At 40.2% G+C, this 288,358-nt stretch overlaps 5 protein-coding genes across 5 annotated transcripts; 3 read left to right on the plus strand and 2 right to left on the minus strand.

Annotated features, from left to right (window-relative positions):
• Positions 1–19,339: 19,339 nt before the first annotated feature.
• On the plus strand, positions 19,340–140,632 carry NEB (nebulin). Its single transcript, XM_034061660.1, has 134 exons — positions 19,340–19,372; positions 23,279–23,323; positions 25,696–25,950; positions 26,954–27,061; positions 28,296–28,400; positions 28,715–28,819; positions 28,922–29,026; positions 29,755–29,859; positions 31,621–31,725; positions 31,912–32,019; positions 32,744–32,860; positions 33,484–33,585; positions 33,668–33,775; positions 33,883–33,987; positions 34,663–34,761; positions 35,257–35,361; positions 38,836–38,943; positions 39,838–40,149; positions 41,610–41,816; positions 42,540–42,644; positions 42,792–42,899; positions 43,244–43,555; positions 44,326–44,532; positions 46,090–46,194; positions 46,995–47,102; positions 47,820–48,131; positions 48,268–48,474; positions 48,950–49,054; positions 49,914–50,021; positions 50,839–51,150; positions 51,938–52,141; positions 52,493–52,597; positions 52,693–52,800; positions 53,993–54,304; positions 55,325–55,528; positions 55,880–55,984; positions 56,080–56,187; positions 59,487–59,798; positions 61,397–61,600; positions 61,952–62,056; positions 62,152–62,259; positions 63,452–63,763; positions 64,784–64,987; positions 65,339–65,443; positions 65,539–65,646; positions 66,574–66,885; positions 67,906–68,109; positions 68,461–68,565; positions 68,661–68,768; positions 68,893–69,204; positions 69,963–70,166; positions 70,999–71,103; positions 71,809–71,916; positions 72,462–72,773; positions 73,172–73,375; positions 73,853–73,957; positions 74,423–74,530; positions 75,393–75,704; positions 76,130–76,333; positions 77,445–77,549; positions 79,633–79,740; positions 79,959–80,270; positions 81,184–81,387; positions 81,609–81,713; positions 82,190–82,294; positions 82,387–82,698; positions 82,995–83,099; positions 83,336–83,434; positions 85,054–85,155; positions 85,342–85,449; positions 86,277–86,588; positions 86,836–86,940; positions 87,022–87,126; positions 87,703–87,807; positions 88,698–88,805; positions 88,893–89,006; positions 89,854–90,051; positions 90,929–91,033; positions 91,604–91,708; positions 91,794–91,898; positions 92,373–92,480; positions 93,118–93,231; positions 93,709–93,906; positions 94,575–94,679; positions 95,446–95,550; positions 95,862–95,969; positions 96,247–96,354; positions 97,081–97,188; positions 97,796–97,900; positions 97,987–98,091; positions 98,286–98,384; positions 98,614–98,724; positions 98,896–99,000; positions 100,044–100,148; positions 100,571–100,675; positions 101,687–101,791; positions 102,106–102,210; positions 102,726–102,830; positions 103,334–103,438; positions 104,720–104,824; positions 106,115–106,219; positions 106,395–106,502; positions 107,735–107,839; positions 108,453–108,557; positions 108,677–108,781; positions 109,365–109,469; positions 109,590–109,700; positions 110,189–110,299; positions 110,782–110,883; positions 111,008–111,106; positions 114,535–114,645; positions 114,771–114,875; positions 115,653–115,757; positions 117,256–117,360; positions 118,198–118,308; positions 118,762–118,872; positions 120,502–120,615; positions 120,755–120,859; positions 121,305–121,409; positions 122,010–122,114; positions 122,914–123,006; positions 125,636–125,728; positions 127,576–127,668; positions 129,167–129,259; positions 132,005–132,097; positions 133,429–133,521; positions 135,085–135,177; positions 135,844–135,936; positions 137,039–137,146; positions 137,449–137,632; positions 138,095–138,187; positions 139,208–139,354; positions 139,637–139,746; positions 140,459–140,632. Exons 1-134 carry the CDS (start codon positions 19,340–19,342, stop codon positions 140,630–140,632), a joined length of 18,567 nt encoding a protein of 6,188 aa, XP_033917551.1.
• Positions 140,633–142,115: 1,483 nt separating this feature from the next.
• Positions 142,116–176,853, minus strand: RIF1 (replication timing regulatory factor 1). The gene is made up of 35 exons (XM_005153741.3): positions 176,731–176,853; positions 175,242–175,320; positions 174,490–174,586; positions 173,092–173,222; positions 172,527–172,621; positions 168,046–168,235; positions 167,506–167,598; positions 167,272–167,410; positions 166,052–166,203; positions 165,155–165,275; positions 163,950–164,123; positions 163,587–163,697; positions 163,281–163,343; positions 162,289–162,389; positions 162,035–162,121; positions 160,510–160,583; positions 160,224–160,404; positions 159,215–159,322; positions 158,831–158,980; positions 157,338–157,437; positions 155,921–156,185; positions 154,092–154,134; positions 153,559–153,761; positions 153,290–153,389; positions 152,783–152,926; positions 151,881–152,023; positions 150,787–150,876; positions 150,651–150,705; positions 146,673–149,372; positions 146,017–146,154; positions 145,668–145,745; positions 145,461–145,576; positions 144,599–144,752; positions 144,202–144,310; positions 142,116–143,358 (listed from the first exon to the last, which is right to left on the minus strand). The coding sequence occupies exons 1-35, from the start codon at positions 176,835–176,837 to the stop codon at positions 143,138–143,140; spliced, it is 6,912 nt and encodes a 2,303-aa protein (XP_005153798.2). The 5' UTR covers positions 176,838–176,853; the 3' UTR covers positions 142,116–143,137.
• A 3,823-nt stretch (positions 176,854–180,676) lies between these two features.
• Positions 180,677–195,051, minus strand: TNFAIP6 (TNF alpha induced protein 6). Its single transcript, XM_005153740.2, has 6 exons — positions 194,888–195,051; positions 188,444–188,581; positions 186,963–187,124; positions 183,934–184,162; positions 182,869–182,909; positions 180,677–181,762 (listed from the first exon to the last, which is right to left on the minus strand). The coding sequence occupies exons 1-6, from the start codon at positions 194,979–194,981 to the stop codon at positions 181,599–181,601; spliced, it is 828 nt and encodes a 275-aa protein (XP_005153797.1). The 5' UTR covers positions 194,982–195,051; the 3' UTR covers positions 180,677–181,598.
• Positions 195,052–214,948: 19,897 nt separating this feature from the next.
• On the plus strand, positions 214,949–221,855 carry NMI (N-myc and STAT interactor). The gene is made up of 7 exons (XM_034062464.1): positions 214,949–215,070; positions 215,905–215,955; positions 217,521–217,601; positions 217,912–218,070; positions 219,486–219,593; positions 221,186–221,348; positions 221,450–221,855. Exons 2-7 carry the CDS (start codon positions 215,911–215,913, stop codon positions 221,563–221,565), a joined length of 672 nt encoding a protein of 223 aa, XP_033918355.1. The 5' UTR covers positions 214,949–215,070; positions 215,905–215,910; the 3' UTR covers positions 221,566–221,855.
• Positions 221,856–225,368: 3,513 nt separating this feature from the next.
• RBM43 (RNA binding motif protein 43) lies at positions 225,369–231,603 on the plus strand. The gene is made up of 4 exons (XM_031053324.2): positions 225,369–225,521; positions 227,845–228,043; positions 228,629–228,723; positions 228,805–231,603. The coding sequence occupies exons 1-4, from the start codon at positions 225,519–225,521 to the stop codon at positions 229,537–229,539; spliced, it is 1,032 nt and encodes a 343-aa protein (XP_030909184.2). The 5' UTR covers positions 225,369–225,518; the 3' UTR covers positions 229,540–231,603.
• Positions 231,604–288,358: the final 56,755 nt, after the last annotated feature.

The following is a 288,358-nucleotide window of genomic DNA, read 5'->3' on the forward strand; positions in this document are numbered from 1 at the left end:
TTGAGGGCACTTTGGTTCCCTTCCCACATCAGCTGCAGATGGTGAGGTTTATATATTCCCATTCACACAGCACAGTTAGACCCATCTGTACCCCACAAACAAATAATATCATGACTGGAGCTGCTCCAGAAAGATTATAATTATCTCTGGTTTTCTGCCAGTCAAACCTTGATCCAAAACCTGAATTCTTACCCATTTAGGACTGGAAAACGGCTCGGGAATCAGCTTTTGCATTCTGCCCAGCTCTCTGAGAAGGATTTCTTGTGGCAAATCCTTTGGAAGGTTGGTCTTGGGCTGCTTCCTTCTCAGGAGGCCAGATGGGGGCAGGGTCCTCCTTTTTATTAGCAGATACCTTCTAGTAGAAAGCTTTTCTTTTTAGCTTTTTTTTCCCCTCTTTTTGCTAAGTCCAAGGTTATCAAACACTAAGAAATCCCCTTCCCCTCTCCCTCCCTTGCAGCACCACAAGTGCTTGGATGGGGCTTGGGAACCTAATTGCCATAGAACTACTTTTATTTGTAACCTCTGAATAAGTTAGAGCTAAACTGGTATGGGTCAGACTGCTCAAACAGCTCTTTTTTGGCACTGGTCAAGGGGTAGGAATATGTGGTGAGGAGCAGAAGGAGGGCAGGATGTGGGTGAGACTGAAAGAGATGGAGATGTTGGGAGGGTCAGTGCTTGTGGCATTGATGCTGGTTTAGCACCTGAGCATGCTTTCATACACACTATAATTTTGATTAATTTAGATGAAGCCTGTGCCCAGATAGTGGCTTATGTTCAACTGTGGTGCGCTGAGCGGCCCCATTCTGGCATAGCATTGCACTCAACATCTCATTTTGGGCAAACAAGATAAAACTCTGTATGTGTAACTGGGAATGTGTTAGCCTGATGTTTTAATGTCTAATCACAACATGGCAGTTGTTAGTCCAGTTACAGTGACAAGACCAGATGAGCTCTGAGGCTGAGACAGTCCACTGGAGGGTGGATAGAAAGCCTGTGGCCTTTTAACCGCAAAGTCCTATTTATTAGCCTACAATGGGTAATGTTAACAGCTGAAACCAGCAGTGGCAAACTGGGGACCCAGCAGAGGCTGTCACTGATGTGAGATTATGGGGTAAAGGGCATGCATTGAAGTCCGTAGGCATGATGCAGATCATCAGTAATTGCATTAATTAACCCACCAGTAACAAGGGATGCAAAGCGCAGAGCTGTACCGCATCTTGGGAGGGGAAGGAATCCCTGTAAAGGTGTGAAATTTCAAACCTGTCTTCATTTTAAAAACCTGAGGTGGCATTACCTTTGCTCAGCAAAATTCCTCCATCCACTCCAAGCCTTTGTTCTTCAGTGTTCAAAGGCACAATAAACTCCATATGTGAATGTGGCAGAATTAAGGAAAGCCTCTTTTTTGGGTGAGGTTTGCAGTGACTCATTTGGGGCTAGCATGTGGGATGGAAGACTCCTGAGAAGCTGTGCAAATGGGGCAGCGTCACTCATGACTGCTGCTTGTCCTGCTGTGTATGGAGCTGCACTGGGGCAGGGACTCGGGGAGCCACGCTGCGTGCCCTGCTTGGGGAGACCCTGTGGCAAGAGCAGACCCTGTCCAGTGCTACAGGGGTGCATGGGTTCCAGAGCTGCAGCGTTGCCACTGTGTGCTCTTACACTCTTGTTCTCTTACACAAAAAAAAATGGGGCACATAGGACTAGGTTGCAAGAGATAGTTTTAAGTAATACCATCTGCATGGGTAGGATGTGTCACATAAACTGCCTTATTTCCCAAACTGTGGCATGTTGTGCTTAACTGTTACTAAGCCTTGGTGGGCAAACATTGTTGCTTTCCTTAGGAACCAGATCCTTTGGAGGGAAAAGCAGGAAGTGCCTGGGACAACAATGGTGTGTTGTTAATGATACAGCAATGTGCTGAGTCCAGTCATGCCATCAGTAAGTCTGGAGCAGCTGGTCTCTAAGGCAGGGCTGGAAGCTTCAAGGGAAAGCCCTGGTCCCCCTGGTTCAGGCTAGGGATGGTGTTTAAGGAGGTGATGTAGCTGTAGGTGATGGATGTCTGTGTAAAATGTCAGTTCTCACCATGCAAACACTAAGAAAATGTGATGAAACTGTGATTTAGTTCTTGTGACCAAACCAGGGTCAGAGTCTAAGACCTGCTGCAAACACAGAGATCCAAATACAGAGTTTTGACTGAATCCAGCATAAAGCCTTGGTGTTTGATTCTGTATTTAAACCAAGTCCCAGAGCCTTCCCTGGTAGCTTCCTGACAAGCCACTCCTTGTACTACGCATGAGGTTTCTCCTAGCAGAAGCTTGTATGTCCCTGTCTCACATGTGCTCTGTGGTGCTGCTCTTGAGCAGGAGCTACTGGGGCTTGGTCATGTCCAAGCCCTGCCAATCAGTACTAGGTCCGATGTGGATTCAATGTGATTTTCAATGGCTGAGAGGAATGGTCTCTATCGTCAGTGTTAATTCCTCAGTCTTTGCAGCAGTAAGTTTGTTGTACATTGTTCAGAGGATCTGGGGTTCAGCAAACACTGTTAAGTCTGTTCCACAGTGAGTCAGAAAGCAAAAAAACTGATGGAGAGTTTTATTGCGAGGTGCTGCTGTGCTTGCATGGACAAACTGATGGCTCTGGAACTGGAGTCAAAGGCCACATTCTCCATTATATGTGAGATTAGCTCATGAGAGAACATCTGCAGTGCTGTGCCACAGCTAATGCAGTGGCCACCTGTGTGCCAGGGGTGCTTTGCTCTAGCATCAACAGAAGAGCCTGCTGCCACAGACAGCTGCTGCCTCAGCCCCACCTCCTGCAGGACATCAGCCTCAGAAATCTTCCCTGTAGGCAACACAGCCTGAAAGCAAACAAGGAGCAACGGATGAGGAATTATAACACTTCACCTTTAAAAGAGAGAAATAAGTATGTCTCAACATGCCTATGACCTGCACTAGAAATGTCTGGTTAAGTCTGAGCTATGTAACAAACACATAAATCTAGATCTTTGCCGCTAGTAGGCTGCATCTTATTCTCTGAGTCAAATTGATGAATAAGCTGAATCCTCAGTCCAGTATGTTAAAAGGAAAGGTGATGCATAAGCTCAGTACATCAAATAACAGCAGATTGCAAGGACATGGGTGGGGGAGAGGCAGTTGCAGCTGTACTTGAAGGGCAAGAAATAGAAGCATTGATCAATTACTGAACACCAGAAAATGTTTTTTAGCTCACCAATGGCTTCTGAAGGGGAGCACACTGTGGATGCTCTTTCACAAGCAGTGGAGCGGAGGGACTCAGTTCTATAGTGGTAAGTGAAGAGGCTCCTGGCAGCTCCATTCATTCCCTCCATCAGGCGGTAGGCAAGGTCTGTGTTTGCTGTGCACCTGGCATAACTCACTAAATTCTGTGCTGAGGGAAGCGCTGCATCAGTTTGGGAAAGGAGGTGACCTTTTCTCTTGAGCAAATGTTTTATTTGCTGTACAGTTTATTGCTCACCAAAGGTGTTCCCAAGGGATTAAACCTATTGCTGGTCACACCTGTTCCTGCAGCAGTTCCTGCTGCTGGGGGACACTGGTGTGGTTTCTGCTGCTTCTGAGTTTGAAAACTTGACATTTCAGCCCCTCAGGCTGCTGCTGCAGGATACCACCCCTGTCCTCTGTCAGAAGGAGGGAGGTCAAGTCTGTCACCGGTGCTTACCCTGCCTGTGCCCCAGCTCCAGCCTGGTTCCCTGTCTGTTCCCATTGTGCTGCCCCACGCCAGAACATAACATTTGCCTCTGTTAAGCTTAGTGAGGTTCCTGCCAGCCCCTTGGTGATAGGCGCAGCTCTGCTCTACAGTGCAGTAGCTGTTCCCTCATGCAGATGCTGCCCTTGAATCTCTGCAGTGTAGTGCCCAGCTTCATCTGCACCTAAAGAAGAGCTGCTTTGAACCTCTGTCTGTAGCTGAGATTTGAGCCTATAGTCCCACAGAAATAGTGTTTCTATAACTGGAAAACTTCAAAGCTCATAAAGCTATTGCTACTGGTCTTCCTTCAGAAAATGATGCTTTTAGAGCCACTGTCTTAAGGAACCAGATGTATCAGCCAATACTTTTATCATCTGGAGTAAATATATATATATATTGTCAGTATATAACATATACCTAAAAAATCCCCTGTGCAGGCTGGAAGGGCTTGGCTCTCACTTGTCTGCATGGAGAGGTGAGGGACGAATCGGTAGGTGACAAGCTGCATGGGAAGCTGCAGATCCAACCTTGCAGGTGGGCGGACCAGCGCATGGGTAGCTCGAGAGATGACAGTCCTGGTCAGACACTTCCTGATTGCCTAAGCACCCTTTCCAACCAGATTTGCATATCCCACATACCCTTGGTCATCACGCTTGTAGTAAGCGTGGTTAAAGCCCTTCCCAAATCTTCTCTCGTGAAGCCAAGCCATCATAACATATGCTGACTTTCAAATTTACCCAGCTTCACGTTAAACCAGACCAGTTTTTTAGTCTTTCAGGTATTCATGTATAAAACCAGTCTGTTCTGATTTTACATGAATGAAAGTGAAAACACAATTAACTTCCCTAAACTCCTATCTTAACATATTTAAACTTAAGCTCTGAGTTGCATGGCCTTGTTCTTCAGTTCAGTTGTATTTTCAGCTTTTCTTCTTTCCATTAAGCATTCAGGTGGAAATCCTGCTCATGCTGGAGGTTTTGCCACTGGTTTTAAAAGCTCCTGGGTTTTGCTCTTGAGTTGTAGCCTAACAGTTTTCAGCTGGCTCTGTAGTACAAAAGCAGTTATCCCTGTCTGATCTCTCCTGTGCCAATCATGTTTTTGTAGACAATAATCTTTCCTCTAAATCTTCAGTTGAATGTGCTGCTAAAAACTCGGTCACCTCTTCGCCCAAATAAATGCTGACAGTGCCATGGAGTAATGCAATGATCTGTTTCAGCGACCAGTAACTTATTACTCACATTACTTTTCTGTACCTCAGGATGAGCTTTTATCAAAGACAGTACACAGTGATTTGATGGGGATTTTGCTGGCTTCCTGCCATGCCTGTGATGCTTCCTCCACACTGCGCTGCTCCCGGCTTGTGCCTCTCCCCTCAGTTATAACCCAGGAACCTCTTTGGTCTTGCTCAGGTCACTGCAGCATCCGCCACCTCAATCACTTCAGCAGTCACATCTGGCACATGGAAAGAACAAGGAATTGCCTTCAGTGTCTGCAGTAAGCAGCCTGGAAGAGAAACACCTTAAACCATCATTGCTGCTGAAGGGCAAAAATTGTAGTGCTAAAATAAGATGCCAGTGTGTGTGTTAAGCATCTGAGGTCCAGGCCCTTAATGGTAAGCTGTTGTATCATTACATATATATATATATATATATATATATATAAGCTACTTAAAGATGATGGATTTCACTGGCAATTAGATAAATAGCTTTTGAAACTAGGAATAATAATAATAGCAGAAGCCTCACTAGAAGTTGTATGTCCCTGTTGACAGTCTGATGGAGATCCTTGAACAGGCACTTTGCCTGTGCAAGTCTGTCTTTAGCCTTGTTTTATTCTGGTGTGTTTCTTTTTATTTAAAAAAAAGTCTTTTTTTTAGTAAACTCATAATCTACATGTTTTCTGGTATTTTTAAATGGTGAAGGAGATGGGTTCTTTTTAGCCAGACAGGTTTTGATAGCTTTTAACAGTCTCACTGTAGAAAGGACTCCATTCAAACCTGAAAATTATTTATCTGCTTCTCAGTGTCAAAGCCAAAAGAAATTCAGAAACTAAAAACCAAAAAATATTTGTTCCATGTTTGTTGCTCAGAAATGTGTGGGTTATGAGCACTTCTGCAAGAGTCAGATTACTTTTCAGTCTTTACTGCACATTTTGTAAGGTATTCTTGACAGTACATTTCCAGTGCTCTGTACCTGCTGTGGGCTGAATCCAGCCCAAGACTGGCTGCAGGACTTGGGACAGGCAGGAGGGAGCTGCAGACCTGCCTCTGCCTTGCTGACTGAATGACAGTTGTTGTCCCAGGGTTATTTGACTTCCAGTGACTTGGTATTTAGGCTTTTATTATGTCCTTTGCAATCTGATGAAAGAGGACCATAGGCCAGCTAAAACCAAAGATGATATACCATAATGACAGTATTTGAACTTGATGTAAGCTCATGGCTGTTAGATCATTATGCTTAACTTTTAGGTTGTGAACAACCACATTAAACCATCCCATCCTTCAATAACCCCAGTGAGCATATGCTCAGAATGTGATCAAGTGTAGCAAGGTTGAGACCTCCTCTGGACTCATTTTAACAGGATCAAGTGTAGCAAGGTTGAGACCTCCTCTGGACTCATTTTAACAGGTCCATTGAGATGCTTTCAGGGTGGAGCACCTCTCCTGTGCAGACAGGCTGAGAGAGTTGGGCTTATTCAGCCTGGAGAAGAGAAGGCTCTGGGGAGACCTTAGAGCAGCTTCCAGTGCCTAAAGGGGCTGACAAGAAAGCTGGAGAGGGGCTTTCAACATGGGCAGGTAGTGACAGGAGAAGAGGGAATGGCTCTAAACTGACAGAGGGGAGACTTGCATTAGACATTAGGAAGAAGTTCTTCACTGTGAGGGTGGTGAGGCATTGTCTCATGGGTGGCTGCCCCATCCCTGACAGTGTTCAAGGCCAGGTTGAATAGGGCTTTGAGCAACCTGGTCTAGTGAAAGGTGTCCCTGCCTGTGGCAGGGGGGCTGGAATTGTGTTGTATTTACGGTCTCTTCCAACCCAAACTATTTGTGATTCTATGATTCAGGCTGAGAAAGTTGGGGCTGTTCAGCCTGGAGAAGAGAAGGCTGCGTGGAGACCTCATAGCAGCCTTCCAGTATCTGAAGGGGGCCTATAGGGATGCTGGTGAGGGACTATTCATTAGGGACTGTAGTGATAGGACAAGGGGTAACGGGTTGAAACTTAAACAGGGGAAGTTTAGATTGAATGTAAGAAGGAAGATCTTTACTGTAAGGGTGGTGAGGCACTGGAATGGGTTGCCCAGGGAGGTTGTGAATGCTCCATCCCTGACAGTGTTCAAGGCCAGGTTGGATGAAGCCTTGGGTGATATGGTTTGGTGTGAGGTGTCCCTTCCCATGGCAGGGGGGGTAGAACTACATGATTTTAAGGTCCTTTCCAACCCTAACTATTCTATGATTCTATAATTCTATATGATGTGTCACAACACATTTCCAAATTCAAGGTAAGTTATTCAAAGTAAGTTGTCTCCTTTCCTGAAAGCCAGTGTGTTCCCCACAGTGATGATGCTAACATGTCCTGCACACACTTGGCATCTCTATGTCACTGCTTACAAGGCAGCAGTCTGATAGCCATGGGGTGGTTTACTTGCTGAAGGCTGCTGTGCTCAGGGCACCTTTGCCACAGCCAGGGTAATTCTGCAGCTGTTTCTGTCCATCCACCATCATTATGTTGCTTTATAAAAAGACCCATGAAGTCACCAGTAGTTTAGCCTCCCATGGAATCATTTTCAAAGAAACGAGCTGGATGTCTGCTCACTGAAATGAAAGCTATTTAACAAATAAAGCTTTCCTCCCCCTTGCTCCCTTACTGTCAAGAAAAAAGCGCATCAAGAAGCTTGAGTCATTTTTGACAGATAAGAGAGACAATGTGGCAAGATGTATGCAAGAGACTAAGTAAGACTGTGCTTCATGTGTCTGGGGAGGGACAGAGAGACTTGAGAGGCAGCTACAGCCCTTTTGTCATGGGGCTGAGTGTCAGGACTATGGCTTACCTCTACATAAAACTGGAGTTAAGGGCTTGTTTTAATCCTGATGGCATGACACCTAGAGCTGAAAATGCTGTATAATGTAAGGGTGAAGAAAGTAAATCATTTCCAGGGGGCTGAATTTCAGTTTTATATTTTTTTCTTTCCTGGTGGTTTCTTTTTCTCCTATCCTTAGTGTGAGTTATTCAGGTAAGATCCCCATTTATGTCACTGGAGGAGAGTCAGTGGGAAGACTTCAGTTTGCAGAAGTTTGTTGTGATTTCCTGCAGATTACACTATTGAAGATATTGCTCTTGGGATAAAGTGGCATAATGCCAAATGAGTTAAGGGATATTATTTGTGACGGTGTTGCTCCTTATGACAATTAAGTGTCACTTTATTGAGTTCAGTAATGAAGTAGTTATCTTACTGCCTAGTGCTGCTGCAGAGCCAAGCAATAGGAGCACCGGCAGATTCTTTAGGGCTGGTTAGTGCTGTTAATAATAGTCCAGAGAAGAATTTCTCATGGTGGCTGTTGTGTTAATGACCTTTGTGTTGTGTTAATGACCTTTCATGGAGCATTCTGCCACTGGGAACTGCTTCTGCAAAGTATTACTGGCCGCAACTAGTGAGTAGTCTTAATATTTTATGGACTACTGCAGATTGTATTTCAGGATATGAGAGATCATTTCAGCAATGTAAGTTAGGAATGTGAAGCATGTTGCAATCTTCCCCCCTCATTTTACAGTTGGAGGTGTTAGTAACCTTTCATATAAGTATGCTCCATTTAAATGAGCAGAGTAAAAGAAATTTAAAAAAATGGATCTCGGACACAGGTTAGTTTGCTAAAGTCTGTAACACTGAAATTTAAACCTGTGTGCTTTAGTTCATTACTTAGTCAGCGTTCTTCAGGTCAAGACAAATACAGATATATGAACTGTATATTGACGGGAAGATTTAGCCATTATGGTATTTCCCAAGTACTCATTGAGCTTTGATCTAAATCCTGACCTTCTTCTTTTATAGTTTGTTCCCTTGTTGGAAGAAAATATGTCCTAGGTGGAAAAAAGGCATGGGGGTATAAGTAGTAAATATTGGATGTATTCTGTCTGTTCTCACATAGGGCATTAACATCTTTCAGTAATATTAGTGCAATTGTTGTTGAACTGAAAAAAACAACAGAGGTGATTTCAGAATTAAAGGACTGATCACGAGTTTTGCAGAAGGCAAAGAATGTGTTCAGCCCTGTTGCTTCTTCCCAAGTAATTTGTGACAGAGATTGCTTTTAAGTTATAGCTGTGTTTATCCACCCATTTATTGGCTGCTGCTGCTGGGGCGATGTGGAAAGTTGGCAATGCTGTTCCAAGCCACATGAAACTTTCCTGCTGCCAGGCTTTGTAAGAAATAATAGACTTACTTATGAAATGATCGGAATGTGGACTAGGATATAAAGGAACCTGGACTGGCTTATGTTTTCTTAATAAATTGTTTTAGCTCAGTTCCATTAGAAACCATGAAAACTGTGCCCTAAATTCACTGTAAGGCTCTGCTGAGTTCAGTGAGAAGCTGGGAGAAGAATTCATGTACACTGAAACTGATAAGTAGATTTGGAAAGTCAAAGGGAAATTAAATTGGCATGTTGTAACAAAACTGGACCATGTCGTAACAGCCAGCAACATTTTGTCTTCTGTGGCGGGACAATTCTTTTGTCCCACCAACAAGCAATTATATTTCTTCCTTTAGCATAAGTGCAACAATAACCTAGCTTAGGGACTGAAAGGAAAAAGAGCCATCAATGCTAACAAGTAATAGACACTGAAGAGATGTGATGGAGTGTAGTCCTCATGCCACCATTTTCGTCCCAGGCGCTTTAAAGGGAAGAGGCATTACTTGCTGATCATGTACCTACGTGACTTCAGAGGATCAGTCCTGCAGAGTAGACCTGTCTGCCACTGCGCTATTTTCCCTCTGCAACCGGTCACTGTGTGTCTTTGGTTCTAAATTATAGATCAGTCTGCTTCTAAGATAACATCTGCAACTCCTCTTGCAGTTACTGTAAGTTAATGATTTGCAATGATAGTAATAATAATAAAAAAGTTTGTCAAAAGATAACAGATCTTTGTTATCTTTATTACATGGTACTAAGGCAGAGGCCTGCCCGAAGGGACAAGTGTTAGAGATAGGATGAGAACTGAAATTCTGGCTGCCAGTCATGGTTTTTTGCTGGCATTTACAGCTGATATTTGTACATCTATTCTAAAAATATTAAAGTTTATCTTATAAATAGAAGAAAGAAGAACATATTTGAAAAGAACCTTTCCTTCCTTTCTTAGGTTATACTAAAATTAATATTCAAAAATCTGATCAATAATATCAGAGTTGGTTTTATATTCCTGAGGAACTGTTCCTTTGGTGTATCTTCTTTCTGCTCAGTACCTATTTGAAAAACCTTGTTGCTGTCTTGGGAACATTAGTAGGAGAGATAAATTAGGCTGTTTGACATCATCTTGTTGATACATGTTTTCTTTAAAGACTCCTAAAGGACCTAAGTAAAGAACAGTGGAGGCTGTGACAGATACTGTTATGTCAAGAGATCTACCCTTCATGCCAATGACCAGAGTCAGCTGGGAAAAAACAAAACCCAAAACAGGGGTGTAGCTGACTTTTAATTACATGTAAACATCTTGTGACAATGTGCGATATCTTTTACGCTGTGATTTTGTCTCTTTGGTGTTATATATATTTTTTTTTTAATGTTATACTAATTTTGAAGTTTCTACAACTAGTTGGAGAGTTAGGTTGAGATGCATTTGTTCATCTAATTTCTCTCTGCTTCATGATATGAAAAAAAATGAAATATTTGGTGGCATCTTCATGTTCTTTTCAGTTTGGATTGGGGGGGGGGGGGGGGGAAGGGGAGTCTCCTGCTTTGAATCCTCTTTTGATTCAATGTTTCAAATGTCCTGGCTGGACACTGACAAAGGTGACCGTGGGAGATTTCCATGAACGGGCAAAGAAAGTGAATGTGCTGTGTGAGAACAAAAGCTCGCATATAATTTTGAGGGGATATATTTGCATCAAGCAAATACAATGTCAGTTTATATATGTTTCCTGGTGAGTTCAAATAATATGCTATCTGAAGACATATGGGTTGGTGATTTTGAATGCTGCTTGAATGTGTGTTAACTAAATGTAAGATGATGAGGGAAGAGAAGCACCTTGGTGGGTTTTTTTTCTAATGCTGTTCTATGCTAAAAACTTCAGTCTTATATCCAAAGACCATCAAGCACTGGGTTAACATTTATTTGGATTTTGTTTTGCAGCTTGGACATGTCAGAGAAAGCAGTGATCGCAATCTCACAAAGAGAGTGAGGAGGGATAGTAAACAGAACCTTGTCATGTAGACAGATCTCCTAATTAAACAATTTGGTCAGTGAGATGACAGTTCCTTCTCTATTCAAAAACATCAGGAAGTATGAAATTAATTTCACACCAATATTCCTTTCTTTCCTCTTCTTCCAGCAAAGTCTTTTTGACTCATAGCAGTGTACTAAGTGGTTGGTTTACGTACCATACAGCTATGGGCTTCTGCTGCTACTCACCCTGTATTAATCTGTCAGTATCAAAAAATAAACATGAAAACAAGATACTGTAGATGACTTACTCATGGAATTTTGATTGCATTGCTCTAAGTATATTATTTGTTATGATCTAATATTTTCCATCAATACTTTAAGAAAGAGGATAAGAGGCAGTAAAAGGTGAAGTCTTATTAGAACATGTGTCCTTTCCTAAAAATCCCCTCACATTTGTATGGTACTTGCATTCAAAAAAATAATGCTTGCAAATATTTGTCTCAGTGGTATAAAAAAATGACCTTATTACTTTTACAAAGACATAGGCATTGATTCCAGCACTTCTGATTCCAGAGAACAGGATCAAGGGAAGGTGCTTTTTTCAGTTTGCAGTTTGAATTTTTTTATCTATTTATTTTTTAGATTTGCAGTGAGTTGATTATTCAGCTGTTAATGAACTAGGGAGCCATTCATCATTAGATACTGACTTGCCTCCTATGTTCAGGAATCATCAGAAAACAGTGAGTCTGTGATATGGTCATACTCAGATTCTTAAATGCAGCTTTGGGTCGTTGTGACATGGACACAGCGGTTCAGGCTTGATGGATCATTGGAGCTGTAGATGCCTTTATAGCCTCTGCACAGCAACTAACAGTTCACTGTCTACCATGCACAGACTGTGGGCATTACTCGGTGTAACTTGACAGTACTGAGGATTAGCCATAATTTAAATAGTTAAATTCCCTGTAAGATGGACATTTTAATTCCTAAGCCAAGATGCAATCAGTGACAATGCATGTGCTCCTAGCCTGTCTTCGTGCAGAAGAAAAAAGCTTGGCTCAATGTACTGTCATATTGTAGACATCCGTCCTTGGGAAATATACACATACATATATATAATTCTAAGGCAGTCAGTTGCATTTGTCAAACAAAACCCTTCATGGTTTTTGTTTAAAAAAATTTCCCCACTTGCCACAATACTTCTATATATCAGCACAAAATCTTCCTTCTCCCACTGCAGAGGTCCTGTATAGCAGCTCCTCACAGTTAAGCCGTCCTTTCTGTAAGTTGTTCCAATAGGTCAGCCTGGCTGACTCTTGCTGTGGATGCTCACTCTGTCCCAGATGAAGTTCTTCTAGAACAGCCTCTGTTCTCATAGTTACCTCTGTCAACAACACATCTGAATCTTACTCATCTTGGAGGCCTTGGTCAGATTTTGGTCAGGCTTCCATTCATGCTTCACACACCTCATGGCTTCATGTGCTAATAAATCTCCTTAGTTTCAAAACAGTAACACAAGAGAGATGTTTGCATGTATCTGCAGCATAGATTGCACATGAATTTTTTAAAACAGAGAAATGCATTGTTATATATTTCACATCTCATATCATCATCTGTCAATTTTACACCTGCAGCTTATGAAGAGAAAGCTTAGTTGGACCATTAAAAATGTACAAGTTCAACTTGTGTAAGCTCTTCCTTGAATAGACCTAAAGTTCTTGTGATGTGGCTTTTGTGTACTTGTACACACGTGTACATTGTACTATGACGATATGCCACTCTTACCATGTAATTACTAGTAGCAAGAAAAATAAGGCAAATACTGAGAAATCAAGACCTTTAGGCTTAGGAAAGCATGCAGTTTCCTTTGCTTGCACACTCAAAACCAAGTCTTAGTTACTAGGCTACAGTTGCTGAATTTGCAGAAATGTATGGCAGGTACAGATATTTCTTTGCTCAAATTCTCACCTATGTGCAAAATCTTCCCTGTGAGGGTGGTGAGGCCCTGGCACAGGTTTCCCAGAGAAGCTGTGGCTGCTCCATCCCTGGCAGTGTTCAAGGCCAGGCTGGACGGGGCTTTGAGCAACTTGGTTTAGTAGAAGGTGTCCCTGCCTATGTAAGGGGTGTTGGAACTGGAGGATCTTTAAGGTCTCTTCTAACCCAAACCATTCTAGGATTCTATAATTCAATCAACACTGCCAACTTAAATGCCACACAGATTCAGTACTGAGTTTCTTACTTCAGATGCTTTTAACACTTGCAAACCCACTGAGACTCCCTAAATTGGGAGAATGCCCCCTTAGCTATTTCAGTCCTGCTACTGACTGGTGCCTTTGAACCTGACTTCATCAACAAGTCCACTTGGGATCTACAAGCCAAGTATAGTCAAGCCTGTGCAGGGTCTGAATATGATAAATGTTGGGTTTTTTTTTTAAATACAAGGTAAATGGCCTGCTACAGTGTTCATGCAGGCATTAAATTGTGCTGGCATTGGTAGCACACATACTTGTGCCTTGATGTGATTACCACAGTTTGTAATAGGTCATAGTTCATTCTCTACCTGCTTAGGATAACAACAAGCCCTCATAAGAACAGCACAGTGAGGGAAAACCCTTACCTAACTCCCCTTTTTTCTCCCTTTTTCATTATTAGTGGAGTTTTTATGACTCGCATTTTCTACACCTGTTTCCCCTGTCATTTGTATCGCTGGAGTGCAAACACAAATATAGCTTGTGGGCCTCCTGACAGAGGCTCATAACAGCTTATCCAACAAGAAATACTTTGTTTTTAGGGCTCTGAAGCTTGTGTTGTGCTGTTCAGTTAAAACTTTCCTCCCAGACTAAACAGCTTTCATGTTTAAGGCTTCTTGGTTGTTACTGCTTTTTTCTGTCTTGCAGGTTGTATATATACATTATACATTTCACATCTTATAGTCTCCAGTGCATTTTTAGATTTTTGATGGAGACTGCACTCTAAAGGGAAGTTTTGGACACACAATTAACTGCAGTGAGAGCCTCGTAAATGCTCCAAAAATACAAGATTGTTTTCTAATGTTTTATTTTTTTCCATGCAAAATCTTGTAGGCAGAAAAGAAATGGCAAAAAGAATGAGAAGTAACTTACTAATGGGAGCTAAAAAATGACACAATGACACAAATATGTACGAAAATATGTCCTGTTTCAATGATACAATGCTTTTTAAGTGCGGGTGATCTATGATTACCTCAGGAGGTTAAATACAGTTCCCATGGTTTCAGTAAGTTTATTCACTCAAAGGGCAAGACACAGAGAAGCCTGTGTAATTTTTAGTCAAACAGAGGCAAGGATGGATAAAAGTCTCTTGAGCCTTGAAGTTGTCTTCAAGAGGTAATTGCAGGCTTGCAGTTCAGTGATATGTACTAGCTGGGTTTCATGATGTGGGATGTGGCCTTGGCTTATTCTTCTAAATTCTACCTTGGGATCTAGAGAGGAATGCACTATAAAAGAAATGTAGGGGAAATAATGACCAAGCCAATACACAAATGTCACTAACTAGCAGGGGGGTTGGGGAAAACTAGAATTTCTGTCTTTTGGGACAAGTGGGTTACAGAGTGACTGTCTGATGGTCCTTGCTCCTCTACTGATCAGGTTCAAGGATTAGCTTATGTATTTGTCATAGCTGAAAGACTGCTTCCCAAAACAAGTCAAAGGCAGTTCTAGAAAAGCAAACAAAACAAAACCACATGAGTATTTGTATGTGAATGCTGTGTGGGTTGGGAGAATGAGTATTTGTAGGCTGTTATTTTGTAGTTCTAGTATTATATACCTTCTAAACAAATCTAGAGAAAGTCATGTGCTATTTCCTTCCTTTCCCCCTGGCCCAAGTGGTTACTCTTCGGTAAGTAGGACTAAACAAACTTAATATTTTAAAAAGTTAAGTCCAAGAAAATATTTTCTCCTTTAAAATTTTGGGCCATTTGGATGCAAAACCACATCTTCCTCTACCTCAGTCACCTTGCAGCATTCTGTCTTTTTAGTTCAAAACCAGTGAGTGCATGCATATTTATGTATTGTGAATAAAACTGTCTCGTCTGGTGTGCTAACCTGTACCAGAACTGCCAAGCTGTTGCCTACAGCAGAATTTTCCTAATGCCTTTAAAACATTTGTCTCTCAGAAAATCAAACTGGTATTCCATCAGAGTGACTTGAAATTCCAGTCACAGACACAAATTTTCATAATAAAGCATTTTAAAAAGATCTTAAGGGAATATTAACCACTAGTGCTCCATTCCTCATGCATGTTCTACTTCAGCATGCAATACTTGCTGATATTTTTATATGAGTATGTAACACTGACATCTTAATTGTCCAGATAAAGTAAATGATATGAAATGAAACAATTAGCATAAGAGTTTATTTCCACAATGAAGACCAATGTATGTCTATACATACGTAAAGATTGGTGTGCATGTGTTTAGGTATTATATATAAATATACAAATAACATAGATAGACAGCTGTGGTAAGGGTCCATTCATTGGTATGTGTTGCATGTAGATAAAAGCACTTAAGCAAGCGAATACTATAGTTTCACCAATAAAAGTCAATTGTGGACTTCAGTGGAAATCACAGAATATGTAGTAAGTTGTTTTGGGTTCTTTGGGTTTTTTTCAGTTTTAAACAAAACTGAAGCTAGCAGTGATAGTTTTGTGAGAGTTGTTCCCAGAGATTTGGAGCTGAAAGAGCAAAGCAGCATATGTAAGAATTGAAAGATTTGCTAGCAGCTGTAAGTGACCTAAGAGCATTCTCCTACCCTCTTCATGTTTTGATGTCAGGGCATAAATCTTTTATTTGTCAAACCTTTCATTTAGGCAACAGTACTTTTGGTTCTTAAACCCCTTCTGTAATTTTGATGGTTTATTTCATGCTTAATTTCCAGCCCTGAACTGCAGCCCTGTCTGCTGCTGAAGATCTACCATGTTTCACACCAGAACCAGTTGCATTTCAATAGCAGAAAAAGTGGTACTTGCATTTTGCATGTAACTTTGGCCTCTTTAGTATCTTTCTAAATAAGATGTATCAAGTGGCTCTATAAAAGAATCTGAAGGGGATGCTCTAGTAACCTAGAAGTTGCCAAGTGTATGACTAAGAGAGTGATTATTTTCAGGAACTTGCAAGAAAAACTTGTAGACAAAATTGCATCCTGTTTGAAAATGCTTACTGGTTTTGTCAGAATAACCATCAGGACAGAGGAATACAAGCTTCTGTTGAGAGAGTAATTTAAATCAGGTAGTTGGAATGGGGCATAATCACATTCAATATTGTAGCACTAACTATGGCAGAATGCCATTTATAGGAAGAGCAATGTAAAGTACAACTGTTAAGTCTGAAAAAGAGGCCATGAACCCAGAATCAAGGGCGATAGTTAGTCACTGGCCATGGCACTAACTTTGGCATCAACTGAGATTTGAACTGGAAATTATAATTATGAATTACATTTTTAATAAAAAAAATTTGGCCATTCACTACATAAAGGTTTGTCATCACTTATGTAGGTGTCACACTACGCATCTAATCAACTGAAAGCAGTACTTGGATTAAAAAATTACTTTGTTATTTCTGGAAAGCACACACATGAGATCTGGATCACAGAGCAGAAGGTCAAGCTGGCATTGCTCTTGTAAGACTCCATTAATATGCTAAATTCACTTCTGAACATCTTCAGAAGAAGATGCTAAGAAACTGAAGGCCTTTTAAACAAACAGAAATAAGATCAAAAGGGAAGGATTGCCTAGTGAAGCAAAATGCTAAGTAATTGCAAGCATATAGCTTGCCTAAAAGAAAAAGGGAAGGATCTACAGATCTGTGTCTGTGCAAAGTATAAAATTCTTGTCAGTAGTAAATGAGATATGATATTTCATCTGGATATAAATATTAACTTGTAGAAAGTGTTTAGGAACAAGAAGATGTCTCTCAAGGACTCCTCACAATCATTTACTGAATTAGGTGATATAGTGCATGAAAAGAGATCATTGTTGATACTGGCTTTTAAACTGACCTTGTTGAAGAACTAAAGCCAATCCTATAATGTGAGACAACTAGATGGCCTAAGAGGTCACTTCTGTTATCATTACTGTGATTCTACTCTATCCATGATATAATTCTTGACCTTCTGAAATACTTTGTGCATTGGAGTTCCTCCCTTGTTACTTATTCTGTTTATCATGCATTCTTAGTCTTTCTTCACCAGGCAGATTGAATGTTAATTGGGCTCCTTGCAAGTTTTTTCTTTGCAAGTAGTAATTTTTCACATGTTCCTGCATCCATATGTTCAGCAATGTAATATTTCATAAGTGATAAAACTATTGACATGATTTCAACTTCATTTCTAGTTAAGTTGATAAAGCACTTCAGGTATACTTAAGGGATGAAATTAAGGGCAGACTGAGACTAAAAATTTCATCTGAAGTCTAGACTCTCTTTCTCTGAAGTTCAGAGATTCTTGAATTCAGGTAATTTTGATGCAGGTGCAACATATGAATGAAATTATCTCTATTAATTCAAATTAATTGTTATTATCAATGTTGAAAAAAGAAAACGTGCATGGTTTTCCATTACAGTGCTCCCTTGGATTTGCCTAGGGACCCATTTCAGTGGAGATGTGGTGAAGTGCAATCAAGCTTTGGTGTGTTTTGGGTTTCCTCGGGAGCACAGAAGTGCCCTTTTTCCTTCATGTTGCTGAGAACAGGTGGCCTCCTCTGGGGTCACCAAGTATATTTAGGGCTGAAATTTGAGCAGACTGGAGCCAGATTGGCTGTGTTATTCACATACGTAATTAGGAGCTGATGCTCTATCAGGCTTGCTCTTGCCCAGTGCTACTCAGGAGGGAGGACTGGAGAGGCTTTGCTCCTAAGGATATTTACTAGATGTTGCTGGTAAGAACATTTTAATCACGTTTCACTTGTTTTCCTTAAAATAGGATCTTGAGCTGTTTACCAATTCTGTAGTTTTTTTGGGTGTAGTCGTCGTGCCATGCCCATGGAAGTCAGACTTTCTGTCGGACTAGCAGCAAATTGCAGCAAGAGGAAAGGACCCAGAACTGTGTTTTGGAAGTGTAACTGAAGGTTACAGTAGTGACTGTATAGATTGTATCCTTATACACAGTTCTGCTTCTTGGGTTTATTCATAAACTTTGGCCTACTTGTTCATACAACATGCCACTTTCTGAGTTATTCTTCATGTATTTTAATAGTTAAGAGTCTGGTTTAACATTTTTTTAATTTTTCTTTGGTAATTTTTATCAACACATTGAAACTAAAAAGGGACAGCATTTTACGTTCCTATATTTAACCTGATTACTAGACTTCACTTGCCCCAGAAGGAATTGCAGTTTAGCCAGCTAAACAAAACCACCCTGTCATTTGGTAGTATTAGCTTACACGGCAAATATCTTTGGACTCAGGAACAGCTGTTCCAAAGCCTCATCCCCTACCAGCATTAGAAACAGATCTGTACTCTCTGGTGGAAAATTATAGCTTTGCCTTACAGCAAAATTGCTGTGTTAATTAATTTGTTTAAAGGTTTTGACAGTCATCTGTACTTTGTAGTTTAGCCAACGGTCCAGATTTTCATATCTTCCAGGTCTGAAGAAAGAGAGAAAAAAGTCACAAGAGGTAAACAAAAAAGTGACCCAGACCATCTATATAGGATAATGCTGGCAAGACAAAAATTGTCTCATTAACCTACGCCCCTTAAAATATTTACAAACTTTTTCCATATTATGCTTTTATCTATGAATTAATATAGTAGAATATACAGATAAAGCTCCCATTCAAACAGGAGCTTGAATAATGTCATGAAATAGTATAAAATAGTCACAGGAAAATTCTTCAAATAATCTTATTGTAATAAACCCAAACCAGACTTCAAGAATTCTCTTCCTCTGTTTTTTAATTTCTTTTATATTTTCATTGAATTCCAGTATTGGTGTTACAACTATTAGAATAAAGTATTTGTCCAAAATTGAAATATATATTAGTATATTTGCAATTTAATCTAATGCTTTCCCACAACAGTCAAAGTCATGCCAGATCTCAACTTTATCTCTGTGTTACGTTCTTTCACTAAGTAGCCAACAACACTAATAATCTGACCAGTTACTAACCATGACCTTAGGCTCTATCATATTTTCAGTCTTGGGCTAATGCTGTTTTCACACTTTCATTTGCTGCATGACCAGTGAGTGCGGGAGAGACAGAAGAATACCCTCAAAATGGAGGAAGAAGAATATGAGGAAGTTGTGGAGGTAATAAGAAAATCTGAGTAGAAATATTTGTTTTCTGCCTTGTGAATTAATATATTAATCACTTTAATGGGACACTGCTCTGAGCATAGATGGTTGCTTGCGGTTCGCTCTCAGAAGATTAGGGTATGATTAGATATCTATTAAATGGTTTAATGAGTAAACAACAACAGCAACAACAAAGTTGCTCTCAGTGGAGCAAAGTCTCCCTTTTTCCTGTCATAGCTGTTCTGTTTAAATAAGGATTGTGACCAACCCACACCTACATTGCGAGCTTTTGTAATTACACTTCTATGTAATTATAGATGCAGTGGGCCATCTCTTTTCCCTTCTGGCTTGCCCTCTGTCATCCAATCCATGCTACAGAGGATGACTTTGGAAGCCACTTTCTAGCCTCACCTCTGTGCCCACTGAAATGCAGAAATGCCACGATTTTATGGTGTTAATGCAATTTTATGCCACCATTAACCAATTTAACCTTGGAAGCTACAGAGATGAAGCTAGATTTAAACCTGTAGATGTCTGTGGAGTTGCATCAGGGACTAATTTGCCAATAGGGCATTTAAACTAATAGTTCCTTGCCTAATTATTTAGTATCAGCAATTTGATTAAATAATCCCCAGGAACTTCCTGTTATGAGCAAATGCCACTGGAATGATGACTTTGCTATTGAAACAGTATATGAGATTAATAAACAGTGCAGTCTTACCTGCTGGATTACTACTACTCTGAAATGAAATGATGTGTTATGAAATACATAAATGATTGTAACAAACTGCTCAGTGTTTGAGGAAAAGAAGCAGACAGTACAAATGTAGGTATCCCAAAACTAATTATCTCCACACAGTATATAATGGACGGTTAATTTCAGGCAATGTGACAGCATTGAGCCCTGACTGCAGATTTTGTACATTTCATGTACTGAATGGAGTTAAGTTAAATGGTTTACCAGTTAAATTAGTTTAATGTGTTTTGGAAAATAAGTGTTACTGTTCATAAAGTCAATTTTAAAGACCTAGCTACAAAGACACCAGTCCTTCATTAAGTTTCCTATTACCATGTCACTTGTAATTGCCTTTGTGCTTCCCAAGCATATGTGCTTTCTGTAGCAAAATGTCTATTTATTTGCTATCTGTGTTTATTTGTTGCTGCTGGAATTGTGGTATGTTGGGCTTTTTGTCTACACAGCTCTGTTTCATTCTTTGGTTTTACTTTTCAATCACCACCTTTGTGTAACCACATCCCTAGGGCAGACTGAGATAGTACTGCTTTAGTAGTTTCCCTGGAGATACTCATAGTGAAAAGTTACACAAAACAGAACAATAAAATTGCATCTGATGCAATTTTAAGGCAGCTTCAGCCTTCCCAAAGTTTTCTTAGTTAGAATTACACTTCTGTATGAACTGCCTATTTTAAACCAGGAGTGCTATCACAAATTCATCTTCCAAAAGAGCAGAAAATCGTTCCTGAATATTGAGTGGCTGAGAAAACGTTGAGGATTTTAAGACACTACTTTCTCTCTCTCTGGAGTTATTAGGCTGCACTGAACATCGTATGCACTTGTGGAGTGCAAAACCCCACAGTGAATGACACAAACCTTTGCTGCTGAGTTACTCGAGGCTTTGTGAAAAGCTGGTCAAACATGGGGTAGGGCCAGGGAGCAGTAATCGCCTCAAAACAGTCCTTGAAAGGCTGAAACCAAGCTTGGGAAGTATGGGCTAGTTACATGAACTTAACGTCGAGGAACAAATAATATGAATCTTTTTTTAGGGCTTGATTCAAACGGGTTTTTGTTCCCCCAGTCTTGGCATGTAACCCTGAGCAAACCATTGTTGAGTAGCTTGTCAAAGATAAAATCTGCATGTTGCCCTTTCTCCTTTCTGGAAGCCAATGGCAGGACAAGCACCTTTCGAACAGAACAGCTGCTGTTTACGTCTTCGAGTGGTTTTCTGTTCATTAAGCAGCGAGGGGCGCCCGTGCTCCCCTCAGCGGCGGGACGGCGCCATGCTGAGGCTGCCGTTTGCTGGGTGGCCGCGGCTTGCGGCGAGCGGGTCGGCAGCGGCCGCCGTGTTTGCGCCGCTGGGTCTCTCCGAGCTGGCTCTGGCTCCTCCGGCTCACGGTCGCTGCGGGGCACGGCAGGCTGCCAGCGAGGAGCGAACCCCACAGGGGAACAAGACACAGTCCTTGTTGCCTCTCCAGGGGAAGATGTGTTCTGGTCGGGTCAGTTGCACTGCAGGTTCCAGAAGGAAGAGGTGAGCATGGTTTGCACCGTAATGGAAGTGAGGAAGAGTTTGTCGGTAACACCTTAATGAAAAGCAAGCGGCAGAGCCACACATGGCAAGGAAGGAGTGCCAGTTGGAGACAGTGGTTAAATGGGTGATGAATGGTGGCCATCAGAATGGACAAAGCAGGAAGCCCGTGGTTTGTGGCAACAAGAGGAAGGTTCGTGCTCCAGGTGAAGTAGATGTAGCAAGCTGGGAACTTCTTTAGGTAGCTGGAGAAAGGCTCACAAGCACAGCCTTTGTGCTTAAGGGTGGCTTTAACCACCTCAGGTTCTCCTGAAACGGCCTGTGGCTGGGCATGAGCAACCTAGAGGAATCTGAGAAAGTACTTTGGAGATAAATTTCTAAGTGCAGTTGATTAATGAGCTAGGAGAGTTGCTCTGCTGGACATGCTGCTCACAAACAAGGAAGAACTGGTGGAAGATGCGAAGGTCAAGGACAGCCAAGGCCACAGTGACCATGAGACTGTGGAGTTGAAGATTCAGAGAGTGAGCAAGCTAAGCAGAATTACAAAGAACAGGCAAAATGCTGAGGTACTTGAAGGTTTGATAAGGCTTGCCCTATGGTCTTTCACCTCTTTTACCTTCCTAGCAGAGACATGTGAGTGAAGCAGTAGCCACAGCAGAGGAAGACAGGGCTGACAACCCATGGGGATGTACACAGCTCAATAGGACCAGAGGACATGAATTCATGGGTGCTGAAGGAATTGACTGGTGACATTGCAAGGCTGCTATCATCTTTGAAAGCTTATAGCCGTGCAAGAATGTCCCTGCTGACTGGAAAAAGATGTCATACCCGTCTTCAAGAAAGGCAAGAAAGAAGATCAAGGGGATTACAAGTTGGTCAACCTCACATCAGACCTTAGGAAGGCTACAGAGCAAATACTTTTAGAAGCTATTTCTAAACACATTAAAGACGTGAAGGTCTTGGGGAGCAGTGAACATTCGTTTATCAAAGGCACATCATGGGTGACCAAACTCACTGCTTTTTATAATGAGTTCACTGCTGTTATGGACAAGGGCAGTACCAGTGGATATTGCACACCTTGACTACTTTAGGAAGTTTCCTGAAACAGTCTCTTATAATCTTCTTATCACCAAATTTCTGAGATGTGGGGTGGGCAAGTGATCAATAAAGTGGTTGGAAAATTGGCTGAGCTCAGCTCGGAACTGTGATCAGTAGTACAAAGTCCAGCAGCCACTAATTACTGGTGTTCTTCAAGGATCTGTAGGTAGGAAAAACTCTGAGGACAGCATTAGAGAGATAAACCTACCACAGCCCTCTCAGTGTATTACAAAGGACTTGGAAACTCCTGGGGTTTTGAATGCTAATTGTTTCTTTTAATGCAGTCATCATTGTCTTCCCTCTTGTAGTTAAAATAAAATAATGATCCTTTATTAATTACATGGAAAAACGTATGGAAAAAATCCAATCATTAATGAAAAAAACAACGCAACAAACAGGTGTTCAGGATTACCAGCAATGCAAGTATGACCACATAAGTATCTATGAACTACAGTCCTATTTCCCCAGAAGTGTGTTTTTAAAACAGCTTAACAGAAGCTACGATTTGCTGTTCTGATCATCTGGCCTAACAATGATTTTTTTCCCCCCTTCTTTTTAATAGTATTACATTGAAGAGACAACTATTGAAGAGGGTGAGCCATATGAGGTAAAGGTCCCTGTAATGTTGCATGTAGTTTATATATGCATGAAATTATTAAGTAATGCTAAATTTTGTATTCCACAGACTAATTTTTCTTATTAAATACACAAGTATCAGTGAATAGTTGCTTCTTAAAACTTCATTTCCCTTTCAAGACTTGTATGGGATGATCTGCAGGACTCCTAGATTCTTCTGATTATCCTATCTGCCACTCGTTGGTTTCCATTAGAGGGAGCTGTGGCTGTGTCCATCAGAAAAGGACTGTCCTGATTTCTGTCCCACCCTGTGTCTTCCATTTGCTTCTGCCCAGTTTGCACAGGAGCTAACAAAATGAAGCAGCAGGTTCTGTTAATAATAGGAAACACAGGCAGGTAGGTTATTTGGTAACATATTGACAAATCCAATCTTTAATGTTAAAAATGAACAGAATTATCAAGGGCAGAGGTAATTTTCTTCCTGGTAGCTGGTGCAGTGCTGTGTTTTGGCTTCAGTCTGAGAACAATGCTGATGTTATTAGTGTGGCCTTGGTGAGGCCGCATCTGGAATATTGCGTCCAGTTCTGGACCCCTCAGTTCGAGAAGGACAGGGAATTGCTTGAAAGAGTCCAGTGCAGAGCCACAAAGATGATGAAGGGAGTGGAACACCTCCCTTATGAGGAGAGGCTGAGGGAGCTGGGTCTCTTTAGCTTGGAGAACAGGAGACTGAAGGGTGACCTCATCAGCGTTTACAAATATGTAAAGGGTGGGTGTCAGGATGATGGAGCTAGGTTTTTTTCAGTGATATCCAGTGATAGGACAAGGGGCCATGGGTGTAAACTGGAGCATAGGAGGTTCCACGTTAACACCAGGAAGAACTTCTTTACTGTAAGAGTGACAGAGCACTGGAACAGGTTGCCCAGGGGGGTTGTGGAGTCTCCTACGTTAGAGATATTCAAGGCCCACCTGGACAAGTTCCTGTGTGATGTACTCTAGGTTACCCTGCTCTTGCAGGGGGGTTGGACTAGATGATCTTTCGAGGTCCCTTCCAACCCTTGGGATTCTGTGATTCTGTGTTTTAGTTGTTGCTAAGTCACGTTTACCCTGATCAAGGACTTTTCAGTCTCTCGTGCTCTGCCAGTGAAGAGGGACACAGGAAGCTGGGAGGAAGCAGAGACAAGACACCTGACCCAAAGTAGCCAAAGGGGCATTCCATACCACAGCATGTCATGCCCAGTGTATAAACTGTGGGCAGTTACCTGGAAGGGAGTGATTGCTGCTCGTGTCAGTCTGGGTATCATTCAGTGGGTGGCGAGCAATTGTATTGTGCATCACTGGTATTTACTGGGAGGTTTTGTTGGTTTTCTCTGGTTTTTTTTTTTGTTTGTTTGGTTGGTTGGGGTTTTTTTTGTTTTGTTTTTTGTGGGTTTTTTTAGGATTTTTTTTCCTTTTGTTTTATCTCTCTCTCTGTTATTCCCAACATTAGTATTATATTGTGTTAATGCAGGAGTCACAGACACTGCTGAGACGATCAATGTGATCAAGTGATTGCCAAAGTTTATTCAGATACAGTGCTCCTTTTATACCCTTACACCCTTAGGTTTCTTATGTAACAGCCTTGGATACTGAGCTCTAATTGGTTAGTCGAGAGGTTACTACCGTTTACAAAGCTAATGTTTATAAGTTGTTATAATTGCGATTAAATGCCTTACTCTAAAAATACAGTGGGAAACTACAACCTTGGCAGAGATCATTCTCTGCACATTTTCAGTGGAAAATTACAGAGGCCTAACAAGACAATTGACCTTGCTTATGCCTGCCAAGAATCTTCTTACTTTACAGTAATAAGGCTCAAGGTATTGGGATTGCTCACTGCGTGGCCTTGGCTCTTTAAGAATTCCCACAATATTGTACTTTATTTTAGTTATTAAACTGTTCTCATCTCAACCCATGGGTTTTACATTCTACCAGTCTTCCTCCTCATCCTACCTGGGAAGGGGGGAAGCAGGGGAGTGAGCAAGCAGCTGCATGGAACTGAATTAGTGGCAGTGTGTAAACTATGACAGATATTTGGAAATATATTACAACTTTTTATAACACATAGCTTCATGTTTTGAACAAAGGCAGCAGGAGCCCCCCTCTTCCAGTGCCTCTGGAGAATAATTACATGAATTTGATACAGAGACCAGTCAGTCAGTTAATTTCTTGTGGGATTTTTGGGTTAGGTGATGCATAATCAGCATACTTTACCCAACAGGAAAAGTGTCTTTGATTTTCTATCTTGCATGTCGTTCCTGGATAAGAACTGAGCATCCTTTTACTAGCTAGGGGAGATGGAAAATACTTTTCTTATTAAACTTTTATAGCTGTAAAGCAACTGATTGTGTTTTTCTTTATTCCCAGGTTGTCACTGAGATCACTGAGACCGTTAGTACAGACTTCACAGGTCCTGAAACTACTGCCTATACTGTTGAACATGAAAAATCTGATGAATATGAAAAATCTGTTGAATATGAAAAACCTGTTGGATATGGAAAACCTGTTGAAGATGCAGCACCTCCAGTCAGAAAGAAGACAATACGGACAAAAGTGGACCCATCTAAGTTTTTGACACCTTACCTGCAACACAGCAATAAAATGAAGGACCTGTTCAGTGAAGTAAGTTGTCCCATGTCTTTTATTTCTTGCGGAACACCAACTTTAAAAATATTTAATGGTGATTATTGCAAACCTTCGTGATGCTATTTTGTCTCCTGTACTTTGTTTCATCATGTGTATGAATGTTACTTGCCTGAAGTGGGAAATTTCCTTCTTTGTATTAGCCCATGTTACCTGTTTCCTGCTTAAGTGCATTAGGTAATTGTTAGCCACAAGGAATGGCTAAAGATTGGCAGAGCTGTAAATTAATAGGACTCCTGCACTCTCTGACTTGGATATTTGAGTGAATGATGATAACAAGGACTTGTGTCTATTGAATAGCAAACTTCATTGAATATACTATTCCATGTATATTCTCAATACATATAGAAATATTATGTACTAGACTATAAATATATTATTTTATATATCCTGTTTAATAATATATTTCTCTATCCTTCTACCTATATCCAAGAAAAATCCTTGTGCACAGTATATAGGAATGGTAACAAGCCTGGTACAGGATACCAAAGTCATGTTTTCACGATGTTGTGAAGAGTGGAAAATGACTGCTGTGCACTGATGTAGGTGGTGTCAGATCCCTTTTCCTAAATTTTGATGTATGTTACCTACCAGCCTTCGCTGTTGAAGGATTATGTGAGATCATAGACGTAGGACTTCTACCCTCACCCACATATTTTCTGTATCTTTTGTCACAGAACCAAATAACTGTAAATTTATCAATACTAAGCTCCCAAGGAGAATATAATCAATTAGAGGTGATCTAAACCAGGCTGAATTTAGAAATTGATATTTGGCTATTGTGGATGTAAGATAGAAGAAAGTCAGTTGGCTAAAATAAGCATAACTCTGCAAATGTGATTGTGTGATGCTAATTGGTATTATTGAATAATCTGCCCCAAATTTCTATACTAACCAGGTAAATAAATCAGTAATTGCTGCACACATTTCTTCCAGGGCTTCAGGATATGTCTTAGTTACATTTGTCATTATTTTCTTTCAGAACAAGTATAAAGAAAAATTTAGAAAAGAAAGAGGAAAGCCATATGCTTCCACAATTGATACCCCTGAAATTCGGAGAATAAAGAAAGTGCAAGACCAGCTCAGTGAGGTAGGTAACAATTGTGTAAGAAAAAAATGTTAGTGAGTATTAAAGAAGCAAATTAAGTCACAATTTTAAATGTTAGGTAAGAAGTGGTACATTTTTGATGACATTACGATAAGGCAGTCTGAATGTTTAGGAGAAACTTTATCAGATTTCAAGAGCAAGGAATACAGAATATATGACAAGTTTGAGTTCTGTGATGTGGGTTGGAATTTAGGCCTTTCAGGAAGGGAAATGTGATGTTTCCTTTCTAGCTGAATAATAGCCCCACTTCATTGTGCCTAAAGAGGTTTGAAAATTTCTGCTCAGAAGTTACAGGCATGGGAGATGATGGGAACGTCTGTATCACAGAATTTGAAGATTCCATACCCAATGTCCTGCAGTAATCATGAATGTTGTGCCTGGTGAATTTTTGTTGAGGTTAAGTTGTGTGCTGGGTAAATAACCCTAGGATTTTGTTTTTAAAGCATGTGTAAACATTTTTTCATAAAGCAACTGAAAGTCAGTTTCCTAAACAGATACTGAAAATGCAGCAGCTCTGGTTTACCTTTCAACAATACACCTTGCAGTCTGGGAAACTGAAATCCACCTACAGAGGCTTCTTAATTCTTTGTACAGTAAATGGGGGGAGCTGAGTCCCTGGGAATGGGAATTCCTAAAGCTGAGAGGCAGTAACCTAACCTAGTCAGTGTTCAAAAGAGTGTGCATTAAATTCTGCTCCACTCCTGACTTAGGATATATTGAGGAATGTGATGCAGCATTCCAGATGCTAATACTGCTGAGCCTGTTGTCAAGCCGAAATGATATAACTGCATTAGGGTGATTTTGTGCTCAAGTTGCTGGTTTGGCATGTGTTGGTTTTGACACTGTAGCTAGTATTTACATGGTAATGGACTTTGAATTTGAGATATACTGCAAAGCATGGGGATCTCTGTATTTCATTATACAGGATGGAAGTACTCTAGAACGAAATCTGTGATTACAGAAGGGCACTGCCTCTAACTTGGTTTCACATCTCTTGAAACTTTCTCAAAGCTGCACTTCTTTGTCAGTCAATTCACAAAATCCATTTGTTTCTGTGTGCTTAACTTTGAAGAAACAACTAGTCCTAAATGCTTTCTTGAATTCATGTTTTGGGTGTTTACAGTAGTAAGTGTCAAAAGGTTAATATTCTGCTTTCTTTAAAAAAAGTATCAGTTTTGCTTTAAGAATAAATGCATTTGGTTGTGCATTGACCCAGGTTAAATACCGCATGGCTGGTGAAGTTGCTAAAACTATTTGCCATGTTGATGAAAAGGCCATGGATATAGAACATGCAAAGAAGGTGTCACAGCAAGTGAGCAAGGTAAGCGAGTTCTGATTTCTGATTTTCTGGAAGAGTTGTGAACTTTAGTGGATCATGAGGTTACTGATAGGAATAAAGTTTTGAGCTCAGGGCACTAAAGAAATGCTTATAGAACAATTTAGAAGCACAGGGAGAGATAGCAGAGAAGCTGATAATGCGAGTGTAGATATAATATTAAATGTTTCCAGTTGATGTCTTCAGGCATCACTGGTTTGAAAATTTCACTTCGAAAAAAACCTTTAGAGCAGGTAGTTTATTCACTAAAGTAATATTTTTTTCTAATGGTAGAATAACCAATGTGCTGATCTTTCCAGGTGTTATACAAACAGAACTGGGAGGAGAATAAGGACAAGTACCTGCTTCCCCCTGATGCTCCAGAGCTTGTGAATGCAATAAAAAACACAGCAATGTTCAGCAAGGTAAGTAAAAAATATGCCAGGCCTAGGCAGCTGAAATGCAAGAAGCACTCCCAGTCAGAGATTAATTCATAATAAGTATTCTGGCATTTTTCTGGTTTTTAGAAACTCTATACTGAAGAGTGGGAAGGAGACAAAACATTATTCTACCCATACAATGACAGTCCAGAGCTCAGGAGGGTGGCTGAGGCTCAGAAGACTCTGAGTGATGTACGTATCAAAGGCTGGTTGACACTTGCGTGACTGCTATGGTGTAACTTGGTAGCCTTCATGGGTGACTTGGACTAAATATAAACTTCATAATGGAACAGAAAACAAAAATGTGTAGGTGTGCACTGATAGTTCTGATAGCAGTGTTATTTCAACAGAAAAATATGTATTCTATATTAGAATATAAATCTGTTGGCAATTTGGTGCTGGATTATGAATGAATGAAATAATTAATCATTAAAGATTTTCTGAGGTAATCCATAAGAAGACTTGGAGTTATCTTTCAGAAGTGTGGACAAACTCTCAGGTTTGGCTGTAAGCCCAGTTCATTGTCATGGGTCTACAAATCTGTCTCTGTTAAGAAAAGTCAGGAATTCATGAGGCTGTGTGACTTGCTGATGTTTGGATACATAGAACTCTTCAACCGAGGATGTCAAGTCTCAGAGATTTTGGTGAATTTTGCAGATGTTCAGAAGTTCGCTATTGCATGTTTATCAGGAACAGCAGAGTAATATACCTGAAAACTTTTCCAGGGAACTGATTCTTTTCCACTGTCCCTTCTCAAAAGGCTTCTCAATAGTCTTCCAGAACACACTGATTGAAAGGGCTTGTGCTGCAGTAGCTGTGGACAGAAGGTCCACATTTCATTAATGGTGGTGTTAGCAAAGTTCAGAGTATATGTCCTGATGCTTAGTTACAGTAAATGTTTACTTCTTTCATATTTTCAGATTGTCTACAAAAAAGGGCACGATGAACGAAAATCCAAATATACTCCTCTGCCAGATCCACCTGATGTGGAACAAGCCAGGAAAGTGACAAGGCAGCTGAGTGATGTGAGTAGAATGCAATGCTCCTCTTTCTTTCTTGCTTTTGGAATTAGAGAGGCAAAAATGTACCTAGAGACAGGGAAAACAAAAGAAAAGACCAGAGCTCGTGCGAAGACCCCTTTGGTTTTCAGTGGCAGCAGTCAGTTCCTTTCTTCTTCAGGTGTCTCATAGAAAATCCTGCCCAGTCTTAGGTGAAAAGTGAAACTTTGTTGTTGTCAGTGAATTTAGTTTTCACAAAATGTTTCTGCTTCTACCATGCACACATTAATTCCTATTCTCCCTCTTTCTTTTCGTCTCCTGATTTACACTGTGCTTACAGGAGAAAATAGTAAACAACATTAATTTTGCTATTCTCTTACCTGTAAACAATGACATGTAAATATATATCTAGTTTTGGAGTGATTTACTTGCTCAAAAGGAATAACCCCATTTTGCTGAAAAGCTGCCTAGGTCAACTGTGCAGAATACATTCTAAATGTTTATTTCATTGTCAGACCTCTGTACACATACATATCCTCGGCGTTCTTATGTCCATGGATACCAATAAGTGTAAATGTCTGGAAACTTAGATAACCGCTTCTTGATTCGCACTCGAATTAACAAATAATATTGAACATTCAGTTCCATAACTATGTGGCATCCAAAACTATGTGATACCTAACTGTGTGACGAAGACTCTGGCACCAGTCCTTGCCAGTGAATTTTAGTATACTTAGAGTAAAACACAGTTGAGAATTGCAGGAGGTGAAGTTAAATACAGGAAACCCAAGTTTTGCTGAGGAAGCTGGAACTAAGTTGCATAATCTTGTAAATAGGATTTTAACTCAGTTCAGAATTCAGCTGTTATGAAGGAGACATGCATGATTTTGTTGCTGTATGTTGAAAGTGATTTGCTGTTTAAGATTAGAGAGTTAAAGTATTCACTTATGGTTTCAAGACCACTAAGAAAATATTGTAGTGAACCCATTTGGAAGGTGAAAAAAATTCATTTAGAAAAATTTACTTAGTCTTATTCTTCAATAGCTTAAAGGCTCAATTGTCATCAGGAAAATTTCTAGAAGTGTGAAAAGCAAGATCAGTACTGTAATTCTTTGAAATGAATAAAATAGTAAGCTATATAGGTATCTCCAAAACAATAAAATATAGAACTTTTTAAGGTTATTTTTGGCATATATGTTCTTTATCAATGTGGTAATCAAAAAGGCACTGGAGAAGTTGTGTTTTTTATGATAAGCAACTGTGGCTGAAAATGTATTTGGAACACTGAGTCAAAACAAGAACTGTCTGTTGCTGCTTGATTTCTGTGTACTTGAATCTAGTCTAATAGAAATCACATATACCAGGCAATTTGTATATTAAGGAGTTTGCTTACAACAAGTTTCAGCAGCAGTAACAATGAATTCTGGCTTACCCATGGGCAATACTATGCCCCAGTGTTATGTGACCAGTTAGAAAACTGAACTAAGTGAATATATTAGTGATATCTCATAGAGGGATTTTCTATTAATAACTGTCTTCTAGAAGAGGAGACTTATTTCACCTATTTATCCTTTTTTTGGTCAGGCAAGGTACTAAGAGAAATAACTGAACATTGAAGTGAATAGGCCAGATCATATTTAAGGTGCTTTTAACAATAACTGATAAAGTGATTGTAAGGCAGATATAAAATGTGAAGCAACTTTGAAAAGAAGACTTTCAAAAACAGATCTGTCAAGTGAAAATTGAACTGTATCTTAGTCATGATTTTTTTTTTGTTTTTTGTTATAGATTATTTACCATGAGGACTATAAAAACAAGATCAAAGGCAAATGGAGTCAAACTCCATGTTATGACGTCGCAATTGCAAAAATGAATGCAGATAATCTAAGCATGGTAAGTGAATGCTTCAGAAAATCTTGACATGAACAGCTTTATCTGCTCTTTTTGTTAACCTGGAAAATACTGATTACTTTTGCCTGCTCCATTCATAGTATTTCTCTTTTCCTAAATAAGTGACTTCGTTGATGTCTGATTTATAATGTAAGTGGGTTGTTATCTGCTCATCTCTGTTCCTAACAGAGAAAATACCAAGAAGACTTTGAAAACATGAAAGACCAAATCTACTTTATGCAGACTGAAACTCCAGAATATGAAGCTAACAAGCGAGTTTCAAACAACATCAGTAAGGTATGTCATATGTTTAGCTTGAGTGTAGGGATAAAGTCAGGGCAGTTTGTGCTGAGACTGTTTTGTCAAGTGTCGAAAAGTGTTTTCTTACATGCAAAACATGTATTCTTGTGTGCTTTCCCCCAGGAAGCTCCTAGCCATGCTTATGGTCTTCCACAGCAGTACCCATGAAATAGAATTTTCTTCCAGTGAAGTAGAATTTGCCTCATTGTTTGTTCTAATGATGTTATGTGCCTAACTTTTAGTTGGAACAAACTCATACTGTTAACCAAGACCAACTTAAGCTAGCTGAATTTGGCTCAGTATTTTCATATTAATTCTTCCTTGCTCAGTGTATTTCAGTGACATTGTGCTTTATTCAAAGTACAAAATTTGGCTTCTGCATTTTCTGCAATAATGCATCAGCAAAGACAATCTTATGTCATTACTTGTAAAAATATGACTATTCTGAGATGTCAGCTGATATTTGAAAAATTACAATGTTTGGAGAGGTGCTTAGAGCTGGGGACATCTACTGAATAGCTTTCATTTACGTTGTGACCCTGCCTCCCATCTCGTCATCCATGCCATCCTGTGATCTGAGTGCCTTTCATGGTTCTTTGCCATCACGAATCATAAGTAAAAAAAATGGGAAATTTTCCTGAAAACTTCAACATAGTACGGGTTTGTGAGCATTTGGCTTTTATTACTGATTTTTAAATCCTTACCCCTTTTTTTTTTTAAGGTAAAATACAGAGCAGACTATGAAAAGAAGAAAGCTATTGCAGATTATAACGTGCTTCCTGCTACAGAGAACCCATTGCTGAAGCAATTAAAAGCTGCAGGAAATATACTGAGTGATGTAAGTATTCTCAAAGTACAACCAAATGGTTTTTAGTCGTGTACAATAAGTCATCATTCCTTCACAAGGCTTCTCCTTTGGATCTCTTAGTATTTCTAGTTTTATAGATCAATATTTATAGGTAAGGAGTCATTTCTTCAAAGCAGAATGGAACAATAACTGTAGTGAGTTTTGAGGATAGCTAGTTATTGAATAGTTCACTTAGATCTCTCTGGAAAATGAATCACTAAATGACAGCTCTTCCCTTACTGTTTTAAGGAACTTCAACTGATGGTAATAATGGTAAAATATGTGGTCCTTTTCTTTAATATTGTATCCTAGTTACTCACTGTAATGGCTTTCTCTTCTTGCTGTTTCCATCTGTATGGAAGTAGACTGCTTATTTCTAAGTGTCAGAGGTTCAAAACTCCTTGGTCAGGCCTTTTCGTCTTCTATTACAGGCCTAATAGTAACCAAAAAAAGGTTTTTTAAAAAAATCATTGGGAAAAAAGTGCCATCTGTTCTTTAGTTTTCTGGGAAAGCTTTTCTTTGCAATCATTTCACTCTTTTACTCTTGTAATATTTAATGTGTTGTGAGTTGCAGTGAAATATACTTCATTATCTGATATTGTTTTCTTTTGCAGAAATTATACAAAGAAGCCTATGAACAATCAAAAGGAACCAGCATTAATTACTGTGACACACCAAAGTTCCAGACTGACAGTGTTCTGAAGAATTTTAGTGATGTAAGCATTTGATTAATGTTGTGTTGTACAGTACTGACACTTCTGATTAGTTTTGTTTATCAACTCTTGACTGTTTTTCCAGGTAAAATACAAAGATGCATATCAAAAGAATATTTTAGGACACTATGTGGGCAGCTTTGAGGACCCACATCAGATACATTGTATGAAAGTTGAAGCTATGAAGAGCGATGTAAGTGTGGCTATTATGCTATTTTCACCACCATGTTGTCATGTCAGAGAAAGCTCATGACATACAGAAGTAAGTGGCTTCTTCCTGAATGTTGATTTTATTCCTAGAAAAATTACAAAGCAGAGTATGAAGAGGAAAAGACAAAATGCTACTTTCCTCAGACCATAACTCAGGAGTATGAAGCGATTAAGAAGTTAGAGCAGTGTAAAGATGTAAGTATGGTACAGTAATGGTTATCAAGTAGCCAACTACATGCAGAGTATCTGTGCCTCAGGCATGCAGAAATTTACAGAGTGATTCCTCTTAACTTTGATGATTTTTAATTTAGTCTTATTAGCATATATGACTTGTAAGAACTATGTTCAGCTTTATTTTAGAGCCTATTCTGACATCTAGTGATCAAGACAGATACAGCATAATCTTTTTTTTAACAAGTAAACCCATAAAATTGAAGTAGTATCAAACTGAATTAATGATCTTCAGGCATTTACCTGCTGAAGTCAATGTATTTTTCTGTTAATATGTTAAAGGTACTTTATTAATACTAATTTTATTTACTTTGTCAATACTTGGAAAATGCCTTATATATTTGTATATAATACACTAAAATGAATAGGCTATAATATTTATAATGTATTATCATGTATGCTATACATTATAATATATACCTTTTAAAATATTTTATACTCATACTTTAAAAATACTTTAAAAATTATTTGCTCTCTGATTACGTTAAAAAGGAATATGAGAACCAATGTGCAGGACAGTGCTTATCTGCACACATGCCACAACTGTTAACTATCCTAAGTAATGCAAGATTGCTATGTCTTATAAGATAGTTTTGCTTATTTGCATTTTTTGTAAATATGATTATTATATTCCTTCAGCACACCTACAAAAAGCATCCTGATCAAATCAAATTTACTCAAGTGACTGACTCTCTAGTACAGAAGCAAGCAGAGATCAATAGCAAACAGCTGAGTGATGTAAGTAATCTTAGGAAATATGTTGCTGCACTCTAACATTATCAGTTTCTGCACTCTTGACTAGCTTTACTTTATCATCCAGTTTTAAGAGAACTCCTGAAATGAATGTGTGGGTGAATATGTGCACATATACACACATGCACGAGTACAAAAACGTTCATGTGTATTCACAGTTCTGTTCCAGTGGGAGATCAGCTGGAAATCAGATTTATTTTTTTTTTTAGTTTTTCAGTTGGCTGTTCAGGTCAATTTTTAGTATGTATGTTCGTAATTTTGTGTCCATCATTCTCAATGTATTCACACCAGTTAAGTCAGTGGGGTTTATACCACTCACTTCGTAAGGACTAGGATTTCATCTGTGTGTCTTTGTGAGTGAGTAACATGAGATCATAGAATCATGGAACAGTTCTTTAAGCTGTATCACTTAACATTATTAAGCATTTGCAATCTCTAAATATTGTGTTGCTAAATTTCTTTCATCGTTTTTCTTTGTAGATAATGTATAAATCCAAAGGTGAAGAAATTATTCATAAGTACCACCTCCCTCCAGATGTGCCCCAGTTTATCCAGGCTAAAGTTAATGCCTACAATATTAGTGATGTGAGTGTATTTTGAATCTAAAGTTATAAATTCAACTTAACAAGATAAAGTTTCTGTTAGCTTGTAACTTTATTAAAAATTCACCTTTTCTCCTAGAACTATTACAAAATGGGATTGGAAGAATTAAAATCAAAGGGATATGATCTAAAGAGTGATGCTATTCCTATCCAAGCTGCCAAGGCTGCTAGGCAGGCTGTCAGTGATGTAAGTATATCCTTCATGAAGGAACTGTTTAACTCACAAGAGTTTATACTTAAACAGCGTTTGCAGTTCTGTTTATTTAGGACATCAGATGACTTCTTTTTTGCTTTTTTGGAGCGTGTTATTGGATGTATTTAACACAGTTATTTTTTCATGGTGTTTCGTTGTTTCAATGCATATTTGTATAATTACATTTAGAAAAGACTTTTACATTATCTAATTCTCGTGAATAAATAGGCTATCTTGCGCTCCAGTATGGTTAAGGCATATCATGACATGTGGGTCAGTAATGACAGCTGTATGAGCAATGGACCCCTGAATTCTCTATGCCATGAATTATAGGCCTAATTATAAATTAGATTGAAGACTCTAGGACATCACTGGATTTTGGTAGATTTTTTGGGATGCTCTTGCAGAGGTCCCTTAGTGTTTTAGACTTCTCTCTCTATTATAATCAGTACAAATGAGACAATGCTACTTTGAAAGCTAGGTAACTGATTTGTGTGTCACTGAATTGTAAAGAGATACATGTCTGGATTTATTAAGATGTGTGGTATACTCTTTGTAGAAAACAAATGGAAGCCTTTGCTTTTAATTACTTATTGCTAAATTACTTAGCTGATATTTTCCTTGTTCTGTTATATTCTAACAGGTTAACTATAAAAAAGCCTATGAACTTGCCAAGGGTAAACTTGTTGGCTTCAGGAGCATCCAAGATGATCCCAAACTCGTTCATTCTATGAAGGTAGCCAAGATGCAGTCTGAGCGAGAGTACAAGAAGGATTATGAGAAGACAAAAACTAAGTACAACATTCCACTGGATATGGTCAATGTTGTTGGTGCCAAGAAGGCTCAAGAGATTGCCAGCAACACTAATTACAAGAACCTCCTCCACCATTATACTTACTTACCAGATGCAATGAATGTGGAGCTTTCCAAGAATATGATGGAGATTCAGAGTGATGTAAGTAAAGCCTCATGTGAACAGCATTATTTTGAGATGCCTCAAGCAAAAGCTGTGAAGACTCAGGAGAGGTCTCTGAATTGTTTTTAATACTTCCTAACTTTTAAAACATTGTTTTCACTCCTTTATTAGAATGTGTACAAAGCTGATTATAATAACTGGATGAAAGGCATTGGTTGGGTCCCCATTGGATCACTAGAAGTAGAAAAAGCTAAAAAAGCTGGAGATGCCTTGAATGAAAAGAAATACCGCCAGCATCCGGACACCATTAAATTTACAAGTGTGGTGGACTCTCCAGTAATGGTCCAAGCCAAACAGAATTCAGTTCAACTCAATGATGTAAGTAGAGAAAGAAATGGGTGTTAAGGTAAAGTTATTGTAAAGATGTATCTACTGAAAAGCTGGGAATTGTCTGTAAAATTTTTTAAAGTACTATTAGTCTGAAAGTGTTTCCCTATGTTGTCATTGTTTTGTGCTCTGATTTGCCTGGGAATAAGGTCTGTATATCATTCTGTATAGGTCTATAAATCTCTCTGAAATCATGTGGCTTTTTAAATTCACATGGGTTGATTATGCCCATTTGTATTCTAAGTACATTTGAAATGCATTTTATTTAAGAAACCTGAAATTTCCAGGTTGTTTATTCGTGTTTTAGCACCTGCAATAATAAATTAACTACAGAATGTTTGACAAATCATAGTATGGCAATCACTATAACCAGGAAGCTTTGTTTTTTTGTTACTGCTTATTATCCTTTTCTTTCATGAATGTGGCTTTATGTCCATGAAAGGCCTTAATTTTATTGAGTAAAGACTGCATGAAGCTTTTAGGATGCATTCCTCAGTAAGATTAACAATTCTGTATGAAAAGTGCAGCCTCAATCTTTATGAAATAGGTGGCAATATGCATTTATTTGCAAAGTCAAACATAAACCCTCAGTTAATTTATAGTAACCTATACAGGGAAAGAAGGATTTATTTCTGTATCATATATTTTACAGAAATTATATAGATCTTCTGGAGAGGAAGTTAAACATAAATATACTCTAACCCCGGATATTCCACAGTTTATCCAAGCTAGATACAATGCAGCTAATATCAGTGACGTAAGTGACTTCTTTAAAACATTTTTTACACATTGTTAATGAATTTTTGAGTAATATAGATTCAATAGAGATTGAAGGTTTCTTTCACAGATATGCAGTTCTATTATATAGTCAACTTCTATCAGTGTAATTTTTCATTCTTTGTGTTACTTGGATTTCCAACCAGATATCATTCAATTAATGTAATTAATAGATAAAACTGTTCTTATAAATGAAGACCAATGGTTGTATATGATCCCCTCTGCACCTGCTTCTAAAGAATTGCCTGGAGTAGCTTAGGAATAGCTTTGACTTGTATATAGGTCATGTGATTACTAAATTCTCTGGAATAATTATGGATTTTCTTTTTTTAGGCTTATTATAAACAAGGCTACCATGATCTAATAGCTAAAGGGAACAAGGTGTCTCTTGATGCTATTCCAATCACTCTAGCCAATTCAGATTCCTGTAGGTTTGGAGACTTAATGTCATCTACTTTTCTATGAAATGCACCACAGAGGCAAGCAATGCAAGTTCTCTTTATGTTGCTGCCTCCTTCTGGGCTTTTAAAGGAAATTAACTCATCTCGTGGCAAGATAATAATACCTTTTTCTGCTGTTCAGCTACTAATCTGTCTCCTTTTCATCACTTCTTCCATCCATCCAACACCACAAGGATCTCCTTTATTAGTATCAAATTTATTCCCTTTGTGATATTAAGTGTTATGGTGACAATATCAGGCCTTCAAGAACCAGGTAAAATCTCCCTTAATAGCCTTGAAATACTAATAGTCTGTCCAGATGTTAACTGCTAGCAAAAAAACAGACAGACTGCTTTCTTCAGTTTGTTAAGATCACAAGGCCTGATTTTTAAGCTAACAGGAAAAAATTTCTGAAGGTTCAGTCAAATAAGAAAGGGTTTGCTTTCAAAGGAAGGGCAAAAATGCCTTGCGATAGGATTATTCAGCATAAAAATTGCAAGAAACACAGAGTTAGTGGTTTGACTACGTGTGTTAAACTGATTGTCTTGAAGAACTCTCCTGTCTTTGTAGTCAATATATTTATGAGAATATAGGTGTAGTTTCTGTGCAGGTCAACATTTTTCCTTGCGATTGCACAGACTAAACTATTTTGATTCCCATAACTATAATAAAATATGGGCTTAAACAACTGTGTTAAAATTGTTACTTGTGTCTTTGTGAACTCATACCTTTTTTTCCTGTAAGGCTAACTACAAAGCAGAATGGAAAAAGACCATAGCCAAAGGATATGATCTGAAACCAGATGCCATTCCTATCATTGCTGCTAAAGCTTCTCGGAATATTGCAAGTGATGTAAGTATAATTCACATGAAGTGGCATACATATATCTACTGTGCTACAGCTTTCTGTAGCATAGTGTGCTATAGAATGTATGCTATATATATAATAGTATAGAGACAGTTAACCCTGAGAACTGGAACTCTTATGATACTTCAAAATAAGAAGTAAATTCAGATGTTTACATGAATGTCTGAAAAAACCTCTTACTTTGGAAATACATCATAATGTGTGTGAGTGCTGGTGAGGTGGGGCTGGTTGTTTTATGTGCTTCATGTATTCACCAGCTTATTTGGAATTTCCTTTGTTATAATTTACCTGAGCTGTATTCTTAATTGCTGGAGACCTGTATTTCTACTTGACTCGCATTCATGAGTGGTACAGAAATGTTGCTGTGTTCAGGCAGCTACATTAATTGGCAATAGTAAAACTTGGTGTGCCATCCAACACAAGCTGTGAAAGGGGATTTGGAACACAGAAATAAATTTACTAACTTTAAAGTGGCTAGAATGACTTCCATTGCCCACTTAAAAACTGCCTCCCTCCAGTAGCTGATTATAGGGACATCTAATTTTCTGGTAGTCTTAGGCTTTTAAATAATATATTATTATGTTAGGCTTTTAACGAAAAGATGAATATTTGTGGGAGTTAGAAATCTATGGCAGTAAAATATAATGTAGTGGAGGCAATGTCGAGGGAGGGCATGTAACTGCATATCTAGGTTTAGATCTGTGCCAGCGTTCAAAACAAGCAGAGAAATCTAGCAATCCTGTTCTACTTTTTTCCCTAAAAAGTTTATTAAGAATGAATGTCAGTTGTTAAAATACTGAGTATCACAGTATTAAAATTATCAAAAGCATGTTTTGTCTTTCTGAAGTGGGTGAAGGCTTTCTTTTCTTTTGTCTCTAGTACAAGTACAAGGAATCGTATGAGAAAGGTAAAGGCAAACAGGTTGGATACCGTAGCCTGCAGGATGATCCTAAACTTGTTCATTACATGAATGTGGCCAAAATGCAATCAGATCGTGAATATAAAAAGGATTATGAAGTCATCAAGACCAAATATCATACTCCATTGGATATGTTCAGCGTGACGGCTGCCAAGAAAGCCCAGGAAGTGATTACAAATGCTGGCTATAAACAGCTAATTCACAATTATACACTCTTGCCTGATTCTGTGAATCTGGAGCTATCAAGAAACGTGATGCAGCTTCAGAGTGATGTATGTAATAATTCATCTCATTTTTTTTTCTTCTCATAATGACTGTGTTATACTGTTAATATTTTAAGGATAAAAAATTAACTATATTGGATTAACAGTAGACTGAGATGTAAATATCTGGTCTGGAACCCTGTGTTTTCAAAAATTATCAGAATTATGTGTAGCTGATAAGGGATTTCACTAGCAAGTAACAACTTCCTGTGTTATATCTCTACATATTTGGCTAATGAACATGTTTTTCTAATTAATGTTTTTTTGTAGTTGGATTTGAATTTGTTGTTACTGTGATTATTATTTGTATTGTCCAATTGTAGGTTATATATAGTCAAAATTCTGACTATATTTTATTCAAGTTTTCAAAAATGTGCATTATGTACATTTGTATTATATCTAGGGATTTGAGAGTATTTTATTTTGTTCACTTTTCCTTTCTGCTTTTGTCCTCCCAGAGATGCATATGCCACTTATGATAAAGGCTCCTAAAATAGCTTTGTAGTTTCCATAGTTTCCATTAAATTCTGTGACTCATTTCCTCTTTTTTTTTCCCATGTAGTGTAACTTCAGGTGCTGCTTCTTTACCCAGAAATACTTAGTTTAATCTGCTTTATTTAACAATCTTCTGACAAATTTGAAGTTCTCCAAAATGTTAGTGATCTGATTGGAAGTGTTCTTCAGATTCTAAGCATTGTTTGGAGAGGATCATGTGCATGTTCCCATTGGCCAACAGATAGAGGATCCAACTTTTAGACACTGTTCTTTTCGAATACAGAAATTTGCATCTCAAGTTTTTTTCTTCCCCATTGTATTTTTACCTGACCTGACTGCATTGGCTGAGCTTGCTTGGCTGTCTCAGATGTGTGCAAGGAGAGAAATATATTACATGAGGACAAATTTTGCCCTGTATACGCATGCTGTGAAAGTGCATAGTCTTTCTCTCAGACTCTGATATTCTCCCTGTTCTCTGCAGTTCAGGAACAGGTTTTATTGTTGCAGTATTTTTGTACCTTTATCTGTTCTGAAGTATGATTAAGTGGGAATGGTGTCTAGTTAAGATTGTGCAGAAAAAGGCAATTAAGAGAAGCTATTGAAACAATTTCTCTAAATCAGTTGTACCGCAAACTGAGTCACCAACAAACAAGAGTGTCAGTTAAGAAAAATATTTTATTTTTGACAGAATTTTGTATTTATCACTCAAAATTTGTTTTAAAGTCTGTGCATTGGTTTGCAGTGAGAGTTCTACACACTGGTTTAGTGAAAATAATTTCTCTGTCCTTAACACGTGCATAGTTGTTAATATATGCTAAGAGTATGGAAACCAGTAGCAGTTATAACAGGCTTGTCTAAATTTCCTGAAAAAATGAACAATCAGGAGACGTTTTAAGGCCTTACCTGTGCTTATTTGTGTAGGCATTCTAATTTTCCTTGTCCCACTGTGGTCTTCCTTGTCTATTTTTTAAAAGAATGTTTACAAATCAGACTTTAATAACTGGTTGAGAGGAGTTGGCTGGGTACCAATTCAGTCACTGGATGTAGAAAAGGCCAAAAAAGCTACAGAGATTCTCAGTGAGAAGAAGTACCGCCAGCACCCAGACAAGCTGAAGTACTCCATTACAATGGATGCCATGGAGCAAGTGCTAGCTAAGCAAAATGCCAAGACCATGAATAAGGTGAGAATTCGTGCAGGTTATCGTGAGTCAGAGGTTGGGTCATTGTCTTGCAAAATTGTGGAGCAAGTGCATTCCCATAGAAGTCACTAGATTTCAACAAGTACAATGATTTGCTTCATTAAGACTGAACACTAAGAGGTGCTGAAAGCCTCAGACTATTCATAAATAAGGGGTTTTGTTTTCTGTTTAAAAAGATTAAAAATTTCTCTTTTGTGTATGTGAGTAAAGATGTCTTCTCCAGATTTATAGTGCTTTGGTAACCTTCATTCTTTTTCTGCAGGAAGTAGTATTCATAATCAGTGAGTTGAAAAACCTCTGGAATTCTTTTAGTTATGTATGACTTGCCTTGAAAGTGGAGTTCTTTAAATTTGCCCCACGTTGTCTGGGACACCACTGATCTCACATTCCATGTTTGCCATGGAAAGGGGGTGTGTAGAAAAAAAAAGAAAATTATGCTTTGCATTAAAGCAAGGGAAAATGTAGACTGAAATATTCCATTTAAATATTTGCTAGTTCTCAAAACACGCTTTGCAAATTTCTCAAATAGAGTACTAACAGAAGAGGAGAAATACAATATTGCCACTCAGCTGTTGTATTTGTGAAGATTATTCAAAGTGCTTGTGATATTAAAATGTTATTTACTGCAAATGAACATAACAACAGCAAGCTCTTATTTTATGAGTGCAGTGTTTTTCAGTGCTAAATATTACTTTATAATTGCAGAAACTCTACACTGATAAATGGAACAAAGAGAAGACCAGCATTCATGTTATGCCAGATACTCCAGAAATTCTGCAGTCTAGAGTGAACCAGATCACAATGAGTAATGTGAGTTACCATGCTCACATGGGGCATTCAGTGTCTGTTACAAAAAATTGTGTCATTTTTATGTCTTTTAAGTTATGTCTTTTAAGGCTGCTTCAGTACTTCTGCATTCATAATAGAGAACATGTTTTCTTTCACTTTTTAAATTAGAAACTTTACAAAGCTGAGTGGGAGAAAGACAAGAAGAAAGGTTATGACTTGCAGCCAGACGCCATTCCAATAAAAGCAGCCAAAGCCTCCAGAGACATTGCAAGTGATGTAAGTTTGATTGCATGATAGTACTCAGAGTAACTACAAAGAAAGTAAGAGAGCATTTTCAAGGTGTTCTGTTATGCACAAATAATTTTTTTCAAACATCTTGAGTTGTTTATATTTCAATTGTATGCTTGATGGTATAAGCCTTTGCAGTATTTGCTCTCCAGTGGAAAACTACTGAATTGTGCTTTTTTGCTCTTTGTTCAGCAAGCTGCTGAGCTCCATGTGCCTGTGCCAGGTGTGAAACCTCCCCCAGATACTTTCTTGTTTTCAGGGATATGGTTGAGCTTAGTAGCACATTTTTTAAAATTTAATTTTTTGCTATTCTTTCTCTTTCCTGCTGTCAGTATAAATACAAACTAGCCTATGAAAAAGCAAAAGGAAAACATATTGGATTCCGTAGCCTTGAAGACGACCCCAAGCTGGTGCACTTCATGCAGGTCGCTAAGATGCAATCTGATCGTGAATACAAAAAAGGCTATGAGAAAGCAAAGACTAATTTCCATACTCCAGTTGACATGGTCAGTGTTGTGGCAGCCAAAAAAGCACAGGAAGTGGCTACAAACGTAAACTACAAAAACTTGATTCATACCTACAGTGTTCTGCCTGATGCTATGAGTCTTGAATTAGCCAAAACCATGATGCAGATACAGAGTGATGTAAGTGAGAGATTCTTCACCTTTTGCATTATGAATACAATGATGCATGGTTTATGAAAGCATATTGTAAGATAAATAGTATTATTTTCCTAGTGAAATTAGTACAGTTATGTACTAAAATGTAGCAAATGGAACAAAACCTTCAGCAGTGATAACCATTGTATTTTTGTAAGACTGAAGTATTAAATTACACCTATTGCTAAAGAATTTGGGCTCAGAAGTAGATAATTTTATGTATAAAGTGGAATGGATATTTATTGCTTACATATCCTGTCAGATCTCCAGGAGCAATATTTGTGTGCAGGCTGAGACAGGAAAAGCTTCATTTTTTTGTTAACAGTTTTATACTGTACTTCCAAAAACATCTTTTCAGAAGAAGGGGAAACCAGCTAAATAGCCATATTCTCAGATGTTTCTGTGATTTTTAACCTCTATAGAGGAGGACCTTTTTTTCTTGGTGGAGTGGTTCAAGATAATCTCCTTCTTCAATGGGGCTTGAGTATGTAATCTCATGCGAGCAATCTGTATACATCATAAGGAGGATCTGCACATTGTATAAAAGGCAGAGTAGTAAAATACAGACACCACTAACAAATGTGTTTCTAAGTAAACCCTGAATGCACCTTGATGCTTTGCTTCTTTTTAGAATAAGTGCATTCAAGATCTAACATTCATTACATTCAAGATCTAACATTCATTAAACAGAGAAATAAGTGTCATGATTTACGAGCTTTTTCCTAAATCTGATTGTTTTATTTTTCTGCCTCCAGAATCAATACAGAGCAGAATATGATGACAGTATGAAGGGTGTTGGATGGGTTCCACTGGGCTCCCTGGAAGCTGAAAAGAATAAGAAAGCAATGGAAATTCTTAGTGAAAAGAAGTATCGCCAGCATCCAGACAAGCTGAAGTATTCTGTTCCTCTAGATTCTATGAACATGGCCTTAGCTTTAAATAATGCTAAAATCATGGATGAGGTAAGAAAGCATTAATCAAAATTCATTTATGTTTGCAGAAGTAAGAAACAAACTATACCTGATGTAATAGTCAATCTTAGTATGTGCACAGCTTTGTAATTGTCGATTTTGGCAGCTAATGAATATGCTTGACTGTAATTGTATTTCATCTTAATAGATCTTTGATATACCTGAAACCAAAGCATGACCCTAGTATTTCTAAGAAATACATACAAAGATGGAGCAGGGTGTGTGTGTGTGTGTATGTGTGTGGCATTTTATTAATGAAGTTTCCCCAAGATAACTGATTTTAGCCTTTTAGCAGTTTCAATCTTGGGGTTAAAAATACTGGAGTGAGCTCTTTCAGAAACAAGGTTTAAACTTTTAGATGTATTTAATCTGATGCCTGTTACATTAATATGAAATTACTACATGATATGAATGCTGTTATAATGAGATACTTATTTTCTAGCTCTCCTGCTGAGCTGATGTAATCTGCTGGTGCTCCTTAGAAATATCTAGGCTTCACGTGCATTGTAGTTACAGAGACCGTCAGAATCTTATGTGTACTTTCGTTAGCTCTGTTTCCTCTAAGAAAAGCTTTATTGCCTCTCTCAACTGACACTTTCTTGTAGATAAACTAATAATCTTCCACCTGTAACTTTTTTTTTTTTTTTTTTGCTTATACTTTCTGGCTTGGCTTTTAGCTATGGGTTGACCCCTGTAGGCAGCTAAGCACTACACAGCCACTTGTTCACTTCCTCCCTTAGAGTGGGATGGGGAAGAGGAAAGGCAGAGTAAACACAAAAAAAACTTTGTGGATCAAGATAATAAATGTTTAATAAGCAAAGGAGAAGCGGAAGAAGATGGAAAACAAGTGATGCAAAAGCAGTCGCTTGCCACCTCCCATTGGAAGGCTGATGTCCAGACGGTTCCCAGGCAAAACCCTCTCTGCCCCCTTTTTATTTGCTGAGCATGACATTATGTGGCATGGCATACCTCTTTGGTTAGCTGGGTTCATCTACCTGGTTATATCCCCTCCCAACCTCTTGCACATCCCCAGTGTATTCACTGTGGGGGCACAGAGGAACGGTGAAGGCCTTGATACTATGCACACACTGTCCAGCAACAGCTGAAACATTAGTGTGTTACCAGCATTATTTTAGTCACAAATCTAAAACAAAGCATGGTTAGAGCTGCTGTGAAGAAAATTAACTCCATCCCAGCCAGACCTAGTATGTTCTGAAACCTGTTGTTTTCTGCTGTTCAGTGTACTTGAATACACTGCTGGACAAAAGAGAAGCAATAAAATAATCTAGCAAAAATGAAAATTGAAATAAATTATTTTAATAAAAATTGAAATAAAAATTCTTTTATTTCAGCCTCACACAATGAACTTCATAAGAGCTATTCCTGATATAAACTGCTTTTAATTGCTAAAATAAAAAGACAGATGCTCCTACTATGTTAGTAGTTACATTATTGTAAAGACAGATTGTATTTCAAATAGGAAATATTCTTTTAAACTGTTTCATGTAGTTTTTTTATGTTGACATTTATATTTTTTTGTCCTTACAGCACAAGTACAAACAAGCATGGGAAGAAGACAAAAAGAAAGTTCACATCACACCAGATATTCCACAGATTGCTTTGGCAAAAGTTAATGCATTTAATCTAAGTGATGTGAGTACTGTTCTTTATTTTTTTAATTATTTTTTTATTAGGAATAGGTGAGAAGACAGCATACAACAGTATCGCTCATTCTCACTTTGCAAACTTGTAGTAATTTCACAAAAAGCTATTCATTTTCCTTTTCCTACTTTCCCCAAAATTAAATACTGAAATTTAACCCATAGTATATGTAGTTAGATTATGAACTGTTTAGGTAGGTCGTTAAAATGTAATAGTTACTGACAAAATAGTAATAGTGGAGTTTGAGTACTGTCTGTGTTTGTTACTGTAGTTATTATATTATTTCCCTATGCCCAATGTTCTGTACAGGATTCAAAATTCTTGCAAATTGAACCTATTCTTTCAGTAATAGATGGTTTTGAGAATTTTTTGGTAGCCAGTTGTTAAGGCTGTGTATCCTAAACAGAATAGTGTTTGTAATTGTGCACATCTTCAGTGTGCATAGAAATAGACATATTTATGTTGTTTTTTTAAAGGCGGCATCCTTATATATGTGAACTATTCACCATTATCTGCACACATGGAAAACAAATGCAATTTCTTGCTCTTTTATTATAGGGTAGTGTCACTGATTATAGTTCAGTCCAGCTGCATTGATGTATGAATACTAGGATTGGTGTTAATTTTGAATGGTATTTATAGCTCTGTCCCTTGAGTGCCTTAAAGAACTGTTCAAGGAAAGTTAAATGTAGGAATAGTCTGTGTTTCATGTTATATTAAATTACTAGAGTTTTGTTTAAGTGACTGTGGTATGTTTTGCCATTTTAAAGGATGCTTCTTTTTTTTCACAGAAAATGTACAGACTTTCTTTTGAAGAATCTAGGAAGAAAGGGTATGACCTTAGAGCTGATGCTATCCCTATCAAAGCTGCCAAAGCTTCTAGGGATATTGCTAGTGATGTAAGTTCTTGAAAGAAAACATGATCCATTTCTGGTGTTGTAAAACATTCATTTCTTGACACAATTCAATTATATATACCAAATATATGAAATCTCTTTGTTCTTTTGCTGGTAAATAGTTCTGAAATATACAATCTGCATTCTAATACATTTTCTAGAATGGTTAAAGATCAATTTCTTCATTAGAAAGGTAAGGAGATGTATGAGGTATTTCCAGGAAAAAAAAAACAAGGCAGTTTATTCCTCAGTGTGATGGATCTTTAATAGGTTATAAATGTATGTCTTGTATTTGTAGTTTAGACAGAATGATCAAAGCTTCTTCTTAGAAATACTCAAAAAGAACAGTTATGGACTAAAATTATTTTTACTGCTGTGGTATGGTTATCTTTATTCCTTTGCTGAAAGTCTCATAACATTTCTCAGTGCAGAGAATACCAGTTTCTGGAACCAGGACCATTCTGAATTCCTTTGTGTATCAGTGATGAGGGACTTGCTGTGGCAGGGACAAATCCAGCCTGAGAGGAGTGTGAAGATATTTTATTTAGGCCACCTTTTTTTTTTTTTTACAACCAAGCCAACACCTCTATCTGCTTGGTGATGTTTTTTTTTAATAATGTAAAAAATTAATCTAAGTTTGGGGGATTTTTCATCACATGATAGATATTGTGTATTAAACAAATGAAGTAGAATTAAAGTCTGTCTCTGTTCTCTTTACAGTACAAATACAAATTAGGTTATGAGCAAGACAAGGGAAAACTTGTAGGCTTCCGCAGCCTTCAGGATGATCCCAAACTTGTCCATTATATGCAAGTGGCTAAGATGCAGTCTGATCGCGAGTACAAGAAAGGTTATGAGGAGAGCAAGACACATTACCATACACCTTCTGATACAGTCAGCATTGTAGCAGCTAAGGAGGCACAAGATCGCATAACCAATACTAACTACAAACGAATTATTCACAAATATATGCTGCTGCCAGACGCAATGAGTTTAGAACTGTACAGAAACATGAATCAGATACAAAGTGATGTAAGTTTCTTGTCTTTCTGTCGTTCACAGTTGTGACCTTTTTTCCCTGATTTTTCATTACGGCTGTGTTTTGGAAGCAACAGATTATTTTATATGAGCTATGGTGTAAACTTTCCTTTTGTATTCTGTTTGGCAGAATGAGTACAAGCAGGAATATAATGAGTTTTTCAAGGGTATTGGTTGGAGTCCTGCTGGCTCTCTAGACGTGGAGAAATCTAAGAAAGCCATGGAAATTGCAAGTGATCAGAAATACCGTCAGCATCCCAGCATGTTCCGCTTTACGAAACAGAACGATTCCATGGACATGGTCCTTGCAAAGCAGAATGCAAATATAATGAACAAAGTGAGTATTTAAGGGGAAAATTAGGCAGACATTCACATCTAATCCATTTCAAGAAATCATTGTCTCTATCACAGCCTTTATGTAGCAGTGTTTCCCTGGGAAAAACAACTGCCACAGGTTCCCCCTTTTTATTTTTTTTTTCTTAATGAAATACTCAGTTACTGTTAGATAACATTGGTTAAATAAATCTTCCCTCATTTTTCCTATTGCTACCTCTTGAAGCTGTATTCTTCTCATTCCTGTTTAGAAATTACTGGCCCTGAAAATCTTGATAATTAGATTTAATTAGAAGCAAGGCTGGATCCTAATTCATCTGATCCTGGATTGGGCCATTATATACTAAGATAAATCTAAGTCATCACCTTCATCTTTTTACCCATCCATATCCAAAGTGCGCAGATGGGAAGGTGAAAACCCCAAAAGAGCCATGCTTTGTCAGCTATTTTGACATATCTGATACTACTTTTTTCAATAGCATGCTTATACTCAAGCTTGGGAGAAGGATAAAACTCAGGTTCATGTGATGCCGGATACACCAGATATTCTACAGGCAAAACAGAACAAGACGAACTACAGTCAGGTAGAGTTTTTCAATATTTCCTATTACATTTTAAATTAAAATCTACTTTATTCAAATTTAAAGGTGCCTCCCATTTCAAAGTAAGTAATTAATTTGTGTTAGGTTAGAAAAAATGGATGATTTAGGACACAGGTGAGAATTTTTACATGAATAGTGTTTTCAGAGTAGCAATAATACCATCTTCAGCCTAGCAAAGCAGCAGCCTAAATTACATTTTAGTGTATGGAAAAGATAAATTCTTATTTTGAAATCTGGATATGAATGATCCATACTCTATGCTTGCTATAGAAATCACTTATGTTAAAATTTTCTTACTACAAAATTAGAATTTTATTGTATATATGTTTAACATGTGGGAAAAGAAATGCATGCAGTGATTCTAACTTTTCTGTCAGGTTTCAAATATAAGGAAGTGACAATTGTGCTGATATAAAATACTTAGATTTTGCTTTGCATGATTGCCTAGAGGCAAAATTTTGACTTGCAAGTGCTGGTACTTAAAAACAACCGTGCACAAACTGATTTGACTATTAAATGGCTATATTACAGCCTTATTAGTTACAATTTTGCTAAACCAACTAAAAAGTTTTCAGTTATCCTGGATGTATATATTTCACATTCCCCACATATGTTTCAAATCTTCAGGATAAGACATAGTAGGAAGCTGCTGCAGTAAAGAGAAAACTATTTAGTCACTAGCCTAAGACTTGGAAGACTTGTGTTCCTTGCTTACTCTCAGTTTCTGTTCTGCAGCCTGGGAGGCAATCAGAATTTGGCATTATGGCTCATTAGCAGATCTAAATAGAAGGTGACTTACAGATTACTAAGACTTTTAAATTAATATTGGTTTAAATTTTAGAAACTCTACAAGCTTGGCTGGGAGCAGATGATAAAGAAAGGCTATGACCTCACACCTGAAGCCATTTCAGTGAAAACTGCCAAAGCTTCAAGGGACATAGCAAGTGATGTAAGCAATATTTCTAATTTAATATGACAGACGCTTTATCTAGTTGCTATAACCTACAGAGTTGCACTAGATTGAGATACACCTATTTGCTAAGGTGTAGCCTGGAGTAAAAAGCAAAATTGCTGGCAAAACTCTTTCCTGATTTGTTCTTGTCAGTGAAGAAAATATAAGAAGGGCTGCTCTGGCATCTTGACAGTTCCAAAGATTGTGGTCCTCCCATGGAGTGGCTTAGTCATACAAGGTTAGCAGTTGTCTGCTCTTCTGGGTGTTGCATTTTGAGAGCAGCAGCAAATTTAGTCCAGTTAGCTGGTCTCAGTGCCTATACTGAGAAATCCCTTTCTAAACTCTGAAATAGATGTGGTGACACACATTGCTGTTACCATAACTTGATATGAATGTAAATCCTGCATTTATGGAAGAGATTTTATCAATCATTAGGAAATGTTTCCAGTGCTTAAGCATCTGCAATTTTCATTGCTGATTATTGTATTCATCAAAATAGTTCAGTATATTGGCCTTTGGGAGTTCTGAACAGTATGACTGTATGAATTACATGGCACAGGAGACCATTCTTGTAGCCATGTACTCTTCCTCTCCAGGGACTGTCTTCCTTCCAAGGAACAGTGTTCACTGACACCAAATAATGCATATTAATCAAGGGACTATTCAAAATTTACATGAGAAGCCGTAACAAATTGCTCATTTCATTGCTAATGAGAAACATTGAACTGAGAGAATATATTCATGTTTTGCTTATACATTTTACCACTGTCTGTTTCTTACTGTAATTTCAATAATGCAATTTTTGTCATTTTAGTACAAGTACAAAGAAGGTTACCGCAAGCAGCAGGGACATCACATTGGATTCCGCAGCTTACAGGATGATCCTAAGATGCTGTGGTCTATGCAAGTTGCTAAGATGCAGAGTGAGAGAGAGTACAAGAAAGATTTTGAAAAGTGGAAGACAAAGTTTAATATGCCGGTGGATATGCTGGGCTTTCTTCTGGCTAAGAAATGTCAGGAACTGGTTAGTGATGTAGACTACAAAAGGGTGCTCCACCGTTGGACTTGTCTGCCAGACCAGATTGACGTCGAACAGGCAAAGAGAGTCTATGAACTACAGAGTGATGTAAGATTCCTCTGAATTAAATTACTTTTTATGAGATATATACTACTTATTGAAAAATATTTTAATAATCAGTTTGTTATGCCCGTGTAGATCAGATTGAAGCTAAAATGCCAGTTTCACCACTTAGCATGTTTTGCACAGTACCAACCACACTGCCACAGGTACCACTTCCACTAGACCAGGATGCTCAAAGGACCATCCAACTTGACCTCAAACACTTCCAGGCACAGGTCACTGAGTACCTGTACCAGTGCCTCACCACACTCATGGGGAAGAATTTCTTCCTAATATGTAATCTAAATACCTCCTCCGTCAGTTTAAAGCCATTCTCCATGCATTTCTACTGAAAAGGAATTAACAACTGGCTGTAGTTGTGTATGGCAGGGGGACAGCAACAGATTCAAATATTTTCCTCTGGAGAACCATCAGTGGTCAAAGGCATGCCAGGTGTGCAGAGGCAAATGGAGTGAAGTGTGTTAGGTGATGAGGTATAAGGCTTCTCTGATAGCTCTTCCAGCTGGAGATTGCCATGTGTGGCAGTTGGTTCTTGGGGAGATGAGGAAGATGGAGGTGGAGGGTATGTGGATGGCTTGGCACTTGCTCGTGGTGCTGTAGGTGTGGGAAGGCAGGCTGTGTGGATCTGAGCTTAATGGGAGTCCCTTTTCTGGTGGCAAGTGGTTTAGGCGGGGAATGTGTTTTGATTGGCAGAGCTTCCCTTGGCAGGAGGAGTGGTTGCATGGCGTGAGGAGGATGCTGATCAGCCTTGTGTCCTTGCCTGTCCTTTCAGAACGTGTACAAGTCTGACCTTTCATGGCTGAGGGGCATTGGCTGGTCCCCGATTGGTTCGCTGGACGATGAGAAGAATAAGAGGGCGAGCCTCATCCTGAGTGACAAGAAGTATCGGCAGCACCCAGACACCATCAAATTCACGAGCCTTCCCGACTCAATGCCCATGGTTCTGGCAAAGCACAACTCTGAAATCATGAACCAGGTGAGCTTTGCTTGTGTTTTCAACCTGAGGGAAATAGGTGCATGGCCCAAGACGCTGTGTTCTCTCCTTCCGAGGCCTGGGTTTCTTAAGAGGGATATTGCCTTGTCTTGCATGGGCTCTTTGTTTTTGCTGTTTGTGATCAAATTCTCTTACGTGTGGCTGGAGCCGGGATTGGGAGCAGGGTGGAAAAGAAAGGGGCAAAGCTTTCGCATGCTTTGGGAGAAGAAGAGGTGTTCCTGAGGCATTGCAATGTGAAGTCCCCCAGCTTCAGTTCCTTGATCTAGTTTGCTGTTTGAGTTTGTTGCCCTGTTCTAGCTTGGTCTTCTTTCACGATGGACTTGTTCTTTTCAGCGTGCGTACACGTCAGCCTGGGAGAAAGATAAAACCAGCATTCACATTATGCCGGATACACCTGGTATTTTGCTGGCCCAGCAGAACAAAGTGAACTACAGTGAGGTAGGTGGTTGAGCTGAGGTGAAGTGTCCATCCCTGGACACTGCTGTGGCCTGGGAAGCAGTGTTGTTTGAGGGGAGTGGTTGTTTCTCTTCCAGAAAATGTACCGGCTTGCAATGGAGGAAGATAAGAAAAAGGGCTATGACATGCGAGCAGATGCCATTCCTATCACGTCTGCTAAAGCTTCCAGAGACATTGCAAGTGATGTAAGTACAGCAGAGCCCTTGTTGACCGAGCCTGTTGAAGAGTTTCCGGTTCCTCATAATTGAATCCCGGGCTTCTAACCTCAACCAAATGGAGGCAGCACAGCTCTTGCATGTCATAACCATTCAGCCAGTCCATAACTGTTTTGTTTCCGGAGGGTCTGGGCGTAGCTGGCCCTGCATGTTGTCAGTGTGCAGTGTTAGGGAATTTGCAGATGTTGTGGGAAGAGTATATGTGGGATCTTTGTGATGGATACAATCCTAAGCAATGTCCCTGGGGAACTTGTGGCAGCATCACCTTGTGCATGCAGGCTGAACTTGTGAGGTGTGTTTCTGCCACCAGTATGGTGAGTCTGTATGCCTTGCCATTACAGCAAGAGAGTTGAGGTGGAGAATTGGATCAGAAAATCAAACCAAGTTTGTGTAATGACTGGGCAGTTATCTGTTCTGTCAAGGGGTGGGTAGTCGCTGAAGGCCAGTCATTGCAGTGCCAGAGATTATCTTTTCAGGTCTCAGCGCTATAATATCCAAATTTAATCTCTCGTGTGATGTTCAGGAGTTAAAGGCAACTTCATTGACTGGAAGGAAATGAGTTTGATCCCTTCAGCATCTTACCTGAGATTTCACTGAGAGGCAAGGGAAAGAGTGTTTTGTTACTTATCACGTTCTTGTCCCTTCCCACTCAGTGGCTGTAAACCTGCAGCTCAGGGCACACACTGGGCTGGGAGGATAAGACTCCTGAGCCTGGAGCAGGGGAGTATGCCAGCTGCTGTGGGCTGTTTTGGGTGAGTACAGTCAGGACTGTGCAGCTGAAGGCCCAGGTTGCCTGCTGGAGCAGCGTGGTGGTTTGCCTGACTTTTGCAACCCAGCTGCTGAGCAGGCCTCTCAGTGGCCTGACTGGGGATGTTTTAGGTTGTGTACAGAGCCTGTCTGTATGCATACCTCCTGGTTCCCGAGCTAGCTGGGCTGGAGTTCTTGTCTGGGCTCCATGCACCTCCTGTGTCCCAGTGTAGACATGGCATGGGATGGAAGTGTGTAGGACACAGCAGGGCTATGAGGCACATAGTCACCTCTTCAGGCGGTGACCTTGCCAGACTTCATTAGCAAAGTGCCTGCATGCAAGGTACCGCTACGGAACAGTGTCAGAAGGGAGAAGAGCTGTCCTAAAACTGACTGAGCTTCTTCAATCCTGCAGTACAAGTACAAGGAAGGCTATCGCAAGCAGCTTGGCCATCACATTGGAGCCCGTAACATAGAGGATGATCCAAAGATGATGTGGTCGATGCATGTAGCCAAGATCCAGAGTGACAGGGAGTACAAGAAAGCCTTTGAGAAGTCAAAGACAAACTTCAGTACTCCGGTGGATATGCTGGGAATCGTGTTGGCCAAGAAATGCCAGGAGCTGGTCAGTGATGTTGATTACAAGCACCCCCTGCATCGGTGGACGTGTCTGCCGGACCAGAATGACGTTGTACAAGCCAGGAAAGTGTACGACCTCCAGAGTGATGTAAGTGGTTCCTTGCTGTCCATGTGAAAACCAGGAAACAACTTTGGTCGGTACTATTCCTCTGTTAGAGTAGGTCCAGATGGTGAGCGTAAGTGTAGGCTTATTCTGTGGGAATGAGAGTGTATGGTGTATGTGAATTCTTGCTGAATCCTAGAATGGTTTGGGGTTGGAAGGGACCTCAATGATCTCCACTTCCCACGATTTCTACAGTGCCTCACCAGCCTTCCAGTAGACCACCCTTCCAGTAGACCAAGTCCTGAACACTTGCAGGCACTGGGCATCCAAAGGTTCTCCTGGCACCCTGTGCCAGTGCCTCACCACCCTCACAAGGAAAAATTTCTTCCTAATACCAATCTTAGTCTCCCTTTGGTTAGTTTAGAGCCATTCCCCCTGTATTTCTATTGAAAAGAAACTTACAGTTTCAGCCTTTCTCCTCCGGGTCTCATTAGTTTCTGATTCGACAGTTTAGGAGACATCCCAGCAGTCCAGCTTTGTTCTTGGTGAGATTTGTCAGGAATGGCCAGGACTGGTGTTAGTGTGTGGTCATATGTGATGGTCACAGAAGAGCCCTGTCTTGCCTTGAGCATTTTGCAGGTGTCTGTAGTTGTGTATGGCAGGGGGAGAGCAACAGAATCAAGTATTTTCCTCTGGAGAACCATCAGTGGTCAAAGGCATGCCAGGTGTGCAGAGGCAAATGGAGTGAAGTGTGTTAGGTGGTGAGGTATAAGGCTTCTCTGATAGCTCTGCTAGCTGGAGATTGCCATGTGTGGCAGTTGGTTCTTGGGGAGATGAGGAAGATGGAGGTGGAGGGTATGTGGATGGCTTGGCACTTGCTCGTGGTGCTGTAGGTGTGGGAAGGCAGGCTGTGTGGATCTGAGCTTAATGGGAGTCCCTTTTCTGGTGGCAAGTGGTTTAGGCGGGGAATGTGTTTTGATTGGCAGAGCTTCCCTTGGCAGGAGGAGTGGTTGCATGGCGTGAGGAGGATGCTGATCAGCCTTGTGTCCTTGCCTGTCCTTTCAGAACGTGTACAAGTCTGACCTTACATGGCTGAGGGGCATTGGCTGGTCCCCGATTGGTTCGCTGGACGATGAGAAGAATAAGAGGGCGAGCCTCATCCTGAGTGACAAGAAGTATCGGCAGCACCCAGACACCATCAAATTCACGAGCCTTCCCGACTCAATGCCCATGGTTCTGGCAAAGCACAACTCTGAAATCATGAACCAGGTGAGCTTTGCTTGTGTTTTCAACCTGAGGGAAATAGGTGCATGGCCCAAGACGCTGTGTTCTCTCCTTCCGAGGCCTGGGTTTCTTAAGAGGGATATTGCCTTGTCTTGCATGGGCTCTTTGTTTTTGCTGTTTGTGATCAAATTCTCTTACGTGTGGCTGGAGCCGGGATTGGGAGCAGGGTGGAAAAGAAAGGGGCAAAGCTTTCGCATGCTTTGGGAGAAGAAGAGGTGTTCCTGAGGCATTGCAATGTGAAGTCCCCCAGCTTCAGTTCCTTGATCTAGTTTGCTGTTTGAGTTTGTTGCCCTGTTCTAGCTTGGTCTTCGTTCACGTTGGACTTGTTCTTTTCAGCGTGCGTACACGTCAGCCTGGGAGAAAGATAAAACCAGCATTCACATTATGCCAGATACACCTGGTATTTTGCTGGCCCAGCAGAACAAAGTGAACTACAGTGAGGTAGGTGGTTGAGCTGGGGTGAAGTGTCCATCCCTGGACACTGCTGTGGCCTGGGAAGCAGTGTTGTTTGAGGGGAGTGGTTGTTTCTCTTCCAGAAAATGTACCGGCTTGCAATGGAGGAAGATAAGAAAAAGGGCTATGACATGCGAGCAGATGCCATTCCTATCACGTCTGCTAAAGCTTCCAGAGACATTGCAAGTGATGTAAGTACAGCAGAGCTCTTCTTGGAAGACCCTTCTCAGTCTTACTTACAATTTCAGGAAGAGGCTTCGGAAAAAATTCATAGAATCCTAGAGTGTTTTGTGTTGGAAGTGCCTTAAAGATCATGTTGTTGCTACCCCTGTGCCTCAGGCAGGGATACCTCCCCCATTAGACTGGGTTACTCCAAGTCCTGTGCAAGCTGGCCTTCGATATTTCCAGGCATGGGGCAGCCTAAACTCCTTTGTGCAACCTTTTATACTGCCTGACTACTATCATAGTGAAGACACTCTTCCTACTGCCTCATCTATCTGCTTTCTGTTTAAAACCATTTTCCTCTGACCTGTTACTGTATTCCCTGATAAAGAATCCCTACTTATCTTTTCTGTAGTCCCTCTTTAGGTATTGGAAAGCTTTTATAAGGTGTTCCCAGAGTCTTTTCTTCCCCGGGCTGCACAACCCATGTCTCTCTACTAGTCTCCATTGGAGAGGTAATCTGGCTCTTAGAGGATCTGTTTGGTTTCCTGTGGACTTGCTCCAATAGGTCCATGTCTTTGTTATGCTTTGTGCCCCAGAGCTGAACTCAGTGTTCCAAGTGGGGTGTCATGAGGGTGAAGTAGATAGTATCTCCTCCTTTGACCTGCTGCTCAAACTTATTTTGATGCAGCCCAGGATATGATTGGTTTTCTGTGCTAATCAGTTTTTAATCTACCAGTATCCCCAAGTCCTTGTCTATAGGGCTGGTTTAAGTCCACTTGTATGCCTGTGACCATGTCTGAGAGTGCCTTGACCCAAATACAGGCCCTTGCACTTGCCTTGTTGAAACTCATGAGGTTCACCTCTCAAATGTGTGAAGGTCCTATTGAATGGCATCTCTTCCTTCTGGTGTATCAATCATACTACTCAACCTGGTGACATCCACAAGCTTGCTGAGGGTGCACTCAATCCCACTGTCCATGTTCCCAAGCAATGCCATTATATAATACTGGTCCAAGTACAGACCTCTGAGGGACACAACTCATCAATTTTTTCTACCCAGATATCAAGCTGTTGACCACAATTCTTTCAGTGTGACCATCTAGCCAATTAATTGTTTGCTGAGCGATCCACCCATCAAATCCATTTGTCTCCATTATATAAATGAAAATGTTGTGTGGGACAGTATCAAATGCCTCATACAAGTCCAGGTAGATGATGTCAGTCCCTCTTCCTTTATGCACCAGTGTTGTAGCCCCATGGTAGAAGGCCACCACATTTGTCAGTCATGATTTGCCTGTAGTGAAGCCATGTTTGATGTCACCAGTTAGCTCTGTTTAATGTGTGCCACAGTGTAGTTTCCTGGAGGATCCTCTCCATGATGTTGCCATGCACGAAGGTGAGACTGATCGGCCTATAGGTCCCCAGGCCTTTTCTTTTTTGCCTCTTTACATATAGGGGCTATGTTTCCCCTTTTCCAGTCAGTGGGAATTTCACCAGGCTGCCATGACATCTCAAATAGGATAGATAATGGCTTGGCCACTTTACCTGCTAGTTCCCTCAGAACCCACAGATGCATCTCATCGGGTCCCATGGAGTTGTGCACCTTCAGGTTCCTTAGATGGTCCTGAACCTGATCTTCTCAGGACGTGGGCAGTACTTCGTTCTCCCAGTCCCTGCTTTTGCCTTCTGTGACTTTGGTGGTGTGGCTGGAGGTCTTGCTGGTGAAGAACAGGGAAAAATTTTGTTGAGTACCTCAGCTTTCTCCGTGTCAGCTGTAGCCAGGTCTCCCATTTCATTCACCACAGGGGTACAGTTTCTTTCATCTTTCTTTGTTGTCTTATCTACCAGAATAAACCTTCCCTGTTTTTTACATCCCTAGCCAAGTTCAGCTCCAACTGTGCTTTAGCTTTCCTGATACATTCCCTGCTCTCCTGGGCCATATCTCTATAATTTCTTCAGGATGTGTGTCCCTGCCTCCATTGCCTATGCATTTTGGTTTGGGTTTGGTTTTGCCTCTATTGCCTATGCATTTGAGTTTGGCTAATAGGTCTTCACTTAGTTAAGCTGGTGTCCTACCTCTCCTGCCTGACTTCCTAAATGTTGGGATGGAGAACTCTTGTGCCCTGAGAATAATGTGTTTAAATAGAATCATAGAATCATAGAATAGTTAGGGTTGGAAAGGACCTTAAGATCGTCTAGTTCCAACCCACCTGCCATGGGCAGGGACATCTCACACTCCAGCTCTCGTTTGTTCCTATATTTCTGAGGAGACCTTCCCCAGATATCCCACTCACTAGCACCCTAACCAACTGAAAGTTTGCCTTTCTGAGGTTTAGGGTATGGACTGTACTTTTTACTTGTTCTATACCCTTCTTATTGAGAAATCTACCAGAGCACAATTGCAAAAGCCCAGGGTCCTTCCAGTATTGACATCCTCAGTAAATTCTTCCACATGAGTGAGCAACAGCTCCAGCAGTGCCTCTCTTCTGGTCAGGACTCAATCACCTATGTTAGGAAGTTGTCTTGAATGCACTCCAGTAGTCTCCTGGACTGCTTGCTGTTTGCTGTATGTTTTTTGCAACACATGTACAGATGGTGAAAGACCCCTGTCAGGATGAAGGACTCTTGAGTGTGATGCTCCCTGCAGGTGAACAAAGAACTGTTCCTCAACCACTTGCTCTTAATTAGGTTGCCTTTAGTAGACAGCAGTCACAAAGATTCATTTATTTGCTTCATCTCTAGTTTTCCTCCAAAAGTTCTCAATATGTACATTTTTGAAAAAGTGCTGTGTTGCCCTTTGCCAGTTCCAAACTCAGTGGCTGTAAACCTGCAGCTCAGGGCACACACTGGGCTGGGAGGATAAGACTCCTGAGCCTGGAGCAGGGGAGTATGCCAGCTGCTGTGGGCTGCTGTGGGTGAGTACAGTCAGGACTGTGCAGCTGAAGGCCCAGGTTGCCTGCTGGAGCAGCGTGGTGGTTTGCCTGACTTTTGCAACCCAGCTGCTGAGCAGGCCTCTCAGTGGCCTGACTGGGGATGTTTTAGGTTGTGTACAGAGCCTGTCTGTATGCATACCTCCTGGTTCTCGAGCTAGCTGGGCTGGAGTTCTTGTCTGGGCTCCATGCACCTCCTGTGTCCCAGTGTAGACATGGCATGGGATGGAAGTGTGTAGGACACAGCAGGGCTATGAGGCACATAGTCACCTCTTCAGGCGGTGACCTTGCCAGACTTCATTAGCAAAGTGCCTGCATGCAAGGTACCGCTACGGAACAGTGTCAGAAGGGAGAAGAGCTGTCCTAAAACTGACTGAGCTTCTTCAATCCTGCAGTACAAGTACAAGGAAGGCTATCGCAAGCAGCTTGGCCATCACATTGGAGCCCGTAACATAGAGGATGATCCAAAGATGATGTGGTCGATGCATGTAGCCAAGATCCAGAGTGACAGGGAGTACAAGAAAGCCTTTGAGAAGACAAAAACAAACTTCAGTAGCCCAGTGGATATGCTGGGAATCGTGTTGGCCAAGAAATGCCAGGAGCTGGTCAGTGATGTTGATTACAAGCACCCCCTGCATCGGTGGACGTGTCTGCCGGACCAGAATGACGTTGTACAAGCCAGGAAAGTGTACGACCTCCAGAGTGATGTAAGTGGTTCCTTGCTGTCCATGTGTGTCCTGGTTTGAGCAGTAGCAGTCATTTTTCTCCTTGGTAGCTGGTGCAGTGCTGTGTTTTGACTTTCGGGCTGAGAACAGTTGCTGATAGCAAGTATGTTTTGGGTTACTGCTCAAATGTTTGGTTTTGTCCAAGGCCTTTTGTAAGCTCATGCTCTGCCAGGGAGGAGGGGAAGCCGGGAGGAAGGAGAGACAGGACACCTGACCTAGGCTAGCCAAAGAGGTATTCCATACCATAGCACATCATACCCAGGAGGTAACCGGGAGAACCCGGAAGGGCTGGAGCTCTGGGGGGATGGAGGAGGTATCGGTCGGTGCTCAGTCGGGCAGGGTGGGGTGAGTTATGGGTCGGTGGCTGGTGAGGTGTTGTATTCTCTTCACTTGTTATTGGCTTTAATCGTTATTATTTCTAGTAGTAATGGCAGTAGTTATTTGTGTTATACCTTAGCTATTAAACTGTGCTTATCTCAACCCGTGGGGGCTACATTCCTTGGATTCTCCTTCCTAAATCTCCCAGAGTTGGGGGAGCAAGAGGGGGAGTGAGTGAGCTGTGTGGACTTGGTATTAAACCACGACAATGTGAAAACCAGGAAATAACTTTGGTCAGTAGTATTCTCTGTTGGAGTAGGTCCAGATGGGGAGCGTAAGTGTAGGCTTATTCTGTGGGAATGAGAGTGTGTGGTGTATGTAAATTCTTGCCGAATCCTAGAATGGTTTGGGGTTGGAAGGGACCTCAATGATCTCAACTTCCCATGATTTCTACAGTGCCTCACCAGCCTTCCAGTAGACCAGCTTGCTTAAAGTCCTGAACACTTGCAGGCACTGGGCATCCAAAGGTTCTCCTGGCACCCTGTGCCAGTGCCTCACCACCCTCACAAGGAAAAAAATTCTACCTGATACCCAATCATAGTCTCTCCTCGGTCAGTTTAGAGCCATTCCCCCTGTATTTCTATTGAAAAGAAACTTACAGTTTCAGTCTTTCTCCTCCGGGTCTCATTAGTTTCTGACTTGACAGTTTAGGAGACATCCCAGCAGTCCAGCTTTGTTCTTGGAGAGATTTGTCAGGAATGGCCAGGACTGGTGTTAGTGTGTGGTCATGCGTGATGGTCACAGAAGAGCCCTGTCTTGCCTTGAGCATTTTGCAGGTGTCTGTAGTTGTGTATGGCAGGGGGAGAGCAACAGAATCAAGTATTTTCCTCTGGAGAACCATCAGTGGTCAAAGGCATGCCAGGTGTGCAGAGGCAAATGGTGTGAAGTGTGTTAGGTGATGAGGTATAAGGCTTCTCTGATAGCTCTTCCAGCTGGAGATTGCCATGTGTGGCAGTTGGTTCTTGGGGAGATGAGGAAGATGGAGGTGGAGGGTATGTGGATGGCTTGGCACTTGCTTGTGGTGCTGTAGGTGTGGGAAGGCAGGCTGTGTGGATCTGAGCTTAATGGGAGTCCCTTTTCTGGTGGCAAGTGGTTTAGGCGGGGAATGTGTTTTGATTGGCAGAGCTTCCCTTGGCAGGAGGAGTGGTTGCATGGCGTGAGGAGGATGCTGATCAGCCTTGTGTCCTTGCCTGTCCTTTCAGAACGTGTACAAGTCTGACCTTACATGGCTGAGGGGCATTGGCTGGTCCCCGATTGGTTCGCTGGACGATGAGAAGAATAAGAGGGCGAGCCTCATCCTGAGTGACAAGAAGTATCGGCAGCACCCAGACACCATCAAATTCACGAGCCTTCCCGACTCAATGCCCATGGTTCTGGCAAAGCACAACTCTGAAATCATGAACCAGGTGAGCTTTGCTTGTGTTTTCAACCTGAGGGAAATAGGTGCATGGCCCAAGACGCTGTGTTCTCTCCTTCCGAGGCCTGGGTTTCTTAAGAGGGATATTGCCTTGTCTTGCATGGGCTCTTTGTTTTTGCTGTTTGTGATCAAATTCTCTTACGTGTGGCTGGAGCCGGGATTGGGAGCAGGGTGGAAAAGAAAGGGGCAAAGCTTTCGCATGCTTTGGGAGAAGAAGAGGTGTTCCTGAGGCATTGCAATGTGAAGTCCCCCAGCTTCAGTTCCTTGATCTAGTTTGCTGTTTGAGTTTGTTGCCCTGTTCTAGCTTGGTCTTCGTTCACGTTGGACTTGTTCTTTTCAGCGTGCGTACACGTCAGCCTGGGAGAAAGATAAAACCAGCATTCACATTATGCCGGATACACCTGGTATTTTGCTGGCCCAGCAGAACAAAGTGAACTACAGTGAGGTAGGTGGTTGAGCTGGGGTGAAGTGTCCATCCCTGGACACTGCTGTGGCCTGGGAAGCAGTGTTGTTTGAGGGGAGTGGTTGTTTCTCTTCCAGAAAATGTACCGGCTTGCAATGGAGGAAGATAAGAAAAAGGGCTATGACATGCGAGCAGATGCCATTCCTATCACGTCTGCTAAAGCTTCCAGAGACATTGCAAGTGATGTAAGTACAGCAGAGCCCTTGTTGACCGAGCCTGTTGAAGAGTTTCCAGTTCCTCATAATTGAATCCCGGGCTTCTAACCTCAACCAAATGGAGGCAGCACAGCTCTTGCATGTCATAACCATTCAGCCAGTCCATAACTGTTTTGTTTCCGGAGGGTCTGGGCGTAGCTGGCCCTGCATGTTGTCAGTGTGCAGTGTTAGGGAATTTGCAGATGTTGTGGGAAGAGTATATGTGGGATCTTTGTGATGGATACAATCCTAAGCAATGTCCCTGGGGAACTTGTGGCAGCATCACCTTGTGCATGCAGGCTGAACTTGTGAGGTGTGTTTCTGCCACCAGTATGGTGAGTCTGTATGCCTTGCCATTACAGCAAGAGAGTTGAGGTGGAGAATTGGATCAGAAAATCAAACCAAGTTTGTGTAATGACTGGGCAGTTATCTGTTCTGTCAAGGGGTGGGTAGTCGCTGAAGGCCAGTCATTGCAGTGCCAGAGATTATCTTTTCAGGTCTCAGCGCTATAATATCCAAATTTAATCTCTCGTGTGATGTTCAGGAGTTAAAGGCAACTTCATTGACTGGAAGGAAATGAGTTTGATCCCTTCAGCATCTTACCTGAGATTTCACTGAGAGGCAAGGGAAAGAGTGTTTTGTTACTTATCACGTTCTTGTCCCTTCCCACTCAGTGGCTGTAAACCTGCAGCTCAGGGCACACACTGGGCTGGGAGGATAAGACTCCTGAGCCTGGAGCAGGGGAGTATGCCAGCTGCTGTGGGCTGTTTTGGGTGAGTACAGTCAGGACTGTGCAGCTGAAGGCCCAGGTTGCCTGCTGGAGCAGCGTGGTGGTTTGCCTGACTTTTGCAACCCAGCTGCTGAGCAGGCCTCTCAGTGGCCTGACTGGGGATGTTTTAGGTTGTGTACAGAGCCTGTCTGTATGCATACCTCCTGGTTCCCGAGCTAGCTGGGCTGGAGTTCTTGTCTGGGCTCCATGCACCTCCTGTGTCCCAGTGTAGACATGGCATGGGATGGAAGTGTGTAGGACACAGCAGGGCTATGAGGCACATAGTCACCTCTTCAGGCGGTGACCTTGCCAGACTTCATTAGCAAAGTGCCTGCATGCAAGGTACCGCTACGGAACAGTGTCAGAAGGGAGAAGAGCTGTCCTAAAACTGACTGAGCTTCTTCAATCCTGCAGTACAAGTACAAGGAAGGCTATCGCAAGCAGCTTGGCCATCACATTGGAGCCCGTAACATAGAGGATGATCCAAAGATGATGTGGTCGATGCATGTAGCCAAGATCCAGAGTGACAGGGAGTACAAGAAAGCCTTTGAGAAGTCAAAGACAAACTTCAGTACTCCGGTGGATATGCTGGGAATCGTGTTGGCCAAGAAATGCCAGGAGCTGGTCAGTGATGTTGATTACAAGCACCCCCTGCATCGGTGGACGTGTCTGCCGGACCAGAATGACGTTGTACAAGCCAGGAAAGTGTACGACCTCCAGAGTGATGTAAGTGGTTCCTTGCTGTCCATGTGAAAACCAGGAAACAACTTTGGTCGGTACTATTCCTCTGTTAGAGTAGGTCCAGATGGTGAGCGTAAGTGTAGGCTTATTCTGTGGGAATGAGAGTGTGTGGTGTATGTGAATTCTTGCTGAATCCTAGAATGGTTTGGGGTTGGAAGGGACCTCAATGATCTCCACTTCCCACGATTTCTACAGTGCCTCACCAGCCTTCCAGTAGACCACCCTTCCAGTAGACCAAGTCCTGAACACTTGCAGGCACTGGGCATCCAAAGGTTCTCCTGGCACCCTGTGCCAGTGCCTCACCACCCTCACAAGGAAAAATTTCTTCCTAATACCAATCTTAGTCTCCCTTTGGTTAGTTTAGAGCCATTCCCCCTGTATTTCTATTGAAAAGAAACTTACAGTTTCAGCCTTTCTCCTCCGGGTCTCATTAGTTTCTGATTCGACAGTTTAGGAGACATCCCAGCAGTCCAGCTTTGTTCTTGGTGAGATTTGTCAGGAATGGCCAGGACTGGTGTTAGTGTGTGGTCATATGTGATGGTCACAGAAGAGCCCTGTCTTGCCTTGAGCATTTTGCAGGTGTCTGTAGTTGTGTATGGCAGGGGGAGAGCAACAAAATCAAGTATTTTCCTCTGGAGAACCATCAGTGGTCAAAGGCATGCCAGGTGTGCAGAGGCAAATGGAGTGAAGTGTGTTAGGTGGTGAGGTATAAGGCTTCTCTGATAGCTCTGCTAGCTGGAGATTGCCATGTGTGGCAGTTGGTTCTTGGGGAGATGAGGAAGATGGAGGTGGAGGGTATGTGGATGGCTTGGCACTTGCTCGTGGTGCTGTAGGTGTGGGAAGGCAGGCTGTGTGGATCTGAGCTTAATGGGAGTCCCTTTTCTGGTGGCAAGTGGTTTAGGCGGGGAATGTGTTTTGATTGGCAGAGCTTCCCTTGGCAGGAGGAGTGGTTGCATGGCGTGAGGAGGATGCTGATCAGCCTTGTGTCCTTGCCTGTCCTTTCAGAACGTGTACAAGTCTGACCTTACATGGCTGAGGGGCATTGGCTGGTCCCCGATTGGTTCGCTGGACGATGAGAAGAATAAGAGGGCGAGCCTCATCCTGAGTGACAAGAAGTATCGGCAGCACCCAGACACCATCAAATTCACGAGCCTTCCCGACTCAATGCCCATGGTTCTGGCAAAGCACAACTCTGAAATCATGAACCAGGTGAGCTTTGCTTGTGTTTTCAACCTGAGGGAAATAGGTGCATGGCCCAAGACGCTGTGTTCTCTCCTTCCGAGGCCTGGGTTTCTTAAGAGGGATATTGCCTTGTCTTGCATGGGCTCTTTGTTTTTGCTGTTTGTGATCAAATTCTCTTACGTGTGGCTGGAGCCGGGATTGGGAGCAGGGTGGAAAAGAAAGGGGCAAAGCTTTCGCATGCTTTGGGAGAAGAAGAGGTGTTCCTGAGGCATTGCAATGTGAAGTCCCCCAGCTTCAGTTCCTTGATCTAGTTTGCTGTTTGAGTTTGTTGCCCTGTTCTAGCTTGGTCTTCGTTCACGTTGGACTTGTTCTTTTCAGCGTGCGTACACGTCAGCCTGGGAGAAAGATAAAACCAGCATTCACATTATGCCGGATACACCTGGTATTTTGCTGGCCCAGCAGAACAAAGTGAACTACAGTGAGGTAGGTGGTTGAGCTGGGGTGAAGTGTCCATCCCTGGACACTGCTGTGGCCTGGGAAGCAGTGTTGTTTGAGGGGAGTGGTTGTTTCTCTTCCAGAAAATGTACCGGCTTGCAATGGAGGAAGATAAGAAAAAGGGCTATGACATGCGAGCAGATGCCATTCCTATCACGTCTGCTAAAGCTTCCAGAGACATTGCAAGTGATGTAAGTACAGCGGAGCCCTTGTTGACCGAGCCTGTTGAAGAGTTTCTGGTTCCTCATAATTGAATCCCGGGCTTCTAACCTCAACCAAATGGAGGCAGCACAGCTCTTGCATGTCATAACCATTCAGCCAGTCCATAACTGTTTTGTTTCCGGAGGGCCTGGGCATAGCTGGCCCTGCATGTTGTCAGTGTGCAGTGTTAGGGAATTTGCAGATGTTGTGGGAAGAGTATATGTGGGATCTTTGTGATGGATACAATCCTAAGCAATGTCCCTGGGGAACTTGTGGCAGCATCACCTTGTGCATTCAGGCTGGATTTGTGAGGAGGATTCCTGCCCTCACTATGTGCACTCTGCATGCTGCAGGTAGCAGACATAGTTGAACTGCACTATGGGAACAAAAACCCCAACCTATTTTTTGTGTAGAAAATAAAGGCAGGGTAAAATTAAGTATTTTTTTTTATTTTTATGTAATAATGTAAATACCTATTTAATTTAACTTCTGTCTACACTTAACCTTCCCGTTCTGTCTTTATGTTCCTCAGTTTTATGTCCTACATAGATACAATTGTAGTTTATTTGCCTACTGTCTTGAGGGTTACTGACTGATATTTCCTTAGTTTACTTATTGAGATTTGTGTCTCTTGTATTGCTGCCAGTATGTTAAGAATTTTTTTTACTCCCAGATCCTGAGTGGTATCTCCTAATATTCAAGACATGAAATTTCTGGAAAAAGTGGAAGGCATATGAGGCAGATAATGTTAGAAGAACCCTTTTGCAGCTGCACTCTGTATTTCATGACCATTATACTTTCTTGCTTTTCACTCTCTGTGGTTTATGGCGCTAACTTATTGAGAGCTTGAGTTTTAGGTGCTGCTATGGAGAGAAAGAAAACTAATCTAAAACTCTCTGATCTCCTTTTTGCTATAGTACAAGTACAAAGAAGGCTATCGCAAGCAGCTTGGCCATCACATTGGAGCCCGTAACATAGAGGATGATCCAAAGATGATGTGGTCGATGCACGTAGCCAAGATCCAGAGTGACAGGGAGTACAAGAAAGCCTTTGAGAAGTCAAAGACAAACTTCAGTACTCCGGTGGATATGCTGGGAATCGTGTTGGCCAAGAAATGCCAGGAGCTGGTCAGTGATGTTGATTACAAGCACCCCCTGCATCGGTGGACGTGTCTGCCGGACCAGAATGACGTTGTACAAGCCAGGAAAGTGTACGACCTCCAGAGTGATGTAAGTGGTTCCTTGCTGTCCATGTGAAAACCAGGAAACAACTTTGGTCAGTACTATTCCTCTGTTGGAATAGGTCCAGATGGTGAGTGTAAGTGTAGGCTTATTCTGTGGGAATGAGAGTGTATGGTGTATGTGAATTCTTGCTGAATCCTAGAATGGTTTGGGGTTGGAAGGGACCTCAATGATCTCCACTTCCCATGATTTCTACAGTGCCTCACCAGCCTTCCAGTAGACCACCCTTCCAGTAGACCAAGTCCTGAACACTTGCAGGCACTGGGCATCCAAAGGTTCTCCTGGCACCCTGTGCCAGTGCCTCACCACCCTCACAAGGAAAATATTCTTCCTAATGCCCAATCTTAGTCTCTCCTCGGTCAGTTTAGAGCCATTCCCCCTGTATTTCTATTGAAAAGAAACTTACAGTTTCAGCCTTTCTCCTCCGGGTCTCATTAGTTTCTGACTTGACAGTTTAGGAGACATCCCAGCAGTCCAGCTTTATTCTTGGAGAGATTTGTCAGGAATGGCCAGGACTGGTGTTAGTGTGTGGTCATACGTGATGGTCACAGAAGAGCCCTGTCTTGCCTTGAGCATTTTGCAGGTGTCTGTAATTGTATATGGCAGGGGAGAGCAACAGAATCAAGTATTTTCCTCTGGAGAACCATCAGTGGTCAAAGGCATGCCAGGTGTGCAGAGGCAAATGGTGTGAAGAGTGTTAGGTGATGAGGTATAAGGCTTCTCTGATAGCTCTTCCAGCTGGAGATTGCCATGTGTGGCAGTTGGTTCTTGGGGAGATGAGGAAGATGGAGGTGGAGGGTATGTGGATGGCTTGGCACTTGCTTGTGGTGCTGTAGGTGTGGGAAGGCAGGCTGTGTGGATCTGAGCTTAATGGGAGTCCCTTTTCTGGTGGCAAGTGGTTTAGGCGGGGAATGTGTTTTGATTGGCAGAGCTTCCCTTGGCAGGAGGAGTGGTTGCATGGCGTGAGGAGGATGCTGATCAGCCTTGTGTCCTTGCCTGTCCTTTCAGAACGTGTACAAGTCTGACCTTACATGGCTGAGGGGCATTGGCTGGTCCCCGATTGGTTCGCTGGACGATGAGAAGAATAAGAGGGCGAGCCTCATCCTGAGTGATAAGAAGTATCGGCAGCACCCAGACACCATCAAATTCACGAGCCTTCCCGACTCAATGCCCATGGTTCTGGCAAAGCACAACTCTGAAATCATGAACCAGGTGAGCTTTGCTTGTGTTTTCAACCTGAGGGAAATAGGTGCATGGCCCAAGACGCTGTGTTCTCTCCTTCCGAGGCCTGGGTTTCTTAAGAGGGATATTGCCTTGTCTTGCATGGGCTCTTTGTTTTTGCTGTTTGTGATCAAATTCCCTTATGTGTGGCTGGAGCCGGGATTGGGCACAGGGTGGAAAAGAAAGGGGCAAAGCTTTCGCATGTTTTCGGAGAAGAGGAGGTGTTCCTGAGGCATTGCAAAGTGGAGTCCCCCAGCTTCAGTTCCTTGATCTAGTCTGTTGTTTGAGTTTGTTGCTCTGTTCTAGCTTGGTCTTCTTTCACGTTGGACTTGTTCTTTTCAGCGTGCGTACACGTCAGCCTGGGAGAAAGATAAAACCAGCATTCACATTATGCCGGATACACCTGGTATTTTGCTGGCCCAGCAGAACAAAGTGAACTACAGTGAGGTAGGTGGTTGAGCTGGGGTGAAGTGTCCATCCCTGGACACTGCTGTGGCCTGGGAAGCAGTGTTGTTTGAGGGGAGTGGTTGTTTCTCTTCCAGAAAATGTACCGGCTTGCAATGGAGGAAGATAAGAAAAAGGGCTATGACATGCGAGCAGATGCCATTCCTATCACGTCTGCTAAAGCTTCCAGAGACATTGCAAGTGATGTAAGTACAGCGGAGCCCTTGTTGACCGAGCCTGTTGAAGAGTTTCCGGTTCCTCATAATTGAATCCCGGGCTTCTAACCTCTGGCATGAAAGTATAGCTAATCTAAATCTTTTTTATCTGTAGTACAAATACAAGGAAGGCTATCGCAAGCAGCTTGGCCATCATATTGGAGCCCGTAACATAGAGGATGATCCGAAGATGATGTGGTCGATACATGTAGCCAAGATCCAGAGTGACAGGGAGTACAAGAAAGCCTTTGAGAAGTCAAAGACACACTTCAGTAGCCCAGTGGACATGCTGGGAATTGTGTTAGCCAAGAAGTGTCAGGGGCTGGTCAGTGACGTTGATTACCGCCACTATCTGCATCAGTGGACTTGTCTTCCTGATCAGAATGATGTTATCCACGCTAGGGAAGCCTATGATCTACAGAGTGATGTGAGTAGTTGGTGATAGGCATTGGAGTTCTAAACTGTATGTAATTCTTTTTTGGATTCTAAAATGTGGAAGCTGCTTGTAGTGTCTGTGTCACATAATGGGTTGGTTTTTTGCACATCACGTTTTTCTTTTCCTTTCCCAAGCAAGGTCATTGGATTTTTAGGACTGATTGAATCTCTTTGTGATTAGCAGTATGTGTGAGTATTAGGGCAGTTCTAAACAGTTTATTAATTAGCTGAACCGTAGATCTATCTGCATATGATCCTTCCTAATAGTCAATCTGCATCTTAATATATGCAGATTAAAAGTATATAAATAGGAAATTGCCTAGACTTTTTTTTTATTTATTTATTTTGAATTGCAGCCTCTTATTTTGAAGGAATTACTTTGTTCTGTCTTGGAGAAGATGTTTTACATTAAGAGCTGTTGTTTTAAGTGGTTGACTATGTATTTATCGTGAACAAATATTACATGAAAAGTTGCTACTGACTTCCAGTGTTTTGTTATAATCTATTGCTCTTTGACCATTCTCCAGTATGTTTTGGAGTGAAAAATACCTCTTGAAGACAGATATGTGCCTTTACATGTCTTCACATATTACACATTTGGTGTCTCAGTCTAGCTTCCTAACAAAAACTGTTTTGCAAATTGAAGTAGGAGGAAGACAACTTATAGAAAGCAATAATTAATTGCATAGTATATATAAAATGTTTAACTGGCAATATTAATGAGACAGCTGTATTTATATTTTGTAATAGAACTGCTACAAGTCTGACCTTCAGTGGTTACGAGGCATTGGTTGGGTCCCAATTGGTTCCCTGGAAGTTGAAAAAGCCAAAAAGGCAGGAGAGATCCTGAGTGATAAAGTATACCGTCAGCCTCCAGACACAATTAAGTTTACTAGCATCCCTGATTCTGTACCAATGGTCTTAGCCAAGCAAAATGCGGAGACAATGAACAAGGTGAGTGTTGATTCTCTTAGGTAACATGTCAGCAGTCCTTGCGTAAACTCTAGACAGGACTAGGAACACAAATGTGGAATTGCTGTATCAGATTACTGTGCAGGGAGGCTTTGAAAGTGTAAGTTACATTTTTGGTAGTTGTCAGGTAACTTTTTTTCAGTAAGTGCTAATTAAACAATATATTTTGAATTATCAATTTAAATTTGCATTATCAACTGTGAAGCTTTCCACATACTATACTGTGTATCTAGTAGTATGTTACCTAACTTTCATCTAATTTTTAATATATCAATTTAATCAATAAATATATAAAATATATCAGTAAATAATCAATATAATCAATTTGTGTAATATATCTAAAAATTTACCAGCTTTATCTAGTAATTTAGTACTTGATAAACTACTTGTGTTAGATCAGTCTTTGAAACATTTGTATTTTAAACAGTTCAGTGTAGTACTTAATGTAAGTTTTCGTAATCTGTGGCCCTGATCTCAACCCTGTTTATGTCAATAAAACCATTTCCTCTTCCAAACATGCCTTGTCCTTAGCATTTAGATCTCTGTGTTTCTGATGAGCATTCTGTGCCTTTTCTTCTAAACACTGTTTTTTAAACAGAATTATTTCTCTGTTACTGATTCTTTAGATACTTAATATACAGATTACAGAATGAATATAAAATCTCACTGCTATATAAGGAATAAGGTGTTTTTTTGTTTTGGGTTTGTTTTTTTTTGGCTTTGAGTATAGATCTTTAATTCTTCTTGTATTTTAGGAGGTCTCCAACTAGTCACCATTGTTCTTCCCATTTAACATACATTATTTCTCCTGCAGCGTTTATATACTGAGGCCTGGGATAAAGACAAGACACAAATCCACGTAATGCCTGACACACCTGAAATCACACTAGCAAAACAGAACATGCAAAACTACAGTGTGGTAAGTGTGTGAGCTCTCCAAATGTAACTGATCTATTTAATGACTGGGTCATCAGTGTTCTGATAAACCTTGTGTTGATGATACCATCAATTTCTTTAAGTAACCTCCAATATTTATCCTCAAAATTGTGACCTTAAAAACATAATTTTGATATCTATACAGTAGTGCATACATACAACAGTGAGCAGTATTGGCAATAAATTCTACGAGAAGCTGTGTGTCTCCAGTGAATTTCTGGGAGTCGTTTTGTTCAGTGTGCATACTGTCAGGAAGGTACAAAATTAATTTCAACCTTGGAAAAATACTAAAAAGGTCATTTTCAGCACAGTTCTGAAGAGCAGTGATCCCGGTGTTTAATGTTAGTTTAGGCAAATAAATTCAATCAGTAAGAAGTGGCTTAAAAAGTAAGTTTTACTCCACTTTATAGAAGATTAGTTTATCTGTAAACTGTAGTCCATGTTATGTTGTTTAAAGTAGTAAAAGGGAAAAAAAAATGTTAGCAAATGTATTTAGCAAAGCTTTTCCTTTGTTATGAATTTGTACCATCTACTGATCTGGGGCTTTGAGTTGAGAAAGTTAGGTGAAGCTATATTGGAATAAATCCTAACACAATTTTAAAAATCTACTCACAAACAGTTTGTTTTGCACAGAATGCAATATATGGAATGAACTTACATAAATCTCACTGTTTAATTCTTCACCTAGAAACTCTACAAGCAGGCCATGGAAGAAGACAAAAAGAAAGGTTACGATTTGAGAAGTGATGCTATCCCCATCCAAGCTGCCAAAGCATCCAGGCAAATTGCCAGTGATGTAAGAAACTACTGTTTTGGGTTTTTGTGTGATGATATTTGATCTCTGCAACCTGAAAGTTATAGCTGGAATCTGAGAAAGACATTTTGATTAAACTGTGATCCCAAATGATAGATTTTGGGAAGCAAATTGTTATATATGCTTAAAGATTTTATTGTAAAAAGTTTGAGAAGTTATAAGGATAATATAGTGCCTCTTGTCAATTTTATAGCTCATAAAACTGTATCCTTAATTAAATCTTAAGAGCATGTATATAATTACATTTAATAAAGATCTAATATTTAATAAGAGGTTTATTTCTCACTAATATGAGTGAAGACTGTTTTTATCAAAAAGCTTACTTAAAAATCTCTAGGGTTCTAACTCAAATGTCACAAATTTAATTTGAGAATTCATATTTTTAGCCCCAGTTTTTCTTTGACATTTTGGGTTATTTTTAGTTTGGCTATGGAGTAATTTTAAGAGTTTATTATTAGAAATATTTAATATGAGTAACTGATATTAGTAGGCAATGCAGAAATATGCTATCTTGATTTATATTTCAGTACAAGTACAAGGAAGGCTATCGCAAGCAGCTTGGCCACCATATTGGAGCCCGTAACATAGAGGATGATCCGAAGATGATGTGGTCGATACATGTAGCCAAGATCCAGAGTGACAGGGAGTACAAGAAAGCCTTTGAGAAGACAAAGACACACTTCAGTAGCCCAGTGGACATGCTGGGAATTGTGTTAGCCAAGAAATGTCAGGGGCTGGTCAGTGACATTGATTACCGCCACTATCTGCATCAGTGGATCTGTCTGCCAGACCAAAATGATGTTATCCATGCTAGGCAAGCCTATGATCTGCAGAGTGATGTAAGCTCTTTTTGATTTCATTTTTATTGAGGAATGTATTTGATATTTTACATAGGTGGATTACATATCACTGTGGTAGAATGACATTTTCAAGATTTAAGTTACATTGCTAACTGAAAATTCTGTCTCCAATAGGATATTTTAACTAACTGATATTTAAATTAAATTCTTTAATTCCATAATTTGGGCTCCCTATCGTCTGCCATTCTGTGAAATTTGGATAATAATGGTATCACTCTTAATGTAGATGTATGCAGTTATTTTTCCTGAAATTTTCCCTAGGGTTTTGAATTTATTTGAATTAAAAGTTGATAGTGAGGTTACTTAACTGTGAAAAGATGCACTATGTAAATGTCATTACTATTATTCGAATAACCTATGTATATTTTTGGTAATAGAACTGCTACAAGTCTGACCTTCAGTGGTTACGAGGCATTGGTTGGGTCCCAATTGGTTCCCCAGAAGTTGAAAAAGCCAAAAAGGCAGCAGAGATCCTGAGTGATAAAGTATACCGTCAGCCGCCAGACACAATTAAGTTTACTAGCATCCCTGATTCTGTACCAATGGTCTTAGCCAAGCAGAATGCAGAGACAATGAATAAGGTGAGTGTTGATTCAATTAGGTAACACGTCAGTAGTCCCTGCCTCACCTCTGGGCACAGGACTAGAAATACAATGATAACAGGTAATGCTGAAGTTAAGAAATGATGTGTTTTCAAGTAGTATGTTCTGTTTATTTCAGTAAAACCTATCAAGCCTTGTAATTGAAGCCTCAACTTTATAATAATATTCTGCATATTACATTTTAATCTTTCCTTTGACATGTCTCTGCAGTGAGCAGTAATAATGCTTGTTTACTCATTATTCTCAAGTAATGTGGCAGTTTTCTAAATGTTGTTGAATTTCCTCAGATAAATTCTCTTTTTAATAATGGTATCTGTACCTGATTAAATACCTAACTGTTTATTCATGCTGTATTTTCTATAATTTTACCTAGTGTGCTCTGTGATTTACCTAATCAAAGAGATATTGGCTTGTTTTTGGAATGCAATCTTAATCTCTTCCTTTATTCTTTCTTAGCATTTGTACACTGAAGCATGGAATAAAGATAAGACTATGATTCACGTCATGCCTGACACACCAGAAATCCTGCTAGCTAAACAAAACCAGATAAACTACAGTCAGGTGAGTAAAACTGAAGAGTTGTCAAAAATACTTTTATTCTGTCAAGTACAATTTTGTCATCTTTGATTAATATTACAATACTGTGAAGTTGTCTAGTTTCACAAATTGTCAGCTCCACTGTTAGAATTGTTCTTTCACTAAAATGCTGGTGTCTAATTAGGCTTTTGAAATATATTACCTACTATAATGAGAAATCATTTCTATAGCAAGGTATGGAAATAAATAATTTAACTTGCAGAATATTCCTTGCTTTGCCTTCTCTAAATTACTTAACATTTCCAGGCATTTACAATACAGTTACAAGATCTTGAAATCTTCAGAGAAGATAGAGCTGTTTTCAAATGTTTAAGTTGCCTGAACATTGACAGTGTTGTGTAAGCACTTAATTTGTTATATTACACATGTATGCTTAACTGAAGTGTGATTTTGTTTCTGAAAGAAAAATTTGAATATTTTTTCTCACAGAAAATGTACAGACTGGCTTTAGAGGAGTCAAAGAAGAAGGGTCATGATTTGCGTTTTGATGCCATTCCTATTCAGTCAGCCAAAGCATCCAGAGAGATTGCCAGTGATGTAAGCAGAGTTTTTAATCATGTCTGTATGGATTTGGTAATGGAAAAGAATAATTTGTTTGCTACTGTAATACCTTAGGTTTATAGAATATGGAAATCCTGTGTTTCTAACACATGCGTTTAGTACCTGAAAGGAATGGGTAGCCAGTATTTTTATGCATGAGGTATCACAATAATAAAATAATTGTGAGAATCATTTCTATGCCCCCTGTGATAGTTCCATTGATGTCCATGGATATTGAAGTGAGATGATCAATAAGGTGTACGAGTCTGTGCTAGTGTTAGTAAAATTAATTTCTGATTAAAAATAGGAAATACTTTAAAATCTGTTCCCAAACCAGATATATTAATAAATAAATTATAAATGTTCTAAATTGCTGTCTTTTCCTCATGGAAAAATATTACTCTTCTGTTGAAATGTAATATTGAAATTCAAGATTGCTATGACAGGTTTTGCTTCTGGAATGAGGAAGCATCACTAAGAGACAGATGATAACAGTTTTTTGTGATCCTTGTTTTTCTGTCAAGTTTGATACTTAAACTGTTAGTATTAACTAACTAAGACTATCTTCACTGGGGTTTTGTAATAAGCTTTTAAACAAGTTAATCTTTACATTTTAATCTTAATAATAGAATATCAAAGTTGTTAATATGTGACATGAAATTTTAAGTTGAAGTGTGGTATAGTTATGTAAAAAGTCAGAGATAATGATATCTGTAATATAATTTTTATGTTAGAATTAATAAAATAGTAACAGAACCTGAATAATATTTTTCTCTAAACAAAATACTAATGATTATGTTAAACTGTTTATTATTTATTAATTTATAATTCTACCATGTGAATATTAATCTAATTTCAGTACAAATACAAAGAAGGCTATCGCAAGCAGCTTGGCCACCATATTGGAGCCCGTAACATAGAGGATGATCCAAAGATGATGTGGTCAATGCACGTAGCCAAGATCCAGAGTGACAGGGAATACAAGAAAGCCTTTGAGAAGTCAAAGACACACTTCAGTAGCCCAGTGGACATGCTGGGAATTGTGTTAGCCAAGAAATGTCAGGGGCTGGTCAGTGACATTGATTACCGCCAGTATCTGCATCAATGGATATGTCTACCAGATCAGAATGATGTTATCCATGCTAGGCAAGCCTATGATCTACAGAGTGATGTGAGTAAATCTTTACATTTGTAAGTCATAATTACATATACAGGGTTTTGTACAATGTAATTTCAAAACATATATAATATGCTTGAGGCACTTGCATGAAACATGTTGATAGAAGGGAAATGTTTGCTATATCAGATCATTAAATTTGTTTAATTTTTAACCCTATTTTTTCATTCTTTAGCCTGAGGTGTATATTGTGTTTAACTCTGATATTTGTAGAGGTCTTAATAACTCTCTTATTTTTGTTATTTAATAATTATTTCACTAAATCTTAAAAAATAACACTTGTTCTCAAAACCGTATCCTGCTACTATGTGGAAATACACACAATTGTTCATATAGACTCAGATACGCTTATTTGTAATTATTTTACTCTTTGACCGAAGTTGCACACATACAACTTTTGAACTTTTTAATTTTTTCAGGCTGTTTACAAATCAGACCTGGAATGGCTAAGAGGTATTGGGTGGGTTCCTATTGGTTCCATGGAAGTTGAAAAGGCCAAGAAGGCTGGAGAAATCCTGAGTGAAAGGAAGTATCGTCAACCAGCAGATCAAATTAAATTTACTAGTGTGACAGATTCTTTGGCCATGGTCTTAGCCAAGCAAAATGCTGAGATAATGAACAAGGTGAGCTTTTTTTTTTTTTGTTTGGTTGGGGTTTTTTTGGTTTTGTTTGTTTTTTTTTTTTTGTCAAAAATCACTACTATTAGTAGCTAGTGGAACTTATTCATTAGCTGAAAAATACAAAGTGCAAAGTAAGACTGAACACTTTCATTGTGGACTTAGAGAAAATAAATGTCTGAATTCAGCCTTTGCACAGGAAGGCTCTGGTTTCAGGGCTCTGTCTAAACTGAACATGTAGTAAGAATGTCCAGAAAAAAGTCACCTAAACTACATATTTTTCAAGAGTAATTCTAATTTTTCTTGTGAAATTCTCTCTTTTTCACATCAGCTGAAATCCTGATTTTAAATGTTTTCTTAGTATCTTCTATTTTGTTAATACTACTTCACTATACAAAGCTTATCTCTAACAGAACAGGCAAAATTTTTTTGCAGTTCTTAGACAATACTGTGATATCTGCAGAAATAGTGTTTCAGCAAGGTATTGGATGTATTCTACAGTACATCCAGAGCTGACAGTGCCATGACCATGTTATGAGATAGTATGTAGCAGAATGTTGTGGCTTTTACCACAACTGCTATAATGATGTATTGTTGACCAAATGTCATGCTGCATCATGAGCAAGTTTTGAGGAAATAGCTTATGTACTCTGGAAGTGAAGCTTCTGCAATTTATCTTAGACCTAGAGGGTGAAAGTCACAAAATACCTACTCCTCTTTAATAAGAAACATCAATCAGACAACTCATACAGGTAGGGCAGAATAATGAATGTAGTTTTTCTCCAGCAGTTTTGCAGCAATCCTAAATCAATCAATTGTTGTGCCAACTTAACCTAAGAAATAACGATGAAGGACAAAATTTTCTTGAGCTGTTCAGTGAGAAACTTTACTGTGTCAGGGGATTTAAAGCTTGCTTGAACTACTGCTCACAGTTTGCAAAATACATTCTTTGGTGAATTAATAGTTTGCTTATATATATATCGTATGGTGTTTCAAGATTACTTTTCTTTTGTATTATGGATGTACTTTTGATAACTACAGCTTTCAAATTTGCAGTCTTTCTGTTATGCCACATATAAGGAAATTTTCTAAAGGAATGTGGTTTTCTCTCTCCTAGCGGTTATACACAGAAGCTTGGGATGCAGACAAAACTTCAATTCATGTGATGCCTGACACGCCATCAATTTTGTTAGCGAAGGCCAATGCAGCTAACGTTAGCCATGTAAGAACATTTACACATATACTAAACTAATGGAAATTCAGAAATTAAGTAAGCATTTATTTAACCATAAAGATATTTTAACATATTCATTCCTGAAAAAAATAAAAAAACAATTATGAAATTCAGAAGTTCCATCATTCAGAATATTGATAAGCCTTTTCTGTCTCCTTTTGTGTAGAAACTTTATATACAAGCCTGGGAAGATGCCAAAAAGAAGGGTTATGACATGAGAGCTGATGCAATTCCATTCCGAAGTGCAAAGGCATCAAGAGATATTGCGAGCGACGTATGTTCGTCCTTTACATTTATTTTCAGTTCTCTTGAAAAACAAGAATGAAGTAGTAAGCTATGTACAACATAAAACCCCATGGTATATCAGATTCATCCTGAAAGCCTACAGACAAATACTAACTTCAGAAAGAAAATTGACAACAGTTTTCAAAAGGAAGATAGAATTATAAATCCTGCCATTAAGCAGATATTGGAAAGTAATAAAATACAATAACAATAAACAGAAGCTGTAGAAGAAAAATATATTAGGCATTTCTAAACTCTGAGTATATTTCATAACAACAAAATATATTTGTCATTAGTAGCAATGTAAAATTATGGGAAATTCATCCCAGTTTCACTATTTCTCTTAATACTTCTTTTTGATTCCTTAGTACAAGTACAAAGAAACATATGAGAAGCAGAAAGGCCACTACATTGGGTGCAAAACTGCCCAGGAGGATCCCAAACTGTCGTGGGCTGCACGTGCTATGCAGCTGCAGAATGACCGAATTTACAGGAAGGCGTACCATGATTCAAAGTCCCAGGTCCACATACCAGTCAATGCAATGTCAGTGCAGGCAGCCAAGGATTGCCAGGCACTAGTCAGTGATATTGACTATCGTCAGTACCTTCACCAGTGGACGTGTCTGCCTGACCAGAATGATGTGATCCATGCCAGGAAGGCTTACGATCTACAGAGCGATGTGAGTGATAATAATTGTAGGAAAGCTTTATGAGGTGTGTAGGGCTTTGCTTGTTTGTGACTGTGCAAATATCCTTTCAAATGCACATTCATGAGCCTGCATTCAGCCCTGGTATGTTTCATTTGTCTGATGGTTCTTTCCAAATCAGTCATGGTTTCAGCTTGGGGAACAGAAATAATCCAGGCATTTTGTAAGGAGACCATATTTTTCTGGTACAGTGTTTGCTTGCAGACTGCTTGCAGACTACTTGCAGATAATACCACTGATATGCATGTAGCAAGTATCTTTAAAAGACTGGTACTTTCCTTCCTGTGCAAATCTGGGGTTTAGCTGTATGTGGGAAGGACATAGTACACCACCATTTCAGTGCCTGCTTCCTGTGTAACTGCATGAGGAGGAAACTGTGGAAAATCTTTCTGCATATAGAATTGTCCCTACAATGTCAGTAAACCTTGGTTTCTTTGTAGAATGTATACAAGTCGGATCTGGAATGGCTACGGGGCATCGGCTGGTTGACAGAAGGTTCTGTGGATGTGGTGAAAGCAAAGAAAGCCCAGGAACTCCTGAATGAGAGGTTGTACCGCACGCGTCCAGATGAGATTAAATTTACCAGCATTACTGACTCACCAGACGTTGTCCAGGCTAAGATCAATGCTTTGCAGATCAGTGATGTAAGCTTACCTTTCACTTGCCTTTCACTTATCTTTCATTTATGTGATGACATTTCTTTGTGGTGGAGACTAGAATTTGTTTGATGGTAATAACTAATTAGAAAATATTGCAAATTAGAATTACCAAGTAATTCCTAAGGGAGGGATTCTTCAGTGTTCAGACCATAATGAAATGTCATTATGCTTTTCTCCTTAGCGTCTGTATCGTGAAAACTGGGATAGAGATAAGACGCAGGTTTCCATACCTTCTGATACTCCTGTAATGCTGCAGTCCAAAGTCAATGCTCTCAACATCAGCAATGTAAGAGAATAAAATCATTCTGCATGTGAAGAATTAGTAGAGTATGACAATTAAATTTCCAGAATAGCCTTTAAGAAAAGGCATTGCTATCAGTCTTGACTGTGTGTAACAAGATTGATTAATTTTATTTGCAGAAACATTACCAGAAGGCCTGGGATGAGGCCAAGGCAAAAAGCTATGACCTCAGAGCTGATGCCATTTCCATCAAACATGCCAAGGCTTCCAGAGACATTGCTAGTGAGGTACAGTCTTCCCTTAATGTTGTAGCTATGCCTGTCTTTCTGTGTCCAGCTCAAAGTTCAGCTCAAAGGATTTACAGCTTAGGAAGCTGAAAGCCTTTGTTTGTGAGTCGTGTTGAGGTGAGCAATGTGTGACTGCTTATGTTCTTTCTGCATGTCTAGTACAAGTACAAGTACAAGTGAGCAATGTGTGACTGCTTATGTTCTTTCTGCATGTCTAGTACAAGTACAAAGAAACACATGAGAAGCAGAAAGGCCACTACATTGGGTGCAAAACTGCCCAGGAGGATCCCAAACTGTCGTGGGCTGCACGTGCTATGCAGCTGCAGAATGACCGAATTTACAGGAAGGCGTACCATGATTCAAAGTCCCAGGTCCACATACCAGTCAATGCAATGTCAGTGCAGGCAGCCAAGGATTGCCAGGCACTAGTCAGTGATATTGACTATCGTCAGTACCTTCACCAGTGGACGTGTCTGCCTGACCAGAATGATGTGATCCATGCCAGGAAGGCTTACGATCTACAGAGTGATGTGAGTATGTGTAGGGATGTGTTAGTAACTGCTGTTGATATTTGATATATTACTGCCCGATTTTGATGGTTTGATACTACAGTCTCCAAAGATATATCTTCAGAATTTATTTTTAAAAATTTTTCATGTTAGTGCTATTATCTGCTCTTTTTTGTAATTTTTAAAGTATATGTCTAAATTGTATCAAAGCTTTACTTGGCATCTGTTGCACACACTGTAACAGCGATCTGGAGAAGATGAAGTATTTGTCTCTCTTACTTTGGTGGAATAACATCTGTTTGCCTCTTTGGAATCAGGTGTCTTTTTTTACTCCTCTTTATCTGAGTTGACTTGGAAATTTATGTAGTTTCAAGAAACCTATCTAAGATAGCAGGTAAGATCTTTAAGTGGCTAATTTCAAAACAGGAGGAGTCAGTTCAGCTCATGTCCTCACTTGGCTGCTGGTTAGGCAACATAGGGCTCTCTTCTTCTGTTTCAGTTATGAGTTTCAAAAGTGAGATTCATGTTCCTTGCTGAAAGATTTTCTCGATTAATACTTAAATAATAGTGCCTGATATCACTTCAGGAATTACACTGTTTAGCTCTAGTCCCCATTAACTCTGTAACATTATTTTCCCTCCTTTTTGTTGTATTTCTTGGTGGGCAGCTTGTGGGTTTTTTTTACTTGTAAATTGTTGAAATGACTAGAGGAATAAATATTTTGGAGGGGATCAGAAGTCTTTTTTTAAGACTTTAGTACTGATCATCATTAATGGCAGTAAGTTCTGTTGTGTTGTTTCCCCTCTATTTAATTTCACCAGGTTTAGAATGTATTATTTAAGAAACAAGCTACTTAAAAGTTAGTTCCCAGGTTGTATTTTACTTATGACACTGAAAACACAATGTTTTCTTTTTCTGACTGTGTCTGATACAGGCTGTCTATAAGTCAGACCTGGAGTGGCTCCGTGGAATTGGCTGGTTGCCTAATGACTCTCCAGTTGTTAAGAGAGTGAAGCATGCCCAGGATCTTCTGAGTGATAATGTCTATCGTACACCTATTGAAAGCCTGAAGTATACCAGTGTTGTTGATTCTCCAGATGTTCTTCTCGCTAAAGCAAATGCTGAACAAGTCAGCATTGTACGTTACAATATTTTTAAAGTTGTTTCAAAGCTATAAACAGTTAGGAGAAATCTTGTTGCTAAAATATAAAATTGATCACTAGTATTGTAAGTCGAGTTTAATGCATTTCCAGACATTTTATTTTTTAGAGATGATAATTTTGGAGGGATTTATGGGATTTTGTTATTGACAAATGAAATTCCGTAATGACAATATCATAAAATGAACTATTTTAACAGCCAAAATACAAAGAAGCCTGGGAAAAGGACAAGACTATGATCCATATTATGGCAGACACACCTGAAATCAACCTAGCCAAGACTAATGCTGTTAATTATAGCAAGGTATGCTTATTCTGTTTTCTACATTTCTTTAGAGTAGCGTGTGTGTCCTGTGAATTTTAACATTCTAAGATGTTACTTACGAAGTTGAAGATTGTCACATGAATCTCATTGCAGTCATACAGAGCTTGCAAAATTCCCTTCCCTCTGATGGCTGTTCTTAAATTAAAAAATTATTAATTACATTCACCATTGAGGTAGTATTTTCTTGAAATGGATGAGAGCCCAAAGTATATAAATATTTTCCAAACTTTTGCAAACACCCTTCTATGTAGTATAGGTTGCAAAAGTTGTGTTGCAGGCACTGTGTATGTGTGAAAGGCAGTAAGATTTACATCATTGTTTATGGCTGGGAGCAGGAATAATGCACAAAAAATAGTTACAGTATTTCAGCAAATGAATAGCAGTAAACTATGTGTTTCTTTAATGGCAAATGCCAGAATATTTAACATATATGGGACATTTTGCTGTCTTTTCAGAAACTGTATAAAGAAGCTTGGGATGAGGTGAAGACGAGTTATGATTTGAGAGCAGATGCAATCCCAATCAAGGCAGCTAAAGCTTCTAGAGAAATTGCTAGTGATGTAAGTGCTAGCAGAGGCATCTAACTCTTCACATTCTTTAAGAGCTATGTTATGATAACAGTAAGTAATGGTGATCTTTGCTCTTTACCCAGTACAAATACAAACTGGAGCATGAGAAGCAGAAAGGACATTATGTTGGAGTTCCAAATGCAGAAGCAGATTCGAAAATGCAGTTTGCCCTTGGCATAGGCAAAGTTCAGAGTGAACTGGAATACAAGAGGCACTTTGCCAAATGGAAGACACAGTGCCACCTACCAGTAGACATGCTATCTATTATAGCAGCTAAACAGGGTCAGTCTTTGGTCAGTGATGTTGATTACCGTCAATACTTGCATCAGTGGATCTGTCTTCCAGATCAAAATGACGTTGTACAGGCTAGGAAGGCCTATGATCTTCAGAGTGATGTAAGTGAAAACTTTGCTTAAATTATCACTGTATTGTCTCTTCTTAGTCTGCTTCAGCTCTAAGTAGCAGGGACCTTCTGCTGAATTTAATGAATTGGCTTTGCTATTTATTAGGAATGCAAAGTATAATGCCACTGTTATTTATTGCCAGGTCTGAAGTGTAATAAATTCAGATATAGTGCTCATATTAGAATCACTGCTATCCTTTTAACCAATAGAAGTGCTATTATTTATGAATCTTGCTGGATTATACAGAAAAATGTAGCTAACAAGATGGACCCTCTTTGTTTTGCCAGGCTGTTTACAAATCTGATTTAGAATGGCTACGGGGAATTGGATGGTTGCCACATGATTCACTTGGAATCAACCATGTCAAATATGCTGGAGATCTCTTGAATGAGGTAATACATTGTTTTTCAAAACTGAAATTTTCTTGAGGGCATTTGCAATTTAAAGTACTGTTAATGGTTAAATACTTTTTTTTTTTTAAAAAAAGGCACAACTGGAGCATTTCCACAGCATTAATTGTGCATGGAGAGTTTTTCTTTCCATATAAACTTTGTCTTGTCTATGTATTCAGAATTGCTTTCTTAGCTATTCCTGCGTAATCTGATTTGTGATCTTTTCTCTTGTATAGAAAAAGTACCGTACGAAACCTGAAACTCTTTCATTTACTCCAGTGGCGGACCGAGTTGATTATGTCACAGCAAAGAATAGTGGTGAAATTCGTAGTGATGTAAGTTTGCCAGCATTTTTCTGGGCTGCTAAACTGGTCTGCATATTTAAATGGTAGGATTTTATCTGTAAAAGAATACTTAAAAAATGCTAAAAAATTCTGTGAATTCTGTGAATGTATGACATAAGGATGAATAGGTCTTCACAAGTTCATCTCCACCACTTGTTGTAGGTAAGAAGCTCCTTAAGCAGAATAATGTCTTCCTATGCATTTTGAAAAGCCAGTGCTAGTTCTGCAACCAGTTTCTTCTTTCAGTCTTGACTGATATCACAGGTTGTCACTGACAACATGAACATAAATAGCCACTTGCACTCTGGCAACCATAATCACAGAATTACAGCATGGTTTGAGTTGGAAGGGACCTTAAAGATCATTGAGTTCCTACCCCCCTGCCAGAGGCAGGAGCACCTTCCAGTAGACCAGGTTGCTCAAAGCTCCAGCCAACCTGGTCTTGAACACAGTCAGCGATGGGGCAGCCACAGCTTCTCTGGGGAGCCTGTGCCAGTGCCTCACCACCTGCATAGAAAAGAACTTCTTCCTAATATCTAACCTAAATGTACCCTTTTTCACTTTAAAGCCATTCCCCTTTCTGCTGTCACTACATACCCTTGTAAATATTGGACTTTTTATCTTTTATTCATGACTTGACAGTTTATGCATGTAGTATCTTTGGACAAGAGCATAATCACAGAATCACAGAATCATTAGTGTTGGAAGGGACCTCTGGAGATCGTTTAATCCAACCCCCCTGCCAAGACAGGGCCACCTAGAGCAGGTTACACAGGGACATGTCCAGGTGGTTTCGAATGCCTCCAGAGAGAGCCTCACCAGGGCAGAGTATCACATCCCTCAACCTGCTGGCCACACTCCTCCCAGTGCACCCTAGGCCCTCCTAGGCACAAGGGCACACTTCTGGCTCACAGTCAGCTTGCCATCTACCAACACTCCCAGGTCCTTCTCAGCTGAATTGCATTCAAGTAGGTCAGCCCTCAGCCTATACTGGTGCTTGGGCTTCTTTCTCCCCACATGCAGTACCCTGCACTTGCCCTTGTTGAAGCTCATTAGGTTTCTCTCTGCCCAGTTCTCCAGCCTATCAAGGTCCCACTTAGTTTAATTCTTCTCACTACTGCCGGTATACATGTACAAAACATGCACACATTCAGGCATGTCCTGTGCTTGGAAACATGACTTGATGTAGATATCTGTGGTTGGGACATGCTAGAATGCTGTGTTTACAGAGAGGTCATGCAGACTAAAGGGATTTGCTCTTAAAAAGCTTAAAATCTATTGCCCTGGTTCAAACACTTCTTGTCTGGTTATTGGCCATACATCCCTGTAGACCAAACAGGTAACATAACTTCTGAAGATACCCTGTCCACCCAGCTGCCTTGGAACATATTTTCAAAATTATGCCCTGGAAATTTTGTTATTTCTTCTCTTGTACATTTTCTTTTTAAAACCTCACCCATTTGTATGTATACTTAACGTGTCATATCTAATAGCTTTGCAAATTCAAGGGTTTATACATTATATCATGCATAACATACTGGTCTTGGTATTATGTTTTCACAGTTCTGATGTGATGATGCTGCAAGGTTGTAATTTCTTTCTCTTTCTAGATTAAATACCACAAAGCATGGAATGAGGTCAAGTCAAATTATACTCTGACAGATACACCACAACTAGATATGGCCCGAGAAGCAGCCAGAATACTTAATCAGGTATGTGATCGCTCCCTGACAGTTTCTACTCACATTAATAACTCTTGTGAGGAATTTAGAAAACTTGCTTTATTAAAAATATCCTGAAGGAAGGGTTTGTTATCCTTGTACTTGAATAAAGGTTACATACATATGGTAATAATTATCAGTGTAGTAGTGTTGAATTCCTCCTTTTATTTTCCACAGAATTTATACAAGGAAAACTGGGAGAAAGAAAAAGCCACTGGTTACCTCTTACCTCCTGACACTGTGCAAATTTGTCACGCCAAACACTCAAATGATGTCCAAAGTGAGGTAATAATTTTTCTCATTAGGAAGGCATGTGCTTGGAAGCCTGGAAATGCTGAAGGCCTTGCAAATTCAACAACAGATATAGAAAGCTTTCCCTTAGGGGTAACATACAGTAGACTTTTCCTGACCCAAAAAGTCCACTGTCCTCGAGATAATTCAGTCATCTTTGTTATTGTGGGTTTTACAGACATCAGTGCTGAAAAGTCAGCTTCTCCTTTCTACTTTTGCTTTCTCCAGAAATGGTCCTTTCAAAATCAGCATTTTAGAAATGTTCAATAATTGAAGTGGTATTATGATTTTTATATATATCTCTGAATTCACTGATTGGCTAGAGGTTTCCTCCTTGAACAGCTATAAGATGGTATGCACATTACCTTTTAAACTTTTGTGTAATGGGTGTTGCAATTATTACATGACTCAGTTTGAATATACATTTTATTAAAACAGTGAGCTATAAATACCTTAAACACCCACTCTTCAGAAAGTCTCAAATAATTAGTTACAAAAATGAGGCTAAATCCACTAAATAACTATTAGTAAACATTTTCTGACAGATCATTCCTCTTGTGTTGAAAATACTGTTTACTGAGATGGCAGCATATTTGTCTAGAAAATTCTGTTTTTTTCATGGAGGACTATACAAAATAACTTTACTGTTTGTTTTGTTTTGTAGTTTTATCTGGTCATGTACTGAAAACCTAAGACTGCATTTCACAACTCCCTGTCTCATCTGTTCTTTGTGTTGACAAAACCATAGCTGTTTACAGGTTAAAACGAGAACAAATATAATCTGTGCTGATTTTATACATATTTCTTCCCTCTTCCATCAGCTTAAATACAAAGCTGAATATGTCAAACAAAGAGGTCACTATGTTGGAGTTGCCAGCATGAGAGATGATCCAAAACTGGTGTGGTTTGAGCATGCAGGCGAGATCCAGAATGACAGACTGTACAAATCAGAATATCACAAGACAAAATCCAAAATTCACCTCCCTCCGGATATGGTGTCAGTTGTAGCAGCAAAGGAATGTCAGACCTTGGTCAGTGATATTGACTACCGCCAGTACCTGCATGAATGGACATGCCATCCTGACCAGAATGACTGTATTCAGGCAAGGAAGGCCTATGATCTGCAAAGTGATGTAAGTGATATCACATACGTATGTTCCAACCCCCCTGCCATGGACAGGGATGCCTCACAATAAACCATGTTGCCCAAGGCTCTGTCCAACGTGGCCTTGAGCGCTGGTAGGGATGGAGCATTTGCCACTTCTTTGGGCAACCTGTTCCGGTGACTCACCACCCTCACAGTAAAGAACTTCAGAAGAATAGAAATGTCACCCTGAACAGAATAATTTCTTTTCTTTTGTACTATCTTTTATCATTCAGAATATCTATAAGTCTGATTTGGAATGGCTTCGTGGCTGTGGTTGGATTCCTCTGGATTCAGTGGAACACAAGAAAGTTAAGAATGCACAGGAACTGATAAATAAGGTAAAAGAAAATATTTCAGCAGTTATACGATTAGGTCTTTCTCATGCTCAATGTTTAAGAAAATATTTCATCTCTTTGCAGAGAGCATATACAAAAGAAGCCCTCGATAACTTTTCCAATTATACCAGTGTGGTTGACACTCCCGACATTGTTTTGGCGAAGATGAACTCCGTCAATCAGAGTGATGTATGTACTTTAAAAGAACAAATATATATAGAAACTGCTATATTACTAGAATTAGGAGATGACTGAATTGCTTTTGTTAAGCTGTACTGTTTATGCATATACTTATGTATGCATGTGTATCCATATGGATGTTTCATTAATAATAGACTTTTACTGATGTAAATAAGTTTAATAAGAAGTGATATAAACAAACAACATGGTATAGTCAAAATAATTTAGCATTTTTCTGTAGAAGAATATAGCATGTCTCTTATTTAGAGTTTACAGGTTTTGCATGTGGTAGTTTAAAATTGAGTCCTGTTCTTGGTGAACAGCACTTAGTTGTACAGTACTAGTGGAGTTCTGGTGTTGCTACTAAGCTGTAGTGCTGATCAGTCAGTTGAATTTTACTACAATACTGTGTGGATTTTGTGGTGTGACGTACTCATGACATTTAGCTGTGTACTCTAGTAGCTGGAACTACAAACGTTACTGAAAATACGATAACAGAAAATGAATGTCTACTTCCAAGAGATGACACATTGGGAAAATTTATTTCTCCCATGGAATTAATGTTATGTTTGTTGTCTTTTATAGATAAAATATAAAGAAACGTTTAACCTTGAGAAAGGCCAGTATATTGGGTCCGATGATACTCCTGCGCTGAACCATGCCAGAGACATGTCCTTGCTATATAGTGATGTAAGATTCTATAAATACCTAACTAAGCTTAAATTTGTTTTGAAATGAACAGAATGTGAGGTGGACTTCAGAGAACTGTTGATTTTTTTATTAGTCTACTGGAGCACTGTGAAAGTTACTGAATCTCTCTTTTATTCATTTTTTCTCAGTTTGGATCATTGGGATAATTTCTTTCCTTTTTGAACTGGCCTCAAAGCACTGCTGTTGGGTGTTTGGAAGCAGTAATAGCAGTAGTAGAGTTTGTGTGACAGCAGTTTATAATTCCATCCAATGATATATTCTGAAACTACTAATGAAATTTACATTTTATTTTCTAAGAAAGGAAAATTGTAGATTGCTTACATTCATAAATTAATTTTTATTGGAAATCTTTATTTTTGAAAATGTGACTACTAATTCATAGAAGTAGGTGCTTCCTAAGTTAGTCTGAAAGTAAATATGTTTAATTTTTTTAAAAAATATGATGTATTAGAAAAGTGCCACTGACACAGTTAATGCTTTTAAAATATACAGTGGTTTTATTGGAATATTTTTCCCCATATTGAGCAGATATCTATAAAATTATCAATGTCTGTTCTATGCTGCACTTATAAACAAGAGTTTGTATCTACGTGTTGGATACTTGTATTACTCTGAGGAGAAATGCTGAATTCCAAATATAGTAAAGAAAGCAGAGATCATCTTAGATTTGTGCTCAGGTACCTTCCATTCTGTTTTCCTTAATCACACTGAATATGTATTCAAAATTAACATTCTTCGGTTACTTTACTGGCACAATTCAGTGACTATAAATTGTATGTGTGTATAAATGGCAAAGTCAGGTTTCTTTGAAAGTAATAATGGATTTTTAACCAAAACTTCTATTTGTTTTTGGTTTTGTTTTTGTCTAGAAACGTTATAAAAATGCTTGGGAGATTAGCAAACCCATTGGTTATTCTTTGGATGAAAAATATATTCCACTTGTTGGAGCAAAGCATGCAAACTACATAAATAGTGAGGTTAGTATGAATTCTCCTTTCTTTTCCTTTATTTTCCATATATATTGTTAGAATTAACTTTAAAATTTCCACATGAATATTTTGCAGCTTAAATATAAGGAAATATATGAGAAGCTGAAAGGCCATTACCTGGCTGGGAAGGAGATTGATGATTTCCCCAGTGTCATTCATTCACTAGCATTCCAGAAAATGAGGAGTGCGGTAAGGAATTAGCCTCACTGTAGTATTTTCCCATTTTCTTTATTTTAGCATGACATCTTTAATCATAATATATATACAATATATTACATATCTATAATATATATATTATATATAATACAATATATAATACAATATACAATACATATATAATACAATACCTAATAACATCAGTAAAAGTTTTTTCAGCATGTTTATGTTTCCTGGATGGTTATTTTGTTACATGGGTGAATAATTGAAATTGTTCAGGAGGTTAAGAAGAGATTTGCTTAGCTATTAGACATATTAGAATAGGGAAAAAAAAAACCAAAACATGTTTTCTATTTCAGTTTAAGAATCTGAACAGTAAGAAATAGTATATGACTTGGGATTCTTGTGCTTCACACATCTATATTAATAAAGTGTTAATTTTTAATTGAAATGGGAATAAAAGAACTGGAAAAGTGAAACACACATCTGGTGTTTTCTTACCATGGCACATGCAACATATCATGCAGGGCATAAAGTCAGTATAATCCCAAATTTTCTGTCTTCATTTGGGCAAGGAGATTTAACTAGATTACAAACATGTTTTGTAGCATGTGATTTTTTTAATCTTGAATTTGTGTTAATTTTTTCACAAGCTGTTAAATCTGTAAGTGGATAAGGTAATTCTTGTCCTTCTAGAATATCATCAGAATAAATGGTGATTAATTTAAGATTTCATTCTGTTGAATCCTGTGGGTGTTTAACTACTAAATATAGAAAGCATGCCTCGGATTATGCCATAACTTGTAACCTGTTAGAGTCAAAATTGTGCAGAAAACCACTACTCTCTCTTCTTGCCTTCTCCCCAATCTTTCCTATTTAGTTGGCCTACAGAAAGAATTATGAAGACACCAAAACAAATGTCCATATTCCAAGTGACATGATGAATCATGTGCTAGCCAAGAAGTGCCAATATATCCTTAGTGATCTCGAATACAAAACTTACTTCCATCAGTGGAATTGTTCACCTGAAGAAAATGATGTTATTCAAGCCAGAAGAGCCCAGGAAATTTTGAGTGATGTATGTGTTTGTTTGTTTGACATTTTAGCAGCCTTTCATGTATTTTTTTGCATGGTATTTTAATATAAAATACTTTAAAATGTCTTCCATGGTCTACAAATAATAAATTAATAACCATGGTCTTAGATTGCTGAGTAGCATAGTATCAAAAATTATGCTTTTACAGGGTTTGAGGGGGACATTTTGCTGGTCTGGTTATTTATTACTTATTTGTAAATTGGGAAAAAAAAAGTTAACATTATGGAACCTCAAAGGTCACTGCTGTCAGCACTTTATCTCTCTTTGACTGAATGAGATTGTATAACAAGCTTACAGTCTGGTTCATGCACATTGGTACAGTCAGAATGTCGCTGTACTGCAGTCATCATTAAGTATTGTAATTGGGATTGTTGTGATTTGCACATGGGCCAGGACAGCATCCACAATCCTTCTGGAAAAGACTTTATTCATTTGGCTTGTTTTGGTGCACAGGGTCTGAGCTGAGTGAATGACAAAATGAACCACAACACTTTTTCGTGTTACATAGCCAACAGTATCTCAGCTTGGGCCAACCAATCTTCCTAATAAAATGTGATGATGTGTTAATTGCTTAGCCCATTTCTGTACTGTATTATTTGGTTTAATATCTCTTGCAAATCCTGTGGGTAAAAATCATTCGGTCAAACTGAGAGATAGGCCATTCTTCTCTGTGCTCATATTTAAGCTTCCAAATAGATTGGAATTACTGAGGGAGCCTGGTTCAGATTCAGTGCTAACCTTCAGCATTGAATTTGCACAAGTGGAAGATGCTGAATATGGAGAAGAAAAACAAATACTACTGCATTCAAGCAGAAGGCAGATTTCTTCCTAACTTAATGGTCTGTTTTCTTCCATACAGGTAGTGTATAAAGATGATTTAAACTGGCTGAAGGGACTTGGATGTTATGTCTGGGATACGCCACAAATCCTGCAGGCTAAAAAATCATATGACCTCCAGAGCCAAGTAAGCTTGTTTTCCTCAAAAGTAAATATTTATAAGATTTTTTTTTCCTTCTATTTGTGATTCACTGGGACTGACATCTGTCTTAGTCCACAGCAGAATGGAGTAATTTCTATTACATCAGAATATTTTTTTTACAAACTATTATAATACACTCTTTCAGTTTCATCTGTGAAGATGTGATCACTTGTGTTACTGAAGGAGAAGAAAACAGGAGAATGGAAGGACAGCAAGATTGTAGGTTGTAACAGAGAGAAAATAACACTTTGTCTTTCTGTATGCCGTTGTGTGCACAAGATACCTCAGTGAGACATTTATGTTGGGAAAATGGTGTCTCCTGACTTGCTGATTGTACCTTTAGCCTATTAGATGCTATATGGTGATGTGCGATTTTCATTATTCCTTAGTTCATACTGGATATAAAGTATTTCTTCTCTATGGCCTGTCACTGTTGAAGTTGGTCTTAACTGGGCCAGAATCCTGGGTTTCAGTTGTCCAGAAGTGATTTTAAAGGAAGCTGAAAGGGAATTTCCTGGTCATTTTCAGCATTAATGTTTTGGTTTATTTCCTTAGATAAAATACACAGCTGCAGGAAAAGAGAATTTTCAGAACTTTGGAGTTGTTACTGACACACCTCTCTATGTGACTGCAGTGCAGAGTGCTATAAATGCCAGTGATGTGAGTCTCCCCACTTTTTCTATTCAGGCTTTTCCCGGGCTCCTTCTAAGAATTGAAACAACTAAACCTGTCTTTTGTCTTACAGGTGAAATACAAAGAAGATTTCCACAAAACTAAGGACAAGTATACAACTGTGACTGAAACAGTAGATTCTGAAAGAGTTAATAATTTGAAAAATCTCTTCAGCAATGTAAGAGTTTCTATTTATTTATTTATTTATTAAGGTGCTACTACGTGGGATTTTTGTTTATTTTGTTAATTTAATCTGTTTGAAGATAAATGTTCAAACATGAAATTTATCAAAGCTAGTGGTAGCCCTCTGCATTTCTTGAATGTGTAGAAGAAGCTGTATTTCAGGCAGAGGTCATATTTTTTAACTATAGCTCCAGTCTTGTCAGAATAGAATCATTAATAAATGGATTCCCTGAAGAAAATTCCACCTGAACAAAATTCAGACCTTGTACGAGAATGGTCATGAATAGTTAGAAAGCATTTTTGTCATCCTTTTTGTGCATTGTCAAGATTAAACTAGTGCACAGCATCTTGATAGTAAGTAATAGTTACAGTGTATATATAAAAACTGAAGTGGTTTTGATTTCTGTTTGTTGGTTGTTACTCAGGAGAAGAATTTTTCCACTCACAGGTACTTTCTATTTCCCCACAGAATCTCTACAAGAAAGCTTGGGAAAAAGTGAAAGCGACTAGCTATGCAATGCCCTCTGATGCTGTATCCCTAGCACGTGCAAAAGAACTGAAGCATAATGCTAGTATTGTAAGTGAATAAAATACTTTCTTCATGCCTTGCAAGTACTATAGGTTATCATTAAAAAAATCCAAAAAACAAAACAAATCATAACTTCCATTTTTGATTTAGATATAGTATGTAACTGTAAATAATAATTTTTCTGTGCTAAGTATTTACCTCAAAAGTTAGATAGTCATTTGCTTCTTTTCATAGAAAATGAAATAGTAATAGAAATGTTTTCTTGAAATTTTTTTTTCTAGTTTAAATTTCATAATCATCCAGGTCAGAAAAGCACCAGAAGTCTTTAAGTCATGCTTTACCAAGTATAGAAGGACATAATCTTATGCTTTACTGAACTGAGGCTCACGAGTGATTACTTTATTCATTAATCTTTAAATGAAACAGCTGGAACAATAAATTAGTAGCTTATTCTACATCTATTGATTTTTAAAGTCTTCTAGCCAGCCTTTGTTATTTTTGCAACATGATAGTTATGTGCTTTCTTTGCCATTTAAAATAAAATTAAAAACCAAGATCCTGCTTTAAAGGTTTTCTCTGCTTGTTGGACTTAACTAAATATTTTGCTTAATGGTAAACTTTGTTTCGAAAATACAGTTGACTCATTGGAGTGAGTTATTTGTTGCCTTTATTTGCATCTGCTTAGGTAAAATACCGGGAAGAATATGACAAGTTTAAAGCACTGTACACATTACCCAGGGGTGTTGAGGATGATCCCAATACAGCAAGGTGCCTTCGAGTTGGAAAGCTTAATATTGATGTAAGTGTTGTTTTCTGATGTGTCTTTTCCTGATAAAACCATACTTATCTCAGAAGAGGTTACTCAAAGAATCCACATGCCTTCATTCAGATGCCACATTTCCACATGCATTTGGCAGTGTTCAGTATTTGCTGAATTCTGTCATAAATTTACGAATGTCTTTTCAAGCCTGTGTCTTAACTATTAAATTGCCTGCATGGATAAACCTTTAGTGTGACAGTTTATGTATAAAATGCAGCACTACATGGTCTGCCTCCTTTTAACATGTGTGTACAATGAAAATTTGATAAAGCATTGTGAAATTGTTAAGATACTGCAAATTATTTTTAGAGTACGCACAATGTTAATTTTAGTCATAGCCATTGAGTGATTGCTCTCTCACTAATACTCCATGAAAATAATAATTTTCAAATTTATCAACACTTAATACTGCAGATTATTTGTCAGCATTATTAATGTACTGGTTTAACTCTGCAGCGTCTGTACAAGGAAGTCTATGAAAAGACTAAAGCCAAAGTCCACATTATTCCAGACATGGTAGACATAATTTCTGCTAAGGATGCACAGAAGAAAATCAGTGAAATCGATTACCGCACACATCTCCATGACTGGATCTGTCTACCAGATCTTCAAATCAATTCCCATGTTCGGAAAGTAACAGATCAAGTCAGTGATGTAAGTTCACAAGTCGTGTTTGTGGCTCACTTTTAAAAGAGATTCTTGCATTTACACTCTCTTGGAGGAAATGACTTAGCAAAAGCTTAGTTGGAGCACTCTGAAGTTGCCACTTGAATCTGTTACATTATGCACTGATAAACAGCAACTGCATCATGTTTTTGTAACACCTAAGTGCATAGTTGATGTGGCTTAATATGCATAATTTCAGTGTTGTCAGTGTACACATTGGGTCATAACATTGCAGTTCTAAAGGTTCAGCTATCCCTGTCTTAAATTGTCCTTTATTATTTAGTTGCATAAGGTGTGGAAACTTTGGAACTTTGAGAAAATCCTGGTGGTGTGACACTTCCATGCACTTGCCTTGCACAGATCAGTGCTGTAGATCAGCAATGATCTATCAGTAAACCATTGCCCAGTAGGATATGCAAGTATGATTTTAAAGAATTATTGGGTTTTTTTATTTATTGGCTGAATTGAAACAATGAAGAAAACTTAAATTCCAAATGAAATTGTTTTGATTTTCTCAAACAAACAAAAAAAAAAGGTAAAAATACTGAATGTTTTACTTGCCATCTTTTGACAGTTGTGTTTCGGACTGATTTAGCAATAAGAGATTAGATCCTAGTGGAAGTCTTACAGATTGTTGCTTTGCTCTGATACCTTAGGTAATATACAAGGATGATCTTAACTGGCTGAAGGGTATCGGCTGCTTTGTTTGGGATACTCCTGAAATTCTCCATGCCAAACATGCCTACGACCTTCGCAGTGATGTGAGTGGATACACTGGTTTTACTTCTAGGTTTTTTCACTCCACTGTATTAAAATCATGGAGTAGCTTTATTCTACCCCAGATATAGTCTGGAAAATGTTCTCTATCCTTCTCTACTGAAGTATTCATTAAATAATCATAAATGGTTATTTAAACCTTACTGCTCTAGAAGTATATATTGTCAGGATACATCTCATTCAAGACTTCTATTTTAATACTTCTTGGAAAAAGTGAAATAGAAAAGAAATACTGTTTTAAGTGCTGCTTAAAGTATTAATGCTTCATTCAGAAGCCTTGAAGTAAAGCAGAAGTGATGCAATTTTATTTTTTTTTAAATGTCTTTTGATATTGATTTTATTATTTTTTTTGTTTTCCCCTCCTCTCAAGATCTTAGGACATATCCTTAGTTTATGATTAAGCTGTTTGAATGGGAGAATAACTATTCTGGGTTTTGAGAATGTATGTCCTTTCCCAAATCCTGTATCAGAAGTGTGCTGGATATTTATCACACAGTATATATGCCTATTCTATGAATGAATATTGATATTTTCTAGTATTCCTTGATAAAACTTTTCTGCTGATCTTATCTAGTGAGTTGCCATGTTCATTTATTCAGCCAGAATTTCAATACACTTCCTCTTTAAATGCTGATTCACTAATACAATAGTTCATTAATAAATAGTAAATATAACAAATATAATAATATATTACATTCCATTAGCAATGACTAGCCATACTAATTAAAGCTCTTGAATTTCTCTTTGCAGATTAAGTACAAATCTAAGGCAGAAAAGATGAAGAATGACTACACTGTGGTCACAGACACTCCTGTCTATGTCCAGAATGTTCTCAGTGGCTTGAATTTAAGTGAAGTAAGTGTTTGTATCACCCTTCAACCCCAATATTGTGTATAACATTATCTCACAAGTTCTAGAAATGGAATTTTTATCCCATTTTTAAATAATTTAATTTTAATAATTTAATCATTGCTGGTTGTATATAACTCATTGCCTATGCCTTTATTAAGATGTGAGAACACAATCACTAAAATCATTAATTGCCTGAATCAAAAAAACTAATCAATTTTTTTTAGGAGAAATTCCTGTATGTGTGCGAACAATACATACCGAGATAAAACATTATAGTTACGACTCTCTTCTGATTGCTTTTTCTTTTTTCTCAGGCTGTCTATCGTAGTGCATATCTGCACAATGTTAAAGGAAAAATGATTCCTACTGATAAAACAGTAGATTTGGAGCGGGCGTATCATGCAAACAAAATACAGAGTGAAGTAAGTATAAAACTTTGTGGTCCACAGGGTTTCTGATATCTAAAAAGAAAATTCTTTGAAAGTTAACACCTGCCTTCAGCTTTTCAGACAAAGAAGGTAGATTTCATTGGTCTAAATGAAAATGGGGAAATGTCCTCATTTAACCTACAAGTATGTGTTATAATGCAGACGTAGGGGAAATCACTTGCCAGTTGCAATGACAAGATTTCCTATGCAACCAATTAATGCTCTCAAATACTACACACAGTTGTCACAAACTCTCTCTCTTCTGTTGCAGAATTTGTATCGCTGGGCTGGTGTGAATGCTCTCCCCACTGGATACAGCCTTCCCACGGACACCCCCAGCTTTCAGCATGCTAAACATGTCCAATACATTGGAAGTGATGTAAGTCATGTACTAAGCCCTTCACAACATGAGTTGCAAGGGAATATTTGATGCTTGTCCTCTATGAGCCCACAGCTGTGACACTTATTTCTCAGATATGAGACTGCTTTTCAGAGAGCAGCAAGAGTGGGGTAGTTTCATTGTGGATGCCTGAGCCAGGAACTGAAGGTGACCATGACATAGGCAGTGACCTCATCAGCTGGGGAGAGGTCCCACTATACCTGAATGGGGTAGGCAGAGCAGGGTGCTGGTAACACATTGCATCAACAGTCTCAGACAAGGGGAGGAACCAGGGTCAAGGTCCACCCAGAGGGTTCCAGTCAGGAGCTGTGGGAAATGGCAAAGATTGGAGACAAGCTATCTACCACATAGATCCAAGGTAAATCCAGGAGACAGGGCTAGAACCATGTTACTGACAACTTAGGACCAATAGTGTTTGTCTTAGCAGAATTTAAATATTGCCAAACCCCATAATTACCTGAAGTAATTACTATCAAAATACAAATTTTCTGAAGGAGATGCAAATATCTTATTAGATGTAAGAGACATTTAAAACATTATTAAAAATAATTATGTGTATTGAACTCTGATATAGCTATATCTCACTTGTTTATCTCTAAAAATCTGACTCTTTACACTGCACAAACTCCTAGAAAAACTGCACTGTAAGTAGAATCATGATCAAATTTAGTTTCTATATGTTTTGTTCCTTTTTCCACTTTATAGTTGAAATATAAAGAAGCCTATGAACACATGAAAGCTAAAGGCTATACTCTGGGTCCTAAAGATGTTGGGTTTGAAAATGTGAGGAAAGTGAATCAAGTCATTAATGAGGTATGGTAAATATGTTTATTTACTTATGTTTCATTTGTAGTGACCAAAATATGAGTAAAGAGAGTTGTAGGATCCCGGTTCTTCAAGGTTTTTAGGAGCTGTGTAGGCAAATATCCATCAAGAAGGGTAAGGGATCATTGATCCAGGCTTGGAGCCAGGCTGTATGGCTTTTTTAAGGTATTTTACAACTGTAACTTTACATAATTCTGTAAAACTGTTACCATAATATAAAATCACTTGCAGCCTTATTTTATTAACTGATCTGCTGCTACTTAAGTTGTATAGAAATTATATCTGTATGACACTGGGTCTTGATAGTTCTAGATTTTTATATATATATACTCAGTTCTTTGATCATTGGCTTTAATAGGATGAAAATTAAACATCAAAGATTTAAGATGTCAGATTCTCTATGTATTAGAGATGCTATCTAAAACAATTGTGGAAAATCTTTGCTTGTTAGGAAATAGTATGCTTGCTCCCTTTCCTCTAGTAGTTATGCAATACCTAGCAAAAACCCTTTGCCTTATAAAAGAGGTCTTTACTCTGCCAAGCTGCTTACCATTTTAAGTTTTTAAAATGTAAAATGCTGTCTTCTTTGATACAGAGGTTGTATCGGGCAACATACCACAAGTACAAGGATAAGATTCATACCACTCCAGATACACCACAAATCCGTCAAGTCAGAGCAACACAGGAAGCTGTCAGTGATGTATGTATCTTTCTAACATAACCAGAAGAGATTTAGAATATTCAGCATGACCAAACATGAAATGCTGTTTTTCCTTTGTCTTTCAGCTGATCTACAAGTCAGATTTCTTTAAGATGCAGGGACACTTGATTTCCTTGCCATACACTCCTCAGGTGTTGCACTGCCGCTATGTTGGGGACATCACAAGTGATGTAAGCAACATCTTTTAAGATACCTACTATTTGAATGCAGCACACCTAATGCTTTATATTGAGAGTGGAATTTGTCTTCTGTCATTTGTATTCTGTTCTGTAATAGATAAATGCTTTGTCACTGTGTTCAGAGACTGATTAATGAAATTATCCCAAAAGTTAACTCTGGAGTTTTGTTTTTGTAATTGCCTCAGAATAAATACAAAGAAGATCTGAAGTGGTTGAAGGGCTTGGGCTGCTTCCTGTATGATACTCCTGATATGGTCCGTGCTCGTCAGCTGCGTAAGCTTTGGGTAAGGTTTTATTTCTGAGAACCATGTATAACAGCAACTGGTTTATTTACAAGCATGCTGTATACTTCCAGGAAGTTAAGTACATGAAAATGAGTAAAGACTTATGACAGAATTTCCTATCATAAAGCTATTTAGTAATTTCAAAGCACTGTTAGGTTACACTGTAAAATTTTCTTTACTACCAAGAATAATAAAAGCTTCCTAAGTAATAGTGGTTTTCTTTTTCCAGTCTAATTATATATACACTGATACTGCAAAGAAGATGTGGCCTAAATGCAACTTAGTATTGGATACTCCTGGATACAGAGCTGTTCAGGAACTAAAAACCCATTTGAGTGAAGTAAGTTCTGTATTCGTTTTACACATATTTGTTAGCTATAATTAAGTTTGGCCCTTCCCACTGTTTTTTTTTTTTAAATATGTTAGGTGTTATAATTGCAAAGCTGTGATTGTTCAGCTGCTGAATGACCATATGCAACAAGAAATAATGCATGGACCTGTCTCTTTCCAGCTGGTTTATAGAGCTGCAGGCAAGGAGCTGAAGACAAAATACACTTCCATCCTTGATACACCTGACTTCTTGAGAGCCAAGCAAGGACAGAAAATACAGAGCCAGGTGAAAAATTTGTTCTGATTAAAAAAAACCCAAACAAACCAAACCAAAACAGTCAGGGTATCCCTCTTAATATACTGTTAAAGTACAGCAAAATCTTTCCAGGCCATTTTAAAGCCATGGAGAATTACTAAAAAGGACATCTATAATGACTGTTCCTCATTGTTCTGTGGCTATGAATTTTTGTGTTGACCATGTCTCTTTAATATAGGTGTTCAGCTTTGTTTATGTGAAATAGAGCACTGAACTCTGGTTCAAATTCTCTAAACTTCTGACTTCATTAAAAGCCATAAATATTTTTATTGACCTGCCTTTATTCATCATTTTTTTATTTATATTCTAGCTCGTTATCTGACTTCCTGATATTGTGGAATTTTTAAAGTTGTAGAACAAAATGAAGGTACTCATGAGAGAAAAGCAGACCTTATGGATACTTTTATTTAAACCTAGGTCTGCATATAGGGCAGAGAGGTCATTAATGTCACATGTATCTGACCTCATAGCAGCCTTCCAGGGGACGCTGGTGAGGGACTATTCATTAGGGACTGTAGTGATAGGACAAGGGGTAATGGGTTGAAACTTAAATAGCAGAGGTTTAGATTGGATATAAGGAAGAAATTCTTTACTGTTAGGGTGGTGAGGTACTGGAATGAGTTGCCCAGGGAGGTAGTGAATGCTCCATCCCTGGCAGTGTTCAAGACCAGGTTGGATGAAGCCTTGGGTGATATGGTTTAGTGTGAGGTGTCCCTTCCCATGGCAGGGGGTTGGAACTAGATGATCTTAAGGTCCTTTCCAACCCTAACTATTCTATGATTCTATGATTCTTGGTTTGTAAGCATGTTACTGGCAGTTACAGAGCATCAAGAGTACTGCTACAGAAAGGTGAACCAAGATAGCATGGAAGAGGAAAGGGCAAAATATTTTTTCCTGGAATAAGTTGTGTGGTCATGTACACATTATGAACTTACAGGCATTTTTCAGAGAGATAAGGTAAAACTTAGTTAAAATGTATTTTTTTCTTTGTTTTTGTTTTTTTCTTGCTTCAGTACCTGTATGTGGAACTTGCCACAAAAGAGAGACCCCATCATCATGCTGATGGTCAGACACCAGCCTTTACACATGCTAGGAATATAAAGGACATGGTCAGTGAGGTAAGATATAGGGATTCTTTTTGTTCGGTACTGCTATACTGAACTGTTTCAAAGTTCTATTTCTAATTTCAAGTCTTAAATCTGTTTATCCTTCATTTAGTTGTCTGTCTCTTATGCTTAAGTTCCACATTTCTTTTTTAAGTTCTGGTAAGATATTACACTTTTTAAATGTGTTTTAGTATTTTATAAGATACCTGCTTTTAAGTGCTTTTTTGCAGAATCTGAGGTACATTGGCTGCGAGACCAGGAAGAACCTAGAACCAGCCAACTGGCTGAGCTTGTTTCCCACAGTTTTGACAGAAACACTTTGCAAGAATAACTCTGTGCACTCACAAAGCGCCCCTGGGTGTTACTGTAACATCAGATTAGCAAATGCTTCTAATATTAAAGGTACATCTTTTTCCTTTTGCTGTCTTTCTTAGAAAAAGTATAAAACCCAGTATGAGAAGATGAAGGACAAATACACGCCTGTCGCTGACACACCGGTCTTAATCAGAGCCAAGAGAGCATACCTCAATGCCAGTGATGTATGTAGTCTGTGAACACTTCCAATGCTGTTTTTTTTGTTGTTGTTGTTTCTTTACAAAAAGAACAGAAAAAGGATCAAAGGGGAACAATTATGCAGAGCATAGGCCATCTCACTGTGGGTCATCAACTAGGTCACCCCATTTTCATGTACATTTCCATTTGATATTACAGAGATTATTATGTTTTTACTTGATGTCACTGAAATGCTTTTTTTCATTTATTGTAATTATTTTTCATTTTCTATTGCACTGCAGTGTGGTTTACAAAAAGAAGGAATAGATTTAAAGTAATTTGCTTACACATAAAATCTCCGAATAGTGCAGACTGGATTGAAATGATTGATGCTGGAGCTAGGATAGAATGTCTTTTGTCAGGTATTTTCATCTCAGATTTGTGTGAGAAGTAAAGTTGCACATCACTGAGAGTGTGCTCATTTTTTAATTTAGAAGTAGATTAGTGAGAAAAATTATCTGCACATTAGGTTACTAAGGTGAAATTGATCTTTCCTTCAAACGTGTAGTAATGCTCTGTGATTTAAGGCAATAGCTAAATGTACTCAACTCATTCATGAGATCTTTGCTATGTATTTCAGACTGCATGTTGTATTCTGAAAGCGTATGTGCTAGGCTGGTGTTTTGTTCTAGTGATAAATCTTACTGCTCTCTTAAGAATGATTTTTAAATACTGCACAGTAGCATCCCAGTTCTTTTGCACTACTGAATTTCTCCTCCAAGAAGGTCTTTCTCCAAAGTAGGATTAGTGGGAAAGCAGGTTTTTTATGCCAAAAGTGGCACTTTTGCTGTTCTTGAGAGTAGTCCCATGATACATGGATAATTTTTTTCTTGGTCTTCAGTCTGAAAGTGAAATGCATGAAGTGTTGCTTTAGATGTACTGACTCCTTTTTTTCTCAAATTTTCACCATAAATCTTGTTCAAATTACAATTGATAGTAGGCAATTGGAGCTTCTTAACAATATAATATATTGTTTTCTATGTTGTTTTTCTTACCAGTTGCGCTACAAAGAAACCTTTGAGAATACTAAGGGCAAATACCACACAGTGAAAGATGCTTTGAATATAGTCTATCATCGAAAGGTCACCGATGATATTAGCAGTGTATGTATCCAACATTCTCATTCCTAATTAGTGTTTGTCATTTAATAACCTAGAATATGCCATTAATGCTATCATTCTATTTAGGTGTGGCAAATAATTATAAAATATGGTCAACACTGTTAATACTGACTTCTTTCTTTCTTTTAAATATTGTGCACTTGATTTCCTTTGATATTACAAAGGTGAATGTAAGTTAATCTCATTTCCACTGGTTTAGTTCTGGTGTTTTACAAAAAGAATTGTCTTGAAACTGCATGGTCTGGAGTGTTCTCTCCTAAAATTGTTTTTCCTTTGTTCTTCAATTTTCTTTGTAGGTGAAATATAAGGAAAATTACATGAGCCAGTTAGGAATTTGGAGATCGATCCCAGACCGACCAGAGCACTTCCATCATCGCATAGTCACGGATGCTATTAGTGATGTGAGTTCACTTACTTCCCAGATGAGAAATGTTGAAAGTTAGAAGCAGGTTTCCAAAACGAAAGCCAGCTCTTGTTTCTTAAGAAAGAGAAGGCAGCTGAAATTTTTTAAGTGATTCACACTTTCACCATGTGGCTCTGTGAAATGAAGGAGCAAATCAGATGGTCCATCTGCTTTTGAAATTACCAGAATAGTCTTAATGAATTTCATTTGTGTTTGCTTAGATTTGTTTGTTAACCCTTTAACAATTGTACACATCTGTGCATACACAATAACTCTGTAATTGTACAAGAACAAATGTCTTTTAATTCACACAGGAACTCCACTAGCTGATGATAGGTTAGGAATGTGAATAATCTGAGTCCATCAGAAAAATATGAGTAACTGTAACATATTTTACAATGGAATAATTATGGATGTAGCTCTGTTTGCTGCACCTTGTGTTGAGGTACCATTTCAGCATTGTTCAGCTGTAACTTGGTGCTGCTTAAAACTGGATAATTTTCTTTTCTAAAGGTTAAGTACAAGGAAGACTTATCATGGCTCAGAGGCATTGGCTGTTACGCATGGGATACTCCAAGTTTTGTTCTGGCAGAGCAGAATAAGGTGCTCTACAGTGGGGTAAGTAAAAAAAAGTCCGAATTGTTACTAGATGTTTTGTGATATTTGCTATATTATAGATATATTTTTTCACAGGAGAATCCAGTTCTGACCTAGATGTTGATATGTTGTATTTATGGTAGAACTTAATATAGCATCAAAAATTTCAGTAAAAGAAAACAGTATAAAAAAAAAATAGAGGCAAAATGATCTTTTACTTACCCCCTCTGTTCTTTGCAAGGCTATCAGTTCCATAGTAATTTTTCTAGTGATTCTAAGTCTAGCTTTAAAAAGATGAAGACCTGAAATTTCCATTTCTTTCTTGATGTATTAGTTCCATTCTGCAAAATACTGCATTTACAACTAATTTTTATTTGTAGATATGTAAAATGCATTTATGGGATAATTCTGCCATAGTTTTGCTGTAGGTTGTTTCAAAATTATACATTTTATTGCTTTTCCCTTCTTTGGATTAACATTGGAATGGGTTTTTGTGTGTGTTTTTTTTTTTGTTTTTCTTCCAGTGTAAGTACAAGGAGATGTTTGAGAAGACTAAGTCTCATTTTAAGTATGTAGCTGATTCTCCAATTAATGAGCATTTTAAATTTGCAACTCAGTTGAGGGATATGGTAAGTGTTGAAGATTCCCATAGAGTCTCATACTGACATAGTAAGTAGGTATATGTGAATACCAAGCTAAAGGTTGATATTCCTTATGAAGTTTTATATAAAATATATTCAGGCTTAAAGATGTTTTAAGGTCAGACTAAATCTGTGAAAGACAAGGTTGTTCTTAGTGTCTGAGTGCTAGGACAGGTCAGGTTTACAGTCCCTAAAAAGTGAAATCCTAACCCCTGTTTCATTATTTTGTCATTGCAAAGAGACTTCTCCTTTGCTGACAGGTAAATACATGGTAATGTAAATAATGCTACTTGCCTAGTAACAGTGATTGTCATGTGAAAAAGGTGTAGAGAGAATTACAACTTCTTTTCTGAAACATTGAAAAAAAAACTTCATTAGTGTTGGGAAGATAATATTATGCCTGAAGTTACCACATCTCTCGTTTCAGATATTTTGCCTTGAATTCTCCCACTTTATCACTTACTTTTGCTTTTCTCCTGCAGTGCTAAAGAAACAATAAGAAACAATAAGCACAACATAGTAGCAAAAAGGGGTTAACGAATGCCCCTGTGTTTAAAATCAGCAATGGAGTTTCTAGAAGTGTGGTACTCCCACAGGACAAAGCCCATTGAAAAGCATGGTGTTCTAGATGAATTCTCATCAGCTTGGAGCTGGTATACCATACCAGAGTCTGATGCTTTTCATTAAAGCAGTGTATAATTAGACTCTCACATCTTGAGATATGATCTTGATATGTTATGCTTTTTCACCAAATATTATGTTAAATTGTTTACCTGTCAGTGAATGCATTACAGTATACGTGTTCTAGGTAAGAAAAACGGTTTCACAACAGATACCATTCCAGTACCATTGCTATAATTTCACACTCAGTTTGATAAGCAGTGAACTGGAGTTTCTTATGGAAGATTGTTAGTATTCAGTCTCAAATCAAGAATCTAGTTCCATAAAGGGTTGCTTCTACAATTACTTTTCCTGAAAAAGTAAGTCATAAAATGGCTTACTGAAGAGTGGTGGTTATAGAATATAGGTATCCTTAAAATGTAGATTAGGCCTTCCAGTGGAAATTCAGAAATGCATGTACTATTTGCAGATATTTCCTCTTTTTGTTGTTACGTTTGTTTGTTTGTTTCATATATATATTTCTCTTTTGGATATGAACTTCAATCACAGCCTTTAAATAGTTCATATAAAGAGATTTCAATGGTTAGAACTGTAAACTCTGGGTCTTGACTTCTAATTTGTTACAACGTATTATATTATTCTGAGCAGAAGTTATATAAAGCTGCCTATGAGAAGCTCAAGGATAAGTACAGTGTTATTGTGGATGATCCTAAGAACCTCCTGGCCAAGTGGGCAACTACATTGAGCAGTCAGGTACTGTGGGAGCACTGTGATGTTGTGATGTTTTAGTTCATTTGAACAGACAATCTTTGTTTGCTACCCAAAAAGAATTAGTACTTTTTGAGTGAGCTAATTTCTACTGTATGTACTTTGGTATGTTGTGCATCAATTGACATCAGGAATGTAATGCCTCTTAAAGTCATTGGAGAGGTTTTAAAAAACAAATACACTATTGTGCATCTGTTTTTTATTACCTCTCTTTTGATGACTTTTACAAGCGCTATCTTCTTACTCGTATCTAGATGAAACAACAGTGACATATTTGGCTTTGAGTGCCCTCACATTAATCTAAAATTTACTCTTTTCTTCCCAAAATAACTTTTGTAATTTTCTTAATGGGATAGTATGCAAATCTTTTATTATATACTCTTGACATTAATTACATAGATGTAAGTTGTATGCACATCTGTAATACATACATATATACAGTACCTTGCCTAACTCTCTCCACTATCAAGGTGCCTGGGATCTAGAGCTGTATTGCTGTTCATGGTGTTCACAAGTCTCTCTTGTGCTTCATTGCCATTTGCACTCTGCCTGACCTGCATGTTCATCTGGATTGATTTTGTGTTATGATGTGTTGTTTTTATGTTATTATATAAAGATTTATGTTTTGTTTGTCACAGTCCTGTTTCAAAAGCATGGTTTTATTTTTTGATGCAAGACAGAGCATGAAAGTTCTTTATTAAAAATGTGTTCTACTATCTTCCACCTGCCATCAGGCTATGATGCATTTCCATTCTCGCTGTACAGTTTGTTCTCACTGAATTCTGTGAAAACAGGTTTAGAGTCTTGAGTAGTGCAAGATGATATTTAAGAAAGACATTATCAAGACAAAAATCCCGTTACAGAAGCCTTTAAAGTATCCTGGCATTATGATATATTCAGTGAATGTTTTTAACTTCTGTTTTGTAAAATGTTTCTAATTATTATTTATTATTCTAATTAATATTTTAAAATGAGATATTGTCCAGTTATGAATTTTAAGTCAGTGGTCTGTTGAGATTGCATTTTTTAGCTCAATCCTGGAGATACAGAATAGAAGTGAAGCAGCTTGAAAGAAACATAAAGTTAATCACATGAATAGATAAGCAGCCTCTTAAGGAAATAAGGGGTTTACAGAGTTTCAGTTATTGTGCATATTTGGCTTTCATTGGCTTTGGTGGAAGGATTTTGCAATTTTTTGTGTGAATATAAATGTATCTCCTGAAGATGTTCTGTCTCGGTTTGTGTGGTTAACATACAATCTTTCCCAATCACCAGGTTCAATACAAAAAGGACTATGAAAAGAAGAAAGACAAGTACACTATGGTTGTAGATACTCCAGAACACTTAAGGACTACAAAAGTCAACAAACAGATTAGTGATGTAAGTGTGGTCAGTCCTTCTCAAGCATACCTCCTTCTCTCATACCTTTGAAGAGGGATAATTAACAAGATGGCATTTACAGTAGTCCATTATCAGATGTTCCTCATCTTAATTTTTTTCAATCTTGATGCAAAGACTGTCAATAAATAATAGAATCTATAATTAATGTCTTCAGATTATTTACAAGTTGGAATACAACAAAGCGAAGCCAAGAGGCTATACTACAATCCATGATACACCTATGTTACTGCATGTGCGCAAGGTGAAGGACAGAATAAGTGATGTAAGTAAATCATCTGTGTCCATGGTGTCAAAAAGACACATAATTAAGTTTTTACTTTGATGTGAAATGTTTATAACCCATAAGTAGCAATGTAATCAAAAATAGCTTCTTGCTAGAGTGTAGTTAATTTTATTTTCATGAAAGCTGTCTATGCATTCAATGCTTTGTCAAAATACACAGCAGAATATGAAAGTATTCAGGAAGTTTTCCATGTAATGTTCTTCTGTGGATCTTGAAACATTTTTGATGGGGTAGAACAGTCCTCACTAGTAACAAAAGCTATGAGCTAGAGCTGGTATCTAATTAAAGCATGGATTCAGGGAGTTTGTTTCTGGGTTTTCTTCCTCTATTGGCCAGTGGCTTTTGTGGAGCCTTGTATAAGGTTCTTAATACATTACTGTGTTTATTCATTTCTTCTATGGATACTATGGATACGTAAGGTAAATATTGTGATCTAAAATAAATATGTGTTTTGATTATGGGGCAGTGGAAGGCTAAGAAGAGAGAGAAAGGAAGATGAAGTGGAGAGAATATCACAAGATCTGGGAGTCCTGGTCCTAAATCCTCCTGCTACCCAGGCTTTCTCTCTGACATTTGTGGTGTTGTTTCTTGAATATCCGTAAATAAAATAAGGATAGTAGCAATTCTGTAATTCAATATAGTACCACAAGAATATATACTACAAGAAGCATGGAAGTTATTCACATGCTACATGGATGATCTATATAATGAGTCAATCTAGGAGGAAAAAATAACATGTTGTGCAGTTACTAAAGTGGATCAATAAGAGACAAAGGTGTCCAAAAGTGATCTGTGAATTGACGTACATTTTTTCTGTTCCAAACTGAATGCTGAATTTGATATTCTATGCAGGAATTTTCAAAAAGCAATGATTGTGCCTATCAGAAGATAAGGTTTTTTTTAAAGCATTTCTATTAGGTGTCCAAAACTAGAAAAGGGCAGAATTACTGTTCATGTACAGGTTTTGCCAAATCTTTGTGCTTCATGGTGAGTTATACCTGCTACATTTTCTATTAAGAGAGAACTGCAGCTGAAGAGGACCCTTCTTTCAGGCAAATGGTTCATACTAAGTTGTATTGTTATTATTTCTTTTTCTTTTGTTAGGATTTTATCTTGTCATGAGCAGTTTTAAATATTATGTTTTTATATTCTGATGCTTTCCTTGTTTATGATATTATCTTTGTGAACATTTTTTGTTTGTCTTTCTTTAGCTGAAATACAAAGAAATGTATGAGAGGAATAAATCTCACTGCAATGTCGTAGCGGATTCAGTTCATATTAAGACTCCCAGGCATGCTTACAAGCTAAACAGCAATGTGAGTTCAACTTTAGTAATACTTTAATTTTGGATAATGTTTGATACTGGCAACAGAGACCATAAGAAATTATTTTCAGTTCTATTGAATTTTTTTTTGAGCTTGGATGTTGCTTCTAATTCTTATGCTGATTAAATAAAATATATTTTATTTCATACTAAAGGGTGCACTCATTCAAGTTGTTCCTCGAGGTCATTTGAGGTCTTTGTATGTCACACATGTATTGTTCTCCTAGTTTCCCTGACAGACTTAACTGTCCCAGAAATTCTCTGTGATCTTGTTTTGTAGACTAAGTAAACTCTTCATGGGAAGCTCTCCAATGTTTTCCATTATTGATGGCCCAACATCCACTTCAGTAGGCAAAGAACTGAAAACACTAGCTTTCTTCAAAGTCTTGACATATTTTCAGTTGTTCATATTCGTTCATAAACGGACTCCCCCTAGATTGTACATGATTCAGAGGAAAGCCTTAGTTTGATGTAGATGCACTTTCTTACTTCTTTTCTCTTTAACTGGTACAGACTGAAAGAGAATTTGCATCTGCATGAATGTCATGTGTAAGTACACAACTTCCAATTAACTTCCTTTTTTCTTGTTGTTTCCCTATAAACAGCTGGATTATAAAAAGAAATATGAAGCAGCCAAGGCTCATTGGCACTGGATTGCTGACAGGCCTGACTTTGTTCAAGCAGCGAAGTCATCTCTGCAACAGAGTGATGTAAGAAAATCAGAACAAACTGCATACCCCCTTTCTCGACATTTCTTATGTTCGTAATAATAATAATAATAATAGAAGATTTGAAACTCTGCTTTATGTTTTGTTTTTTCTTCCTGCAGTATGAGTACAAACTGGACCGGGAAATCCTAAAGGGATGTAAACTCTCCGTCACAGATGATAAAAACACAGTATTGGCCTTAAATAATGCCATCTTGGCGAGTGATGTAAGTACTTGAAACACTCTTTTTTTTGTTCTACTAGAACTTACTATCTGAACTACTTTATTGAAAATATGATTGGATTAAGAATGAAGCTTTGAGAAGTTGTTTTCAGTCTCACTTCATTATTTGATTTGACTTATTTCATTAACAATTTGGCAAAATCTGAAAAAATTTGGTCTTGTAAATGTCACTGGCCTAGTTCATGGATTACAAAAGTACTCAAAGTTAGCATTGGCTGAACACCCTAGACAGTTGACAAATCTCTGCATTCCTGTTATTTAAATGCAAATAGTGTGAAGAAAACAAGAAAAGCTGCATGTGTAACTTGTGCATAATACTAAGTATCTTTAATAATTCCTAACAATATATGAACAGTTAATATTCAATATATTAATATTAATAAAATTCTGAGGGAGAGCTATAGGAATATATAGACTGGAATAAATTTATCCTGCAAAACATCAAAATATGGGATTTTCTATAAATTTTTGCACTAACAAGCAAGCACAACGATCAGAATTTCTTTTTCAATTACCAGAAGACAAAATGCACATTTGCTTAAAATGATATCTTTTCTTCTCACTAGATAAAGTACAAAGAGAAGCACAACAAAGCTCGAGGGTCATACCTTGTGGTTCCAGATACACCTCAGATCCTCCTGGCTAAGAATGTCAGCTCTCTTGTATCTGAGGTAAAATACCAGGGAGCTATTTGTTCATATTAAGTATATCCTTTTAACATGGGGGGCAGAAGAGAGCCGGACTTGCAATGTTGTGAGGTTTTTTTACCTATTTTTATTCTGTGCTTTCAGAACAAATACAAAGAGCACAGCAAGAAGCAGCTTCCACACGGATCTTACACAACCCTGCCAGAGACACGAGACACTGCTCACGTGAAAGAGGTGACCAAGAATGTCAGTGAGGTAAGTAACTACTGTGTTAACAATTTGTGGTGAGATTATTACCTGCTGTCTGTAAATGATTAGACACTTGCATGATCTAGTATGCATGCAATACATTCAGAGTCTCATCATAAAATGCCAAGGAGTCAGAAAAGATTAATTCTGACTAGAAAGAGACTTTAACTTTAGAGCTAAACACATTTATTGGGTTTCTGTTGAAATACTTTGGAGAAAAGTAGTGAGTTGGAGTGCTAGTGGGTGCCCTTCATTCAGATTTTATTTTTCATAGAACAGAATTTTAAGTACATTATCTCCAAATAGCAAGCTTTTGTAATCTAAAGTGCAAGTCATGACCAAATAAAAGAAGCTGGGACCATACATTTTGAGACTTGGGGAGGCTGTATTTTGTCTGTCTTAACAGTTTCAGTGTGTCTATTTCTAAGTTTTAGTAGCATTTACCTCCATGTGAGTTAAAAAAAATCATACCTGACTCTTTCTGTTCTTAACAGACAAACTATAAAAAGAAGTTTGTGAAGGAGAAAGGCAAATCTAATTATTCTGTCATGCTGGAGCCTCCTGAAGTGAAACATGCCATGGAAGTTGCTAAAAAACAGAGTACAGTAAGTTTGGTTTTTGCCAGCTGATGTTGATTAAATTTTCTTACACAACATAATTTATGAAAAGACAAGACAAAGTTCACATACTCCTGATTTCCTTCCAGCCTCCACGTTCAGGTGTAGTTTTGACAGATAATGGTGCAACAATTTACAAATGTAAAATTGCACTGAAATAAAGGATTTCTTCTCAAATCATATTTCTACTTAATCACATGGTAGTATTTAAAACAATCAAGTGCAAATCAGATCTGACTTTTCTTTTATTCCTTTAGACAGAATTGTGTATGCGTAATTCTTTGTTTCTAGGCAGCTTGCAAAAAAGTTTCCAAAACCCTTTCCCTGGGAAATTATTTAAAAAAAAAAACAAACCACAAACATACAAACCCCATGCACTTTACTAGCAGCATTGCTGTGTCATTAATAGATATATTCTTCATGAGCAAGCCTCAGTAATTTTCTTTCCTCTTTCTATCATCACGGATTAGATTGAATACAAGAAAGATGCCAAGTCAAAGCTCCACTATACACCTATTGCAGATCGACCAGATATTAAGAAAGCAACTCAGGCTGCCAAGTTAATTAGTGATGTAAGTGGTTTTTAAGTCTTCTGTATAATTTCTTGTCAGTAATTTTACTACTAAAACCAGTGTCAGTGAAATAATTAAAAGGGAATGCCATCAAGACTAAACTATACTGTTTTTTCTTTGTTAGATTGAATATAAAAAGCGTGGAGAAGCTGGCATTGGTGTAAGCATGCTAGGACGTCCAGATATTGAACTGGCAAAGGAGGTGTCCAAGCTAACTAGTCAGGTAATAATAAAAAGTTTGTTAAACTTTGAAGCAATGAGAGAAATGTGACATGGTATTAATTTACAGAGTAATGTTAATATTGTAGCTGAAATTATTTCTAGTTAGGGAATAAAGGAATATTTCAAAGGGAATAAGTTAAACAAAAAATGAAATTCCAATGCAAAGTATTTCTTTGGTAAATAAACTTTTCTACTGACTTAGTAAATATCAGTAATAGAGTTATACAATCTCCTTAAAATGATGCCATGACAAGATCTTTTAAATACTAAGGCTAACATGTTAGCCATGTTATCTTTTTTTTTATTATTTATTTTTTCTGTTTATTGTCTTTAGAAGAAGCAGCTTTTTCCCCTAACTCTTATTGTCTATCCTTCCTGAGGTGGACATTAACCCTTATTCTTTTACTTTGTGCCTTTAAAAGAATCTTCTGGCTTCTGAAATTAATGTTACATTAACAGGAGCTTGCTTACTTCTATACAACGGTCACATTCTCCAGACAGTCCAAATTATATGCGTGTTATTTTTTGTGACAATTTTTTCTGCCAGGACTTCAGTTCAACTTGTTTCTTTCTCAACACTTCATGTTTTAATCCTGTAATTGTTTGCATTTCTGATCTTGCTTTCTTGCTACACATTATAGGCAGAATACCTCAAACGACATATGAGAGGGCATGGAGCTGCATCTTATGATACCCCATGGATGAGAACCTTTAAGAAAGCTAATATGCTAAGTAGTCATGTAAGATCATTTTAAACGACAGATCTGGGACTGCCATTTTTACACATCTGTCTCTTGCTTGCATATTATCTTACAATTCCAACTTGTTAAAGGGTTTATGATGCACCAGTTGAATGTATCTTTTTGCATCAAAGGTATTGAATGTAGCAGAACTTGTGACACTACTCGGTTAGGTATAACATTTTGCTTTTCCCTCTGGAATGCTGATGGTGAATAGGAATTCTGTGGGTAAGGAATTTGCTTGTTTCAGAAATACCACATGAAGCTTGAGACATTGTTATTCTCTTTGTTTAGGAACTTCCAGTAATTTTAATGGAATTTTCTGATGCACTTATGTAATGTTAAAACTCACCTTTTTCACCCTCAAAAACACTAAGAACAGACTTATAAGCTTGAGCTGGTTTTCCTGAAACTGTGCAAAAAATGGAAATACATGTGTATGAAAATCCCAACCAGTGGTGCTGGTAATTTCCAGTAACTAGTCATAACATATGCATAAGATTCACACTAGAACTTCATTTTGACTATTCAGATTTCAAGTGTCTATTTAGACTATTCTGTTCGCATTATGTTGGAATGGCATAATTGAAGCATAGTGTATGAATCAGCTCCATGGTCTCTGAGAAGTGTACCCTGTAGTGATTTTGGGGCACATATTTTCTTATATTTCTTGCCATGACAAAACCTTTGGAAAATAAAAGAATAGTGGCTGCGTAGCCGTTTTTAAAGTGGCAGCAGATAAGTCTGTACCAGTTCAGTTTTACACATGTATTTCCAAATGAAAAGAAAGGGGGATTATGTTTTTCCCATGTCTAGCCAAGACTGCTGCATGTAACTGTCGCATGTTTGAATATCAGTCATTCTGTGTGTCAGGATAAGCAAGAATCTTTTCAGTAGAACCAACGATTCTTAAGCTGAACAATTGAACTACAAGAAAAAGAAGAAAGTATGTTTATTCCCATTCAGTCATAACAAGGTCTTACTTTTTCATACTTTTGTTCCACTACTAGCTATTTCTCCTTTTAGTCTTAACTACTGTAGGGGCAGTAAGGGAGCAAAGAAAAATTGGAGCAATCTTTTTTCTTTGAAGCATTTCTTCTCATAACTTCTCTTAATATAAAGCATTATGTCCTGTTTGTTTATCTTGTTTGCCATTTTTTAGTTGCATTCAGTTAGACCTATCTAGCATGCTTGCTTTTAATTTTGCAGAATGATGTTTCTTCTGAGCTTAAAGAAAGTGAACTCTTCAGCATGATGATCTGATCTTGATAATATGTTGCATAGCTTGCAAAATCTAACAGATTCAAGTATACTTCTGCTTGGTTTTATTTTTTCTGAGGTTAGAATCAATACTAATTCCTTTCAGAATATTAGTATTATTTGTTTTGTTACAGCAGCTATATAATTTGTGGATTTGTCTATTTCACTGTGAGTTTTATCTGAATGTGGCATATTTTGTCAAGCAAAAGCACAAGAGTAGTATCCACCATGAGCTATATGGTGCTGTATGAACAATAATATGAGAACAAATTCAAAGTGTAAAGTGTGATTGTGGAATGTGATTTAATTCTGAAATCATCTTTCTTTTTTAACTAATACAAAATGATCTGTTTACATTTCTGTAATTGTCATTAAATCCAGTATATCATGAGTCATCTCTTCCTCAACTTAGTTACCAATTCTTCAATATTTTATTTCTTTACTTATTTTACTTGGAGTTTCTCTTGCACTCTTCAATAGCTCTTCTGAAAAAAAAATTATGCATCTCTGATAGCAAAAAAAACCCCAAAAACCAATAAACCCAAAGTATTCCTAATGGAACCATCCCTTTTGTAGGTTTACAAGCAATAGTGAGGGATTAGCCTTTAGCTGCACCTGCAGCAGTGGAATGGCACAAGTCATGATGGAAGAAGAACTTGCCCTCATTTAAGTCATTAGCAAAACTCTCATTCCTACCAACATTTCTGTCCCTCCAACTGGGGAGGGACATGGTTTACGTCACTATACTTTCCCTTAGTGATGTTAATGTGGTTTGGAAGTGTTACTAACCCTCTTGCATAACCTAATTCCTAGTAATTAATTGTATCGCTATTCTGTTTGTGATAATTAGCATCTTTCTTCATCTCTGATTTATACAGAACATGCTATGTATGAAACATTATATATAAACATATTTGATATATTGCCACTTTCAGTGCTTGTGTGTCTTGAGGTAGTTTTTAAAGCTGTTATTTCTCCAAGAAGTACATAAAAAATTCTTTTGAATACTCTTTAAATTATTTTTATAGTCTTTAAATTCTTTTAATACTCTTCAAGAGTCGGCTCTTGTCTCTTTGTGAAATAGGGTATCTTTTGTCTATGCACAGTTCCATCAAGTGAAATATTCTTCATCTCCAGAATTTAGTTGTATTTTGCTTCCATAAATCTCTTGGCTACGTCTGTGATTTTTACCATGAGGAGATGTAGCCTGTGCTCTGAATAAAAAATTGCAAGTGGTATTTTGTAGAGATGTAGATTTCTTTCCATGTGAAGTCATCTTTAAATAGCCTTTATTCCAGTTGATATCTTCAGGTTGCTACAGTTTCGTTCTTCTGCTTACTATCAGTACTGAAGTAGGGACTCTTTGCCTTCTGCAGCCGACAAGTGAGCACTCAAGATCAGTTGTAATACCTGTTTGTTTTTGATTTAGGTGAAATACAAGGAGAATTTTTCCAAAGAGATGGGTAAAAAGCCAAAGTATGATTTAAAGGAGGCTAAAATCTACAAGACCATGAAAGATGCTCACAACTTGGCTAGTGAGGTATGTTTACTTATGTTTTTCCCTTAGGGAAACAAAGACCTCCTTTATGTTCTTAATGCATTCAACATCACAGGTTTTACTAGCAGTTGTCTTTTCTGATGATATTTGTCCTTTCTTACCGGCAGGTGAAATACAAGGCAGATTTAAAGAAACTTCATAAGCCTGTCACTGACATGTCTGAATCGCTGATCATGAACCATGTCCGGAGTACAAGCCAGCTCGCCAGTGCTGTAAGCTCGTTAACTAATCACAGATTTGGTTTTTTTTCCACTACTATTGATTCTATTCTGAAATGATCTCTGCTAAATATTTCTGTAACAGTTACTCCCTCTGCTATTGTTCATGGGATGTCACCTGGTAGTGATCTCTTCCTCTACTTCCTAATGATTATTTCCTGTTAACTAGCAATTTTGCCACATTTGTCCTCTGGGAATTCAAATCTTTACCAGCTGCAGAACTGCTAATATTTTAAATCCTCTTTATTACATTTTAACTGATTGCATTACACTAACAAATACCATCTCTTTTTTGATTTTTTTTCTGTCTTATTTACTGCTTGCTATATTTAAATTTTTTATATTTGTCTATTTTTTTTCATTTCATGTTTATGCTTAACATCCCCCTGGTGCAGACGTACAGAATCATGCCTAATGAAATACTCGATAATTTTACTGAGAAAAGTAAAAAATCTTTATTGCCTAATGCAGCTTTTCCATGTATCCACTGTGTTTTCTTTTTTCCTATTCTTTTTCTTTTTTTTTTCATTCTGGTTTTGAAAAAATCTTTGTTTCAATCAAAATGGTCAAAAAAAAAATAACTGTTTACCCACATCTTTAGAAATTTTATCTGATACTTGGGATTAAACTTCTTGCTTTTGTTTTGCTTTTTGCATTTCTAATTTCTCTTGATGTTCCATTGAAGTGTTGCTTTGATTGGACCTAACCAATAAATTTGCTGGGGGATAATTTTTTTTGTTATTGAGATGATTTTTGACACCTTCCCCTCAGTACCAGTACAAGAAGCAGTATGAGAAGAGTAAGGGTCACTACCTTGTGGTGCCAGATAATCTTGAACAGGTTCATCTAAGGGAGGCATCAGAACTACAGAGCCACGTAAGTTGGTCAGCTGTTTCTCATTAACCCTACTCACTGAGTATCAGTCTCCATCACTGAAGTCATCCTAGCAAATTCTCCAAAATGTAATAACCTCTATGCCTATCCGCTTTATGAACACTGCACACCTGAGTAAACTTGTCAGTGAAAAATATTTGCACATTTGCAAGTTTAGAAAAAACAAAATATCTGAATGATATCTTCATCAGAGTTACCTATGACTGTTGTATATGCATCTTTTTACACAGTAAAATATATTAATTTGGGTGATTTTGTCTGTAAAAAAATGACTTGGTAATCACAGAAAATGGAAATTGAAAGAAGTAAGGCTGTTGCTGACAGTATATTTTCAGCTGCTTTATCCGTTCTAGTCTCATTCTGCATCCAAAATCGCTTTAACCAAAACAATAGCTATGACTGCTATTAAATGTGTCCAACATTTTTTCTGTCTGGAATACAGCAAATGGTGGATTATTCCAGAGAAATGCATACTCTGGTCTCTAGTCCTCTTTAGTCCAGGTTTGATTCCAGGTATTTATTAACTGTAAAGCAAGAGAGAAATTACTGCTAGAATGCAAAGGGCCATAGTTACTGTTCTGCTGCATGGCATGGAAGAACAAAAACCTTACATAGCAAAGGACTATAAGAAAATGGTTGTGAATAGGTTTGTAGTTAAAGTCACTACTTGTTGCTCCAGTTTGAGATCAGGATCTGTCTCAGCCAAAGACATAGCATTAGCTCATGCAGGAGTCTGAAAATTGATGCCCTAGAGGCTGATACTATAACTTGAAGCAAGAATATCTTCATCCTTGTGAATGTTTTAGTTAGCAAGTCACTAAATTACATCTTTTCATTCCTGCTGCTAACACTCGAGCAATCTGTTTAATACCTGGTTGTTTACACAGCAATCTGTATAATACCTAACATGTAACTGGCTGAACTCCGCCAGGGCCATGATGGGTCTGAGTGCTTGCAAGTTAGATTTTTATAGCTACCTGTCTTCTTGAAATCTGAGCTAACACTGCTTATTCTCTACAATAGAAGTCAGTAGAATTTTAGGCCACACATGTTGCTGCAAGCCTGACCTTTGCTTTTTACATTTTATTGCCAATAATATAGATTTCAGTATTAAACATTAATCTTTTCATAGAATCACATAATCACAGAATGGTTTGTGTTAGAAGGGATCTTAAATATCATCTAGTTTCAACCCCCATGCCACAGGGGAGGTTCCAACTTTCCAGTAGAGCAAGTTGCTCAAAGCCGGGTCCAGCCTGGCCTTGAACACTTCCAGGGATGGGGCAGCCACAGCTTCTCTGGGCAACCTGTGCCAGGGCCTCACCACCCTCACAGGGAACAACTTCTTCCTACTCTCTAATTTAAATCTGCCCTCTTTCACTTTAAAGCCATTTACCACGGATCTGTTGACTATAGTAGGAATATACTAGTTGACAAATTGGTTCTTTGATTGAGGATAACATTTTTATTTTCTTCTCAGGTGAAATACAGAGAAAAATATGAGAAGGAAAAAGGAAAACCTATGTTGGACTTTGAAACACCAACATACCTTACTGCAAAGGAATCTCAGCTCATGCAGAGTGAGGTATGGTTAAAATAAACACCCAAGACTAAAAAACTGTTTTTTTTTTTTCTGGTTAAACTTTTACAGTGACTTAGGCAATTATACTTGCATCTTGTGCATGCTGATAGACTGAAAAAATATAGCTGTGTCACATTTCTTTATATTGGTTAAGAAATACTACACTCAAGCATGAAGCTTTCCCATGTCATGCTGAAGTGTGTATCATTTGTAATTTTTCATCAAGAAGCTGTCAGTAAATGAAGCTTAAGCAAGTCTTCGAGTCTTTAGAAGAAATGTAATATGAAATTCCTTTCACTTAAAATTTGCAACAAGAGTATGTGTGTCACTTATCATCATAGTCCACAGAAAGTACCCTGGTTATTTTTTTCACCTCAGAACTCTATTTTTGAGAAACCCATTTATTTCCTCTTTGTCTCTGTTGTCATAGTGTTCTTCACTGACTTGTAATTCTGTTTCCTCAAGCAGTTTTTTTCTGTTTATATCTTGTTCTGTCACAGATGAAGGCTTGTACCTGCTGAAAAACAGTTGTATGCAGCCAAAAGTCATTATGTTTGAATGTTTCCATTGAACATTTTCTCGGCATGTACAACTAAGTAGAAAAAGATTTAAAAAAAGCAGGGTCAGGTCATATTTCCATTGAAAGTCATAAGCTGGTTCTCTGGCTTTAGTAGAAACAGCATTTATTGCTCTACATGCCCACGGCACTGACTGTGACATTAATACAAAACCACTGCTCCATCCTCCCAGTAGTTTTTTGTGTCATTAAAAATAATGTAAGAAATATTTGCAATTTGGGGTTTTGTTTGTTTGTTTTTGGGGTTTTTTTTCTCTTATTAGAAAGAATATAAGAAGGACTTTGAAGAGAACATTAAGGGCAGAAACCTTACTGGCTTGGAGGTTACACCATCCTTATTACACGTCAAATACGCAACCAAAATAGCAAGCGAGGTAGCAGTTACTCTGTGCTTATTTCCTCTGTCAAGTTAAATAATTCCACTAAGCAGTTCTTCACTGCTGTCTTTTTCCCAACCATTCACATTAAGCATGATTCCATATATTTTGTGATCTAATTTGTTACTGTTCAGTAACTGTATTTGTATTTACTGCATCCTTTCTGGCATACATTAGTCTAACTGTTACATGGTGGGGTGTATGTGTGTGTGCGCCTTTGCAATTTATCTTGAACAATAATTACCACACTCTATTCTGTTGTAGTAGTTGTTGCATAACCCTATGTGATATTCTTTGTTGTTTCAAAAAATTATTTTTTCATTTGAAATTTTTGGTGGTTTTGTTTTGGTTTGTTTGTTTGTTTGTTGAAATTTTTTTTTGCAACAAAGTTGTGGAATATAGAACTCTTTTTAGTCTGGTTTTGCAGTTCTCATTTTCTTTCTTCTGCAGAAAGAGTACAGGAAAGATCTGGAGGAAGGTGTCAAAGGCAAAGGACTAACCGCTTTAGAGGAGACTCCAGACATGCTAAGAGCAAAGAATGCAACTCAAATCCTAAATGAGGTATGCCAAAAGCTATTTAGAAAATAACTGAATGGATGTAATAGCCTCCAACTGACAAATGCTTGTGGCTGTATAACACCAGTATGAACATTGTAATTCTCTAGAAACTCTTGGGGAAAAAAAAAAAATAAAAAGTGTGTGGGTGACTAAGGATAAAGCTGTGAGCCTGAACTTTTACATGAGTTCTTTTTTAGCTTTGTAGTTACTATCAGGAATGTAGGTGGGAAATGGGTGCTGTGATCAATTTTCAAGGGATGGACAAATCCGGCACTGTGATGCAGCAGGGCTAAGCATAAGAATCAGAGGTGTCAGTTTGTCAGTTGTGTAAACTTAAGCATCTTGGGTCAGGAGCACTTAACCAAGGATTAGAAACTAAGGACTAGGGCTGTGGAAACAAGAAGCAAAAGTGAGAGATCAGAAAAGGACTACAATGACAGAACCAGACAGTTATGCTCCTGCTTTGGAAGGTATGCTGTGCAGCAAAGAGTTATTTTTTATCATGCTTTATGTTTGATGAGTGTGTCAGAAATACCAGCCATGCTCATGAGCTGTTCCCCCTGCCCAGGATTGATGCCCAGTTGTCAGCTGCTGGGCTGATGGCTGAGGCAGTCTTCCCCACTTTGATGGAGAAAGGTGGCCAGCAGACAGTCAGGATGCCAACCTAACAGCTGCTTTATTTGTATGGTGGACTGGTATAATAAGTATTTCAGGATGATTGCCTTCATGGGATAAGACTAGTTCATATTTTAGGAGGCCTTAACATCATCAGCCTGAAAGGTGAAAAAAAGTAACTTTTTAGTGTTTCTTCTGATTTTGCTTCTTAATAAAGTACTTTGAAGACAAACATCCTTACAACAGCATTTTGCACTCAGTAGTGCAGAGATTTTGAGTTATTCAAGGAGCCTGTATTTTGTTACCAGAATATTACAGATGTATTCAGCTAAATTCAGCAGAGTAGGCATAGAGAGATATGAATCACAGAATTATAAAATACTATGCTGGAAGGGACCTCAAGGATCATCTAGTCCAACCTGTCTAGGAAGGTTGACCTAGACTAGATATCTCAGCACCCTGTCCGGTATGAATTATACCAATCTATACAATATAAATCTTTTATACCTTACTGGAAGATCTCTTTGGGAAGGGTGGCTGCTACAGCACTGAGTTTTTTAGGGAGGGTATTCATTCCAAAGGGCCCCAAAAGTCACAGAGAATCCTGACACCTTGCATTTTTTTCGACATGCTCAGTTTGAAACATCTGGGGCCACTCTTCACTACTACATGCATTTCATACACTGCTCATTCTCTGTTGCTTCTCCTCTGTTCAAGTTACAGTTTTGCATGAACTGCTGATTACCTAAAGGAGCTCATGCTTTGAGATTACTGGTGTTGGAAGAGTGACCTTAATACAGCTGGCCTCTAGTGTGTGCCATTTACTGCTGGAGTGGGGCTGTTTGTTCTCAAGATTTAAGTAATAAAGTAGACACTTTAGTGACATCATTTATGTGTTTAATTGTGAGTTTATATTAGTAGTATTCCTGGTTTTTGTGTGGCCATGAAACTAGCTGAGGTCGCTAAAGGTATTGTGTTCATATTGACAAGGTATCTATTTACTGTCTTCATCTGCAGAAAGAGTACAAAAAAGCCTTGGAATTAGAAATCAAAGGAAAAGGTCTGACAGAACTGGCTTTGGAGACACCAGATTTTGTGAGAGCAAAGAATGCCACTGACATTGCCAGCCAGGTCTGTGTGAATCCTGCATGTATCATATCTGAAGACTTCTTTAAAGGAAAATTTCTTAACAGTTTTTTTCTGATTAAACCAAGTGAAAATTGTTGCCAAAATATGATAAAGGCGCCTAAATGTGAGCTTTCCCCAACAGATCAAATACAAACAATTGGCAGAAATGGAGAAAGCCAACTACACCAGTGTTGTCGATACTCCGGAGATTATTCATGCCCAGCAGGTCAAGAACCTTTCAAGCCAGGTATCTTGAATGAAGCAATTTAATCATTGTTCATGTGGGAACCTTGAGGGAATACTAATTTGGAGCACTTGAGTGACTACCTGTCCTGATGTTCAGGAGATGCACCAGGAAACAGATTTCTCTAGAGCTGTGACATCTCTTACTCTGGAATTCCATTTTGATAATGAAAATAATTTATTTTAATACTGTATAAAACGAAACAATAATTTATATTGCTTTTGCAGTACCAGAGCTAATTTTGTTCTAAGTAGATTTAGCTTAATTTTCATACTCCTTAGTAACTTAATGTTGAAAATAAATCTTACACAGAGGCATAATCTGAATTTGTATCAGACACAGAAGTACTCATGTTTACATAAAGATGGACATTATGCAACAATAAGTAATGCCAGATTGTTTATTACTATTTTTGTATTAATGGAATGTATTTTGTATTTACCATCAGAAAAAGTATAAAGAAGATGCAGAAAAGAGCATGCCTTACTATGTGCCTGTAGCAGACACACCAGAAATACAGAGAGTCCGTGAGAATCAGAAGAACTTTAGCACAGTATGTATATAAATAAAAAACCACTGTTACTATCAAATAGTGAAAAATATTCTGCTTTTTTTTTTTTTCATTTGATAAGGTCCTGATATATCACACTGTAATCCCAACTAGGCTGCTTCATATTTTCAGCAATCTTCAATTAGAGGGTCTGTTGTATATGCAGCACCCGCCATATGCATTACAAAGGGAACCAAAATGATTCTGTTAACAGTTTTGAAGAAAACTTCCTGCTGCAGTGCTTTGACAATTCCTTTGCAAGTGATAGAGAATTATGCTTACAGAACTTGTCCTTTGTTGTCAGTGGGGCTACTTCCAAGGCTCTGTGGTCAGTAACAGAACTCCACAATCTGAGTTGAAATCTTTGATTTCCATCGTTGAGACTTAATTGGTTTAGATACAGTGTGGGGCCTTTCAAGATTTTTCAGTTAAGGATCTGCTATTGCTAATTTAAATAAGAATACTTGTTACTGCAGTACCACTAATGGTGGTGTTAAAATAACCTTATAAGGTGTACTTTTTTTCCTCATCTTCAGGGAAAACTCTGTAAATTTTTATGGCATGGAGTCAACATTTGACATTTTATTTTAACTTTTTCAACAGCTTCAGTATCAGTGGGACCTACAGAACAGTAAAGGAAAAGTTACAGTTGTACAAGACACACCAGAAATGCTGCGTGTGAAAGAAAACCAGAAGAATTTCAGCTCGGTATGCTTACCTTCTGTTTTCAGTTCTCATTCCAAAAAACACAGTTTAATGTATTTAATAAATTAACTATTTTTTGCTCTTATCTTATAGGTATTTATGGTTTTGATCAGTTTGAATGCTCATAAGAACTTTTTCAAACAAAACTTATTGTATTTTAAGTAAGTTAGCTAGGGTTTACTACCCCTTTTTAACACTGTTTTTTATAGAGTGCCCTGATTGCACATATTCACATACTCGTAGCCGTGATATAGTTAGTCAATCCTATATTTAAATTGGTGTTACTAGTATCCACCTTTCTTTTGTCCTGTTACCATGTAAATACTGTATTGTTGTGTGGCAACTGTCTTTCAGTGATAAGTGAGCTGTCTGCCTCGCCTGTTTTACATTTTATGTGTTACTGTGAAGTGCTTGAAGTCTGCTGTATTGTTTTGCCACTAGCTCCATTAGCATAGTGAATAACTAAGTGGAAGACATTTGTGTAAAACATACTAGAGCAAATTAGAAAAGGAAAAAAATAGAGCAAATACTAGTCTTCAGTCCTAAAATTAGCCTACAGATATTTTTATATTCTATTTGAAAATGCACTACAAACATAAATGATCAGCCCCTTTTTTGCAGTCGTATAATAAGGGTCTTCAGGTAGGTAGTAAGGCAGTAACTAAAGATGAGGCTCCAAGTTGGCTGTAACAGTCTGCACTGTTGTGTTGAAATCACTGTCATGAGCCTGTATTCATGCGCTATTAGAAAGAATGTTGTGTTTTGTATGCTTAACCTTGTTGTCTTCATTCTAAATATTAAGATTTTATATAAAGAAGATATTGGAACTGGAACTACTATTGAAAAGACACCAGAGATGCAGAGAGTTAAACGAACCCAGGATGCAATCAGCTCGGTACAAAAGAATTGATTTTTAATACTCTGTCAGTGCTAATTCAACTTGAAATAATATATTCCCTCCCACCCCTATTTTTTTAAATGTTGCTAACAGTGGTTTGGCAATAATCTGTCCAGCTAAGAGATACTTTCTAAGAGTTTTTCCCCTATTCTTGTTACTTAAACAGTAATCTTTCTGATGATTAACATTTAATTTGTTACTTACAATTCATTTCTAGAAGTTGAAAGCTCTTGTCGTGATTTTAATCTCATCCCAAACCTACTATATTTAACACAGAATCAAAGAATTATTTAGGTTTGAAGTGACTCTTAAGATTGTCTACTCAAAACCCTTCAAGCAGAATCAGCTAGGGAAGGTTGTCTAGGACCATGTCCATTTGAGTTTTGACTGTCTCAAAGGATGAAGACTCCACAACCTCTTTGGGCAACCTGTTCCAATGACTGACCACCCTCACAGTAAAGAAGTGTTTTCCTGTGTTCGGACTGAATTTTCCATTTTTTAATTTGTGCCTATTACCTCTTGCCCTGTCACTGAACACTTCCAGGAAAAGTAGTTCTCTCTTGTTCGTTCCTTCTCACAGGTATTTCATAGAATCATAGAATCATCACAGAATGGTTTAGGCTGGAAGTGACCTTAAAATCATCTAGTTCCAACCACCCTGCCATAGGCAGGAACACCTTCCTCTACACCATGTTGCTCAAAGCCTTGTCTAACCTGGCCTTGAACACTGCCAGGGGTGGGGCAGGCACAGCTTCTCTGGGCAGCCTGTGCCCGTGCCTCACCACCTGCATCGAAAAGAACTTCTTCCTAAAATCTAATCTAAATCTACCCTTTTTCAGTTTAAAGCCATTCCCTCTTGTCCTATCCCTATGTGCCCTTGTAATGTGTAGTGTTACACACATTGGTAAGTTCCCCCTGTACATACTCTTCTTCAGGCTGAAGAGTCCCAGCCCTCTAAGCCTCTTCCCATATCAAACATGCTCCTGTCTCTTACTCATCTTTATAACCCCACGCTGCACTTGCTCCATTAAGTCTTTCTTGTACTGGCAAGCCCAGAACTGGAGACAGAATTCCAGATGTGACCTCACCATTGCTGAGTAAAGGGGAAGGATCCGCTTTGTTAACCTGCTTGCAGTGCCCGTCTTAATGCAGCCAAGGATGCTGTTGGCCTTTGCCATGAGGCAAATTGGTGGCTCATGGTCAGCTAGTTCTCTGCCAGGTTCCCAAGGTCCTTCTCTGCAAAGCTGCTTCCCAGGCAGTTAGCCCTCAGCATGTACCCCACCCTGGGGCTATTCCTCCCCTGTTGCAGGACTTTGCATTTCCCCCCATTGAACTTTGCAAGATGCCCCTCAGCCCATTTCTCCAGCCTGTTGAAGTTCCTCTGGATAGCACCACAACCCTTGGATGCATCAGCCAATCCTCCCAGCTTGGTGTCATTTTCAAACTTGCTGAGGGTGCACTTTGTCTGGGCATTCAGGTCTCTCCTGAGGATGTTAAACTGTATTGGCCCCAGTACTGACCCATGGGATACACCACTGGTGACTTGCCTCCCACTGGCCCTTGAGCCACTGGTCAAAATGCTCTGGACCTGGCTGTTCAGACTGTTTGCACTTATTTATCTAGCCCATTCATTGTTAGCTTGTCTGTGAAGATGACAGGCAAACAGTGTCAAGAGCCTTACTAAAGCATGTATTGGAAAACTTTCATTCTCTATAAAAAAATTGTAGCACACTACAGTTGGAATAATTACATTACTTTTCTTTCAAAACTTGGAAATCTATTTCATGTTTTTTTGAATGCTGGCATCATTTTAGTATAAAAGATACTAACATTTCAGCCAATTTGCTTCATGCTAAAGTTCATGTGAAATATTTTTTTTGTTATGCTGAAGCAGAAATGCACTGTAGTTGTTAAAATCTTGTATGATTACTCTTGCCTTTGTTGAAGGTAGAAAGACCAAATGTTATCAGGTGCAAAGTTATTTACATTTGGTGTTAGAAAACTCTTTTAGTGAAGAGCTCTTCACAGTGACATCAACAGTTAACATTGTCTTCTGACAGATGGCTTGTGAAGACAATGGAAAGCCACACTGCTCATCTTGAAGCCAAGGAGATCTTTTAAATTCTCAGTCTTTATGAGATCAGTATAATGCTCTTTATGTATCCATATGTGCATTTAAGTCCTCTTTTCAATTCCATTATGCTAAAATTTTCAGAAATTACTTTAAATTTTTAGTATCACAGTTTTTTGGAACTCTGTGTAAGAAATCTTGAAATGGTTCAGTTGGTTTAGACCAGGGGGTGGTTCTTGCTGAAATGAAGCTTCTGGGAGACAGAATTTCAAGCTTCAGTTGAAAAATTCTGCTTCAAACAAGATGCTGCTTTCTTACGCTAGTGGTTGTTGAAGTGCTTTGTAGAGGTGTGGCTGAGTTACCTGTCAGATAACTGGAATAGAAGATTCCTTGATTATTTCTTTCTATCAAAATACATTTAGTACCTGAGATTTGAATGAGTTTAAGTGTAAAGGACTGAAGTTTCTTCATTCATGTAACTTGTTACGCATACATGTGTCAGCTGTCCTTTAATCTAAATCCTTTTACTTTTTTCTAATGTCTTTGCCTTCGCAGGTTAAATATAAGGAGAGTATTGGGAAAGGAACTCCAATTCCTGATCTTCCAGAAGTGAAGCGTGTCAAGGAGACACAGAAGCACATCAGTTCGGTAATAGCCGATCTTTTCTATTAACCTATATACTCATGGAGAGCTCAAGCTCCAGCCTTTGGTAGTGTTTATGGGTATTTTTTGTTCAAAAGAGAACAGATCTCTTAAATCCCTATATTCGGCAGCAGAAAGTTTAAGTACCTGAATTCTTGCAGGAATCATTACAATCAGCCATTTCATGTATTACTTTTCTGACCTTTTCTAAAAACAGAACTAGAAACAAAAAATACCCAGATGTCTTACAATGAGTTTGAAAACATGGATCAGCTAGACAGAACTTTGTGGAAAAAATAATGGGAACTTTTTTTGTAGTCACAAAACCCTAGTCACCATTATAAGTGAAAGCAGTACTGGCTCTTCCCTTGCCTAGTGGAGTGTGGATTTGAAAGCACAACATGCTTTCCTCATTTGGCACTACGGCTGCTTTACTTTGATCTCTGCATACAGAACTGAGTCAGGATACGAACTTGCAATTATTGTTATTTTCTACACAATTGTTTTTTTCAAATGATTCTTCATTTTTTGAACCTTTTACATATTTTTTTCTCATGCTGTGATTGCTTTGTTTTTGTATTTTTTCATTGTTTCAATGACAGCAAACAGTGTTCTTTCGGGTTTTTTTTCTTTTTGGTTTTTGTTAACTTTTTTTTAGCATTGCCTATGTGACTCTTTTCATGAAAAATGCACTTTTTTTTAATCAAACAGTTACAAAACAAACATAGTAATATGGCAGCTAAAACTCTATTGTTTTTTAATTAATAAATCGAAGTAAAATAGTGCTGTTTGAAACAAATAGTCACAAAAATCAAAAAGAAATAGAGCCCACTACAGAGTATTTTTGTATTAAACATGTCTATAAAAGGTTCAACTGTTTGTTAATACCGTAAAAATAGCTTCCATTAATGCTGACTGCCTGAAAAGTAATGCTGTTACATTACCTAAGCTAAGATGAAAGGAAGAGCCTACCTACCTTTCATGCCAGGTTAGCAGAAGATCTAAACTTGTGTCCTACTGTAGTCCATTGACTTCAGTGGGTTCAGGCGTTGAAAACAGACATTAAGTTATTTGCTGCACTCATACAGCAGACATTAAGTTCTTTGCTTAGCTGGTGGCTGTGCTTATAAAGAGGCACACTGAGTAAAATAAATTGTGCATATATTTATGTGTAATTCTAGATTATTATTTACCTATAAACTGGGTAAATTACCTTTCCAAATATACTGTAGTTGTTACGGCAGGAATGTGATCTTCTCACCTTGCTGGGTGCTTGTGTTCTGCAGGTGTTGTACAAAGAGGACCTGGGGACAGGTATCCCAACACCTGTCACTCCAGAAATAGAGAGAGTCAAACGCAATCAAGAACACATTAGCTCGGTATTTAAAAAAATCATAACAGCTTATTTTTGCATAACACCCTAACATATAATCTGTTTTTCTTCAATGGGTTGGAATCTCACCCTTTTTCTGTCTTTTCCTTGGCAACATTTTTAACTCCTTTATATTCCACCTGTTTGTGTTTGAACTTTTTTTGATGATTTACAACGTTATGTTTTTCTTTTAAGAACCAACCTGGAAGTAGCTGTGAAATTAACATGGTGTTTTTCTCCATGTTTGTTTTTCTTAACCCTTTATCTTCTACTGTCTCTAGTCATATACAGAATAATCAACCATCAGCCTCTTCCTTAATATTTGCCTCTAGAACAAGTGTGAATTAACTAAGAAGTGACCCTAATGCTAAATATAACTCACAAAATAGTCAGATTTAATGGGTTTGTCTATGTTGGGTGGTTTTGGGTGTTTGTTTTTTTCTTTTTCTTTTTTTTGTGGAAACTTTCTTGTACCTCACAGGTGTTATACAAAGAGGGCTTAGGGACTGGCATCCCAACATCGGTTACTCCAGAGATGGAGAGAGTCAAACGTAATCAAGAGAACATTAGCTCGGTATTGCTCAATAAAACAAACTCTGCCATTTCCAATGCAAATCAAATCCCTTTAACTCCTCCATTTTACATTTTTCTTTCAATTATTTGTTGAACTTTGAACAACCCTTTTTTTAATCAAATCACTAAACCTCTGTCAGTATCCTTATTTTTTTTTTCACTCAATCTAACTTAATGATCATTACATTGTACCAGCTGTGAGATCTTAACCTTGCTTACTTAAAGCAGTTAAGCAGTACCTTATCTTTCTTCCCAGTGAAATAGTAATAGTCTGAGTGATATCATTCTCCTCTTCAATAACAAAGTCAATTCTTCTAACAGTCTTCAGGCTCCTCACACTGGTTGCACTGCAAATGAAAAATGAACTCTTAACCCTTCCTGAAGCAAAGCAACCTAATATAACTTGCGTGTGCTGTCTCTTTTCCTGGTTTTGCTGGGGTAGGTGCTTTAAGTATCCTACAGGTCTTTGTAAGAAAACCTGGGTGGCATCATCATATCACTGCGGTATGAAAAAAAGAAGACTAAAGTTGCATATATAAGAAAAAAATACTGTAATCATGAATTCTATCCAGACTGTTTCTACTCCTAACACATTCCAATCAAATTACCATTATGCCATTATTTTGTTCTATATTTCTGTTTCAATTAGAGTGACTTGCAAGTCAATTTGACTCACTGTGACCCAATTCAGTCATGACAGATAGGAAATTCAGTCCTGACTTGAAATTAATAGGAGAGTTCAGACAAGCCACTGTTGTTATATGTTTTGCTACATTAATTGTCTCTTAGGTCATGGCAGCTCTCTGTTATGCTGATGGGCTTATTTAGAAGTCTTAGAGGCAGAGCTGCTTATGCCACATCTTTTGTTTGAATAAGAAAACTCCTTTGCAAGTGAGTTTTCAGGTAACAGAACACTCCTGCAGTTCTTGCTGGTGTTATTTGTGTGCCCTCAGGTGAGATGACAAACTTTACAGTAATAGCAGATTATTTTCATAGAGGTTTTTTTGCTGGCTTTTGAACAGGGCTGACAAAGCTCTAGTTTTCATATTTTGAAATTTCACTATGTTAAACTACTTGTCTTCTCTCTCTGTCCTCCTCTTTCCTTTCCTTTCCTTTCCTTTCCTTTCCTTTCCTTTCCTTTCCTTTCCTTTCCTTTCCTTTCCTTTCCTTTCCTTTCCTTTCCTTTCCTTTCCTTTCCTTTCCTTTCCTTTCCTTTCCTTTCCTTTCCTTTCCTTTCCTTTCCTTTCCTTTCCTTTCCTTTCCTTTCCTTTCCTTTCCTTTCCTTTCCTTTCCTTTCCTTTCCTTTCCTTTCCTTTCCTTTCCTTTCCTTTCCTTTCCTTTCCTTTCCTTTCCTTTCCTTTCCTTTCCTTTCCTTTCCTTTCCTTTCCTTTCCTTTCCTTTCCTTTCCTTTCCTTTCCCTTTCCTTTCCTTTCCATGTTTTTTTGTTGTTGTTGTTGTTGTTGTTGTTTTATTTTTTACTACTCCCTGTTGTGGCACAGGTGTTGTACAAAGAGGGACTGGGCATTGGAACCCCAGTACCTGTCACTCCTGAGATGGAAAGGGTCAAACGCAACCAAGAAAACTTTAGCTCGGTATCTTTTTCATCATTTAAGAAAAAGAAGTTCCCTGTAACTGTTTAACACTTGTGAATTTTCTGTTTCCTCCAATTAACCTATAAACATAGAAACATCCCCTTTCTGCTGTTAGATATTTTAGTCATTGTATTTTATATACTTATTTTTAAAAATATTTTTATTATAACACTTAATGCTTCATGTCCTTTAATTTTTAAAACTTTTTTTTTGAAGCTTAAGGTATTTTCATTTTTAAAAGAACACTGGGTTTTTTATTTGCTTAATTCTATTCCTCTAATGCTTCTTATTCTGCGGAAGCATATCTAAGGATTAGGAGCCAGTGTTTCTGGTTATGAGAAGACTTCCTCTAAATTTACTGTTCTTGTTAACTGGTTTATACTTCCTAATTTTTCCTGCTTTCTGGGATATTTAGTTGGCATAAAAATGATTAGTGTTACCTCCATCAGGTGCAGTTGGGACTTTCTGGACTTAACTTTATTTGAACTCCCATGTTATCCTGCAGGTGTTGTACAAAGAGGATGTGGGGACAGGAACCCCAACACCTGTCACTCCTGAGATTGAAAGAGTCAAACGCAATCAAGAGAACTTTAGCTTGGTATTTTTTTAATTTGAAAAGCAACATTTTCCCTTTTAATCTATTTGCAAATAATTTTAACACAAAAAAACCCCAACCCCTCTTGTATTTCACTGTAATCAATTTACACAAGAAAGAATACCCTGTTCCCCATGTTTTGACATTTTTTTTCCTTTGTAGTTGTTACTTTGTTTTGATTGGATCATCTTACTAATAACTTTTAGATTCCATTTTTCCATCTTCCTTTTTACTCTGAACATATTTATTTCTCTTTAATACCTGCTTTTCCTTTTGTTAATCACTTCAATCCTTGGTTGTTGAGTTTTTCCCCACCCTGGTTTTACTGCATATAAAAACTAAACTATTTATTGCCTGATACAAATCTGTGGACATGACCTCAGGATAACAGTGCTCTGATACATGCCAGTGTAACCTGCACTGATGCTTATGGAATGGGTAAATGAAATGGAATTGATGTCTTTATTCCTTCTGCATTGTATTTGATGCTGCCTTCTTTTCTGGAGTCTTTCATGTTGTTATACAGAGAGAGTGGCCCAAATCTTCAGCTGCTGTAAACCGCTCTAGATATGTTGGAAGCACAGGTTTTCAGGGTGAAAAAAAATGAATTAGTAACATTAGCCTGTTTGTCTGGGGGAGAAAAGTGTTGCGTATGATAGGAAAGCAGTAGCAATTATGATTTCTAAGGTACTATTTTCACACATATACCTTTATTATGATCATGTCTCTGTATCCTTCCTGTAGTAAGCAAGCTAAATTTTTTGATGATGAGCTCTGGATGACAAGTACTGTTTCACTCAGGGAATGGATGACTCTTTGTTGAGGGGTGGGTGCGTGTGTGTACAGAAAAGCTTTTATGAAGGCGCACTACGACCTGATTCTCCAATGGCTCAAGTACAGTCAGGAAAAGTTTTACCTCACTGCTGGGAAAGAGATAATAATATACTTCATTATAATCTATATTATACTTCAGTCTTCTAATTACCAGTTTTACATATCCACCTTGAGAAGCACTTCAGTCAGGAAGGTATTCTAGCATTCTAGTAGAAGTCATACTGATGTATCAGTGTGTAACTCTGTCTTCAGAGTTTTAAACTAGTTTATTATTTTTATGGATTTTTTTAATCCCTGTATTTATTCTGGGCATCTCAGAAAAGCATCTCTCATGTTCTGCGTGTTCTCTCAGCAAACAGAGTGGTACTGTGGTTTGTTTGTTTCTTTTTCTTTTTTTAATACAGCCATGTTGCCCCACAGGTGTTGTACAAAGAGGATCTGGGGACAGGAACCCCAACACCTGTCACTCCTGAGATTGAAAGAGTCAAACGCAATCAAGAACACATTAGCTCGGTATTTTTTAATTTGAAAAGCAGAAAATTCCCTTTTAATCTATTTAAAAATACTTTTAACACACACACACACACACAAAAAAAATTTTCATTCTCCTATAATCAACTTACACCAAAAATAATATCCTGGTCCCTTTGAGATCTTTTTTTCCTCCATAATTGTTACTTACATCTTTCTTGTTCCTCGTTTTTATTACATCCTCTTAATAACTTTTAGTTCTACGTTTCAGTCTGATTATAATTCTTTTCTTCTTAAAAAATATGCTCTTTTCCTTTTCTTAATCACAACAATCCTTACTTTTGTTTCGTGTGATGCTGTTTTGGTTCTTTTCCCCTGATTTTACTTACTTTCTATATGAGAACTAAATAGTTCTGTGCCCAATACAAATCCATGGCTGTTACCTCAGTATAACCGTGCTCTAATACACATGCTAGTGTCACCTGCTGTGATGTTTATGGAATGAGTAAATGAAAGAGAATTGATTTATTTGTTCCTTTTGTGTTGCATTTGATAATTTCTGCCTTCAGAAGGTCTTTACTGGTCTGCTGTTACACAGACAGTTTTTCTATATAGATCCTGAGAAGCAAAGAGAGAACATATTCAAGCTTCCAGCCAAAAAGCATTGCAGAGTGTTAGCATTTAGCTGCATAGTGTTGAAAAGCACTTTAATTTTTCTCTTTTATTCCAAGCTTTGGCTAGGAGCAACTTTGAAAAACATTCAGTTGGTTTTCTCACAAGCTGTGTGTTATTGTCGTTTGCTTGTTCCTCTTTTTGTTTTTTAATACAGCCGTGTTACCCCACAGGTGTTGTACAAAGAGGATCTGGGGACAGGAACCCCAATACCTGTCACTCCTGAGCTTGAGAGAGTCAAACGCAATCAAGAACACATTAGCTCGGTATTTTGTGGAGGAAAAGTAGTATTCCCTTTAACTCCACTTAAATGGAACTTTTTAACATATATTAAAAATGAACAATTCCACTCCTTACTTCCATTTAATCAACTCATAAAACATCCTTTCTTCTTCCCTATACTATATTTTCCAATGTTACTGACTTACCACTTCTTCATATATGTGATTATTTACATTATCCTAAATATTTTTTAACCATTTTGCTCCCTGTTCCAACTTTATTTTCCCATATATTCCCATATAAATGTGAGGTTTTTTTGTTTGTCTGTGTTCTTAAATCCCATAATTTTCCTTTTTTAATGCTGTTATAGACAGAAGGGGGGTTGTCTGACTTTCTGGCAGGTTTCAGTGGTGGTTGAAAGCCGTCCTCCGCCATGAAATGTGTTTGATGCTAGAGGCTTTTGTGTTGGATTTGTGATATCTGCTAGGATAAAACCATAGATCTTTTTGCCTCCAGACCCTCAAGGTGCAATCCAGCCTTCATTGCTTTCAGGGGTAGCTTTGGAGCGTGTTAGAGCAGACTGAGCTACCACAGATTCAACTATTTGATTTCATGTTGGATGTAATTATTATTGAGTTGTGATTATGTTCTTGGATGCTTCTTGTTGCTACACAGGTGTTGTACAAAGAGAGCTTGGGGACTGGGATCCCCACTCCCATCACTCCAGAGATGGAGAGGGTCAAACGCAATCAAGAAATCTGTAGCTCGGTACTTCATTAAGAAAAAAAAAGTTCCCTTTAACTCTCTTTAAAAGAACATTTTAACAGTTTCAATAAATGGATGCTGTAATGCTAACTCCAAAATAATGTCAGTTGTAGCTCTAAAGCAGCTTACAGAAGTGATTACTTCTTACTCACATCTTGTGTGGTTTATAGTGGTGACTTTAACTTGTTAAGAGTTCTTATTGTTTTCCAAGAGTGATTTTAATGTTGTGTTCTAATCCTAAAATCACTTAAACTCCACTCATTTTCTCTGCAGTGCTGACATTCTTCTAAAAAGAAAACTTGTAATTTACATTTTCCTAGAATCCTCAACTCTTCCATATGGTATTTTTGTGGTCTCATTTATGCAGTACTTATACAAGTGTGTGTATATATATACTTACATATGTATATGAGTGATCTTATGTTAAAAAGCCAGTATGCCAAACCCTGCTTCTCTAGCAAAATACTGCTAAGTACCTTCTTTAAAAATACATGCACTACATAGGTCCTGAGAAAATAAATACAGAAAAAAATGCCTTGGGCTTGAATTTTTTCTATGGATAGCTTTTATTTATTGTTGCTTTCTTTGGCTCCTTTCTTATGTCTCATAGGTGTTGTATAAAGAGAACATAGGGAAAGCAACCCCAACACCTGTCACTCCCGAGATGGAGAGAGTTAAACGCAATCAAGAAATCATTAGCTCGGTATTTTTATCAGGAAACCAGTTCCTAAGGATGTGAATGACGTGTTTAACATTGTAACTGCAGCATTTAGCAAGCTGTGCTTTCTAACTTTAGAAGACGAATCTGTCATGTAGCATAAACCTCCTACCTTCTGTGCTTACAAACAAGGGATACTTTCTTTTTAATCATTTAACACTGTTTGAAGCAGGATTTTACTAGAACTAGGTTTGCCTCTTTTTTTTTATGGATATAATCTCTGTGCAATTTTTTTTAACCCTTTCTTACTACAAGTAGGCAGAGTTGATTCCACACAGGGTCCACTTCTGCATCCAAGTGGCTTAATGGCAAAGCTCCCATTGCTTCTCCTGGGAGAAGCATTATGCCCCAAGCCTAACCCTTTCTAAGTGTAATGATTCAAAAGCCATGTTGTATGTTGGTTTTGTCTTGTTTTAGTTTTTGGGTTTGGGTGGTTTTGGATTTTTTTTGGTGATGGTATCTTTTAAGTCACATTTGGATACTCCCTTGTATCCTGTAGGTTTTGTACAAAGAAAATGTGGGGAAAGTGACCCCAACACCAATCACTCCAGAGATGGAGAGAGTGAAACGGAACCAAGAAATCATTAGCTCGGTACCTTAAAATAGATATATTTCTTTTTCTATCTTCATGCTTATATCTTAATAAAGTAACACGCTAACTATGTACTGAAGATTGATTCTAATTTAAAAAATAGGTATATTTCTTTCTGCCATTTAATTGCTCCTCTCCTAAAACAAAATTACTTTAGTGTTAACAGTTTGATCCAGAAATTTAGGCCTTTTCTGCAACACGATTTATGTACCTGTGGGCTCTATCCAGGCAATATTAGAAGCTTAGCAGCCTTTGTTGAAGATATTCAGGTTGATCTCTCTATGCACCGTGTTTGAGCTTTCATTGGCTTTTCAGGGATATTTGACTTTAGCAAACACAGACTAACAGGAAACCAATACTCCACCCTAAAACCCCCATGTCTCGGAGCCACGTGAGACTGCATTGCTCTGACATGTAACTTTGGATGCCTTGAACAGAATGACACAAAAGGAACAAGGCTGCTTCGGTTGGCCTATCAGCAAGGGCTTTTAGGTGGCCTCCTGGTTGGGGAAGATATGTAGGTGTAATGGTGCAGCGATACCAGACACCCATCCTCAACACCCTTCTGTATTTGGCTGCCCAATGTAAGTGTGACAACAGGACTCCCTCCCAAAATGTCAGATTGCTTCAAATACAGGCAAAACATCAGATAAAGCGTTTCTTCACTAGTTCTCTAGGTCTGTGGGCAGCTTCCCCAGGTCGTTGCCACAGTTATAACTGGATAGAGCCTGTCTTTGTTAACCAAAAAAATAACAAGCTTTCCTTTTACAGTTTATTTTTCTTACCCTTCTTTACAGCAGTAGATGTTTGCCTTTTGTGCAGTGCTGTGTATCATAATCAGTTGTGACTTTTTTGAAATTTGATAACAAAGTAATAATTAGTGTTCAAATCCTTTTGACTGGGGGTGTGTGTGTGTGCAGGATTAAGATACTGGATACATCTTCTGTATCCCACAGGTGTTGTACAAAGAAAACTTGGGGAGAGCAACCCCCACCCCTCTGACTCCAGAGATGGAGAGAGTCAAACGCAATCAAGAACACATTAGCTCGGTATTGTCTGAAAGATGTAAAAAAGCATATAATAGAGAACTTGTTTTCTAAATAACTTCAGTCTGTCTGGTTTTAACCAACCCTCTAGTTTTTTTTTCCCTCAAACATAGAAAGTCACCTCTTAAAATTATAATATTTAAGCAATTTTTTTGTCAATTAACTTTTTAATACCGTTTTCCCTATGACCCTTTTATTTTTTTCTGTCATAATGGATGGTGTTTACTCTAAACCCAGTAACATTACAGCTTTTAATTGTACATTTGTGACTTTGAGTTACTTTGTGCTCTGTAGGTTGTATACAAAGAAGGCTTAGGGAAGGCAACCCCCACTCCGGTTACTCCAGAGATGGAGAGAGTCAAACGCAATCAAGAACACATTAGCTCGGTATTGAAAGAAGACAGACAACCACCTTATATTAAAAATAACCACTCTGAACAAAACCTCCACTTCTAACTTAGCCTTATTTTCTCAGTTTTCCTTACTTTTGCCTATTTTTCCCTTTGGTTTTTACCTTTTGCTCTAGCAAGTAACTTTTTTAGATGCTTTATTTCCCAAGATCTTTTCTATCCCTGCAGTGATGAGTATGCTTTAATCAATAACACCATTTACAGAATGAGCTATGACTTACTCCAGTCTGATTTGTGGACACCTTTTTGTACACTGTAGGTTTTGTACAAGGAACATCTGGCAAAAGGAACTCCAACACCAATGACTCCAGAGATGGAGAGGGCTAAACGTAATCAAGAAAACATCAGCTCGGTATGTTCTATTCAGTCAATACATGACAATATTTTTAAAAGTAACATTCCAATCCTTGAAATCCTTACTCAGATTAACAGTGCAGATGTTAATATAACAACCTAGATACCTAGTTTGGAAGTATGAAATAACCATACTGAAATAAAATCCTTTAATGCTTGCTTTTTACTTTCAACAGCAGCTGAGCAAGGCTTTCTGTGTGATTAGCTGCTTTAGCTTGGAGGGTATTTTCAAACAACAGTTGAATTTCAAATAACATACGTTACTTTCAAGTCTTGCAAATATGTTCTGGTTTTACTGTCTTACACTGCATGGCGTATAAAATGATTGCTCTTCAATAACAGTATGCTATGTCAGATTGCTGATGTTCTGTATTAAAACATAACAAATCTGGAAATGGCCTTTAGGCCGTATTATACTAACCTGTTACTTCAGAGGCAAATCCTGAAATACTCCATTGTAAATGTTTATATACATAAGATCATAGGATGGTTTGGACTGGAAGGAACCTTAAAGCTCATATAGTTCCAATCCCCTGCCAGGGCACAGACACCTTCCACTAGACCTTGTTGCTCAAAGCTCCATCCATGGCCTTTAATTTTGTCATGGCTTGATAAAGTCTGTAATAAAGTATCTGCAGATGTGTAAAGAAGTATGATGTGACTGTTGTAACTCTAAAAAAAATAAACCCTACAAACCTAGTAAAAATTGTGGTGTATCAGTGAAAAATGCAGGTCTAATTATGTTGTGTGTTCCATACTGATAACTTTACTGAAGTAAGTGAGATGCAGGTCAAATATATGAAAATAGTAGCTGGACCACTATTACTGCATTATTACCTCTACCTGTTCTTACAAAGTTAAAAAGACAAGGCTCTTTTAATTAAAAAAAAACCCGAATATTTGGCTTCAAGGCCAGAGCTGTCCATGACTCATATAATTATGAAGAATAATTTTGTTTTGTATTCTAATGTTATTCACCAATACAGATCCTGCTGCTTTCCCCTGCCCCTTCTTTGCGAGGTTACTTCAGTACAGCTCATTCCTCATGATGCAGAAGTAGTTTGGTGCCTTGTTCTCACTTCCTTTTTCTCATTTGGCAGGTTCTTTATTCAGACAGTTTCCGAAAACAAGTACAAGGCAAAGCTGCATATGTACTGGATACACCTGAGATGCGGCGTGTGCGAGAGACCCAGAAAAACATCTCTACAGTAAGACCATTTATAGGTGTATTTCTAACTCAGCACATAACCTTGTTTCTGAGACATTCTGAGTTTGGCAGCCTGAGCACAATGTACATATATCAAGCCTAGTTACCCAAGTAGATTAAGTGCTAAAGAGTGACTGCAGGAGAGGGGTGTTTGGGGTTAGGCTCTCTCATTGTTCCTGGACTGGGGAAAACAAAAGTTCTAAACACCAGTGCACCTCTTTACTAGAAATTCACCTGAGATGAGCAGAAATAAAAACTACTCATCTAAGCTACAGAGAACAGACACTTCATTTTAAATTGCAGGTGAAATACCATGAAGAGTTTGAGAAAAGCAAAGGTAGTTTCACACCTGTAGTTACCGACCCCATTACAGAACGTGTGAAGAAGAACATGCAGGACTTCAGTGACATTAGCTACAGGGGCATCCAACGACGAGTAGTGGAAATGGAGCGAAAGCGTGTGGACCAGGATCAAGAGACTCTCACAGGTAAGCAGAACCTAGGTTTTATAACAATTCAGGTACTTCGTTTACACAAAACACAAGTTGACCTGGATGAGTTGTAGCATTTAAGATCAGCTGTACCAATTCAAACTTATTATTAGCTGGAGATAAAGTTTTTATCAGACCATTGCAAAATAGAAACTGTAAATCATCTGTCATCTGCCTGTCCCATTCTGGCCAAATTTATAATGTAATGTTGGATTTCCATCTCTTACTTATGTTTTTGATTTCCATCACCATGCATACTAGAGAAATACCTCACTGATGTAGATTAGTTTTAATTTATTTATTACTTAATCTGTGCTATAGGTTTGAGACTTATGATAACATATACTGCTTGCCCTTTTCTGATATACTTTTACTCCTCTTTGGGACAGATGTGCTGCTCAAGTTCTGAAAGCTGCTTGAGCTACAGCATCTCCTCAGAAGATGCCCTTTTTCTTGCAGGTCTTCGTGTGTGGCGCACTAATCCCGGGTCAGTCTTTGACTATGACCCAGCAGAAGACAATATTCAGTCCAGAAGCTTACACATGATCTCTGGTTTGTTCCATAGGCTGCAGTACTGTTTGTGCAAAATAGGTTTTGTACTTGTGCAAATCCAGCCAGTAAAGCTGACAGCTTGAGTACACTAAAGTACAGGTTCACACTCCACCTGTGCAAGAACACAAGTGTAGTGTTGTGTGCTTAGAGACAAGCTTTCAAATGTTATAGAGGGACATAGTTCTTGTGAGAACTAATGTTAATTAGCAGAGAAATTGTCTATAGCTCCTCCTCACCAGTACACATATATATGTGCTAGCTCTATAAATGCAGCTAGCTGCTTAATATAGCTTATTTCTCAAAAAATATGTTAATCTTATATATAAGTTGATCTAACACAGGCATGGAGAGGGGTGTTTGATCCACAGATAGCATGATACAGTGGCTTACCTGTAACGTGTGCTTCCTTTTTAAATAACTAAAAATACTGTTCCTCAGTTACCTTATGGTTTGTTTAAGCTCCTTTCTTGCTAATTATTTGAAGTGCATCCTGAACAATAGAAACCACAGTCTTGGGCATGGCTCAGTTCTGTCAACTGTGATAAGGAAAGCATGGGATAATTGAAATAAAAATTCTGGAAGTAGCTGCCACTAAAGGGAAGGAGTTGGGAGAAAGAAAAAAAAGAACTCTGAATATTAACAGGGATGTAATTGTGCCTTTCTGAGTAGAACTTCAGCATGTTGCCCATAGAAGACTTTTAGAATGGCAAATACCACTGAGTAACCCTAAAAATACTGTGATTAACTCACACACTCTTTTCCATGAACTTTGTAAAATACACTAACCAATCCTGCTTAGCGTGTTTGGGCCTTTGTCTGTTTTCTACTCTAAGCACAACTTCGGCAACAACAGTGAAGAGCTTTAGGTATTTTTACAGAATATGCATGTGTGTATATACAAAGTAACCTATGTATTATGTGTGTGTGTGTGCATGTACATATTTATACCTGCATGTATTTTTATGTATGCATCTCATAAAATGAAGATGTAAATTTGTTCCCCCTGCTTCCTCCTTGCAGTCCAAGCCCAGCGCCGAAGCCGGGAGCACTCCCGCTCTGCCAGTGCCTTAAGCATCAGTGGAGGTGATGAGAAGTCTGAACCCTCAGATGGCGTGGATCAACATTTATCCTACTACAGCAGCGGGGGCCTCTTTGCCACTACAACAGGTAAGAGAACAAACTTGCCGCTTACTATCCTATGGGGACATGTAGTATCCACGCCATCTGGTGGGGAAATGTTGGACATGGCCTCATGTTGAGTTCCTTTAGCCAGGAAAAAGCATGTAAGTACACCTGCAAAATGTTGAGCTATGGAAACAACTAACAGCTGCAAAATTGTGTTTCAGATTTGATCCAGATAATGACCCACCCATGGTCTTTATTCAGAACAACTCTGACCTTATTGCCAACTGTGTAATAAACAATACAAAATGTATTTTCCTTTTGTAGTGGGCTACAAGCACGCTAAAACCATAGAGTTACCGCAACAACGGTCATCATCAGTTGCTACCCAGCAAACAACAGTATCATCCGTTCCCTCTCACCCATCTACTGCTGGGGTAAGTAACACTATTCGGTTGTATTAAGATACACATTCCCGGCTTACTGCATAAGTTCATACAGGTACCTACCAAAAGCACACAGCCCTGCTGGTCTTCAGGAGCTGATGGTGTGTTCTCCACATCATGATTAGCCATGCTAATCCAAGACCAAGTTGGCCACATGCCTACTCACTGGGCCGAAGCTTGGTACAAACCCCAGTGAAGGTGTAAAGTTATTGGAGTGGGATAGACCCTCCCCTGTTCTTGAACATGTTAAACTAACACTTCTTCCTACTCCCAAGATTGAATCTTGGAGTAGCTATATGACAGTGGGTATGGCATTGTCTCCCCACAAGATCTGCTGGGAGGCAACTTAAAAAGTTATGGCTGGAGCTACCTGGAGCCAGTACCTGCTCAAATACACTACAAACATGTTCAGCCTCAGTGCTGCCAAAACACAGGCTGTAACCCAAGGTACTGTGAGACTTGGGTAATTAAGGTATTTATTTAGCTATTGAGAAATGTTTTGTGATCTGAAGACAGGAGATTTATGCCAGACAGATATTGCCATCAGAAATACTGTTAGAGTACTGAAATAAGTTGAAGCATAACTTGCCCTTAGCCTTCTTTTACATTTTCTCACCAACAACGTTCATCAGTGCTGACAGCAGGGCTATAAACATGTCTCCTTTTTTGCCCCCTTTTCCCCTCCTTTTTTTACACCTGACAGAAGACCTACCGGGCCATGTATGACTATATGGCAGCTGATTCTGATGAGGTTTCCTTCAAAGACGGTGACACAATTGTAAACGTACAATCCATTGATGAAGGCTGGATGTATGGCACTGTCCAGAGAACAGGGAAGACTGGCATGCTGCCAGCCAACTATGTAGAAGCTGTCTAAACCGAACCATATCTTCCCATAAAGCGCCTCAGCATGGCACGGGCACGCTGGCTCTGCTCAAGACGGGAGCCTTAGGAAAGGGTTTGTAACGCTTTCTCCAAAGTGCCTTAATGTCTTCCATGTTGATAGTGCCTTATGAACTGTGTGGGGGAAAAAAGTACCTGCAAAATACTCCTGAAATATCCTTCCAAAACATATTTGAAAATTACCTGTAAGCACAGTACCGGGCATTGCTCAGAAAAGTATTTTTTCCAATGCCAAAAAACCCCAAAACAGCTACATTTCTAAAATATTGCCTGGACCTTTCAAGCACCACACACCATTATGCATTTAACTATGCCAGAACACAGTCCAGCTCAGTGTCTCCAAAGTCTTCCACATGTACTTCATTCATTCTCTATAAAGAATTTTCTTGGGCTATTCTAAAATGTTTGAATTTATTAACTTCTTTTCCACATAAACAATATTTAAACTTAGTATCTCAAACCCACATTTATCTAGGGTTAGGGGGGGAACCAAACCCCAACCTGAAAGCCTCTCCTGCTTGCTGAGCTCTTGTGCATGTGATTTTCATGCATCTGTTCTGGGGTCAAAAGCTGTTATTACTTGTAAATTAGTGCCTAAATAAAGCTAACATTTCTGCAGTGTGCATGCTTTATTCACTCATGCTGTAGAGTGGGAATCAATCTCACAGCAAACTGGCTTTGTTCAGAAAACTACTAAGGGAAAGAAGCCAATGAGGTGGTGAAGGATGCAACAGCCACAAGAGACTGAGTCTCTGGATGAAGCCAGGCAAATCATATCACACCTGAACACAATGGTTATTGGCTTCCTCTACTGAAGCAGTTGGTGCCGGCTGGTTGCCAAGAAAGAAGGAAGTAATAAATCACTGTATACTGTGTCCAGGATAGACTAAAGATTAAGAACAGGTCAGCAGTAGAAGGAACTGCAACATGAACTATGAGGAATTCAGAGTTCAAAGGGAATTCATGGCATGTCATGGCCTACACAGCCAGCTTGAACAGGAAAGGTTCTTCCTTGATGTGGGATTCAGGATTGCCAGCACTGAAGGGAGCCCGTTAGTTAAACAAAGATGTTTGTTAACACCCTTTCAAGATACATTAGGAACATCCTTATCTGTGCAGAGCACTGGGCACTAGAGTTGAACAAGCCTGAGGAGGCAGAGCTGGAACCAAAATAACATTTTCAAGAAAGCAAGAGAAACTGCCGACAACTCATCTCTGGCGCTGTTCATGTCACAGCCCCAAGGCACCTCTTTGTCCCATTTGCTGTATTCAACAGGTGCATGAACAGGGCAAAGAATATTGAGAGTTCTGATGACAAGACACTGACAGGTTCTCAAGGACTTGCTCCTACCTTAAGGCAGCAGTTCAGCTCTCCCAGTTTGTGGATCCAAGGCAATGCTCAGGGAAGGCTAAACACAACGAAGGGAAAAAAACAACAACCCAAACCCACAATGCCATTAACAAGTTTGGGAACTATCTGCTCTTTTATTCGCCAATGTGTAAGTTCTAAAACCAGGTGCAGCAATTCCTTTCAATAAACATTCATTTTGGTAGCTACAGAACACTATATACAAATTAGATTTCCAGAGTAAAAATCGAGAACTCTCTCTGAAGGTCTCTGAGAAGCAGCAATGCATTCCATACAATTAAAACTTGACATCATAAATTATTAACCAACATTTGCTATAAGTCTGTACACAATATACAAAGGTATCTTGTCAAATTTATCCATTTCCAAAGGAAAAAGTCTTCTCTACAGAAGGAGAACTGCTGCAAACAAAGAATATGGGGAAAAGCCTGAGAGTTTTACAAAGTCTCTTGCCTGTAAGGACACATTTCATTATCAGCTTCTTAGTGTGATTCATAAGAAAAATACATGCAAAAAATAGATGTCCCCTGTCTGTCAAATACCAGGCTCCTGGACTGCTGCTGTGGAATTAAGCACATCTTATCTCAATGCAGAATGGTGTGCTGAGAGATTGCTGCTGTCAGGGTTTCAACAGCTTCACAGGAAGCCAACAGGGGCAGCAGGTGAGTGGAGCCAGCAACCTCTTACCAAGTACTACGAGTCTGCAGCAGTAAGAACACTTCAGATTTGAAAAAATAACTACTCTGTTGGTTTGGTTTCACAGTCTTTGCTATTGCACAACTTTGTAGAGTTTTCTTTCACTACCTGAAAGAAATATGCATAGCAATACAATACAATAATAGGGAATAAGCAATCCCGCAAATTACAACAACAACAAAGAAAAAACAAACCCCAAAAAACCCTAAAAGCGAAACAAAACAAAAACCCCACCCCCCAAAAAAAGGAAATAAAAAAGGAAAAAAAAACCCCAACATATTTTTCTGACATAGGTGTTAAAAAATCTTTTATAGTACAAAATACACAGTTTAAGAAATAATTAATCAGTAAGAGAAGAAGGGTTTGGGCAAAACTGTTGTAACAAAAAACTCCGTATTTAGGAATGATAAGCACCTAATCTGAACTTTCATGGGGTGGCGACTTCCAGCGAGACTGCAGATTCTTCATGATACAGTTTGTCATGCCAACAAGTTTTTCTTGCATCTCAAAAAGTTGGCTGCCTGAATAACTGTGAAGGTCTTCAGTGCTCAGCTGAGCAGCAAGTGCATCAATCTGGCTCATCAGATCCGCTGGGGGCTGGTCATTTGTATTCACAACAATGGGCTCAATCAAATCTGAAAAGGAAGGACAGCAGGGCAGGGCAGTCTGCCTGTCTGCATTTAAACTTAGGCAGTTATGTTACAGCTTCTTTTGTACTAAATAAGGTATTCGAGCAGTCTATAAGGTATTTGTCCCACACAAGAGCTTCTGACAGAGGCAGCCCTCAGGACTCCATGCTACCTTGCTTTACCCTTTGTACAATAAAACTAAGGATAGACATGAAAGTATTTGATTCAGATACTGCCAGTGCCAGATGAGTTATCCCAAGGGTCAACTCTGAAATTGGGCAGCTGAGAAGTTACTGATCAGTTCTGTTTTCTAGGTAAACAAATGTTTCAGGTATCTTGTAGGAACCACAAATGTGGGTTCCTCTGAGCTACCAGGCCAAACTCCAAAAATGCATGGGAGAATTCAAATGAAAAGGTAGGCAACCAAATCCAACCTGGGTATCCAGGGAATTAACCCTCTCCTCCTCCACCCCCTCCAGATGAGGCACCACTGAACTACCTCTGCTTCATCTTGCTTGTTTTTGTGCATGCCCAGAAGCATAGCAGTTACTACACCATTAAACAGCTCAGGACAGAACATGCTGGGATTCAGAAACTTAGGTACTTAGACCCCTGCCTAATTTGTTCTTTTCATGCTTATGCAAACTTATTCAGGGAAAACCAGCATCCTTCCCTCAAAATATGTAACAGGCTTTAAAAAGCCATTGACACAGTGTGTCATAAAGTGGCTACCTCAAACACCCATCTAAGGTAATAGTTAAAAAAAAATCAAGTGTTCCCATTAGGAGAATGAAAGCAGCAATACAGCAAAAACATCCCAATCCTAAGCAAAACCCCGGCAATATGTACCTGTTGCAAGTTTTTCTTCATCTACAGAAAGAGATTTATCTTCTACGTTATTCATGGCCTTTTCTGTGTCTTCAAGAACTGCCATTTCCTCAAATCCTCGAGATTTTACCTGAAGAATTTTTTGGAAAGAACAAAAAATGCATTTTCAAGGAAAAAAACCCCAAAGATTATATGGTGGGGCATGTTTTAACCTCATAACAAATACAATCATTATTCCTGTTAATAATATTGTAGCCAGGTCTTCTGTACCTTAAATTCCAAGGTGACTGTGACAGGTAGAGGTTAACTTTTTAAAGTGCTATTTCTAATTGGGGAAAAAGCCCATTATTCCTCATGATGGATGTCAGCAGTACATTAGGCCAATACTGGCTTTTTGGGTACTAAAATGAAACTTTACCTGTTGCTCATGATAGCCTTTCAGAGCTCTTTTAACATTGGAAATTTTCGGAGAGCGGATGGGAAGAGTTTTGATTTCTGATGCTGTCAAAGTACTCAGATCACCCACTGTCTTAATGTTCTTTGCTCGAATAAGCTGCCCCAAACCTCTGGCACTGCAGCAGGGGAGAAGGAAAACATGATTATTATCTGGAATTCAAGCTCTTTCTGCCCGGCATGGTGGGGCAGAAAGGAATCTTATATGAATGCTGGTTCACATGCACATAAGTGAAGGAAAAAACAAGATGCAAATGATGTTCTGGCTGCAGAAGCACACCCTTCTACAGTTTATCCTACATCCATCAGTGACTATCATTCTAAAGCCAACTCGCATTTAACAGGAGTGGAAAGCAAAGGAGCTGAACACACTAGCCACAGCTGTTCTGAGCAGCTCCCACTGCATGTCTGTAGTTTGTCATGATAAGTTACCAAAATTCAGATTGGAACCCAAACTAGCTGAGCACCCAGCCTTTCTGCATTTGAAATGTAGGGTTTTTCCAAAATCTTGCTTCTCCTTCAGGACACAGAAAGCTCCAACTGCTCTGCTGCAGATAATCACTAAAATCAGTCTGCTCTGTCGTGTGGAGAAAGCTCCTGGTGTTTCTGGGCGTGAGCTTTTCATATTCTTACAAAAAAGATGACTTGAATAATTCCAAAACAGTTAAGTCTCTCCCCCACGGAAATAACCTCTCTCCTTTAAAAAAAACCTGGCAAAAAGATTTCTCCAAGTTACCACATTTTGCATCAGAATATTTGGCTTTGTAGGTATGGTAAGCATTCTGTTTCTATTAAACTGTCATCTTCAAAAGCAACAATCCATTTACCATATGTTTGATGTAATCTGAGGTAAAATTACATCCACTGGTGCTTTGCAGCCAACTAAGGCAGGATACATGCATTCCATGGGGCCAGGCAGTGACTCCTTCGTCATTTCTGTGATCTTGAATAATACAGAAAAATTATTAAATTGGCTATCACACAACTGAATATGGGAAAAAATAGAAGAATACATGAACCAAAGCACATCTTACTAAACACTTCTTTGAGCTCTTAAATTTAGGGTTACGAGATCCTGGGGACAGAAATCCTTTGGTTGGAGTGGTAATATGCTGGATAGAAAAAGAGGAAAAAATATCTCTCAGGATCGCAGGAATTCAGTTAATTGTAAGATCCTAGCTATCTAGACCTCAGAGTGCACTTGTCTTCAGAGAGTAACAGAAAGAATCATGCTAAACCAGTTACAGCTAAACCTTGTATCAGCAAGGTTTCTTACCCATACTGATTCCCTGCTCTTACAATTGTAACACACACTAAGGCAACATTACCAATGACAAACAAGAACTGTGAGTACCTGTGATATACAGGAGTAACAGAATTTACCTTGACCTGAATATTAGATAAAATTTTAAGACTTCGGGAAGATGGTGAAGAATGGGATCTAATGACAGGGCTTCTTCTATCTATGTCATCTGCCAGTCCTTCTTGATAAATTGGATTTGCAAAAGAGACTCGACGAATCTGTTTTTAGAAAAGAGAAGTAGTTTTTATAGCATGGACACAAACCATAACACTCTGGGGAAGTCAGTCTGAGGAGACAGAACAGCTCCATTTAAAATAAGTCATTAACACTCTCGAATGACACAGATAGTGTTTCAGTGAGGACAGGAAGTGTGGCTTCCTCACTGCTGAAAGGAGCAGCACATGCATTTTGCCAAGCTGCTCAAACCGTGGTGGCAAGACCCTGATTACAGCAGCTCTGCAGTGATGTGTTGCACTGCAGCCCAGGCAGCAGCCCAGACCTGGGCTCTGTTTTGAAAATAAAACTCCTCACCCTGAGCCCTGTAATGACACAAGCCTGTCAGGGCTTGCACGTTCCAAAAAGAAATCTCTACGTCTTCAGTGTAACATCATTTACAACAAAAAATACAGTCAATAATTCAATGTATTGGAAACTCATTACACTCAGGTACTGTTACACGTCCTGATTATGAACCGAATGAATTGCAAGCATCACATCATGAATCACACCATAGTACCTTATTAGGGGATGACAGGGAATCATCATCTTGATTTCTTTTTACACCTCTCTTTAAAATACTTGTGGACGGAGAAGCTGAAGGAGACCACATGCAGCGTGCTTGCACACCATTAGGGCTTTCATTAACTACCACTAAAGAATCATCATCTTGTGGCTTCTGAGGTGAATCCACGATGTTATTTTCTACTGCATCTCCTTTATCCAAGACCATATTTTCAGGCACTGTAATTTCAGTTTCCTCTAATTCCTCCTTTATCTCTTTATCTTGATTAATACACATTTCTCCTACAGTATTCTCATCTGCTTCTTTATCACCACAACTGCTTTCTTGCTCATTCATCTGTTTTTGATCAGGCTTGCTAACAACTACTGCCTCAGGTATCTCCTCCAGCTGTTCATTCAGACCAGTTTCTTCCTCTTCTGTAGCTACTGGTTCTTCATTTTGATTCTCTGCAACCAGACTGCTTCCACCAGGCTCTTCTGGCACACACTTGGACAGACACTGTTCAGTTTGGCCATCCTCATCAGCAAGTTCTTCCGTTTCTACTACAGGGTCAGTGATTTCACCTGCTACACATACTGGATTTTCTAGATCCTCCTCCAGTACAGAGCTCTTTCCTTCCAGGTTATCCTCAGATGATCCCTTTCTTTCCAAGTTAAAGGCACTAGGTTCCTTAGGAGGATGCAGTGGAGTGCTCATTGCACAAGGTGCCATGGACAAGCTCTTGTCCAAATGTGAATTACTGGACACCTCTGATGTATTGCCAGGCGTCTGAACTGGGGTGATTTGTGGCTCACTTGGTTCATGAGTGTTCTTATTTTTTAATTCAGTCAGCGACAATACATCTTCCTTTAACTTTTTATAACAGCAGCTACAGCTCTTTGGTTTTTTCAGCCTTTTGCTTCTTTTGTGGTGACACTCGGGTATTTGTGAAAAGGAAAGATCACCACCTGAAGTATTTGGTGTGGATACACATTCAGACAGAACGGTTGCATTACAGTCCTCTACAGTTGTTTGTTTCACGATATCTTTGCCTTTCTCTACTGCTTTCAGATCTGGATCAGCTACACACAGGTTGGTGACCGATTCCATCAGTGTGTACCTCTTGTTCTGTTCCACACTCTTGTCCTGCACACCAGATGAATCCTTTGAGATGGCAGATTCCACAACTTTGCTAGCATCTGTGGAAGTCACTTGGGTCTTTGGGTCACATGGTTCAGACATCAGTGCAGGATCTGTGCTGACTTCACAGCTCAGCTCCCCTTTGCTTGCTTCCAACAGATCCTTTGTTTCATTTCTTTGGGAAGACACCTCATGGCTATGGCTTCCTGGCTGTAGATCTTTTAATTTACCTTCAAGAAAATCACTTCTATTTTTCACTTTGGCAGATCTTTTCTTCCTCATGCTTTCTTCCTTGGCCTCAGAGCCACCAGACTCCGAATTTTCTATGCTGGAAAGCAATCCTTGTGAAGCTCTTCTTGTGTGGTATCGTGGGCGTTCCAACTTCTGACCTGCTGTACTTGAGATACAGTCTTGACTTTCTGTGTCTGTCTTCAAGTTCTCTTCTGATCTCCTAGCAGTCTTGTCCACTTCCTCATCAGGACCTGCTGAACCAGGAGACTCCTCTGAGCTGCAGTCCTCTGCAGTTCTCTCAGGTAAGTTGCTTTCCTTATTCTTATTTTCTGTAGCTTTCCCAGAAACTGCTTTCTGCTTTTGGGATAAATCATCTTTAGCCTGTGGCACCTTCTTTTGCCCAGATTTTTCATTGTCTTTCCATCTGTCTCTCTTTTGGTGGCCATCTTCCTTATCTTGACTACCTGCTGTACCTTCTACAGTTTCTGATCGCCGTCTTGAAGAACGTCTTAGGGTTTTCTGACTAGAAGACACATGAGCCTGACTGTCATCGCCTGTGACCTGGTCGGATGACGCAGTCATCTCTGGGGGTGTATTTTCTTTAGAATCTGTATCTAATGCCTGTGTCTTTTCTGTTTCTGCTATCAAATCCTCAGCTTTTTTAATTTCTAGTTCTGTAGAATGAAGAACTTGGGACTGAGCAAGAAGACTGCGTTCCACATCTTCTACTGCAGAAGACAGATTACTTTTTGTACTTTTTGAAGCAGAAGACTCTTGTATGCTTTTCTCTTGTTCTGACCTGATTAATGACTTGGACTGCTTATTCCCCTGGTGATCCATTTTACTCTGTCTGCGAGTCAGCCTTCGTATTGCAGTAAATATTTGTTCACTTTTTGTAGGCTTTTTATTTTCTTCTCCAGATTTTTCCAGTTTAGCACTAGTCTTTTCCTGTTTACCTGCCACAGAAGCACCTCTGGATGTCTCTGATACATCACCCAATGCTGAAAGGCTGAAGGGTCTCTTCTCTGAACTATCAAATTTCTCCAAGGTAACAAAAGACTGTCGTCGGCTTGCAGGCTGTGGTGTTCCAGAAATTATGTCACTTGAGGTTGAACTGTTGCTGACATTTGAAGTATTTTCATTCCCTGATAACAGCTCCGTCGAAGCTGTTTCCACAGTACTTCCTTCTGATCCCTCTCCAGCTGATGGCTCCTCCAGAATCATCCCACTTGTTTCCCTTCCTGATTCTTCCCCACTGTTAACTTGTGACTTGTTCACACAGGCAGCATTCTCAAGAGGATTATCTGATTTGTTGGTGCATCCTTCACTCTTTGCATTTTCTTCCTGTCCCAAAAATACAAACAGCAAATATTGTAGTTTGGCTATGGATAAAACATTTAAAAACTGTCCTGGTGGGATAGAAAACAACACAGCCAAAGGGGATTCCAAGCCACCCTTCTTTCCAATTATTTTGTTATCTGTCCTTCAGTAGTTATGAAAGATAAAGATTGTGGTTCGTTGTTTTTTTTTTTTAAAGCTATTTAATCCTAAAACATGAAGAACTGCAAAACCGTTTTACGTAGGTTTTGCCAGATACTAACAAACCTACTATTCAAACAGGTTTTATGAAAATTCTGCTGTAGTTACCTACTGTGTGTTTGGAACTGTAGCTGCTTAAAGACAACTCCTCTCCTAATGGGGATTAACAGAATCATAGAATAGTTAGGGTTGGAAAGGACCTTAAGATCATCTAGTTCCAACCCCCCTGCAACTTACGATTTCCAATATCTACTATTTAATCCTCTTGAGGCCCTTACAGTTTCATGCAAAAGAAGTTCAAAAGGTGGAAACTTAGCAAAGCTGTTCAAAGCGTGGTCTGCTAGAGTAACATAGAAATTAAGACTTCTAACAGTGAAAACAGTTCCAGAAAATCATCATGCATACCAAAACCCATCCACTAGGAAAAGAAGTGTTATGGAAGAGAAAGCAACAGTGCTGTGATTACTGAATCATAAGACAATACAGCACTGGAGCAAGTCCTGTGCTGTAGCTCTGGGGTATTTCACCCCACTAAAACATTAGTCAGTGGTAGCACATAGACATGACTGACCGTAGTCCCTACAATATCTGTAGGTGTGTAACGTAAATACATCCACACTAAATCTAATTATATAAATCCTCACGTTTTGAAATGAAGTCAAAATGTATAATGATTGGCCCCTTCTGAATTAAATTATACAAAGCAGAACACAGCACAAAGAACCCTGATAACAGTACTGAATTCTCATCTGGTGATGAGAATGAAATACAAACCACTATCAGTGTATTCCACAGTCACAGACTCTGTCAGTATCATTTGGGCATGGAAAAAATAGCAGATGCCAGAGAAAGAGAAGATACTCTTACATGTTAAGCAATACAGAGAAAGGAAATGATTCCTGTGAGCTAATACATTTGAGAGTACTTCTTGTTTGAAGAGTTTCCAAATCAATCTTAAAACCATATAATGGCCAATAGTAAAAAACTTATGCCATTACTTACAGAGCTACTAATACGAAGAGAACATCACCAGTATGGTTATTATTCTGGTATCTTAATTACTGTAAGGCAATGAGAAATTACCTGAGACTTGGTTTTAATATCTTCTTTTGCATTTTCTATTAAAGATGATTTTTCCCTGAAATAGAAGTTACTTGAATTAGAAGTGTTGCAGAAAGCGGGGACACCTTCAATGTACACACTGGTCCCCTTTACTTACAAAGAATCTTCCTGGCTCTGAGTATACTGAGAAAATAAGGTACTATCTTGTGATGCATCCAAATTGTTGTACATAACAGGAATACCAACTCTGAAACAAAACCAGAAACGGGAAGTCAGACTCTTTTACTGGAAAACTAAAAGGAGGGCAGGCTAGTGCAACACATTCATGACAAGAGAGCAAATGCTTGTATGAGGTGGACTGAATGTCCAAACCCTAAAGACCACTTGAACAGCAACATGCATCCCAGTAGGGGATGCTGCACAAAGAGCAATGGAATGTATGTGAAATGTCCGGAGGCACTGCAGCTGCATGCTCCACTCTCTGGTTCAGGCAGGAAAGATGCAATATTGCAACTGGCTTACACAACCTCACACCTCAACTGGCACAGCAAAATGCAAAGCAGAACCAGCGCATTATTTATCTCCTTATTTCCAGACTGCTCTTGTCAGTTGCATTAATTTTTTTTCCACTTTGAACACGCTTTTGGAGAAAAAAGGTGTGGTTGGGATCGCACTCCGCAAAGAACTGATCCACATAGAGAATCTAACCAACTTCCTGTCAAGCACCACTGTACATAAATTTTGCTTACCCTGTTTTTTTGCTGCCTGAAAATACTCTGGGTATTATTTTCTTGCATTAAAAAAAAGATAATTCTAAACATTCCCTTGCAATTAAGATGAGTCTTGGCAATATCCTAATTTGAGATAATGCTGCTGTCGTAAGTTCATCTCTTCAATTTTAGAAGTCTTTCTTTCAGGTAAGGTAAAAAACTTTTAATTTCAATGATGTAAGAAAAATTACATCTTCCTTTTTACATGGCAGAAGTTGTGACATAAAAATGCAAACTCAAAATTATCAAACTCCTAACAATTAACAGAGTATACTTAATAAAAATAGTCACTACAGATCAAAGAGTAATGTGGTTGCTTTAAAATAGTAAAGCAAAGAACTTTGTTAGCTTTAAACTTTGCATGAAAGAGCAAGATTTAATTGCCTATAGTAGTCTGATACAACAACTGAAATTCTGTCAATCTGACATAGTCAGTGCAATGATATTCCACATTAAGTTTACAACAGAGTAAGTCACAGACCTCTTTGACCTAAGCACTTCTTTTTGATGTTCTGTCAGTACTCTTGCTTTTGTTTCTGGAGGAATATACACAAAATCAGTGGATTTCTCCTCTTCCAGAAGTATCTCACTCTTAGCCTTCAAAGATGAAAATTCTAGTTTCAACTACAGAAAAGAAAAAAAAATAGAAAAAAAACAGAGGAACTGGAAGTGTTTTTCTACTTCAGGTACAGTCATCCTAAACAGAATAGTTCTTAAATAAACCACTGATCTTTCAGTGGCTATATAATATATATACACATAACATAAAAACATTAACTGACACAAATCCCTCATTAGGTGATGATTTTCTTCATCAATGAGTTTTTGCCTCCCAATATTACTACTAGGAGAGATCCTGCAGCCTCTCCTCCATGCCTGTAAGCAAGCTCCTGCACTTTGACATCTTGAAGTTCAAAGCCTGTAAGAGGGGAACATACCTCAATGCTCCTGGGGAATATTATTTACTACTGTTTACTAAGTCAGCCATTCCTTAGGAATACAATAACCTATGCTCTCTAGTGTGTGTGACCAATTCAGAGCATGCAAGCACAGGTCTACCAGAACCAAGACCCACCTCAGGACCTGAATTCAGTCACAATTGCACCCAGACCCAGGGGTGAACTTTGTATGTGGTTGCCACTTCCCCCATCCCTCAAGCAGCCCTCCATGAGACCTCCTTAAAACTCAGCAATCTGTAAGCTCAGCGGAGAATTTTAGCAGGAATGCTTAACTGAAGTGTGCTATACAGCATAAGTTTGACAGAAAAATGTTTCATCGTCCCAGAAGCCATTAGTTTCTACTGAACACCTACAGCAACACACAGGATGTTCTACTACAGAACAGAATGGATTTGACTCTCACACCCATCTGCAGACATCTCACCTTTGCAGATGTCTCTTGCCCATTACTAGACTTGTCTTGTACTTCGTCTTTTTGTTCACTCATATGTGCCAGTATAGAACCTCGGTTTTGACCCAAGTTTACTTCCATTCCACTTATCTTTGCATCCAGCTGTGAATTTTCCATCTGTTCAAAGAAAAGTACACTGAAGGCATTGTATGGAGACACCTCAAGCTCACAAACCCCTCCTGAGATGTATTAATTTCTTCAACTAAACCATCCCACACTCCCATTTTCCTCTAAATTACATAGAGGACAACTTAAAAAACGTCAAGCAAGCTAGCAGAGCCCCCAGTTTAAAATGCATAAACTGTTATGGACCAGCTCAGTCTTCTGGCAGTGCTTACACTGAGTAGCTTCTCATTCTAAACACGCAGCAAGTGTAGGCCAGTCACAGAAAAAATCAAAACTGACTGTGCCACTACCTTCTAAATGATCCCCTGGAGTTATACACAACGAAGCAACCAATGGCGTCAACGAAATATTTACCGCATCAGAGAATGGGCCACTGTATTCTTCGGCTCCCTCAATGCTTTCAAGACCAGGTAGCAGGAGTGGAATTTTCTTTTTGGCTTGGTTTAACACAGATCTGTTCAAAAGAAAAGAACTTTAAACTTACAGAGGGATGGGGGAACAAGACCAGCAGGTATCCCAGCTTGCATGAAAAGCAGAATACAAATGGTGGCTACAGCCACACAAAGTCATTTGTACATAACCTGAGATGTGTTCCTTTAAAAACAAAATACTCCGTCTCTTACTTTAACTCTTCAGGATACTCCAATGCTGTAGTCTTGGCGAATGTTGCATTCCAGAACTGGGCACACTGGTTGCGGATCTGTTTGCTCTTATGCTGAAATGCTACACAGAGCAACGGTGAAATCTGCTCCAGCAGTTTGCTATCGTAAGACCCAGTGCAGTGAGACTGTAAAGACTGAATAACCTCGGCCAGGAGTTTTTCCAGCTGAGGGAGAGAAGAAACAATAGGGTGTTTTATTTAATTCATTTTTTCCACATATTCACTATTTAAAAGTTTAAAATGTTATTTAAAAATCATTATCCCATAGAATAGTATGGCCTGAAGAATAAAGTTTAAACAGCAGAGCACACAAAGTCTGAACCAGTGAGTTTAGTGGTCCTCCCCTCAGCTACATTTTTAGGAAAAAAAATAAATTAAATTAAATCTCTGCCTTCAGTGTATTTTTAATTTTTTGCTTAGAATACAGAAGCAATGGCAAAACTCGTGTCACTCGTTTTCCCAAAAGAATCCCAGCTATTTCTCCAGCAAATTTACCTTGTTGTTAAGATTACTGTATACTTTAGATACATCAGCAAACCTGCCAAAACAGAAACAATAAAGTTTAGATTTTGCCATCTCACTTATCCCAAAAGAATTAAACACATCATGCACTCAAGCACTGCACACTGGTTTTACTGTACAACCCGATGCAATAATGTTGTGAAACTACGCTCCCACTGGATGATTAAAACGTCTCCTGATGTGGATAGTTTCAAGAAACTCCCTTTAACCCTCCTGACACTTAGATGTTAACTTTACGAGAAATCAGTGGTAAGACAGCAGTAATTGGTACAAACTTCAGATTAAAAGTTTTCTTATGAAGTGACTTCTAACTGCCTTCTGCTCTGACCCCTCTCCCCAGACTTCCCAGGCCCCATAAACATAGAATAGAATCATAGAATCAACCAGTTTGGAAAAGACCTTTAAGATCTTCAAGTCCAACCGTTCCCCAGCACTGCCAAGTACTGCCTAAATGAAGTCATTTCACATAAATAAATTCCTGGATACACCATCCTGAAAAATGTGAGAAAACTGCATTTAGCAGTTCAGTTTATAAACCTGTGGTCTCAAACCTGAAGAGGTCCCCAGACTTGTATTGCTTGGATATGCCTTCCTTCAACATTATACCTCCAGCGCTTACTTCTCCCTTTTAATGATAATTCTAAGACAATGCTCAAACCAAAGCAGATGAGATGGGAGATGGAGAGAGGTGGTGTTCAGCTGAACCTGACATAGGAACAAGCAGGGTCTTGCCTATGAGACAAGAAACTCCTGATGAAGTTTAGGTTAGAGGTGGCAGCCCTACTTCAAGTTTCAGTAAAAGTTTCAGTGAAACTCGTACAGGCTGACTGGCAGCATCCCATACTATCCTATTCCATCCTCTCATCCCAAACCCCCAGAAGCTGCACTCTTCCTTATCTCAAGCAAAGTGTACAACTCTTGCATCAACAGATCAGAGACAAGCCTCTGCCAGCCCCTTCCCACCAAGCCCCCAGTAATTTCATCATGTCCTGGGAGGAAAAGTCTGTAACAATTAAAAAAACAAAGCCACATGAGAAGAGCGAAGAGCAAAGGAACATTTCTCAGTACTTCCCTCTGCTTAAAAACTTCCAGGATTTTAGTGTGCATCAACTAATTATGATTTCTACATTTCCTACAAAACATTACACAGTTCCTGCCCACTAGAAAATACATCATTGTTAATAAGTATCTTCACTGCAGTGAAAATAAAAAGCAGGCAGAAACCAGCACTTCGGTCATGCAGAGATGACAACAGATCAACTCTGAAGAGACTGCAGTTTTACCAATCAGACTTCCAGAAAGCCTTTAAGTTTCCTTTTGTGTACAGCTAGGTAGGTTTGGGTTTGTTCCTGAAGACAAGCATTACAAAGGAGGCTGCTGCTCAGGGATGGGGGGGTTGAACCCCACTGAATTCAGTGGCAAGCAGGGCTGTGCTGTGGGCTGCAATACGACATGCTGCCTCACACAGGTCAGGCTGCCCGCCCCTTTGCTCAGCCCCAGCACCCTGTGTTTACACAGCAATTGTAGGAAACGGGGAGCTCTTATCAACTACCTGGCAGACCCATCCTTTCTGTGGTGTGTGGATGCACTACGAAACCTGTACCTACCAGCTGGGCTGAACCTAGTGACAGACATGGTGCTCTCAAAGGTGAGACTCAGCAAGAGCTGAATTAGTGCCAATGCCCTGAAACCCTGTGAGCTATATTTATTCAGATACATGGCTTGCCACAGACCACAGGAAATTTCACCAATACGCAGCAACACAATGAATCCAGACTTCCACCCGTTCTTAAAATACTCACTTTGTTCTTTCATAAAACACTGCCATAGGTTTTGAAAAAATTGCAAACATAGTCCCAATCACTGAAGGCAATGAAACGTGGCTGATGATGTTGTGAAGAACAGCAATAATTGAAGGACCGACAGAGACCAATGTTTCTGAACAGATTTCTTTGGAACTGAACACATGGAAAGAGTTTAGTAACATCACCAGGAGTTTAAACAGAGAGGCAAGCTTTCCAAGGGGCTCCTTTTTCTTCTTAGACCAATCTGTAGTTGTCTGTGGAGCTAACATAAAAAGTTTTAAAACTTAGGGTTTTCTATGTAACAACATGAATTACAACAAAAGACATCTGAACTTTCAGTCTACGTGAGAAACTGAACTCTGCTTCCCAAACTATACCTACATACAATTTAAAACCAGGCCTAAAATTAGACATACATTTCTTACTGCATCATTTTATAATCCCACTATAGATATGAGTCCTATTCCTCTTATTTCTACTTCTGCTTGGTCAGATAAATGACAATGCTTTTAAGTGTCTTTAATGCCTACTCGCAAAGAGACAGCAACCACCCCACAGATACCAGCTGGTACAAAAATTCTGGGACAGGGGAAGAGGAGGGAGGTGGAAGTATCAAGTTTTAGTAGCTTATTCATTTGTAAGTGTGGGCTTCAATCGTAGTTTTCCTCATCAGCACTTCCTATTAAGTAATTTAATTCTTTCAGCAGTCCAACACAATGTCTTATTATTTTAACAAATTCATATGGGGCAGAGAAATTATCAATAATTTGAGTTTTATTCTGAATTACATTATTTTGTAAATAATTTCTTCAGCTTTAGTAGTTGTAAATGGGAGTAAGGAACAAAACAACACTTCACATACAGTGACCTTTTGTCTTCTGTTAAACCTATTCTTGACTATTTTATGCAAAGCAGCTTCAAATGTTACATCAAAGTTCACTGTCAGGTTTAGGCAGGTATTACATAATTAGACTGTGGATTATGTTCAAGCATTACTACCTCAGATTACGACTGCACAAAGCAAAAGCTGCAGATTCCACATGCAAAAATGAAATCAGAAATGAAAATACAAATCGAACTTCAGAAACCAGCTGTGTTTGGCAATGAACTGAGAAGTGAAGTGGTCTCAATGCTTACATCCATTACAGATGCATTTTATCAGGCTACACAGTAACTGCTCAACAGCTCAACAAATAGGAAAGATCTGATACTCAAATATCCATACTGGGTGATACTTTTCGTTCCTTTTTATGATTTTTTTGTCAGGTCCTTCAGTGCTTAGATAGCGTGGGTAGCACATACGCACCATTGATACCCTACAGTCATCACTTCTGCATCTACAATAACACTAGTTTTTACCAACTCTGGAATAAAAGACACTGAAACCCCCAATATTATTCAAGTATTTCCTTACATTTATTTTTTGGCTGATATTTAGTATCGTATGGTGCAAAGTTGATGCAGTCAGCCATGACTGATAAAATATGAGTGAGACCTTCCATCATTGAAATCATCTGAGGAGGAAACAGAAGTCATCAGCAAAGCCCAAAAGAGCAATGGTGACAGAAGAAAACATGCTGGCCATTCAGGAAAGCAATTCAAGCAGCTTTTAAATTTAAAAGTGGATTAAATCTGTCCACGTTATCAGACAGACACAGATAAGATTACATTTTAAAATAAACACTTTTACACAAGCTGAAGATTGAGTCTTCCTACACTACACAAGTAAGGCATAACCACACAATCTAAAGAAGCAAACCAGTAAACATTCAGCTGCAAAAAACTGCTAGATTTAAGAAGGTGCACCAGAAGTATTACAGTTGAAGGCACTGGGAATCCACCAAAAAACACATCACTAGAAGTCAGTGTGCACTTAACAAAACCTAATTTTCAGAGAAGTCACTGCAGGAATAACAATGACACTGTCACTAGCATTCAGGAAGCACAAGTGCTTGTGGTACATGGAAAAAGATGGGTCAACGGTTGTTTTTTTTCTTCAATCCATCATAAATTCTTCTAATTAATATAAAACTTGCTTTTAAAACACTGATAATGTGGCCCAAAGAAAGTTTAGTTTCAATATAACTTACATACCAAAGCTTTAAGGTGTTTAGATTGAGCTTGCTTAATTATTAATTTGTGAAAACTGAAGCTTATATTTGGGATACAGCAGCATCCAAAGTAAGCTAGAATGCTGTAATCCTGCAAATTCCAGGATTCAAATTCTGTTTCTCAGCCGTTTCTCATTTGCTCTTTTCACAGTATTCTTTTCAAAAGATGGTCAACTTGGAAGCACAAAGGATTTTATGCTGCAAAGCTGATGTTCACTGACACCTACAGACACTTTATCTCCCCATATGATATGGGCTTGCAAACAGGCAAGTAGATAAACGTAAAGGTTATTTTTTCAAAAACTTTCTCCTTGATAGCACTTCAAAAGTAGTCTTTAAATTTCAGCATACAAGGTTGGTGGTACCAGGAATATGGCAAGCTCTGCCCTCTGAATTCTGCAGTGCTACTCTACCCTTTTTCCTAATCAAAGTGCCTCGTTTTGTGGCATTTGTTAATCCAGCCTGAAGTCACTTTATAAATACATAAATTTCAACTGGACAAATAATATTTATCATGATGATATTCACTAACCATTTCTACTTAAATAGTTAGAATACAAGTCCAAAGACTGATTCACTTCTAATATTTATGTTTTATCATTATTTGTACTCTTTTATATCAATTTCAACTCGTATTAGTAACACAGAATTTTGTTACAGCTTTATCTTAATCTCACCTAAACCACTTTCAGTTATAGAAAGCACTACATTAGAGTTTACAATAGGTTATTTTATATAATTTAAAACGTAACTGCTAAAGTATTTAGATAGTTCAATATCACCGGTTTATACTCACTACTGGAGTTTCACCTTCTAGCCCAGATATTATTTTGGCACAAAGTTCTTCACAGCATAGATTTTCTTCTGCTGTTGCAACTAAAGCAGCACAGCGAGCAAATGCTCTATACAGGTCTGACCAAGTGCACAACAAGGATTTCATAGTTGCCTTTAACAGAAAGAAAAAGTTTATAAATATTAATGTCTGTGCAAAGAGAAAAAAACCCTTGCTTTAAGCTTTCTTCTGTCAAAACTGATGTAACTCAAGAAATCCAACCTTGGAGCAGTGGTCCAATGTATACAGATATTGGTTACAAACTCTACTATGAGACTATCAGGTAGTACCTCAGAGATTTTACAAAACCCACATTGCTACTAATCAACATTTTGCATTCACTATTACCTGTGGAAATCCCTGAGTGGGGAAGATCTGTGATACTGGTAACAACAATGCACAGTAAACAGCACTGAAGTTGTGCTCCAGTGCATCCCCCTGGTTTACTTCATTAGTCTGCAAAGAGAAAACAATTTTCTAAGTAGCAAAAACTTAATGACAAATACGGGTGTTTTAAATGTTTGCTTTGTGCATAAGATCTGTGCAAGCTCAACTGTCAGTGACATTTTGAAATCAGTCTCAGTTCTTTCAAGAGCTGAAGCTGATCCTATTGTTTAATTACAGAGATAAAAAGCACTGCTTCTAAATTCCAAAACAATTTCATTCCAAGACTAAAAAATCAGTTAGAAAATGTCTTGTATGGTTTTTGTTTCGGTTGCAGTAAATGATGACAGCAACTTATTTAAAGCAACTAAGACTTCCTTCGTAAAATCTTAGTTTTGTAGGTCTAGTGACTAAGTGAGGGCTAGAGCTCAACAACTCCCATATTTCAATTACTTCTAGCAAGTAATCTGCAGAGCCTGTTGAATATTAGAGTTTATATGGCTTTCAGTGAGGCTTCCAGTCAAGAAGTCTAAGAGACACCCTTCCAATTACACCCTAAACGTCATGGCTTTGTATTTGTTCTATTTTCATATAAAGCAAACAAGCCTCTTAATGTTCAGAATTTAAAAGCCCCTGGAGGAAAGGCTTCTGACCTTTGTAGCAGCAAAAGTGTTTCAAGGAGTGAAGGCTTGAAGCACACATTTATCATCTTGAAAAAGGAGAACCTTCCCAGCACTACACTGGACTTTGTACTGAGGAGTGATCACTCTTTAAACCACCACTACTGCCCTTCATCCTACCTTACTGTAAACGTTTGCACTCCAGTTAGGGATGTTTTAAAAAAATGCTGCTTATTTAATGTTACTGTCACTTCAAGACATGAAGTTCCTAAAAATACACTAAGACAGAAGACAGGCACAGTTTTCCTGAGGTTTTTTTGGGAGGTGGGGAGGAGAACAAAAAGCCACTATACCCGATTAATCCAGTCAGTTAGCGGATTAACAACAATACTCCACATTCTCCAAAGATGCTCCTTATTTTCCACTTGCTTTGCATTCTGATTAATAATGCAGATCACAGATTCAGTGAAAGCCAGGGGAGACGTAGGCCCAGACAAAACATAACCCACAAGCGTTTCCAGAATTACAAAGAATCTAGGGAAGGAAGTTAAATAGGTAAAATAATTTTTTTAGCTGAAGTTAGGGAAAACTTCTACAAGCTCTATTGGAAGCTCATTATACACAACCACCACCACATACCTTTCATCTGTTACACAGCATTTCAAGAGGTCATTATGGAAAGGCAGCTGAATTAAGAACAAAGCTGGTGTTCCCTTGTAAAAGAAATTTAAGAGGTCAAAACAACATATACATTGAAATGGAACAACTTCCTCACACATGTATCTATATATTACATTTAACTCTAAGCCAGAAACCTACAATTATTGAATGTTGTCAAAAATCATCAATTCTAACAGTTCAAAATAACACTTCTCCTAGGTCCTGGTGCTTTGGCAGAATACCAATTACACTATCACTGAAACAGCAGACTTTTCTGTTTCAAAGACTGCGGGTTTTAGAGTACTTGGCCATTCCTGCTTTGAAACGACAGGCACCATGGTAAGGCAGATGCACATAATGCTATCAGTGTGTGTGATGATGCCCGGAACAAGACGGAGCTACCCGAGATTTGCATATTTCAAGGATTCAGCCAGACAGCCTTTGGACAAATGCTCCTAAAATCTATTACAAGTATTACAGGGTTGCTAATGTTCGAGTATTGATTTAAATGCATTTAATACCCACCAGTTAAAGTTTCAACCCCTTAATGAAATTCTGACTTAGATATAAGTCAGAAAAAGCCTCCAAATGCAAATAAAACACTTGTGAGGGGAAATAGCCTAAAAAAGCTTTATTACCACTGCTGCAAAATAAACAAGTTGCCTTCCTTCTACTGGTGGACATCATAAGAGAAGAGTTCATCATCATTCAGTTTTAAAAGTCTCTAAGCAACCTTTTAGATATTTAATAAACCTAAGAGGCAGCACACTCCTTCTTAGCCTGCCCCACTCCAAACACACAAACAAAAGTGTCACTTCAGCCTTTCCTCACAGGTTACTTTTCAGTTTTGTAATTTTTCTAACTTGTTGTCATTTGCTCCTACCTTCCTATACAGTGCACAGAACACATGGCAGCCCTCCCCTTAGGGCTCATGAGGACCAAAGTAGGACAGAATAGTTCTGCCTACTAATGAGTATCCCTACTTTTCCTGCAGTAGACCGTGGCAAATGCTTTAGCCCACCATGACTTACAAACTTGTTCTGAAATAATGCTGTCTAAGCACGACATTCTCGGCTTTGCTTCTGTGCAGATAAATTTTTCCTGAGGAGTAACACATTCTACCTTTAAGTGCTTCACTCTGTTGACTTCAGAATATTGCCCCAAAACGCCAATGTTCAGTATACAAGTAGTACTACACTGTTTGACTACGCAGCCTCCTTGTGAAGTATCTGCAACCTGTATTTTAAATCATGACACAACTGCGAGCAATCCCCTTTTGATATTACCGTACTTCCAGCATATCCATTTTTAGTTACAGACAGTTAATTTAGTCATCTGAAATGAGGGCTGGAGACAAAGTATGCATTCTGGAACAAGGAATGTGATTTCCTGAAATATTTGGATCTCACGATTTAGGAAGTGCTCTGTAAATTGTACAAATATGACTTCCTAATACCGTTCAGCAGATATAAAGACAAGAGTTCTGGATTGAATTCAGACTTACGTTTAAAAGATCCATATCGGCAATCTGATAAGCTGGTGATCCCAGTACTTTTGGAGGCAACTCCTTAACAGTAATATCAATGAGGGACTAAGCAGGGAAAAAAAAAAAAAAAGAGATGTATGCAAGTATTTTTTTACTGAGGCCTTGAATACTTTAAATAACACAAAGAATTGAAGTAACACCACAAATTAAAACAAAATTGTAAAAACTGCTTTCCTTCAGTGAAAATAAGAAGACAAACCCACCCAACTTACCAGTATTTTCTGCACTGGAAGAGAATTTGAATTAACAGTGTTTTTTAAGGCCTGGAGCAACATAGTCAGTATTTCTGACCCTTGCTTTTCCTTCTTATTTCCTAGAATAAAGCATATTTACAGTTACAGCACACCAAAACAATGGCCACTTTGACAATTACTTACAACTTTAAGTACTGTAAGATCAAAACTATTCTGTAGGTATTTATAAACATATAACGAATGCTTGATAGATTCAGATATCAAGTCTCACTCTGAAGAACAGCATAACTGAAACCTCAAGGTTTAAATAAAAATAAAGCCCCCAAGTTTTATTAGTAAAGTGGCAACACCTACGTATCATTAACAACCTTAACACTGACACGCTAAAAAAAGTCGTGAAATTTTGCATCCATCCAAGCAGTGCACTTTGTTTCTCTTATGCTTTTCAGTTAGATCTTTCAATATAAGGGATTTCGTTATTAATATTTTGGACTTTCAAAGCCTTCACAGAGCAATGAACTCATTTTTAAATTATGGAACAACTTCTACACATCTTAGAGACATCATAGTATGAAAATTTACTTAAACAGGTAGCAACAGTCACATAACAAAGACTTTATGTTCATTTCAGTAATACACTGAATGTCTCCATTTGTCAACACCAAGGTCTTGAGGAGGGGTTTGGTTGATTTTTGGAACTGGAAAGATTTCTTCAGCAAGAAAAGCAGTTCAAGTGCTTTAATGCCTTCCTTACTGCTACATGCAATGCACATGCAGTCATACGCTCTCATGCCTTCCCTAATAATCCTCACTGGAATAGATCACTATAATTTTGTATCTGTCACACAAAAATGTAAGCATCACAAAAAGTATCAGCTGTTGCTTCAGAAAGGACTGATGATGATATCTACAACCAAGCTTTACCAGCAATGAAGCAAACACTACTTAAGGTCTAATCTTAAAAAACAACTCTTAACTGGTCAGCAGTGACAAAAAAGTACACTTTTTACCTGACTCAATGGCTGTTTTCACATATCCAGTTATGTCCTTCCATATGACATTCAGCGTACAATCTACAAGATAACATTTTTATTCAGTTTGTAATAAAAGCATTGAACAACACTGCAGTTAAAATACAGTGTTAAAACAGTGGACTTTAACATAACCCAAAACTGATGCAAGTGTTCAAAGCAAGTCTGAGCAGTTTTATTTAATGTAACACCAAAGCATTACAGCAAGTGCTTATTTCTCCGTGTGTTTCCTTTACCCACTTTATTTTCCAGAAAATAAAGAGAATTTTGCCATTAAATTCTTACCAGGAACTTCTTTTCCAATTGCTATAAACCCATCCTGAACTGCACTGATAAATGTGCTGGCATGCTTACAAAAAAAAGAAGGGCTACCGATCAGTGGATACTGCAGAGGCTCTAGAACAAAAAAAAAACACATTTCATAACTCTTTTATTTTTGCAGTCTACTGGTAAGACAAGCCTTAAAAATAATCAAGGATCTGTGCCCACTTATAGCATTTAACATAAACCCAACTTCTAGTATTACAGATGACAACTGACAGTTTTAAATGTTCAAAGCATTTCATTCTAGTAGATATCCTTAAATGCAGCAAAATTAGCATTTCAGATCATGTGAAAGCACTTCAAAAAGAACTATAACTCATATACCTAAACTAAGCACAAGTTTGTTTTGCTTAGCAAAGTCTAAAACTTTTGGTCCCATCAAGAAGTGAAGCAGCATTTCGATTCCTAAAAGCTGAATGGAAGGAATCACCACCAGTCCTGCTGTGCTAGAGTTCAAGTTCATCCTTGGTGTGGCTGGACTTGCAAAAGGGTACGGACCTATATGGGTGAAGAAAAATAACAATGTCTTGTGTTTCACCTGCAATCAAGTGAAAGATCCAGTAGACCAAATGCCCAAATGAACATGAAAAGAAGAAATCACAGAACAGCACTGGCTAAAAGAGACCTCTAAAAGCCAGAGAGAAACCTAGCATGAGCTCCAATGAAGAAAAGTTTAACATCACAGTCATAACCATGTACTTTGGAAGTACAAACATCTTCCAAAGACTGCACAGGCCCATATGCCAAACTTCATTTTGATGACACAAGTCTCCACAGAAGCTGTGGTTGCAGAACAAGACACAAGCTATGCTATACACAAGTTATATAATCACTCCACTGCTATGAAAGAGCAGAAACTTTTACACTGAACCCAAGTCTAACAGGTCTGATTATGACCTCAGTTACAATCTCACAGAACTAAGATGAGCTTTTTTTTGTTAAGAAAGGGAACAAATGAAGAGCTACACATCCAGGACACTTCCACAACATAACTGAGGCTTTAGTGTATAGAATATGTGTAGACTGCTACAGCAGTCTATACAAGCTGTGAATTCTGGGTTTTCCATACAGAGGGGAAAAAAGACCATTCCCTATCTCAGGCATTAAGATGTAAAGCTCAAGTAGATGTGATTTCATGCTTTTCAAGTGCCCAAACTACTGATGTACTGTGATTGTATTGTGTACTGGGTTACTAATCAAGCAGAAACTAAAAATACTATAGAAATGATAAACAGCACATGAATACATGAAAAGCTACATTTCAAACAAAAGCTCCTTTGCAGAAGAACATAATTCAGGACATGAAAACTGGTCCTCAACATGATTTGATTAGCACAATTTTATAAACTTGAAATACTGACTACAGCAGCCTAATTTTAACCAATATAAATCACTACCACTGAGCTCTCCAACAAGCATACAGAAAAAAATACTGTTTCACTGTAAATGAAAAAGCACAAAGTTGTTAACTAGAGCAAACTGCTTTCAGCACCTGGAACAGAGTTGGAAGCAGGCTTGTATTTTAATACCTGATTTCTGCACAGGGGTTGCAGAGACTAAACTCTGGTTGGCTGGTACACGTGAGGGAGTTCCTTGCAATGCAGGAGAAGAATCCAGACTTAAAGTACTTTGGATTAATGGTACACAAACCTGCAAAGACATCAAGCCTCCTCAGTGAAAACAGGTATGACATACAAGCCGTAAGCCACAAAGAACCATAGGTTTCAAGTATCATAGATAGTACTGCTGCTCACAGCATCAGTGTTCCAGACTTTCTGGGCACTTATAACAACATTTTAAAGATGCTGTATAAGATATGCATAGTGACACATGAATTAGAAATGGCTAGATGACACAAAAACTCATGCTAGAAAGATCTGACTGTACCATAACTAAAAAGGTAAGACTGTTTTTTCTTTACTTCCTCCCTGAAGTTTAATTTAATGATATTCAGAAACCTAATAAAAACATTCTGTATATTCCAGCAATAATGTGAGTAGCAATGAAACACCTGCATCATTTTTCTCTCTATATGCATTTTTCTAAATGTTTTGTGGTATTTTCAGCATGTTTTCCTGTGGTACTTTCCAAAGCACACACTTGCCCAGTGAAAGGACAAAGCAGTCCTTCTGTACTGTGCTTATGTTTATTAGTATTCTGCACTCACTGGAGATTTTCCCCCAGATGCTCACACAACATTCAGATATGTCTCAAATATTTTGGGGCTTTAAAAAGATTTCACATATAGTCCAAATGATAACACACCAATTCAAAGGTCAGATTTGGTTCCTTAAGAGTTTTATTTTAACAATAAACTAGAGAAGGAGAAAGCAGGCACAGAGTTAAGTTACGGTAACAAAGACGAGATGTAGCTTCACACCTTCCACACAGACTGATTAAACTGTGACTATTTTCAGTTGTATTACCTGTTCAAAGTTAGCAGGCAGCTGAGGTCCCAGCCTCATGAGTAAATACCACCAGACCTCCAACTTTGTGAGGGCCAAAGCCTCTGTTCTCACATGGATCGAGCTCAGTGGCTGCATGAGCAATTTCAGCCTTTTAGCACTGCACAATATATCTTGGAGAGCAAGAAAAACATACTTTTAAGTAACATAAATAATTAAACCACAGAACAAGAGAAATTTTTTTAAATCATTAAGTTTCTTCCTAATACATTTTAGATTAAAATTTAATTAATTGCAATTTATAAAACTAAAATAATAGTAAATTCACCAAACTTTCAGACTATTTTACTGCTCCAGCTGTTATCTAGAACAACCCTGGAGATAGCAAGTCTCCCATACCAAAACTGAAATGAAATCTACTGCATACCAACATAAACAGAAGGAAATTCGCTCATGCTTGCTATGTCAGAGTCCTGTCTGACACAGTAAAAGAAAAACCAGCCTTAATGGAACAAGCATAATGAACGCCAGTTGTGCCACAGATTTTTATCTTCTGATAGAATCAAGTCCTTTGTTAACTAATTTATGGGAAACAATGATCAAAATAAATGAACAGATAAGAAACAAATTTAAATGACAATTTAGGTTAAATTCAGCTAAAACAAGAAATGTCCACATTAAACTCTCTCAGGACATGCAGTAAGGAGAAACAATCAAAAAATAAATATTGTTTTTGAAGACTTGTTCAGGCCTGAGTTACACTTTTAGAGGAACTTTGTTTAATGTCTGTAGAATCTTGAAGCATTGTTCTTCTCCAATTAACCCACATAGTCCAAAGTAAGATCTACAGAATGTTTTATTCTCTATTTTTGCTGGCTGGACCAATTAAAGAATTACAAAGGGAATGTTTGTTAATTTTATTCTCTTCATTTCTCACAGCAGAAAAAATGAGAACTACTGATCGAACTGCCCTTTTTCCTTAGAACAAAACAACAAAAATCCAGCTTGAATTTAATTTAGGCATATACACACAGTATATACCACTATGTGTGTGTGTGTATATATATATATATATGTATATATGTTTACACCACTGTGTATACGCCACCCATATACTACGTGTATATCTAGTGGTACCTGCCATGGTATCAACCACTACTCCACTACTAGACAGAATATTTTCTTCCAGTTATGTAAAGTGACTGCAGTCAAAACAATTCAGGTTAACTTTTTCAATCTACCTGGATTGAGAGCAAAATTATCTATTAGACTCTTCCATGCAATGAAGGCTATTTTCTTTACCACTGGTGAGCCACTACGAAATCCAAGTTCCTCCAATTGCAGCAATGAGTTGATAAAACTGCCACTTCGATGCAGAGTCTGAGGATAAAGATGTTCAGAATTAAGATATTGTGTTGTCAAAAATTCCCTCCCTAATGCCTCATGATTGTAGAACTTACTGCTTTTCTGCTTACCTTTCCAAGTAATCTGACAAACAGCGGCCATAATTTTAAAACGTACGTCTCATTTTTTGTAGAAAATAGTTTATGAAGTTCTGAAATTAATTTCTGCAGCCAGAAAGAAACATAATTTCTATAAGAAATATATTCAATTACCTGAAAAACATTCATATTCATACCAATGTCTGGAAGTCCAACCAACCTGGAACAACGCCCTTGCTAAACCACTATTTAATTCTGTACCGCATAGCATTTCCTGGTAAATCAGTCAAATGTTGCTACCATCTGATCACCTTCCCAGTTGAAGCTTATAGTTGGTTTTAATTATTCTTACAGTGGCAAAATCAAAATCCATTTCCTCAAATACTTGTAGTCTCTCTAAGTCTAAACACACTGTGACCCCAAAACCCACCTGGCTTTTGGGTTTTTTTGTAAACATACTTAACTTCCACAATGAATAAGGTAAAATAAGTAAGGACACAGTTCTGAAAGTGAAGGGGAACATGAAAAGCTTCATCAAAAAGACCTGGACATGGAAAATGCATTCCTACTTACTGTGGTCATGAGGTGCTCAGTGACAGCTGCCACCTCCTGCTGTTTCTGGAGGAGCAATGGCATGCCCATCTCCAGGGCAGTGGCACCTCTTAACTGTACTTTATGAGCTGAATGGACAACCAGGGGAATGATCAGTTTTGCCCACCTCACAGCCTCTTCTCCCATCTGGGCTGGAGTTTGCTCCATTAAGCTAGATCCAAAAAACCAAATATAGGTATTACAAAATCTCCAACAGATATACTGCTCAGACATGCAAAGATAATCTTGGTATCACCAATAAATGCTCTAACTCAACAAACAATTTACAGCAAACCACACAAAACAATTCTATTATTTTTTCTAAGCAATTGTATTTTGACAGCTCACTTAAAACTGCAAAGCTGAAGTGTTACTTCAGATAAACTTCTCTAAAAGAAGAACAGACTGACATATTCTACCATAGCTTTTTAGGCAAATAAATTGAATTGAGAGCCTGAAAGGAACATACTATCCTTTCCTTACCAGTGATTAAGCACTAAGTTTGCATATTAACCATCCCTTGCACGTTCTTAGCAGTACAGAGCAGTTCCCACAGGCCATACATGCTGAAAGCAATACGTATCTGCTTTAGAAAAACAACTGAAATCCTGCAGCAGCACAGGTTTGCACAGACTCAATGTACATTAGCCTAGTCAAATGTTTAGTTTTTATCCTTCTATTATGGAGCTGTTGGAGCACAGTCTGACAGACATTTACACTATCCCACACATGCCAGCAAAACTTTCAGAAACAGGAGGGTCTGGCTTATATTCAAACCAGGCTGTAGTAACCAGCTTGTCTCCAGAAGTCATTAAATTTTGCAAATGTCCTCTCTTTGGCACAGGTATGTCAAATCCCTATCGCTACAGCTGTTATAGGGAAAACTGCTGCCTTCTGGGTGATTTTATTAAAGCCAGAGAGGACAAGCAGTTCTTAAAAAAACACTGTATCTGTCATCAGCCTAACTTGTGAACAAAAGCACTGTCCTGCCACTGCTGTCAACCAGCCTGACCCAGTATTTGTTTATTTTCAGATAGAACTACATACTTTTTAATAACCACACACAGTCATGTATATATACAGTAATTAAAATAAGCCATTTAATAAGACATGTAATTTTCCAGAAAAAAAATGTGTACTGCATCTCAGGTTTGCAAAAGAGGTACTGGTGTACAGTTAGTCAGATGCAAGAAGTTGCTAAATACTATGTAAAATACAATATTCCAATTCTCTGCTGCAGAAAACCAATGCATTAAAGTGAGCAAACGAACTAATAATTACTGCTTTAACTATTTTACTGTAAAATGGATTTGTAGTTCAAACTCAATGCAAAATAAGTAACAGTAAAGATATAAGCTCAAGTTATTTACTAACAAATTAATATGAAGTAAAGACAAAATTGATTATTCTAGCACTGCTGACCAAAATAATGCACTCTTGGTGTTGGTCCTAAAATGTCGCCTATAGAATTAAAACAGTAATCTCAACAGTGTTATGAGAAACACTGCAGTAAAATTTGCAAAGCACCAAGGAGCATTTTAAAATAAGAACCCATATAATGAGAATCTCATTAGGTTATGAAAACAAAAGCTAAAATGTAAGAACATGACCCGTGAAGTACACATGAGACTTCGGAAAGAATTCTTAACAAGCCATTTAAAACTAAAACAATGCAAATTTATCTGAATATTGGCTACTTTCTGCATCAAGATCAACTGTTGTATTATCATTAATGGAATATTCTGCAAATTAAGCTATTCAGAAGAACCAGTGCCAAAAGAACAAAAACAGTAGTTCACACAGTTTCACCCTGTTGAACGGACAGTATCACAGACAGAAGTTGAACAGCCACTTACTTTTCACTCTCCCACCCCCAACGGGATGGGGAAAATTGGGGAAAAAACCCCCACAGTAAAATTTGCAAGTTGAGCTAAAGACAGTTTAACAGCACAGAAAAGTAATAATGATAAAAGAATTGGAATATAGAAAACAAGTGATGTTCAATGCAATTGCTCACCACCTGATAACCAGCCTGTCCCTGAGCAGCAGCCCCCACTCAGCTTTTCCCCCAGTTTGTACAGTGAGCAGGATGCCTATGCCATAGGATATCCTCTTGGCCAGCTGGGGTCAGCTGCCCCAGCTGTGTCCCCTCCCTATTTCTTGAGCACTCCTGTGCTGATTTTTGGCTAGGATAGAGTTAACTTATTTCCTAGTAGATGGTGCAGTGATGTGTTTTGGCTTTGGTTTGAAAATAATGCTGATAAACACACCGATGTTTTAGCTGTCGCTGAGTAGCACTTATCCTGATCAAGGACTTTTCAGTCTCTCATGCTCTGCCAGGAAGCTGGGGCACAAGAAGCCAAAAGAGAGCAGAGAACAGCTGACTCCAACTAGCCAAAGGAGTATTCGATACCATAGGCCAGCATGCTTGGTATACAAACTGGGGAGGGGTGGTGGTGTGTGAGTTGGTCAGGGGGAGCTGATCACTGCTTAGGAACAGGCTGGGCATTGGTCAGTGAGTAACTGCTTTGTGCATCGCTTGTTTGTCTTGTTTTTTTTTTCCTCTCTCTCCTCCTTTTTCATTACTATGATAATATTTTATTTATTTCAATTACTGTCCTTAGCTCAACCCACAGGCTTTACTTCCCCCCCATTTTCTTCCCCATACCACTGAGGGAGAGCAAGAGAACAGCTTCATAGTGCTTGGTGTCAGGGGTTAATCCACGACAATCCTTTTTGACACCATTCACAATAACAAGTTTAGACTGGAATGTCCTACTTCAAATGAACAGCTTTTATTATTGTTTAGCTATTAATTGACATGCACCTGTGCTGGCCTTGGGTCTTGCTTGCCTCACTGTATGACAGTCTAGTGGTTGTTAGTGGCTGATTTTTACTTCCACTAATACTGCTGATCATCTGACTGTTGTGCCTTGGAATGTTTCAGTAATACTGGCAATGCACCTGGGCTGGCAGATGGCCAGGGCATCACTGCTGTTTCTGTGCTGCTATACTGGACAGGCTGGAACTCCAGGGTGACCTTGAGTCAAAGAGACTGTGATCTGTGGACAAGTCCAGAGGGGGGCAGGACATCTCAAAGCATCTTCAGCAGGTATACCTCTGAAGGGGCTGTGGCCCAAGGATAAGCCCATGCCGCAGCAGGTACATCTTGGAGCATCAGTGACTGTGAACAAAGTTTTGCTGCTGAAGCACCTCAAAGTATATGGCCACAGATAAGGCCATGGCAGAGCAGGTACACTCCTGGAAGGACTGCAGTCATAGTTGAGGCCATGGTGGAGCAGGGTCATTCCTGAAGAGATGGTTGCTGTGTTTAAGGCCTCACTGGAGCAGGTGTACCTCTGAAAGCATTGTGGCCCATGGAGAAAGCCACTAGAGGCTGGTGCACCTCAAAGCAACTATGCTGTGATTAAGTCTATGCCATAACAGGTGTACCCCTAGAGAGACTGTGGGCTCATAGATCAGGCTCCACTTGGAACAGGTACACCCCTAAGTGACTGCAGTCTGTGGATAAGTCCAAGCTAGAGTAGGGATAAAGGGAGGAGTTCATTGCAAAGCTAAACCAAATTGTTTGGCCAAAAGGGACCAAGGGTTGAGACTGCAAAGTAAATACCTTTATACTGTCGTAACCTGGGGCTTCAGTACTTACACAGAGATAAGACCTTTTTGCTTCTCACAACACCTCACCAGCAAGTTAAGCTGGGGGTACACAAGGAGTTGGGACAGGGTAGATGGGGACACAGCCTGGACTGGTGACCTTGACTGACCCAAGGGATATTTTAGACCAGATGATGTCAATGCCAAGACGTAAAGCTGAGGGAAGGAGAAAGGGAAGGTTTTTGGAGTGATACCATTTGTTTTCCCAAGTCACCATTACACACTATGTAGCCCTAATCTCCTGGAGATGGCTGAGCACCTGCCTGACCATGGGAAGGGGCCAATGAATTCCTTGGTTTGTTTTTGTGCATGTGCAGCTTTTTTTTTCTTACTAAGCTGTCTTTGTCTCAACCCAGAAGTGTTCTTTGACCCTTCTGGTTCTCTCCCACATTCCACTGGGGGAGCGAGCCCATGGCTGTGTTGCTGGCTGGGGTTAAAACATGACCTCCCCCCCTCTTCCCAGCCTCCATGCTGGTTTTGTGGCACAAGAAGCTGAGAAGTCCTCAATTAGTGTAAACACTGCTTAGCAACACCTAAAACAGTGTTATCAACATTATTCTCATCCTAAATCCACAACATAGCACTGTACCAGCTACTGAAAAGAAAATTAACTCTAACCCAGCCAAAACCAGGACAACACTGTAAGAAGAATCTGAAACATATTAAGCAATTGCAAGAGTACTTAAAACAATTGCCTTTAGCATACTTGTGCCACTAAGACTTTGTAGTGATAGTTTTCAAGAAACCCTTGGGTATCTATTTGAACAAGAATATTGCAGTGCACATACCGTATAACAACATTAAGTGCTTCATATTCAACCACCATAGATTGTACATCTCCCTTAGTAAGTATCGTTTCCAGGGTAGAAATAATACTGGACACCTGAGGAAATAAGAACATTAGAGTCAGCACCTAAATACATCAGGATTTCCATGAGGAGCTGGAATCCTGAAATTTCATTTCCCAGGGCTGTGCCCTGTGTTTGGATTATGCTAGGTCTAGTTTTAAGGTTAGAGCTGTCACAAAACTGGAGTATTCACAACATTTCTCCCCCATGCTGCTTCACTGGTATCTAACAGAACTGATCACATTGCAGTTTCTCCCTTGGGAGAAGCAGTAATTAATTGGCTCTTTTCCCTCTGCAGCCACCCTTATAATTTTTCCAAGAACCTAGGCTCTAGATTTGGCATCAAATCTGACAGAAAATTACCTTCAGATTCAAAAGCTACTTAGTAGAGAGTGACCAAGAGACTGCACAAGCCTCACCTCCCTAGGAAATCAAGTCACCAAAACCAACAACCAACCAAACCCAGAACCAACCCAAAAACCAACCCCAAACTGAATAAACTTACCTCCTTTGTAACAATTTCAGAAGGAAACGTCTGCTTAGAGATCACCCAAAGTGCCCGAGTGCGAGTGTTTTTGTCTGAAGTTTTTACAGCAACACTGTTCACTATTGAAAGCAAGTCTTGTATTTCTGTTGCTGAAAGCAGAATGCAAAATACTCAGGCTCTGTTTATGCAATTTCAATCACCTTCTTAGCAAGTTTCAGCTCATTTTTTTCTCAGTTAATGTTACTAAAAGATCCATTCAACTAGAAGTTCCAATGGACATGATTTCTTTACTTCTTAGCAGTTTCTCCCAACATAAACTAGTGAAAAAGCTAAAGATTTCATTACTATGATAAAGATACCATTAATGTAGTATCTCTGTATTAACTTTAGAAGAAACCACAAAACCATAAAACTCAATGGTAGTTTCACCTAAAACCTCTAGAGTTAAAATTAAGTATTTTAATTATTCAAACCTTCTTGGACTTCCAGTAACTTTAGCAGCATTTTGGTCAATTTCACTGCTATACTAACACAGATAAATTCATTTTAGGGTCTACAAGAGGCTTTAATAATAACAATGGTAGTAAAGCTATAACTGAGGTAACAGAGAGCTCATTACACAAATAATTAGGTTTAACACAGGCCTTACGTTCAACTAGGAAGACACAGAAAAAATCGTGTATTCCTTTAAGACTCAAAACTATTAAGCCTAATCTTTTTACAAATTTGGCCTTTGTGGGTAAATAATCTCACTGCCAAAAAACATAAGTTTACATACAATCCTTTCCTCAACCAAAAGGAAAAAGCTCTGTTTCAGAACTTAATTCTGAAGCCTGACCTTCTCTAACAAAACTGACTGCAATTTATCAACTGGTTAAAAAAAAATATTGTAAGTTATGGGAAAGGGACCATATAGAAGTTATTTTAGCTGTCTCATCCTCATCAGAAATGAGGCTAAATTTTGCATAATAGGAAAGGTCCCTTCTAATCAAAACCATTCTAAGATTTAAGAACCAGGAATTGCCAGGTAAACTCTCAAAAACACTGAAAAACTACTGGCCATCCCCAGATGCCAAAAGTGTTCTTCCACCTGTACAATTTTTTTATTATTAATTCCACAAAATTACAGTATCTAACCAAAGTATTTAATGAAACTAGAAGGCAATAAAACAGTATTAGCATAACAGCATGAAAAAAAGACCAAAACCCAATTTCTCTGTAAAAGGTGCGATTAGTGAACTGACCACGCTGCTCAGCTGCTCAGATTAGCGACAAAACCACTGCACCACATGGGAACTGTGAACTTTGTCAAAGTTAAAGTATATGCTAACAAAGAAAGAACTCCCGATATATACATAGATGTACACACACACAGACACACATTACCAGCACCCACACTGAAGTTTGTTTGCTTACCAGATAATTCAGATGTAATACTTGAATTAAAAACACAGAATCCTAATGCTTGCAATGCTGCATTACTTAGCTCTACATTATGACTAGAAATGTGTGCCTGAAAAACAAAACATATACACAAAGTCTCAGTTTATAGAAGTAACTGTGAAATATGGTACAGTACTACAACACTTCTGCTTAGTAAAATGAGAGCTGTCAAAAGCAAACACTTGAAAAATGCACCCATGCAGGAACCACTCCCTGATCACATACACTTCAAATCAATAAAACCATTTTGACGTGCTGAAGACACTTTTGCTCTCTGTAATTTAAAGATCTTTACTGAAGTAAGTTCTAAACAAAGTTCTTCTGTGCTTGTTGTGTATTATCACTTGACACTCTAATTGTCTGTAAACATCTAAAAAAGGAGGGAAAAAAAAGATGGCCAAGCACAGTCTTTACATGAAGCTTCAAAAGAATCTGACATTTACTGAATATTCTAAATTCCCAGTGTTTCTAAAGACAAATAGAACACACTGCCTTTTCTGGCTAGATCAGATTTCATTGCTTAATGCTGCCTGAATATACCAAAGACCCTGTATTTTACTTTCTTACACAGTAATGGAAGATACATTTTGCTGACAAACCTGTACTGCTATATCACTAGCTTGAATAACTCAACCTCAAGTCTTACAATGGCCACTGACCTTGACCACCTGAACATATCTTCAGTTCTACACTGAAACACAGAAAATGAAATGGAAAAGACATACCTTAAACACTTTGCAGAGTTGAGGAAAGTGTTTTCTGACATCTGCAGTGAATCCTTTGCCTTCCTCACCAGTCAAGCGACTTGAGGGAACAGAAGGGAAAACAAGCGATATCCAGAGGTTAAGCATGTTATAATTGACAATAACTTTACATTTCTAGCACACAATTCATTAGCCAACACAGAATCATTTTTTTTCTTAAGAAAACTAAAACACAACACCAATGAAGTTCAAAAGCAGGAATGCCAGTCATGTCACAGGTTACTCTGACATATCAGTAAAATACTGCGTTATAAAGTACATGTCCTAGTATACTGAAAGTGACTAATGACCCATTTTGTGCTTATAAAGTATGCAGGAAAAAAAAACAACAAAAGAAAACCAACACTAAGGGCTTTCATTATTCTGGTAACTTGTACAGAAAACATTAAAAGTTAACGTGCAAACTTGACATGACTGCTGAAAATCAGATTTTATATATGCATTATAAATAAGGCAGTTCTAGAACACAAGGTCCCCATTCCAGGAAAATTCTGGTTTGACGACTTACAGTGATGACTTTCCATGTATTTGAAGACATCCATAAAGAAAAGTTATACTTACCCTACAAAATGTTAACAATCAGTGTCGCATAACAAAACACACCTGTATTAAGTGCAATCATCCAGGACATGAGAAATCTGCCACTGCCTAATACTGCCTTAAAATTGGGATTTTTTTTTTTTGGTCAGTTATTATTAAAATCCTGTAAAATCTTGTAGCTGCATCAGCATCACTGATAGATCTAAGCAGTTACAGCTTTAAGCATCATAGGGCTTTAAGACAGAACCTCAAAAGTGATACTGATGGAAAGAGGTAATGCCTCTGCAAACACTAATATATCCGAGAGATCCAGGTAAAAGCAAAGCCTCGAGGTTCAGCAGTATCTACCAAAAAGAAATGCAATTAAGACACTATCATTCAAAAAACTGGAAAAAAAAAACCGCCACAGAAATCCAACCAAAAATCCCCAAACCCTCTAACCTTTCCAATCACGAGGATGATACACGACTTTTTCCAGTCAGAAAAAGTTCTCGTTTCCCAACGTTCCTTTACCCACCTCACCAGTTTCCCCAGGAAACCTGAGGAGAGACTCTGGGATGTGCAGACTCCAAAGGACTCCGTCCGTCCTCTCCTCCTTCTCTCCCGCGCCTTTTCTCTCTACGCCCACATGATGCCCGAGCTCTCACCAGCAGCCCCACAGCACGCCTCAGCCCCAGGAATGCACCCCCGGCCGGAGCTCTCCCCCCCCACATATCCGCTCCGCAGTGGCTACCGGAGGCTCACAGCCCCCTTGCCCCAACCCCGTCGGACAGAACTCGCCGGCCAGACCCGCACGCCGCCAAGCGCGCTTCCGCAGGGGGGGCCGCGGTGCTCTCACGCGGCACGGGCCTCCCCGCTCCCCTCACGCTGCTCCCGCGGCCGTGAGGCGACACCCGATGCCCGCACTCACTTGACGATGGTGAGGTGCGCGTCGGTGAGCTCGCCCGGCGGGGCGCCGGGGTCCTCCAGGGTCTCCAGCAGCGGCCGCAGGCTGGAGCCGGCGGCGGGAGCACTCATGGTGCCGCGAAGGATGGAGCCCGTCTCGCGGGTTAAGATGGCGGAGCGCGGGCCGGGGCTGCGCCAATGGGGAGCGCGGGGGGGCGGGGCGCGGCCCAGCAGGACGACAGCTAACAGCGGTACGCGCTTATTCCGCGCGCCGACACCGCCCCTCGCCGCTGATTGGTGGATGCGGCCCAGGGGAGGGAGGGGCAAGGGGGCGACTCTGGGCTCAGGGGTCAGAGGAGCGGAGGGCGGTGCGGGATGGGATGGGATGGGATGGGATGGGATGGGATGGGATGGGATGGGATGGGATGGGATGGGATGGGATGGGATGGGATGGGATGGGATGGGATGGGATGGGATGGGATGGGATGGGTGATGCCGGGGATGCTGCAGCCTGCAGGTCGGTTGTTTGTGGCTGGAAAATAACCTCTCGGTCTCCAGATCTGCTCAGCGGTTACAGCCGAGGCAGCTCCCACGAAACTGAGCTGAATAAACATGAAATCAGAACCTAGAATCACAGAATGGTTTGGGTTGGAAGGGACCTTAAAGCTCATCCAGTTCCAACCCCCTGCCACAGGCAGGGACACCTTCCACTAGACCAGCTTGTTCCAAGACCCGTCCAGCCTGTCCTTGAACACTGCCAGGGATGGGGCAGCCACAGCTTCTCTGGGCAACCTGTGCCAGGGCCTCACCAAAGGTGACCACTTTGTTCTGTACAAGAAAATTCCCCAAACTGTACTGGGGGAGAAATTTTCACAAGCAGCAGGAAAGGATTGGTTAATTCCTAGCAGGACAACTGCACCATCATGGTTTAAGCCCAGCCAGTAACTCAGAACCAAGCAGCCAACTCTCTCACTCTCCATCCTAGAATTCCTGGACGACTGGGATTTTCTGCTCGAGCTTGTTGTGTACTTACTCCCTCACAGAGAGGAACTTCCTAATATTTAACCTAAATTTGCCCTCTGTCAGTTCAAACTCCTTCCCCCTTGTCCTGTCACTGCCTGCCCTTGTAAAAAGCCCCTCTTTAGCTTTCTCATTGGCACCTTTAGGCACTGGAAGGGGCTCTGAAGTCTTCCTGGACCCTTGTCTGCTCCAGGCTGAGCAAGCCCAGCTCTCAACCTGTCTCCACAGCAGAGGTGCTCCAGCCCTCGGGGCATCTTCATGGCCTCTTCTGGACTCTACTCCAACAGCTCCGTGTCCTTATGTTGGGGACCCCAGAGCTGGACACAGGACTGCAGATGGGGTCTCAAGACAGCAACTTCACTCCTTAAGACTCTGTGCTGTGGAATGTTTCCAGTTGGGTTTTTTTTGACAGCCATCTAATGGAGATGGAGAAGAGAGGCATGGGGGACCAAGAAGGTGCGGGATTTCCAAACAGAAGGGAGAAGACAGTGCAACAGGCTCACTTTTTTTCACTCCCCACTGTGGCTGCAGCACCAAGTGCTGCTCAGCAACCACAGCCATTGTCTGTGGTCAGGAGACCTTAGCACTTAGCAGTGCAAAGTATATCCCACCTCTTGATGAAGCCACTAAGAGGAGACAAGTGACGATATGTGAATTACATCTGAGCATTTGCAGGTGAAATATGAAATAAGAGCAGTGGTGACAAATGTGAAGCGCAGAGAAACCCTGCTCCTCAGGGGTAGAGACAGGCCTGAGCAGTAAGGCAAATGGCTATGTCTGTCTAAATTGCCCACAGGGTGTCATAGTGACATTGGAGACACTTAACAGGAATGCCTGTTCTGGAAGGAAACTCTTCCCCAAACACAACACCCCCTTGACTCCATGGGGTTTTCAGACAGGCAGATATTTTCTGTACACCTCTTGGTTCCGATCCATATCAATTCAAGATCTATTCCTTCTCAATTAAAGAAACAACAAAGAAAAACCTAAACCCAACAAAACCCCACCTAGATCACAAGTAAAACATTAACAGTTCTCCTCATGCTTTTTCCTTCTTAACAAACACTTTTGCTGATCTTGAAGAATTGGAATGATGTTTCAGTGTCTGGCTGGAAATCAGTTAACAAGTGGTGTCCCTCAGAGATCAGTGTTGGGACCGGTCCTGTTCAACATCTTTGTCGCTGACATGGACAGTGGGATTGAGTGCGCCCTCAGCAAGTTTGCGGATGACACCAAGCTGTGTGGTTCGGTTGATACGCTGGAGGGAAGGAATGCCATCCAGAGGGACCTTGACACGCTTGTGAGGTGGGCTGATGCCAACTTCATGAATCATAGAATCATAGAACAGTTAGGATTGGAAAGGACCTCAAGATCATCTAGTTCCAACCCCCCTGCCATGGGCAGGGACACCTCACACCAAACCATATCACCCAAGGCTTCATCCAACCTGGTCTTGAACACCGCCAGGGATGGAGCATTCACAACCTCCCTGGGCAACCCATTCCAGTGCCTCACCACCCTAACAGTAAAGAATTTCTTCCTTATATCCAATCTAAACCTCTGCTGTTTAAGTTTCAACCCGTTACCCCTTGTCCTATCACTACAGTCCATAATGAATAGTCCCTCCCCAGCATCCCATGAAGTTTAACCATGCCAAGTGCAAGGTCCTACACCTGGGTCACAGCAATCCCAGGCACAGCTACAGGTTGGGCAGAGAAGAGATTCAGAGCAGCCCTGCAGAGAAGGACTTGGGGGTGTTGGTCAATGAGAAAATGAACATGAGCTGGCTTCAGTGTGTGCTCACAGCCCAGAAAGCCAACCGTATCCTGGGCTGCATTGAAAGGAGTGTGACCAGCAGGTTGAAGGAGGTGATCCTGCCCCTCTACTCTGCTCTCCTGAGACCTCACTTGGAGTATTGTGAACAGTTCTGGTGCCCTCAACATAAAAAGGACATGGAACTGTTGGAACAAGTCCAGAGGAGGGCCACAAGGATGATCAGGGGACTGGAGCACCTCCTGTATGAAGACAGGCTGAGAAAGTTGGGGCTGTTCAGCCTGGAGAAGAGAAGGCTGCGTGGAGACCTCATAGCAGCCTTCCAGAATCTGAAGGGGGCCTATAAGGATGCCGGGGAGGAACTCTTCATCAGGCACTGTAGTGATAGGACCAGGGGCAATGGATTGAAACTTAAACAGGGGAAGTTTAGATTGGATATAAGGAAGAAATTCTTTACTGTTAGGGTGGTGAGGTACTGGAATGGGTTGCCCAGGGAGGTTGTGAATGCTCCATCCCTGGCAGTGTTCAAGGCCAGGTTGGATGAAGCCTTGGGTGATATGGTTTAGTGTGAGGTGTCCCTGCCCATGGCAGGGGGTTGGAACTAGGTGATCTTAAGGTCCTTTCCAACCCTAACTATTCTATGATTCTATGATGTGAATAAATTTATTCAGCCCACCAGGTGGCAGGATTAAGAAGTACCAACAGAATTTAGGAGCAGCTTAATCCCATTAAATGCAGTGATAGCTTGAATAAAATGTTGGAGATGGCAGGGACAGAAGCTGCAGCACTAGCTGCAACATTACTCTCCGATACAGCTGGGCAGCAGGATTATATTCCCAGTGAAATTACAATAAAAACTCAAATATTAAATAAAATTCAAGAACCAAGAATTAGAATAAATAATTAAGGAATTAATGGATCTATTTAGATTAATATCCTCCTCTTCCTCTTGTTCAAAACTCTTCCTGAGGAATTCACAATGCTCTGAATAAAAAAAAAGAAAAAGTCACAGGAATTTTCTTTGTGGGCATTAGATTACAGCAGATATGGGGTCAAGAAAACATTCAGAGGGAAAGAAAGAAACTCTGAAGACTTATTTACTGTTTTGTATCAAGAAAAATAATTTCAAAGTCTGAAAAGTTCTCAAGACATAAAAATAATTAATTGGAAACTCAGGATATGATTAAAACAGAGGTAGCTTTAATGCCGCTTCAGAATGAAGAATTTAAACTGAAGTTAAAAACATATGGAGAACGATGTATGATCATCGATTTAAAACAGTACAGACTTTTAAAAAACCTGTGTAAACACCATACAGCATCCTGACAGCATCTTATGAACGTATTTGCTGGTACTCAGTCGACATTTCTTCTGACGCTTCATTTCACCAGTTTTACTAACATTACCACATCTTTCATTTGATTCTTCTTTAAGTGAAATCAGAGTCATGAAATGATTTAAACATCTCTCCTCTGAGTGAGGAAAGCCTGGCAAAATTAATTGAGTAGTTTTTGATTCATCTCACAACAAAATTATGACGATGATATAATTGATTCTGTGCTGTTCGTGTTGCTTCCCAGTCTTCTGACTTTAGGCAATGACATGGGTGGCTGCTAGGTCATTCACAAGATGAATTTATGTCTATCAAAAATAAACTCAGTCCAAAGGCCTTTTGAGTTCATGGAAATGAGTTAATTTAAGAAACAATAACATGTAGAGAACAGGAAAAAACAAAACAACCATCTAAAAAAATAAATAGGTGGAAACCAAGGAGAGAACAGCATGTTACATTTAAAAATAATAGAAACAGTCTCACACAAAGTTTTTTCAAATGGTGCGAGAAATGAGGAGAATAGTTTATATAGAAAAATAATTCTTAAATCTTTGGTAACAATGAATTCTTCAGATCTTTACAGTACTTGTAATCTAAAAAGTCTTCTATTATTCATATATTTTATAATTTATTTCCTAGTGTACTTCACAAAACTTACATTAAGCAGAAATCAAAAGAAAGATATAAAGAAAATGTAATCTGAAGAAACAGATATCTGAATTGGGTTCTAAAACATGTTTCTTAATGAGTGCACCTCATTATTCTGCTCACATAATACCAAATTTCCCAGATAAGAAGTTTGGTTTTCCTTGAGATGTTGTATTTTTTCCATCATTTGACTTAGAGGGCATGTCCATAGTAATATATCTAATTTGAAAGCCACCAGCAGTCACTGAAGCATCTGTCAAAAACTTCAAGGTCATCACATTGCCTGTGAGAAGACAAAGTTAAAATGAAGGTTACTTTTTTGGGTGGCATGAAAATGTGATATTTCAGAGGTAATTTTAAAGTGCTCTTTCTTGCTTCCTTCTGAGATCCTTAGAGCAATCCACATGGTTTGTCTGCTTCTGAGCTGTGACCCGTGATTATTGCAGTTCCATTAGCCCCATGGAAAACCAGTCAGATTTTCATCAGTTTTCTTTGTTTGCAGAGCCCAGATGCTGATAAAATTTTGCTGTACCCAGTGCTTTCTGCAAAGCATTTCCTGTTCTTTAGAATGGTGCTCTGCTTCACTCTACCTGTGAAATGTCACACTGTGTGTGTGAGACACATCTGGTGCCTCATGAATCTCCAGGTGACACAGAGGTGAGGTTTCTACATCACTCTCCCCTGAGTATTACCTGCTCATCTCTGCCAAGCCTGTGTAAACTGGGAGATCAGGGTGGCACAATTCAATTTTTCTGTTCTCTTTCTGCTGATTACAGCTGTGGGCTGGAGTGCAGTAACATGACTTTCTGCACAAGACTATTCGTAGATGGCTTGCACAGGTAGTCCTCATGACTTCTGTGCTACAGCAACTTTGTAACGCTTAAGCAAACAAAGGTAAAAAAGGCTTTGATTTCTGTATGATCAGACCTTGACCTGCTGTCAAGTAGAACAATGACAGGCAGAACAATGTCTAAAACTGGCTTTGGAAGTGTCTTTGCAGTCCTTGTCCTTGAAATAGGAAACTATTAGTGCATGAAGACTGCATGCATAGGTAGGTCTCAGTCACTGATTACAGACCTGCTGCATAAAGACGCCTGCATGAAAACTCCTTAACGTTCATTGATGTACTACCTCTGTAAAGCCAGCAGGATGCACCCTGATTATTTTCTAACCAGGCTGTTTTTCTTTCCATTTGTTTAGAAGTAATTGCACTGACAAATGAGCATGATGGCAGTTTTGAATAGCAGTTTATGACTTGCCAGCCACGAAACAGAGATGTTATCTTTAGACCTCTTTACCACATGTTATTAGAAAGAAGGGACAAAAGGTGATTTTGGCTGAATTTTTTATTTTTTCTTTTTGTACCATAACAGTGCAAATATATATTACCTGTGCTAATGATATCATCTGGCAACTCATCTCCACAAAACCTGGAAAAGAAGACAAATGGTCATAAATAAACAACACAGCAAATATGCCATATTCCCTCTACATGGGGACCCACATGGAAAAGTAGCTTTCAGGCTGTACTTTCCTTTGGAGCTGTAGCTCACAGGGCTAAATTTGCTATAGGTATTCAGTATATGTAATCCTTCACTACAGCTTAATGCAATTGCCTGGAGAATTTTTGTCATGTGAGGTTTAGGAAATGGAGAAATGCAGTAAACACTTTAATTTATGCAGTAAGTAAATGATGCAGATGAAGAAAAGAAGAACATTTTAACAAGACAATAAGGAAAAGAACAATGGCTTGATGCTAAGAAAGAAGAAACATTGTCAAGAAAAAAACATTAAAATTATCTGTAAAGGCAAAGCAAATGGACTATATCCTTGCTTTGCTACACAGGATTTATAGAGAGGATGTGAAAAGTGGCAGGGATTTGGAAGTGGGTTTTATCACTTTTTGTTCTGGACTTCATACCAAAATCTGACTGCTAAAAGACAAGCAAAAATACGACATGGAAGAAAAGCAAGTGAGAACTATGCAAAGAGGGAAACTAAATGTATCAAGAGAGAAAATATGTATCACTTGTTCTGATCTGCTATCATTAGAAAATATTTTACCTCAATTACATTTTTGCTAGCAGTTTAACACCCCATCTCCCTCCTTTCACTTAAAGCAAACACAAAATACTAATTGACATTGTTAGGGGTTCTTCTTATAAAATAACAGGAGAATTAAGGTAAGAGGCTAAGAAGTCTTGCACCTTTTTTCATGTAATTTAACAAAGCAGAAAGCTGCAAAGTGCAATTCTCTGAAACCTTTTGTAGACTTGTGTTAATGACAGTAAAAATAATGACAGTAAAGATAAGTCAGGTACTTTTGCTTGAAGTATTACAGGCATAACAGAGGTGCTAATTGTATGAGGTAGTACAGTGTTCTTGTGAAGTAATGCTCTGGGGGAAAAAATGAATCACTTGATTATTTGCATATTAAAGGTGGATTTGCTTTACCTGCCCACAAAGCCATTGATATCATCATAGCTATCGTAGATTTCCAAGAAATCAGCCATACAAGCAGTGTCGTCTTCAACATCAAACTCAAGAAACTGTAGATGAATACGTTGTCCATACTTTACTCTAATATGCCAGTAGCAAATCTGATCATTTTCATACTCATTTGGGTAGCCTGGTGACTTAAAAACATGTTTGGAATCTGTGAAGACTCCACCACACTCTTTTCCTAAGAGAAAAAAAAAAAAGAGAAAAATAAAACCATCAAAATTTAAGTATTCTGTGTGGGTATGGCTGTGGTTTAAATCTTTGGGCACTTTGACTCAGCAGAGCAGTAGAAAAACACAGAGGAACACCCAGTGTGATAGCACTTTTCATATATTTAAGCACTCAGCAGTCACAAGAAATGTTAGTCATTCCTAGCTTCCGGGAGCAGATATTTTGGAAACAAAGGGGATGATAATATGGAACTCTCTCTGGGGACAGGTGATCAGTTAACAGAGAGTTTGTGGGTCAGGGTTAAGGGGAAAACAGTGATGGGAGACATTACTGTGGGGATGTGTTACAGACCACCTGATCAAGAGGAACCTGTGGATGTAGCACTCTATAGACAAATAGGAATAGCCTCATGCTTGCAGGCCCTTGTTCTCATGGGGGACTTCAACCACCCTGACATCTGTTGCAGGCACAGTACAGCCTGGCACAAGCAGTCCAGGAGGTTCCTTGATTGCGTGGAAGACAACTTCTTTCTGGAAGTAACAGAGGAGCCAACAAGGCGAGGTGCCCTGCTTGACCTCGTGCTCACCAACAGGGAAGGGCTCGTTGGAAATGTGATGCTCCAGGGCAGCCTTGGTTATAGTGATCATGAGATGGTTGAGTTTTAGATCCTCAGGACAGTGAGAAGAGCGTGCAGCAAGCTCACTGCCCTGGACTTCAGCAGAGCAGACTTTGGCCTCTTCAGGAACCTCCTTAGTAAGGTTCCATGGGATATAGCCCTAGGGGGCAGGGGGGCCCAAGGCTGTTGGTTGATATTCAAGGATCACCTGCTACAAGCTCAGGAGTGCTGCATCCCAACTAGAAGGAAGTGCAGCAGGAGGGCTAGGAGCCTTACTTGGACGGATAAGGAGCTGCTGAGAAAAATTCACAGGAAAAAAGAGGCTTATAAAAGGTGGAAGCAAGGACAGGTGGCCTGGGATGAATACAGGGATGTTGTCCGGGTAGTTAGGGACCATGTTAGGAAAGCTAAGGCTCAATTGGAGCTAAATTTGGCAAGGGATGTTAAAGATAACACGAAGGGATTCTGTAGGTATGTAGTAGATAAAAAATAGAGTAGGGACAATGTAGGCCCCCTCCGGAAGCTTTTGGGAGAACTGGCTACACAGGATTTGGAGAAGGCTGAGGTTCTGAATGGCTTCTTTGCCTCAGTCTTCACTGGCAAAGGCTCTGACTGCACCACCCAAGTCTTGGAAGGCAGATGTAGGGACTGTGAAAATTTAGACCTTGGGCCCCCTGTATGAGAGGATCTGGTTTGAGACTGTTCCCCAAGTTCAGACCCAGAGGAGAGAGAAGTACTTTTTAAGGGTGATTCAGGGCACACAACTTAGAAGCTTTAAGCTGGAGAGTATGATTAAGCCTTTCTGTTTGTCTAGGATTCCTGTACTTCTCAGCTCCCGATCACTGCTAGGTGAGATGTACATTTCAAACAGTTCCATAAGTTCCTCTTGACATCTTTAGCATCCTAGAGAAGAGCATAGGGTCTGTTCAATCAAAGATTTGTCTTTCTACCCCCAGGCTACTTGTCCCTAACCTGCAGACAACTCTGAGAGGCTTTGTAATACGTCAGGCTTTGTGAATACATGTTCTTGTAATGGGAGAGACTCCCTGGTCTGTGACTATTGGCAGTACTCTAACCAACCAGTGCACTTTGAAAGCAGCTACCTCTCAGCCCAGCGGAGAAGGCTGACAAAGGAGAAAGCCAGGCTGACAGTTTACATGCATTATTAATGAATGCAGTAGTCTCTCTTGCAGCTTGCTTTGTATGCTGAACATCTGGGAGTGTCCCCCACCCCACAAAGCTATTTGATTTACAACTGCCCAGCTCACATAAACAAGATCAAGCCCTGTGAGCACAAACAGAATGTGCACAGCTGTACAGACGTCATGGACAACTCCAAGTTTTGGCTCTGCCAGGCAGGGTAGTACACTTGGAGTAGATGGAGAGCCAAGCAGTGAACAGTTAAGCTTAGCTTTTCTTCTCGGTGACTACTTTTTCTGTCCTATATGAAACAACATCAAGCTAAACTGAAAGAGTGGCTGTGTCAATATTTCAGTCATCTGTAGTGTAGTGAAGGGAAGGGAATGGAGAGATGTCCCATATCTAGTGAAGCCTTATCAGTCGTGTTCAAACCATGTCTTCAGCTCTGCTTTGGAGATTAGCTTTTCTGCATCTTGTTACACATGTGCACACACACTCAAACACACACACAGCACTGCTGGGAGCTGGATCTGTCAGGTGTTTCAGTTGCAGACACAGCGTTCATTTTCAAAAGTTGTTCTCTCTCAGGCTCAAGAAAGGAGGAATAAGGATTAACAGTAAATTTAGTCTGTTTACAGGCAAAGCATCTAGAAAATGGTTCCAATGTTAAATACCTCCTATTAGTTATTTGAATAAAAAACCAAGAGAAGACATTTGCACATCTCATTGGAAACATTACTTACCTTTTCTGCCAACAGCAGCATATCATTACATTTTTAGTTTCTGAAAGGTCTTTGATTAGGCCCTGTCATGTACGGAACAATGTGGTGCAGACACTGAGCTCTGTGCAAGCCAGGTCATCTATAGGCAGTGACAGAGAGGGCCTGGTGCAAGGCTCCAAATAAATTTGTCTCAACATGGCACCCTTCTCAGACAACAGGTTTATGGCTTTGAAGCTTATTAATTCAGAGCCTGAGTGCCTTTGTGCAGCCAGGTAGCATGGCATGTAGCCATAACTCCAGACCTGATGAGCAATGGGTTGTTTTAAACGCACCATTTGGGTTGTAGCAGTAGGCATCCCATCTCTCACTTCTGTTGAGGCGAATCCCGTAATCAACAATACCAGTTTTTCCAAAGCCACAGTTGGCTCCAGCTTTTACTATGGGATAACCAACTCTGCCCTTTGCCATCCAGCCAGCAGCGCACACATGGAAACCTGCAATGGGGAGAAAATGAGACATGGGTGTGGTACACTGATCCTAGGCAAGTAACGCTGTGTTTTATTCAACTAAGTTAAGTCTTATTCAAGCTGATAAATTACTTCTGTGTAACTGGCCTGAAAGAAATTGAACTACAGAAAAGAACATTACTTTGAGAAGGTAATTTTAAATACAGAATATAAAATTTCATTGTGTTCTCCACAATATGATTATTGGGTCTTCATTTGAAAACAAAAATCGAATGCAGATGGACTATATAGTTTCCTGGGTACTGAGTTTTAAGTTCTGTATCAGAATTTGTAATCAAATTACACATTGGATGAGTAATATAAGTGTGTTCATTGTTTCTCTTTTCAAGTCATGCAAATTTAATCATATCGCAAGAGATTGGAGCAGTAAGTTCCGAGAATGAGTAAAATACTACATACAACAGACACCTAAGAAAACAAAGAATTTACTTAAAATCCTTCCAAGTTAACCTGAAATGCCTCATGTATTTCTCGCTAAACAAAAAGATCCTGTTAATGCATTTTGTGGCTGAGAACTTAAAAACAATAGCCAAAGAATGCAATGTTATTCACTGTCTGATAGAAACCAATTCAGTGTTTTCACCAAGATGAACTGGAACATATTTGTGGTGTCCTAGGACTATGAGCTACTCAGAAGAGACAAAAGCACCCTTTCTACATGTGTGCTAGTGCTGAGAGCCAGCTTCTGACTCAACAACATACCCTGCAAATTTTTAGAGTGGATTATATTTTCCATTGTTTTCCCAGTGCTCTGAATGAATTGATAGTTTTTTATTGGGGATCAAATAGGAATAGAGTAGGGTATGCTTCACTTTTCACTACAAGCACACTGCTCACCCTCTCTCAGAGCAAATATGGCTGGAAGAAACATTATAAAAACATCTTGAGTGATGATATGAAAAGTAATAATGCATATTTGCTACAAAAGCTCCCTGGGGATAGATGCCTTCCTCTGTAGCCCCAGCAGCACCCAGGCGCTGCAGCTGTGGAGGTGCCATGGCTTCCCAGCTCAGCTAGACAGGTCTCTGCTGGGTGCTGCTGGTTCTGGGGCCATGCTGCACCCTGAGCTTTGGGGATGTGTAGCATCACATGCAAATGTTATACCTGACAGCTCTGTGGGTGGTGCAGTCGATACTGAGGGGGGAAACTGTATGCAAAGAGGCAAAATCCAGGGAGATCACAAGTCTCTCAGTCCCAAAGTTCTTAACATTCATGAAATTACAAGACTGGCTACATTATGAATGGGCACAATGTGGAAAGCAAACAGTTACGGATTTTTTTCAAACCTATTTTTCTTGCCGCCTCCAGCTGCTGATACGTGGCTAGATGTCCACCCTCATATTCACAGACTGCTTTTGCTTCTGCATAGGTAAGCTGGTACTTCCCAGAGCGCGACTCCCTGTGATACACTCCAGCAGCTCTTTCTGTGTGACCAAAGAGAGATATGATATTTAGATTAGCAAGAACTCAGAGCAGTCCTCCAGTACCTAAAGGGGCCAACAAGAAAGCTGGAGAGGGACTTCTAAATAGAGCAGGTTGTGATAGGACAAGATGATCTTTCGAGGTCCCTTACAACCCTTGGGATTCTGTGATTCTGTGACAAGGGGGGATGGCTTTAAACTGACAGAGGGGAGATTTAGGTTAGATATTAGAAAGAAGTTCTTCACTGTGAGGGTGGTGAGGCACTGGCAGAGGCTGACCACAGAAGCTGTGGCTGCCCCATCCCTGGCAGTGTTCAAGGACAGGTTGGAAAGGGCTTTGAGAAACCTGGTTTAGTGGAAGGTGTCCCTGCCCGTGGCAGAGGGCTTGGAACTGGATGATCTTTAAAGTCCCTTCCAACCCTCACTGTTGTCTGATTCTATGATTCTATGATTCAGTATTGTATCTCAGCTGACCCACCTTCAGTGTGCTCTCACTGCCTCTGGCAGTTTTCCCAGGACCTGTGCTTTTGGTAACTGTCCAGGTGAGAAAGGAAACAAAATGTTCATCTAGTAGCTGTGCCACTTGGAAAATGTCAGGAAAATACATCCCTCCCAGCCCAGAGGCATGTTTTTGTAACCCAAAGGTATGGCTTTGTTTGAGAGAAGTTTTGAACAACAGAGCTAGTCAGAGGTTGGCAAGTTTTTGAACAACAAAAAATCAACAAAAGCAGTGAAGGACTCCCCTAGGAGTATGCAGAAAGCAGTAGTTATGGGAACGATCGGCTGGTGTCAGCATCACTAGGTCTGTGTATCAAATCTGGCTCAGGGGGAGCTCCTTCTGGACTGCTATCACAGCATACTTTTGGATGTAACTTTTAGTGTCTTTGTAAGATGAATCAGGGCTTTGTTTTGAATCTCCAGAGAAGTTAAATCAGAGCTACTTGGACAGAGGAGAGGCAGAAATGAAGGGGAATAAAAATGTGAAGTAAAAATATCTGAGCTTGTGTCACAAAGGGCAGTACCAGAACAATTGCTGGCTGACATTTTTGCTGTGCAGAAAATTAATACACTTTCTTAATGATTTTTTTCTTTGCTGTTGCAAGTACAATATAAAGCAGCTTTCCAGGGAAACCTGGAAACCTAGAAACTGTGAGCACAACTATGAGTTTCATAATCTTTTTGTGTTGTGCTTGTCTGATGCCATATGTACAGAAATCTGTCTTGGAGCCAATCTGCACATCTAATCTGAATGTTGGTTCTGTTTAGACCTTTCTTATATTCAGTATAATCTGAGAAATGACTGTCTGTAGCTACCACTAGCCAACATGACTGAAAAAAGACTCAAAGCAGGAAGCATTTGTTACAGTAGTTATTTGTACCATGGGGGGAAAAAGAAAGTCTTTTCTAGGGACATGCCTAGTCAGTAGTTTTGGCTAGATTAGGGTATTTTTTACAAAAACATGGTCACCACTGAATTGTGGTTAGCAATGGTGAGATCCTTTATTAGATACAGAATGAAGTTTGCCAGTGTAGCTTTTGGACCAGCAGTCACTGGCCTGGTGCCCAGGGAAGTAAACGATATCACTGACTATAGTCTCAGAAGACTGTAAGAAGAAAAGAGCCGCTTTCTGTAACATCACTGGGAATGTTACTGGCATGAGCATGAGATAACATATATTAATTATATGGGAAAATCTTCACAAAGAAGCCAGTTCCACTGCAAAGAAAAGTCACAGATTCATAGAATCACAGAATGTTTTGGGCTGGAAGGGACTTTAAAGCTCATCCAGTTCCAACCCCCTACCACAGACAGGGACACCTTCCACTAAACCAGGTTGCTCAAAGCTGGCCTTGAACACTACCAGGGATGAGGCAGCCACAGCTTCTCTGGACAACCTGTGCCAGGGCCTCAGCACCCTCGCAGGGAAGAATTTTTTCATAATATGTAATCTAAATTTACCTTCTTTCAGTTTAAAGCCATGCTATATTTAAAAAAAAATCTATTTTAATTAAAAATTTATTCAGAGGAAGTACTATTTTTCATTCACTCAATAGTCTATCACGTCTAACCTGATACATCCATGTAATGTTTCTTTACACAATGATTGTATTGGGTTCAGTATGCATGAATTGGAAATCCCAGTATTGCAGGAAATAGCACAGCTTTTAGCCTCACTGCACACTCAGGAGACAGACTGGCATTGACATTATTGATCACTGCAGCACACAGTAGTCCTTGGAATTAGCTGGGCTGCCCCACTATACTGAGTCAAAAAGGAAGGGGAGCTGAATTCTAAGATTTGCCACCTTTACAAAGGTTACCCGTCACAGCCAAACCAAGAGCTGTCTTCCAGCTTACTGTCAGTGATGTTTGCTGATAAAAGCCCCCATCTCTTGCACCTTTGCAAGACTCATCCTGTTCCTTCCCTGGAACTGCTGCTGGACGTACCTCCAGGGATCTGGGTGAAATCACCCCTCCTTGGATTTGCTGCTCTTGGATCTGACATTAAAATCTTACTATCTTCAGTTGTCCTACCAACGTTTCACCTGGCAATGTTGTTTTTAAACCTTATCCCTCAAAAGGTATTTCCCCCACTTACTGACAGTAATATGTCACTACAGACAGGTACCATGTTTTTGGAATATTGCTGTAAAGATCTGCTCTTCACAGTTTCTGCAAGGGCTGCTCTAATAACAGCAGCACCACTGAGTCTTCACACAACACAACACCTTGGTGCATGGTGGTGTCCTGCTGAGAGCAATCACCAGTCCGTATCCTTGTTATTCCTTTGTAACATTGACAAAAGCAGCCTTTGGGAAGATGGACCACACACATGTACTCTACCAAGCTTGGCGATTTGGTGCTGGATCGGTGTGTCACAGTTTAATGATAGTATTCCCTGACAGTATACTCTTATTGACTGATTAGATCTTTCACCAGCATTTTTTCCCTCCTTTTTAATTACATTAGGGGATATGCAGAAAGATAAACTGCACTAGTAAAACAGACCCAGGTCAAAGCATTGTACATATGAACTGTTAATATACGTGTACATACCTATCTATCTGTATATATATATACCTCTGTACAGATATTCACAGTCAAATTTGAACACACACACACACACACACAAATGACTGATGTTGTTTATGAAGACAATACCATGGCTATGGGTTAAAACCTCCATGAAGTTTTGTTTTTACTTGAAAGCCCAAGCACATGCCTACATCTGTAACTGTGTCCTATTCATATACCATGGGGCCAGCACTACAGAGCGAGACATGCCCCAGCCTCAGATGGGCATCTGCTCTGATGGAGGGTTCTGCTTGAAGACTGCTGTCTTTACCTGACTTGCCTGAAATCTCCTCTTCCTGGACAACAGTGAGAACTTTCAGCAAAGTTCTTTTCCTCTTTGCCTGAAACCCCTGTTCTGTCAGGGCTTTCTCCACTCACTTTTCTTCTTTGGTTCCTACTCAAAAGGTCACAGGCTCCATGGCTGACAGGACATGTTTCTTCCAACTCAGATTTCTTAAGATCTCTCCTTGAAGCCCAGAGACAGCGGGATCCTGCCAGGCCAGTGACCCACAGCAGTAGGAGATGATAAAACATAGCCAATTTTTTATGCACAAACACAACAAGCATAGAATTTGGCCTAATAAAGTACCCTGAATATGCACGACACAAACACTAAATGCTAAATAAAAATAAATATTTTACTTCTAAGCAGAGGAGGGCTGTGTAGAGTTACTGGCATGGGCCTCTGCTGACGTACACAGTCAGAGTACTCTGCCAAATGGGGTAGGTATGGCCCCTACACCACTCTGACACATGGTGTGCCAACAGGGAGGAAATTCAGAACACAAAGAGTGCAGTGGCTCTCCTGGGAAGCCTACTTTGTGGTTCTGAGAACTGGCATTCAGAGAAGTGTATGAGCATATTTGGGCAATCCTCTCATCAGTTCACAATAAACCCTTGGTTATAATGTGCTTGTCTCAAAAAGCGAGCAACTATAAAGTTCCATTCACATAAGAGCAACATTAACAAGAAGGTGATCCAGTCAGCTGCAGCAGGCCTGCATGCTTACTGAGAAAACAAAAGATGTTTTGTAACAAGAGAAGGAAAAAGACATGAGCATTTCTAGACTGCCAGTAATTAAAGATTTTTTATTTGGACTGATGATCTGTTGAGAAAGAAAGGAAAAATGGAAAACTCCATTCTGAGTTTAGTCTTTGATAGTGTTTTATCAGAAGAAGAGGATCAAAGCTCAAATGTCACTGCGCATTCCTAGGTTTTATTCAAGGGAAGGGGGGTTCTTGCTTTAATGCCTATACATCATGAGTATGAGACTGGAGTTACTTGTTTTACAGTTCAAGTTACACTGGCTTTTAAAAAATACATATACAAAAGATGCATATATTGGATGTCTGGGATTTTGCCCAATTTTTCTTCACTTGTATACAATGTCACTGAATGCCACTGGTAATTCAATTAACTGCATTTTGAGCTTTGTGTCAATGATTTTATTGCTGTAGTTACACTAGATGGTGCATTTCTAAAGGAGCTTCAACAGAGTCCTGTAGACAAGAGTGGCTATTTCAAAGCTGAGCACTGTGGTTCCAGGTTTTGCATGTGTTTGTTTATTTAGAGAATATCACTAATTTTACTCGATGGTTTATTTTTATTTACTCACATGGAAAATGCTAAAGGCCTAGCAAACCAGAATTTTATCACGTGTTCCAGTTAACACTCTGTTTCTTCATTTTAAAGAATGAGATGTTTTTTTTCCTTCAAATTTACTTCAGTTCATGAAACTGCTTAAATGATCACTGTTATCACAAATTCTTGTGTATGTTGCAGCAGTCCCTAAGCACCACATACAGGGTGGTTGGCACTGTGCTGGAGTACTCTTTAGAAGACCACTGTCTGTCTGAGATAAAAACTGTGCCAGAGGAGAATGGTTAAACCACTGACAGGACTTGCACAAGATCATGTACTGTTCTCTTGTGCAGAAACAGCCTTTACAGGGTACAGGTAAAAAGGGGACTGACTTAGCAAGCTCCTTTGCTCTTCATTCTGACCACAGCCCTTTGATGTAGGAATACCCATCACAGCTTGTATAAAATTCACCTTCTCTGCCCCTAGCATCAGGGCCTAACACAGCCTCAGTCCTACCTATCTGCTGTGTCTCCTTCCTGTTAAGTCCAGTCAAGAATACAAGCTTTGCTTGTTTCTCACACAAACCTCTTTCCTGTCACTCTTTGAATGGCAGCCACTTGAGGTGATGCATGAAGCTGTCCTCCCTTCAAGCTCTCCCCAGCCTGAGCACCTTTAGCAACTACATGAAACAGCAGGCATGTTCCAAGTTCAGAAGGAAAGAAAAGTCATTAAAACTGTGCAGTCAAATGGAAAAAAATATAGATCACATCTCCTAATCATCTGGTTTACATGGTCCTCCGAGAAGGGACCAGAGTCATGTGGCTGCAGCTCCAGCTAATAAAGCATGGCCCCAATCCCGCATGAAACAACAGAAATGGGTACTGGCTACAGGAATTCCTCAAAGCCCTTAAAGAAACACGCAACATTCTAGAGAGGATAAAGGAGTTCTTAAGTATTTGTCTATAAAACAGAGCACTCAGTGTGTGCTTGTGTTTTGGCATTCTTTATGTGGCTATATTCTGAATGTGTTTTTCTGTTGTATTGGATAATTATAAAGATCTATAAAAAACCTCTAAGGGCTATTTAAACCCATCTCAGGTAAAAAGAAACTATTCCCCCAGCATTTTCTGTAACCCTTTTGAAATCTTCTTCCCCCTGTTTAATGATGTGAACAAACCAACGGTCAAAGCATATGCATTGTTGTACTTTTCTAGAAACCTAAGAAATATTATCACTATTATTTCCAGACCATTTAGTTTCATATGTAGGACCCCAGGCATTTGACGTATGTTCATGCAGAAAGTAATTCATTCTTTTGCCAAATGTGTCTTTTCATACTCATTTTCCTTCATTAAAAACAACTGTTATTTAACACTGTTTTCACTTTACCTCATGCTGTAGGAAAATGCATTCAGATGAAAATATTCCATACCTACTTTTTCCTGCACTTGAGAGAAATAATACAAATAGTAAGCTCAAAAGGACAAAACTCACGGTCACTACTCAGATTAAAACTATAATCAGTTTCAGTGCAGGATTTTGCTAATATTAATGTGTGTGGCTCAATTTTGTATTGTTAGGTGCTCATCTCTATACTGTTAGATAAACAGTGACTTTTGCAGCAAAACATTCATGATTAAATTATTTCTTACCTAACCAAATGGAGTTATGCAGCACTCCGTCCTTGAATCCCCATGCTTGAGCCTTGTCCCACAGCAGGGCAGAAAACAAAATAAGTGCAATCATCTTTTCTGAACTATTAGGCTGTAAATATTTCCTGTTAAAACACTCAGGGTAAGCTCTGCTAGCAGCTGGCTAGATCCTATTGGAACATCTGGTAGCCAGATCTTAAATAGTGCTTTCAACTGTGAGGTCAGCAAGCCTGCTCCAATTGTGCTTGCTGTAGTATTATTACACAATTAAATTCGATGTCTGCAGTCGTCCATGTGACTCACTTTTGGCTTTCTTGATACCCAGTGTGTCCAAGAAACCGTTTTAGCCCTCACTACGGCAGCACACATGAACACTTTTAAAGCCAAAGTCTGTTCATTCTTCAGCTCTCACTGTCTTCAAATTCTATAAAACAATAAAACTAATAACCAGTCTATCTGCTTATAGTGCTTCAAGTCACACCATTTACAGGACTGAAGGGAATCACACATGCTACTTCTCTTTCTCATTTAAACATTCTGTTCTTTCATATACAACTTGGATTTCATTTCAGAGTGATCTAATCAATGAAAAAATGTAAGGAGAGTATTTTGTATTGGCTATTTGAGTTCAGTTTCCCTACACAGAATCTGTAATTGGATCTGTAATCAGCATAAAACTGCAAGTGTCAAAAACAGATGCTCTTTGTTCTGCAAGTGGGAAATAAAGCTAAAATCTTCCCCTCAAAACCACAGTTTAAAATCTGATTCATAGTGTGACAGCTGCCTTCTTGTCTTCCATTCTGGCTGAAAGTGAATAGTGCAGCTGCTCCTTGCGGATGAGTGGGAGAGTAGAAAGGGGGAAAGATGAGAGGATGGAAAATGGTCTGGTGCTCCACACTCCTGAGCAGCCATTGGAAGACTCTGCTCTCCAGTTCTGATAACATTGGTAACTTCTGAGTCAGGAGCTATAGAAAAAGATGTGCTCATGAGGATGAACACAGCCATATGAAAGTAAATGAAAGGAAAGGGTGGAGGGCTCTGTGCCTACTCAAGAACATTTTACGTTGATGACTTGTACCAATGAGGAAGATATTTTTCATCACTCAGATCTTAATGTAAAAGATGAATGTCTGGCTACAGTGCATACACAGACATACACACATATTCCTCCCACCTACCACTCAGGCAGAGGCTGAAGGGGAGAGCTGTTGAGAAACAGAGCTGAGGGTGAGCCCTTTCCCTGCACCAGAGTAGCAAGGCACCTTTCACTAAAACACCAATGTCTTGGCCTGCCTCCCTTCAGCACTCACTGATGAGAGCAAAACCATTCTTCCAATGAAGTTCACCTGTGTGTGCATTCCTGTTGTGCACATCCATGCCTTAACCATTTGAGTCTGAACCTTCAGTGTGCAGTGGTAGATGTACAACATATACATGTCTTCTTGGTCCTGATAAAGCTTGTGTGCACTCTGATGTCAAGACCTGGCACTGAGACTTTCTGTTCAGGTATCCCAGGAAGCCGATGACAGCCTGCTGTCTCCCTCTGCCCACCCTGGGACATTCAGGGCACTGTGGGCAATTGTCCTCTTTCCTGCTGTGTAAGTGAGCTACCACAGAGCAGGATGCTGGGGCCAGGAATACTGCCTGCCAGTTTGTCTACCAGTCTCCACCACACCGATCACCCCACCATACTACTTGTACTGCAACACTTTATGGCTTCTATGTCAGCAAAACAAGAAAGCACTGCAGAGGGGTATCTCGTTGCACAGAGGCAGGAGTCCTACTCTGATTATTTGTTCTAGATTTGAGGGCTGGTGCTTTATTCATACTTGTTTTCTGCTTTAATGCCCAATAGATAAAAGTCCAAGTTAATTCAGCTTCATTCTCTGAAAGCATATTGGTTGAAGTCTGTTGCTTTCTAAACATTGACATCCAAGACATGTATCTGAGGTTATCTGGGATGAGTTGTGAAGATGGCAGTATAAACTTTTGGGGTGGTGGTGAACAGAGAAGACAGTGCTGAGTGTGTTGCTCTGGAACATTTGTTTTCTGTTAGCTGAAGGAGACTGGTAGCCTTTGCTGCTTTGGAGCTGTGATGTATTCATATCTTTTGGGAACCTAGAAACAATAAAGAGGCATGAGAGAAGGAATGGAAAGAATGAGAGAATGAGAGAAGGAATGGAAACCAAAGGAAAGTTTCAACAGCAATATTGTTGACTGGTGAACTAAGAAGACAAATTACTGATTCAGATGAATCAATAGAATCAGAATCCTCTTAGACTGATGCTAAAATTTCTCCTTCTGAAAGATGTCTGATGTGAATGCCCTTCTCTGCACAGGGCAACTTTCCTCTCTGACATTCCATGCAAATCCCACTGGATGATATTGCAACATGAGTTGATATTGCAATGATCTTAACACCAGAGAGAGGTGTCTATGCCAAAGGGAATTGTTCCATTCTCTGGTAGGAGGGTGCCAATCCCACAAGATCACAAAAATGTCTTTATAGTGATCAGCTCATAAAGAGCAAAGAGTGTGTACCAACTTGGAGATGATTTGTAATAGACAAGCATACTGAAATTCTTGAAAAAGACACTCATGCAACAATGAATGAAAAATATTATTTTATTGAAGTTAACTGTTAACGGTGAAAGGCCTCTGTTAGAAAAAAGCAGCTTGATAAGTAAAGGACGTAAAAGAGCAAACAGTTCTAATCATGGCAGTATCTGAGAACATCTCTTAATATATACAAGGTCTAATGTTCAAAAAAATCTATACCTCCTTGGAGGAAGAAGGTTGGCTGTTAATATGTCCAAAGACATACAATAGCTTATGAAGCACAGAATCACTGGGGCTGTAAGGCATCACAAGTCATCATCCAGTCTTGAACTTAGGATTCAGATGTCTATCAACATCTCCTCTAAACAATTCCTCAAATTAATTAACTTCATCTTTGTTGGACAGTAACAAAAGCTCTGCAGTGGTCAGCACGTTTTATAGTGAAGAGTAATTGGATATGGTCAATTTTGATACTTCAGGAAACAACGAAATGTTTGCTGTTGTGCAGCATTAACATTAGACAAATGCTCCAGACTGAGCCTATGTGTAAGCCTGTGCAACTTGAAGTGACAATAAAGTAAGGTTCAGTTCTACACCTCTGTCTCCCAAATGAGCTGGAAAGTTTTCATCTGCAAATCCAGGCAAAACCTCTCACCAACAAGAAGGTACTCCACAGCTGTACAGGGCACTTTGAGACATTAATCTGACAGTATTTTCAGAAGTTTCTTCCAAGTTTTTCCACATTTAAATATATCCCAGAAAAATCTTACATAAACCGGAGGGAAGGGCTTTCTTTAACTCTTTCTATACACACCTATGTTAAGAAATGCTGTTTGAAAGTTGTCTTGTGGCTTTGACCAGCATTCAAAATGAACACCTGTCTTAGCAGTTCCAAAACCATGGTGTGAAACCCACAATGACGTAACACTAATTTCAATCAATGGCAGAGAGAAAAAACAGTCCAGCAGCTTAATGGATAAGCCAAGGATGACAACAACAGTAACGTATGTGGGTCATGAATCTCCTTTGCATTAATTTAAATGTTAGGCACCTAAATTTTCATTATTCTTCTATTTATAAGTGAATGAAACCAGTGAAAATATTTATAGTTTTTGTAGTCTAAGATTCATGTATTACTATTGGTGATATGAACTATATTACAATCATATTGTTTATAGCTTTGAGAATGATACCAAGAATGGTGTATTTAAATGTAAAAGCATTCAGGAGAAGGCCTTTCATTTGGAGTTTTTTTGCAAGAAACTCTAATCACATTCAAAAAACACTTGATGGGAAGTGTAACAAAAAAGGAGTGCTGGAAAGAGATAGTGAAAGAATATCTAAGTTTTTCTAATGAGAAAAAAAAATAAAATAGCTGATGTGAAAGGGGGGAAGAGGGTCTATAAGGATGCTGCAGAGGGACTCTTCATCAGGGACTGTAGTGGTAGGACATGGGTTAGTTGTTTCAAACTTGGACACGGGAAGTTTAGATTGGATATAAGGAAGAAATTCTTTACTGTAAGGGTGGTGAGGTACTGGAATGGGTTGCTCAGGGAGGTTGTGAATGTTCCATCCCTGGCAGTGGTCAAGGGCAGGTTGGACGAAGCCTTGGGTGACATGGTTTGGTGTAAGGTGCCCCTGCCCATGACAGGGGGGGTTGGGACTAGATGATTTTCAGGTCCTTTCCAGCCCTAACTATTCTATGATTCTATGATTATAATATAACACCACTGGCTGAATTTACATTGTGGGAAACCAGAGAATAGAAGGGCTGTTTAACCTACAGAAAGGAAAAAGCTAGCCCAACAGCAATATCATCCCATTCTATCTTATCCCATTCTGTGTTATCCCCTCCCATGTTATCCCATCCTGTCCTGTACAGAGCTACATTTAGGCTGAAAAGCAGAAGACATTTTTAAACCAGAAGTACTGAAAAGTTTTAGAATAGCCAAACAGACAGAACACCAAACTTATTTTGAGATGACATTTGAGGAGAAGCTTGGAATTGGTGTTCTTTGAAAGAAAGCCACTTCCAGTGCTATCTTGTTTTTTACCTCATTTTAAACAATTTTCCTTGTATTTAAACTTTTTTTGTTTGTTTGTTTATTTGGTTGTTTTTTTCCCAATGAAATGAATTGTCAAAAAACAAGTTGAAGAATTGTCCCACACTCCAGGACCTCCATGGAGAGCTTAAGAACCATCAGATCCCAAATGTATGACATATGGTGAAAATAATTACACTTAAATTACTCCTGGCACGCACTTGTGTAGACTGTATGAACCTGCAGTGACGGCAATTCCACAGCCTCTTGGTGCTTAACTTGCTAACATTTTAACTACCTTCCTTAACCAAAACATCTTGCATTAACAAAAATCTTTCCTGTTGCAACCTCAGCCTGTTTCTTCTTTTTGCTTCAGCAGACCAAAGTAAGGGCTTCTTTACTGCCTCTTAGTAGCAGAAAAGTTACATTAAACTGTTACTGTAGCTTGCTTCAGGTCTCTCCTTAAAAATAAACAGGCTGTTCTTTTCATCTTTGCTGTAGGTCACATTTTCTAGACTCTTAATCATTCTTGTTACTCTCCCCAGTACTCTTTCCAGGTGGCCTGCATCCTTCTGGAAGTGTCATGCCAAAATTAAACAGTACTCCAGCAAAAGACTCCACAGTGTCAGACAGCTCCGAATTATGTCATATATATTCCAGACAATATTTTGGTTTACAAAAATTAGTTTGGCATTTGCTCTTAGTGAAATTTCCTTTAAAAATAACAGAACAAGATTTTAAAATACCTATTTCATTTAAAATGCATTTGACTAGAAGATGCTTTAAGTATGAAAATGCACCCAAAATGAAGGAAACCAATGAGATTTGATAGGCCTACCTGAGTATATGAACCTTCTTTTCTAATCTGTCTTTGCTTGTATGCTTTCTGTTTCAGTGAAAGATGAAAAGTGTTACAGAGATGTAGAAACAAGTTGATGAAACTCTTACATTTATGCTTTGGACTAATGAGATGCTTCCTGATGAATTTACAAAACAGGTTTTCTAAATTGTTACACGTTTATTGTACTTGAAGAGAAGGCAGAAGGAATTTCTGATGAAATTTCCTAACTTTTCCTGTCCCCTATGTGTTCCAGATGATGCAATTTTAGAGGAATTTTATAATGCGAGAACTTATTTGGCCAATGATTATACTATTTATTGTCACAGTGTTAAGTTAATCTTTAGGAGGTATTTTGTCTTAGAATGAAATATTTTAAAACTGATTCCCCTTTGTCTTATAGTCTAATTCTCATTGGAAGTAGGGCCCATTTTTATCAGCAAATCAATGAGATAAGAATCAACCAATCTGTGTAATGGCACTTTAGTGAAAAAAAAAAAATAAATAGAAAACTTCATATAAAAGTAGAACAAACCAAAAACATTCGGGATTATTAAGAGCAGATGTTAGAAGAGTATAATGGATTCACTTATAAAAAATCTGGACATTTGCCAAGTTAAAATATTTGTCAGTTGAAGTCCTCTATTGAAATAAATATATAAAGTCCTAAATAGTTGAACCTATCAAAATTAAAAATACATAGAGATACAAAATTTACAAGTGTCCCACAGATGTTCTTCTATGGTTACATTTTAAAACTACATAAATAGATTAAACACATCACAAAATGTTGTAAATGCAGTTTTTAGAATATAATACTGAAAAGTGGGAATATGGTAGGGGGATGCCAAGACAAACTGACTCCAAAGATTGCCAAGAAACTCCTAAAAGAAAAAATAACTTGCAACTTATCCATTGCAAAGCAAACTCCAACAGCTTTGGAGGTGTTTGTAAAAATATTAAAGTTCAATTGCACAATTAATTTATGCAAAGAGTCAGATGTACAGAATTTAGGTCCTTAGGAACAGAGTTGGGAAACTTGAGTTTTGCTCTCTGAATAGTAGATAACAAACAGCCAATGGATTAAAAAACATGACCCAGGCCTCTTTCTTCCAGCGTTCATAGAATAATGCTTTTTCTCATCCCCTTGGATAGAAGGATTATTTGATTTTCTAGCCAAAGTGGAGAAGCTTTAAAGGGAAACACCAAGAGTTACCCCAAAACAGCTATGGACTGACACATGCCATTCAAATCACTGGTAACCATTCAAACACATGGAGACAATTTTTGCAGGAAAGACTTTGTGTTCAAGCAGTTTGAGGAAATAAACATTCCTATAAGTTCATATGCTTTTAAAAAAAGGGTAGTTCTAAGAAATCCTCCCACATGTGAAACAGTAGAGATAAATGCTTATGCCAACAAAGGACAATTATTAAGCTCCAATGAATAATTACTTCTACAGAAAGGAAAAAATGCTTTTCCTCTTTGATGGTTTATGTGTAACGGGTTGAAACTTAAACAGCAGAGGTTTAGAATGGATATAAGGAAGAAATTCTTTACTGTTAGGGTGGTGAGGCACTGGAATGGGTTGCCCAGGGAGGTTGTGAATGCTCCATCCCTGGCAGTGTTCAAGACCAGGTTGGATGAAGCCTTGGGTGATATGGTTTGGTGTGAGGTGTCCCTGCCCATGGCAGGGGAGTTAGAGCTAGATGATCTTAAGGTCCTTTCCAACCCTAACTATTCTATGATTCTATACTAATTATGTGACTACATGTGAGTTTTGTAGAACTGTGAGAATGATCCTTGTCCTAGCAAATGTTAAGATACACCAAGTAGACAGAATGAACTAATAACTAAATTAAAGAGCACAGTAAAAACTCATATTACATTTTCAGTAAGTTATTGCAAAAGTTGTTGCAAAATTGATAGAATATTGTGTACAAAGTAAACATTAATCTTTACTGCTTAAATCATTTTTCCTTACAATTAAGTAACTAAGCATTCATAAAGGCTTGTTTTAGTCTTCTATGATTACAATTATTTCATTGGCATACGACATAGCACAGATATTCATACTATCTTAACTCTGAGTATCTAGTTTAAGTGTGCAAATTAAGAGCCTTTCCATTAAGTGAGACTCCAATGGTCATTCACAGTATGCCCACCGTTTTTCACCTGTTTTACTTTAAATCCCATTAATTTGTCCATATCATAGCATCTTAGAGTTTAAAAATTATTTTCATACCCCAAGAGAGTCAGGTAGGGAATCTTCAGAAGGAAAATACTCCCATGAGTTTGTGCACAAATACTTGAGAAAATCTTGCCAGCTATCTAAATACTTTGGGAAATTTTGCCTTATAAGGGGTCATCAAAATGTCTCCTGCTCTGTGTTCTTAATACATTGTTTCTATTTGATATTCTTGGTGGACAGATTAAACCAGGAATTTATTAGATCCAGGGTAGAATGGAAGTGGGGGAGCCCAGCATTGTATCAATCATCCCTGAACTCAACACTTTGGAAAACCTGGAGACCATCAAACTTGTCATGTGTTTTATCCAGTGGCTACAAAAATGACAGATTTGGGGAAGGTCCTCCGATCCAGGGCAAACAGAAAATGCCTGAATCACCAGGGGCTACCTGTTCAGGCTCTTTCTCCACTATTTTCTTCAGACCCCTTGAGTCACAGGCCTTCAAAGCTCGGGCTGCAGCACTGCTGCACTGCCAGCAGCTCATTTTGCAACAACCAGGCTAAGGCCCGCTTTCCTCTTCAGAAGCACACACACATTCGCACCCACCCTGTGGCAAGGTGTCCACACACACTGTGAATCCCAAACAGATAGAGGTCCCCTGCTCAGAACTGCAGACTGATGCACTAGATCTGGAAAATGATGTTTACAGTTCAGGACAAAGCACGCCCCATGAGGTGCTTTAGGCTGGTTTCCCAGGAAGACTGTCACCAGGCTCATGGGGCGCCAGTACTCCCTTCTGATAGCTCTGGAGTCAAACCACATCACCCGTCTGGGCAGCTTCAGCATTCTGCACTTTTCTATTTTCAAAAGCCATCAGCCACTATATACCACTTCACTCAATTTCTCCCACTATGAGGAGAGAAATCTCCCTCTATGAGGAGAGCTTTCCTCCTGCTGTATGAGGAAAAGCTGAGAGAGCTGGGTTTGTTCAGCCTTGAGAACAGAAAGCTCAAGGGAGATCTTATCACCATGTTCCAGTGCTTAAAGTGTGACTAAAAAGAAGGTGGAGACTCTCTTTTTAGAAGTGGCCCCATGGAAAAGATATGGGTAATGGGTACAAGTTATTCCTGAAGAGGTTCTGACTGGACACAAGAGGAAAATTTTTCACACTGAGAACATTCAGCCATTGGAATAATCTCCCTGGGGAAGTGGTAGACTCCCCAGTGTTTGGTACAGGTGAGATTCAGCTAGATAGGGTGCTGGGACATGTAGTCTAGGTCATCCTTGGCCTAGAATGGTTGGACCAGAGGATCGTTGAGGTCCCTTCTAACCTGGTGTTCTATGATTCTGTGATCCTCTATTACTTTTTATTTTGCTTTGTTATTATCTCACTCCTCATTTTGTGTGGTATGTCGGATTTTGTAATTGAATACAGGGATCTTCCACGGGGATGCCCTTTGTTAAACCAAATGTTAGCATACCATCCTAGATGCTGCCATGATAGTGGCAGAATCTGTCCTTGGTCTTACAGTCACCTTGTCATCTCAAGGGCAGTACCTCCAGTCCCACAAAAGCTAATCTTACACTTTAATCAGCTTTGCAGTATTATGCTAAATTCTTTTCTGAAAACCCAAACTGAAGAAGATGGTGATAGCATACTCAGAGGATTAGTCTCAGCAGTTATTGCTTAAGATGTCCCTTTATGTCTGCAACACTCATTTCCTACTCCACTGCACATTCATTTTCTCTCCACCCTCCTGCTGTCTGCTTCAACTTCTGAGAAAATCAATTTTCTGTCTTTTCCTAATGCCATGGTGACTCAGTATTTTATCAGCTTTTCTTCTGTCTTATTCCATTTAGCATGATGTATTAGATCTCTGTCACCCATTTTCTAACCTTCTGTGAAGAGTTAGGCTGTGGATTTGCTTATATGTGTGGGCACAGTTCATATCCTGTGAGCTGAAGGGAAACAAACTGGTACCTCTGATCACTGCCTTATGCATGCAATACCATGATTACATCATCCTGTATGGCGCTAACTAATATTCTTGCCATTGCTTTGGAAACCTGGAAATGCCCAGTTGCACAAGTTGGCTGGAAATAGTTTTATAATGGTTCCAAACTGGCAACACTTGGAGTCTTTGCTCTAGGTAGTCACTGACAATCACCATCAACATCTACCCTAAAGAAATAACCTGCTTGCAATATAGACCTGTGAAAAGAAGCAATACCCAGCTTTTGCAGTCTGACATACAGTACTACTGAGTCAGTTATTTGCTGTGGATAACTTCACACTTTCCTCTTCTAATTGTTCTGTGCTTTATATATTTATTTACTATGGCTGTGAGCCACTGTCGCCTTCCCAGATTATTTTGATGTACATGTGTTTTTATGGAGTTGGTATTCTCCTTGCTTTACATCTTTTTAAGGTATATTTTCTTTGTCATCTTCCTCATTATGAAAGAAAAAGTTCTATCCTATTCTATAGTAACATCTCTCTCCATTAAGTTATTTTTATGTGACTGTGGTCTCGAACTACTCCCCTTTACATGGTTAAGAAAATCCCTTTTTACTTTTTTCACATACTTGGCAGACTGTGATCAAATTTCATTTTTATAGTATTTTTTTTTCTTGCTTTCCACACTTTTGAGCCTGCCAGCTCCAGTTTTGGGCCATCCAGCATACCGTTTGAATAATTGCCTCCAAAATAACAATTCAAATTAGCAAAGGTTAATTCAATTGCACAAATATGTCTATAAACTATAGTTCTTTTAAACCTATATCATATACAATGTATAAATAATGGACAACAACAACCCAGCTAATTGCTGTTAAACATTCTTAGTCATTCTGAGGTTTCAGCAGCATTACAGCTGATATTAATTTCGTATTTGTCTTGCTAAGAGAGAACCAACAGTAAATATTGCTAAATACCACTCTGGACACAGTAGAAAAAAATGTCACAATGGCACTGTGAATGGAAAATTAGAATTTTTTGTCACATAAAGATGAAAAGCTAAAAAGGGAATTCTTGCAGATCTAACAAACAAGTAAGCCAGAAAGATTTCTCAGTGAAAGGAATCTTTAAATCATACTACAGAAAGTGCCTATTGGCATACAGATTTCTGCACTTCAAGGTGTAGATATATGAGTACACAATTTAAGAAAAACTTTGCACTATCACAAAGCGTAGCTGATTCAAGTGACAAAACTGTGACCTGTGTCTAGGCCAAAAGCAAGACAAATCAGAAGTCTAAAATTCAGTGTCTTTAAGTATGCAATTTCAGTCTGAAGGGGGAAAAATAATCAAAGGCTGTCCTTGATAGCATTGCCACAATGGATCACCCCAATGAAAACCAGGCTAATTTTTGTTTACTTCTTTGTTACTCAAGCTTTTTTTTTTCATATATGTGCTTCAGTACAGACAAAATAAGTGTGTGTTCTGATACTCTGTTGTTTGCGGAACAGCTCCAGGTATCTTAAAGGAATCTCAGTCCAAATTTAGTGGAGTATTTGAAAAGCCATCAAGCTGGCAGTCTAAGCAGGACTTCAGCTCTCATTCCAGGCACTGTCCTCACTGACACAGATGCATCAAATAAAAAAATCAATATCCCAAATTCAGAGCACTGTAATGCAGCTGTAGAGAGAATGAATCATGATTCCCCAAAAGCTGGGATGATACAAATCTTACCGAAACTACTGAATGTTGAATATCCCATACTTGGATGCAAGACTGCTAGTGCCTGCACACTCATGCTGGGAAAGGTAATTATTGAGAAATAGCTGTGCAGAGATCCAAGTAAAGAAATAAAACCCATAAATTTTCTATTTGCTGGCCAAACACAAAGAAGAAAACATAAAAAAGAATAAAGTTGTCTGTTATTTCATAAGAGAAAGTGATTTTTTTAATGAATCAGACTGATTTTGGATCAAGTTTTTTATTTTGAATACTTATTATTCATTTCAGGTTTTAAAACAGTTTAACTATGGAAAATTGCTATTTCAAAAATGTCTGAAATGAAAAATTGACTGGTTTCTTTTTCAAAATATTGGAGCTCCTTCAATATATTTTCTCACTTGCAAAAACTGGTTTTTACCCAAATGTGTTAACAGTTTTCTCCTCCCTAAAATTGTTGGTCAATTTTCTTGGTGAAATAATAAAAATACTGTATACTAAGGCTGCCTTCAGCTGTGAATAACATCACACTAGACATTTTAGATGTTGATCTAACATGCAACCATAATGATTTGACAGATCTAAAACAGAGTATCAGTGAATATAAGACACTTATTTAAGAGCTGGACACAGCAAAATGTGCTCAACCAGAATCAGTGGCATAAAAAAACAGTGTTTAAAAAATCCTGCAAAAACTAAACAGAGCTCTTAAGAGTTAGTAACACTTCAGGTGGAAATTTGCTGGGCAAATGGCCGTGTGTCTTTATCTTCAAGAGTGCTTCATGTGAGCATCAGAAGAAATTGAAATACAAGTTCATCCAAAGCAATTAAACCTCATCTTACTTTGAATAGAAATAAAAACAAAAAAAAGAAAAAGAACAGAAAATGAAGGTGAAGAAGAATTAAAAGAAGAATGAGAAGAACAAAAAAGGAAAAAGAAATATAAGAAAAAATAAAAAGAAGAAAAAAGAAGAAAAAGGAGAAAAAGAAGAAAAAGAAAAAGGGAAAAGAAATACAGAAAAAAACCCCATGAAATCTTATATACAAATCATGGAGGCCCTCTCTGTGGAAATATCTCTGTGGAGAAGGAAGTGGGATTTCCACAGAAGAGTAAGAGACAGCCATGAATCAATCCTTGGCTTCACATGGGTGTTTCAACAACAAAAGGGCAAAAGAAATTGAATTACATGCAAATATCTGCAAGCAGTCTATTCAGCATTCTGCAACTTGCACTCTGCCAAAAGACTGAAGGATGGAGCAGAAGCTGGGAAGAGAAGTTACGTTCTCTAAAAATGTGAGCTTTTCATTTTTACTTTCTCAACAACTTTTTTTGTTAAAGCTTACAGAAGGTAAAACTTGGAATCTCAAAACATAATTTATGAAAGCTAGGGTTTGTCTGAATTGGGGATTGAGTTGACCAAAACAGTGGTGTTAATAAACTAAACCTAATACATTCAACTCTCATTAACAATTTGCCAGGCAAAGTGATCCTCCTTCACTACTTAGAGCTCTGAGTTTTTCCAGCAATATGCCAAGGCCAAAGCTATATAATACTGAGATTACTTCACAGATATATCCTTTACATAAGCAATTCTCATGTTTTAATTTACACACATTTACTTTTAAATTCATCTCAGCTCTACCATGGCTTTCTATTTAACACAGGACCTTATTTGCTTTACACTCAAGAGTAGTTGCTTTCCTGAAGAATGGTATGTATTAAATAAAATTTGAAAATTAAGAAAAAAGGCAGAAACCTCACAATCTCTTTCAAAAAGCATTTCCAGAGACTAAGGCACTAATTTAAGCATTCCCCAAAAGATTCTCTTGATAGAGTGTTCATTCAGAATCCTGCTGACTACAAAGGTTTGGCAAGAAATGTAAAAGACCATTTTTTTAATTCTTTTTTTTTTTTTATGGACAATTTCAGAATCTGTCGTTCAGGGCAGAGACAGACCAAAGAAACATTTTGCCCTCTGTTGCAGTCTGTGTTATGGCCACTGCTTACCCTGGGACACACCTGGGATTTTCAGAGGCAACGCTTTTTTATTCCTAAGGAATATAAGCAATCAATTTCTATTAATTCATCAAATAAAACAAAAGCATGGAAGAATAGTATTGACAGGCACATCTCCTCTAGCCCCTCTCCTATTCTCCTTTTCCTCTCATTTACGTCTTCTGCATGTAAAATGGCCCACACACTGGAATTTGTTCTGCCAATATAAACCAGTAATTCTCACGGAAACACTAACGCTGTTATTTGGAAGAAGTATTTAATTAACATGCAGTGATTTATAGCTGAAGAACTGGAATGTGATTCAAGCCTAACAACGTGCATCTTGGATGATTTCTTCTTCATTGTTTGCTTTCTAGCGGTCGTGCTGGGACTATTTACTAAACCACTGCATTGCCTCATAGCACTGTGTTCTGGGATACATGTCTTAGGGAAGCTGAAACATTCCCAGGTCCTGCTGGACATATTTCAGGATACTTCCTGTAAATAATGCAGATTGGTATAGAGTATTTATTTTTGTAATTTTGCTTGTACTGAAAGTGGATTTTTGCATTTATAAGAGGTAGATATTTGACATCTAAAGGTGCTGAATGTTATTACCAGGTATATTTTAATCTCCTGCCTTGCAAGGGAAAAAGACTGAAAAAAGGACTATGTCTTGAGGTGCCTAAAATGTAGGCTCCTTGAAAAACCACGTGGAACCCTCTCATGATGCTGAGGCACCACATCAGAAAACGAGGCTGTATTTTGACAAGTGCTTTAAGCCATGCCATGCTGGCAGCATTACTGATATTAGCTGTTATTCACCCCTGCTGAGCCTACAGACCCTGCTTCATGCTACCCCTCCTGGAATGGCACACTGTTCTCTGACCACAGGATGGACTGGATTTGAGAAATCACCCAGCTAAAACCAACTTTGTTCAGTGTTAATTTTTAAGATGGGTAATTTCCCAGTCTGGATTGCCACATGGTTGCACAAACACTCTGGATACAGGAGACACAGGGAAATGAAGGGCAGCTTCTTTAGAGACACCACCATCCATGTGTTTTGGGCATCTCTTTGCTGTTGAGGTCTGATGACTTACAGACCTCGGTATATCAGCAGTGAGATCCAGAACTATCATCATGGTGATTTTCAATGTTGCTTAGAAGACTGCGCGTTGCCCATCATCTACAGTTACTAAGAATACAATAACTGTAAGCTTCAGCTCTGCTCCTCTCCAGGGCCTGGCATTGCACCAAGGATAGAGAGACGAAATTTCTGTTTGCCTGGGGTTTGTAGGGCTTTTTTTTCTGATAGCTTAGTAGTGATCACTAAGGATGGGAGGTGGTACATCAATCATCATTCCCTTTAGCTGCTGGGCAAAGTGCAAAGGGTTGGGAGACCTGGGTTTACTGAAGAGAGGTCAAACCCATTTCTCTCAGTTTCTGGAACAGTGTTCTGACCACATGATACTGGTTGCTCTGGAACTTGGGGTCTTTCTTCTCTCTTGTAGAATGTGTGAAAACTTCTCAGAGAACACAGGAAAAAAAAACATTGGTGAACAGGAATAATTATTGTACCTTTTTTAATAAGGAACGCATTTGTTTGATAATGTGTGGATAGAACACATAAGCAGATCCATAAGCACCTAAATTCCATCAACTTCCTTCTTTAGATATGTTCTGACTATAAAAGAAACAAAATACTTTACCTCCGAAGGTACTGTCCAGAAGCTCAGGTATGGTCAAATTGGTTAAGTACCAATGAAAGGCAAGCTTATGGCTGCAAACCTTCCAGCTTAATCATATTATTTCCTGCTGTAGATGAGTCCTAACTCTATGCTGCCAGAAGCATCATGATTTTCTTTTTAGGGTTCTGATTCAGATTTCTAAGCTCATCAGGAGTTTTTCAGACTTCTGAAGAACAAGTTTGGTAACAGCACAGACTGCTCAGAAAAATCCAGAGTTTTAAAGCTTCTTGTATTCTACATTATATTTTACTCCTTGATTTTCCCCTTTACCTAGACTCTTTAGAGTTCTGAAATCAATGCTTTTCCCTTTACTCTTCTTACTCATATGAAGTTAACACTATACATTCACATTACATAGAAATCAATTAACATATCAACTCCAAGTCAGCTCCACTTCAGTTGAGGAACTTGGCCCAGGTCAGCATCTCCAATAAACTTCTTTCACCAAACAAGCACAAACACACTGTTCAGCTCAAATCCCAACGCAGGCCATGTAAACAGATTGGCGTTGCTGCATTCCCTTGAGTTTAGAGAAATATGGCTCTTGCAGATCAGCAGTGACTTCCCAACATGACCATGGTTACTGGAGGACAGCCTGCCACTCTGACATTTAAATCTAAAATCTAATGTGCTTAGGTCATAACATAATCACCTCCTCCTCCCTGGCTACTCCAGCTAAACCTCTCCCTTTTACTCATCTCATTAGTAACCAACTTTGTGTTTATAAAGCAATAGTAAACATAGTTATCCATTGTCAAGGCAGAAAATAATAATGAAAAAATAGTTTCATCCATTTATCTTAAAAAGCAGATAAGGACATTTGAGATTGCCATAATAATTACCCCATGAGTAAAACTCCCCCTGAATTCTGTGGCACAAGGTGACTGCAGTCCAAGCAGTGAGCAATCCAAGATCCCCTTTGTATAGCCAATGAAAACAAAAGTTCTGAAAACCTTGATCTAGCTCCTTTTGCACAAGCCTTCTCAAGTCTGCATGCAGAGCCCAACCAATTTCACTGCAATGCCTTGCTACAATACAGCTCCTCCTGCTTTTCTTTGAAAGCTGCAGTCCACATCTGCAAAGCAGCAAAGTCAGCTTCTACTCTCTCTCCAACTATTTGGCATATTTTGAATTTTTGAGGATTAATTTCTTTAACATTCAGTGCTGATTGACTGCTAACCATACAAAATACTTTGGCCAATGAGTACAAATCTGCAATTTTGAGAGTAATATTTAAGAGATTAGTCAGCATAGTTTTAAAGGAAACGTGAAAGAAATACTCTTTATTATTTTTGGCCTAAGATATAGACATTGCCCAAATTTTGTTTATAACTGCAATGCACCTATTATGAGTATTTAAACAGATAATGAGTCTTGAATTCAGTCAGCTGTGTCTGAATGGTTGGCCATAATCCAGGGTGCATTGTGTGCTCCTAAATCCAGGAGCTATTAGTGGAAGATGCTGTGGGGCACTTTCCTTTCATCCACCCATGCTGAAGTGTAGCTTTATACCTGCGACTTGACAGCTTGCATGGGGAGAAGTCCAGTCTGTCCTAGCAACATAATCTGCATGACAAAGTGAGTCATACCAGCTCTCAAAGGATTTCTAAGAGACTCTTTAGCTACCTACATGAAGAACAATCATAGAATCATAGAATAGTTAGGGTTGGAAAGGACCTTAAGATCATCTAGTTCCAGCCCCCCTGCCATGGGCAGGGACACCTCACACTAAACCATGTCACTCAAGGCTCTGTCCAGCCTGGTCTTGATCATGGCCAGGGATGGAGCATTCACAACTTCCTTGAGCAATCCATTCCAGTGCCTCACCACCCTTACAGTAAAGATCTTCCTTCTTACATTCAATCTAAACTTACCCTGTTTAGGTTTCAATCCATTGCCCCTGGTTCTATCACTACAGTCCAGCCCCCTGATCATACTCATGGCCCTCCTCTGGACTTGTTCCAACAGTTCCATGTCCTTTTTATGTTGAGGACACCAGGACTGCACACAATACTCCAAGTGAGGTCCCATGAGAGCAAAGTAGAGGGGCAGGATCACCTCCTTCGACCTGCTGGTCATGCTCCTTTTGATGCAGCCCAGGATACAGTTGGATAACTTGTGTTCTGTGGGGCAGCTGTCATGTCCCAGTGCCTCTGGTGAAGGGTTCTGTGGTGTTACGTGGCCTCACACACCTGAGCAAAGGGTGTTCCAGAATCAGCCACCACTGTGCTCCTCATGTCCCCATGATCATTTTGATGCATGAGCTCTGGTTGGATCCATGGGGTGCTCTGGACGTGCTCCAGGCGTTCTCTGGGATTCTCTAGGGGTATCCCCAGGATGCTCTGGGGGTGCTTTAGGGGTCACCATGGCCAAAATCCAGCCCAAATCCCCACCATGTGCTGGGTTCCCAGCACCCCATATACCCAGGCAATTCCCAGCCCCACTGCCCAGTGCTCACACGACCTCCTGCATTCCCCAGCACCCTGGGAGCCTCTGTCCTCACTGCTCAGAGCTTCAGGGCTCTGCAGACTCCCAGCCCCTCTCCCTAGTAACCAAAATCATCCAGTAACCAAAGCCTTTTGTCCTCCCCTGCAATGAGGAATCAGTGCTTTCTCTTCCTCAAAATTATCATCATGGAAATCACAGTCATTTTGTCTGAGGTTGTTGTTTTGCTGTTTGTTTTATTTATTTATTTATTTTTTTTTCCCAAGGCAGCTCTTCCCTGAAATCTTTTTAGAAAGTGAGTGCTCACTGGCTAATGCTGCAACCATAAATCATCTCACACCAGTCCACATTTCATGACTTCTCTAAACTGACTCACATGCATGATGAATCTCCTCCCTGTCTTTCCCTGTGCTGGCACTAGCGATTGTGGCCACAGATCTGTGAACTGATCTGTTCAAAGACGTTTTGTTCTGTGAGGGGGGTAAAGAGGTAGTTGCCAGATTGGTGCTCCAATCCAACTCACTGAGCACACACTTAGGTCAGACAAAAGACTTGAAAAAAACAAAGGGACCTTAAATACTTACTGCAGAATAAAGTTGGTGTTGCCTATAGACTGCCCAACAATGACTTTGTTGCCCAATTCTAGTTGTGTCTACTGTGGATCATTTTTATGAACCTAAATACTGAAGGGTTTATAAATCAACTGTGCTCCTCTAGGAAGGAAGATGGAGCCCTTTACTTGATGAGAGATGGCTGTCACCCACTGCCCCGGGCCGAACCTCCGCCCCCCCTGACCCAAGGTGGCAGGTCACTCCAAGACGTGGTGGGCTGCTGCTGCCCTAGGGAAAAGGCCACACGGCCACCAATGCCACTTGATTATCCAGAGTTTTTCCAGAAATTACTTTTTGAATGCAGCATCTCTATCAGCAAAGGGTCCTTCTGTCATGGAGTGGTTTATGCCTTTTGTCACTGCCCAGCAAAGAAGGAAGACCTAATCCTTAAAATACAAACACATAATCACAGAGAATATGGATTCAAACAAATAAATAAGTTAAACAAATTCACCAGAATTAGATTGAGGATGCCAAGCACTGGTCACTTCACAGAAAAAAACCCACAGGCCAAACCAGAATTTTCCAGCCAAGTTAAGACATGGATGAAAAGGAGGCAAAACCAAAGGACAGTGATGGAAACATGGAGCCTTTGTGACCTCCTTCCTGGGTTCAGCAGTAGCAGTCATTTTTTCTCCTTCTTGGTAGCTGGTGCAGTGCTGTGTTTTGACTTTCAGGCTGGGAACAGTTGCTGATAGCACCGATGTTTTGAGTTACTGCCCAAATGTTTGGTTTGCCCAAGGACTTTGTAAGTCTCATGCTTTGCCAGGGAAGGAGGAGAGGCCGGGAGGAAGCAGAGACAGGACACCCGATCCAAGCTGGCCAAGGAGGTATTCCATACCACAGCACATCATGTCCGGGGAGGTAACTGGGAGTTGGCCGGAAGGGCTGGAGCTAGCTCTCTTCTGGGTCAGGCTTGTTTCGGCGTGTGGTATTGTATTCTCTCTCCTTGTTTATTTCCTCTATCATTGTTTTTATTAGTGGTAGCATTAGTGATTTGTGTTATACCTTTAGTTATTGGACTGCTCTTATCTCAACCCATGGTAGTTGCATTCCTTCGGGTCTCCTCCGCATCCCTCCATGAGCAGGGAAGGGGGGGAGGTGGGGGGTGTGTGTGTGGTGAGAGGGAGACTGGGGTTTTAAACCACGACACCTCCTGAAGACGCAGACATGAGTGGCCTTTTCCAGCCCCTCGCTCCGTACCTTTTCTGTACTTACTCCCTTTTCAGGGTCCTACACCTGGGTCAGAGCAACCCCAGGCACAGCTACAGATTGGGCAGAGAAGAGATTCAGAGCAGCCCTACAGAGAAGGACTTGGGGGTGTTGGTCAATGAGAAAATGAACATGAGCCAGCTTCAGTGTGCGCTCACAGCTCAGAAAGCCAACCGTATTCTGGGCTGCATCAAAAGGAGTGTGACCAGCAGGTCAAAGGAGGTGATCCTGCCCCTCTACTCTGCTCTCGTGAGACCTCACTTGGAGTATTGTGTGCAGTTCTGGTGTCCTCAACATAAAAAGGATATGGAACTGTTGGAACAAGTCCAGAGGAGGGCCACGAGAATGATCAGGGGCTGGAGAACTCCCATATGAAGACAGGCTGAGAAAGTTGGGGCTGTTCAGCCTGGAGAAGAGAAGGCTGCGTGGAGACCTCATAGCAGCCTTCCAGTATCTGAAGGGGGCCTATGAGGATGCCGGGGAGGAACTCTTCATCAGGCACTGTAGTGACAGGACAAGGGGTTAAGACTTAAACAGGAGAGATTCAGGCCCTGCTTTGGCGGCGGTGAGGGAAGGCATCACGCTCTGCCAGGGTATTCCAAGGAAGAGGAGCGGCGTTGCCCGCGGGGATCCGGGGCCGGGCACCCCACCGCCGTCCCGTCAGTGTGACATCGCCTGGGGGTGGACCCTCCAGCCCCTCCTCCGTTAACGGGAAACCGAAAACGAAAGCGTGAGGCAGAGGAGAGTGCCTCGGCGGAGGACGGGAGGGGTTGTTGTGGGTCCCTGCTCTGAGCTGCGGGCTGCTGTGCGAGGAGTGCGCTCCGCAGCGCTGCCGGCTGCCTCCGCTGGGCCTTGCGGCTGCTGTAAGTTGTGTGAGCAACGGCTCCCGTCCTCCGCCAGGCGTGGGGAGGCCGCCCGCCCGCCCGCCTCCCTCCCGGCGCCCGCTGGTGTCCGCCCTCCCGAGGCAGCGAGCCTCGGGCTCGCGGAGGCGCTCGGGCTGGTGAGGCCTTCCCCGCAGCCTCCCCCCGCCGGAGGGAGTGGCCGTGGCACGCACCATGGTGTCACCCGGGGGGGGGGGGGGGAAGAGGGGCTGCCGAGGGCTGCTGGGCTGCGAGAGCTTCAAGTGCGGCCGGGAGCGGCGTTTTCGGTCCCCCGGACCGCAGGACAAAGCGGGGTGGCACAGCCGAGACAGGTGTCTTAGCTGCCGAGCGGCTAGCCTATGGAGAAGCCAGGTGAAGGTGTTTTGCGGTTAGGCTACTTTCACTTTCCTAAAGTGAAACTGGTACGCGAGCCTGTGAATGTTCAAGGCCAGGCTGGAAGAGGCTTGGAGCAGCCTGTCTAGTGGAAGGTGTCCCTGTCCATGGCAGGGGTTTGGAACTGGGTGATCTTTCAGGTTCCTTCCAACCAAAACCATTCTGTGATTCTGTGAAGGTACATACGTGTTTCAGCACAGAAAAAAAAAGTTGTGCAATGTGGAATTCCTCATATCTCCGCCTCTTATGCTACTTAAAGCAGGAGGCTTCAGATAGCGAACATATATGTCTTTTCCTATAAAATGATAAAAATATTTAAATTTAAAAATTCTTTTGGCTCAACACAGCTTCTGGTTGTCCCTTTCTGGTATTCCATTATACTGGGGGGAAAAATAAGAAAAAGCCAATGTACACTATGATGTATTTTTTTTCCTGTTCCCTCAGGTTTCAATGGATTTTACAAGTCCCCCACTATCTTTAAAAGATAATGGCTTTGTAAGTATTTCCTTATGTGTTGCCTGGGAAAAAATCTGTATTTGACAATAGTATCTTTGAATGAAGGTTTGTGCTAGCACCACAAGGACAGTGCTTCTGCTTGTCTCACCTTCTTCCACTTCAGACATTTCTTATTCCACCTCCTGTGTCCATATCGAGCGTCCACTTTCAAAGTGCCTGCATTAGAGATTCTGGTAGAATTTTCCTGTCCTACCTCACTCACCTGCCTCTGTTTCTTAGGGGAATTTCCTTTTTCCTGATGCCTCAATTCGGCTCTCACAGTGTGGCAAGTAATTTCAGTGGAGTTTTCTCTGGGATTTCTTGCATTCTCTTTGTTATTTCCCCCCCCCCCCCCCCCCCCCCCCCTTTCTTCGGGGCTGAAAACTATTGTCTTATACCATTTTTCAGTAAAAATCAGGCATCCTTACTTATCAGCTTCCAGGCGTACATCCTTCTACTTTCCTGCACTTAATTCCTTGAGCAAAGGAATTTTTATTTCCCAGTTTTAAGTTATACGCAGATGGGGATTTCCCTGTTGCTCAATAGGCATTTGAAATTGGACAAAGTAGTGGAAAAAATTACTTAATGTTTTATTGTGTTTAGGAAATACCGAGCATTACCAAGAGAATTGACAAGATTATCTAATTTAGACCTTTTCCATGCCTAAATTTCATGGTTCATGTTCAAGTTTTATGTAATCTTAAGTGAAAGGGAGGGATTGTTTCAACAGGTCTCTGGATTTTTTTTTCTTTTCTGCAGAATATTGCAGCCATAGAAACAAAACAGAACAGAAGAGATTTTCTCTCTTCTTGGTCTTTATCCAGTTGTAGTTTTCCTGTGCTTGTGAACTTCTGCCCTGAAGTACTTAAAATTGAAATGCTTCTTTTATCACCTTCCTTCTGCTTAATGTTACCTTTTATTGTCCAATCTCCCTGAGCTTGGAAGCATCCCGGTTTGAAATTTTTTCTCATTAGGCCTGTCTGTTCTTTATATGTTCTCTTAGAGGAACTGCTGAGAAAGCATATGGATAGACATCTGTGGGTTTGAGGGGCTTAGTTCCTTGTGGAAGAACATAGAGACAACTAGCTTTTATTATTTATCAAAATATTAGCTCATGAATATTTTCAGTTAGATACTTAGCAAATAATGATTATTCACCAGGATTTATTTTCTTAGATGTTTATCCTATCCAGCCATTAAAATAGTTCAGTGATTTGACCTGTCTGGATGCGTTTTTTTAAATGGTGTGGTATATGCTATCCTGTGGCATGCAGATTATGGGAAGATTTAATTACAAAATATAATAAGTCCCTCAAAATGTTCGACTTACCTCATATCTCATCTGCATAGTGTAAGAAAAACAGCAAATAGGCACACAGGAAAAATACCTTGGACTTTTATTAATGGATATACATTGGAAGTTACCTTGGCAAAATGCTTCATCCAACAGCACAGGCTTCTATTTATTTATTTTTAATTTTGAACACTCATCTGAATTTTTTTGTGTGTTTCTGTTATTGCCTAATGGAGGGGGAAACCAGTGTGTGCCTTTTTTTTTTCTCCAGACTATGTTACCACCCACTGACCCTTTCAACTCCTCAAAAGATGAGTTGGAAAGACTTGAAGAAGAACTGAAGAAATGGAAGGCAAGTTCAAGCACAGAGAACTGTGGAAATTAGCAGAACGATACTTGGAAGTCCTTTAGTTCATCCTTCTAAAACCAAATCAAGTTTCCCCTGATTATGACATGTTTGTCTAACTTGTGCTCTATTCTTCAATGGGACATGCTTGTGTTGATCTCACTGGTAGCTACCCTTGTAACTCTAAGAAAATATGTATCCAAACTGTTATATAAAAATACACTTATATATGATAGGTAAAGGGCTTACTTTAGGTTTTGTTTGTTCCTGTAGAAAAAAAGAAAAAATTAAAAATCTTTTTCTTTTTACTATCCAGAAAAGAGTTGAAGAAGCTGAGAAAGCAAAAACTGACCTTCTTCTCCATAACTCAAGTGCAATGGAAGAATATGCTGAAGCACAGGATGGACTGATAAAACTAAAGAATTTACAAGAGAAACAGCATAAGGAAGCTACTATGTGTAGGGACACCCATGAGGTATGGAGAAGGCTTACTCATAGCTGTTTATATTTGGGGAGTTATGAAGGAGGTCTTCATTAGAGAAAATAGAAGTAATACTTCCTTTTCAGTTTAAACTGCTTTACTGGTTTGCAAGTTGACTAGAATGTTCTAAATATAGTTTTTCGGTGACAGATGAAGAACAAATGCGATAAAATAAGTCTTATGGCAAGGTCGGAAGAGGTAAGGCAAAACTGAGACATATTTTGTATAGGAGATGAAGATTGACAAAACCAGTCTTCAAAAATGAGTTTCAGTTTTGCGTGATGCAGGTAAAATTGAATGGGTTGATTCCACATCTTTGTCAGCTCCCAGAAGGCTCAGTGCCCAGGGGATTAGCATTTCTTAAATGACAGTGAGCTGGGCAAAAGCCAGAACCTGTTTGAAGAGGGCTCTTCAAGATTCATTGGCTCTAGAAATAACTGATTGGTTCATTGCCTCAATGTGCCATGTACAGTCTTTGGTACGGTAATAGGGTGAGTTTCCACGGGCTGTCAAAGAGGTGGTTTCAGTGAAGCTTGCTTTGCCCTGTAAATCACCAATGAGAAATTATGGCTTCAACATTACAAGTTATTAAAATATAATTAATAAGCTAAGAATATTCAGGTTGGCATGAGATTTTCTGAAAGTTGGTTTTGTTTCTCCAGTCATAATTGTTTGGATTTCAAACCCAGGAGAAGTCATTATCACCATCTGGTTTTTGTTTTACTTTATCTTCAGCTGAAGGAAACTGTTCTGTTTCAAGTGGTTATTTAATTTAAAGGAGCCACCTTCTGATCGTGGATGGCTGGAGCTGACTACATCTGCTGTGTTTCCTTCTCACTCTGTTGTGTTCTCCGTCCAGGAAATAGTGGATTTAGTTATATGGGCTTTATGCCCATTTAGGACTGACTGGTGTGGAGGCCGTATGTAGCAGATGAGGTAGAAGAGGTATTCCCTTTCTCACTGAAGAAGTATAAAGAAGGGACAGTAGCAGCATGTCAGAAACTGTCATCACCAGCTAAACTCTTCAGAAAAGTGTGTAACACTTCCTCAGATCACAGGTGGTACAAGAAAAAAATGTTTGTGTGTTGACATATGCTCTGACCTTGCACATATAAGGTACTAACATAACTATGGAAAGCACTGTGCAGTTTATGGTACACTGTATGTGCTTGGAAACATGAATACCTCTTTTCAAAAACCCTCTTACTGTAATTTGCTTTGACTGAAACTGTTCATTGGTGAGCAAATTTACCTTGCAGATAATAAAGCTATGCCAAAAATGTATTCTGCATGGCTGTCATGTAGAATAATGAAAAGTTAAAACAGTTTTTAATGTCTACAGATTTTGTTGAAATATAATTTTGTCTTTTCTGTGTTTAATTTTGCATTTGATACTTTCTGGGATTTAGAGAGAACTTTATGTACTAAACCAAGAAAACGCTGAGCTGAAGAGAGAGATTGAAAAGCTCGAAGAAGACCTTGCAGAATGTAGTTTAATGCTTTCACGGTATAGCCAGGTAAAGTTTGAAATACTTCATAATTTGTCTTTTGGAAGGGCGCTTTTTTATTTTGTCAGTTCTAGACTGTTGGGACCAGTTGCTTGTCATTTGAACCTCTATTGATTTCAGTATACAGTACAGTTTGAAGTTTTATCTTCTAACTGCACCTGGCAAGATAATGTGAAGCAGGCTAAGGATATGGAAACAAATACGAGTATGTGGGATACTGAAAACATGAGAGGAATGAAGACAAGCAGAAAATTATTCAATGGAAGACACTGGAATAAAAAATACACATAACATTAGTAATTTTCAGGTACTCTCAAGTTATATTTCTTGGCCAAGAGGATGGAAGAAAGGGAATAAGTCCATTATATGTCAAATGTAGAACTAATTTTAGCCTATATTGAGCTTGACTGCGTTACAGTCTCTCGCATGTTACTTCACATGAAAAATAATTCAATTTGCAGCCAGATAAATATTAGTGATACTAAATAGATTCAAATTCAGGATCCAAAGTGTCTTTTGATGAAACTGCTGCAGATTTCAAGGTGTTCAGAAACTGAAACTTCTCTTGTGGAAATTTCAGCTTTTAAAAACCTGTTTTAATTCTGAATTGGAACAAAACCAAATATTTTGTAGAACTTACTGTACAATGAAAACTGATAATTTTTTGTTCATACAGAGAGTGAAACTCCAGCCAAATGTTACCTTTTTTGATGATAACAACATTACAATAACAGCTTTAGCTTTCTGAATTTCATTTCTAAGTTTAGTCAGTTAAGACCAGCCTCCTAAATTTCCTATGCAGTCATTGGACAGGGCAAGGCTCCTCTACAAGGAGATTCAGTGTAAACAGGGGCCTACACTCAGTGTTAGAATTATCTTTAGGAAGTGTGTCTCTTTTTCCAGGCTTAAGATGCTAGTTTTGAAGATAGGGGGCAGGAATAATTTAGTTGCTCTGCATATTTTATCTTGACACAAACAGTATGTTTCTTCTATACAGAGATTTGTTTTGAAATGGTTACGTAATGGGGAAAGAAGAGTTATCTGAAACTCCCTCAAGCATATCAAAGCAGCCTTTCCTAAACAATATTTTCCTGAACAGTTTTAATCTATCCTAGTTATGAAAGACTTGGTTATTCTTATCTGTTTTACTAAGATGGAAACATGCAAGGCTCTATATTAGCAGTTCCCATGGCTATAGGGCAGTGATCCAACTAGGCAAAAATAAATGGCAACATGAGTGACTCTGATACTTGCATTTTCAAATTTCAGATACCAAAAAATATTCTACTTCTGTGGGTGGAAATCCCTGTGGACTTCAATTAAATTTGTATTCTGTAAGGTCAGTTTTAAGTGAAAGTTAGTCAAAGGAAAAAAAGAAATCCCACCTAGTTGACAAAAATCTCAAGAACAGAGAAGTACAACTAGTCGGTTTAGTTAGAAGAGTAATACCTGTTTTATCAGCCATTACTTCAATCTGCTTGACTGTTAAACTTTAAAAATAAAGAATGTGTAGCATTTCAAGGGAAGACTACCATTCATTTTTCTGCTCTGCAGTAAATTACAGAAATTATTTTTTTTGTATCTTCATTCTAAAATGGTAGATTAATAAAGAGGTAGCAGAAATGAAAATGAAGTTCACTCACATGGAAGAGACGAAGGATAATTATCAAGACATGAATACTCACTGTGTTTTCGATGTAACTACAAAAATCCCATTCAGACTGGATGAAAACCAGGTGCTGCTTACTTTTGAAGACAAAGAAGGTATGATGCATATTTAAATATAAAATTAATGTCTCTGATGTATTTTGTTGCTGAAGGGAAAATATTTACATAAATATTTTGGAAAAAAATATCCACAACAGGCAAAGGAAGAATACACAGAAAACCATTCACTATTATGATACCAATCAGCAGAAAAAAGTTCTTGCAAGTACTCTGCATGTTTTTGTCATATTGCCAGATTTCTGCTTTTAGCTAATACAAATAATACTTTGTGTTTGAAATTGGGAATATGTTTCTACCTCAGAGAGTGTTGTCAAGAATGATTAAGAATGTTTTGACAGCAGAATTTGCTTTTTTTCTTTACTCTGGGCAGTACCTTACTCTGACAGCAGTTATGTTGGTTAAGTGAACACAGCAGGTGATGGGTAGATCTGAGACATCAGATGGATGGTGCAGTCTTGCCTGCTTCCTGCTGAGATGCTTGTTGTTTGGGAAGCCTGCAGGCACTCTGCCTGGGCCTGTTTTGGTGGTGGGTAATTCAGTTATGCATGCAAATATATTCCAGATACAAAAGCTAGGGTCCAATTCTTTTCTTACCACTAAACTCTAACACTGCTAATTGGCATTCTCCATACCTCGTAGTGATGTGGTTTTCATTCAAGGATATTTTAAATAAAATACGAGAAGTCTAGTATTAATCGTGTCAGTATTTTGTGTGTAATCAGGCCTTTATAAAGCACTGACTAGGGTGTGCATGTTTAGGAGATGCAACAGAATTCTTTGCAGGTGTATATCATGTATTGGCATGGATTTTTATTCAGCAATGCTGTCTAGAGTCATCTTCAAATCTAGAGATCTTCAAATCCAGTGTGTGCGTGCACTAAGGAGTGTAGGGCACACCAGTTAAGGAGGCAGGTGCATTGCCTATTGAACTCAGCAGCACACCAGAGTCCTCCTGCTGTTTTAAGTGACAGAAATATAACCCGCTGTTCAAAGTCTTAAAATGCAGTAATAAAAAATCCTAGCCATATCTGATCACAGATATGTTTATTTCCAGTATCTCTCAGCTCCTTTGGATGTGCATGCAACAGCTGATATATAATACGTTTGTTTTTCTTTCCTCAATAGCTCTATTGTGGGATTTCTAAGAAGACCATTCTGTTGGAAGGAATTAAAGAGATGGAAGATGATGAGGAAAGTGTGCAGGACATGATTAAAATCCATTTTCAAAAGCCTAGTAATAATGGTGGGGAAATAGAGAAAATCAAATATGCATCAAAAGGAGTAACATGGGTTTGTTTTGAGGAGGATACTTAGAATGCCATATAGGAAAATGTAATTGAACTCAGGAAGTTCTGTTGCTTTGTTTCATCAGGGGCATAGGAAATTATGCAGACATTGTGCTTTAATGTTCTGATATGTATATTTGAAAAAAAAGGAAGTACCTGCTCTCCTGATTTGTGTAACAGCACAGACTTGGCATAGAAATTCAGTAAAACTTACTGCTTTGTGTTCTAGAGTCTCCTCATCAAAGTAATAGAAAAAGCCTTTACAGCACTTGAAACTTGTGCTGTAAATTTGCAGATTTTGTATCTTGCAAATTTGAGATAGTTCCCATACTCCAAAGTGGGATAAATCTATTTAATCTTACATATTGGTTATAAAAGCCATATGTAATCCCAATCAAACGCTTGATCACAGCACTTCTTTTCTGAAGTGCCATAGCTTCAGATAGTAGCTCTAACAGGACTTCAGTCCTGCTTAGATTGCTGTGTGCCACCGTAACTCAAATACCTGAAAACAGTTACCTTGTAATTACATAAAATTTCCATTGCCAAATGAGTGATAAAATTAAACTAGAAAAAGGGAAGTGGAAAGTGTAAAATGATCACAGATTCACTCAATAAATTGGATTTTATAAGAAATGCTGTATCAGTAATACTGCTTTTAGCTGCTGAAACACTGTTCCTTCTCCTAGCATCTGATGCAAATTGTGCTGAGCTTCTGTAAGTTAATAGCCTGGTTTATTGTTTGTTTTTAACATTTGTTTCTGCAATTAAATCTTCCCTTATTTTTAGTCATGGCTTAACTTACTTTAGAGTTAAAAATTGAGATGATTCTTTATCAAAACCAGATTGCTTTGCAAAAATGCTGTGGAAGCAGTGAACATTGTGTCTGTGATATGTGCTTTGGTGCCGGCATCTGGCCAGGCCACTGGCGCAGGCGGGTGTCGAGGGAGGTGAGAGGGAAAAAGGCACATAGAGTTTAGGGCAAGTTAATTTTATAGTGTATAAAGCCCCTTCTTTTGTTTCCAGTTCTTCCTTTCAGTTCTCACTCTGAAAGATTTTTGAAATAAAATGAAAGTGCGAAGTCAGAGGAAGATTTCTTTTCCAAAGAGGAATGTTTTTCTTTTAATACTGTTGCTGTTTTGATTTGCTACCCTTGGCGGCTGAAACAGTTTGGCAACAATAATGTAAACTTCAAAGTCGCCTGGGTCTAACACTGGAAATATCTTATTTTCAAAGTATTTGACATTTTAGTGTGCAGGAAAAGCATAGTGCACAGAAATAGTGCACGAAGAGCACTACAAACATACCTTAGGTATCATTATTCTAGAGAAATTATTAGTAAGCAATAAATATGTTGAATATGGGAAACTCCAAGGCTGCTAGCACCACAGCCGATTTTGAGTTTACTGTTAGATGAGATACATGTGGCTGTAGCACCTCTTACTGTTTAGTGCATGCAAAATCATGGATTGATTATCTGACATTTATGAAATAATAATAAAAATGATAGTAGTACTGAAGTATTCATGAAGATTGCATACTTTTGCATATCACAGCCTTAAAAATGTTAAAAATAAGTTCAGATGACTTAAAAAGAAAAGGGAGAAGAAACTGATGAAAGTAAAAAATGTCATGCATTTTAACTGTACCTCACTGAGAAATGTTGAGTAATAAATCCTTAAAAAAGGAAGAAGTTTAAAATCCTCATAAGGTATCACACTATGGGGGAGTAATGAGAAGCTACACGTTTTAAGTACATAAAATCAAGATGAGATTTTAAGTAACATTTTAAGGCAATCAGGCTTTGTAAATGTGTTATTTTTCTCTCTGGTGAATTAGTTACACTGTTTAAATTTCCAAGCAGTGGTGGTGCCACAAAAAGGCTGGTTTTAATTATGAGAAACAAGAGTACAGAATTTAGGTGATGTTTCTAGAAATGACGATATCCTTTCTTCTACTGCCGTGGAATGGACTCAGTCAGAGATCAATATGATCAGACAAGAAGCCATTTATTGCAAAGCATTAACTCCTTATATACTATTGCTTACACACACCTACAGCAATTTGGCATATCATGATTGAATACCTGTCTTGAAGACCCTTGCTGACTAACATATAATTGGTTAAGCACAGGTGTGAGAACTTGACCTAGAAAGCTTGCCAAAAGTCCACAGTTCTCATCACTCAGTGAATTCCAGCTTCTTCTTATCTTGCTTGCTTAAGCTTCCTCGGGCCTCCCACGGCCTTGCTGTATCTTTCAGAGTTATTCAGAGTTCACGTACCAAATATCCATTCTCCTGTGAGAACACTGTCTCCACATTCTACCTACTTGGAGTGAATTAACCTTTGGAAGTTTGAAGAACTGTGGCTTTTTTATACTCGTACTACATACAAACACTTGATATCTTCATAGCTGTAGCTTCCACCATGAGCCAGACCTGCCTGTCTCTCGCGTTAGCCGGTCAGCCCTGGTGTGGGACTGTTTGGATGCCGCGGTGGGTGTACTGGTCCAGGTGTACAACGGCTTTGTGTCGCCGTGCCTCGCTGTGCGGGGACGCAGCACGGAGCATGGAGGCAGTGGGATAAGGACCAGCAGGAGCAGATACGCAGGCCGGCCAGGGTGCGCTGCCTTGTGAGGCAGCGTCGCTGGATACCGGGGCTTCCAGCCGGCAATGGTGAGAATCGGGACACCGCTGCTGCACGGGCTTTCCAGCGGCGGCCGGGAGGCGGCGTGGGGGAGGCCCTCCCGCCGCCGGCTCTGGGACTCGGGACTGCAGTTTCTCTTTCGATTTCTCGGCTAGGCCGGGGCAGGCCGAGACCCCGGTGCCCGGGAGGAGCCGGGGCGAGCGGTGCTCAGGAGGCAGCCGCTCTCCGCCTCCCCGGACACCAGCGGAAGCCCCAGCTCGGCGGAGGGACAACCATGGCAAGTGCCGGACTGGCGGCGGGAGGGGTGCTAGCAGGCCGCTAGGGGAACGTCATGGTCCGGGCCGGGGCAGGGGCCGGGGCCGCCGGAGGCAGTGTCCCTCCGGGAGCAAGGGCTGCGGAGCGCCGGGAGGCTTCGGGGATGGGCAATGGGGAGAGCGCGAGCCTTCCCGCTGGCCCGCTCCAGTCACCGCATCCCTCCGCACCCCCCCGCCAGCCAGGGCGCAGAGAGCAGCCTTCTCCTGCTCCGCTTGTGGAAAGCCTCAGAGGGTTAAAAGTAATGGCAGCATGGGGGAGACGAGTGAACCGTGTCTGTCCCTCGCTCGGTTCCCACACAGGAAGAAATGTCTTGTCTGCCATGGCCTGGTGCCCTGACCCTCAAGTTATTTAATGGTAGCATCAGGTCCGATTTCCCTGTCACTAGTATTACTATTTATGTTTTTTAATAACAGTGAGAACCTATGAGGTCTATAGGTAAGTCTTCATATGATCTCTTGTCAGTGTTGATATGTATAGCAGATATGCCAAGAAATAGCAAATCATAGAATCACAGAATGGTTTGGGTTGGAAAGGACCTTAAAAATCATCCAGTTCCAAACCCCTTGCCACAGGCAGGGACACTAGACCAGGTTGTTCAAAGCCCTGTCTAAGCTGGCTTTGAACACTGCCAGGGATGGGGCAGCCACAGCTACTCTGGGCAGCCTTTGCCAGCACCTCACTACCGTCACAGGGAAGAACTGGCCATGCACAAGGCACTGTGGTCACCAGTGACCAGCACTGCAGGGCTCCTCTCCCTTACCCGCCTGCCTGTGTCCCTGAGGCACCCCCCACAGCTGTGCAGCTCTATCTAGCAGCAGCCACTGCATACAGACTTGTCTTGGAAGTGATTCAGCACAAACGAACTGTGTGTTCATGTGGATTTTTTTTTCCTAACCCCAATAGTAGGCATGAGTGCTGCTCCAAAATACCAGCTGGCAAGGTGCAAGATGCTGTCTGGCAGCTGAGTGCTCCCACTCATGCTTAGGCTGCATCGGCTGTGTGAGGCGTGAGAAAATCCTGCCTATAGCTCCATCAATCTTGGGAGCACCCTGTTTGTATTCTCTTCATGTTGTCTCATTAGTGCAGAAACTTGCTTTCACACGAACATTACCACCAAAATAATTGCCTAATATAATTAAAGCTTCTGGCTCTTTAAGTTTGATGGCAACAAAAAAAGGCCCCATGTCTTTATGAATTAAAAGCTCCCCTGGTTGCACAGTCTCATTGAGTCTGTCTCCTCAGAAACACTGTGGTGGTGGTCCACAAAGCTTTTGACGCATGTCAATGGAGCATTCGCCCCTGGCAGCACATTCTGCAGGCTTTGTAATTGCTGTGCTGGCTCTAATATTTTATGCAGCTCAGGGTCCAGAAGAAGCTTTGTAAGAGAAGTCTAAGGAATTTAGCGGGAGTGGCTGACCATGAGTACAGTCACTTTGAAGTTACTGACAGTTCATTCCTGTGAATGCTGCCATGCAGATATACTAAATTATTTTCTTTCTTCCAAAAAGTCAATGAACTGTTACAAAATTTACTCAGTGTTCCACTATTTACAGGAATTGTGCCATGATATTCCCAGTGAAGTATTACTGTTTATGTCTGTGTAATGAGAATGGAAAGAAAATATGCTTTTCTTAACAAGACATGAATGCAAATCCTACTTAGGATGGGTTTCATGTCTGCAGCATTAGGAGGTTTGGCTCTAATGAAAATCATGTGTGGTGTTAGTTGTTTTACGCACTGCGAGTCTCAGATGATTGGGATTATGTTCTTCCGATTTAACAATGTTATCCGTTTAATAAATGGAGAGAGATGAGTCAGAACACAATCCTAGATTTAACAAGTAAGTACAGTCTGAATCTGACCCTTCCACTCTGAAAAGACAATCCTTACTGAACACTAAGTGCAGTTAAAATTTTTCATTCTCTTCAGATTTTGAATGGTAGAATCAAAAAGAAATTACCTTGTCAGTGTTACACTGGACCTTTCATTTGAAAAACTGTTAAATTTAGTTCTAATTTTTACTGCTTTAAGAAGATACTGAGAAGGCATAAATTACAATTAAGAGTCAGGCGACTTTGTACTGTGCAGAACTGTAAAGGTGCGTAAGGGAGGCTGGTATCCACTGAAATCTGATTCATCAGTCTTCTGAATTGCCCGGTAAATGAACAGGTTGCCTATGCAAAGGGAAGGGGAGTCCCTTCAGCAATGGGTGTAAATCTGGGTAACCTCTGTGGGAGGTGCTGGGACTCCTTGCATTTATGGTGGGCCATGTCTCTTGTGTGCAGGCAACAGGACAAGCTGCTAAATCAGCAAGGACAGTTGTCATCAGTGGTGTTCCAGATGGCCTTCTGCACAATGATGTCATGATCGACATACTGACAATTCATTTCCAAATGTCGAAGAACAATGGTGGAGATGTGGAGGACGTAATGTATCCCACAGACAAAAAAGGAGTTGCCTATGTAACTTTTGAAGATCAAAAAGGTAGTTAGATGAATGTATTATAGAAAATACAGGTGCTCCCTAAATAATTAGCCCTAGAATGTTAATCCTAAAGGAAATTATTTTAAATTGTTTGCTGGTACTAGGATTTTATAGAACTGAGAGACTAACACCTCTATTTCTGTCAGCCAAAGTTTTAGGATTGTATTTCTCTTCTTTAGAGTCATGGCTGTCCTAGTTTTGACTGGGATAGAGTTAATTCTTTAATTCTTTCTCTCTTTTTTCTTTTCTTCCTTTTTTTTTCCCTCTAAACAGGCTTCCTGCAAAGTGTTTGTTATGTTTGCTTTTAGAAATAAATTTATACCATGCGTAACAGGTAGGATTTTTGTAGTCAGGCATTTGAGAATAAATCTCTGCCAATTAATGTTCTAAGAAGACAGGCTTCTACCTCTCTCTCTGAACAATACGGACTAATGATAAAGTATGAGGCAAGAATATTGAATTGCCTGTATGTATGTTTGCAACATTGTGAGGGAAAGCATCAAGAGAAAAATACCTGTGAAGTTTTCTGCCATCAGACCTGCATTAATGCATAATCTTACTGGATGAATCTGGCTTTCTCTTCAGTTGTAGAGAGTGTTCTTAAAAAGGATGAACATCGACTAGAGGACAAGAGGTTCTCCAGATACTATCCGCTGAAAGTAACCCGCTTCTCTGAAAATGTAAGCTCTTTCATAATTTATCTAGTTGTACTTCCATTGCTATCTTAACCGTTACTTAACTTCTCCAATTCAAAATTCTAGGTCTTCAGCTCTGTCACATGTGTCCTCGATATGTCTATTTTCAAAGAACAATTCATTATAGAAGATCTGATACAAGAAATGAAAGAGAGTACAGATTTGAGCTTTGGTCCTTTGCAATCCGATGGGCATATTTCTCTTCAGGGATCATTTCCAGATATCAAATTGCTAAGAGACTTTCTCTTATTAAAAGCAAAATCCATTTCAGGGAAGGACAAAAGAGAAAAAGGTATGTCCCACCAGAGACCAAGAAGGAGGCAACAGCATCATGGACTTACCACAGAGATGAGCAGTTTTGTTCATGGTGTGGAAAAACAGGTGGTTGTTCTTGACACAGATATATATCACTACATGAAATCCTTTTTTCCCAGGACATTCATAGTAAATGATGACACTGTGATTTCTGACATCACTGATGGTGATGTAACTACACTATATATTGAGAATGCTGGAAGTAGGTCTGACGGTGGACAGGCATTACGAGTCAAAAAGAAAATTGAAAATTGGTCTATAAAACTCCATAAAACTCTACGTAAGGAGAGGATTGACTTCAAGGAACACACCAGAGATGAAAAGCAGAGATATAGGAGGGCGTGTGAAAGCGTGAAACCCCATTACCCTCGTGTTTTGATCAGCTTTTATGATACTCACATTGATGTTATAGGAAATCCGTCTGAGATTTTTGAGTTTACAAAGAAAGTGAGCAATGAGATTCAGAGCCTGTTTCGCAGCAGGTAGAAAGTTAGTGCTTATGTTGCTTACATGTTGTATTTATACAGACTGTACCTGTGCACGTTTGTGTCACTGCGGATCTGTCACATTGCTCCCACTCACAGATTGGGCAGTCTGTGTCTGAGGGTGAACAAGCCTGTTCCTCCCAGTTAAGTTTGGAACAGGAAGTAAATTATTTCTCTATCTCTTGTGAGCTTAAGAGACTGAAGAAGCTAGGCCTCTTCTGTCCAGATACAGCTCCTTTTTCCTTTGTTAGATGTGTTCTGGGTGTATGCACATTTATTCTCTTGGCATCAGAGAGCACAGGATGAGAAAAGACAATTTTTTGTAAGAGTTCTTATTAGCATAAGAAGTCTGACTGACAAAGCTGGGAAAGCCAACCTAATACAAAATACTGCACTGAAGCTGAGTTATATTTCTCTGCATGGGGAGATGACCACCGAAAACAGGAGTGGTGGCCTTTTTCTGTTGAATTTATCTGCAAAAGGAAGTTCTTGTCATTGGGGTGCAAGAAGAAGCTACAGCTTTGACGCTTGAGGGGGTGAAATGCTTATTAAATATACAGGCTTGTCATGTCTTGAGAAAGACCTTAGAAGATCATATTGAAGTTCTTGACAGTAAAAAATAAGTACATTTATTTTCATAAGAGGAATAACATGGATTTTTTTTTCCAGAATCTTCCCCAGAAGTACTGTGTGCCTATTGCCCCTCATCTTTTCCATGTGGCTCATTGTTGAAAGGGAGCCTCCATCTTCTTTGTAGCCACCCTGTACTGGAACATGGTGATAAGGTCTCTCTTGAGCCTTCTGTTCTCTTTTTCTGATTCACAGCATTAGTACTTCCTATTCACTACTATAAATGTTTAGGGCTGGACTGGTAAAACAGTGGCATTGGTATTAGTTTGAATCCTGACTGATAACTACTGGCAGAGTGTCACTTTTTGAGTCAAGTTGGACAACATAATAGTTTGCAGCATGGGCACAGGTGTCATTCAGGTCTTGTTGCCTAGCAAGCAAGCCATTTTTACTGAGCAATTTTCAGTCAGAATCTTAGTGTCTCACAATCCTGAAAACATCACAGATGAATACAATTTTATTGTTGAATCCTGGTTTAGCTGCAACAGCTCCTCTTCAGATCCACTTGTCAAGTACCCCTTTGCCACTGCATCCTTGGCAGTGCTCGGCTGCTGACTGCTGGGGTCTTTCTCTTGCACCCAGCCAGAATTGACTCATTGTTTCCAAGTGCTCTCCCATCTGGCGTCTCTGGTCTCATACTAAGGATGTAATTTCTTTAGACAAAAAGAGCTTTGCATTGATGGTTTGGTTTTTTTTTTGTGGTTTTGTTTTTGATTTCTATGGAGTGCCTAGTAAATAGGGACTGGATTCAGGGTGAATTAGCAAATAGTAGCTATTGTCATGCTCCAGGCTTTCTGGGGCTACTTTTGCGTGTCATATTTGCAGTGGCATCGACCACAAACACCCCAACTTTGTTACCTTTGATGGTTCCTTGTACTTACGCAAGGACAAGGCAGGACAGGGTCTTTACTAGAGATAATAGAAAGGCTGTGGCATGTATGGCCAGGGACTGAGTTACTATAAAATTTAAGCCCACAGAGGAACCTGCTTTCTGTAACAAAAAAAAAGCTGTAATCTACCAGGATAAACAAATATTTGCAGTAAAAATATAAACAGCATTTTAGCAGAATAACATCGCAAACGAAGCATGTATTTGTTCCTTCCTTTATAATGTAGATATCATGGAAAACAATAGATGTTTAGCAAAAAAAAAGTCTGATTTCGTCATTACCATGAATACTTAAATACAACAAAAGAAATCAGTAGTATGTCTGGTAAGAGACTTGGCCAGCTCTCATTCTCCTGGTTATTTTTATGGCAAGAAAAGCATTGCTGTATCTGTTAAATTCCACTTGGGAAAGTAATTTTGTATTTGTGTATATTGGAAAATACCTGAGAAACCATATCAGATGTTATTCTTAGATCTAAGCCATTGTATTCTCAGCACTGGGTTTGCCTTTTAATTTGAAGACAGAATTTGCTCATGGGACCTCAACAATGTATTTGTCCTTATTGCTGCGCCAATGCTCGCTGCCCTTCACATAACAGTTCATGTTGTAAAAATACAAAGCCTAATTTTGACTTAAGACACAAATCTTACTGACACAGCCTAAAAAATAAAGAATAATTTGAAAAGGTCACAAATAGCAGCAGAACCTGAGCCCAGTTCCTGGGAGCACCCTGCTATGGTTAGTGGGGTAAACACCATTCTCTGTCACCTGAAGAGCTGAGTCTTTGAGAGAAAATTTGACATCCCTTAGCAGCAAAATACACAATCTGGAGGCAAAAGCAATCTCCCAGATTGACTGGAAAGGATGGGGGAGGTGGATGTAGGAGGAATGATTGACTGGAGTCCTTTCACCATCACTGACACAAAGCAGAGGGAGGACAAAGCCACCTTTACTCTCCATTGTACCTGTACATCTAATTATACAATGTAAAAAGTATTCAATTCCTGCAGGAAGGAGGTTGTTCCATCAGGAAAAAAATCCCTTCCTGCAAGTTTAATTGTTGTCATCAGAACTGCCTCTGCCACCTTTGAGTTGCTGTCCTGGGTTCAGCAGTAGCAGACATTTTTTCTCCTTCTTGATAGCTGGTGCAGTGCTGTGTTTTTGACTGTCAGCCTGGAAACAGCTGATAACACCAATGCTCTTAGTTACTGCTCAAATGTTTGATCTATCCAAGGACTTTCTGAGCCTCTTGCTCTGCCAGGGAGGAGGGAAGCCAGGAGGAAGCAGAGACAGGACATCTGACCCAAACTAGCCAAAGAGGTATTCCATACCATAGCACGTCATGCCCAGGATGTAATGGAGAGTTACCCAGAAGGGCTAGTGCTCTGGGGGGATGGAGGAGGTATGGGTCAGTGCTCAGGCAGGCACAGGTGGGGTGAGTTATCAGTTGGCGGGTGGTGAGGTGTCATATTCTCTTCCCTTGTTATTTCCTTTATCATTATTATTGGTAGTAGCAGTAGCGATTTGTGTCATACCTCAGTTATTAAACTGTTCTTATCTCAACCTGTGGGAGCTACATTCTTTTGATTCTCTTCCCCAACTCTCCGGGAGTTGGGGGAGCAAGGGGGGGAGTGAGTGAATGAGCTGCATGGCTGGGTTTCAACCACAACAGTTGCATTGAAACTTTCTCTGTGCATCTGTTAAGAAAGCAGACTACAAAAGACTTGTCACATCTTCTGAAAGATTGTAATGCCCTTGTGATATTTTCTTAAGGAAGAAGCACTTGCTGCTTTTGAATGCCAAGTGTCTTATTTTGAAAAGAAAAACACAAAACCATGTGTAGGAAAACCAAACAGCATTACTAGCAAATAACTCATTCTTTAAGACAACTTTTAGGCTTAAATCTTCATCTGGCCACCCTGGATACTCAGACACATAAACTTTTGATGAAAACAGACAATAGTCATCAGCCATCAGGGCGATGGGGTCATCAACCACAGGGTGAGAGTACCTGCAGCCAGCTGAGGTCAGATGGGGACATGCTGCCACCAGGAGAGAGGAGATGAATTTAGCAGGCTGTGTATCCAGAGGAGCGGAGGCTCTCACTTGGCTCCAGTTTGGCTCTCGGAGGCTTCCCATAAACAAACACACACAGTCCTGTTGTGTTGCACATCTTGTGCAAGGGAAAAGCAGCTGTAGAGCATGGCCAAGTGAGGGAAATTCCTTCTCCATTGCACATTTCTGTGGTGACTTCTTCCCTTGCATTTAGCTTGCATTTAAACAGCTGGTGGCTGTTTATGGGATATGTGGCTTCTATCCAATTTAATTAAAAAATAACTAATTTATTGTCTTTTGGGTTTCTACCCCTTAATCAGCTGCAGTTCCTGATGAAAAGGCTTTTTCCATCCCTCTCTTTTAAACTAAGAGCATAGTAATATCACATGTAGATATGTTACCTTTTCCACCTACCGTTAGGATGGGAATCTTCCCTGATTTCTGCAGCAGGCTGCCCATACAACTTGGCTAAGAGAATAACAAAAATATTCATTTTAATTACGATTTAAACAAATAAACTCAACAAAAAAAGAACAAAAAACACACAAGGAAAAATAAAACTGCACAGCCATTCAGAATCAACAGCACCTAATCTGGTTGTACTTACTTTTTCCTTAGCTACAGAGGATTGCAGAACATCTGCTGGAAAGCAAGTCTTTTTTCTGCTTCAGCTAACACAGCTTTCCTTTGTCTCCTGACACCTATTAATGACCTTTAAAGAAACCTCCTAAAAGTAACTCAGTTAAGAAGTACTACCTCTAATGGCAGCAGCCACTGCTGCTGGAGCATTACATTAAAGCCATTTCTCAGGTGAATTTCACCTCTTGTTACTACTATCACCTTTGTAAAAGGAATAGTATGGATCAGGAGCTACTACACAGAGTACTTTACCAAAAAAAAGCTGTATAAAATATTGGAAAAAAACCCAAAGCTCTAGTATCTTTGTACAGATGAAATAACTCCATACTCTGTAAATTTCTGACACTGTGAAGGAGGAAGCATGTCTTATGCTGAGCGTTGCACGTACAGATGGCAGTGCTGTCACTTCGACTGAATCATGCAGAGGAAGGGTGGATTTTCTCCAAGGCATAAGCTATGGTTGACAGTCACAACTCATCCCTGATCAAGATACAAGCAGCTGGCTGTGTGTAATGTGTATAGTTCTTAATACCCTAGTCCCTAGCTTGATCCTGGAACAGCTTCGTATTTCCTGCACACTCAGGGGTACCAGAATACGGAGATGGTCCATATCGGCTCAGGTCTTAACTAACAGCTACTGATGTGATCTGCTTCTCCAACTGGACACAATGAGATGAGCAAGGGCCATCTCCCCCAGTGCGTTCTACCGCGTGGACTTCGTCCCGTGCAACTTCTCTTGCCATAAACACGGGAAGCACAAGAGGGAGCCAGATGCTTTGGAGCTGAAATCCCAAAATCTGCGCTGGGGTCTTGCCCAACGACACCCGGTGAAAGATACCAGAAGCAGGTGCTTCTCTATCCCTTAGCTGGTGGAAGCAGAGCTCAGGTCTGGAGCAGAATCTGGGAGAGATCTCTTCCAGTCTTTCATTGCTCACACTTGCATCACTTTCTTTCAAGCTTATACAAAAATGGGTAAGGAAATCGAGTACTTGCAAATTTCACACTGAAAACACAGACAAGTAAATTGACCAGAAGCCCGAGCACTGCCATAGTTAATCCCTTGTTAAACATCATTGCTTCAGCATGCAGGGCCTTGAACCAGAGAAGTGCAATGTGGCACCATGCAGGCAGATCCCCTTGGTGCCCACACGAGCTGTGGGGGATGACCACCCTGTTACCACTATCCTGAGACAGAAGGGAGTTACCTGAAGGAAAAAGCAGATACAAGCCAGCTGTTCTGCTAGCTGGGGGTGATGTTTCCAGCTAACCCTCATCCCTCAGAGTGCAAAGGCTTTGGAGAAGGGACACCACCAACCCTCAGCCACCACTGCACTGAGCAATTTAACTCTTCTCACATGTAAGAACAACCCATCCCATCTCCTCTTGGCATGGCTGCGGCTGAACTCAGTGGGCAGTGCTGGTATACAGCCATGGGTTTGATTTTCAGTTAAGACATCCTTAACAAAGATTTTTGAAAATCTTCCCTTCCATTTTGGCATAGACTGTGACAAATTTTTACTAGTTTTATAATAAAAGCCATGTCTTGCTTGGTGTTGCATATAGATGTGCTGTGCCTGGCCTGCACACAGGGACTTTGCAGAAACTCACAATTTCTACCATGTCTGAGTGATTCTAAGTATGAGCAGACAGCTTTTGTACAGATACAGCTAGTTCTCAACAACTGGAAAGTTTTAATGCACACAGTAAACATCACTGAGAGCGCTTTTTTCCACTCTAAGTTATATGAACGCTTCCCCCATGAGTTAAGGGATTTGGCATTTCTCTCAGGCATACTTTACATTTTCCAAATTTTCTGAGTAACACATTGAGAGACTTAAGCATCTGCACTGCCAAATCAAATGAGAGGAGAAACAATTTTACAGGCTCATTAATGCCTAGCACTCGCAGGCCTGAAGGGGCTGCGATTTTATTTACATAGGATAGAGACAGGCCTTTAGGGAAGTGCAGTATTATTTACACAGAGAAGATATATTCTTTCTGAGGTAGGGGTCTCATTTGGATGCAAAAGGGACAGGAATGGGAAGCACAGTCTTACGCAGATACAGTTTTACCTGTGCTTCCAAAACCACACTTAAAAGCACAGTCATAAATGCTGCTTTTAGTAGCAGCTGCAGTATTTCTCCCACACATGGAACTGTTAAGAGTTCAGCTACATCAGCTATCCCACTGCTAGCAGAGCCCCTGAGAGCAAACAAGGGTGAATCAGCTACAGAATAAAAAAAAGAGAACTTGAAGATGGGAAGATAAAGAAAACCCACAAAATAACAGCACTTATAACAACTACAGTTATCAACCCCCACCCCCTCCCAACTCTCCTGAAGTCTAAACCACAATAACTGTATTTATCTAATTGCTGGCTTGATGCTGTTTGCAGAGCTATTCCCCTGCTCCCCCACTGCTCTCCCCAATGTGCCTCATAAACATACCCTGAGGTTTCCCCACACCATTACAGCCTGCCCACACCACCTACCTCCTCCCAGTCTCTCTCCTCAGCCTATGAAGTATTGTCTTCACTGCCCCAGAGTCATCCTCTCAGCCTCCACAAGAGCTGATGATTAATTGAAGCCAGCTGCTTGGCTCTCTCCCCTTCTTCCCACACCACTTTGCATTCCTATTAAAGCACATGCACTGCCCCAGCAGCATATTTGGCTTTCTAGAGTGTGTAGCAGTGATGCTGCTGCAGAAACAGGGCCAACTTTCACACTAACCCTTTTCTTTGTGAGCTGTCGCTATTTGGGTGTCAGAAATTCATAATGGCAAACTCAGTCTGCAATGTCATTGGCCTCAGAAGGTATTTAAAGTCTTGCTGGTTTAGGGCCTCTGTTATGTTTTTAGCTTTTTGTGTTATATTCTCAGTTTTCTAATACGGGTAACCCTGAAGAGCTTCTAAACTTGCAGTGCTGCCATAGGAATCACATATTGAATACCTAATCATATAAGACATCCTTGAGAATGCTATTTAACTTACCAGAACTACGATGCCTTGTAGTAAATTGAGTTGCCTGAAGTAACAATCTAGTTGCTGAGGATAGCAAGCCTCCTCTGAATGATAATTTATTCTGCTTTGGAACAGGTTGTATTTGGTGGTCTTCACAGATAGCACTCACATCCTTCCTTACTGTGCAGATGAACAGCAGATGAAAAATCTTAGATAGTTCTGGATTCTTGCTACTCATTTCTAGTTGACTCTTTTGCCTCTACTTAACTGCCAGCTTTGTTGTCCTGTTGGAAATGCAGAGGAAAGCACAACAGGACTTGCAATGTGTACCCAGCATCACTGAGGTTGATGTGTCCTTATGTTTTCAGTTACCATATGGTGAGTTTTCTGGTCTTATGGACTGGTTAACATGTTCTTGCTTAGCAGTCTTTCAAGTTCCCCAGTACTTAGAGATAAAGCAAAACCCTCACATGTCTAGTAGAGATCCTTCACCTCTTGGAGAAATATCTCAGATGTACAACTGTGAGGTATGATTTGGTTTCCTTAGCATTTCAGGTGCCTGGAGCCTGTAATTGTGCTGGTATCTGATACAGATCTTTCCAATCAGATGCTTGTGCTCCTGACCTGTTTTGTTCAGGGATGAATATACTTCATGCTGAGGGTGTCACCAAGTTAGAGTATTAAAACTGAGCATGCAGAGGCCTTGTAAGTGAGCTGCACTTGGTTTGCTTGTTACCTCAGCCTGAGGTTATCAACTGTTCATGTCAACTGACATTTAGGCTGCTTCTGTATTGGCCAGTCCTAAGCCACATCCATTGCTATTCCCAGGCTTTGTGCAAATAGAAACAGAAGTAAATAAATACCAGGATCACAGAACTAAAGAGTTAAGAAAGCTTTGTATTCTTCCCCAGGGGAGAGCCTATTGCCACTTGTAAACACTTGCTGTTTATTTCCAGGTGGTAACTAAAACAGCTTCCCCCCCCCTCCCAAGTCACTATTACATCAAGAGGCTGACAATTTCCCGGAGAAAACAGCTGTGCTCCCACTAATGAGCCTCAAGATCAGCAAAATGCGATGCATGTGCACAGTTGTAGCTGCAGCTCTGGCATGTGAGACCCAAAGAGGCTTTGATGATTCTTACTGGTATTTCTTAGAGGTGTCTGTTTTTTCTACTGTTATGATGCCAACTTGTAAAAGTCTGCTCATCACACTGTGAAGTTTTTCCTTTTAATTACTTACTGTGAGCTGTTGCTAATTCAATTAGGTAACAGTGACATATGGAATGGGCTCTGTCAAGAAAGGGCAAACTAACCAGAGTATGGGCAGGGAAAGCACAGGGCTGTGTGTTTCTCTTTTTATGGAAGAAATGCATTTTTATATCATGTAGTTCAATGAAACACTTTTTTTTTTAACAGGATGAATTAATTTTTGCATGGCTGTAGCGGGAGTATGAGAAATGGTTTCATTCCCTTCATGTGGCATATTCACATTTTCACAAATTACTTTGCAAATAACTGGCATTCTTTAATAGGGAGGATGGAGGCTGGGTAAATTAAAGCAGAATTGTCAAGTATTACTGCTAAGTGGCCTTTGCAGTTTCTTCACAACCATACAAGGCTGACAACAGCTGAAAGTGAACAGATAAAACTGTGATGTTCATTCATCTTAATGATTGCTCTGGTGAGTACATAGTAGTAGCCTTGCTATTGGGTTACCTAAACCTGGTTTGAGCATCCGTATGTAGCACTGTTAATGGCTAGCTAATGAATTGTCTTCTACACTGAATTTAGGCTTAAGTGTGTGCTGTTGTATGAATAGGCAGTAAGTACAGGCATGGCTGGAACATGGTTACAGTAGTAGATTAGGAGCAAAAGTCTCTCCTTCCTGACTCCAGACTGCTGCTGAGGTCAGCCTGAGTTTCCCATCACCTCAAAAAGAATTGGGACTTCATTCCTGTTTTGGGATATGTGGGCTTTAGTGGGAACCCTGGGCAGCACATAAAGCCATCCAGGCCTGTATTAAACACCAGCAAAACTCGTAGATGGATTTGAAAAAGGTCTCCCTGTCTCATAGGCCAGAAGCTGGCTGCTGGCTTCTGCCAGTCCATGCTGTGCAATGATGGGTGCACCTTCCAGGAGGGCGAAGATTGCCAGGGAAGAAGCTGGCTTCCCAAAAGCAAGGTCTTATGGGAATCCTCAGGGCTCAGTTGTGTTTGGGTAATCAGGAAAACTCTCATGCTTACATTTTCCTCTGGTGTGGATTGACTTCATAGAATAGAATCACAGTATTGTTTGGGTTGGAAGGGACTTTAAAGATCATTTCGTTTCCAGGAACACCTTCCATTATGTCCATCCAACATGGCCTTGAACACTGCCAGGGATGGGGCAGCCGCAGCTTCTCTGGGCAACCTGTGCCAGTGCCTCATAACTCTCATAATGAAGAACTTCTAATATCTAATCTAAATCTCCCCTCTGTCAGTTCAAAGCCATTCCCCCTTGTCTTATCCCTACAGGCCCCAGTCAAAAGCCCCTCTCCAGCTTTCTTGTTGACCCCTTTAGGTACTGGAAGCTGCTCTGAGGTCTACATGGAGCCTTCTCTCTCTCTGGGCTGAACAAGCCGAGCTCTCTCAGCCTGTCTCCATAGGAGAGGTGCTCCAGCCCTCAGAGCATCTCTGTGGCCTTCTCTGGATGTGCTCCAACAGGTCCACATATTTCTGATGCTGGGTGTCCCAGACCTGGATACAGCACTGCAATGGGGATCTCACAAGGTTGGAGAAGAGGGAGTAGAATCACTTCTTTTGACTCACAGATCACGGTGCTGGAGATGCAGCCCAGAACACAGCTCTCTGGGCTGCAAGTGCACACTGCCAGGTCATGTTGAGCCAGGACTTGCTGCCCCCACCAGTACCTCCCTTCCTCCCAATGGCAAATCATTTTTGTCACCACTGTGTCTTGGTCCATTTATCAGTAGTTTCCCACCCTCTGCTTTCCCACTGCCTTCAAACTGCAGGAGCCAAAGCCTTCAGTTCGCACAAATCTGCTGCTGAGAGGAGGTTTAGGACAGTCTCAGATTTGCTGCCCTGCCTGTCCCAGGGTAGATATGACGGCAGACTACCCCAGTTCAGGGTAGATCTGCAAAGGCAGAGGCACAGAGTGGTGATGGTTTTTGCATTACTAGTCAGTATGGGCAGCACTCATAAGACTCACTGAAGCTGTGCTTCATACCAATGCCAGTTCACTGCTGCCCAGGAAACCAGTTGTAAATACTCCATATATTAATTTATTTCCATAGACTACCAAAGCGAGGAATTTCTTCTGGATGGATTCAACCACTGAATAGATCAGTCCCACTTTTTGGCCCCTTTGGGAAAGTGTGACAGGGAAAGCTTGCACACATTGTGTTAAAAAAATGGGTAGTTCCACTATCTAGGCAGAAGCCTTCAATCTCCAGGGCCATCAGTCTGTACCCCTGACAAAGACTGAATGAAAGGCAAAACATAATTACTTACATATTACTCCATCTGACATCTTAAATATTAAGACATCTATCTAGTCTAAAATCATTCATATAAATGTGTTTGGGGCACCTTAGGCTTAGGAATTTTTCAGTAGATGAAGCGATAATGTTCTTTGTTCATTTGGGCTCCTGGTATAATATGATTTGGTTTTCCTCAGATGCAAGGGGTTTGCTACAGCCGCATGCTGTGAAGTTTTCACCTGCTATGAATTGTACACTATTTCTGTTTGCCTCTGGAGATGTTTTCCATGATAGTCCAGCACATTAACATGAAATTTGAGGTGATGCATCCATTTTTTGAGAAGTAAGCATTATGTAAAATGAGTATAAATGTCATGTGTTTTCGTAACTGTCAAACTGTTGTAATTTCTTTGTTATTTCATGGATTCAAAATTTGAGGCAAAGAGGGCAAATGCTTGCCTGAGGCCATATATTCAATAGGAGAATGAAAATTGACAATAACACACTAAGGTCAGGCCAGGAAAATATTAACACTTTGTCAGCCTTAAGCATTTGGAAACCAGAGGACATGAGACCCCATGCCATGTTTATGTTCCTAAAGCCCTCCACGCCAAGCTCTATGCCTTTAGAGGGCGTATTTCCAGCCATTTAACTGAAAAGCAGAATAAAAAGTCTGAACGTTAAAATAATTGGAAACTACAAAAAAATAAACAGCTGCTGAGAATCTCATGTGTCTGCAGGAATTGAAGTTGGTGCTTTAAGAAAAGGAGTAGAGGCTATATTGTGGTTCATGATAATGTTGTGATAGCCAGAAAATGCTGTTATGTTGGTGTTAAAACCGGCTGAGTGTGAGCAGGGACACCTGGGACAAATTCACCAGACACTGAACTTGCATGTTAACATTCAGACATCTCCTGGTCCTCTATCTGTCAGCTCTGTGCTTTTGTGGCTTGTGCTTTGGGCAGTTCATGGAGCCAGAAAATACTTTGTGAAAATGGCATAAACTGAAAAAAAGGGAGAATTTTGAAAACTTCTCTCTAGCCAAAGAAAAAACAGACTTGACAAACAATGCTTATTTTTGTTGAGGGAAAAGAACTGCTGTGTCTGAGGTGGTCCCTTAGGAAAATGTATGTTGTATATGCCATTCCCAAAACCCGCATATTTTGTAAACCCAATTGCAGATCGTGTCAGTTTGTGTATCATACTGTATTTGTGCTCCTTCTTGCCTGGAAAAAGAAGAATTAACTCCAAAAAGGAAAACAGAGGAATTGAATATTAAAAAATTGAAGTGTGAAAACTTGGAGACATGGGAATAATTAAAAGTATTTTACTACCCACTGATACTTAATGTGAACTGCACTCCAAACATACACCAGTTAAATTACCTTTGTAGCTGTCGGCAGTTTCATGGTGCCTCACGACCGTAGAAGCTGCGCAGAGCTTGTTACATCAGCTTCTCAGACCAGTAAATCCAGGAGATTTGTTCATCTTCCAAACAGCATAGAAAAAGACTGGACTATGCGCTAATGAGCCCCCCTGGCATTTTTGGGGTGAGCAGCTGAAGCCCTGTGGTCTCTGAGCATCACGACTCTGGTACAGGCCCTTTTTTAAGTTGGATTTCAGCCATTGTTTGCCTTGTGAATGGGAATGAATGTGACATGGAGATTATAAATGAGACCTGACACTGGCAGGGGTGGAGCCGTTGAACATCTGAATATTTATGTTTGACCTGCATCTCAGGGTCTGTAGCAATAGAGGGGAAATTGGGGGTGGCCCATCTCAGCTCTAGAAAGTAATTTTTAAAACTATTATTTTGATTAATTAGATGGCACCTAATGATGTAACCAGCAGGTTCTCACTCTTGGCCCCTTCCTCTCTGGTGGTGCTTTAGGACTTTGCAGTTGGGAAGCAGGAGCATGTATAGATACCCCTGGGACACCATGTCCTCTGGGTGTCATTCCATCCAGATGTGCTAGCAAACAACATTAATAGCACTTACCAGATTTGGTGTCTGCCATGCTCCTTTCTTTCATTCTTGACCATAAGCAGCTCATTAAGCATCAAAGTGGGATTTATGGGACTGCCTTCATCCTGTCAGATGCACTTCACCCAGATGTGCACATGGCATGTCACCACCAAAATGCTGCTGATACCCTGCACACAGCATGGCTGGCACAGAGAATGTGACTGCACGCTTTGTGCCTGTGAGTATGCACTTCTGCTGAGTAACTTTAGGAGTGGGGCTTCCAGTAAGTTTCATGGTTATGCACAGGTACAGCCAACTCTCTTGTTTTGTCTCTGTTTGTCAAGATATATCTATTTTGGTTGCCTGCACACTAACAAGAGCAGTTAGTGAATTGCAAGAGCCTTTCTCAGTGGGCTGAGAGCCACATGAAATGCAGAACGGGTCCCTGGTAGCAGGAGTAAAAGAAGTCTTGCTATTCCCCATCTCGAGTTACCGTTAGCCTGTACAGGAAGCACTGGTCCGTGGGTGATCTTATACACCATATGTTCTGCGGTATGCACTACAGCAGAGAGGCACAAAAGGGTGTGTTTATATTGTAAATGTTTGTTTTTATTGTCCTTTAAGGTTTATTTTGAGAGGGTTTTTTTAAATAATGTGTTTATACTTTCCTCTGTGGGGCTTACCTTTCGAGTTGAAGCTGTTAACCACAGCCAGATATTTGGCAGTGATGCATCATTTTATACTCTCACAAAGGCCATTAATGTTCACTCTGAGATCATTACCAGGTTAATGAATCACAGGACGCTGTAAGCACAGCCTCAGCTCAGCCATAAGGTAGGAACCAATATTTCCCAAAAAGCTCTGCAAGTCACTGGCATTGCCAGATAATGCCAGAGCATGTCTGACCCCAGAGTACATGGCAAGTGGCAGCAGCTGAAGGGTTGTAGCTTGTTGCACCTATAATGGCCTATGGTCACCCATCAGAATCCTGCAAAGGAGTGGATGCTGTGTGGGTTTGCACAAGTAACTTGATGTGGTCAATGCACAGAAATGTGACCGGGAGTGCTAAGGAAGCTCTGCTGAGCATGGGGTGAGAAGGCAGCCCCACCATGTTACACGCATTATGGGTCTGGGGTTCCCAGATCCCAGGGAAGCAATGCAGAATATGGATAGCATAGCATCCTTTTGGTGTACGAAGTGATGGCAACACTGTTTTAAGTATTTCTAGGCTGTTTAATTTGGCCTAAACACTTACCAGGCATTTTTCCTTCAGCTATTTTTGTATTTTTATGTGGGTTTTAATAGACTAGTCTAAATGAAATCTTTGTCCCTCCCTGCAATTGCCCCTTTAAGGCAGCCTTATGATGTACTGTTAGACATTTCTTGCTAAAAAGCCTTGGGTAGAAAATAGGTTGGCTTGCTGGAATGTCAGACCACTTGCATTGCATTTCTTTTTTTTAACCTTTGAAATTGGGCTAGAAAAAGCTCAGACTAAGGCAGGGGCCCTTGCTGGCACCAACAGCGAGGAGGACTTGATGCTTCATTTTTGTGGGAGCCTGCAGGTTCCTCCCTGAATCATGGCGAAGCTGGTGTGATACTCAAGTCAGCTAATTGTCACTATTAAAGGAAGAACAAGAAAGCTCAGACAGTGAATATGGAGATGCTTTTTGACTTCTGCAGGGGCACTTTTTTTTCTTCAAGATTACCTTCAAGAACAAGAGAGCCTATTTAATTTTAAATTTAACGACTTTCCACCATCCCTAATTCTACCATTTCCGAGTACATTAGCTGTGTGATCTCCAGATTGCTAGAAAGATGTCGTCAGGTACCAGACTGAATGTCAGACATAAAAGCTTAATAAGTGATACGCTTTACATTTTTTGTGCAATCGAATATAAAAGCTTCCACTCAGTTAAAATTACCAGAGGTAATTTCAACACAGCTGTCAAGTCTTTCTCCTAGAAATGGAAGTTTTTCCTAATGTGCTTTTACTGAGATTGAGGGAAGTCATTTCTGATGTAATTTCTTTGCATGCAGAAGAAAGGTGAAGCTTGACATCTCGCTGAGAAGGTATTTGTCTGGTCATCCTTAGCTGTACGCTGCTGGAGATGGTCTCCCAGGTTCAGACTGGGGTAGATTTAAGACAGATCTGAACATGTGGGGCTGAGAGCTGAGGCCGCTTGGGGCATGCTGAAACCGGTAAATTATGTTAAATGTTAGAAGATATCTCTTGGGATTTTTACTGCAAATGTGTGACAGCAAGGAGATGAAATTCCTGCCTGAAATGGTCCCAGATGAGTGGCATGGGGCACTTCCGAAGCTGCCTTTGGAAGGCAAAGGAGTTATCAAGGAGCACCTGTGCTGTAATCCCTCAGTGCCCCAAGACACACCTCAGTGGGTTTGTGGAGGAAGGGCTGAACCCCTTTGCATCTCCAGAGTAAAAGAATAAAAGAAAACATCAATTTCAGTGATTTCAACGCATCATTGTTATAGCTTGCAGAGTCAGGCATGGGAAAAAGTTATTAGTGCTCAGTTTAGGATAACAGAACAATGTCATTTCTGTATTAAGAGGTTGCAGTTGAGTGTGTAAGGCTTACTTAACCCTGAAAAAACAGGTACTAAACCCAATGTATTTTGGATTGGGGCCTTATCAGGTTTGGCTTTTAAACCAGGTGATCAGCTAGTCTGGGAGCCATTTAGTTGCTATTGTGGCCTTCAGAAAGGCCTTTCTTTAGCAGGGGAGTGGCTTTTTGAGAAACAATGATCTTTCAAAATCCATGTTGAACGTGTCAGGCTATACAAGGGTCTCTCTGGGACCCATATTTAATTTAGAACAGGGTGATAGATGTTTCATGATCTTCAAATGTCCGTCTCTTTTAAAGAAGGGATGAGGCAAACCTTTTTTTTTGGAGTAGTTTTGGCTCCTGAGAACCTGCATTTGCCTTGCCTGGTCACAGTCTTGGAGGGGACTGAGATGTGGGGCTGGAGGCAAACATCGGGAAGAGCTGGTAAAATGCTGGGGATGACAAGGCAGGAGGGGCCAAGGACAACTCTTGAACCCCAGAGCCTTGCAGGAAGTTTGGAGCAAGGCTCCCTCCTCTCCCCAACATTGGCTTGGTCAGCACAAGCTGAGCCAGGAATGGAGGAGGAGGAAAAGTGTGATGGACAGTCTAGGGGGTCCTTGCATTTGTGCTGGGGGTGATGCATGTGCCCAGGTGCCCTTCCCAGTGTGTCAGTGACTTAGATGCTGTGAGAAACCACCCCATAGTGTGACACAGGGTATCTGTGGGCTGTGGATTTAATAGGTAAATAATGCACATGTTGTCCATGAGAGAGCCTTAGGGAGAAGGGACAGCCGCTCCTTCGAGGGCTGAAACCTCAGTAGGCATGTTTGGGCAGTGTGTAGCCCATGGGATCTATCAAGGTGAGAAAGTCAGGACATAGCGTCTTGCAGGCCACTTTGTCCCCTGCAGCTTTCCAGAGCTGGCTGATCCCTCTGATCCCACTATAATCAGTGCTTGTCAAGCCACACCTGGAATACTATGTTCGGTTTTGGTCCCTGCTATATGAGATTCTGACTGGAAGGAAGAGGAGAATTTTTCACACTGAGAACCATCAGCCACTGGAATGATCTCTCCTGGGATGTGGTGGACTCCCCCCGTGGTAGAGACTTTAGAGATTCAGCTGGACAGGATGTTAGGACATCCAGTATAGGTCTTGATTTGCTTAGAAAGGTTAGACGAGAGGATCCTTGAGGTCTTGTCCAACCTGGGATTCTAGAGAATCACTCTGCTTGGCTGTTGAAGGTTTCTGCCATGGTTATGTCCCAAGAGCTTGTATTCCAGCTGGATTGTGACACTTATTTATTTTTCCAATGGGCAAAGTATTTGCTTAAGATATGATGATACACTCATCTACATATCTTCTAATTCCTTCCAAAGCATTGATGCTCACACTCATTGATTTTCTTTTTCCAAACAATAATCAGGCTGTGTGGTTTTCCCAGTTTATCAGGAAACTCAACAATCTTATGCAATCACATCTTTCATCAGATTGTATCTCAGTTTCCCTGCCCTGCTCCTTGCCCTTGCAATAGGACTGGCAGTGATGGGGATTGTCCTTTCTCAGCTGCATGGGAGAGCACTTGGGTGCTGCTCCTCTACTCAGGCCCAGATTTCACCCGCAGTTTCTAAACCCTTGTCCTGATCCAGGATCTGGAGGAGGGACTCTCATGTCCCCCTTCTCCAAAAGCTTCCACACCTATTCCTTATTTAAATGGTCTTTTTGTCTTCCAGGGCTGCCTTAACTGTTGCCTCCACTCCTGCAGCAGACACATTATGGGTTTACAGCTCAGCACAATCCATGTGTACTACAGGGACCTTTTTACTGCCTGGCTGAGCCCATCACCAATAGCCAGGATGAAATCATTCTGCTTTTTATTTCATTATTACAAGCCCATAACCAGCTCTTAGGCAAAGGGAGTATTTTTTCTCTCAATAGTTGTAAACATTAGTGGAATGCACTTTAAAAGTGAGAGAGCAGAGTGAAAATAACATAAACCCAGGCCTTTGTCCCCATTTCAGGAAAGGTCCTACCCCAATGCTGCAAGTTGTTCCTTTATGAGGCCTCTGAACAAAAAGGTAAAGGAGAAAATACTTCAAAATGCAATGTTTAGGCACCATTGGGAGCAAGAAAGTAAAACCCTGGGTATGCTCTGACCTATAGCTTGGAGACAGAGGAAAAAGAGAAAAAACTGAATCACAGCAAACAGTGTTTTCCTGTACAGCTTGGTGCAAGGAACTCATAACTGTACCCAGGTGTGCTAGCCTGGCTTTTCTCACTGACACCAGTTATCCTTATTTTCTGCTGTCTGATGACTCTGGTGTGCTTCCAGTTCTAAGTGCATGAAGGACCCCCATGGCCTTAGTCTTCTTGCTGAAAGGGACTTCGCAAGGAAAGCAGAGGTACATTTGATAAGGTTTTGTTAAATCTGGTATTTGCAGGAGACATTTGCAGGAGACAGAAAGTATTTGCAGGAGACAGAAAAACTGTGTGGAAGTCTTTCTGCTAAGGGCAAGCTCTTCCCTCCAGCCATCACAACAAGGACCCACTGGGCACGTGCCTTCCTATGGGGCAACCATTCCTTACTGGGCAAGCCTGGATCTCTTGTTGATTGTGTTATACAGCTATGTCAGCTATGCAATAGAGATAGCTCTCCCATAACATTTATCTTCTGTTTTGCTGTCTCTTCTGTTCTTCATTGCTGTTGGCTTCCAGTTCTTGCACATAGTAACAAATTGTAGAAACCAAGACCATAACCTGCTCCGCTTCAGCTATGGTTTATTTCTGAAGAGCCAACCAAGACCTGCTGAACTAAGATTATTTCCTTTTTATTACCTTGTGACTATAATCTATGACTTTCTCATCATGAAGATAAGGTGAGTGAGATTTGGCTGTGGGTGTGTTCCAGGTCAGAGGAACACTTATGGGCTTTATTGGTTGCTGGGGAGAGGACAGGAGGGGACTTGTGGGCAGGGTGAGGGCTCTAGGCCCCACTCTTCCTCCCTGAAGGAAAGGGGGGAAAACATGAGATTTTTTTTTAAAGAAACCATCTTACACTGCCTTGGAAGGGCAGCCTCTTGCCCACAGCTGATTGCCCAAAGACCCCTCTGTAACTGTGCTTCGGTTCATAAAGGATGCGATAGCTGCAGCCCATCATGTCTGCCATCCTGGCATATCAAGTTTGTGCCGTTAGCATTTGTGTATATAGAGACCAAAAACTCAAGGCTGGATGGCCTTTACTGCTTTTTCCTGAAATGTGAGATACTAATTAAGGCTTTCTTCAACTTTCCAATTAATAATAAAGAGTTAGTATTGCAAAATAATATATATTACTGCTGAACAGCTTGAACTCAATGCAAGAAGTGTTATGGGTGAAGTTCTGTCCCTGTCAGCTCTGGAAGCTCTGAGGGTATTAACAATGTGCTCTTCCTAATGGAAGCAATGAGCCAGCCAGCACATCTGTAGTACAGCACAGTGTATCTTAAGGATGCAATGCTATTTTGATGAGGTGGATGTGAGCAGCTTTTCTTCTCCCTTTAATAAGGATTGGGAAAAGGGAAAGAGAATGGAAGATGGACAGAGCAGAGCAGTCTCCTGGCCTGCATGCATAAACCCTGACATGGGTGCAGGTCGGAGCAGATGTATGCAGCAGCCTCAGCATCTCCCCTGGGCTTTTATCTAGTTGTGGTTGGTATTCTGCTTGCGCAAAATCAAAAGACAGGGGCTTGGTACTCCTCAGGTTTCTGTTAACATACAGATTATGCCTCTTCCCTGCTGAGAAGTGACCAGGCCTCTCATTTCTAAGCCCTCCTGAGTACTCTGGTCCAACAGCTCCTGCTCAGTTCTTTGCAAGACAAAGGCTTTAAGCAGTAAACCCCACTCCTCATCTTCCCAGTACACTATTGAGCCATCCACTGCCCAAGCTTGCCTGTACATCTAGTCATTGCATTGTATGGAAACAACTTGGGTGATAAACTAATAGTGCAGAAAGTGTACCTGTGCTTTTTGCCTGGACATCAGATCAATGTGTCTCAGGAGTGCTCTGTTGAGGCTTCACTAATTTTTTTTTTCCTTCAAGAAAATAATTCTGTAAGAAGACTAGAAAGATACATACAACATATCTTTGAAATTTTGACAAAAATAAGCATTCAAGAAAGAAAAAAAAGGGAAAGGAGAGGATGGGAAAGAAAATATTTCTAGAATCATGCTTACTACTCCTTATATCTAATGAAGCCTCCCCAGTAAGTGATGGAGCAGGTAGTGGAAGAGCCACTCAGAAATGTCTGACCTCAAGGGAAGAGGCTCACAATCAGGGATCGAGGCTTCCAATCCTGTGAAAGGTGGGGGAAAAAGGCAATACAGGCATTTCAATTTTGATCTCACCAGAAATTGTTTGAACTGAATGTAATAATAAGGAACTGGTTACTAGTGTCTTTGTGATAGAAGGATATTGCTAGTTGTTAATATTTTATACATTGTTTCAGGGTAACTATGATTGCTTCTCCCACCTCTTTCCTACAGAATAACCCTAAAACTGCCAGCAGGAAATCCCAAATATCTTGAATTTGAACACTTGCAGGGAGACATTAAAAGAAATTATTTAAGATCTGTTTTATGATTGGTTTGTTTCTTTTTCTTTCTTTTTTTTTATTACAGAAATGAAGTAAAGAAGTTGATGGTGTAGAAACAGAAGCATTGTCCCATGCATAAGCCTGCCACGTGACCTATTGATGGCAAATGCAAGCTAGCTATTAAGCTATATATATTACACTAAATATAGAAACACAGGCAGGTATACTGTCAGATGGATAATGCCTGGGATTTTTACAATTTGACATAAAAATGACATATATGAGGATTCAAAACTTCCAGTTTTGTTCTACATGCTGCTCTAAAGGTTTCTTTTTTTACCATTTAAGCATCTCTCTCCTGCAGTTGAGAAAATCCCAGTAGATGATTGAATCAACCCTAATGAAACAGAAAGAATGTGCACAGCATTAATTCTGCCCCCCTTTTTTTTTTAATTTGAGAACAGTTTCATATTTTTGTTAAGAAGTTCATGAATACCTTTATACAACGGCATAAAATCAGGAGAGGTTAAAAAAACTCTAATAAGCAAACAAACAAAAAAAAGAGCATGGATGGAGACTCTCAATATACCTAAGATCAAAACAGTAACCAGAACAAGAGAAAAAACATGTGAGAGAAACATAGTGGAGAGGAAAGGTCTTAAGAGTACTGTGTGCAGTTCTGGTGTTCTCAACATAAAAAGGACATGGAAGTGTTGGAACAAGTCCAGAGGAGGGCCACGAGGATGATCAGGGGACTGGAGCACCTCCTGTATGAAGACAGGCTGAGAAAGTTGGGGCTGCATGGAGACCTCATAGCAGCTTTCTAGTATCTGAAGGGGGGCTACAAGGATGCTGGTGAGGGACTCTTCATTAGGGACTGTAGTGATAGGACAGGGGGTAACGAGTTAAACAGGGGAAGTTTAGATTGGATATAAGGAGGAAGTTCTTCACTGTAAGGGTGGTGAGGCAGTGGAATGGGTTGCCCAAAGAAACTGTGAACGCTCCATCCGTGGTGGTGTTCAAAGGCAGGTTGGACAGAGCCTTGGGTGACATGGTTTAGTGCAAGGTGTCCCTGCCCATGCCAGGAGGGTTGGAACTGGATGATCTTAAGGTCCTTTCCAACCCTGACTGTTCTATGATTCTAAGGGGGTGGAAAAGTTCCTGTATCTAAGCTCTGCTGGGTTACAGTTTAAAGAATGAGTTATTCAGAGAACACAGGAAAAGATAGCTCTTGCAAATTTATCAGAGATCTAGGACAGGAAGCCAACTTGAAGAAAAAAAATAGTGTTTTCAATACAATTTTGTTGGACTTTAAGAAAGATTAAAAAACTGGAAACATTTGCAATGTGGCTTTTCTTTTTTTTTTTTCAGAAAAGCATTGAGAATTCCAAATATAGCAAAAGGAAAAGATAACAAATTTGCTTGAAGAATTCCTAAGAAATTAAAAAGATTAAGAAAGATAGAAGCAATAGCAAAAGTGTAAGTAAGAGATGCTGAAGAACAGATGGAGCTGAGGGTCACTCTAACGAGATTAATGATGATTAGACAATTGAGCAGAAATCTCATTTACTGGTCACTGACCTTTGAACTGAGGTTGTTGGGGGTCAAAGCAGAAGATAATTGCTTTTGAAGACTTTGCTTTGGAGCAATAACTGGGTGATGTATAAGGTTAGGATTCCCACCTCTGCTGCCTTCCCGGCACACAAAGAGGGGAAGCAAGCAGTGGGGATCAGAGGTGACTTAAAGTTTCTTTTAGTCATAAAATCTCAGAATAGTTTGATTTAGAAGGGCCATTAAAGCTCATCCAGTTCCAACCCCCTGCCATGGGCAGGGACACCTTCCACTAGACCAGGTTGCTCAAAGCCCCATCCAACCTGGCCTTTAAACAGAAGAAAATTCTTTCAGCCCTGACTCTTAGCACAGCAGTGTATTATAGTGATGTTGGGATGAAGCGAGTAGAGGAAAATACACTTGGATGTTTGGGCTCAAGAGCGTCCTTGTATTTGTTCGCTTGCAAACTGGTGGTGTATGAAATTAAAGTATTGAGGTAGATGGTCAGCTCATCTGTGGAAAAAGATGCACCAGTGAGGTTTGGAACATTTTCTGATATGATTTGCCATCATGATAACATTGGGTTGTCTTTTTTCCTTTCTTTTAATTTTGTCCTCAAGTTACTTGACAGAACCTGTTAACACATTGCTGTACTTTCTGTGATGTGCCATAGAGGTGAGGGTGCTATATGCCAGCTCCATGTGGAGAGGAGAGTAAACTCAGCTAAAGTTTTTACTACTGGGAAAAACGTGGGTATTTCAATGCAGACAGTCTGAGATTTGTTTATGCAGGAGAAATTACACTGCTCATTTATATAAAAAATAGCATGCAAAGAACAATAATTAGCCATTGTACTGGAAAATGCATATTAAATGTGCAGTGGAGAAAAATATACCCTGTATATATCCTGCACAGACAGCAGGTGATACAGGTATGCTAATAGATTTTTACCATGTTTGTATTTTATTATTCCATGAAACATGACTACATTGAGTTAATTTGACACATGTTGAATCAATTACTTATGCAGTGCCCAAAAGGTTTTGATAAACCAATTAAATTTTCAGCAGATACTTGCCATTTCCTGCCACAGACTTGAAGGAGGTAGGACTGGGGGAAAGTGTCCCCGGCAGGACTGAAGTTTGAAGAAAGAGCCACACAAACACCATCAAAACCTCATCTATTTGTCCAAGTAGGAAAAGCACTTCCTCGGTGCAGAGAGGGCAGAGATGCATTGTTCATGAAGTACAACCAAAGTCTCATCATGTCACAGAATATTACTCTGTATACTCTTCTGTGATTCTGTAATTTTCTGCCCTTGCAGATACTAGATAGGTAGCAGTTACAATACAAATCAATTCACTTTCAAGAATATGCATGTGATACCACCAAAACTATTGTTATCCTGAATGTGAAGCCTTTTAGGAAAATATTAGCTGCTTTCAGGAAATCTGCTGCAGTGGAGGAGAGGGGAGCTTGCAGTTTTGCAAATCACAGAAAAGCTGAAAACTGTGGTATGGGCATAGAACCAAATCACAGAATCCTTTAGGTTAGAAAAGTTCTTTAAGTTCATTAGGTCCAACTGTTAACCCAGCACTTTCAAGTCCACCACTAAACCATATCCCTCAGTGACACGTCTACAGGTCAAGACCTCCAGGAGTGGTGACTCCATCACTTACCTGGGCAACCTGTTTCAGTGCTTGGCAACCCTTTCAGTGAAGACTTTTTCCTAATACCCAATCTAAACCACACCTGCTGAGTACAGGGGCACAATCACTGCCCTAGTCCTGCTGGCTATCCTATTTCTGTTAAAAGCCAGGAAACCCTTGGCCTTCCTGGCCACCTGGGCACACTGCCAACTCATATTCAGTCAGCTGCCAACCAACACCCCCAGGTCCCTTTCCGCCAAGCAGCTTTACAGGCATTCTTCCCCAAGCCTGGAGCATTGTATGGGGTTGTAACTCAAGTGCAGGACCCAGCACTGAGCCTCATTGAACTTCATACCATCGGCTTTGGCTCATTGGATCAGCCTGCCCAGATCCCTCTGCAAAGCTATTCTACCCTCCAGCAGACCAACAGTCCTGCCCAGCTTGGTGCCATCTGCAAACTTTCTGAAGGTGCACTTGATCCCTTTGTCTCAGAGCATTTAGTAGATAATTAGAAACTCTCTGCCCTTGTGGAAATCTGATTTTTCAAGAGGTACTGGGGAAGTTCATCAGCCCACTTTAGTATAACATAGGATAAAAATATGTGAAAGGCTGGAGAAGGATTAGTGCATGTATATGAGGTACTGTAGGAGAACACCAATTACTAGAAAATTACATTTTCCAAGAGACTAAAGTAATCTTTTTACCCATATTGCAAACATATTATAAATGTGCTTTGAAATATTATGACTTCAAAAACGTGCATTTTTAGAGTAAAAATCCCACAGTAACAATAGAACTTCATGTTTTTGCACATCTATCACTCCATAACTAATAGCAGCAGTCACTGCACGCAATTTCTACTGAAAAGCATGAAATGGGAACCATAAAATGACCAAGGTTGAGTTGGAAAGCTAAGAATAGGTGAGAAAGACAGGAATTTAGCTGTGATCTGATGGGTGTAGGAGGTTGGACTGGGATCAGGCACCTGCAGAAGGGGCTCAAAGCTCAGCAAAAGCTTTAAAAAGGAATCTGGAGTGATGAGTTGTAAATATTTAATCATTAAGGGGAACTGTAAAGCAATGCCAGGATCAACCTAATTGCCACTCGAGAGCAGTAATCTGGAGGGATAAACTTGGTGAGCAGGTGGATTACAGGGGCCACCAGCAGCAGGGCTTGCAAAGCAAGAGCAAAGCAACAAATTCCAGCAAGATCCTCCTGCACTCAAAGGCTTTTTTATTTATTTAACATGCGAAGTCAGAATCCCCAGATCTGAAACACCAGTTTTCCTCTCTTGAATGTGCCACTTGTAGGATGAAGCAGAATATTGGCTTGTGGTGTCCCCAGCTCTTAGGGGGGAAGCACAGCCCCTGCCACTTTTCACATTTCCCCGGCTGGCATGGGCCAAACGCTAGCACAACAGCCAGTTGTGCTGCCACAGCAGTCTGTGTACATCCCATGCTATTTATTCCCTTCCTTTTCACAGCTAATTGGAGCAAGAAAGAACAAGGAAACAGAAATGACACTTTTCTACCCACAGCTTTGCTGCTGGTAAACTTCAATGCGTTTTCCTTGCCATGCAATGCTTCACTGCTGATTTTTATTAAATAAAATAAACTAGAGTTTACCTACTCTCAATAAGCAGTGCTTGCTCTTCAATTTAAACAGCTTTCTCTAAATCTTCACCTTGTTCTCTTTCTGTCAGGGGCTTGCAAGCAGCTGCCCCCAACCCAAGCTTTGTTCAATACAAATGCAGTTGCTGAGCAACCAGGCAACCTCCCTACAGCATGATTTTGGCACGTAATCTATGATTTGTGTGAAACAGAGATAGCTTTAGAAAGGTAGATAATTGCCTGCCCTGCTGCATAGCTTGTATGACGGGAGGTTATAACATGGGTCGATGCTGGGGAGTCCAACTCAGGGTTTACCAAAGTTCTTCCCAATCCCTTCTGAGATTATATCCCTTGAATGTGGATTAGGTCCTAGTTTCGTGTTCCCAAGAAGAAGCAATGATGCTGTCCATGCAGCTGGTGGCATCTGCTGCGTGTGAACATGCCACACAGGTAAGGTCGGTGTGTGCTCCCATCTGCTGCTCTGCATGGTGATGAGTTCAGCTCTGGTGCTTTCAGTGCCCTTGTTCCCACCGAGCTGTAAATTACTGAAAGGGTAAACTTGATGGGAAGGAATTTACAAACTATTAAATAGCTTTTGGGGATATAAACCAGAGCAAAACTGAAGCTTTGGAGTGCTGAGAGCATGGCTTGCTGCAAGTGTATTGCTCCCTGGGAACATGATACAATGAGAAGAGTGGTTCTGCTCTGGTGACAAGCTAATGATATGACAAGAAGAAAGATTAAACAAATTGCTATAAAATAAAAAAGCTTTTGTGCTATAGGAATATGAACTCTTGTCCTGAATATTTGGGAGTGCTGTTTGCGTGGGCACCATTTTTGCTGTGTTTGGGGTTGAAGATTTGGGGATCTGCAAATGAAGTGGTGCAGGCACAGGGTGTCTGTATATTGTGGGAATGGTTTGGGATTTTTTTTTTAGTGTTGTTGGATTAATTTATGAGGAGGTGCCATAGCAAGCAGTAAGAGCAGTGACCTCTCTCAGCTGTTCTCAGGGAAATGCCACAGAGCCTCTTGGATGTGGTGATGTCTCCAGAGCCATAGTGCAAGAATTGATTGGGGAGCAGAGCACATGGAAGGAAAAAAGCCTCAGAGATGTAAGCCCTCTTAAAGGGCTTGAATGCAGAAAAGTTTGTGTTGCCAGCAGATCAAGCAGCTACCATATCAGTAAACAGCTGTCTACTGATCTTTTACAGGTAGAAGACCTGGGGGAGAAAAGAAAGCCATAGTTCTCGTATGGTTTTCCATGCAATTTGCATGTGGCTAAAACCTTTTGGGTTTGGAATTTCTCTTGTACTGCATGGAGCTTGTAAACACTCCCTGTGCTCAGGCCTTGCAAACCTTGTACGTACGTCCTCCTGGGAGCTATGTGTCCTTCTGAGCTGTTTCTCCTTCCATCTTAAGTAGCTGCAGACATCTGAGGCTGGGGCTGTGCATTGATCCTTCTCTTAATTTACCATAGACTAATTAGTATGAGAATAATTTGAAGTGGAGTGCCAGGGAAGGGGAGCAGAGCTGGGTACAAGCCACTGTGCACATGAAACTTGCTCAGGGAGCTTGGGATGCTCTGAATTAAAACCCTGCTGAGTTTTTCCAACACACTCTTCTAAGAGGGTCCCAGCTCTGTAGAACATGTTTAAATATTAACTGGGATATGGCCGGCAGTGCAGGTGTCTTCCTCCTCTCTCTTCCCATGCCTCTCAGGAGGTTGCTTGGCTGTTCTGTGCTTTCCTCCTCCGACTTTGTGAATATTTCATGCATAGTGATTCAGCTGTGCACAGTCAGCTGGGAGGGCTGCAGGAGATGTGCCTGAGCATGAAGTAAAACCACAAAGTTAGGGAAAGGGAAGACCTTGCTCCAAAGTTCTGTTTGGCTCTCAAGCCCTTTGCAGATGGGTGAGCGCTTTCAGCTGTGATCTGGAGATGCTCTTGGTGACCACAGGGAATAGAGAAGTGTTGCAGTTGAATCTAACAGAGTTGATTGTATAAAGTAATTATCATTTCAGTAGTTGGAGAGAGAGACTGCACAACAATAGCTGTGTAATTCTGCTCCTTCTGACCACAGAGGACTAATCCTAGGATTGGATATTATAGGAACGGGGATCAGTGCAACAGGAATGACAGGGAATGCGCTGCCCACCACCGTAATCTGAGTACTGTGCGTGAAGGTTTGCTCCCAGCAGGTATAAGTGTTGTTTTACACCCTTTCCATCAAAGCAGAGAATCCTTGCCAATTCCCCTGGATGGGTCCCACCCTCATGTCTTGCACAATAAGATTGTGCAAGGATTTTTTAGGACTAATCCATCCAGGTAATGCTCTGTGTGTGGGTGGTAGGGAAGCAAGAACTATTCTCCATAATACTGAATGAAAACAATCTGACATGGATGTATGGGTTACATGTTGGTATTTCTGATACCTTATACTGAATATCAGTATATCCACCCATAATTTGTTAGCACTGCCTGAGTGGGACAGCACTACAGACCAGAAGAGCCTGTGCACCTCTGCAGAGATACTTCCTGTCCCACCTGCACCAGCTGTCTGCACTGTGCTTCAGCACCCCATATTATTGCCAGCCAAGATCACCATCAGTCCAAACCCCACACTTCAGGGGGAGTAAGCATCCCTTTGTGGCACAGGACTTGAGTAACTATGATGATGAAGATGCATGAGCCCCTTGCCCCTCCGCTCAGGCACACACTGATGCCTGTCCTGCCCCAAGGACCTCTCCTGCCAGAAGAGAGAGGGGGCCATACACCTCCATGGGACCCAGGTGTGCTCTGGACACTGAGACACAAGATATCCTGCTGAGAGGGTTTCCTGCTCAGCTTGTGCATGGCCCAGGGGAGCAGCTTTAAGTGTGTCTTAACTCATGGTGTGCTGAGAGAACAGCATTTTGCTTCAAATACACAGATGAGAAACACTTCACATCCGACTTTGTGGAAAAAGGGAGGAAAATGCTTTCCTTAGGTTAAAAGAAAAATCATTACAATGTTTAAAAATCTTCCTGTACCCTGTTTGTTTTGACAATGTTAATTTTTTCCATTTTTTTTTTCTGAAATTTTAATTATCTGCAAAACACTTCTGCAGTTGTTTCAGTTTTGAGAAAGCTGCATAATCTCTGCTTGAGGCTGATATTTGATCATGCTTAAGTCCCACATGGAATGAGAGCATACCAGAGAGAGATGGATTCCAGATGTTTGCAGCTGTCACGTGGTAACAGTTGATTTTGTAAGTAATAGAGTTCCTGGAGTATCTGATTTTGGCAGCAATCTCCACTTTTGTCTAAACAGAAACTGCACAGGAAGTTAGAAAGTACAAGACAAAAGAGTATTTTTAGCTAACTCAGCTGTGAAACTGCATAGAGAGGCAGGATCGGAGGAGAGATACTGGAACACACCAAGGACACTTGCTCAGGTTCCTGCTGGCTGGGGCAAAAAATAAATGCTCCTTGCCTCTGCAGTCTGTCCCAGCTTCTAGCAGCAAGCTTTTCACCATGAGTTGTACCTAGGCGAGCCCTTGGACAAGTTACTCTTCCTGAATTTGCCTCACCCTTTCCTGGCCGTGCTTGTGGGTGCACCAAGACCACCAGAAGGTCCCTGCCATCATTCCCAGATTTGTCCCAACCGCTTTCTAACAACTCATTTGTTATTTTTCCCATAATTGAAGTGACACCTTCTGAGAATGGGGCTTGTTCAGTGCAAGTTCTTTTCCTGAGATGAATACCCATTTGCAGAGCTTGGCTGGGGATGTGCCGGTTGCTTTATTCCTTAGTATGCAGCACTTCCCCAAAATGACATGGAATTTGTGCATAGATGACTTTCACCATTTAGTCTTGTGATTGAGCCTAGACTCCAACTAGACTCAGTAGTTAGCAGCTGTCCACACACAGGTTGCTCTTGTTCTTTTTAAAGATTTATTTTTCCATGTTTGACAACCTCTGACCCTACATATGGCCATTCAAGAATATGTTATGGGGGCAGCTGTGCTTTGCTTTTTTTGAATAATAGAGATTTTTCTTTGGAGCAGGCAGTAATTACCTGGAAATGGTGAGATACTGGCATCTGTGCATATATAGGCAGAGGGCTTTTTAAACATGATTTAGCAATGTTTCTATACCTGCCTGCAGTCATTGTTTAGGTTAAAAATAGCTGGTCCCCAACCTTCAGTATTAATTCTAAGAAGGTTAATAGCTGCTCTACAAGTACATCGTGTTTAACCTACATGGCCCTCTCTCAGCAATGCATAACATTTTCCTGAGCTCTCAAGTGTTCTTGTCAGTACGCAGCAGCATTGGTCCTTGGCTAGTACTTACACTGTGTCCAGTAAAATGTCTGCAACATGTTCTGCTGACGCATTCACTGAGCTGAAGCTATTAATGTGCTGGGAGAGGCGAGAGGAAGATTCTTCTTATGTGGACACGGGGCGCCAAGCACCACCAGAGTTTTGGCCTCATTGCAGATAATGCCACTCCGGTTAAGAGAATGTAGTTCACATGGGCTTACGGTAAATCCTCTGAAAAGAGAATTGAAGAAATGAAGTGGCAGCAGAAATATGCTTCATAGAAATGAGGCTTATAACAGTGATGGGGTCTTTGAGTAGAAAGCCTGTTAACTGCACAAATCTGCCCTCTGCAATTTCTGTAATGTTATCTATAATGTGGAAGAAGGTCTGTTTTTCTTTTTTTTTCTTAAAATTCAATTATTTGACAAAAAATAAATGTAGGAGAATAATATTTGCTCAATATAATATTTGCTCAAATGAAAATGCTTTTGTCAGGGCAAATACATTAAAAATACATTAAAATATTTCAATAAAAATAGACTGAATAGGTTTCAAAATTTTCCCAAATCTCAAATTCCTATCATCATTTGCATGGGAACTTCTTTTGAATTCTTTGATTAATATTGTAATTAAATATACATAAAGGCACAAGAAGTGTGTAGAAAAGAAATGAATAAAGTAGAACTCTAGAAAGGAAAACCGTGAATTATGGACAACAAAGTCTGCAGACAGTGCAGCAATCTGTTTGTCAGGATGGATTGCTCTTCACAGCACGTTTTTAGCTAGGCCATCTGATGTTTAATAAGATTTTCAGCCTCCTTCATCCTCCCTGGCTGGCTCCAGGAGCCTGGAGCTACTTCATGGGTAGCTTTGGGTAAGATTGGTCGTAGCTACAGGGCTGTTATTTCTACTGCTTTTGGTAATACAGGTAAATGCCACTGATGCAAATGCTGCACAACCTGTGTCAAAGCCATCTGATACACTGAAAAGTGAGTGATTATTCTATGCATCAGCAGAATAGAAAAATAAAATTTCCTATCCCTTGGTTATGGGAAAAGGAGCCAGATCTGCTTTTGGATTCACATAGCTGTATTGCCTCTGAGGGTTTCTGGATATGAAAAGGAGTAGCAGTGTTTTATTGGAGAGGGGAACGAGTCTGTGCACAGAGGTGTCATTTTTATACAATTTCTTGAAAGGCAGAAGGGTTCCTCAGCCACATCCTTCACTGGTGAAAAATCACTCTACCTCTGGTAAATGGCATGTACTGGTGGGGAGTACAGCCTTAGAGCATCCCTGCCATTCCATCCCGCCTGCTCCATTGTATGAAAAACATAAGACACCACCAGAGTTCTTGAAATTGCAGCTGATTTATGTTCGACGTATTTTTAAAATAGCCATATGGGAACAGTGTTCTGCTGAGAAACGGCGTGATTCAGAGCCAGGACTGCAGGTGTATGAGAGAGAGTTTTTATAACAGAGCCAAGCTTATTGCCTGCCCCACATCACAGTTCCTGTGCAGAAAGTAATACAAGCATCCCAGTGGGGTGAAGGCCTGAAGGCAGCCCTAGATCTTATTGTGACCAGTGGTGATAGTCTATTCCTCCGCTTGACAGGGTGATCCCCAGGCACTGCTTTCCCAGTGCAGTACCATTCCGCTGCTCACCAAGCACCTTGTGTTGTGGTAACACTATCCATCATGGTAGCACCTTGCATGGCGGTGGCACCTTTCATCATTGTAGCACCTTGTATGGTGGTGGCACAGCCTCACCAAGCAATGTGAACAAAGGCAAGGCCATTAATACAATGCTTACCAGCAGGAAGCAAGGTAAGGTTGGGAGAGCAACAAGTTGCTCTGAGTTAAGCTCTCATACATGGGTTTTACTTTGAAAAGAATTTATTCAGCCTGAAAATTGTTTCTCTATGTATACTGCCTATGCTGGCCTTGAGGGAATAAGCTAGCAGGTAAGGACAAGAGGCAAAATAAAGCATGTGTGTAAAAAAATACAGAAAACAATGAAAAACATAGAAAATGTCTATTTGATTTTCAGAGATTGCTGTAATGTCTCTGTCCTGAGACATTTGGGGAAAGAGGAGACAAAGCAAGAAACATGATTTCAGGTATTTTTTCTGTCACCTTGTTAAAAGAATTGGTTTATGATATGTATTTGAACTAGATAGGGCTAATTTTATTTCACATGTTTGATAAAGCGTGATATTTTAGATATCAGGAAGGTATAAAACAAATAAGGAAAATCTCAGCTTTTTTTTTGTGTGCTAAAATCAAAAAGAATTAAGTGAACTGGGATGCAAAGTAATTAAAATAGGCAGAAAAATGAGGGTTTTTTTAGAGTAAAATCTAGTAACCTGAGGACTATCATGCCTTCTGACATTATGAAGATAAAGTCTTCTGCTGGCACTTATGTGACTTAACTAGAGTATCATATACATTGGTAAAGTAGCTGAATACGGATATGTTCCATGCTTCAGAGTATATATACCTGTATCCCTATATATCTATGTGTGTATACCTATATATCACTGGATGTCCAAGTATCTTCCACAAATATGCTGTTGTTTAATTATCCACCCCATGGGCTTAACATGATCTGCTAAAAGCATGTCAGCATAAGCTATCAGGAAGAGCCATATATTCTTTATTGATACGTATTCTTTATATATACAAAATATATATACTTACATATATATATTCTTCATTGTAAGAATGGTGAGGCCCTGGCATGGGTTGCACAGAGGAGCTGTGGCAGTCTCATCCCTGGAAGTGTTCAAGGCCAGGTTGGATTGGGCTTTGAGTAACCAGGTCTAGTAGAAGGTGTCCCTGCCTGTGACAGGAGGGCTGGAACTGGATGATCTTTAAGGCTCTTTCCAACCCAAACCATTCTATGATTCTAGGGTCCTATATAGCTTGCAACACAGGGCAGAGCATTGAGGATCACTGAGACAATGGGCTGGCTCGTTCTTTGGGTATTATGAGCAAGCTGCAGCTTATTGCCCTGAAAATAGCCATTTGAAATCAATCAGTTGGGATTGCATGCTTGCTTTAATGCATTCCTGCAATGGGTGTGAGATCCCTGGCACTTCTGTGTGACCCTCCTGTGGGATGTCCTGCCCAGCAGCAGTGAGTTGGCACTGCAAGGAACATGCAGCTCAGAGGCTGGCTGGGCTCTCCCATCCCTCTCAGGAAGGCACTGGCCTCACTGGGATGATGCACCCACAAATAAGATTCTCCAGTAGTGTTTTATGGGTAGAATTGCCTCTGTATTATGAATTTCAATCATCTGATGCTTCAGCGTAATGGATCATGCCTTTGCAGATAAAAGCAGATAAATGGTGCCATCTTTCCAGCACAGCCAGCTCAAGGGAAGGAGGTATGTGTTTTAAACTGCTGAATTAAGCAGCAAAAAGGGGCACATTTCAGAGGCCGTATGCTTTTCCCAGTCAGAGGTAGGAAACATACAACATCCATAACTGAAATTTATTTTACCTCTAGTTTCCTGTAGCGTTATGGGATTTTTTATTGATATTTTTTTGCTCCTTCGAAGGGCAAGCTTTGGTAATGTTTTCTGGTGCACATGTCAGTGGTGTCATATCTACCACAACAGCCTCAAGAATTTGCAGCAAGAAATATCACACTGACATGTTATCCATGTTTTACCACTTTTGAGCAGTACAACAAAATAACTACAAGAAAACAAGACAAAAAGCCCCACATAAGGTTAAAACCCCTGACAGAGTTTGCCTGTGCAGCCAGGTCATATTTTGGGTGTATATTAGGAAAACCCAAACAGGGAAACCCTCGTCATCACATTCATGTTTTTCACATGAGGATGGGAGCAGAAATATCTTTAGTTTCTGGCTGCTAGCAGGTGCACAGGAGCATGGTCAGTCTGCCCTGCAGGGCTGTAATCACACCTTGGTCACACCAAACAATCTGCATCAGGACAGGACAAGGAAAGTGCATGTCTGCTTGGGTAGCTTCAGCACTGTCCAGGTAGGGGTGTGAAACAGCGATATAAATCCCAGTGATTTTGCAGGTTCTAATGTGAAATTCTGACATCGAACTGGAACGGGTCATGAGTTGATCCCAAGCATGAATTTAAACTTGCAGTTTTGCAAACATAAATGCAGAGCATTGCAAATGTCAGAGTTCCATGCGGATTTCCTGTTTTGGGTGTAGGCAGTTCAGGATAGTGCTGGAAAGGCTATAAACATTATTTTCTCTATCCTTTCCTTCCCTGGAAGCCTGACGAGCCATCAAGCCTCCTGGGAGGTTGTTTGACTCTCACTCATGGCTCTGGCCAAGCCTGTCCCTGGCAGAATAAGGTGCACCTATAGCCACCAACATCACTGTCTTACTAAGCTGGCATTCTGATTATAGCATCTCCTTTCAATATCCAGGTGGAAAATAACTCTGGTGTCAGTGGGGATTTGCTGACAGGCTGGGCAATATGCAGCAGCAGTGGATGGTTACTCTCAGCTGCAGATGGCTCCTACTGTGTTCAGCCAGAGTCTTATATAGTCCTCAACTCATTATTGTCAATAATTATTCCTAGGTGACACCACAGTCAAGAAATTTTGTGTGTTTACTGAAAAAAGTTATTGGCTGATGAGTAAAGTGTAGAAGGAGGGCAGAAGGGTGACAGCGTATTAATATTTTATAAGGTTAGAAAAAGCCATAATGATTATCTAGTCTGAACTCCTGTGTAAAACATGCCTGGGGACTTTTCTATTTGAACTAAAGCTTTAGGTTTAGAACGAAAGAAATACCCCTTCAAATCAGAAGATTTCTCAACGGTTGTTTCAGTGGTTAATAACCTGCACCGCTAAAAATGTGCTTTTAATTCAAACCTGAATTTTAATCTTGTAGGCACTGGGTTGTGTGTACTTTCATCTGCCTGACCAGGGAGCCCTCTATTATCACATTTAAATTCCAGAAGTAATTAGAGGCTGCAAGTGGATCCTCTCTTAACCTTCTTTTCGTTAAGGAAAGCAAATTGAGTTCCCGGCATCTTTCATTATCAGACAAGCTCCTCCACCATCCCTGTGGCTCTCCTCTGAAACTACTCCAATTTAAGTTTCTATCATGGCTGGTGGACATTGCTTTCCACCTACTATAGCCGGGGGCCCTGGCTATGGAACAATCATTTCAGAGTAGTTCCCATTGAAAACAAAGAAGCAGAACGTTTCTCATTGTGAGATGCTTTCTGTGTCACCCTGGCAAATTTTGTTATATGTCTGGATGGGAACAGTGGCCTCAGCAAACCCATGGTTTGCACGTGTGCCTGTGAATGTCCTGATCAGAGACCCTTTGACCACACAGTGAGAGATGCAGGGGCTTCAGTTTAGCAAGGGCACCCTGGGTTGAACCCCTGAGCTGTAGCATGGGATGGATGCTGTTCCTTGGGGGTATTACCTTGTGGGAATAACCTGCAGTTGTCCACCAAAGTTCCTGGGAGATTTCCCATTTGATTGACTCTGAATCCTATATTGTGGCAAAAAAACCCCACACATTGAAATATAAAAGCTGAAAGCCAGTGCAGCGTGTATGACCAAGGAATAATCTGCTGTGCAACTGCATTGGGGCTGCAGTAGCCAGCATGAAAAGTCACAGTGATTGTACATCAAGGAAAAGTAGGACCATGTTGCAAAATATGTATGGATTAAATTGATGAATACAGCTTTGTCCAAAGACCAAAAGGCTGCTGCTATTGGTGCAGCACAGGTCTGGTGTCCCTTGGCATAGCGATGGGCCTTCAAATCATTGCCTGTGCAGAATGCCAGGGGAATGGCAGTGGCCCAGGGGTGTTGGTGGTCTAGGGAAACAAGCAAAGGGAGAAAGGCTTGGAGCTCTCCTAAAGGCACTCAGTTTGGTTAAAAATAAGGCCAAGAAGAAAACCCACCCATCATCTGGGTAGGGCCATCAGAGGGTTGGTTAATCATCACAGCGTGTGTCCAGCCCCATGCACAGCTTGCCTGGTGAAAGCTGTGCCAACTCCACCTGCAAAAACCACCCCTGTCACCTGTGCCACCGCAGAGTCAACCCCTGCAGTGTGCACAGCCCTGTGCAGCTCTCCAGTCCTGGGGTTGTTATTACCAAGAAAAGATGAGGCTTTGCCTCAAGGTACCCACCACACTTGTACAAGTCACACCTTCCAGGTCATGCACATTTACACCAGGGAGAGATTGATTTCTAAATTAGTCATGGGGAAATACTCCTCTCTGATGTGATATGCTGCGTTGTGCAAGGAGGAAACGCAACATCAGCCAGAGCCAGGCTTGTGCATGTTGTCATAGAGACCCTGTAACTGCAGGTCTCTCAAGGGGCCATAGGGAAATAGGTATATAATGCACACCGCAGATTGCAATGGCGCATTGAGTTCCTTTGGTTCATGCAGGAGGAAAGCTGAAAGCAGGGAATTCTCTTGTAATTTAAAATGCAGATCGTGTTATTAAAACCAGAAGTGATTAAAAGTAAGGAAAGAGAGGCACGAAAATGGAAACAAAGTCTCTCAAATTTGCTTTGATATGATGATACAAGCTGAATTTTGATTGCTGTTCTTGTATCCCAGCGGTAATTGCCACTGACATAGAGAAACATTGGGGATTTTGGAGCCTTTGGTGCATCTCTGTAGCAGGCTGGGACTATGTGGATGTAGGTCAAATAGAGCTCGGGTCTTCATGTTTATGCAGGTAAATGAATTGGAATGTTTGAGGGAGTAAATTTTGCAGACTGCAGACCTGCTCAGGGAGTTTCTATGTGGGTTTTCCTCTGGCATTTGGGGTGTCACAAGGCTGCTTGGGTGGCTGTGGGAGGGATGCAGTAACCCCCACTCCTTCTGCAGAAGCCGAGTAGGTTTATCCTGGTTGTATTCAGTTGTAGACATCTTGGATTTTAGGTGCTGGTTATTAGACACCCTCTTCCCCTATCCTGATGCTAACCAATACTGAGTTTTTGGGAATAGCAGATGCTAGTGCTAGGTCAAATAAAGACATACATTTTACAGCATCTGCTGGCCAAGGGGAACGTAACTAGAAAATAATTGAATATGGGATAGTGTATTTTCATCTGTCATCAGTCCTAAAATCTCCATTGAAGAAAAGAGTTTTAGTGAGTTATGCAATTTAAAGTAATAGATGGCAGGGAAAAAAAAAACCTACAGTTTCTGCCCTTGTGTGCTGAACTAGAGATGGTGGCAGACCCCACCTGGGAATCATTGCATGTTTTGTGTGTATTTGTCTATCATTATAATGTTGTTATCCCAAGTACTCAGTAGAAAAGAGGACATTCTGCCATTCTGTCATTCTATTCTATGATTCTATGACATTCTCCTGGGACTCAACATCCTGATTGCAAAACAGAAAGAAAAGGTGAAACCTGGAGCTAATTCATGGGCCAGCTTGGCTGGGAAAGAACCAAGTGCACTGGGCAGAGGGGTCAAGGGAGAAAATGGAGAGGTGGCTGAAAAGCTGATGTTGAAAGTCTTTTCCAAGAGATCCGATGGAGACGGCACGAGCGCATGCCAGCCAGCACTGTCACTGCACTGGGATTTTCCTGGTGGCTGAAAGAAATTCTGGAGAGCAGACACTGTTTTGCAGGACTTGTGTAACATATCATTAGCAGTAAAATAAACATGCCTGCCTCCTTTTAAACAGAGCAGAAACACCTTGGAAAAGGAAAATTACCTTAATGGGAAGCAAAGGAGTAAAGGGAGAGGAGATCCCAGATCTCATGTCTCTCCATTATTTATTTATCCTCCTGCATTATGGCTCTATAGGTATTCCTTCTCCTCACAAGGAGCCCCCAGGTGCTGCAGGGCTCTGGGGAGGACCCCAAAATCAGAGCCACAATGAAGCCACCGTCACTTACCAACAAGCAGCCACAAGGTTGCATTAGGGGAAAAGAGAGTAAAGTCAGGCCTGTGTTGCTGGATCTAAAAATAGAGAGAAAAATTAAAATATAAGATAAACCCAGAACTGCAAAGAAATGAGAAGGAGAAAATTTGTCATTGAAGAAGACAAAGCAGAAAAAGTGTTAAGAGAAAGGTTTCGTATTTTCAGTAATATAAAAAATACATTTATTCACATTCCAGTGTAAATGGTACAGGTATTTATCAAGTGGTTTACTGAAGTACCTGTCACCAAGTAAAGTACCTGCAGTAAGGAGATTTGATTGCTTGAGCTTGAAGTGAATGCAACGTTTCAAAATCTGTGATAGATAAGGTCTTAGTGAGCTGCTTAAAAGTCCTCATAAACTGAAATATGTAACATTATTTATATAGTACATATTGGTACAGCATGTTATAGCAGAGCTTATAATAATTTATTAGGGGAGAAAAGAGTTATCTCTATTAATAATTAATTCATTATAAATAATGTATTAAGAAATGCTCCTTTGATTTAAAGCCCATGCTGTTAATGTATGCTAAATTCTGGTGTATTCCACGGTGATAAATCCAGGGAAATCTCACACATTTGCATCCTATATGCACACATATGCTTGCAAACTGTAGAGGACAGGTGGAAATCTCACTGAAAGCTATGTTTTTATAGGCTTGCAAAGGGAATGTGGGTTACAAAGTGGAAAGGTGAAGTGCCAACAAGACCTGCAAAAAAAGGGGGGGTTCCTGTTTTACACCATCAAGAAAAAAGGCATTTCACAGCAGGAAGGGTTCACTGGAATCACTCCCTTAAAAATTGCCCTACTTCTGTGTTTACAGACATAGAAAGATTTTTCATAGCTGAAACTCAAGCACCTCTCACTTCTCCTTTTTACTAGCATATATGTTCCACATTTATGTTATCAGGATAAAGCTGAAATGAATGAGAGAATGTGAGAAAGTGCGTTACACTTTTCCAGACGCTTCCTGAAACCAGCTTTCTCATAAAAACTGATACTTTAAACATTGCAGATCTCTGGATATGTCAGTAAATATTGACAGAAATTTGTCAGCAGAGATTATGAGTCAGCTCTGGCCTCGAATTTACAAAGCAACTTTTCATTCATTTATTAAAAAAAATAAACCCTGTTAGTCTATAAAGCACAGGCTTGGTGCAAGCTGCAAGAGCAGATGGAGTAATTTAATGCCTTTAAACTGTTGGACTGGTGACAGGTAAGACGCAGCATCAGAGCAGAAACCTCCATCTGCTGTACTCATACCTTTGCGGCAAGGCAATGCTGAAGCAGAAGCAGTAGCGCAGGCATGAAATTAGGGACTGCAGAACTTTTCTGGGTACTGAGTGTATTAAAGGAGCAAAGGCCATGGGTCATGTTCCACAAGAATCAAGAGAAAACTACATCAAGTAACAGCACTGGGTCACAATTCATGATAAAAAGGCTGTTTTGTGACTGAGCTCTCTTCCATGCCCCAGTGTGCAGGGGAAAATAAACTTGGGTGTTGAAAGGAAACAGAGGTATCTTTCCTGGTTTTAATTCAACTTTTAACCAGTTGCCAGAGACTGGTTGGGGTCTAATACATCCATACTGCTGGCTGCAATGCATTGGCCCAAGAAACTGTTGTGCTGGATTTTATGAGACACCATATGCGCCCAGTGTTTGCAAGAGATTGTCAGTACCTAAAACTGCCTTTTAAGCCATTTGACTAAACTCCCTTCTTTCCCCAGTGTTCAGTCTCCTGTGATATAATGATATAGCTTTCCTTCACAGTCTCCGAGGGCTGACAAGACTTTAATTTCTAATTTAAAAATGAAACAACATTCCTTCTTTGAAAATATTCTTGGCTGTAAGTCTGTAAGACTTCTTTGTACAAAATGAGAGAAGGGTAAAAGTGGCTGTTTTTATTTCTAAGACATTTTCTGATAAAACATGGGGATATTTCTTCCTACACTGCTTCAGCTGATGAATTCATAATCTCTGCACTCCCATAATTGCAAATGCTGGTTTTAAATAGAGGGTTACCCATAAAACTTTCTCCAGCAAACAGTCCCTGTGCTGTGTGTGCCACCGTCCCTGCCCCTGGGCTCAGATCCAGAGATGGAGAGCACAGACAAGTGTTGCAATAGCACATCTTTCTTCCCTGGGGCTGCTGAACCCCCAGACTCTCAGCCTGGTCCTCAGACCCACACTAATCCCATTCTGAAATCTTGGGCATTGCAAGAAAATGCAGTTTAGGTGGTACTGGTAGAGGAACTCCTTGAAAGTTTGCTATTCCATACATATACTGTACATATATATATTCCTACTGTATTGGGTTTGCACGGCAAGGTTTTGGTAGAGGGGAAGGAATGGTGAAAAGCTGCTAGAAGCTTCCCCCATGTGCCAATGCCAGCTGTTTCCAAGATGGACCTGCCACTGTCCAGTGCCAGACCCATCAGCGATGTTGGTAGTGCCTCTGGAATAATACAGTTAAGAAAGAGGAAAATAAACTACAATGGCAGCAAGAGGAAGAAGTGAGAACATGAGAGAAACAGCTCTGCAGACACCAAGGTCAGTGGAGAAGAAGTGCTCCAGGCCCTGTGGAAGAGATTTCCCTGCAGCCCGTAGTGCAGCCCATGGTGAGGCAGGCTGTGCATCTGCAGCCCATGGAGGTCTATGGTGGAGCAGATACATACTTGCAGCCCATGGAGGACCTCACACTGGAGTAGGGGAGTAACCAAATGAGGCATGACCCCATGAGAATCCTGCGCTGGAGCAGGCTCCTGGCAGGACCTGGGGCCCCATGGAGAGAGGAGCCCATGCTGGATCAGATTTACTGGCAGGACTTGTGACTCCCTGCAGGACCCACCCTGGAGCAGTCTGTTCCTGAAGGACTGCACCCTGTGGAAGGGGCCCACACTGGAGCAATTTGTGAAGAACTGCAGCCTGTGGGAAAGTCTTCTCTGTTGGAGAAGTTCGTGAAGGAGTGTCTCTTACAGGGGGGACTCCATGCTCCAGCAGGGAAGAAGGTGAAGAGTCCTCCCCTGAGGAGAAAGGAGCAGCAGAGACTGCTGCTGAACTGTGATGAACTGACCACGACCCTCATTCCCTGTCCCCCTGCACTACTGGTGGGGAGGAGGTTGGGAATTTGGGAGTGAAGCCCGAGAAGAAGGGAGGAGTGGGGGGAAAGTTGTTTTTAAGATTTGTTTTTATTTCTTAACAGTCCTACTCTTATTTGATTGGTAATAATTTCCCCCCATCAAGTCTGTTTTCCCCATGAAGGTGATTGGTGAGTGATCTGTCCTTATCTTGACCCAGGAGCCTTTTGTCATGCTTTCTCTCCTGTGTTTAGTCGAGGAGGGAAGTGATACAGTGGTTTTGGTGGGCACTGGGTGTCCAGCCAAGGTCAACTCACCAAACCTACTGGTATTGTTTTCTTATCAGGAAGAAAAGATACGTAGCAGGGATGATTATAATTTATCTTCCATCTCCTTTATTAATTTATAATGGGTAATTTGGGATGCATAAGTACTTATTGCCAAAACTCGGAAATAGTTCCCTTGTAGGCACTAAATCACTGCTCCTGAGATAATCAAGGTAGTGGGAGCATTTATCAAGCTTTTACTAAATTTATGGCCCCTCCCTGAGGTCTTTCCTCCTATCTGGTTGCGTTTCTCTGGGTGATGGAGAAATTTGGCCTCATGGCACCAGTTTTCCGAGAGCAGAGCAGCCCCACAGGGGAATGGGGGCTCTGGTTCAGCTCCTCATTGCCATCGTGGGGTGGCTGCGCTGTGGAGTACCGCTTCATCTGCCCTCCTCAACTTTTTTAACCTCCTTTGAACCTGTGTGCGATGCTCTGTGCCAGTGAGCTCCAGGGATGGATGCCGTGGTCAAAGGGATGGGGGTGCGGGAGACAGCTGTCTGCTGCAGGCAGGGCTGGCATCCTAAACCAGGATCCATGAGGAGTTTTGCAGCTGTAAGGTGCAGAGAGTGGGATAGCTCTGTTATCAGACAGGAGGAACACCAACACTTCCTGCTACGTGCCGAGCTACTTCAGGTTGAACTTATTTAACTTTTTTTGGACACTATATTCAGTGCTAATGGAAAACTCTCCCTCACCAATGTTTTCCCCAGAAGAAAAAAGACACTTCTATGCTCCAGCAGGATTTCTGCAGAAATTGCCTACTGTCTCTCCATCAAAGACTTGGAGGTTTCCTCTCGCTCCTATGCACAGTGCTTGCACTCAGCATGGGGAAGCCCTGATCAGACCTCACAGTGCTTGGCCATCCCTCCCTATCCCAAAAGTTTGGATCCAGCAGCTCCAATACACAACCAACTCCATTTGAGGTCTTCCCCATGGATTAAAATAACTTCAAGAAGTAAATAAGGAAAATCTGATCTTAAAAGCCCAGGACCTGAGGGTGTAATTTCCGCTGGAAATCAGCTCTTGGGGGCGGCTGCCTGGCAAAGCTGTGTCCCTAGGGACATTCAGGGAAGTTTGTTCTTGTAATGTTCTTGCTATTGATTTAAGGAGAAACAAGAGTTGGTTAATTATCTGTGGCTGTGCTTAGCTTTGTTTTGTCTCTGCTAATGACTGGGGCTGTTGTGACTGTACACTTTAATGTCTTTCAGATGCTAGAGATCATATTATAAACCCATGCCCCATACAGAGACCACCAGCAGAAAACAAACTTGTTGCTGCTTTGAGGTTGCAAATAGCAAATAAAACAATGCTCCTTCCCCTACTCCAAGCTTTCAACGTGTATTTTTGCAAAGAACTGCAGGGCTTTTATATCAAATGAGCTTTTTTTTTCTGATTCAGCTACAGACCACTGAAGAACTGAACTTGTCCCTGTGCAGGTACCTCTATAAATAATTAGACATATAATATTTCCACAGCTGTGCACTGCCAGATGGCTCTGCTTTTTTAAGCTTAAAGTAACTTCCTTCCTTTGCAGGGGGAAAAGCCAATTCTGTCAAGTCCTATAAACTCATCCTTTCAGGAGTAGACATGTCCTGGAGACCTGGCTTTGAACCGGCAGAAGAAACTTCTCAGGACTGGAGCAGCCACCAAGTGAGCCCTGAGAAGGGTCGGACAAGTGCGTGGGAAGGTCCCTGATCCAGCTCTGCTTAACCCAGCCATTTGCAGGCAACGATGATGATGGCTGGCTACAGAAACCAATACTACCCTGCAGATCAGGACCTGGCTCTTCAGTAGGGCTGTAACAGAAACATGGCATTTATAACATCAGTGTACCAATAACAGCAATATTCCTGGCAGTGTACGGGCTTTGTGTTGAGAGAGTAAGTGCTTTTAGGAGAGGTTTCCTATGTGCAATGGCCAGGCCCTTTTGTGCTTCCCATTGATGGCTGCTAAGTAAATAAATAATTTACATCTCCAAACTAATCTGCTCTCTGTTCCGAGCTTCTCTCCACACATTTAACCTTTCAGAGATGCAGCAGTCCCTGCAGGTGCACAAATGACATCTCCTGGAGTCTGGCTGGGACTCTGCAGACTCTCTAGGTAAAATGAGCCCAGCTTTTGGAGCCAGCCCATACCCTGTACATCACCCAGGTCTAGGTCAGGGTGTAACTAGGGTGGCAGAGCTGTCCCCGTGCCAGAGCCTTTGGCTTCTGGGAAAAGTGAGAGGCTCTCACCGCTACAGCACAACACAATAAATCTCTATCTAAATAACCCTCCAAATCCTGCTTTGGTCCTGTATTGCAGCAATATTCAGTCAGCAGTTCTGGGGATGGTAGGTGCCCACCTGGACCACTGGTAGATCTTTGTGCCAGTCCTGGACCTGCAGGCCAAATACTCAGCCCCTCTCCTAACAAACTGCCCTCCAGCATCTCCTGCTGCGAAAGCCTATCAAGTAAATGTAGTTTTTTTAATAGCAACTACCTCTGCCATGGACAGGAATGCATAGGCAGAACAAAATTACTGTTGTCTTGGCTTTTTCAGCTCCGGCTCATGCTCTGTAATAACTGTTAGTTCCCCAGCATAAACGTCTGCTCCCTTTTTACAGCTTTGGATGCACCTTTTCCTATATTACATCCCCGGAGCTTTGCAAGAGAGTTCAAAAGGCAGGCTGGATTTTACATGCCGTTTCACATTCCTGAGCCATGTCTGGGAAACTCAGCATGAGCAGGTGATCAAGAGCATGTTGTCAAAGATGACATCAAGCAGATGAAGGGGAAAGCACAGCACGCTGAAGGTCTTCACCATGTGCTGTAATTGCTGGGTTCTTTCCATGCAGGTTTTCATGTTGCTGTTTCTCATCCTGCTGCCTAAGCCTCGGTGTGCCCTGGGAGATGTAGCAGGGACTCCTCTGTGAGGGCTGGGGCATGTTGGGACTGCTTTCAGGGTGCTGGGTTGCCCCTCCTCATGTCCTACCCAGAAAAGAAGGTGCACAGCACCCAGGTATGGAGTCCTGGTATCAGCCCATGCCATTATAGCAAAGAAACCTTGATCCAGAGTGAATCAGGACAACATCCAATGCCTTGCTTTGTTGGTTGCTGCCATGGCTATAAAACAGTGCTTCACCCTTGGGCTGGGAAGAATGTATTTCTCAGTCTATTGTTCATCACACAGTTTCTTGTGATCCTGCTCCCTGTCAGGCTTCGGGAGCAGTGCTTTCCTGCCTGTCACTGCAAAGCAAACCATTTCCCTCACTGCCCCTGAGTGCAGCTTGAAATTCAGCTAGCAAAAGGTGTTTTTCAGCCAGAAAAGAACTACAGCTGTGCTGACCAGCCCTTGCTGTGGGCAGCCCTGCCTGTCAGTGCCCCCTGCCTGCTCCGCCATCTCCATCCCTGAGATGTGCCCATTGAGACACACCACCTTGCTTCTCAGCGCATTGGTTTCAATTACCTGATTTGGAAAGCTGTGACTGTTGCTTCATTTTTAGGCATTACTTTTCAAACCTAATCCATTTCCAACCCTGCCGCATAATTGGGTGTAATCCCTGGGTAACCTACTTCCTGCTGCCAAAAGGAAGCTGCCACATGCAGCTGCAGGCGCAGGAGCCTCATTTTATCTTGCTGGTTTGTTTGGTGCTATTCAGCAGTTAGGGTCTCCCTGCTGAACACATGAACTATTTGCCAGAGCATTCCTCCTTAGTTTCAGCCCCAATTTATCATTCATCCCATACTGAAGATGCTCGGCTCAGGGGGAAAAAAGGGATGAGAGGCCTTGTTTTGTAGATGTGCAAGAGCAATAACGTTTGTGCTTTGTGATAGTGCTGTCTTGTTTGCGGGTCAAAAGACGGGAGCCTTTATCTGCTGGCCCAAGACTGACTCAGTTGGCATGGCAATGTGCATATATGTGATAAATAATTTGTTCTTTTCTCTTTAGAAGATCTCCCAAGACACACCTTTGAAAGCCTCTTTTCAATTGCATGAGGACACTATGGAATGATATGAAAAATAGCATTTTTAAAATAAATCCAGACAACTGATATCTCCTTTATCCTCGCTTCTGTATATCTCATCTCCCTTGTTTTGCACCAGATTTATGCTGGGGAAATGATAAAAATCTGGAGCAGAGAATACATTTTAATTATCTTCTGAGATCTATGGCTGTTGTGCCAGCTGGTCCCTGAGACTGTGGGCTGGGGTGGACTTTGAAAGAGGGCTCAAAAAATCCCTGCAAAGGGTGCTGGGTGTGCATCTACCTGCAGTGCTGCTGCCAATACCCAACAGTGCTGCAGGCTTTCCCTGCTTCAGTCCAGTATGAACCCAGGATTCAGCCTTATCCTTTTTGGCTGGAGACCACGCTCTTGGTTGTCAGCAATTGGTGATGAATAGGTGCAAGGGACACAGGTTGATTGGGTGATGGGGATTGGAAACCCTCCAAATGCTCGGACAAGTCTGCTTTCTGTGGACTACCTCGTTTGAAGTCCTGGCATCTGTCTGCCTATGACTAATGAGGTCTTCAGGCTCACTACATTTTGCTTTGAGGTCGTTTGTGCCACCAGGAGGTTTGATCTTTGCCAGGCACCATGGTGCAGCGGTGATGGTGATTTTGGTAGAGTCAGCCCTGATCACCAGCCATGCTGCAAACGGCACCGGTCACCCAACCACATGGTGCTGCTAGCGTTTCTGATTTTAGCTCTGCTGCCAGACATGATTTTCAGGCAGGAGTCTGCCTGACATCTCCCAAAGCCATGGCCAGTTTGATAGCGTCTGGAGATCTGCTCTGTGGTGCCACAGACCAGAAAGCAAACAGCTAAGCCCCAGCAAATCCCGCAGCCCTCACCCAACCCTGCCATCCTCCAAGGAGAAGAGCAGAGATTATGTTTAAAACACAGGGTCCAGAGCCCTTCTTTAATGGTGCACTGTATTTTTTATCCAAGGACAAATTAGAGTGGAAAGGGTGCTTTAATACAGGAGAAGCTTTTCAAATACAGAAACCCAAATATGGAAGCACATGTAGTGGTGTTGGAGAGCTAGGATGCACAAACAAAGGGGCTAGGAGGAGGGCAAGGCACTACCCATTAATTGTTTCTAGTATTTCAAATGGTACTTGGGGATTTAAAATGAAACCAAAGCCATGTGAATTTTACACAGTGGCCTGGAACCCCTGGGCTCACAGGCATTCCTGGCAGCTAGCAACAGTCTGGGAAGCTAAAGAGGCCATGCAGGCTTGAATGAGTATCTTCTGGCTTGTGTCAGCTGATGCTCCAGATTAAGGATACAGTTTTCCACCCTCTCCTGGTCTGGGCAGTGCTGGCAGCAAGCCGCAATCAATGGTGTGCAGTGCTGAGGAGCAGTGAGTGCTGGAAATGAACGGTTTATTATTCCAGGGCCTTCAGAGGTCAGTGCAGGGATGAAGCTGGAGCCAGTTCTCTGGATATTGCTCTTCTCAATCCCCTCTCTCATTAGATTTTCTCTGTGTGGATCGTTAAGCAGGAGGGGGAGAAAAGGGCAAAACAGGGCTCATCTGGAGTCAATGGTTACATTACTGAGGGCTTCGGCTTGTCCTGCTTTAACATCAGGCTACCTCCTGCCCCTAAAACATCACCCTAAGGCACCCAGCAGGCTACAAGCCCCTATGTGCGCTGTACACATAAAACCAGAGATAGATACAAGCAATGCTGACGCTGTGGATGTGTGACAAGGTGTTTTCTCAGTTTAATTAGTAGAAATATAATATAATCCTGTGGAAGCACTGCCCTTGGTTTAGTCTCCTACAAATCATGCAAGCATGCACTGCAGCAGGCTGCTGATAAATCAAAACTGGGCATCGCTGGGGCCAGGCAAAATGAATCCCGAATCTTGACATTTGTTTTGACACATCATCTCCTTGTGTGTCCGAGCTGTGCAGTCATGGCTTTCGCTCTTTACACAGCACACCTGGGTCTGCACGGCTGAGATTGCTGCTGAGGTCACTACACAAATATGTGAACTGCCTATTTTCAAATTAATAGCACATGGACCCAATCTCTAGGCTGTTGGGCATAAGTTAAAAAAAATAAAGATATAAAACTTGTGTGATTTACTGGACCTTTCCTAGGCTGAAGTGATTAATTGTCTGATTTACTGGTTCCATTTTTTTTAATGCTGAAACTAATGTACAAAAATTAAATGGAGTGCAGAGGAAATGGTTATCTCAAATGCCTTCATCACACTGCTAAGTAGAAAAAAAATGATATTGTTATGGATAAATTTTAAATATTAACATTCTGATTCATTTCTGTGTGGTGGTGAACAGAATTGTGAGCACTGCCTGTCTGATGTGGACGAGCTCAGTGTTGAATGTTTGAGGGATGCGATTCACCAATGTGAGCCAGTCAACTCATGTTAAAATCCTCTTTCTAATCAGCCAGAAAAGGTTTTAGGACATGGTGAAAAAACAGCTCTAAAACCATGGTGGAGTGAGAGCATCTGGCACAGTATCAGTGACAGGTATTCAGGAAAGTCATCCCAAATGTCTCAAAGACAGACAAAAGACCAAGGGCAAAGGATGTGCCTTTGGGGTATTTATTTGGGTGGTGAAACAGGGGTCACGGCAGAACCATGCCGCCATGTGTCTGTTGGTCCTTGCAAGCAGCCTGGGCTGAAGACATGTTGGCAGGAGATGGGTGCTGCTTTGCTGGTGCTGCCGGGGGCTCCCCTGAGGTGCAAATTCACAGCTGGCTGTGCTGGCTGCCTGGCTGGTGTGACACCCACTGGCACACGAGCATAACGAAACACAGAACCTCTGCAGCGCCAGCCTTTCATCCTGATCTTTTCTTAAAGCACTAGCAAAGGTTTCTGTCTCTGTTCAGATCCGAGATCTTGTGATATCTGTTTTACAATAAAAGCCACAGTAGGAGAGCAGTGAGGAATATCTCTCTGCAGCATTTCTTTTGCAGTAGCCCCTTATATTCCTTGCTGTGTGCTGCACATCTTTCCACCACGGTTGTCTGCTGTAGGACACAGCACGGCAGTGCACAAAACATAGGCAGCAGCAGCCTGAGTCTGCTCTGTCCCAGCTCTGCTGGGAGTCCCAACCCTCCTCACAGCTTTGCTGAGCTGGTTTCACCTTTAAAGCATGGTGATTACTGTAATGTATGATATACGTGTTGCAATAAGCAGGATATTAAAAATAGACACACAACCACGCTGATATTCTACTTAATCCAACAGAAAAAAAAGTATTGATTTCAAGGCAAAGTGGGGAGAACCCTAAGTTACTAAAAATGAGCTGTAGGCTAGTGAGGGGTTTTGTTCTTTGCCTTCTCCTGAAATTTGTCCTTATATTAGGATTGCCTGAGTCTTGGGGTCACTGGATAGCACCTCAGTATTCAAGGGGAAACCTCTTGAACCACTGCACTGGAGCATTAAGCTGCTTGATTTTGTTTGTGTTACAGTTAATTATGAGCTTGGCTTTGCTAGGTGATACATCCCTACCCTGGAGCTATGAAATATTTCCTATACACCGAGAAGATGAGTACCTCCTTAGTGATTTAACAAGCATTTGTGAAAACACTGTCTTTAAAGTTGTGCTATGTTTTCTCACCCATTTCCTTAAATGAATTTGAATGAGCAATAAGAGATCTAGCAAATGATGACAAAAACCAGTAAACCCTGTAAGCCCCGTTTGTGAATGGCTGGGTTTTCTGGGATGCCATCAGGGACATCATGCTGTTGCCCGGCCTCTGTCCTGCTCTGAGGACCCCACAGTGGAAAGGAGCCCTGAATAACCGCATCTGTTTTGCTCTTCATAGAGCTATTTTTTTGTCAGTATCAGTGGCCTGATCCTGGCACTGCAGCCAGGCAAGGATTGCTCCACTGGAAACACAGGAAAGAGTTAATTTTCAAAATTTGGAACAGTATCTGTCACGTGCAACTGCTCTGTAATTATGACTTTTTCTGCTTCTTAGAGAAAGGTTATTACAAGAGCCATTTAATCTAAAAGGCCAATTATATTAAACCAGTCACTTCCATACTTAGATCCTCCCTTATACACACTATTGTGTTTGGTATAAATTTAGCAAATTATATGGAAGCTTTGCTTAGTGGAAGCTTAAAAATATGACTACTACTTGCACTGATGTAAGCATGAACAGTCCCAGGAAACATCTATACTATTTATTGCAGTGGGTAGCCCTAGCCTCACTCAGCTTTAGGGAAATAATTGGGGCACAGGAGCTTGGTACCTCACCTCTGCACCTCTGCACGCTGGAGGGGCTCCACACTCCAGGTCTGAAAGATACTAGGAAGCAGTGAATGTAGAGAAGCTGAATTTGCAGCTGGTGAGTTCAGCCAGGGTCCAGGAGCTGCAGGTAAAAGCACCTATCCAGGCTCATCAGTGCACTGCGTTTTGCAGATTGTTTCAGTGAGGCATGAAACCCAAAGCAATTACAAACCTTGTAACTGGTCCTTGCTGAAATCTTGCATAGGGAAAGCATGCCGAAAACTTACTGATGTTTTAAATCACATTTATGCTGTCTGAAAGGGGAAACACTTTCTTCCCAATAAAATAATGTTGTTTTTCCTGACCCATGATCCACAAGGAAAAAAAATTTTCTTGAAGGACATGTAATTGAGAAAAGGCTACATTTTCAGAGCATCTCTTGCATATATGGTAGTAATTGTTTCTGAGCACTGCTCTGGATGATGAGCTCATTAAGAAGAGAGCGGCACAGACACAGTTCCCTGGGTCTCTGCTGCAGGGAGAGGAATGGTAGTTTTACAGGAAATTGAAGAAAACATACTCATATGGTCATATTAGCTCAAGTTTTTAAACTGTAAGATGTCATTTTATCAATACTTCTGAAACAATTACTGCATTGTAAAAGGGCCAGAGATGGCAGGAAATGAGAACAAGTGAAGTCTTAGCTTGGCACACTGTCCCTAGGCTGCCACAGGCTGCCTCGCATATGTCAGCTATGGAGACACGGATGGTGTCCCTGCTGGCAGCATCCGGACTGGGTTGGTTCAATATCAGTGGGAGTTAAAACTCAGGGGTGATGCTGAACAAAAGCAGTGTTGAGGCAGGTGAATTGTTGCTCCTGCAAAGAATCCACCATCTCTTGTTGATGCCTTTATGAATCTTCTCCCTCATGCGGCTCAGGCTCCTGGGACACTGCCTGGCCAAATTCATTTTCAGACTCTGGGTTCTGCAAAGTCTATACGTAGTAAGGATAAGGCTATGAATTGCTTGGAAGGATTCCAGTGAAAAGCTGGAGCTGACTGGGTTTGAGCACTGGCAAGTGTGGTATCACTGCAATGGCTTTGTGTTTAGCAAGGAGAGCTGCAGGAAATCCAGTCTCTTAATTCCTTGAGCAATGTGAACCTCAAATGCTGATGGTGAATTCCTTCTTACCAAGGAGAAATGCTTGGGCTGGGCTGGGGAATGGTGCAAGGCAGAGCCCTCTGCTCTCCTCCTCCTCTATGTCCCTGGAGTAATACACAGCAAATCAATTCTGCCAGTGTTAAGCACTAAAGATAGAAATGCCCCATACAGGAAAGAGCACGTATGGATATCTGTAATACTCTGTGACTGCAGGCTGAGGTAAGAGCTTGAGGGTCATTGATTGCTTCCATGATTTATAACTGTCTGGAGCTGCAGAGCAACATCAGGTGGCCCATGAATGTTACCACTGACATGGCTATTTATATACCATTCCCAGTTAATGCCACCATTCTGATGAGTGTGAATAAATACCACTGCAGAAATTATATCTGAATTGCTATTGTATTTTGGGGGAGCTGGTATTCTTTGCAGCTAGTTTCCACCTTTGTGTGCATCGCCAGTGCCACCTCTCCCACCAAGTCTCAGTCTGTGCTGGGTTTAGGTGGGAGGGAGCTTTGACTTCCCTTGCTGCAAGAGCCCAGAGCTTTCAGAGCCTTCTCTGGGTCAGGGATAACTTAGGGAAACCCAGAGGCTGCTCTGAGATGTACCTTTTTTCCAGGGACCCGGGGCAGGAAGCCTACTGGGGCACAGGAGTCAGCCAGAGAGTGGAAAATGCCCTGGAGACACTGAGAGTTGAACTCGTTTGGTTTGTTGGGAAGCTTAGGTGATGAGATGACAAAGTTTAGCCATTGAAGTTTGAACATTATTATGTTCAAAAAAGAAATTGTAATGTATGAATTCAAAAGCTTCAGGTGAGCTGACAGATAATTTTAATTCACAATCACTGGTTAAGGGTCTGGAGCCCCAGTATTGCCTCCCTTCCTTCACCTTTACTGAATCAATGGCACCATGGGATTAAAAGATTCAGTGCCTAGATCTTTTATTTATGCATTTATTTAATCTCGCACCACCAAGGTAGGTGTTTTAAGATTAAAACATTCCTTATTCTCAAAAGTTATGATAAATATTGATGCAGCATTTCAAATAGGACATGCACAGGCAGGTCTCTGTGAGGGCTGGAAAGCAGCCAGGACTGGCTTGCAAGACTTCAATAAAAAGCAAAGAGAGCTCTACAAAGGGTGAAGACGAATGATGATGCTAACAAGCTTGCCGGGATCTGAAAACACAGGCTGGCAAGCATCGGGTGAGCATCCCAGCGGGCAGCTGGGAAGGGCTCTGTGCAAACTTCTGTTTGACTTTATAACATCCTTATGAATTGGTTTTACATGATCAAGCGGAAAAACAGGAGAAGGGAAGATATCATAATTTCAATAGTAAGTGGCCCAAGGCTTTTGTTTCTAATAAATGGACAAGCTCCTTTAAGCCTGGTAATTAATCTGATGGATCTTTTCAATTTTATCAGCCCCTTCTGTGACATTATTCTTTAATCTGTGCAGCTCCAGCTTTTATTAAAAAAGAACCCAGTGACAATGGGGTAAAGCTGCTCAAAATGCTGCCACTAATCCCAGCTGCTTGGGCATTTCCCTGTGATTGCTTTTCCATGGTATTTCTGTACAAACTGTTTAGTGCACTAAACACATATCTGGTGGTGTCATAGCTTCTGGATACCTTAATCAGGGGCTTTACAACTTCATACAAATATTGTATCAGGAGAGAAGGGATTCTTGATGGTCTAGATTTGTGAGAAGCATCTGTCTTTCTTCCAGCTTCTGTTGCTAAGTCAAATTACAGCCTCTAGGAGAGTGGTACAACAGTTTTATTGCTTTCTAGAAGCAATAGGATTTCTTTAATGCTTAGGCCCTTTTTCTTCATGTCACAGGTTGACATCCCTCTGGAGATGGCTGTCAGTTGAGAACGATCATGATCTCTTCCCAAACACATGTCCAGATCCAATGCATGTGGTACCACTGGCTGCCAGCTCTGCCCATGTAAGGTTTGAATCACATTTAACCATGGCCAGCAAAGCAACGACCCCAAAACTGAGCTTTTTGCTTCAGAGGGTGCCTGTCCCAGGGAAATAAACTTCAGAGCTGCTACTGCCATGAGATGTTGAGGATGACCGAGTCCTCCCAAACATAGAAGCCAGTTTTATTCTAGGAGCCAAATTTATCTCAGTCCTTGTCATGAGGTCTCCTTCTGCTCACAGCTTGGAGGGACTTCTCTCCTGCATTCTGAAACTGGTGATCACTGCTGGGGTTTTGGCAGTCTCAGTATGTATGTTATTCATGGCAGCCATTGTTGCATCAGTGCATACATGAGTTAGAGAGAAGTGCCAGCATGATCATACACTGTTGTACAGGTTTGTATGCATGCTGGAACCACAGGAGCTGAGACTTAAGGCTCCTTTACCAAACTAGCTGGGCTGTAGGTAATGTAATGTGAGTTCACAGGCAGTCATCAAAGCAGAAGAAGAAGAAAGACTGCAATCCAGAATTCTAAATTGCTTCTTTGGGGGTATTTATTGGGATTTTTTATGAAAGAAACTGTAAAGCTTTTAAAAAGAGGTGGTTCAGTTATTAATGCTGCTTGCTAACAGCCTAGTAGAAAATGGGTTTTGAGGTTCTTCCTCTCAACACCTGAGCTCGGACAGGGGCTGCAGGCTAAAGAAAGGCAAAGCCATTGGCAGAAACCTTTTAAGCCTAATAAGCATCTAGTGCTCCAATGCTTTCTGTCATGCCTTGACCCCTTTCTGGGGTGGGACAGCTGCGGTGCCACAGGGATGACTGGGGTGGTAAAGCCAGGGGTGGCTGTCCTCATGCATCCTGTCCATGCTTACATCTTGGAGGTGCCTTTCTCACCAGTGCTGTTTGGGCTGTCCCTGTAAGGTACACAAGGAGCTGAAAGAAGTAAATTAAGCTCCTAAGTAAATTAAATTAAGGCCATCTTAATTCTGAAAAAGGCTGCCCACACAGGGACTTAATGAGGCTTAACTAATCCACTTGAGAAATTAATTCAGATTAAGTTCTCCGAGCATACCTGGGTAGGCAATCTTGAAGGAAAAGAGGAGAAGGTGGTTCAGTAATGGGTTTACTTAAGGTGAGAGGCATCAGTGGCAGGTTAGATGCAAAAGAGGGGCTGCCTGAAGGCAGGGGGTACTCCTTAAAGCCCAAACCTGCCCTGAGCAGAATGGCAGGCTTTCCTGGGAAGACTTCTCACTGACCAACTGTGTTTATGGGAGAAAAAGGATAGAAATCTTTTGCGAAGTGGGAGCCCAGGTCACCCCAGGAGGTGATGCTCATGTTGGGGAGAGCCCTGTGCTCTCAGGCAAAGGTACTTTCCCCCTTTTTTTTTTAATGCAGACAGGAAATATCTTGATGTAATATTTAACATGGAGGCCTGGGGGACTTGGCATGATTGAAGACAGGATCTTCATTTTGACAGCTTAATGCATTTTACATTATGATGCCACTGCATCCTTCTATTTATACAGAGCAATCCAGTGATACATCTCCTTTTCAAATCCTCACATGACATACAAATACTGTCCCTTTGTGCTCCTGACCCAGTCTCCTTTTTCTTTATGAGATTTTGGTCATCTGAAATCTTTTAGGTTTCACTAAATGTAATCTGATGATAAAGAGGAGGAAAAACCAAGCAAAGCCAAATTTCACCTATAACTATTTTGGTGTATAGTTACTGGATTACTGTGAAAAGCACCTTTGGTTGAAGTGGATTGTACCTAAACCCATGCCTTTGATACAGACAGTGAGGCATTCACTGCAGATGGGTTTAGTATCCTGCTCAGACTATTTTTAGTAAAAAAGAATGATAAAATTTGGAAAGGTATGTTACAAAATGAAATTTTGGGCTGTGATGATCACAGTATTTGCAAAGTATTTGCTTGCCAGTTATAGAAGAAAAGAAAACAAATAACTTTACACATTTATAGTGAGAACTCGCTAAATTTAGACTAATTTGAGTCATTTTTAGGGCTAGCTGGGCTGCATGTAAGAGAGGAGACAGGAGAGCTAGGGCTGTGGGATGGGCACAGGAGGCTCCTGACCTGGCCCAGCCATATACATATTCACATTATATATCTACATAGCCATACATATAGATATGTGCCTCAGCCTTTGTGTGAGAGCAGTTCACACCTGCATGTGGACTGTCTGTGTAACCGAATGATATCCAAATGGCCTGTATTCCATTCCAGGTTACAGCAAGTGTCCTAAAATTGTATATTAGCTCACCTTTAGTCTAAATAATATTCTGAGCAAATTAAACCTGCATTTTGGCCTATTGTAGGAATACATGTCATAGCTCTTGAGTGAAAGGGGTCCCTGAAGGTGGTGGCCAGTGTGGGAAAGGCTGACTGCTGCATGCAGCTGTATGTTTACTGTCAATAATGGCTATTTTGCCATTTATTTTTTCAACGTATTTAAAGACTATCTGGCTTGGGGATTTTGGAGCTACATTGCTGAAGGCAGAAAAGCCACACACATCTGTATGCCTGTGATGTGCCCAAAATCAATACAGCTGTGAGCATGATCTGAAAGCCTGAGCCCACACCTACTACACAAATGCACAGAGCGATAAGCAGCTGCTAGTGGGGAAGGACCTGGTGCAGAAAAAATGTCACCACGTGAAGAGATATGCAATTCTCAATGAATAAATCCAATATATTCTGTATAAATCTCTTGTTATAGCCTGTTTTATTGAACCAACCAGCATGTTTCTCCACTTGAGAGACTGTGGAGAGCCTTATTTATTAGCGCTGCAACACGAGCAGATCCTTGTGCCTTTGTCTGTGTGAACTCACTTGTCTCTGTGCGGCTGCATGTGTGGTTCTGACCCTGTGCCTTTATTTTGGAAGGTTTATAATTTAGGCACAAAACAGTTGGTCCTAGCTGAAAATTAGGAGGTGTCAGTTGTGCACATTAGCCTGGGAGAGGAGCATCTTTAGGGAGCTGCTGTTTATGGAGGAGGATCGGGGTGATGCTAGCAGCAGGGATGTACTCGCTGGCCACTGTGGAACTGTGGTGTCACATGTGGGGTGAAAGCATCTCTTCAGGCAGAGGGACCATATTCAGCACTGGTAGCACCAGTGGGGCAGGAGAGCTCATCACCTACTGCTGTGCATGTGAAGCTCATCATAAAACCCTATGTCTCAGAGGCAAAGCAGGTATCTGAAGCAGCTCAGCATACATGGAATGGAGCTCTTTTCTTGGGTGTATAAAGTGAATTTTTCCTGCACAACTGCCATGGTTTAAGCTCAACTGTAAATCACGCAGTTGCTCTCTCACTCCCCGCCCTTTTTGTTCCCCTGCTCCTGGAGGGATGGGGAGGAGAATTGAAAGAATGTAACTCCCACTGGTTGAGATAAGAACAGTCCAGTAACTAAGGTAAAACACAAATCATTACTGCTACCACCAATAATAATAATGATAAGAGAAATAACAAGGGAAGAGAATACAACCACTCACCACCTGCCAACCGATACACAGCCTAACCCAGCAGGGAACTAGCCCTTCTGGGTAACTCCCAGTTTACATCCTGGGCATGATGCGCTGTGGTATGGAATACCTCTTTAGCTAGTTTGGGTCAGGTGTCCTGTCTCTGCTTCCTCGAGGCTTCCTCTCCTCCCTGGCAAAGCATGAGGCTCAGAAAGTCCTTGGTCAGAGTAAACAGTTGAGCGGTAACTAAAAACATTGGTGTTATCAGCGCTGCTCCCAGGCTGAAAGTCAAAAACACAGTGCTGCACCAGCTACTAAGGAGAAAAATGACTGCTACTACTGAACCCAGGACAACAACCTTCAAAAGGAGGGCAATGTGTGATATAAGAGCCAGCCAGGTGCATAGAAGCACCTGATTGTCAGAACTGTTTTACCTTATGGCAAGGTGAATCTCCTCATGAAGATTAAAGGTACATACATTATCCAACAATTTTACCTCTAGCCACCAGACAGATCCAGCTTTCCAGTGTTAAGAAGACCTTCTCCCTCCAGGATCTATCTGCTGCCATCACCACCACCATGCAGGGGATGACTGTCCCCAGTTAAACAGACCTTCACTGCCAGCCTCTGAGATGGGAAAGTATTCAAAACTTTGATTGCCAAGAGAAATTGAAAGGAGAGCTGCCTCTAAAGTTCAGACTTCCCTAGCCAACTCTGTGGCCATGATGATCACTGATGACCCAAACCCTGCTTAAATTAAACAGGAGTCAAACCAACATGAAAGCACCTTTGAATAGAGCACTGGAGCCAATTGAGATGCTGTGGGCATCAGCATTCCCATCATACAATATTCTTTATCTTCACCATCTGGTTATCCTTCAGGAGGCACAGCGAGGGACAACAACGACTGAGAACAGCCTTCGACTGTTGCTAAACATGACTAACACAGCAAAACCAGCATCAAGAGTTTAAGCCTTTAACCTGATGATGCAAATATGCAATTTCCTGGCTTAGTGATGGGCTCATAATAAGGTAAAAATGAATATTACAGCATTGTGGCTTTTAAGCATTGTTTCAGAGAAGTCATATTGGATATTGTTTCTGAGAGCACAGCCAGGGCATATGACTGGAGATAGATTCTTGATTCAGATTTATATTGTTTTCAGCAAACTGGGGGAATATATAAGCCTGTCTGACCTAGTATTATGTTGATTCCAAAGTAATTACATTTGTTATTTGCAGGATCTGTAGTAAATTGAGTTGTAGCAGTTATGTGGATGCTTCACAGAAGCAATTTCAGAGATCATTAAATATATCTTACATTGGTTACACATTACATTAACCCCTCCAGAGCCTCAAGACATATGACATCCATTCACCGAATAGGCAATTTTTATGGGACTAGATGCCAAAGTCAATCCAACAGAGATAAATTCCGGAAATGTATGCAATTACTGTGGAGAGACGTCTGTTACTCACCACAAAGACATGAGGATTAAAAAGTTTGTGCAAGGCTCATACAAAGTCCAGACCACCTACTCCACCATCCTGCCCTCTGCGACAGCCTGGGCTGTGTCCTGCTACAGAAGGGGCAACATCCACGTGGCACACACGTGCGCATCACAGTTATTCCTGGGGGAATTCCTCCTTCAGCCAGCTGCCACTGCTGTGGACCAGAATTGTGTTTATCAAAATAAATGTGTCTGGTCTGCATCAGTAAGTCCTCACAGCCCTTGGCGGTTAGGGGCATCAGTGAAAACTGCAGCATTTTGAGGTCTCTTATTCACACACAGTGGTTAAAGTTTAAATCAAAGTATGTGAGACTCTTGAGCTGTGATGTCTCTATGGGCTTGAGCAAGACATGGCTGGAAGCATTGGCTCATAAGGATTTTGAGACTGTGATTTTTTTTGTAGCAACCAAGGAGGGGGTTAAAGTGATGCTACAGAGATGCTTTTAAGGCAACAGCAAGACCAATATCCCACTCACCAACCAGCGACAGGTCTTCTCTGCATGTGGTAAGGTGCAGTGTTTTTGCAGGCTCAGAGGATAGGAGAAAGGATCGGAGAAGAGGGTGGAGATGGAGGGGCTGATGGAGAGTAACAAGAGCATGAGGATGAAGGCACTGAAGGGACAGGTCAAGAGAAAATAAATGCCTCTTACACCCATGGCAATGCCTGCTCCCAATATGCTAAAGCCCCATGTTGTACAATGGTTGCAGGAAGGACCTCAGCCTGGCTTTAAGTTAGCTGCTGGAAAAGCACGAGCATTTGTCATTACTACATTTATTTCATCCAAATGACAAATGGTGTGGACAAGCTGATGGAGAGACAGGTCCAGGCTGGGCAGGAGGTGTGCCTGTGCTCACCAGCCTGGCAAACAGCACTGGCTCTTTCTGGTTCTGTTTTCTGCCAGCTAGCAGCAATGCTTGCTCTTGTCTGCAGCTGCAAAGAGCTTTTGCAGGGTGTGAAAGTCTTTTATGCTCTTTGGAGGAGACTCAGTGGGTTATTTCACACACTGAGAGCTGTGTTTTGTTAGTCTGTTCTGAATGCAAGACTGCAATTGTCCCAGAGAAATGTCTGTGTTTCCTTTTGGGGGGCAATAGATAGCACCAGGAAGAAAGAAGCAATGTTCCTGGGGCAGAGGAGGCTCCTGCAAACCAGCAGTTTGATGGTCAGCGAACTTCCTCATGCTGCAGGAAACACCAGGTCATGACCCCCCCTCCTCCCTCTGAAGATATCCTTGGTATTTTAAAATAAGCTAAAACATAAACAAGCAATGGAAATGTGTTAAATTAGGGAGTGAGCTGATGGAGAGGAGGTGAACAGGGGTTAGATGCCACCACAACTTTCTGTAATGTTGTTTTTCACACCTTCTTCTGCTGCTTTTGGAGCATCACATGGCAGGGAGCTGGGCAAATGGATTGGGATGGGAGAGAAAAAGCCACCCCAGGCTCTGCATCCTCATCCCTTGTTGCAGGGTCTGTTCTGCATGAGCCTCAGCCCAGCAGTGTTAGGATATGGGATTAATCACGTCTGGACAGATGGTGGTGACAGCAAAGATGGCAACCCCAGGCACCTAGCCAAATACAGATTGGTGTGTGTCTTTGGTGAGACAAACCAGTGCAAATACGGCTTGTTCCTGTAGTGCCACCTCTTCTGTCCAGTGCAACAGCAAATGATTCAGCCCTTTTGCTCATTATTGAGCTTGTGAGCCAATTTTAGCAGCTGCACAATAAGTAATTCCAGTGCCCGTTATTGGCAATTCTGCTAAGTGAGGGAGAGACAAAGTCATTAATGTTTGAGAGGAAGGATTTGAAACTGCTAGCTGCAAGCACACAGGACAGCTGCTGTTGCAGGGGTGGTAATGATGCAATCATCACTGCTGTGATGTAATTCCCCTCAGGCTTCTGCAGAAGTTCCCACTGGGCACTGAAGCAAAGGTTTGTGAAAGGCTTCAGTCTTTTCACAAAAAATACCTGGATTTTTTTAATCTCTGTGCCAGTTCTTACAGTGGATATTCAAAGTCTAGCTACACGTGCAAGTGTAAAGGACTGGGGCCTACAACACCCATCAAGCAGGAAAGAAGCTGTGTTGGAAGACCTGGAGGAGAAACTCTCCTAAGATCCTTTTTGTTTAGTCTGATCTAATTTATCTCTTGTCTAATGCAAAGCTTAATGTTATAATGTGATTTTGGCTGATCCTAAAGATGTGCACAGCCTTGCTGGAGTCTGCCTCAGGAGCTGTTTTTATTGTTGGGTGACAGTTTTGCCTCCATTATCATCAATCATTGCAGTAAAAGCTGGATGAGTAGGCTTTTTCTTGGGTCTAATAAATGTGCCTATGTACTGCCCACTGGCTGCTTACAGGCTCCAGAGG

The sequence above is a fragment of the Melopsittacus undulatus genome, chromosome 4 (genome assembly GCF_012275295.1).
Source record: "Melopsittacus undulatus isolate bMelUnd1 chromosome 4, bMelUnd1.mat.Z, whole genome shotgun sequence".
Lineage (NCBI taxonomy): Eukaryota > Metazoa > Chordata > Aves > Psittaciformes > Psittaculidae > Melopsittacus > Melopsittacus undulatus.

Bases quoted from the DNA above. Each gene is read 5' to 3' on its own strand.
- NEB (XM_034061660.1), top strand. From the start codon at position 19,340: ATGGAGGAAGAAGAATATGAGGAAGTTGTGGAG. The intron at 71,917-72,461 runs GTAAGAAACTAC...TTTATATTTCAG, and splicing joins CCAGGCAAATTGCCAGTGAT to TACAAGTACAAGGAAGGCTA. The intron at 139,355-139,636 runs GTAAGAGAACAA...TTCCTTTTGTAG, and splicing joins CCTCTTTGCCACTACAACAG to TGGGCTACAAGCACGCTAAA.
- RIF1 (XM_005153741.3), bottom strand. From the start codon at position 176,837: ATGAGTGCTCCCGCCGCCGGCTCCAGCCTGCGGCCGCTGCTGGAGACC. The intron at 167,599-168,045 runs GTAAGTAGGAAT...TTCTGGCTGCAG, and splicing joins CTGAGCACCTCATGACCACA to AAATTAATTTCAGAACTTCA. The intron at 153,762-154,091 runs GTAAATTTGCTG...TCTCTCCCTCAG, and splicing joins ACAGTAATCTTAACAACAAG to CTGGAAAAACTCCTGGCCGA.
- TNFAIP6 (XM_005153740.2), bottom strand. From the start codon at position 194,981: ATGATTGCACTTATTTTGTTTTCTGCCCTGCTGTGGGACAAGGCTCAA. The intron at 188,582-194,887 runs GTAAGAAATAAT...TTGGTCACACAG, and splicing joins GCATAACTCCATTTGGTTAG to AAAGAGCTGCTGGAGTGTAT. The intron at 181,763-182,868 runs GTAATATATATT...GTCTTCTCACAG, and splicing joins AGATGATATCATTAGCACAG to GCAATGTGATGACCTTGAAG.
- NMI (XM_034062464.1), top strand. From the start codon at position 215,911: ATGGATTTTACAAGTCCCCCACTATCTTTAAAAGATAATGGCTTT. The intron at 215,956-217,520 runs GTAAGTATTTCC...TTTTTTCTCCAG, and splicing joins CTTTAAAAGATAATGGCTTT to ACTATGTTACCACCCACTGA. The intron at 217,602-217,911 runs GCAAGTTCAAGC...TTTACTATCCAG, and splicing joins AAGAACTGAAGAAATGGAAG to AAAAGAGTTGAAGAAGCTGA.
- RBM43 (XM_031053324.2), top strand. The intron at 228,044-228,628 runs GTAGTTAGATGA...CTTTCTCTTCAG, and splicing joins AACTTTTGAAGATCAAAAAG to TTGTAGAGAGTGTTCTTAAA. The intron at 228,724-228,804 runs GTAAGCTCTTTC...TCAAAATTCTAG, and splicing joins TAACCCGCTTCTCTGAAAAT to GTCTTCAGCTCTGTCACATG.